Below are 288,358 nucleotides of genomic sequence, written 5' to 3' on the forward strand. Positions count from 1 at the left end.
TTTAAAAGACATCTGGAAGAAAATTATTTTCATTCACTTCTCTCCTTTCACAAGTATTTGATTACTTTATTGTATCCAGATATTTTTGTGTACCTAATTTTTTCAATGGGTAGGCTATATTCTCAGAATATAGTAGATGATCGATAAATGATTTTGAATGAATGCATTAAACAAAACTTAAATCCTACTCTGCTTTGAAATCAGAATAGTTTTTAGGATAGAAAGATACCAGTTTGGGCTCTGAAACAGTTTTTTTTTTTTTTTTTTTTTTTTTCCTAGTGACCTAAAAGATTTAACAATACCTCTAAAAGTTAGCTTACAAAATTCCTTACTTATTTTCAGGGAGTAGATTATATAATCAACAAATCTGATTTAACAATTAGGTTGTACATGACATTTCAAGCTCTAAAGGAATTAGTTTTGAAAGTATTTTATGTTGATAATGTTCTTTAATTTAATATGCAACAAAAATATTATTTAACTAGCTGTCCCTCACAACTACTCCTCTGGTGCTAATTACCCTCAGTCCAAAGGGAAAGACTGAATAAGTAGATGGATGGATGAATGAATGCTCTACCCAAAGGCAAAGAATTTCAAGGACAGGTTTAGTATCCAATGACCTTACATCCCCAGACTATTATTTGGCCCCCTGAGCCTCATTGTCTCCCCAGAACAAAGAAGTGACACTGCAATGCTTTTTTTCCATGGCAGTAAATAAGTAGATCATTTGTTGTGGCAAATTCTTGGCAGGAAAAGATGAAAGACTAGGACAGATAAGAAATGTCTGCTTAGTTCAGGGACAGTTTGGTATCTTGGTTTATAACCTGTCTGTGCTAAAATTTTATGATCACTGTGAATGAGGCTTTGCAGTTTTTAAATATACAAACTCACATATTTATCAAATGTCAAAAGACCATATCCCTCTGTTCTATGCCTAGGAAGAGAGAGAGAGAAGGGGGGGAGGAGGGAGAGAGAACATATGAATGAATGAATTTTTCATGGATCTGAAATATTGAGATTCCTTTGCTATATTTTCATTAAATCTCACTTTTTTAAATTGATAGAATATTTCTTACTGAAAAAAATATTGGTAATGATAGATATATTTTAAGGAAAGAAAGAAAAATTAAGTTTGGCAACAGGTCAGCTTTTACTAAATCTGTTTTCTTTTCCACCCCTCATGACTTTTTTATTGGTTATTTTCCCCTAGGTTTTTTGTTTGTTTGTTTGTTTGTTTTAATTAAACTAGTTGCTAGAGGAGGAAACTTATTTGTATGCAGAAATGAGATTTTCTCCCACTTCATTTGATGCCCACATGAATCTTATTAAATTTCCTTAGCTTTGGATATTTACCTCTCTTCATTTTTGTTTTCTGAACAGCATTTTCCCTTCCACCTATTGTTCATGTTAATTAGGCGTTCACTGCTGCCTTTACAGACTGTTCTGGAAACTAAAAGTTTTCCTTTGTGACACAGAAGTCCTAAAACACAATCTACCCTTAGGAGGTGCCAGTTATGAGAAACTGCCTGGTACCTCTCCCAGTTAAGCACCCAGTGCAGGTAGCTGTGTCCAAGCAGACACAAACGTTGGATTTCAGCTTTTGATTAACAGCCACAAAATCTCTCGCTTCAAGGTTCTATTGAGAATATGAAGATTCTTTAAATGATTTCTGTTTTTTTTTTCCATTCCAAAATTCTTGTTCTTAGTTTCTTCTGCCTCTTTGTGCTGAAGTATAGCCATTAGTAAATGTACATTGTTATTGTGCTGGCCTTAATTCCATACCAACATTTAAATATGTTTGAGATATTATTAATATTTGTTTACAGTTGTTCTTTTGGTACTTAATATTGAATAAATCCTGCTGGATTATCATGCAAAACAACAATTTGATTTACTGAAAGCAAATTTGAGTAACAAAAATTCCTACCCCTTGGGCTTATGCATTAATTTAAGTGTTAAAATCTACCGAGAAAAATCTACTATATTCCTCTCCCAGGCAGTTAGTTATAACTAGAAACTTTTAATGAAGAAAAAGTTGAAATGCTTTTATTTAAATATTGGTACAGCATTAAATTTGTCTTGAGTTTCTAATATAAAATGTTTATATTTTACTGAATGAATGTTCTTCATTTTATTGAATGAATGTCCTATATTTTATTGAATGAAAGTCTTGTGTCTAAGATGCAGCCCTCTTCCATACTTTTGTCTGGGAAAAAAAATTTCAAAATAATTGCTTTTACTAAATGTTACATTATTAAATCCTATTTTTCTCATTATTTAAATTCTCAGGTATCACTAACTTTTATGGGTGTCTAAGGAGATTTGTGGTAAAATTATTACTATTTTTCACTTGCGATTAAAACCTTTCATCCCTAAGGACTGCAGTGACAAGTCTGACTCCTTAGTCTGACAGGCAAGAGCTGCTTTTCCCCCCGGGTCTCCAGTGAATCTTCCTTAGTTTCCAACTGTCTTATACCATTTGAGTTCCTAGAACTCAGACAGTCTCAGATTCTGTAAATGCTAAAACTCTGCCCAGAATCTCCTTCTGTTTTGGCTTTCTCCAGAACTCCCTGCATTCATCAAGAAAACTCAGTTGCAAAGGCCTTCCAAATACCAACTTCCTCCCCAGTTAGTTTGTTATTCTACTGGACAGTGGTTTTCAAAGGGTGGTCCCCTACAGGCAGTATCAACATCACCTATGAACTTGTTAGAAAGGGTAATTCTCCAGTCCCACTTCAGATCTGCTGAATCTGGGTGGGTAGGGCCTAATAATGTGTGCTTTAACAAGCTCTGCAGCTGATACTGACCCATTGTTCAAAGGCGAAGACCAACATATATATCCATCTCAATGTCCTCAGATTCTTACATTTTTATAGTAGGTGCTCAGTAAGGCTTTCCACCTAAAACCAATCCTTCCAAACAAACATACATACAAACAAAAATGGTTTCTAAAACTGGTTAACTAAAATAAATTAGTCTGAAGTCAATTTTCCTGAAATTTATTTAATGATCCCTGCCACTAATGACCAATTTATCTAAAATGCAGCTTCCTTTGAGTGTTTTTTTTTTTACACCCCTGTCATTTTCCACAGCTACACATTCTTCAAGCCACTAATGAAATCTCAACTCTCATTTGAAACCTTCTGAGATTCTCCCCATCTGGGGTAAGATACTCCCTCTTGTTTATTCCCACAGTGATTTAGCTGTAGGTTTCTCCCATTATCAATTTCTTGTGAAAAGGGGTCTCTTATTTTTCTTGTTATGCACTGAAATGGCTGAATGGGACCATGTTCAGTTAAACCTTGACATGGCACTGTTTTCTGGGGACTTGTTTTCTGGAAGCTCAGAATTTTCCAAATCATCAATTTCTTTGTGCCCAGGAGTTCAGTTCTTAGCTTATACCTTTCCTCTTGCATTTTACAATAAGCTGTAAGGAGAAACCAGGCTGCATTTTCCACTTAGCTTAGAAATCTTCTCAGCTAAATATCCAAGCTCATCACTTTCAAATTATGCCTTCAATCCAACATCAGAACTCACTTTTGCCAAGTTCTCTGCCACTTTAAAACAAGGATCATCTTTCTTCCATTTTCCAGTAACACATTCAACATTTCTATATAAGGCCTCATCAGAAGTATCTTTAGGGTATTTCTACCAACAGTCTCTTCAAAGAAATCTAGGCTTTATCTATCAAACACTTCACAATTCTTCCAGCTTCTACACATTATGCAATTCCAAAGTCTTTTCCACATTTTTGGTATTTGCAGTAACAGCACCCCACTCTCCTGGTACCATTTTTTGAAGCCTTTGCTCAAATATGGCCTTCACAGTGAAGTCCTCCCTAATTATTCTATGTAAATTTGCACATACCATCAACTGCCTATCCCATTTTCCCACTTTATTTTTTTCTATACCTCTTGTCTTCAACTATATTATATACTTTATTTATTTGTCTTGTTTATTATCACTCTCTCCCATTAGAATGTAAGTTCCCCTAGAATGTAGACTACACAAGGGCTGGGATTTTTGTGCTGTTTTTCTTTCTCCTTCTGCTTTTTCACCAGCACCTAGAATAAAACCTGGCACATAGAAGGCACTTGAGGAATATTGTTGAATACATGCCTTATGTAATGTTTCTTTTTTTAAGGACATGATAAAAAGCTCAGGTTAAGTAAGAAAAAAACAGGCTGAAAATTGTTCATATAGTAGACTCTCAATTTTGCAATATTGTGTGTGTATTTACCAAAGAATGGAAGAATCATGTTAAAATGGCAGGGATGTAATTTGGATAACAGAGTATGAATGATTTTCTTTTCTTCTTTATGAATATTTTTATTTTCCATATTCTCCACACTAACCATGTATAACTTTTATATTCAGAAAGAATGATAAATGTTCTATTGTTTTTTTTAAAATAAGCTTTTAAATTTTAGAATAGTTTGACATTTATAGAAAAGTTGCAAAGATAGTACAGAGTTCTCATATACCCTTTACCACGTTCCCTTATTTTTAGTATCTTATGTTACATGGTACATTTGTCACAACTAAAAAACCAATATTCATACATTACTATTATTGCACTCTGCATTTTAATTCAGATTTCACTAGTTTCACTAGTGAAACTAGTTTTTTTGAGGTAACCAATAAGTGATGGGAATGAAAATGAACTAACAGCATTAGGAGCCACTACCACCCCTAGGCCTGGAGGAATAAGGAGAGATGTAGTGTTATCAGAACCTGTTAAGAACTGGAGCTGTGGATGAGGCACTGCCTGGCAGAGGCAGTGGCTATTGAGGAATGCAGTAACTTCTAGGACCACAGCCAGGCAGGAGGAAGCAGGGGGACACCATGGACTCTATTTCTTCCTGCACTCATATCGTGTGCTGGTGCTTCCCATAGCCAAACCCATTAAGAACCAGAGGGCAAAAGAGTATGAGTGGTATAATCCAAAAGGGTCCATCCCCAAGGGTACAGAGCAGGGTGAGTGTGATAGTTAGGTTCATGTGCCACCTTGACCAGACGATGTGCCCAGTTGTCTGGTCAAGCATACACTGGCCTAGCATTGCAGCGAGGACATTTCGTGGACTTAAAGCTTCAGTACATTGATTTTATCTATGGCTGGTTACATCTGCAGTTGGTTAAGGGGAGCATCTTCCACAGTGAGAGATGTTTAATTTAATCAGTTGAAGGCTTTTAAGGGGGAGGTAATAGCTTCAGTAGTCAGAAGAGAGAATTTTTGTCTCTCTTTCAGCCAGCCATCCCCTCTTGGGGAATTCACTAAAGACCTTAATCAGAGTGCCAGCTTGCAGCCTGCCCTATGGAATTTGGACTCGTGCATCCCCACAGTTGCATGAGACACTTTTATAAAATCTTATACTATTTACAGATATCTCCTGTTGGTTCTGTTTTCCTAAGAGAGAACCCCAACTAATACAGCTTGGGTACCAAGAGCGGTTCTTGAGACACAGAATCTTAAAAATGGGTTTTTGCAATTGGTTTTCTACTCTGATTAGATTCAAAGGCACTAATGACTCTATTTCCAATAATCAAGATGGCACTGACAGTCCAAGGTGTGAGTTGGCAATAGAGATACACAAAATACCACCATTTGAGACTGCTAGTCATATGCTTATATGAGGTAAGGCTCTGAGTGAAAGTGTTTTTGACACCTTAACAGAGTTTTGTGGAGTTAAAAGGTATAATGACATTGACTGCTTTTTCCTAGGATACAATTATAAAAGAAAGGGATGAGCTGAGGTCTTCAAATTTGCAGCTTAACACCACATGAAAGATGTAAAAGTTTCTCTGAGTACCCTGAAAGAAATTCGTATTTCCTGTGGTCGCAGACTTGAGATCCCTAAAAACCAGATCCAGAGTCTCATTGTGCAAGTAGCAGATATACAACATAAACTAACTTTTCAAACTTGCAGGGATCTGCTGTTAAAGTGAGGGCATTTGTTGGAAAGGAATGGGATCCTGAAAATCGGGATGAGGACATATGGGTTGATAATGATGGCACTGGGGACTTTTAAACCCTAGATTTTGCTGAGTCTTTGCTAGATAAACCTGCAATGGTTGCCTGAGGAAAGAGCTACATTTCCTGACCTCCATTCTGCCCTGAGGAGCCTGCCATCCAATCTCTACCTGAAGATATTAACCCTTCAGTGCCTGCTAAACTTGTAACCACCTCTCCTGGGGAAACAGTCCTCACTCCTCTGTCTGGAGAGATTAATCTTATTGCACCAGATGAAACTACAGGGGAATGCCCTGAGGTAATTGGCTTGAAGGATACTTCTAATTATTTTAATAACTCACCCCCACTACCCATATTTTCTTCCAGACCTATAACTAGACTAAAGTCCCAACAGGCCCCAAAAGGTGAGGTACAAAGTGTGACCCATGAGGAAGTATGCTATATTCCAAAAGAACTGTGTGCATTTTCCAATTTATATAGACAGAAATCAGGGAAATATGTGTGGGAATGGATATGAAGGGTGTGGGATAGTGGCAGAAGGAATATAAAGCTGGATCAGGCTGAATTTATTGATATGGGCCCACTAAGCAGAGATTCTGGATTCAATATTGTAGCTCCAGGGGATAGAAAGGGCATTAACAATTTGTTTGGGTTGTTGGCTGAAACACAGATGAAAAGTTAGTCGACATTATCTGAGCTTGAAATGCTAGAGCTGCCCTGGTATAATGTAGATCAAGAGTGTGCTGATTTGGATGTATTATGTCCCCCAAAATGCCATGTTCTTTAATGCAATCTTAGAGGGGCAGACACAGGAGAGCTGATTAGGTTGGAATCCTTTGAGTATTTCCACAGAGATATGACTCAATCAACTGTGGGTGAAATGTTTGAGTAAATTATTTCCATGGAGATATTGACCCTGCGCATTCATGGTAGGTCTTGATTTAATCACTGGAGTCCTATAAAAGGACCTCAGAGCAGCTGAGGGAGACATTTTGGAGATGGCTACCGAGGCAGACTTTTGCTGAAACTTTGGAGATGCTAGCCCAGTGTTTGCTCTGGAGAAGCTTAGAGAGGACAAAATGCCCCAAGAGCAACATTTTGAAGAATGCACAGGAGCTGAGAGAGGACCTGGAACACAACCTGGGATCAGGAGATGTCAGCCACATGACTTCCCAGCTAACAGAGTTTTTCCAGACACCATTAGCCTTCCTTTGTTGAAGGTATACTTGTGTTGACGCCTTAATTTGGACATTTTTCATGGCCTGCAGACGTAAATTTGTAACCAAATAAACCCCTTTTATAAAAGCCAATCCATTTCTGGTATTTTGCATAATGGCAGCATTAGCAAACTGGAACAAGGGGATCCAAAGGCTTAGAGAGATTGGAATTTTAAGTGGATTTATAGTGGAAGACCTGCTCACACACACCAGGAATGTCCAGAGGACACACCTTTTACCAGGACTGTGAGGACTAAAAATGTGAGACTAGCCACATCACCCCTGAAGAGCTCTGTAGTCACCCTTCTTTGTAGGTCAGATATTACTGTGGGAAATGCTGTCATTGAGCTGGAATCTTGAGAAAGAAGTAGCAACTACTCCAGACTTCTCTGTAAGGCTTTTGTGTGTCAAAGGATAGGAGATAAATCCAACAAAAATACAGGGTCTCCCACCTCAGTGAAATTTTCTAAGTGCCCTGTGGTATGGGGCAGGTCGAGATATTCCTTCTATGGTGAAGGATAAGCTAGTGCAGCTGACCTTCCTATGACCAAAAAAGAGGCAATGCCAGGTTTCTCTCTTTCAATTTTGGAGACAACATACTCCTCATTTGGGTGTGCTACTCTAGCCCTTTTACCAAGTGTGCCGGTTTGAATGTATTATGTCTCCCAAAACAACATTATCTTTGATGTAATCTTTTGTGGGCAGATGTATCAGTGTTGATTAGATTGTAATTCTTTGAGTGTTTCTGTGAAGATGTGCCCTATCCAACTGTGGTGATGACTCTGATTGGATAATTTCCATGGAGGTGTTATCCCACTCATTCAGGATGGGTCTAAATTAAATCACTGGAGCCATATAAATGAGCTGACAACAGAAGGAACTCAGTGCAGCTGAGAGTGACACTTTGAAGAGGAGCTACAGCCAAGAGGACACTTTGAAGAAGCTGAGAGAGAGTAGCTGCAGATGAGAGTCTGAAGACAGCCGTTGAAAGCAGACTCTTGCTCTGGAGAAGCTAAGAGAGGACAAATGACCCAAAAGTAACTGAGAGTGACATTTTAAAGAGGAGCTGTGGCTTAGAGAGGAACATCCTGGGAGAAAGTCATTTTGGAACCAGAACTTGGAGCAGACACCAGCCATGTGCCTTCCCAGCTAACAGAGGTTTTCCGGACACCATTGGCCATCCTCCAGTGAAGGACACTTTGTTGATGGACACTTTATGGCCTTAAGACTGTAACTGTGTAACCAAATAAACCCCCTTTTATAAAAGCCAATCCATTTCTGGTGTTTTGCATTCCAGCAGCGTTAGCAAACTGGAACACCAAGTGACCAGAAAAGCTGCTAGTTTTGAGTGGGGACCAGAACAAGAGGAGACTCTGTGATAGGTCCAGGCTGTTGTGCAAGCTGCCTGCCATTTGGACCATATGATTCAGCTGATCCAGTGGTGCTGGAAGTGTCAGTGACAAATAGAGATGCTGTCTGGAGGCTTTGACAGGCTCCCATAGGAAAATCACAATGCAGTCCTTTAGGGTTTTGGAGTAAAGCATTGCCATCCTCTGCAGAAAACTAGTCTTTTGAAAAACAGCTTTTGGCCTGCTACTGGGCCTTAGTAGAGACCAAATGCTTAACCATGAGCCACCAAGTCACCATGAGTCCTGAATTGCCTATCATGAGCTGGGTGTTGTCCAACCCACCAAGCCATAAAGTTGGGTGTGCACAGCAGCACTCCATTATAAAATGGAAATAGTATATATGAGATAGGGCTCGTGTAGGTCCTGAAGGCACAAGTAAGTTACATGAGGAAGTGGCTCAAATGCCCATGACCCCACTCCTGCCACATTATCTCTCTTTCCCAGTCCAGATCTATGGTCTCATGGGGATTTCCTTATAGTCAGTTGACTGAGAAAGAGAAAATTCAGGCCTGGTTTACAGATGGTTCTGCATGATATTCAGATACTGCCTGAAAATGAACAGCTGCAGCACTGTAAGCCCCTTCTGGGATGTCCCTGAAGGACAGTGGTGAGGGGAAATCCTCCCAGTGGGCAGAATTTTGAGCAGTGCACCTGGTTGTTCACTTTGCTTGGAAGGAGAACTGGCTGGAAGTGTGTTTCTATACTGATTCATGGACTGTTGCTAATGGTTTGCCTGGATAGTCAGGGACTTGGAACATGATTGCAAAATTTGTGACAAAGAGGTCTGGGGAAGAGGTTTGTGGATAGAACTTTCTGAGTGGGCAAAAAACATGAAGATATTTGTGTCACATGTGAATGCTCACCAGAGGGTGACTTCAGCAGAGGAAGGTTTTAATAAACAAATAGATAAGATAACCAGTCAGCTTTTTTCCCTAGCCATTCCTGTCATTGCCCAATGGGCTCATGTACAAAGTGGTCATGGTCATAGGGATGGAGGTTATGCATGAGCTCAGAAACACAGACTTTCACTCCCAAGCCCAGTCTGGCTATAGCTAATGCTGAGTGCCCCATCTGCAACCAGGAGAGACCCACACTCATTCCCTGATATGGCACCACTCCCTGAGGTGATCAGCCTGCTACCTGATGGCAGGTTGATTACATTGGACCACCTCCATCATGGAAGGGGCAGTGGTTTGTTCTAACTGGAATAGACACACACTCCAGATTTGGGTTTGTCTTCCCTGCACACAATGTTTCTATCAAACGACCATCTGTGAATTTACGGAATGCCTTATTCACCATCATGATATTCCACCCAAGATTGCTTCTGATCAAGGAACCCATTTCACAGCAAATGAAGTGTAGGAATGGGTACATGCTCATGGAATTATCTTGTCTTAACATGTTCCCCATCATCCAGAGGTGCGGGGTTGATAGAACAGTGGAATGACCTTTTGTTTTGTTTTGTTTTGTTTGATTACTTTCCATTTATTCACATCTCATGGATTGTTACACTTCCTCAACAGGAGCCTTCAAAAACTCATACAAACTGTTATTACACTGTTTGAGAATTCAAGTATTTTAGTTTTACTTCCTGTTTAATAAAAAGCAAACAGTTCTTTATCCATTTGATTGCTAAAAAGTTTTACATCTCCATTAGGATTGTGTCTGCAAACAGAGAGGCCATGGGGACATGATGGCCAAGAGGGTACAGGGCGTGGGCCTTGTGCTTAGAGTGCTAGCCTGAAGGAGAGACCAGGGTTTTCATCTCCTGTGGAAATGGCCTTTTGAAGACTCAATTATGGTGCCTACTATGTGGCAATTCCTTGTAGGACTCGAGCAATGTCCTCTAGGAGGCTGTGTATGCTCTGAATCAACATCTAATGTCTGGTGCTGTTTCTCCTATAGCCAGGATTCATGGGTCCAGGAATCAAGGGCTGGAAATGGAAGTGCAACCAGTCACTATCACCTGTAGTGATCCTCTAGAAAAATTTCTCCTTCCTGTCCCTGCAATTTTGAGCTCTGCTGGTCTACAGGTCTTAGTTCCAAAATGAGGAGTGCTCCCTCCAAGGGACACAACAATAATTCCATTTAACCTGAAGTTAAGACTGCAACATGACCACTTTGGGCTTCTCATGCCTCTGAGTAAACAGGCAAGAAAGGGGATTACCATACTGGGTGGGGTGATTGATTCTCACTATCAAGGGGACTAGGAGTGCAACTAAACAATGGAGGTAAAGAAGAGTTTTCCTGGAATATGGATCTCGTAGGGTGTCTCTTATTACTACAGTGCCCTGTGATTAAAGTCAATGGAAATTTGCAACAACCCAATCCAGGCAGGACTACCAATGGCTCAGAAACTTCAGGAATGGTTTGGGTCATGCCACCAGGCAAAGAACCATAGTCAGCTGAGGTGCTTGCTCAGGGTAAAGAGAATATGGAATGGGTAATGGAAAAATGAACTACGACCTCGTGACCAGTTACAGAAACAAGGACTGTAATGGCATGAATATTTCCTCCTTGTTTTGTTGAATATGTTTGTATTTGTACATAAAGAAAATATCTTTGTTTTCTTCTCTATCTTATCCCATTATCATATGACATACGTTGTATTGTTCATGTTATAGTATTTTTTATAGGATATCAAGTTTAAGAGTGAATATTGCCTAAGGACTTCCACCCTATTCTGGAGAAATTTAGTACATTTCCAGTTGTACACAGGACAGTTGAGTATTGTTAGGCAAAAAAATGTATAGTTTTTTTTTTTTTTTATTTAGAGATTAAGCATGGTTTAAAGTGATGTGTATAGCTGCCAAGTTGACAAGGTGTGTACTGTGATAATGGTTAGGTTCATGTGTCAACTTGGCCAGATGATGGTGTCCAGTTGTCTAGTCAAGCATGCACTGGTCTAGCTGTTGCTGCAAGGACATTTCATGGACTTAAAACATCAGTAGGTTGATCGTATCTATGGCTGGTTACATCTTCAGTAGGCTAAGGAAAGTATCTATTGCAAGAGAGCTGTTTCATCTAGTCAGTTGAAGGCCTTTAAGGGGGAGGTAATAGCTTCAGCAGTCAGAAGAGAGAACTTTCATCTCTACTTCAGCCATCCAGCCTCTCTTGGGAAATTCATCAAAGACCTTAATTGTAGTGCCAGCTTGTAGCCTGCCCTATGGAATTTGGACTCATGCAGCCCCACAGTTGCATGAGACACTTTTAAGTGTCATACTATTTATAGATATCTCTTGCTAGTTCTGTTTCCCTAGAGAACCCTAATGCAGTGGGGAAGGGTGAAGAATGGGTACAAGTGGTTGCAAATGGAGAATGACCAGTACAGTGTCTTTTAAATAAGAAGTTATCAATAATTTACCAGATTATATCACGGAGAAAGAAATCTATCAGGAAAAAAATAAGTTAAGAAAATGAAGCACTTTTGTAGCAGGTGAATCTATGGCAACATGATAAGGACAGAAGTTTTTAAAAAATAAATGATTTCCTTCTTATCTATTAAATTATTTGAAAGAGACGGCATAAATAACAGAGAGCCAGTGAATATAATTTTTTTGGATTTTTGCAATGAATTCTGATAATGTCTTCTTCTAAACTATGAAAGTTACTTAATTTTCATGGAATAAGGAATAAGGTAAACAGTCATGGGCAACTTGATAAATTTAGCAAACCAGACAAGATTTCATATTAATTTGATTAATAGTAAATTAACATATAGGGACCAAAGTGTTATATTTTAATTAATAATCTGGAATTGGATATTTTATAACAAGGTACAAGGAAAAAAACTGTTAATGTTTACCAAAGAAAAATTAGGAAAATTAGACATTAAATAGGACCTAAGATAACTTCATAACTGGGCAAGATTATAACGGAAAACGTAACGAGATTTGCTCATAGTATTCTCAAATGGCTTTCCACATGCAGTCAGTATTTCCCAGACCAAGGGAGAATGAGGGTCCCGATATTTCTCTGCTTTTGGGACCCCACCAAAAATTATGGGTTCTACAACTCATCCTAAATTGCTCCCTAGTTCTTGATGGATGTACTGAGGGAAGTCCTCATTGAGTGTTCCCAAACACTTTGTCTCTGTTATTGCATGGATGGATGGCACCAGTCCTTTTCATCTTCTCTTGCTGCTTTTTGTTGTTTTTTGTCTTCAAGAAAGGTGCCAAAGCCTTCTAAGCTGTCACTGTTCAAATGTGTCAACGGCTTCAGCACGCTGTGTTCTCTGCTAAAGAGGGTGATCTTCTCGTGTGTCCTCTTTGGTACCTGGTTCCCATAAATAAGAAATCCTGTACCCACAAGTCCTCTCAGAAGTTTCCATGAAACAGCATGTCTACATATTTTTCACTTGCCTCCCCTGCCCAGGTTCTACCACTCATTTTTGGAAGGCACTTGGCAGAAGTAGGGCAACACACTTAGGATTGCCCCCACCTTTTGCACAGGTCATTTGCACTTCAAACTCTTTGGCCTCCCTCAGTGCAAGGACACTCTGCATGTCTTCTATGTTTGACACATATCTGAATCTCAGGATGTACAGAGCTTGAGTTAAGCAGAGCCCTTCTATTACACAGCCACTACTTCCTGGATCTGTTCTGTGTGTGTACAAATGGTGAGTTGTGGTAACAGTGAAAAAATCCCCACCATCACTGTCAACCACAGAAGGCGTCGGGCTTCTTCTTCCCTAATGTTCTGTAGCCCACTTTTTAGGGAGAGTTCAGAAAAGCAATGCATTCCAATGTTTTCTTGAGGAATTTCAGGTTATATACCATTTAAGATTGTACAAACCAATTACAGGTTATATACCATTTAAGATTGTACAAACCAATTACAGGTTATATACCATTTAAGATTGTACAAACCAGTACAAATATAGAGCCTGGGTTAATACAGTTTAAAACACCTTTTGTTAGTAACCCTTCTACCCGTATATCTATGCTCAGTCATTATTTTCCTTTGAGCTTTAGAGAAGTCTTATTCTTTTTTCTTAAATACAATCTATTTTCCTGATGGATAAGGATGCTAATTACTTCCTCTCCTTGGACCCCAGGGTATCCTTTCGATCTGTTTTTTCACTTGGGCATAGAGCCCTGTCATCTCTGCCAGAGAAGCTAGAAAGGTACTTTTTATTTATTCACTGAAAATGAACTCTTAACAATTATCCACAGTTGTTTAACATAAACTAACAAGTTATCACTAAAGCTGAGATCCTGCAATCGAGAATTATGTCCTGCAAAAATATTGTCATCCCTATTTTCAGACAGAAAAACTGAGGCACTGTGATGGAAAAAATGACTTGTTGGGGTTGGTCATGTCAGGAAAGCCTGACCTGTAGCTCTGACTTCCTGATTATTGAAGACTCCCTCCACTCCGAGTCTCATTTCTCACCATCCCTGCCCCTGTTCCCTCCAAGACCACTGCCACTCGACCTCCACCAACTGATAACTATAGGAACAGGAAAACTGCTAACCCAGCAGCAACAACAGAAATATTAGTAGATGGGATAAAGTAGCTTAGACAAAGATGGGATTCTACTGTACACAGGTGAATATTGAAATATTTGATCTCAATGTTTTTCAGATGAAAATGCCTAAGAAATAATTCCCAAGTTGCCCCAAAACAGTGTGCTCATTTCCTGAAGCGGTAAAAAGGACATGTCTAGAGATGGAGAAAGAGCATATTACCCCTAAGGCTGGAACTTGATGAGGAACTCACCCTTATTTGACATAATATGAAAGAAAGATGGGACCTGAAAAGAGTAAACCACAAAATGCCATGTTTACTTCTAAGTCTGCAAAATAATAAAGCCACACAGTACAAAAGGGAGGAAGAGTGTCACATCCTTTCAATTACGTATAGCTTCCTCTTGTGAATTGTGCAGACTCTTTTATAAAAATAAAATGTTACCCTAAGAATTGCTTTGTTGGTATTTTTACTTTTCTCAGGTCTTTAAAGTTTTTTAAATGTGCCTTCCCATATTTTATATAAATATTTCAAGCAAGTTTTACCACCTCATGCTTAGAGATAAAACGTTAACTCTAATTAATGTTTTGTTGATGCCTGTGATTTACAAGCTTGGCTTTGAAGATCAGAAAATAGTGTACATGTGCTTACATGTTATTTACTTTCTCTCCCACACTTTGATGCTATCTAGCTATTCATAATTTCAGATATCAGCATCAAGGATATTGTCATGGAAGTACATATGGGTAAACATCAAAGTTTCAAGGTAGCATTGAAGCAGGAAGAAGGTGCAGTGAGCAAATGCACTGGCTCTGATGCCAGACTCTAACACTAGCTGTGTAGTAAGTCATCGACTTCTTGGAGGCTCCATTTCTTCATCTATATAATAGGAATTAAGCTAGACATCATATGCAAAGGGATTAGCATATGTCCATCATGAAATATGTGTGTGACATGTATAATAGTGGTTAAAAGCATAAACTCTGGAGCCAGACTCCCTAGGTTCAAATCCCAATTCAACTATTTACTAACTGGGCAAGTTACTTAACTTCTCAGTTCCTGTTTCTTCATCTGTAAAAGTAGGAGAATTATAGTACCTATCTCATAGGGTTGTTGTGAAGATTAAAAGAGTTAAAACACGTAAACCTCTTAGAAAAGTGCCTGGCCACAGTAAGTTTTCAAAAAAGCCTTAGCTATTATTGTTATGTTAAACTAAACCTTTGCCATCCAATATATTAGCCTCATGTGGCTACTGAACACTTGAAATGTAGTTAGTCCTAACGGTGATGTTCTCTAAGTATAAACTACACATGAAATTTCAAAGACTTAGTATGAAAAAAAGGTATACATGTTGAGCTATAATATTACAGATATATCAAGCTAAATAAAACATTAAAATTAATTTTTTCCTTTTACTTTTTTAAGTGTAGCTACTAGACTATTTAAAATTATATATTGATGTATTATATTTCTGTTTGATAGAGCTATTCTAGCATACTGAAAAATCTTAAAGCAAAAAGTTCATGAAAAGGAACCTTACCTTTTTGTTTAGTTCAAAATCCAGGATAAGTGTGTATGCTTTGCATCATAATTAAGGGAGTACTGAGGAAAAGCAAGGGAAGTACAAAGTGCTATGCAATGCCATTTGAACTGCCAAAGAAGTTAATGCAATTTTAGAATGCATTACTTTTGCAAAACCAATGTTCATTTCTTCTATGGTGTATTTTGTTCATTTGGTGATTACATTTTAAGAGAGACATAGGCAAGCTCGTCCTTGGTAAGACTCCTAGGAAGCTGAGAGTTTTCATCCCCAAGTCATGGAAGTGGGGAACAGTGGCAATTAAGGATATGGGCATATTAAGTCAAGTGAAGAGAAGACTTAGAGGAGACATGAGAACTGTTCTTAAATACCAGGAAGTCTGCCATGTGGAAATGGTATTGATCCAAAGGGTTCAATTAGGTCAAATGAGGAAGTTACAGGGAAGGAGATTTCAGCATTAATTTAAGGGAAACCTTCGTAGTTAGAATTGTCCAAAAAGGGATTAAACTGACAGAATATTCAGTACTTTGTCACGAGAAATTTAATCAGAGAATTATACAGCAGCAAGACCTCCAAAAGCTTTCCAAACTCTGAGATTCCATGATGGAGGTTTTGCTACTAATTCTGGAAGAGAGCTGCCAATTCATGCATTATGACCAGAATAACTAGAGTCCTACTGTTTTAATTAGGGCTCTTTTTTTTTAATTTAGAAGAGAAACAAATTCACTGGTAGTAGCTCATGAAAATGGGGGTTATTGTAGGGATATATATGGAAGATGGGGATCTCACAAGATCACAGGGAGAGGGACAGTGGTACAGTAGGCTTGATGTAAACTGAAACAGGAACTGAGGCAGCACTTGGTATCTCCTTCTCAGAGGCTGGGTGAGCTTTTCTTTGTGATATCTCTGCTTTTCTCGTCATCCTCACTCCATTCTACTCTTGCTACTGACTGGCTTCCTGTGCCTTTAATCAAGCTCATCATTTCTGCTCCCTGATAAATTCAGCTTGCCTTTCAAGGGTTCGCTAACCTTGATTCTACTCCATGACCTTACATCTTGAACTCTAAGACATTACAGCTTGAGTTCTCCCTCCTAATGTTTTACTTTCATTAAACCAATTCTAGTTTTGAGAGGAACAATTGACCTACCTTTTCTTTTCAAGCTAAGTCAGTGGCCACAGAGTGGAGTTTCCTTTGGTTAGATGCTATCCACTGATCCAGACAGCTGGGCAAGGCAGTATGATTTATGTGGGAGGAGGTTTCAATAGAACGGATGTATGTGGGGCAGGAAGTTATTGCTATTTCTAGTCTCTCCACTGCAAGATGGAGGCCATGGACTTTATATCGTGAAATTTGGTAATCCATTTAAGCTTATTTCTGGTACAAGGAAGAAGGAGCCTAACCAAATGTCTGTTTGGGGACTAATGATAGAAATTTGGATTTCGCTCCAGATTTTGTTCTAGCTATTTGTACTTGCTATTCAAAGTATGGTCCACAGACCAGCAGCATCAACATCACCTAGTAGCCTGTTAGAAATGCAGAATCTCAGGTCCTACCCCAAACCTACTGAATCAGAATCTACATTTTAATAAGATCCCCAGGAGATATGTAGTCACATTAAAGTTTGAAAAGCATGGCTCTAGGATGAACTGGCTTGGTTTAGGGATCCTAAAATTCACAAAAGACTTTTACTAGGAAACTTCCAGGAAATTGTAGCCATGTGACAACCAATTGCTAAGTTGTCAGGAATTTTGTGAGCTGGTTCATTTCACAGTTGGTAGCTTGAAGTCAGCTATGGTGGGAGTACAGTCAATCCTCATTATTTGTCGATTCCATATTTGCAAATTTGCTTACATGCATTCGGGTCATTGATGGGCATGCCCAAAGTGGTGAAACATTTGAATCACCCAATCCACACATTTCCAGCTGAGGTCAAATAGGGTAATGCTCTGCCTTCTGGTTTCACCTCTCATACTGTAAACAAGTATCCTTTTTGCAGAATATTTAGTGCCATATTTTTTACATTTTTGCAGTTTTTGTTGTTGATTTTGCTGTTTAAAATGGCCCCCAAGTGAAAGGCTGAAGAGCTCTCTAGTGATCCTAAGTGCAAGAAGGCTAAAGAAAGTACATGTGCTAGATAAATTCCATTCAGGCATGAGTTACAGTGCTTTTGGCTGTGAGTTCAATGTTAATGAATCAACAAAATATATTGAATAAGGTGTCTTTAAACAGCAGCACACATAAACAAGTTACGCATTGATCAGCTGATGAAAATGTGACAAAAGGCTTACAGGAATCTAATCATTTCTTCTTGGAGCAATGGTCAACATTTGCTAACTCAATGATCATGGAATCTTCATAAAACATAAATCCCCAGATAACAAGAATCAACTGTATTTTCATTATGGAAATTGACAAATGTTACAAACTGGTTTATTTTGTATTGAAGAGACAGCCATTAAACATTTACTAGCACTACTAGCACACTACTGGTCAGTCCTATATCTTATTCAATCTGGAATTAACTGGTCTAGAGCATTTTGGACAGAGAAGCTCCCATATCTGGGGACGAGAGGCAAGACAAAATGAGTTCCAACACTTCACCATCTTTCAACCTATGAATAAGAACCAATTACTCTAGATAGCAATTTCTTTATGAAAAAATAACCTGAGTCTGAAGTAAGCACAAAGGGGTGGGGAATCTAGAAGTAGGGAAGTTCTCCTAGTTGACAGTTTTGGAACTGTAGAATAGCAGTTTCTGTATAGTCAGGGAGAAGAGTGGGCAGAGGCCAGTCCTAGAGACATACCACATGGGAACCTTTGTGCTTTAATAGCCTGTATTATACTGAACAAAAATTGTTAAACAAAACAACTCCTCCCAAAGTTAATGGCTGGTATGGATACAAATATTTCATGATATTATATAGGTAGTGATTTTCAAAGTGTCCTTTCTGGACCAGTTCATCAGCATCACTTGAGAACTTATTATAAATGCAAATTCTCAGGCCCCACCCCAGTCCCACTGGATCAGAAACTCTAGTAATGGAGCCCAGCAATGTGACTTTTAAAAAAACCTCCGGTTGATTCTGATGCACATTAATGAAAAAGGAAATGTCATGCAGTTCCTTATTTTTTGTCCAATAAGAGAATACTTTTTAACTTGAACAACCCCAAGTAGGATGTGACTCTTCTTGAAAAGGAGTTTCCAGCTCAACTAGAAGATGGCGGAAGAAGGTAGGGAACACAGATCAAGAGAACTGCAGGGCTAGGCAAATATGGAGATTTCCCAAGGAAATTAGCCAAGCAGGCTGGCATTTTGCCAGAACTCCTGGAAAGTATAAATCTTCCTAGAAATAAAATGGGAAGAGTTGCATTTAAAGTGAACTTTGAGGAAGTATATAAACAAAGCCTAAAGATTTTCTGAAAATACTAACAAAAGTCCTGATATAAAGAAAAGTGACATGCTACCACATATTGGGACAAGATAGGTCATATTAAGAAATAGCTGTTATTGGAACAAGTATCTAGAACAACTACTCATTTTTCTCTCTGGTTCATAGTTCTCACCAGTTCTTTAATGATGACAACATCTAACATTTATTGCTTACTTTGAGTCAGGTACTGTAGTCAAGTCAGTGAATTATCTTATTATTAGCCCATGTCACAGTTTAGGGAACTGAGGCCCAGGAAGGTATAGTAACTTGTCCCAGGTGACATAGCTGGTGAGTGATAATACTGGGATTCAAACACAGGTAGTTTGATTCCTGAGCATCACTGCTTAAACAAATGCTCTAGTCCCTTTTCTCAAAGACCTCATCATGAATTTAATATTTAGAGACTTGGAGTTCTCATTTCAAACGTGGATTTAATAATTTGCAACAAATCCTTTTGTAGTTTTTAGAAAATTTCAAGCTAAAGAAACGCTATGTATTGTTATATATAGATAACTGGATTCTGGACCCACCTGACTAATGGCATTAAGTCAAGTTCTGGCAGTACAAGTAGACAATTCAGATAAGCTGCACTTCTGCAAAAAAAAAAAGGCTATTACTGCAAGCATACTACATGTTACTCTGAATCCTAATATTCGATATTCAAATTCTCCTGTCAGAACAGGAGTTATAAGGAAGTTGCAGAAGGTGGTCAAATGACCTCAACTGCAGAAAAGGGAGGCATGTAGAATATAAGGACCACGTACCGTACCTCTAATCTGGGTGTTGGTTTTTGTCTGATATGGACTCAGTGAATTTGCTCCAGTTCTGGCATTTAAACTCAAATGGAACTAGCTTTTAAGTTCCATGAGAACAGTGGCTATGTTAATTTTTTTCACCCCATCTATGCATAGCCAAGCACACTGCTTGACACTGAAGTATCTGTGAAAAGAAGAAAGGGGGGTAGGAGGGAAGAGAGTTATACAGGTAATTTTAAGTTCTATGAATTTTTTTTGGCTTAACAGCCATGAATGGTTGTGCAACCCTTGAATAACTGCTTGGGTGTTAATAAGATAGGGCAATAAATTAGAAATCCTATTCTTCGCATAGATGGGTAGTATATATAAATATGGAATAAAGTGTCTGGGAAATTCCTACTTAGGTCTGTCCAGCTTCCTGGGGGCTGTTTCATGGAAACAGGTTAATTTTGCAGGCTTGCCATTCTAATTGAGTCATAAATTCATGCATTCCTGTATTCACTTATTCAACACATTTACTGAGGATATCCTATGTGCCAGGCACTGTAGTAGGTACTGAGGTCACAAAAATGGTTAAGACAATTTCTGCCCACAAAGAGTTCATTCAGATTGGTGGGACAAATAGATACATTATGGTGATGGTTACACAACTCTGAGTATACTAAAAACCATTGACTTGTACAATTTACATGGATGAATTGTATGGTATGTGAATTATATACAAATAAAGCTGCTAAAAAAATAAAAGGAAACAAGATATAAATCCTTGGTATTGACAAAACCAGTAAGAGGTGGCCATAACCCAGCCTGGAAAGTGAGGGAGGCTTCCTGAAGGAGAGAAGCCTTAATTTAATCTTACAACAACAACAAAGGAGATAACTAGGTGATATGACACAAGATAATCAGGCAGAGGGGACACGATGAACAAAGTCATAGAGGTGAGAAACTATGTGTGTATACCCGGCGGGCTGGGAGCGGGGGCGGAGAGTTGAGGCGAGAGAGACGAAGGCAGGGGTGAGAAGCTGAGCCTCAGATACGGTCATTACTGAAGGGTTTTATTTAAACTGCGAAGTGATATAATCTGTGATCAGATTTGTGTTAGATGGACTACACTGACAGCAGTGATGTAACGGAAAGGACACAATATTTTTCAGTCAGAATAATCTGTGCGTAGGTTTCAAATCTGCCATTTTAAAACTAGATGTGTTATATAAACGTCGTGTTATTATTGCATCGAACCTAATGAAACAGCTTGCCAGAAGGGAGAAAATGTAGAGCAGATTAATGCAAAATTAACATACAACCACGCTGATCTAGCATTGAGTTAAAAACAAAGTTTATGAGTGAGCAAAACACACCCCACCCTCATCCTCGGGTGGTGGCGGAAAGGCTGATAGGATTTATTTTTTAAGTCTTTACAAGGCTGGATATGCGGCGGAGGAATTCTTCAGGTTTTCTGTTTGCCTGTTTTTAGTACTCGATCCTCCCACAATTTATTTTTACTACTCGGTGCTTTTAGTACTCGGGAGTTTTAATACTCGGTACTCCCACAATCTATTAAAATTATCGTTGTGGGTACACTTACAGGATTAAAAGAAAAAGAAAGGAGTAAAACAAAATAGTTACAGCATTATTTAATATGTTAACAGGAAAGGCAGATTTTCCTGAAAACGGTGAGGCTGCCGTCCCGGAACCACGAAACGGAGGATCCCCAGGTAGCACGGAGGACTGAACGTAACACCGCCACGGGGCGCCACAGTCCTTGAGCTTCTCTTTCTCCCACCCCGGAAATACAACTTATTTTTTTGTTCCGCCCGCTTCCTTTTGCTCTTTCTAACTCTTTCCTCTCCGACAATTTCGGAGCGGAACCTTTTGCTTTGTTCTTCCCAGTTGAAGCGTAGGACCAATTTCGTGGACACAATTCCGTTTGGCCAGTATGGCAGCGGCCGTACGATCCCTCGGTAGAGGTAAGGCAAAGGACTGTTTTGGCTTGCGGGGAGAATGGTTCTGGCGCCCTGTCGCCTTTTGCGGCAGAGTGCAATCCGGACTCTTCTAGGCACGGATCTGTACTGGGGACTCGAAATGCCTCCTGCTCTTTCTGGACTCCAAGTTCTGTAGAGGGTCATTACTACTTAAAAGTGACCTTTTTAGGGGATTCAGACATTTTTTTAGCCGTCTACGCCGGTGGTGAGGAAGTTGGGTTGTGGTGTGGGTTAGGATGCACATTGACACCCCTCAAGCCACTTGTAGGGAAGGAGGCGGGAACAGGGTTCTATCTCCGGTACCTGGGGTGTTCGCTGGGGGTAAAGGAATTTGATATGTGAAGAAGTGAGTTCTGGTAAGAGAAAGGTGGAATATTTTGAGTGGCTTATATGCTGCTTTTGGAGTACATCGTTACAGGTGATTCCAGTTCTTAAAATTCCAGACATTGACTAATTTGAATCAATACTTATTATTTGGAAGCTAACTCAGTAGTACTTACTGATAGCAGCTCTTTTCAGAATTTAGTAAAGTCTCATTTGTTAGATAGGATGACAGCTCTTTCTTGGTGTAGTGCTTTTTTTTTTTTTTTTTTTGAAGCACTGCAATAAATATTTTTATTTAAGACAGCTTTTTAGGTGGAGTTAGTGGTCAGCTTCACTACAGTTTCATAGAAAAAGAAACTGATGCCTGATACGTTAAATATGTGGTCGAATTCATATAATTAGTAAGTGAGTGGCAGAGCCAGGATTGAAGCTTGCACCCCTAAGGCCAGTGATTTTTTTTTTTCTTTAAACTGCATCACTGTTTTCTCCTTGAACTTCCCACAGGAAGAGCAGTGTCAAGACCAGCATCCTCCATTTACCATAATTGTTGCCCAAAAGATAGGAGTGACAAGACCCTGATGTCACCCGCTCAATGAGGCCTACTTTAGCCACCTTACTTAAAATGGACCCACTTTCCCCCGACCCTCAATCCCTTTTACCCTGCTGTTTCCTCTTCCCCGTATTATGTTTTTCTGTTTTGTTCACTGATGTGTCCTGAATGATCTAAAGCAGTGTTGGCACATGGTAGGCACCCAATAAATATTTGTCAAATGAATGAATGAATGGATCATCAAAAAAAAAAAAAAAAAAAAGGACCTCCTTCCTTGTGTTATAATGGATATTTAAGGTAATTTGAATCCAGTTTTTGCTTTCATGTGCTCAAATTCCTCCATTCCTTCAGTAGATGTTTATTGAGTCTCCACTTGCCAAACATTGTGCTAGGTGTTAGGGACACAATGGTGAATAAGCTATACACATTCCCTGCCCGTGGTGCTTACCATCTATTGAAGAGCAAACATTAATTGAATAATTACTTCTTTAATTACAATTGTCGTAAGTGCCAAAAGTATAAGGTGCTGCAAGAGTGTATGAGATGCCTAATATGTTCTGAGCCTTCAGGGAAGGCTCATCTGAAGAAGTAATTTTTAAGTCTTGAAAGATGACTGAATAACTATGAATTAGCCAGAAGTCATTAGCTGTGTTTTCTTAGAAGAAGATATAGGGGTAAATCTTCATGACCTTGAATTTGGCAGTGAATTATTAGATATGCCAAAAGCACAAGCATCAAAAGAAAAACTAAACTGGAATTCATCAAAATTAAAATCTTTTGTGCATCAAAGAAAGTGAAGACAACATATAGAACAGGAGACAATAATTGCATATCATATATCTGAGAGGAATCTAGTATCCAGAATGTATAAAGAACTCTTATACCTTACCAACAAAAAGACAAATAACCCAATTTAAGAATAGGCAAAGGGCTTGAATAGACATTTCTCCAAAGAAGATAAAAACGTCCAACAAGCACATGAAAAGACGTTCAACACCAGTAGTTGTTATGGAAATGTAAGTCGAAACCAGAGTGAGATAGCATTTCACATCCACTAGGATAGCTATTTACAAAAACAGAACAGAACAGAAAATAAGCTGGTGTTGCAAGGATATAGAGAAATTAGAACCCTTGTACATTACTGGTGGAATTGTAAAATGCTGCAGCTGCTGTAGAAACAGTTCGGTGGTTCCTCAAAAAGTTAAATATAGAATTACCATTTGATCCAGCAATTCCTCTCCTAGGTATATACCCCAAAAGGAATGAAAGGAGGAACTCAAACAAATACTTGTACACGAATGTTCTTAGCAACACTATTCACATTGACTGAAAGGTGGGAATACCCCAAATGTCTGTCAACTAATGAATGGGTAAATAAAATGTTACAGAAATTCAATGGAATATTACTTAGCCATAAAAAAGGCACGAAGTACTGATAAATGCTACAACGTGGTGAACCTTGAAACACTGTGTTAAGTAAAAGAAGCCCGAAACAGAAGAACACATACTATATAATTCCATTCGTATGAAATTTCTACAGAAAGCAGAATGGTGGTTGGCAGGCACTTGGGAGGAAAAGGGGGATGAGGGAATAAGAAGTGAACACCTAATGCATATGGGTGTTTCTTTTGGAGTGATGAAGTATTTTGGAACTAAATAAAAATGGTTGCACAATAATGTAAATATACTAAATGCCCCTGAATTGTACATTTAAAAATAATTAATTTTATGTTATGTGAATTTTACCTCAATTTAAATGAAAAGCTTTGCGGGGAGGGTGAGGGGAGAGCAAGGTGAAGCCGTCCAAGTGTTTTAAGGACATGAGGAGACTTTCATGTTTAAATGGTCCCTCTTACTGAATGGTGGAAAAGAAATGGAGAGGGCCAAGAATGGAAAATAGGACAGTTTGGAGGCTGTTGCTGTAATCCAGGTGACAGATGATGGTGGCCTGGGCTATGAGAATATATGACAGTGGGAAGGTGAAGACTAGACAGATAAAATTTTCTAGGGAGAGTGTGATTATAGTGTCAGCCAAGAAGGCAATTTTAGGACTGAGCTTTGGGGAAAGTCTAACCTTTTGATATGAGGTGTTAGAGAATACACTAGCAAAGGAGATGGAGTAGTTTCCTTCTCATCACCAATGGCTTTTGAGAATGAGTGTGGATTCAGGTAGATTCATAGTTAACAAGTTGAGGAAGTTCTGAGGGCTTTTGTATTCTCTGGAGTAGCAAATGAGATTATTTGCTGAGAGTGAGGAGGCCAAGAAATGTTTTAAAGAAGATAAAATAATCATATAGACACATTGCTTACAGAGGGATTGAAAATATAGATACTGTGGTGCAACAATTAGAAGACTGTTCATCTCTTCTGTCCATTTTTCAAATGGGTTGATCTTTCTACATATTCTGGATATTAATCATTTGTTGATTATATATTTTGCTAACATTTCCCCAGTTTTTGGTGTCTTTTCACTTTTTCTTTAGAGTATCTTTTGATAAACAGAAGTTCTTAATCTTAATGTGGTCACTTTTTGGTTTGTGCATTTTGAGTCTTGTTTGAAATGATTCCCTCCCCAGAAGTCAAAAAGATATTTTCGTGCATTCTGGCAGCTTTATATTTTGCCATTCAAGTAAAAGTTCTTAGTCCATCTAGATTTGATTTTGTGTGTGTGGTGTGAGGTAGGGATCCCAATGTATTTTTTCCTCTATCAGTAATCAGTTGTCTTAGTGCCACTTACTGAATTCCTTACACACTGATATGCAGTTATATCCTTGTCATATTTCACATATATATGCATGTGTCTGTTGCTGGGCCATTTATTCTGTTTTATTAGTCTCTAAACCTTTGTCAATACCAAAGTGTCTTAATTACCATGGCTTTATAACAAGTCTTGGTCTCTGGTAGGGCCAGTCCCCCTACTTTGTTCTTATTCTTCAGAAGTGCCTTGGGCAACTCTGTCAATGTATTACCTACTCACAAAATTAACAAATAAAATTTAAATTATTAAAGAATATTCAGGGGAACATCTTTATATTTTCTAATAACATAGGTAACATACTCAGTTGATCCTGAACTAGATTAGGTTAAAAATAAATGAAGATAAATGGTTCAAGTGTAAATACATCCATCTGGTTTTAGTTCTGAGGAGTGCAGTTTCCATTATTCCATTTTTTAAAGAATAGTTGAGAATGACAGACTATTAAATGCTTATGTTTTGCTAAATACTGATTTTTAGATTGTAAAAAATTATGAATATTTTGATTACTTAATGTTGACAATTTACATGTTTTTCCTTTCAAGTCTTGTTGCATCATCAGAAGCATAGTCTTTTCAAGATGGCTTATCAGACATCTATATCTCCTTGTTCTCTAAACATTCAGGTGCCCAACAGACATTTTGCTGCTGTTACAAAGTAAGTATATGTATTTTTAGTTAGTTCATTTACTGTCATTTAAACATTTCATTAAAAAATATTATGCTTGGCTCCCTAAAGACAGGTAAAGACGTATCATTGTAAATGTTTATTTTCTCTGCTTCTTTGACCTTATAATCCTGGAGGAAAGATAAGACTTATTATAATAATAGTTAATATTTAATGAAAACTGACATGCGATAACTAATTTAATCCCTACAGCAATCTTATGAGGAAGCTACTGTTATTATACCTATTTATGGATAAGAAAATCAAAGCACAGATAGGTTATATAATTTGCCCAAAGTCACATAGCTAATAAGTGTTGGAGCTAGGATTTGAACCCAAGGTGTTTAGTTCCAGAACCTAAACTTTTTCCGTTACGTTCTCACTGTTCTTTTTTTTTTATGCAATTTTATTGACAACATATAGTCATTCGAAGTGTACAATCAGTTGTTCATAGTATCATCATATAGTTGTGCTTTCATCACTACAGCCAAACTTTGAACATTTTCATTACTCCAAAGAATAAAATAAAAATTAAAATAAAAAAGATCATCCAGAACATCCCATTCCCCTCCTCCCTCCATTGTTCATTTACTTTTTAAAATTTTTTTTAAATTTTTAATTTAATTTTCTTGAGATATTTACATACCATGCAGTCATACAAAGCATACATTCAGTTGTTCACAGTACCATTGTATAGTTGTGAGTTCATCACCAAAATTAATTTTTGAACATTTTCATTACCACACACATAAAAATAATAAGATTGCTATGGTCTCTTTGAAATGTTCTTTTATTGTATGTTTGTTTTCTTTTTAACTTTTTTTTTCATACAGTTGATTTGAAAAAAGAAGGGAAAGTTAAAAAAAAAAAAAAGAAAAAAGACAAACAAGGAAAAAAAAAAAAAAAAAAAAAAACGATGTAGTGCCCCCTTGAGGAGCCTGTGGAGAATGCAGGGGTATTCGCCTACCCCACCTCCATGGTTGCTAACATGACCACAGACATAGGGGACTGGTGGTTTGATGGGTTGAGCCCTCTACCATAAGTTTTACCCTTGGGAAGACGGTTGCTGCAAAGGAGAGGCTAGGCCTCCCTGTATTTGTGCCTAAGAGTCTCCTCCTGAATGCCTCTTTGTTGCTCAGATGTGGCCCTCTCTCTCTGGCTAAGCCAACTTGAAAGGTGAAATCACTGCCCTCCCCCCTACGTGGGATCAGACACCCAGGGAAGAGAATCTCCCTGGCAACGTGGAATATGACTCCCGGGGAGGAATGTAGACCCGGCATCGTGGGATGGAGAACATCTTCTTGACCAAAAGGGGGATGTGAAAGGAAATGAAATAAGCTTCAGTGGCAGAGAGATTCCAAAACGAGCCGAGAGATCACTCTGGTGGGCACTCTTACGCACACTTTAGACAACCTTTTTTAGGTTCTAAAGAATTGGGGTAGCTGGTGGTGGATACCTGAAACTATTAAACTACAACCCAGAACCCATGAATCTCGAAGACAGTTGTATAAAAATGTAGCTTATGAGGGGTGACAGTGGGATTGGGAATGCCATAAGGACCAAACTCCACTTTGTCTAGTTTATGGATCGATGTGTAGAAAAGTAGGGGAAGCAAACAAACAGACAAAGGTACCTAGTGTTCTTTTTTACTTCAATTGCTCTTTTTCACTCTAATTATTATTCTTGTTATTTTTGTGTGTGTGCTAATGAAGGTGTCAGGGATTGATTTAGGTGATGAATGTACAACTATGTAATGGTACTGTAAACAATCGAAAGTACAATTTGTTTTGTATGACTGTGTGGTATGTGAATGTATCTCAATAAAATGATGATTAAAAAAAAAAATAATAAGAATAAAAATTAAAGTGAAAAAGAACAATTAAAGTAAAAAAAGAACACTGGGTGCCTTTTTTTTTTTTTTTTGCCCCCATTTTTCTACTCATCCATCCATACACTGGAGAAAGGTGAGTGTGGTCTGTATGGCTTTACCAAACACATTGTCACCCCTCATAAGCCACATTTCTATACAATCATCTTCAGGATTCAGGGGTTCTGGGCTGCAGTTTGATAGTTTCAGGTATCCACTGTTAGTTATTCCAATTCGTTAGAACCTAAAAAGGGTTATCTATATAGTGCGTAAGAGTGCCCACCAGAGTGACCTCTTGGCTCCTTTTCGAATCTGTATGCCACTGAAGCTTATTTCATTTCCTTTCCTTTCACAACCCCCTTATTTTGTTTCATCTCTCTTCCCCCTTTTGGTCAAGAAGATCCTCTCAATCCCACAGTGCTGGGTCCAGGCTCATTTCCAGGAGTCACTTCTTGCATTGCCAGGGGGATTCACACCCCTGGGAGTCATGTCCCACATAATGGGGAGGGCAGTTAGTTCACCTGCCGAGTGGGCTTTGTGAGAAAAGGGGAACATCTGAGCAACAAAGAGGCTTTCTTGGGGGGACTCCTAGGCACAATTTTAAGTGGGTTTAGCCTCTCCCTTGCAGTAACTAGCCTCACAGGGGAAAGTCCCCTGATCAAGGGCTTGGCCCACCAAATTGGCAGTCCTCAGTGTTTGCAGGAAAGTCAGCCCAGTTAGGGAAGTCCAACACTTGCACATTTTTCAGCTCTTTGGGGGGGGCCCACAAATGCACTTCTGCTCTCTGCCCATATCACTCTGGGATGTGTCAGGATTTCACCCCAGCCTGTAGAAACTCACCATATTCCACTTCCCATTCAAAGCTCCATGCACCTATGGTGTTCAAACAAGCTGATCGTACAAGTTAAATTATCTAGCATGCTACAGAAAATACAGATCCTGCACCAGATAACATCTCCTCTGGTCTTGCACAAAAGTTGTAGTTTTAAAACCCATTCAGTATCATCCTTTACCATTGGGCCTGATTTGCCTTACTCCTAACCAGATCCTCTTCGTTCATATCTCTAATTAAAGTCTGAATCCCTTTTCAGCTCTTTCAGCAGGTGCCGTATGGCGTAACACTGACGTTCATAGCTGCCAAGTTCTAGCTCCAATTCTCATGTATTACACAGATACCAAAAGTTCCAGAGACTGACCAGGTTATACACAAGGAGCTCAGCATCTCAGGATTTAGAGATAACCATTATAACTCAGGGATAGATGTGACTGCTCTAAGAGCTTACAATCTAGGGACTATTACAATAAGCATTCCCCTCTGTCTGTTCTTTAGACAGAGCCCAGTGTGTCAATTACATGTGTATTTGGGTGTGTAGTACTTTCTGCTCTTTAAATTACATTTTTCTTCTTAGGTACTTTTTATAGGTCAGGTGTTACAATATGGAATTGCCTGTACTATGATTATATAGTAGAATTTCAGATTACAGAATACATGTATTAGAATATAAATTTATATTTGTTTTATGTAGAGTTTGAACATGTAGAATACTAAAAGAATGGAATTTGTTGTCTGAACTTCTCATTTCCAACAGCAGGAACTGGTGTCTTACCAAAATAGGAACCGCATCCTTTTTCTCTACTGATACTGCCACCACCTTGCTAAAATCGCAGTATGATGGTCTAATAGCATTGTTGCTTTGCCTCTTACTAAGGGAAGGGACTGAAAAGCAGATGTTGGCTAAACTCTTGAGCTCCTTTCTAGTATGATCTCATTGCAGGGCATAGCGCTAATAGTTTTATTTCCAGGCGGCATAATTAAGTATATATTGTTTTTCTGAATATCTTCCTCCTTAATACCGCCATTTTTGAAACTAAAGTGGCTCAGAGACAATTATAGTAAGGTACTGAGAAGCTGCATAAGTACTAATAATTAAAATTTACAGAATGCTTACTATGAGCTAGGCACTATATTAAACACACTACATGTATTATCATATATGGTCTTCACGACAACCCTATGAAGTATAAATGCTATTAGGAACTCTTTACAGATGGAGAAATGGAAGCCCAGAAAGGTTAAGTAACTTGTTGAAGATCACATAGCTAGAAAGTGTTAGAGGGGAGATTTCAGTTCAAATTGTTTGATTCCAGAACTATTACTCTTGTTGGCTATAATAGAGTAATGGAATTAGCGGCCTTGGAGGGTAGGGTCTGAACAGAAGACAGATCTCAATCTATAAAAATTTTTAATTACTAAACTTGCTAGAATGTAATCCTTAGTTTATGAGATAGCCAGAATAAAAACTAAAATGTGGAACATTTGGTGGGAATTCGTATATTCTCAGATATTTGATCATTCTTGTTTCTCTGAACATAATTGAATAGTTGGAAACTTTGCCACAATGGTCTCTTTTATTTAGCATATTTTGTTGAGTGTCAACCATGTTCCAGACGCTGTGCAAGATATTGGTGATAGGAAGATGAATAAGACACACATTCCTCTACCCTTGAGGATTTTATAGCATACTGATAGCAACTTAAATAACTGCTTTTTTAAAAAATATGGATAATTGATTAGAATGCATTAATTAACTTTGTGAATAGATAAAAGATATTTATGGAAAGCAATTCAAAAAGTATAAAGGGTGTATAGTAAAAGATAGATCTTTTTCCTACCTCTGTCCTCTAGCCACTCAGTTGTATCCTCCCAGAGGCAACCACTATTACTAATTTCTTATGGTATTCTTTCATTAGATGGCCTATGTATATGTAAGTATTTGAATATATTGTTTGTTTTTTGCATAAGTCGTAGTATACTATACACCCTGTCCTGCACTTTGCTTTCTTTTTTAACTTAATATATCTTGGAGATTGTTTCATATTGAGCTACCTAGTTCTTTTAACTGTATAATATTTGATTGTGTGAATGTACCATAATTTATTTAACCATCCCCCTACTGATAGCCATTTATATTTCCAATATTTTGCTATTACAAATGATCGTGCAATGAATAATCATGTACATAAGTCTTGTCAAATATTATGAATATATTTGTAGTATAAACTCTTAGCAATAGTATTACTAGGCCAAGAGTTGTGTGCATTTATAATTTTGATAGATAATACCAAATTCCTTCATAGAGATTGTGCTAATTTATATCCTTGCCAGCAAGAATTATTAGAATGCCTGTTTTCTCTTACATGCGGTATAGCCAAATTTTTGATCTTAGCTAATTTGATAAGTAAAAAATGGTATTATGGTTTTAATTTTTATTTCTTTTATTATGCTGAAGTTGTGTATTTTGTACATATATTTAAGAACGGTTTATATTTCCTTTATTGTGAACTCTGTCCTATTCCATTTTTCTTGTTGATTAGTAGGAGCTCTTTACATTATTATAAATTAGTATATGCCTGTGATATAACCTTAATTTGTTTTAATTGCTATATTAGAGGAATGGATCAAGTGCTGTTGTATCCCATATGAAAGATAATTAATTCTACCCAGGGGAGAGTAGGGCAAGTAATATTTAAGCTGGCTCTTGAAAGATAGATAGGACTTTGCAGAGGAAGTGGAACAAGGTATTTCAGTGGTGCAAAGGCATGAACATGAATGATACGGCTTGCATATAGGATGAACAGGAAGGTGGAAGGAATGTAACTAGAAAGGAGGCTCCTTGTGAGTGTGTATAGGGCCCAGATTCTTGTTGTTAAGAAGTTGGAGGAGTACTGGTTATACCAATATAATCCCTATCCAGCAGTGAATGGGTGTGCCCAGTTTTTCACATTCCTCATAGTCCTAGATATCATTAATCTTTGTGTTTCTTCTTTGTATTTCTAATTTATATTCTTCGCTTGTTTTTCTGTTGGGTTGTCTTTTTCTTCCTGCTTTGTAAAATTGTTTGTTTATTAGGAATATTAATTCTTTTCAAATATTTTATCTTTGAATGTTACCTTTTATGCTATAGAAAATTTATGTTTTATGTCTTCCCCATGTTTTACTGAAGTACAATTTAAAAAATTATTAGAGAAACTGTGGATTTACAGAACAATCGTGCATAAAATACATGTACCATGCTGTATTTGTATTCCCATATGCCACCCCACTATCCACCCCTTGCATTGGTGTGGAACATTTGTAACAATTGATGATAACATATTTTTAAATTTTACTATTAAAGTCCATGGTTTCAGTTAGGGTTCACTGTTTGTGTAGTGTAGTTCCATGGGTTTTTTTTAAAAGTTTTTATTGTTACCATATATACAATCTAACATTCCCCCTTTTAATCATATTCAGATTTGTATTTCTGTGCTTTTAATTGCATCCACAGGGTTGTACTACCACCATCCATTACCAAAACATTTCTATCATTCCAAACAGGAACACTGTATATTTTAAGCCTCAACTTCCCATTCCCTATCCCTACCCTGTCCCCTAGTAACCTATATTCTAGATTCTGACTCTAGGTGTTTGCTTATTCTAATTGTTTTGGAACACTGAGGTAATATAATATTTGTCCTTTTGTGTCTGGCTTATTTCACGCAACATGATGTCTTCAGGATTCATCCATGTTGTCTCATGCATCAGGACTTCACTCCTTTTACGGCTGAATAATTTTCCATTGTATGTATATAATTTTGTTTATCGGTTGATGGACATTTGGGTTGTTTCTGTCTCCCAGCAGTTGTGTGAATAATGCCGCTAGGAACATCTATGTGCAAATATCTGTTAAAGTCCCTGCTTTCAGTTCTTTTGGTTATATCCCTCTTAGTGGGATTGATAGGTCATATGGTAGTTCTATAACTAGCTTTCTGAAGAACAAATGCACTTCCAGAGCGGCTGTATCATTTTACATTGCTACCAGCAATGAATGAGTGTTCCTATTCCTCCGCATCCTCTCCAACACTTGTTATTTTCCGTTTTTTTAATAGCAGCCATTCTAATGGGTGTGAAATGGTATTTCATTGTGGTTTGGATTTGCATTTCCCTGAGGGCTAATGATGTTGAGCATCATTTTGTATTCTTTCTGGCCATTTGTTTATCTTCTTTGGAGAGATGTCTGTTCAAGTGTTTTGCCCATTTTTTAATTGAGTTGTTTGTCTTTTCGTTGTCAAGTTGAAGGATTTCTTTTTATTTTCTGGATATTAATTCTTTATTGGAAATGTGATTTTCAAATGTTTTCTCCCATTGTGTAGGTTGTTTTACTTTCACGATAAAGTCCTTTGAGGAACAATAGTTTTTATTTTTATGAGATCCCATTTATCTATTTTTTTCCTTTGTTGTTTGTGCTTTGGTTGTAAAATCTAAGAAACCATTACCTAACAAAAGACCTTGAAGATGCTTCCCTATGTTTTTTTCTAGGCGCTTGGTAGTTCTAGCTATATTAAGGTCTTTGATCTATTTTGAGTTGATTTTTGTATATGATGTGGGTAGGGGTCCTCCTTTTTTTTTTTTTTTTTTTTTTTTGGTCGATGGAGATCCAGTTTTCCCATCACCATTTGTTGAAGAGACTATTCCTTCCCAACTGAATAGTCTTTGCCACCTTTTCAGAAATTGGTTGACCATACATGTGAGGGTTGATTTCTGAGCTCTCAGTTCTATTCCATTGATCTGTATGTCTGTCCTTGTGCCAATACCATACTGTTTTGATTTCTGTGGCTTTGTAGTAGGTTTTAAGATCAGAAGTGTGAGTCCTCCAAGTTCATTCTTCTTTTTCAAGATGACTTTAGCTATTTGGGGCTTCTTACCCTTCCAAATAAATTTAAAGGTTAGCTTTGCCATTTCTGCAAAGAAGGTTGTTGGAATTTTGATTGGGATTGCATTTAATCTATAAATTCCTTTGGGTAGTAGTTACATCTTAACAATATATAGTCTTCTAATCCATGAACACAGAATATCTTTCCATTTATTTAGGTCTTCTTTAATTTCTTTCAGCAACGTTTTGTAGTTTTCTGTGTATGAGTCCTTTACATCCTTGGATAGATTTATGCTTAGATATTTGCTTCGAATTGTTCATTGCTTATGCATAGAAACACTGTAGATTTTTGAGTGTTGATCTTTTACCCTGTCACTTTGCTGAATTCATTTATTAGCTGTAGGAGCTCTTGTGGTGCTTTTTTCAGGATTTTCTGTATAAAGGATCATACCATCTGCAGGTACAGAAAGTTTTACTTCTTCCTTTCCAATTTGGATGTGTATTATTTTGTTTTCTTTCCTAATTGCTCTGATAATTCAGAACATTGAACTTCCAGTACAATGTTGAATAACAGTGGTGATGGTGGGCATCCTTGTCTTGTTCCTGATCTTAGACGGAAAGCTTTCATTCCTTGACCATTGCATAGGATGTTAGTTGTGGGTTTTTCATATATGCGCTTTACTGTGTTGAGGAAATTTCCTTCTATTCCTAGTGTTCTAAATGTTTTTATCGAGAAAGGGTGCTGTATTTTGTCAATTGCCTTTCTTATACCAATTGAGATGATCATGTGGTTTTTCCCCTCTTCATTCTGTTAATGTGACATATTACGTTAATTGATTTTCTTATGGTGAACCAGCCTTGCATACCAGGGGTAAATCCCATTTGATCATAGTGTATAATTCTTATAATATGCTGTTGGATTTGGTTTGCTAGTATTTTGTTGAGGATTTTTGCAAGTATATTCATTAGAGAGATTGGTCTGTAGTTTTCTTTTCATGTGGTATCTTTATCTGACTTTTGTATGAGAGTGATGCTGGCCTCATAGAAGAGTTAGGGAGTGTTCCCTGCTCTTCAGTTTTTTGGAAGAGTATGGGCAGAATTGGAATTTGGTCTTTCAGTGTTTGTTAGAATTCCCCTGTGAAGCCATGTGGTCCTGGTTGGGAGGTTTTTGTTACTGATTCAATCTCTTGTAATTGGTTTGTTGAGATCTTTTTTTTTTCTAGAGTCAATGTAGGTAGTTTGTGTGTTTCAAAGAATTTTTCCATGTCATCTAGGTTATCTATTATATACAGTTGTTCATAGTATTGTTTTATAGTCCTTTTTTTATTTCATCAGGGTCAGTAATAATGTCCCCCTTTTTTGATTTTTGTTATTTGTATCCTCTCCCCTTTTTTCGTCAGTCTAGCTAAAGGTTTGTCAATTTTATTGATGTTTTCAAAGAACCAACTATTGCTTTTGTTGATTCTTATTTTTTTTTTGTTTTCTATTAAATTTATTTCTGCCCCAATCTTTGTTACTTCTTTCCTTCTGTTCACTTTGGGTTCTCTTTTTTCTAGTTTTTCCGGTTTTGAGGTTAGCGTTCTTATTGAAGTCTTCTTTTTTAATGTTAGCATTTAGAGCTATAAATTTCCCTGTCAGCACTGCCTTTGCTGCATACCATATGTTTTGGTATGTTGTATTTTCATTTTTATTCACCTCAAGATATTACCTAGTTTTGCTTCTGACTTCCTTTGTAACCCAGTGATTATTTAATAGTATATTAATTTATTATTATTATATTAATTTCCACGTATTTGTGAATTTTCCATTTCTCTGTCTGTTACTGATTTCTAGCTTCATTCCATTGTGGTCAGAGAATATATATTGGATGATTTCATTATGGGTGAATTTATTGAGACTTGTTTTGTGACTGGACATGCGGTATCCTGGAGAATGATTCATGGGCAGTCAAGAAGACTGTGTATTCTGTTTTCATAGGGTGCAGTGTACTATTTATGTCTGTTAGGTCTATTGATTTTGTGTATCATTCATGTCTTATACTTCCTCATTGATCTTCTGACTCGATGTTTTATCCATTATCGAGAGTGCTGTGTTTAAGTCTCCTATTAATGTAGAACTGTCAATCTCTCCCTTCAACTCTGTCAATATTTGCTTCATATATTTTGCGACGTTGTTAGGTGCATATAGATTTATAATTGTTAAATCTTCCTGTTGTATTGTCCCCTTTATCAGTATATAATGACCGCCTTTATCCCTGTACTTTTTTTTGTTGTTGTTCTAGTCCCTCTTATTATATAAATTCAATTTTATTGAGGTATATTCATATACCCTACAGTCATCCACAGTGTACAATCAGTTGTTTTCAGTACCATCACATAGCTGTGCACTCATCACCAAAATCAATTTTTGAACATTTTCATTTCTCCAAGAGAAATGAAAATAAGAATAAAAATACAAGTAAAGAAGAACACCCAAAACATCCCACCCCCCTATTATTTATTTAATTTTTGTTCCCATTTTTCTACTCATCTTTCTACACACTGGATTTGAAGGGAGTGTGAACTACAAGGTTTTCACAATCACACAGTCATACTGTGTAAGCTACATGGTTAAACAGTTGTCTTCAAGAATCAAGGCAGTTCAACAGTTTCAGGTATTTCCTTCTAGCTATTCCAAAACACAAAAAACTTGAAAGGGATACCTATATAATGCATCAGAATCACCTCCAGAATGACCTCTCAACTCCATTTGAAATTTCTCAGCCACTGAAACTTTATTTTGTTTCATTTCTCTTCCCCTTTTTGGTCAAGATGACTTTCGCAGTCCCACAATGCTGGGTCCAGGCTCATCCCTGGGAATCATGTCCCATGTTGCCAGGGAGATTTTTACACCTCTGTGAGTGATGCTCCATGTAGGGGGGAGGGCAGTGAGTTTACCTGCTGAGTGGGCTTAGAGAGAGGCCACATCTGAGCAACAAAAGAGGCCTTGTAATGGTTTTTGACTTCAAGTCTCTTTCATCTGATACTAGTTTAGCCACCCAGGCTCCCTTTTGATTACTACTTGCATGGTATATATTTTTATATCCTTTCACCATCAACCTACTTATATTTTTGACTTTAAGGTGATTGTAGACAGCATATCATGCTTTCTAATCCATTCTGCCAATCTCTGCCTTTTGACTGGAGGGTTTAATGCATTTGCATTTAAAGTCACTACTGATTCTGCAGTTTTACTATTTATTCTTTGTAGGTCTTATACCTTTTTGTCTACTTTTATATTTATTTGCTTTTTGTGTTTTACCACATTGAGTGTCTTCTTACTCTTTCTGGATATATTTTTCACCTATTTTCCTTGTGGTTACCATGGGGGTTAAAATTTAACATCTTAAATATATTTCAAGCATATTTGGTTTGATAACAACTTTACTTCAACAGCAGGTACATATACTTTTCCTATACCCTCTATCCCCCCCACCAGTTTTTGTACTTGTTACCACTTATATCTTTGTATATTGTATTTCCGAAAACATAGATTCATCATTACTTTTTATTCATTTGTGTTTTAGCACTGTAATTGATCGCCCTCTTCCTCCCCCTCTTCCCTGGATACTGTACAGTGTTCTTCTGGCCTCTGTTTTAAAAATAGTTGTTTCAGACAGTTACTGCCTGTTTAATAGTTGTTTTGGTAGGTGGACTTCCCCGGAAGTAATCTCTCAGTACAATTTTAAAAGCAGTTTTCACTTACCTGAAAACTGTAGCATAAGAAATATGCGTACTTAAAAAGAACTGAAAAATTATAAGCTGTTGATGTTTTTATTCATCTTTGTCAATAAGAGTTATTCAGTATTTTGACAAGAATCATAGTAGTGATAGCTTTAGTTGTGGTTTTAATTTTTGAATATACTGTTTATAATATAGTGAAAAAGTTTTTTCCTGGCTAATTTTTTATCAGAATTTGATATGGGGTAGAGGGGCATATGTTGCTTCTCTCTGTTTTTCTGGATCCCCCCCACCCCCCACTTCCCATTGTGTGCATGCATATATCCTTTGTTTGCCAGCAGCAGACGTTGCTAAATAATGTCAGTGGGTCACCTCTGAATGGTTCTGTTTCTCTCTCGACAATGGGTTGTTTTTCTTGCTTTTTAAAATTTTTCTCATAATTTTTTATTACGTGCTATACATGTTGTGTAGAACGATAGAGATCAAAGTAAGTAACATTTACAACTGTATATAGGCATGTGCTTCTTCTGTTAGGCCATTAGTAAAGAGCTGAGAGTCAGACTAGTCAGGAGCTGAGAGCTAGGGTTTGGTTTTATTGTTGCTATGGTTACTGTTATTATACCACCAGCTTCACAATTCTCTACTGTTACCATGTGCTTAGGATGGTGGCTGAGTTGCTGGGGGATTTTTCTCAGTATTCCCGTTCCAACCTCAGTTTTTTGCCTTCCCTGTGCAGCTGCACCTCAGAGAAGTATCTCTCTTGCCCTTCCTTAGCAGTATCCTACTTTTGCTTATCACTCAGTGCTTGCTAGGGTGGTGATGGCTGGCAGGAGGGATTCTCAGTCCTAGGTAGGCCCTGTGTGACTGGACCTTGGGGGTAGGGTTTTCTCAATATTTTTGTCCTTTCTTCTCATGGTGTTTATATGTTGCATGTTTTGTGTGAGAGAGTTCCTTGGCCCTTCCCCAGCCATATTGGTGTAGGATACTGGGCTCTGGACTGTTTGCTGCCACGCCCCCAGCCACAATGGGTGTTTACTTATGTCCTGGTGGTGAGCGGGTTTGCTGCCCTTCCCTTAGTGGATTTTGACTTTTGCTCCATCTGAGAAGGTCTGAGAATGAGGTGAGGGTTTTGTATCTTAGGTACAGCAGTGGTAGATATCCTCCATGCCTGCACCCTCAGGGGAGGTTCTCTAGTCTATTGCCCTGCTCCCAGTCTTTCCTTTGAGCACCTGGCAGAGGACTCCAGAAAAAAGCCTGCAAGTGAGCATGACTTTCCCTTGTATCTGGATCTCTCAGGGGTTTTACACTGTCAAAGTAGGGCTAAACTTTTAGCTGATTTTTTTTTTTCTTACCTGCTTGTCTTCCTTCTGTGTTCCGCCACAGGTGAAGCAGTCCAGTAGTGGGAGGGTGGGAAGAGGAACAGGAAAGGGTGCTGCCCCTCCTTGGATTTCAGACTACTTGGTTGCCCTGAGATCTCAGCTCTGTGGTGCGTTCAAGAAATGTGAGATTTTTATCTGGCTCTTTTTAATTCTCTTTCAGCTTTTGCATCCTAAGTTAAGCAGAAGCAGAACTTCTGCATTTAGTTTAAAAGATAATGAATAAATGGTATCAGAGACGTTAGTGAATTTATCTGTGTGATTACAAGGAGATATAAGATGTCTAGATATTTCCATTCCATTAATAATTACATGTCCTAGGAATTTTCTGTTGTTCCATTTAGTACAGTTTAGTGTGAAAGAGGTTGTATGTTCTTTTCCACCTCTAATCCTTCATGATAGAGGTTTCTTCAGCCTTGGAAGGACTTAAATCGGTTTCTCTGGGATCACAGATCCTCAGAGGTCTAGAAGTGAACTTTATTACAGCACTAACTGTTTCTTATCTTGTTTTATTTGTGTATGATCACTGGATTACTTTCCTTTTCATGTTTATGGAGTTAGGGGACAGATGAGGCAGGGAGAAAGTTACTCCCTAAGTTAAGTATAGTCTCTTGTTACTTATTTAATTTGTATGGTTTAGTAACCTAGGTAACTGCAGCTAAGTTCTATTCTCTTAGGTTCAGCATGCCAGGTGTTTCTCCCCACCTTCCCCCAAACCTTTCTAGTGTGATTTATTTTATTCCCTGAGAATCATAGTATTGAAGTTCTCCTGATAGGGTCTGACATGATTGCATGAACAAGACAATTTTTTAGGATGTGATTCTTGTGAATAACGATAGACATTTTTTGGAGGGTCATAGAAAACACACAGTGGGACTCTGAGATTATTATTAAGGAAATTTGTTCAGTTTAGATCCGTGTTGTAACAATGCTAATATATATATTTTTTATTTACTAAAGGAGTCCTCCATTTGAAATTGAAAACCTTTTTTCACTGAGCCACTTAAAATATTTGTGAAACAAGACCCAAAGTATAAACACTTTGCTATATATGCAACTCAGTCTCTTTAGCCATCAGACTTTTATTGGGTTTGAAAATACTTAAAAATTCGTATTTCTGCCTCCGGGAATTGTAGAATATTAATTGAAAATTAAGTAGATTCTACTCTGATTGAAAATTTAGTGGTGAAATCAGCATTTATGTAAAGTAAATCTAGTGGCTACAGCTGACATTTGCTTATTTTGTTTACTTTAGGTTGTAGAATTTATTCCTAAGACAGGCTCTCTAGACTCCTTTCATTGGTCTCATTGTTTTTTTTTTTTTTTTTTTTTGTTGTTGTTATTTGTTTTTTACTAAATGTAAAGTAAAAATGTGATTTCTCCTGTTTTGAATGTTTCAGAATTTTGTGGAGTACTTCCCAAAGTAGATTATTGGAATGTGTTGCATCCATACACGTGGGCACCTGCTTAGACTTGTTGTCAGCTGAGGACACCTGCATCACATTAAAAATGAGCATTGCCATTATCTGCTATTCTGCTGAATTGCTTATTAGCTGAGAGGATACTATTATTAATGGCAGTAATAGGATTTATTGACTGCTAGAAGTGAGAATGGAGTTATATGTTGGAGCCATTTTTGAGGTCCTTTTAAAGAAAATTGTTTTACTGTTGTCCATTTTTTTCACTTAAATTTTATAGGACCCATTATTTGTGTTCTATTTCTGCCATAAAAAATTACCACAAACTTTGGCTTAAAACAATGCAAATTTATTATCTTCCAGTTCTATGGGCCAGAATTCTGATACAGGTCTTACTGTGCTAAAATCAGGGTGTTGGCTGGGCTTCATTCCTTTCTGGAGGCTCTAGGGGAGAATCCATTTCCCTGCTATTCCCAGCTTTGAGAGGCCACCTATATTCCTTGGCTAATGGCCTGCTTCCTCCATCTTCAAAGCCAGCAATAACAGGTCAAGTCCCTTTCACACACTAATTTCTCTTGCCTGTTTTTTGTTCAAAATCTATCATTCCATTTCTGTCTTGACACAGACAGGAAAGGTTCTCTGCTTTTCAGGACTCATGTGATATGATTGGGCCCACCCAGATAATCCAAAATAATCTCTCCATCTCAAGGTCTTTAAACTTAGTCATATCTGCAAAGTCCTTTTTTTGTCAGGTAAGGTAGCATATTAACAGGTTCTGGAGTTTTGAATATGGACATCTTTATTTTGCTTACCACAGAAACCAACATCTTTCTAGAATATTATTTTACTAATTTAAAACTTTTAAAGTTATAGGATTATAGGTGTGATTTGGATTAATGCCGAGACAATATAGCATCTCTAGTTCTGTCTTTTTTCTGTTCTTCAAATTCTTACCTGCAATTACCTGTTGAATATATTTTCTTAGCTATTTTGTAAGTGCCTTGTTAACTTTTGCTATGTACCAAACCACCCACAACAATTATTTATCATTTTGCACACATCTATGGGTTAGCTGATGTAGGCTGGATTTGGTTTGGTGTCTCTGATGATTTTGGCAGGCTTACTCAAGTCTGTATGTCAGTTGAAAATTGTCTAATCTAGCTTGGGCAGTTGTGTTCTACATGTCTCTCCTTCTTCCATGTTTGGGCTAGCCCAGGCATGTTCTTACAAAAATGGCAGAAGCACAAACAAGCAAATGGAAACATATGAAGCCTCTTATGGCTCAGAACTGGGATGCTGTCAGTACTTTATTTTGTCAGCCAAATCAAGTCACATGACCAAATCGGGGCAGGGAAATATGCTCCAATCCTTTAGTGGGAGGAACTGCAAAGTCACACCAAAGAGGCTTGAATGAAGAAGCTAAAGAGAATTGGGGTCAATGATGCAATCTACCACACACTAAAACTCTGCCCCAAATTGAACTCATCTCTGTGACTAATTCCTCACCAGAAACCTGTTTGGTTTTCTTTATTTCTTAGTTAATGATCCTACTCTCTGCCTAGTCATCCAAGCCAGAAATCTAAGAAGTTTTCTAGAGTTTTCTCTTTTCCCTTTCCCTGTTTTTAATATTTACCTGGTAAATATTTCTCTAATCTGTTCTCTACTCCAGCCTTATTACTCTCTCTTCTAGTTTAGGCTTTCATATCTTCCTGGGAAGAAAGGGAGATAATAGTCTCTTAATTGACTCCAATTCTACTTCCTTCAAATTCATCCCTGCATTGCAGCCCAAATGCTCTATCTGAAATACAGATGCCACTCTTTCAGTGGCTTCTCATTGCCTCTAGAGTAGACCTTCTATGATGTAGATTCTTCAGCCTCGTCTCCTACTGTTTCCTGCCTTCTACTTTACTCTTAGTCTAAGGATTCAGCAAACTGCAGCCCGTTGGTCAAATCTAACGCTCTGCCTATTTTTGTACTGTTTATGAGATAAGTCTTGTTTTATATTTTCAAATGACTGAAAGAAAATAAAAAGAATATTTTGTGACATATGAAAATTGTGGAATTCAAATTTCAGTGTCCATAAATAAAGTTGTATTGAAACAAAGCTGTGTTTGTTTATTTCTGTATTGTCTAAGGCTGATTTCTTGCTACAGGGGCAGAGTTGAGTAGTTGCCAACAGAGACCTATGACTAACAAAGCCTAAAATATTTACTCTCTGATCCTTTATGGAACAGTTTTTCAAGTCCTGCTGCAGTCATACAAAACTTAAAATAGCTCCCCTCCTATATCATTTTATTCTATGCTTCAGTACTTTTTTTTGTTGTTTCTTTGCCTGGCTAACTTTTTTTTAATAATAGTTTTATTGAGGTATAATTCATATACTGTATAATTTGCCCATTTAAAGTTTACAGCTCAGTTGGCTTGTAGTATAGTCACAGAGTTGTGCAACCATCACTACAGTCAACGTTGTATATTTTCATTACATTCCAAAGAATCTCATGCCCATTAGCAGTCACTCCCCATTCTTTGCCCCCCACCCCACCCCCACCTACCTCTAGACTTAGACAACAATTTATCTAATTTGGGTCTTTACAAATTTGCCTAATCTGGCTATTTCATATGAATAGAATCATATGTGGTCTTTTATGACTGGCTTCTTTGAAGGTTTTCAAGGCCAAATAATCCATTGTATGAATATACCACATTTTATGTATTTATTCAAAAGTTGATAGACGTTTGTGTTGTTTCTACTTTTTGGCTATTACAGATAATGCTGTTGTAAACAGTCATGTACAAGTCTTTGTAGAGATAAATGTTTTTATTTTTCTTGGATTTAGCCTCTTCCCTATCCTTCAAGAAATAATTGGCATTGGGGTCTTCTCTTTCAGAAAACCATTCCTGACCTCCATGGCTGGATTTAAGTGTCCTTTCCCTAGGTATCCCATAACAGTCTCATAATACTTATCTTATATTGAAATTATCTCTTGGCCTGCCTGTCTCTTCCACTCCTCTGTAAGTTTCTGGAGAGCACAGTCTATGCCTCATTTAACTTTGTATCAGCTGCGGACGGCGCAAGAGTTCACTTAATATTGGTTGAACTAGAAAAACTAAAGCAATCTATGCTTTTGAATGAACTAAATTTTCTCTTGTTATATTTTTGTATCTTACAGACAGTTGCTTATTTTTAAATTTTGTGTCTTGGATTACATAGTGAGATAACTGTTCTTGAATTTATCTTTTTTTTTAAAGAGCTGCAAAGAAAACAAAAAAAGGCCCCAAAGAAAAAGCATCAGATGATAAAAAGGATGATATAGAAAAAATAAAGTCATACCCCTATATAGAAAGCGAGCCTGAGGATGATGTCTATTTAAAACGCTTATACCCAAGGCTGATGTACGAGGTGGAGAAAGCTATTTACTTACTTAAGAAATTTCAAATTCTTGACTTTACAAATCCAAAGCAAGGTGTTTATCTTGATTTGACACTGGATATGGCATTGGAAAAGAAGGTATGTAGACTCAAATAAATTTTTGTGTAAGCAGTGGCTGTATGAATTCACATTTCTTAATTTTTAAAAATTCTTGCCTCCCGTGTAATTATTAGAAAATCTCATGCTTTCTGTATTTAATATTATGAAAACTATGTTTGTTACTTAATTTTCCAAATATAAAATATGTTGAAAGGCTTTGGAGAGTTGACAAACACACATCTAGTCCCCTAAAAAGTCACTGGTATAAATTTTAGCCCAAGTAGTAGATTGAAATTAATTGAGGTATTACTGTAACTTTGGAAAGTTTCTTAAACTTCCCTGGGTGTCATATTCCTTCTCTGTAAATGAGGGCCTTGAATTAGCTCAGTGGCTTCTAGATAACAGTGTTTTTTGGAATCCTAGGTTGAGGCTAAGTAAGGCTGCTCACTCTTGCCTTAATCAGAATTTATCTGCTTTACCTGCTTATATAATAGAGCTCCATGTGAGATTTTTGTTTGTAAAACCTGTAAAAGTAGGAAAAACCCTAGATTAGCTTTGTGATCCATTATAGCCCTACATTTTATATGATTCTCACCTTAAGAAATCCAACTTATTTAGAATTGATAATTTAATTTTTATTCTGAGGGTGTCTTTTTTTGTTTTCAAACTAGAAGATACAAGTTTTTGAATGCAATTTAACAACCTCAGCAACAATAGACCGCTTGGGAGGAGGTAGTACAGCCTAGTGTTTTAGAGCATGAGCTCTGCCGTCACGATTACACAAACTTGAATCCTGCCATCACTAGTTACTTGCTCTGTGACTTTGGGCTAGTTGCTTCATTTCTTCAGAGCTCAGTTTTCTCATCTCTAAAGCAAAATAAAATGCCTAGTTTGTATGGTTGTAGTGAAGATTAAATGAAATAATGCATATAAAGGATTTAGTGAGTGTTTAATAACAACCAACATTTATTGAAAACTTTCTGTGTTCCAGCCACAATGCTAATTGCTTTACATGCCTTTTCTCATTTAATTCTATAACAACTTCAAAAGAGGACACTGAGGTACAGAAAATGAAATAACTTGCTCAAGGTCACAGAGTAGGGGACATAGTTAAATTTTAACCAAAGTCTGTTTCATTTCCTCGTTTTCACTTACTAGAGGTTTCTGATACCCGTATTACATTTTTAAAATTTTATACCACAGTGTTACTGTTAGTTCCTCCCTCCTCCCAAATTTTGTAGTGTCCAAGATGATCAATTTCCCAGTCAATCATTAATGTAGTTCATAACGAAGTCTTCTGGAATCACAAACTTCATGTCATAAATGGAAGTCACTTATAAATTGGTAACATTGAAAAGATACTGTTGTTTTCTTAAGGCAGTTTTTGTTCTTCGTAGAATACTTGCACAACAAGCCAGTATTCTCTAGTATGCTATTATTGTTCATCACTGAAAAATTTACTAAAACCAGTTGAGACATGTTAATGGCAAAGGAATGGCAGTCAATAAAACTTAAGCATGTCCTTAAGAATTTGTGCCTTCTTCTCTGAAAAATCCTCAGGAGAATATTTCTGCTCAAAGTTTTTCTGAAAACATAATTTTTCCATCACTTTCAACCAGTTTTTAATTAGAGGTAGAACTCCTTTTCTTTTTCTTCTAGAGCTTAAAGCTGCTCCAAAACTGTGGGTCTAGAATGTGTTTCTCTGTGAAGTCTCACTAAGAGATGTCTTTGGCCAAATGACTGAACAGACTAGTTCTAAGACCTTATAGAATCTCTATCTGCATAAGGGTACCTCAAATGCTGCTACTGTTTATTTTGGATTTTCCAGCTAATTTCCTAAATATATCTGAAAGTGATAATAAATAATCCAGGGTATTTCAAAATAGACCCACTCAAGAGAGCCTTTCAGATTTGGGATTCTGTCTCAGACCTAGAGTTTATATTACCTGATTGTTTAGAGCCAAAGATGGAGTTATGTGTGACCTGCTGAGCAGATCAATTGAATATTGTCTCTTATTCAGTAAGTCCAGCTGTATTGGTGTCCTTCTTGATGGTATCAGAAAATTAAATGATCTTTTAAATTTAATTCAATGTGGCAATCATTTATAGACATGTGTCTTGTGAAAAGTATTGTACTATGTGGTGGGGGAGGTATTGATATGCATACACAACTTGTAATATATAACAGTGCAATGAAGATAAAAGCCAAGTGCCATGGAACTCTAGAGGTGGGAAGAGAGATTTAGATTTTCATTGTGGTTTCTTACAAAAGAAATACAATCTCCTTTTACTGTAATCAGTGAATAGATCTGGATTAATCAGATGACATATGGTAGAATCAAAACACTAAAATCAAAATATGCCAGTTCTGTATTTTACAGAATATGAGAGATACAGAAATAATAAACTTTTTGTAATTATTTTTCCCCATTGTGTATTTAGAAAAAAGTGGAACCATTTGCCAGTGTTGTTAATTTTCCATACCCATTCACTTCAGAAATCAATAAAGTTGCTGTATTTACAGGGGTGAGTAAACTTTGTCAACTTTTATATCATTTATTTTTTTATGTATCACATTATTCACTGATTAGAATAACTGAATAGTAGAAGTAGAGAAAATTTCAGCATTCATCTAGTCTGATTTTCCTATTTGAAGCTCAAGAGTGTTAAATGACTTACTTGATGTTATAATACTAGTCTGTGAAAGAGCTAAACTAGACCTATAGCCTCATCATTCCTAGTACAACACATAAAATGAAGAGAAGTACAGAATTTATCCTAACTCCTGCTTCCAACTCAAACTCCCCTTCTCAAATAACAGTAGTATTACTTTAAAGTAATGGTGCCACTTAGTGCTATATAGACATTGAAATCACAATTTTAAAAAATATCTACTCTGGAAAGTCAATTATATAATATGTAGTAATACAACTCTTTGAAAAATGTAAATCTTTTTGTATTACAAACTTCTTTTTTAAGTGTTTGTAAATTTGTAAAGTGTTTTGATTTTTCCCCATTTAAAAATCAAACTTGAGGCATCGTAAAAATCTTCTCTGCCTTATTTTCAAAGAAGAAAACTTTCTACTTTCTTCCCAGAAAAGTGGACTATTAGAATGCCACAAAGTGTTAGTGACTAAGGAAGTGTTATATTTTCACAGTAAAACCAAATGGCATACATAGAACATAAGGAAAGGAAATAACTAATATTGTTTATTTTTCTTTTGAATTTTTCAGACACCTGTCTGAATTTTGCTTCTATCATTTCTTTTTTTTTCCCCCATTTATTTTTTTTTATTTTTTATTTTTTATTGTGGTTGTTCACATACCATACAATTATCCAAAATCCAAAGTGTACAATCATCATATAGCTGTGCACCCATCACTACAATTAATTTTTGTTCAATTTTTAGAACATTTTCATTACTCCAGAAAAGAAATAAAGGGGAAAAAAAAGGAAACTCAAATCCTCCCATATCCTTAACCATCCCTGTCCATTGTTGACCTGCAGCATTGGCACAGAACACTTGCTACCGTTCGTGAAAGAACGCTGAAACACAACCAACTGTAGTATATAGTTTGCAATAGGCACATTATTTCCTCCTATATGCCCCTCTATCATCAACCTCCAGCTATAGTGTCATACATTTGTTCCGGTCCACAAGATTTCCAATACCCGCACAGTTAATCTCGGACATTGCCCACCACAAGGTTCACTATTCCACACATTCCCATCTTTTAACCTCCAGCCCTTCCTCCCGTGACATATATGACTGAGCCTCCCCCTTCCACCACATTCACACACCATTCAGCACTGTCAGTTACCCTCACAATGTACTACCATCACCTCTGTCCACCTCCAAACACCCAAGTTCAACCCAGTTGAACATTCTGTTCATACTAAGCAACCGCTCCCCATTCTCCAGCCTCGCTCCACACTTTGGTAACTTATATTTCATGTCTATGAGCCCACACAGCATAATTAGTTCCCATCAGTGAGACCCTGCAATATTTGTCCCCATGTGTCTGGCCCATTTCAGTATACTGCCCTCAAAGTCTTGTCATCAACCCATTTTTTTTTTTTTATATAAGAAGGTTTTGTTTACACCCCATACATTCCATCCTAAGTAAACAATCAATGGTTCCCTGTTCAGTCACATATCCATGAGTTCACCACCCTTACCACTATCTATACACGGACATCTGCATTTCTTCCACAAAGCAGGAGGAAGAGTCAAAGAAGGTAGAGAGGCAAAAGAAAAAGAAAAAAGAGAGAGAAAAAAAAACACATGACAGCTAGGAAGCAGCGAAAGGAAGGATAAACTTAGATCAAAGTAGAATAAAGAGTTAGACTAACACCACCAATGCCAGGAGTCCCACACCTCTCTCCTATGCCCCCCTCCCATCTGCATTCACCTTGATATACTGCCTCCGCTACACCAAAGGAAGCACAATGCAATGATTCTGTTAATTATAGTCTCTGGTTTACGTTGATTGTATTTCCCCCGAGTACCTCCCTATTTTCAACACTTTGCAAGGTTGACATTCATTTGTTCTCCCTCATGAAAAAACATATTTGTACATTTTATCACAATTGTTGAACACTCTAGGTTTCACTGAGTTACACAGCCCCAGTCTTCATCCTTCCTCCTTTCTTCTGGTGTCCCACATGCTCCCAACTCCCCTCCCTCAACCATATTCATAGTTATCTTTGTTTAGTGTACTTACACTGCTGTGCTACCAACACCCAAAACCATGTTCCAAACCCTCTCACTCCCGTCCCTTCCCATCAGTCTGCATTGTTCCCCCCAGTACTTCCTGTAGAGCAGGTATCTTGTTCACTAACTCTCCCACCGTCTGCCTGTCAGAGAACATTCCTACTCTCCCTCACGTTCGAAAGACAGTCCTGCCGGACATAGGATTTCTGGTCGGTGGCTTCTCTCCCTCAGAATCTCAAATACATCACACCACTTACTTCTTGCCTCCATGGCCCCCGCTGAGAAATCCGCACATAGTCCCACCAAGCTTCTCCTGTATGTGATGGATCGCTCCCCTCCCGCTGCTCTCAGGACTCTCTCCCTGTCTCTGATGTTTGATAATCTGATTATTAAGTGTCTTGGCATAGGCCCACTCAGATCCACTCCGCCTGGAGCATACTGCGCTTCTTGGATCCGCAATTTAATGTCTTCCTATGCTGCCATCTTGCCCCGTCTCTCCTATCATTTCTTTTTAAAGTAGCATTTTTTTTTTACTCTACTATTTTGGTTTGATAAAACATCTCTTTTTAAGTTAATAAAACAATAGATGTTTTAATGTCTTATTTTTGGAAGGCAATGTATTGATAGCAGTAGAGAATTTGGTTGAGATATTGTAGGTTCCGAATATGCCATTTTAATGTATTTCCTCATATGTCAGTCAAGAAACATCTTAATAACCTACAAACTAAGACCTGTTCAGGACTTACTATCTCTGATGCATTTAATTGAAAATTGATGCATTTTAAATTAAAAATAAAAACTCACAATTTTATTTTGAATTTGTGATATTGTTTCTGACAAGATACTTGAAAGCAGACTGAATTTGTTGCTAGTTAAGGATTAATATTCAAACTACTGTATTCTGGCAGAATGCATCAGAAATTAAAATGGCAGAAGAAAACGGAGCTGCGTTTGCAGGAGGAACTAACCTGATTCAAAAAGTAAAGTATTCTTTCCATGCTCATTAATTTTATGGATTGTTCTGTTATCTTTGCCATCCATTGATTTATTACATGTGGAACATAACCAGTATCTTTTGATAAAAAATTAGTAGGTCTTTTCAGAAGATGGAAAATTTTTCCTCCTCTTTTGGGTCTTAAAAATCAAGATAAGAAAAACTATCCAGACAGACTGATATTAATTATGCTTGATTTATATTGTGAATTTTTTTTTCCTTTGCTATGTCTATGAGAGTTTTCTGGATAGATTGGAAAGAGCAATAAGACTCTTAGTGGTTTTGATTGTGAGATTTAAATTGGAATTCAAACAACGTGGAACTTTTGGTTTTTCTTAACTTTGACTGCCAACTCAGTTCACAGTGGCACAGGAGCATGGTGGTGACACTGATTATATAGCTTGCATTTAGAAAATAACAAAGAGCTTGTGGATACCTTTGAAAACAAGAACTACTTTATTATTTATTTATTTATTATTAAAGAGGTGGGAGGAAGGGGCACCTTCTCAAGTAAGTAATGGTAAGGAAAAAAAAAAAAGGAAGTGAAGTAATGGTAATAGAGCGGAAAGTGTTATGTGGCATTAAGTTCAGTAGATGAAATGTGTTTGAAAATGTACCCCGATAAGGAAGCCAAGTTCTCTTTGAAATTACTTAGGAAAATAAAATATTGCAGGAACAGAATTTCTCTGTAAGAAACTCAGTGGTGATCTGTTTTTAGAGGAAAAATGCTACCTGTATAAGGCATCATTACCAGTATATTCTGCAGGTTACTCCTTCTTATCTTTTAAAGCTCATCCATTTTATTTTATTTTTAGAAGATGTCCAGGTTTTGAAGTAAATTCACTAAAATTTTGTAAATAGTATCATGGTTGCAATATTTTTTACACATTCTTATATTTTTGAATTGGTTTAAATACTGTTTTATTCTTGTGATAGGTAAATGTAGGATGAATTTATTGAACCTTTAGTCATTCTAATACCTTTATTTATTTACTTGCTTACTTAAATTCATTTTATTTTGAATATTCCAGATATGCTTGATTCTAAGGGATTTTAAAATAATTTCATGTTTTTAGTTGTTTCTAAAAACATGATTTCCATCCATAGTTTTGTATTATTCAAAGATGTTTCAGTAATGTTAAGTATAACTCTAGCATAATTTTCAAGATGTACTTTTTATGTAACTTAATTTTAAGAACCATTCCATAGAATCAGTATTTGAAGGACTTGGAGTAGAAATCCCATATACTTCTTTGGCATTCCAGAATTGCCTCTGCTTTCGTATTTCCAGGTTAAGAGCCTTGGTTCTGGAACCACACTGCTATGTTTGAATCCTGGCTCTGCCTTTTACTAATGCACAGACTTGCCTGTCCTTCCTGAGCTCTCAGTTTCCTTATCTGGAATGTGTGGACAATATTAGTACCTGCCTCACTGGGTTGTTATGAAGACTGAACAACTAAAGCATGTAAAATATTTAGCACAGTGTTTAGCACATGAATGTTCATTTAATGTTAGTTATTGTTAAGGGGAATACAATATGTTATTTAGGAAGTAAAGAGAAATTCTGTTCCTACAATATTTTATTCTCATAAGTAATTTCAAAGTAAATTTGGCTTCTTTATTGGGGTATATTTCCAAATATATTTAGGACATAAGGAATTTGTAAAAAGAAAGAACAGCAACAGAAAGATATAATTCCAGCAGCACTGTTTAATTTTGGTTTAGTTCAAGATTTTAGGGTTTACTGTGTAACCCCAACCCCAATCTTGCTGTGGTAAGATTTCATGCAAAAAGAATTATTTGTGAAATATTTGTTGCCAGGCAGTATGGTTCCAAAAAGTTACCTCATTTAATAATCAACTAAATTTTTAAGAGGAGAATATTATAGTAGTATAATATTTATGCTGAGTTCTTGCCTGAATTAATTAGAAATGTCTCTTTAAAATTGAATATTATTCTCTTTGCTTTTCTGAATAATAAACTATAAGTAAACTTTTCTTTAACAATACCCCTCCACTTTTATTTTTTAGTAATTGTCAATAAAGAAAATTTTAGTTTAAGTTCTTTGTGAAAATAATTACAGATGCAGTTCTCTTTATACTCTAAATTTGGGGATACAGTATGGCTGCTAGTGAATTTGGCAGCTACAGAAAATGTGACCTGTTGCAGAATTTTTGGTTGGTCATTCAGTTTTTGATGAATTAAACTTTGTGAGATTCTGTGAGCCATGTACATAATACCAGGTTCTAACTTATAACACTTCTGCCTAACCTAACCCCATGGAAGGATTGAACCCATTAAGTGTTTTCTTAAAAATGCATATGGCTATTTTTAAATGAAAACATCAGAAAATGCTTTGATTCTGATGGTTTTCATTATTGGAAAATATATTCATATAATCCTTGTGTTTGAACAAAAGAATTGTGCTTATTGTCTTTTCTGAATTGTAAGAGAAATGACTGCATTATACTTAAATTATTTATTTTCAGAAGATGAAAGCTTTTCATATAATCTGAAGTTCTCTTTTTTTTTTTTTTTTTTGGATTTTCAGATTTTGGCTGATGAAATTCATGCAGACTTTTATGTAGCTGTCCCAGAAATAATGCCTGAACTTAATCCATTAAAGAAGAAACTGAAAAAAAAATTTCCAAAGCTTATTCAAAGTAAGGAAGAATTCTTTTTATTTCAGTATGCTATCAACAACTTTCTTATCAACTTTATTTAGTTAGAAAAAAGTGCTATTATATATAATATATATTGTATATACATACTGTATATTATACATATATATGTGTATAATAAATAGTATGTCCTTGTATTTGAGTTTTGTGTTATATGAAAACATGGATTTGATTTTTCTTTTTTTGGGGCATTTATACTAATTACTTTATAATAGCAGTTCTTTACATTTAAGCTATATTCTAACTCCAAATTAATGAAATGTGTTAACCGCTAAGTATGTTTTCATCATACTATTTTATCGACATTTATACTTCTTTATTAAAATAATAGGTATGTTCATTTATTTAAGTATTCAAATATATATGAGTGCTTACTCTGTGCATGACTCTGCTGATATTTTTTCTTAAGGATATTTTCCCTTAAGGGACTTTGCCCTTTTGGACATTGCTCCCTTAAGAAATCTAGTGAGAGATAAGATGGGTACATAAATAGCCATGTTATTAAGTGTGAGGCAATAGATGATAAATTCACAACATGCTTTGGGTGTTCAGTGGAGGAGGAGTTGACATGTAGCTGGGGAAATCATAGAAGGCATCATGAAGGAGGTGACATTTAAATTGCACCCGGAATAATTGGATGAGTGGATTAAGGGGAATATTATTTTAAGTGGAAGGAATGTTTTAGTCATAGACATTGAGGTAAGTGAGAAATATAAGGTCAGGTACAAAAAATAGCCATTAGTTATTTTTGGCTATAGTGAATGTTAACCTCCACATTGAAATGAATGAGAATGAAATGGTGTTGGAAAGGTAAATTGATACCATATTGAGGAGGATCTTGAATGATGAGCTAATGAGTCTGGACTTTTATATTTGGCAAGAATCTCTTATAAGTGTTTGAAGTGGGGAGTGACTTGATCTGTTCTTTAGAGTTTTAATATGGCAAGGATATGTAAAATATTATCAGTGAGGATCATAATTAGAGGCAGAAAGACAACTTAGGGTACAGTTGCAAAAGACTAATAAAAGATAATAAGTGTTTAAACTAAGGCATTCATGCGACTGGAGTGAAAAACGACAAATGTAAAAGATATTAGGACCTTGCAACTGAGTAGTCTAGATTGAGGGAGAAAAAGGCTGGAGTCACACAATGCTGAGATTTTTAAGCTTAGGGACCTCTCCTATTATGGTGATGCCCTTAATACAAATGGAGTAGATTTGGAGTAGATTTGGGAGGAAAAATTTCACTCCCAGACGTAGTTTGCTTTAGGTGCTGCTGGATGTGTGGTATAAATAGGTATTTTTTTAGTGTAAACAGCACATTTTAAAAATTGTTTTAGATTTGTCTTCAGCTTTGAGGTTAAAAAAAGAAAACCTGCTGAAATTCTTCACACTTGATAGTCACTACTTGTCTGAATTATAGATTATGTTCTGTAGCTTAAGCAAATTCAAATGGTCTCTCCAAAATTGTTTGTTTTGTTAGAATTTTGTTTATTTAATTTTGATGACCTACATTAAATCATACATCCTTATAAGATATTAGACTGTCTTGGCGCTTTTTATGAGAGACTTTCAGTAGTATTTGTTGTAATGGAACTAGAATTGTATTCTTTCCTAAGCAAGTTCTAAAATTGAACGTCATTTAAAAATTAAACCAGAATTTCATTTGGATTTGATGAAAATATTTCTCATAATTTTTTTTGTTTATAAATTGCATTCAAGTTCAAATCAGAACAAAACTAAACAGTACTAAATATAGTCAAAACTGAAACTGAATACCTGAAATATCCTTATTCATTTCCTTGCTTTGCATAGTGAACTGGTTTTTCACAGATATTACTTTTGTCACCTTTGCTTCCATTCTCTGCATAACTCTTTTGGCTTCTACTTTCTTTACCTTGAGTTTTTTTTATTACCATTTTCATCGCAAAATTTGGTGCTTTTTCCCCCGCAGTCTGACTAGTTTTCAAATAACTTATTTCTTTATTCCAAATTACAGAAGTTTCCTTTTAAAATGTTTGTTAGTGGGTTTGACTTTATTTCTACTTTCCTAATGAATCACACACTTCGTATATCATAGTCAGGTACCTAGGTATGTTTTTTACCCCCTCTCCATTTGCTTAATGAGGCACCTTGGAAAAAACAGACCTTTTCCTTCCCTACATTATCTCTTCACCTTCTCTTTAATCTGGTTAAAAGCAGTGGCAAAATATTTGTGTTTTAAACATGAAGACAAATGATTAACCTGTCAGCGTTAAAACAGAATACACCAGATGAGCATTGGAGCAAATGAAGCTTGCATTGCATTTTCAGACCTTTGGATTCTTGTTTAGGAACATTTGATTCCCCTTATATCCAACAAAAGACTATAGGGTAAAATAGAATGTACGTTTTGAGCAAGTGAATGAAATTAAAAAACAAACAGGCTCCTGGAGCTGAGCTCATTAGTTTCCCATTTTGTCTCAGTTTTTATTAATGGGAGTGGGTGTAACCGTCTTGGCTGGATTGATGTGCACATTTTGCAGCACATTTAATGCTGCAGTTTTGTTCATTTTCTTTTAATTGCTTACATAACTGTAGGCAAGCTCTCCTATTTTCAAATGCACATTTGGTTTCATTTTTCAGTATTTCTTTTTTGTTTCATTAAAGAAAAAGACATTTAAAACTTGCTTTTTAAAATCTCTTGAAGAATTTTGGCTTCATTCTGCTTTTCAGCTGGCTTTGTCTATCAATATAAATGTCCTCTGAAATTATTTCTTTTCTAATATAGATATGTTTATGTTGATAAATTGTTTGTTTTTTTAAAATTCTTAATGTTATTTATTACTTAGTACTTAGTAACCAAAATATTCTCTAATATGAAAAATATCTTGACTTAATGGACTCAATTTTCTATTATGTATAATAGTCCATGTTAGGTATTGTGGCATATATGGAAACAGTTTAATTCTTTCATACCATAGTAAATTATTGGCAGGTAGGAGGGAAAGGGATGTGATGAGAAAATTGGACACCCTGTGTGTATTCTTCTTAACATGTATCCCTTAGAGTTGAACACTGGAACTCCAGTTAGAGTCTTGTTCAGAGGATATTTGTGTCTGGAGTAGTATACTGCTTTCTGTAAGAAAGCTGGTGTTGCGTCATACTTGAGACTAATGGATGTTAAAATTATTGAAATGAAATGTGAAGTATTTTTAACTCATAGAATGACGTGATTTCAGAGTATTGCTTGCAGTGTTGAAACGATTAGAATTCTTTGGTTATATAAGAAAAAATGCTAAAAAATGGAGAATTTCTGCTGAGTAATCAATTTGAAATTATTCTAATTTTCCTGTTCATGTGTTAGTTTAAAAACCACCCATCTGTGAAAGATAGTACTATTATAATTATTATAGATGAATTATTGGTACAGCTGGCTCTATTACTCTTTCCTCCATTTTCTTTACTCCAGCTGTAGTGGTTTCTTTTCTGTTCCTCAAACTAGTTTTTGGATTTGTTGTTCCATCGGCCTTGAGTGTTCTTTACCTATTTGCTTTGTTCATTTTTTCATTCAAATATCTTCTAAACAGAGAGCACCTCTGTAAAAATCCTGTGTAAATACCTTCCCCCTTCCCATTATCACTGAATATCTCTTTATTGTGCTTTGATATTCCTTTGAGGATGTATCACCCCTGGCATCCTACATTTTCATTTGGGGGTATGTGTTTGGTTCCTTCAGTTACAAGCAAGGGCATTTTCTGTTTTGTCCACTGCTCTATTCTCAAGCCTAGAATACTACCTGGAACATAGTAGGTATTAAACAAATATCTGTGCAATAAATGAACTTTAGTGCAGCATTCAGTTCATAGAAGATATAAAATCTAAACACTGTAGCTGTAGAGTGGATTATCCACAATTTACAGATTTTTTTTGTTAGAATAATTGTATTTATAATCATTGAGTATCTATGTGTGTCAAACTTTGGGTGTGATGGCTGTGAACAAACCAGACAAGGTCTTTGCCATCGTGGGGCTAACAGTTTCGTTTTTTAGCTGTAAATAAACGGGTTTAGCTTTAGCATTTAATTATTGTGGTGGTTACGTTCATGTGTTAACTTGGCCAGATGATGGTGCTCAGTTGTCTGGTCAAGAAAGCACTAGCCTAACCATTATACCAAGGACATTTATGGCTGGTTAATAAACCAGAAGGCTGGTTTATTAAATCATCAGTCAATTGATTGCATCTGTGGCTGCTTACATCTACAGTCAAGTAAGGGAGTATCTTCTGCAATGAGAGAATCCAATCGGTTGGATTTAATCCAATCAGTTGAAGATTTTTAAGGGAGGAGAGAGAATGTCACTTCTTCTTCAGCCAGCCAGCCCCTCCTTGAGAGTTTATTGGAGACCTTTATTGGAATTGCCAGCTCACAGCCTACTCTACGGAATTTGGACTTGTGCATCCCCATAGTTGCATGAGACACTTTTAAAAATCTCATATTTACAGATATCTCCTGTTGGTTCTGTTTCCCTAGAGAACCCTAATACAGCTTGGCGCTGAGAGTGGTTCTTGAGAAAGGAATCTTAAAATGCACTTTTACAGTTGGTTTTCTACGCTGATTAGATTCAAAGGCACTAATAACTCTTATTTCCAGTAATCAAGATGGCACTGACAGTCCAGGGTATGAGTTGGCAATAGAGATATGAAAATATCACCATTTGATTCTCCTAATCATACTCTTGTACAAGGCAAGGCTCTGGGTGACAGTGTTTTTGACCCCTTCACAGAGTTTTTGGAGTTAAGAGGTATAATGTTGTTGGTTGATTGCCCTTAGATATGCTGGATATAGTTACAAAAGAAAGGGATGAGCTTAAGGCTTCAAATTTGCAACTTAAATGTCATTTGATAAATGTAAAGTTTTCTGTGTGTGCCCTGAAAGGTAATCTTATTTCCTGTGGCTGCAGACTTGAGAACTTTGAAAACCAGACCCACTGTGTGAGTAACAGATTTACAACATAAACTAAAATCTCAGCCTTGCAGTGTGTCCACTGTTAAAGTAAAGGCATTGATTGTAAAAGACTGGGATCCTGAAAATCGGGATGGGGACATATGGGTTGATAATGATAGCAGTGGGGACATTGGAAAACTGTATCTGTTGAGTCTTTGCTAGATATACCTCTAATGGTCTGCCCTGAGGAAACAGCCCCCCCCCCTCCAGTCTGCCCTGAGGAAAGAGCCAGCCCGTCTCCAACCTACCCTGAGGAGACAGATACCCTGCCTCCAGCCTGCATTGAGGAAACAGCTTCTTGACTTCCAGTCTGCCCTGAGGAGCCTGCCATCCAACCTCTACCTGAAGAGATTAACTCTTCAGTACCTGCTAAACCTGTAATCACCTCCACTAGGGACATAGCCCTCATCCTTTGTCTGGAGAGATTAATCCTATTGCACCAGATGAAAATGCAGTGGAATGTCCTGAAGGATACTTCTAATTTTTCCCATGACCCACCCCCACCACTACTGTTTTCTTCAAGGCATATAACTAGACTAAAGTCCCAACAGGCCCCAAAAGTTGAGGTACAAAACGTGACCTATGGGGAAGTATGCTATACTCATAAGAACTGCATGAGATTTCCAATTTATATAGACAGAAATCGGGAATATGCATGCGAATGGATATTAATGGTATTGGATAATGGTGGAAGGAATATAAAGTTGGTTCAGGCTGAATTTATTGATATGGGCCCACTAAAGCCGAGATTCTTGATTCAATGTTGTAACTCCAGGGGTTAGAAAGGGCATTAACAGTTTGTTTGGGTGGTTGGCTCAAACATGGATCAAAAGGTAGCCCACAGTACCTGAGGACGAAATACCAGAACTGCCCTGGAATAATGTAGTGGAGACCATACAAAGGCTTAGAGAGATTGGAATGTTAGAGTGGATTTATTGTGGAAGACCTGTTTACACACTCCAGGAATGTCCAGAGGACACACCTTTAACCAGGACTGTGAGGAATAAGTTTGTGAAACTAGCTCCGTCATCCTTGAAGAGCTCTGTAGTCACTCTTCTCTGTAGGTCAGATAATACTATGAGAACTGCTGTCACTGAGCTAATCCCTAAAAACAGTGGGGATGATTGGATCCCGAGTTGGCAGAAGCCATGTGGTAGCGGTTAATCGCCAAAGACGACATGGGTGAGGCTACCATAATGGACAGCAGACTCAAAGCCACAGTCAAAAATAATCTGACTCACAGAGACTTCTGGCGTTGGCTAGTAGATCATGGGGTACCCAGAAATAAAATAGATGGGCAGTCTACAAAATTCTTGTTTGATCTGTATAAGCAGAAGAATTCTAGGTCAAGTGAACAAAAGTCTAATTTAAAACAGAGAGTCATGGCCCCTTAATCAATTCCCAGACTTGAGACAGTTTACAGACACAAAGCCCCTTGAATGTGGGGAAGGCCAGGTACATTTGGGAAAGGACCCTGTTACAATGCCAGAAATTTATACCATTAGTCTTCCTCCCAGCCTTCCCCAAGGGAATCTATGACCTTTTATCAGGGTAACTGTGCACTGGGGAAAAGGAAAATGATCAGATATTTCAGGGATTATTAGAAACTGGCTCAGAAGTGACGTTAATCTAGGAGACCCAAAACGTCACTCTGGTCCACCAATCAGAGTAGGGGCTTATGGAGGTCAGGTGATTGATGGAGTTTTAGCTCAAGTCCATCTCACAATGGGTCCAGTGGGTCCCCAGACTGATTATGTGGTTACATCCTCTGTTCCAGAATGTATATTTGGTTTAGACATACTAAGCAACTGACGAATCCCCACATTGGTTCCCTGACTCATGGAGTGAGGGCTATTATGGTGGGAAAGGCCAAGTGGAAGCCACTAGAACTGCCCCTGCCTAGCAAAATAATATATCAGAAGAATACCAGATTCCTGGAGGGATTGCAGGGATTAATGCTACTCTTAAGGACTTGAAGGATGCAGGGGGAGTGATTCTCACCACATCCCCATTCAACTTTCCCTGCTTGGCCTGTGCAGATGGGTCTTGGAGGATTGGTCTGGGAGGATGACAGTGGATTATCTTAACTTAACCAGGTGGTGACTCCAGTTGCAACTGCTGTTCCAGATGCGGTATCATTGCTTGAGCAAATCGACACATACCCTGGTGCCTAGTATGCAGCTCCTGATCTGGAAAATGCCTTTTTCTCAATAGCTGTTAGTAAGGACCACAGAAACAGTTTGCTTTCAGCTGGCAAGGCCAGCAGTATACCTTCTCTGTCCTACCTCAGGGGTATATAAACTCTCCAGTCTTATGTCATAATGTTGTCTGCAGAGAGATCGTTTCTTCTTCCGACAAGACATCACACTGGTCCATTATACTGATATCATGTTGACTGGACCTAGTGAGAAAGAAGTAGCGAGTACTCCAGATTTATTGGTAAGGCATGTGCATGTCAGAGGATGGAAGAGAAATTCAACAGAAATACAGGAGCCTTCCATCTCAGTAATATTTTTAGGTGTCCAGTGGTATGGGACATTTCGAGATATCCCTTCTAAAGTGAAGGATAAGCTGTTGCATCTGGCCCCTCCTACGACCAGAAAAGGTCCACAATGTCTAGTTGGTCTCTTTGGATTTTGGAGACAATATATTCCTCATTTGGGTGTGCTAATCAGACCCATTTACTGAATGACCGGAGAAGCTTCTAGTTTTGAGTGGGGACCAAAACTAGAGGAGGCTCTGTGAAAGATCCAAGCTGATGTGCAAGCTGCTCTGCCACCTGGACCATATGATCCAGCTGATCCAATGGTGCTGTGTCAGCAGCAAATATAGATGCTGTTTGGAGTCTTTGGCAGACCCTATAGGAGAATCACAACACAGTCCTTTGGGATTTTGGAGTAAAGCCTTATGACTCTCTGCAAATAACTACTCTCCTTTTGAGAAACAGCTTTTGGCCTCCTGCTGGACCTTAGTAGAGACAGAATACTTAACGATTGGTCACCAAGTCACCATGAGACCTGAATTGCCTATCGTGAGCTGGGTGTTGTCTGACCTGGCAAGCCATAAATTTGGGCATGCACAGCAGCACTCCATCATAAAATGGAAATGGTATATATGAGATAGGACTTGAATGTGTCCTGAAGGCACAACAAGTAAGTTACATGAGGAAGTGGCCCAGATGCCCATGGCCCCTACTCATGCTACATTACCTTCTCTTTCCTAGCCCACAGTAATGGCTTCATTAGGTGTTCCTTACAATCACTTGACTGAGGAAGAGAAAACCCGGGCCTGGTTTACAGATGGTTCTGTACGATATGCAGGTACCACCCAAAAGTGGACAGCTGCAGCACTCTAGTCTCTTTCTGGGATTACTGTGAAGGACAGTGGTGAGGGGAAATCCCACTGTGGGCGGAACTTTGAGCGATGTACCTGGTTGTTCATTTTGCTTGACAGGAGAACTTGCCGGAGGTGTGTTTATATACTGATTTACAGGGTGTTGTTAATGGTTTGTCTAGATTCAGGAAAATTGGTGATGAAGAGGTCTGCAGAAGAGGTATGTGGATAGACCTTTCTGAATGGGTAAGAAAACATGAAGATATTTGTGTCCCATGTGAATGCTCATCAGAGAGTGACTTCAGCAGAGGAAGGTTTTAATAGTCAAGTGCATAAGATGGACCCATTGTGTGGATACCAGTCAGCCTTTTTGCCCAGCCACTCCTGTCATTGCCCACTGGATTCATGAACAAAGTGGTCATGGTGATAAGGATAGAGGTTATGCATGGGCTCAGCAACTTGGACTTCCACTCACCAAGGCCAGCCTGGCCACAGCCACTTCTGAGTGCCCAGTCTGGCAGCAGCAGAGACCTATTCTCATTCCCTGATACGGCACCATTCCCCAAGGTGATCAGCCTGCTCCCTGGTGGCAGGTTGATTGAACCATTGGACCACTTCCATCATGGAAGGGGCAACGGTTTGTTCTAACTGAAGAGACACATCTTCCTGATACGGATTTGCTTTCCCTGCATGCAATGCTTCTGCCAAAGCTACCAACCATGGACCTATGGAATACCTTCTGCAAGTCAAGGTTTTCCAGACAGCATTACTTCTGATCAAGGAACCCACTTCACAGCAAATGAAGTGTGGGAATGGGTACATGCTCATGGAATTCTCTCGTCTTACCATGGTTCCCAGCATCCAGAGTCAGCTGGGTTGATTGAATGGTGGAATGGCTTTTTGAAGACTCAGTTACAGTGCCACCATCTTGCAGGGCTCTTGCAGTGCTCTCCTGGAGGCTATGTATGCTCTGAATCAGTACTCTCTGGTACTATTTCTCCCATATCCAGGATTTACAGGTCCAGGAATCAAGGGATAGAAATGGGAGTGGCACCGCTCACTATCACCTCTAGTGATCCACTAGAAAAAATTTTGCTTCCTGAACTTGCAATCTTTTTATTTTTTTAATGTTTTTTTTAAATACTTTATTGAATTATATTTTACATAACAAATTCACTAATTTCAGGTGCACGAACAATATTTTCAGAAACTATCGAGTGACTGCAACCATCAACATAAATTAGTTTTAAAATATTTCTGTTTCCCCAATAAGACCCCTTATACCCATTTTTTATGTTTAAATTTCTGAATATTGTTTATTTTTATACATTATTTATTGTAAAATTTAACATATATATATATATAACAGTTATAACTTTCAAAGTGTATTTAACACATAGAGAGCAAATTTCCAAGAATGTTATGGGTTGCAGTTGCACAATTCCAGTTATTTCCTTAATGTATAATATAACATATATTCAGAAAGGTTATAACTTTCAAAGTACATTTTAACAAGTAGTTTTATAGGTAATTTCAAAGAATGTTAGAGGCTACATTTCCACAGTTTCAGTTTTTTCCTTATTGTGAAATATATCTACAGAAAAGCTGATAACTTTCAAAGTACAATTAAACAAGTTAGCTATAGAGCATATTTCAAAGAATGTTATGGGTTACAGTTCCATCATTTCAGTTATTTTCTTCTAGCTATTCTAATACTCTAGCATCGTAAACAATATTCATATAAATATTCAGTATTCGTAATCCTTTGTTAAATTCTATCTTGTCTGTTGCTACCCCTTCCTTTCTTTTAATCACTTTCTCAGTCTTCATGGGTGTCCAGGCAGTGACCACCTAAATTGTTCACATTGAAAAGGGGTGTTGACATTATCAGGAAGGCGGCTGCATCTGGTTGATGTTTTTAAAGAGGCTGGATTTAAAAATCCTCTGGATTTTAGGATTTGTCCGGCATAGGAACACTCTGGTGGATTTAAGTTTCTGAGGGATAAACATAGTGAGTGAAACTTTTATAGAATCTCATAAAGGACCTAGGTATTTTGGGACTACTGTTGGTTAGGGCTTTGCATACTGTGGCCATTTGGGATGTCTAGTTGGATAGCCTCTCCACTCTATTTGAAATCTCTTAGCTACTGTAATCTATTTTCTTACCTTTCTTTTCCCCCTTTTGGTCAAGAAGGCATTTTCAATCCCTGATGCCAGGGCCAGGCTCATTCCTGGGATTTGTGTCCCATGTCCCACATGAAGTTAGGATCTTCCCCTATCTACTAAGCCAAGCCTTCGATCTTGAGGCTTGCTCTTGTAAAACTTAGGGATGTAAATGGGAGGCTAAGCCATCCTTGCAGCCTAAAGTTCTGCCGGTCTACAAGTCTTAGTTGCAAAAGGCACAGTACTCCCACCAGGAGACACAGCAATGATTCCATTGAACTGGAAGTTAAGATTGCCACCTGGGCTTCTCATACCTCTGAATCAACAGGCAAGGAATGGAATTACTGTATTGGGTGGGGTGATTGATCTGACTATACAGGGGAAGTAGAACTGCAGCTACACAATGGATAAAGAAGAGTTTTCCTGGAATACAGGAGATCCCCTGGGGTGTCTCTTAGTACTACCATGCCCTGTGATTAAAGTCAATGGAAAACTGCAACAACCCAATCCAGGCAGGACTACCAATGGCCCAGAAACTTCAGGAATGAATGTTTGGGTCACCCCACCAGGCAAAGAACCACAGCCAGCTGAAGTTCTTGCTGAGAGTTAAAGGGAGTATGAAATAGATAGTGGAAGAAGGTAGAGATAAATATGAACTATGACCATGTGACCATTTACAGAAACAAGGACTATGATGTATTTAAGTTATAGTATATCAAATTTAAGAGTGAATGTTGCCCAAGGACTTGCACCCTATTCTGGAGAGATTTAGTGTGTTTCCGGTTGTATGCAGGACAGCTGAGTATTGTTAGGCGAAACATGTATCTATTATTGTGTTCTATTTAGAGATTAAGTATGGTTTAATTGATGTATGTAGCTCCCAAGTTGACAAGGGGTAGACTGTGTTAGTTAGGCTCATGTGTCATCTTGGCCAGGTGATGGTACTCAGGTGTCTGTTAAAGGAAGCGCTGGCCCAACCGTTACTGCAAGGACATTTTGTGGCTTGTTAATAAACCAGAAGTATGGTTTATTAAATCATCAGTCACTTGATTGCATCTGTGGCTGCTTACATCTACAATCAACTAAGGGTGTGTCTTCTGCAACGAGAATATCCAGTCAGTTGGATTTAATCCAATCAGTTGAAGAGGTTTAAGGGAGAAGACAGAACTTTCACTTCTTCTGCCAGCCAGCCTCTCCTTGGGATATCTTCAAATACATTCATTGGAGTTGCAAGCTCTCAGCCTGCCTTACAGAATTTGGACTCATGCATCCCGCCCTACGGAATTTGGACTCATGCATCCCCACAGCTGCATGAGACAGTTTTATAAAATCTCATATTTATAGATATCTCCTGTTGGTTCTGTTTGCCTAGAGAATACTGACTAATGCAATTATATTCAGATTTATTTAGTTAAACAAACAGAAAACAAAGCACACACTGGAAACCTTTTTTTTAAAAATAAATTCAGTTTTATTGAGATATTTTCACATATCATACAGTCATCCATGGTGTACAATCAGCTGTTCACAGTACCATCATATAGTTGTGCATTCATCATCCCAATCTATTTTTTTGAACATTTTCCTTATACCAGAAAAAGTAAAAATAAGAATAAAAAATAAAATAAAAAAGAACACCCAAATCATCGCCCCCCTTCCTACCCTATTTTTCATTTCGTTTTTGTCCCCATTTTTCTACTCATCCATCCATATCCCATGGATAGAGGGAGTGTGATCCACAAGGCTTTCACAATCACACTGTCACCCCTTGTAAGCTACATTGTTATACAGTCATCTTCAAGAGTCAAGACTACTGGGTTGGAGTTTGATAGTTTCAGGCATTTACTTATAGCTATTCCAGTACATAAAACCTAAAAAGGGCTATCTATATAGTGCATAAGAGTGCCCACTAGAGTGACCTCTCGACTCCATTTGGAATCTCTCAGCCACTGAAACTTTATTTTGGAAACTTCTTTTGATTCAGCTGTCCTTTCTAGCTACTTGCCTTCATTTTAGTGCTAGCTGTTGTTACATACCAAATTTTTGAAATAAGTGGTCTTCAGTGATTGACTGCTTCACTTCCTTGCCAGCCATTATTCTTCCTTCTAGTCTTCTCTCCTGTATTTAGCTAAAATGTTACTCTGGATAATAATCATTGATTTTTCTCTCACTAGACTCAAAAGTTTGTTCTTAGTTTTTTCTGTCTTGTGAAACCTTCTTTTACCCTATACAGTCCTACCTCACTTCCTTTTTCACTAAGTCTTCCTTCTTTATCTTCTCTAGTGTTCTGGTTTGCTAATGCTGCTATTACGTAAAATACCGGAAATGGATTGGCTTTTTTAAAGGGGGGTTTATTTTGTTACAAGTTTACAGTCCTAAGGCCATAAAATGTGTCCAGACTAAGGCATTAACAAGATGATACCTTCACTGAAGAATGGCCAGATGGCTTCCAGAATACCTCTGACAGCTAGGAAGGCAGTAGCTGGAGTCTGCTGGTCCCAGTTTCAGTTCCTCTCTCAGCTCCTGTGTGTCCTTAGCTTAGCATATCCAAACATCCTTCTGTCTGTAACTCGAAGCATCTGTGAGCATCTGCTTTCAATGGCCATCTCCAAAATGTCTCTCTCAGCTGCTCTCTCTAAAATGTTCCTCTCTTATAGGACTCCTGTGATTTAATGAAGACCCACCCTGAATGGGTGGGGCCCATAGTTGCATGGAGATAATTTAATCAAAGTTCTAGTCCACAGTTGATTGAGTTACACCTCCATGCAAACACTCAATCAAAAGGTCACACTCCAATCAAAAAGATGAATAAATCTCATTTTTCTTCATAACTAATTTGTTGAATAAATAAATGAGTATTCAGTGCCTCCTATGTGCCAGATACTGTACTTAATGCCGAGGATTCAAAGATGAATAGACAGTTCCCATCATTAAGGAGATAAAAATTGAGAGGGGAGAGAGGTAGGAACAAATATCTCCAGTAAAAGTATACTAGTGGGAAATGTACATGGTGCTTAAAGGAATGGAGCATTATTTGTAAAATCAGATTACATAAAGGAGGGGCAAACAAGTAACCCAAGACTTTAAGCATGAATAGGCATTTACCTTCCTGACATACATGGAGAGGACATTCCGGGCAGAGGAAATAGCCCTTACTTATGTACAGAGAGCCAGATGTGTTCAGGAAATTATAAGTAGCTTACTATATTGATACTTAAAATGTTGTCGGATACTGGTTGTCAGTGAGGTTAGACAGTGATAGGCAGTGGACCACACTGGGGAGGATTTTTTGTGCCATGCCATGAAGATCAGATTTTATCCTTTTTGCAGATAGGAGCCATTGAAAAATTTTGCACATAAGAATGATATAAGATTTGCTTGTTAGAATGACTATATGTGGGAACCGTGTAAGTGGTGTAAGTGGTGGTGTGGGTACGGTGAAACTTTTAAGAACAGAGACCACTGAAGAGGCTACTGTAGTAGTCTAGGTAAAGGAGAATAAAGGACAGAATCTGGGGCATAGCAGTGAAGATAAGAGAAGTCTGTTGTGGAATACTGAGAAGGTAGAACTGACATGAGTTATTGATTGGATGTGGAGGGTAAGGGAGAGGGAGGAATCTAAAATGATTCCTTTATTTCTGTCTTGAGGAGCTTAGTGAGTATTGTTTTTGAGATAGATAATACAGGAAGAGAAGCAGGTTTGGGCATGACAATAATATCATAGGGGTGGGGGTAGGATGAAAATAACTTGGCACAAAATTTGTTCTATTTTCCAAGAAGTAAGTTACTATTAACATGAAATAGGTTGTGGTAAAATACATGTGATATTGTAATCTCTAGAGCAACAAAAAATACTTCCACAAAGAAATATAGTTTAAAACTAAATAGAGGAATAAAAATGATTTACTAGAAATCTTTTTTTTTTTTTTTTAAAAAAAGGCAGTCAAGAAGAAACAGAGGAACAAACTAGATGAGAAACAAATATGAAATTAAAGACAATCCAACCGTATCAATAATTTTGTTAATTGGAAACAGACTAAACACTTCAACCAAAGGCAGAGATTATAAGACTGGATGGAAAAGGAATATGCAACCATATAGGAGACACACTTTCTATTCAAACACATAAATAGGTTGTAAGTAAAATGATGGGAAAAGATACACTATGAAAACAGTATGTATTAGAGAACTGGATTGACTGTATGAGTACCAGGCAAAATAGACTTTTAAGACAAGGAATATTATTAGAAAAAAAGATGGATATTTTATAATGATAACAGGATATACTCACTTAAAAGTAGAGCCCCAAAATATTTGCAGCAAAAACTGATAGAATTGAAAGGAGAAATAGACTAATTATCAAATTCAGTTGGAAACTTTAATACTCTTCTTTCAGTAAATTGATAGAACACATAGACAGATAATCAGTAAGGATATAAAAGACTTGAACAACACTATCACCCAACTTGGCCTAATTGACATCTGTAGAATACTTTACCCCCAAACAGCACAGCACTTTCTTTTCAAGTGTACGTGGAATATTCACCAGGACAGACCATATAGTGGATTACGTGAGGATTTGTGTTATTCCACAACTTTGCCAAAACTTAGTATTGTTGGTCTATTCTATTGAGTATGTGGTTGTTTCTTGTGGTTTTGTTTCACATTTCCGTAATGGGCAAGATGTTGAACTTAATTTCATGTACTTATTGGCCATTTATATATCTTTTTTTGCAAAGTATTCAAATGTTTTGCCTACTTTTTAAGAAACTGGGTTGGTAGTCTTTTTATTGAGTTATATATTCTGGATACATGTCTTTTGTCAGATATATGTGTTACAAATATTTTCTCCCAATTGTGGCTTGTCTTTTCATTTTCTAGATGTTGTCATCCCATGAGCAAAAGTTTAAAATTTTGGTAAAGTTCAATATAACAATATTTTTCTTTTATGGCTCATACTTTTTGTGTCCTAAGGAATCTTTGTCTAATCCAAAGCCATAATGATTTTCTTCTAGAAATGTATGGTTTTAGCCCTTACATTTAGGTCTATGATCCATTTGGAATTAATTTTTGTGTTTGGTGTAGGAAAGGAATATCTGGTTATTACCCCTGTAATAACCAGTTTACCGTGTAAGTATGGGTCCATTTGGGTTCAATATGGGATAGACATAAAGACTGCTGGGATTTTGGTTGGGATTGCATCAAATCCCAACATGGGAGAATTTCAAATCTGTAACCATAGTATATCTATTAGTTAGGTCTTCTTGGAATTCTTTCAATAACATTTAGTAGTTTCTTGTGTATAGGTCTTGCACATCTTTGGTTAAATTTAGCTCTAGGTATTTTATTTTATTTTTTATGCTATTCTGAGTGGAATTTTTATATTAATTTCATTTTGATTGTTGATAGTATATAAATACAGTTTATTTTAGTGTTAGATCTTGTATCCTGTAATGTCATTAAATTCACTTATTGAAATTCACTTACTAGAATATCAGCCTACTCTACATATATCTTTAGAGAATAAACACAGTTTTACTTTTTCCTTTCCCATACGTGTGTCTGTTATTTCACTGACATTTACAATGTTGAACAGCAGTAGTGAAAGCAGAGAACTTTTTCCTTCTTCCTGATCTTAGGTAGAAAGTGTTCCGTCCTAATGGTCTCACCATTAAGAATGGTATTAGGTGTTGATTTTTCATAGATGCCCTTTATCAGTTGAGGAAGTTCACTTGTTTTTTTAATATACTCTTTTTTATTATTTAATTTTTGTAATTAGAGAAGTTGTAGGTTTACAGAAAAATCATGTAAAAAATACAGCGTTTCCATATACCTCCTATTATTAACACTTTGCATTAATGTGGTACCTTTGTTATAACCGAAGAAAGAATACTATAATTGTACTATTAACTAAAGTCCATAGTTTACATTAGGGTGTATTTTTTCCGTATATACCACCCTATTGTTAACACCTTGCATTAGTGTGGTACATTTGTTATAATTCATGAAAGAACATTTTTATAATTGTTTAATTTGCTTAACTATGGTCCATTATCTACAATAGGGTTCACAGAGTTGTACAGTACTATGTTTTATTTTTTAATTTCTATTCTATAACATATACAAGACCTAAAATTTCCCCTTTAACCACATTCATGTATATAATTCAGTGCTGATAATTATACTCATGATGTTGTACTACCATTGCCACCCTCCATTTCCAAAATTTTACGATTGACCCAAATAGAAATTCTATGCAAATGAATCTTTGTGACTCTCCATTCCCAATCTCCATTCTAGCTCCAGGTAACCTACATTCTAAATTATAATTCTATGAGTTTACTTATTCTAATTATTTCTTATCAGTGAGATCATACAATATTTGCCTTTGTTTCTGGCTATTTCATTCAACATAATGTTTTTAAGGTTCATATTGTTGCATGTATCAGAACTCCATTCCTTTTTAATGCTGAATAATATTTCATTGTATAGATAGACCATGTTTTGATTATCCATTCTTCAGTTAATGGATAATTTGCTTCCATCTTTTGGCAATTGAGAATAATGCCACTGTGAACATCAGTGTGCAAATACCCATTTGAGTCTCTGCTTTCAGTTCTTTTGGGTATGTACCTAGTAAAGGGATTGTGATTCAAATGATAATTCTATACTTAGCTTTCTGAGAAATGATCAAACTGTCTTCCACAGAGGCTTCGGTATTTTACATTGCCACCAACAATGAATGAGTGTTCCTGTTTCTGTACATTCTCACCAACACTTATAACCTTTTTTTAAAATAGTAACCAATCTAGTGGTATGAAATGGTATCTCACTGGGATTTTGATTTGTATATTTCCCTAATACCTTATGATGTGGAGCATCTTTTCATGTACTTTTTAGCCATTTGTATATCCTCTTTGGAGAAGTGTCTATCCAAGTCTTTTGCCCATTTTTAAATTGAGTTGCATGTCTTATTGTTGAATTGTAGTATTTCTTTATATTCTGGATATTAAACCCTTATCAGATTGTGGTTTCCAAATATTTTCTCCCATTGAGTAGTCTGCATTGTTTTTTTGTTTTGTTTTGTTTTGTTTTGTTTACCTTCTTCACAAAGTCCTCTGAAGCACAGAAATTTTTAATTTTGATGAGGCCCCATAAATTTTTTCTTTCATTGCTTATGCTTTTGAGTTTATGGTCTAAGAAACTACCTCCCATCACTAGATCTTGAAGATGTTTCCCTACATTTTTTTCTAGGAGTTTTTAGTTACTGTGTCTTATATTTAGGTCTTTGATCCATTTTGAGTTAATTTTTGTATAGGGTGTGAGATATGAGTCTTCTTTGATTCTTTTGGATATGGATATCCAGTTCTCCTAGCACCATTTGTTGAAGAGACTATTCTGTCCCAGATGAATGGACTTGGGAGCCTTGTCAAATATAAATTGGCCATAGATGTGAGGATCTGTTTCTGAATTCTCAGTTTGATTTCATTGGTCAGTATATCTGTCTTTATGCCAGTACCATCGTGTTTTGACCACAGTAGCTTTGTAATATGCTTGAAAGTAAGGAAGTATGTTTCCTCCAACTTTGTTCTTCTTTTACAAGATGTTTGTGGCTATGCAGGGCCCCTTATGCTTCCACAAAAGTTTGATGATTGGCTTTTCCATTAATGCAAAGGAGGCTGTTGAAATTTTGATTGGGATTAGATTGAATCTGTAAATCAATTTGGGTAGAATTGACATTGTAATGATATTTATTCTAACAATCCGTGAACACAGAATGCCCCTTCCATTTATTTAGGTCTTCTTTAATTTCTGTTAGCAATGTTTGTAGTTTTCTGTGTACAATTCCTTTACATCTTGGTTAAATTTATTTCTAGAGATTTGATTCTCTTAGTGCTGTTGTGAATGGAATTCTTTTCTTGATTTCCTCCTCAAATTGCTCATTACTAGTGTATAGAAACACTACTGATTTTTTCATGTTAATCTTGTATCCCACCACTTTGCTGAACTTGCTTATTAGCTCTAGTAGCTTCGTTGTAGATTTTTTGGGACTTTGTATATATAGGATCATCAAGAGATAACTGTGTGTTTTTTTTCCATTTGATTTGTTAATGTGGTGTATTACATTAATTGATTTTCTTGTATTGAAACACCCTTGCATGCCTGGGATAAAACCCACTTGATCATGGTGTATAATTCTTTTGATGTGTTGTTGGATTCAATTTGCAAGTATTCTATTGAGGATTTTTGCATCTATATTTATTAGAGAAATTTGTCTCTAATTTTCTTGTAGTATCCTTATCTGGCTTTGGTATTTGGGTAATGTAGGCTTCATAGAATGAGTTAGGTCATGTTCCCTCCTCTTCAAAGTTTTGAAAGATTTTGAGCAAGATTGGTACTAATTCTTCTCGGAATGATCTGTAGAATTTACCTGTGAAGCCATCTGGTCCTGGGCTTTTCTTTGTTGGGAATTTTTTGATGACTAATTCAGTCTCTTTATTTGTAATTGATCCACTGAGATCTTCTATTTCTTTTAATGTCAGTGTAGATTGTTCATGTGTTCTAAGAATTTGCCTATTTCATCTAAGGTTTCTAATTTGTTGGCATACAGTTATTCACGGTATCCTATTATCCTTTTTATTTCTGTATGGTCAGTAATGAGGTCCCCCTTCTTTTTTCTGATTTTATTTATTTGTATCTTTTCTCTTTTTTCTTTGTCTAGCTGAGGGTTTGTCAATTTTATTGGTACCTCAAAAAATGAACTTTTGATTTTGTTTGTTCTCTCTATTGTTTTTTATTTATTTATTTATTTTTTATTCTCAATTTCATTTATTTCTGCTCTAATCTTTGTTATTTCTTTCCTTCTGCTTGCTTTGGGAGTCATTTGCTGTTCTTTCTCTAGTTCCTCCAGGTGTACGGTTAGGTCTTTGATTTTAGCTCTTCTTATTTTTTAATGTAGGAATTTAGGGCTATAAATTTCTCTCTCAGCACTGCCTTTGCTGTATCCCATAAGTTTTGGTATGTTGTGCTTTTTTTTCTCAAGATATTTACTGATTTCTCTTTGCAATTTTTTTTTTTGTTCCCCTCTGATTGTGTAAGAGTTTGTTTCCAGTTCTGTGCCTGTTACTGATTTCCAGCTTCTTTCCATTATTGTCAGAGAAAGTGCTTTGTATAATTTCAATCTTTTTTAACTTGAGACCTATTTTGTTACCCAAAATATGGTCTGTTCTCGAGAGTGATCCATGAACACTTGAGAAGAATATATAGCCTGTTGCCTTGGGGTGCAATGTTCTGTATATGTAAGTTAGGTCTAGTTCATTTATCATATTATTCAAGTTCTGTATTTCCATGTTGATCATCTGTTTAGATGTTTTGTCTTTTGATGAGAATGGTGTATTGAAGTCTCCAACTATTATTGTGGAGACATCTGTTTTTCTCTTAAGGTTTGCCAGTGTTTGCCTCATGTATTTTGGGGCACCATAGTTAGGTAAGTATTTATGATTGTTATTTCTTCATGGTGGATTTTCCCTTTTATCAGTAAAACAAAGGAACAAAGAAGGTTGTTCCTTCTTTGTCTCTGATAACAGTTTTGTATTTATAGTCTATTTTATCTGATCTTAGTATAGCTACCCCCACCCTTTTTTTGGTTATGTTTGCATGGAATATATTTTTCCAACCTTTCACTTTCATCCTGTTTGTGTCCTTGGTTCCAAGGTGAGTCTCTCATAGACGGCATATAGGTGGATCATAGTTTTTAATCCAATCTGCCAGTCTATGTCTTTTGATTGAAGAGTTTAATCCATTAATGTTCATTGTTATTGCAGTAAAGGCAATACTTATTTCAACCATTTTATCCTTTGGTTTTTGTATGTCATATCTTATTTTTGTCTGTCTTTTTACCTTTTTAGTTACCCTTACAGATAATCTTCATTTCTGCACTCCCTTCTAAGCCTTTCTCTCCTGTCTTTTACTTTCAGCCTGCAGAATTCTCCTGTGGTATTTCTTGTGGAGCAGGTTTCTTGTTGACAGATTCTCTCAATTTCTGTTTATCTGTGAATGTTTTAAACTTTCCCTCATCTTTGAAGGATAGTTTTGCAGGATAAAGAATTCTTGACTGGCAGATTTTCTCTTTCAGTACCTTAAATATATCATACTACTGCCTTCTTCCCTCCATGGTTTCTGATGAGAAATAGGCATTTAGTCTTATTGAGCATCCCTTGTATGTGAGAATCGTTTTCTCTTACTGCTTTCAGAAATCTCTCTTTATTTTTGGCATTTGACATTCTGATAAGTATGTATCTCAGAGGTCTTTTAGGATTTGTACTGTTTGTCTTGGACAGGTTACCTTTGTGTCTTTCATGCACCTTTGTGTTTTTTCATGTTATGTTGCCAGAACTGATAATAGATAGACCTCTCACTTTCTTTTTGGGTCTGGCCTATCTTCTTCCTGTTGTTCCTGCTCACTTTGATTTTGTTCTCAGGGTATTTTATGTGCGGGGTTCCTTCTTTCTGTTCTTGCAAAGCAAACTGGTTAAGACTGCATATTAGATAAGAGGAACTTGGGTTTTATCTGGGCATTCTGGGAACAGAAGAAGCTATTCTAGTGAGCTTGTATGTGATGATCTTGGTTAATACGTGAAGTACATGATGGTTTCAGTCCCTTTCTCTGCCGTATTCCTCAATCCTGAGGCACAAGGGACAATGACCACTTGAGTTACTAGTTACTTCCTCCTGATCAGTGGCTTTGAAAAAGGTTGAAGAGTGGAATGGTTGTTGCTTTTGGAAATACTGATTCCCTCTAGTGTATTTTCAGTTTCTTCTTTTGTGCCTATCATTCCCATAAGTTCTGTTGTTCTTCTTTGCATGCTTTCAAATTCTTCTTTATGCTCACCCAGTGTCTTCTTAATACCCTTTATCTATTTAGCCATATTTTCCTTCATCTCCTTGAATTTCTTCAGGAGGTTTTTTTTTTTTTTTTTTTTTTTTTTTTAAAATACATGATAAGTTTTTCCAAATTTTGTGTCTCCTCTGGCTTTTTAATGTTTCTTTGACTGGGGCCATATTTTCCTGTTTTAGTATGGTATGTAATTTTTTGCTGATGTCTAGGCATCTGATTATCTTAATGAGTTTACTCTGATGATCGTAGTTTTATTGTTGATTGAGTTTGAGTTAAGACTCTTCTTTGACACTTGTTTCAACTTATTTTAGATCTTTAGAATTGCCCATGTTTAACTGATCAAAATGGCCAGAGGCCCACGAAGGGAGTGCAAACCAGTTCCAAAGGGCCCTGAGGAGAGGGTCAGGAAAGACTCCCCAAAGCCTTTTTTATTGGCTCCCCAAAGCTTTGCTTTCCTAATCTGCCCAATGGATGGCACCCTATGGCAGCCCGAATGAGGGAGTGTGTATTTTCAGCCTTCACAGGTTCCACCCGACAGGCTTGTGTTGAAATAAATGTCTGCAAGGAACCCAGCCATGACATGCTAGAGCCGCAATTCAGAGCCGGGACCATTTATTCCAGACTCTCTGATTAGAAGCCATGCTGGACACTCAGCTGTGGCCTCTATCCTGCACCCCCCTGCCCACCCAGTTCCCGGGGAAGAACTCCCCCATGTCCCTCTCCATCCACAGCAGCCAGCAACAGACTGTATTGAGGCTGCATACTTCCAGGTTGGGGGATGGGCACCGCCACTGCCGCAGCATGATTCACTCATAGCTTTTTTGCCAGAACTTCTCAGTCTCCCCAACCCTCTCTTTCCTGGATGCTGTATAGTTCTCCCCTGACCTCTAGAGCCCCCAAACCATTATTTCAGATAGTTTCTGCCTGTTTACTAGCTGATTTTGGGAGGAGTGTGTCCTGCAGCTCCCTACTCCACCTTCTTCTCTGGAAGTCTTCTCTCTTTTTCTCTTTGTCAGCCTAGCTAAGGGTTTGTCAATATTATTGATCTTATCAGAGAACCAGCTTTTGGTTTTGTTAATGCTCTCTATGGTTTTGTTTTTTCTGTACTTCATTTATTTCTGCTCTAATCTTTATTTCTTTTCTTCTGCTTGCTTTGGTTTTAGTTTGCTGTTCTTTTTCTGATTCCTCCAGGTGTGCAGTTAGGTCTTTGATTTTAGCTCTTTCTTCTGTTTTTTTTTTTTTTTTCTTCTACTTCTTTTTAATGTAAGCACTTAGGGCTATAAATTTCCCTTTCAACACTGCCTTCGCTGCCTCCCGTAAGTTTTGATATGCTGTGTTCTTGTTTTCATTCATCTCAAGATATATAGTGATTTCCCTTGTGATATCTTCTTTGACCCACTGATTAAGAGTGTGCTATTTAACTTTAATATATTTGTGGATTTTCCAGTTCTCTGCCTGTTTTGATTTCCAGCTTCATTCCTCCACTTCTCTATGTTTTGTCTCAGAATTGTTTCTTCTTCGTTCTTAATCCCTGTTTTTTTCCCACTTCTTCATTACTGTTTATAGCTTGACTATATCTGACTCAAAATCGTGAAGTCATTTATTTGTTCATTCTTTCAGTAAATATTTGTCATTTTGCACTCCTTACTAATTACCTGCCTGCAAAGGAGGTGGAGATATCAGGTAGGTGATTAGAAATCATGAGAGGAATTATGATTGGAGATATAGATTCAGCAGTTATCAGTGGATAAATGGTATTTTAAAGCCATATGTCTAGATGACATCATGTAGAGAGGGACATATAGATAGAAAAAGAAAGGTCAAATGACTGAGCCATGAGGTAGTTCAGTCTTTGGATGTCAGTAAAGTAATGATGACTTGGTAAACACAAATGAAATAGAGCCACCAGTGCAAGTAGTGTTTCAGAGGACAAGTCAAGAAATTGTAGGAGAAGAGCTATACTATGTGAACTGCTACTAAGTAAGAGAAACACTGAGAAATGATCATGGGATTTACCATAAGGTCTTTGGTGACCTTGATAAGAATATTTTCATTACAGTGATGGCACAGGTAGGTCTAAGAGAAAATGGGAAGAGAGGAAGTAGATTTAGCAACTTTTTTGAGAACTTAGGCTGTTAAAAGGAGTGTCAGATGGGAACTGGAAGGCAGTGTGAACTCATAGAAGACTTGTTTAAGATGGGAGATTTTATAGCAAGTTTATAAGCTGATGAAGATGATCTAGGAAAGCAGGGAAAATTGACCAACATAGAGGAGTGAGAGGAGGAAGGGTATGCCTCTGTGGGTAATGGGGAGTCAGATTCAGTACACAAGTAAAGAGGCATGGCCTTTGGTAGGAGCATAGATAGTTCATATGTAGTAACAGGAAGGAAGGCAGTGTTGTGGGTATAGATTCAGGTCAATCAACAAATAATTCTTGAGCTCTCACTATGTACAAGGCACTCTTTTTAGGAAAAAAAAAGTATATATCCATTAGGACATTTAAACAGAGATAGCATTGATTTAGTTAGGTGTCTGTTTTGTGTATAATACTATTACTGTTTATTATATTATCTGTCATACTGTTTAACACTTGATTACATGAGAATGTGATACTAATAAATACTTAACATTTTTCAGTAATTGTTCATCTGCACACCCCTTCTCCCCCAGTTAAACTTTAATTGGGTAATTGCTTTCATTTATAGCTGACATTCTCCTGAGTCATACTGAACAACTCCTCAGATGATCCCTAGAAGTAATCGCTGCTGAGGGTATACTGTGCTCTTTATTTAGTAAGATTCTTATGTTGAACCATCATGGGAAGAATTGCTGGGGACACAGCAGAAGTGGTGTGTCTTTAGTGGCATAGTCTTCCTTATGTTTCTTACCCTTCAAATAATTCATATTTTCTCTGAACTTAATTAAAAATTTTCAAATTAAGATATGGTGTAGCGGAATATTAAAAATATATGGTTTGAGGCATTAAATTTGAGTTACCATTTTAGTTAGTGATGAATTAGGCTTATTTTTGGAGTTCTCCTTCATGATCCCTTAAAAATTCTTAGGTCTTTATCCTGATTCAATTTTTCTCCTTTCTATATGCAGTTGCATCTCTTTTTCTGCCCTAATGAAGGACAAAATGATATTAGAATCCAACTAGTTAAGTTTCAGTTCTTTTTACTTTTTTCTCACGCCAGCCATTTGCAGTAATGAACTGCCTCTGGACTGTATCATTCACTATGCTGTTATTTCCACTGCTAACACTTACTGCTCTCTAGTTCCTTTCCTTCTTTATGGTAAGGTAGGGCAGATAAATTCCACAGAAAGATGGGTGAAACTCACATGCTTATTGGCAGAATCCAGTTTCTTGCAGGCTGCTGGACTGAGAGTCTCAGTTTCTTGCTGGTTTCAGCTAATAGCTGCCCTCAGCAACCTGCCCCATCATTCTCTCCATATGGCAGCTCACATTATTTCAAATTGCTTCTTCAAAGCCAGCAAGGGAGAGAGTCTCTTCCAAGCAGGCATTACAGTTGTATGTAATGTAATCACACATATGTAATCATCCTGTTTCTATTGTTTAGACACAAGTTACAAGTCTTATCCATACTCAGAAGGAGAGGATCACACAAGGGCATGAATACCAGAAAATGGGGATCATGAGGGCCACCCCAACATCTGTCTGTCAGCTTATTTGTTATATCTTCACATGGGTTAAATTTGTATCTTACTCTGTAATTTTTGTTATCTATTTAGATATAGCGATAACTTTAGATTTTTATTTTTCTAACCAGATTCCATTGGCCGTGACATCCCGAAAATGCTTGAATTATTTAAAACTGGACAAGAAATTAAGGTAGACGAAGAAAGGGAGAACTTTCTCAAAACCAAAATAGCAACAGTAAGTTACAGTAGAAATTTATCAGATAACCCTCTTTGTTTTTGTTCAGGTAATTCATTAATAATAGAAGGTGTTATAATATGCCAAACCTTTGAATTTATGAGTGGTACTAAATATGTATACACATAGATAAAATTTTTATTTCTGTAGATTGATGTCATCAATTTTAATGGTACTTGAGAATTCCTGCCTTTTAAAGTTATGTGCCACTTACTAACATTTAACAGTAATTTGCTTTATTTGATTATCTATCTTATGCATGTACTTTTTGTTCTCTGTTATTCTAAGTTTAGTGAGAGTAGGGACTAGATCGTTTTTATCCTTTATTGAATGTTTTATAATGTTGAACACAGTATTCTTTTAAGGTATTTATTTCTCTGTTAATGTAATTGAGTAATTGGCTTTATTTTTATGAATTATTTCTTATTATCTGTGCTTATGTTTACAAAATTGTTTGCCTACTTGTAGAAGATGCTGGGAATCAATTTCTGAAGCCATTTTTTTCCTGTTCAAAAAGGAAAAAATAGTACTTACCATGTGCCAAGCACTATTCTAAGTTCTTTTCTTATGTTCAGAATTTTAATCCTCAACCCTCTGAGTATAAAATTGTCATCTCCATTTTACTGACACAGGCATGGGAGACCCAGAGAGGCTAAATAACTATTCCAAGGTCTCACAACGAATATGAGGCAAAATAGATATTTGAACCTTGGCAGCTTCCTCACGAGTCCAGGCTCTTTACTCCTATACCATCTTGTCTCATGACTGGAATTATTTGAATAGATGTTATTTTTCCTCTTTCACCTCCAATTCTGCTCTTAAGAGGAATTCTGCTTTATAGAGACAACATCTAGTTATCCAGGCTACTTGAGCTGTGCCACTGTGGATCATCAGACATGTACAAGAGACATTTAGCTTGTTTTGTGGAAGGAAAACTTGCTTTAGAAAGAAAGCAAAACAGTTTTAATCCAGTCAGAAGCTGGAAAGCCTCGACTTCATTTGGCACTGAGCTCTGTTACAATCTGATGTTGGAATTTCTTTGTCCCCAAAGTCCGTTGGCAGTACGTCTTGTTTCTTAAGAATAACAACATTGAAATGTAAAAAAAAAAAAAACAGGTTTTAAGAGAATGTTTTAGAGGTGTAGAGACTTGGGTTTCAGTGCCTGCTTTGCTACTTAAGGGATAGCAGATGTTAAGCAAGTTTCTTTTGCCTCAGATTTCCTCATTTATAAAATGTATATAATAATACAAGCCAACTAATATGGTTCTGAAGATTGCATACAATTTTTAAATGGTAGTAAATTTTGTTGTTTTTATTATTATTTTTTGGCCAAATTGGTTGGATTTTTTAGGACTATGGAATGTCCTTATAAGACTCTATCTAACTGGATTAGATTTGCCTTTACTTAAGTGATATTTCCTGTATATTCAGTATTTAATATTTTATATATATACAGAATCAGTTAAGAGTATAAAACCATAGCATCTTATTCATGTTTTGATAAATACGATAGTGATTAAGAACATGGGCTCCAGTAGGACTCCCTGGATCTTTTAGAGATATAATGCTTTTTCTTAATGAAAAAGAAATTAATCTCTGTGGTTAAAGGGAATCTTTTTGAATACTACTTTAGTTTTTTAGTATAGTCCCATAGCAGGTTTAGAGAGTGGGTTTTAGATTTGTGCTGTCTGGCTTCAAATCAAGTTCTAGATTAGCGCTGTGTCATCTTGTTCTTTAGCCTCAGTTTTCTTCCCATCTGAAAATGAGGGTAATAGTGATATATACTTTCTAGGTTAAGAATGAATAGATGAGATAATAACATAATAACTAGATAGCAGACTTCTGCTTCTCACCTAAATGATCACCATTACCTTGATACTGAAACCAGACAAAGAAAACTGAAGTCCAATATCATTTGTAAACATAAATGTAAAAATTCTAAATTTTAGCAAATAAAACCCAGCAATATATAAAAATGATAGTATATCATAACCAAGTAGGGTTTATCTTAGGAATGCAAGGTTTGTTTAACATTCAACAATCAATCATTATAATTCACCTTGTTAACAAACTAAAAACCAAGATCCATATGATCATCTCAGTAGATAACAGAGAAAGCATTTGACAAAATTGAACATCCATTCCTAATTAAAAAGTCTCAACAAACTAGGAATAGAAGGTTGGTGCCCTCAACCTGATAAATGGTATCTAAGAAAAACCTATTGCTAACATCAGAATTAATGGTGAAAGACTGAATGTTCAAAGTGATAAAGGGCATCTAAGAAAAATCTACAGCTGACATTGTATTTAGTAGTGAAAGGCTGACTGTTTTACTCCTAAAATCAGGAGCAAGAAAAAGATAGCCACTCTCACCACTTCTGTTCAGCATCTTTCTGGGGATTCTAGGTAGTTCAGTGAGGCAACAAAAAGAGATAAAAAGTTATCTACATTAGAAAGGAAGAAGTAAAACTCATTATTCACATATGGCTACTAAACATTGTACACTAGAAAAGGGGTGAGTTATATGATATGCAAAATATACCTCAGTAAAGTTATTAAAAATGTGTAGTACATCAAATATATTCTTAATTAAGTTGTTTGGAAAAGGAAAAACAAACTGTTTACCATTCTACCTAACATAAAATAGTTGTTCCAGAAATTTTGTTTATTATTTTAATTACAAGAGATGATAATAAATTAGAATTTTTAAAAAGATTTCAAAGTGTTGTAAAATATTTCTCTTAAAAGTTTGAGATTTCCATGAGTAATGTTATTATTTTACTGTTGGAAATAATGATGATGTGGGGTTTTCTTTTTTTAATAAGTCTGTATGATATGAGAGTTTGATTTAGAATGAGTGAATAGATGAAAAAGCACTGGCAGCATCACATGCCTATTAGGGGTCCTCCTCATTTTGGATAAGAGAAAGTTATCTGGAGCAAGGGTCAACAAACTATGTTCCACAGGCCAAATCCAGCTATGGCCCATTTTTGTACAACCTATGAATTTTCTTTTTCAATTCAGTTTTATTGAGATATATTCACATGCCCTACAATCATCCACAGTGTAGAGTCATTTGTTCACAGTACCATTATATAGTTGTGCCTTCATCACCACAATCAATTTTCAAACATTTTCATTACTCAAAAAATAAATAAATAAAAATAAGAATACAAATACAAGTAAAGAAGAACACCCAAAACATCCCATCCCCCTGTATTATTCATTTAATTTTTGTTCCTATTTTTCTACTCATCTGTCCATATACACATTGTATGGACAACTACACACCAGCTACACACAGAAATTTGGTGCACTGATTGGACCCTCACAAGATTCAGACCCCCACTCGTCACATAGACGATGTTAGGGAAAACTGGCTTGAGGGGACTGGGTGGCTCAGGGGCACCATCTGCTGCTAAGTCAGGGAAAGTGCATTCCACCAAGCAGTAGCTTTGACAAATTATAGATAATTATTCAAATAAGCCTGCATATCCTGAAAGAACCCTCTCAAGATAAGCAAATTCTAAGAGGCCAAAAACAACAGGAAATTTTAAAGCATATGAAGAAACCAGATGATATGGATAACCTAAACACAAACACCCAAATCAAAAAAATCAGAGGAAACGCAGTACTTGGAGCGATTAATCAAAGAAGTAGTCACAAACAACAACATCATGGCACAGGATATAAAGGACATGAAGAAGACCCTTGAAGAGCATAAAGAAGAATTTGCAAGAGTAAATAAAAAAATAGAAGATCTTATGGAAATAAAAGAAACTGTTGACCAAATTAAAAAGATTCTGGATACACTCAGTACTAGATTAGAGGAAGCTGAGGAAAGAATAAGCGAACTGGAAGAGTGCAGAATCTAAAGTGAAAGTACAAAAGAAAGAATGGAGGAAAAAAATAGAAAAATTTGAAATGGATCTCAGGGATATGATGGACAGCATGGAGCTCACAAATATAAGAATCATTGGTGTTCCAGAAGGGGAAGAGAAGGGTAAAGGTCTAGGAAGAGTATTCAAAGAAATTGTTGGGGAAAACTTCCCAAACCTTCTAAACAACATAAATATGCAAATCATAGATGCCCAACAAACTCCAAACAGAATAAATCCAAATAAACCCACTCCAATACATATTCTGATCAGATTGTCAAATGCTGAAGAGAAGGAGCAAGTTCTGAAAGCAGCAAGAGAGAAGCAATTCATCGCATAAAAGGGAAACAAGATAAGACTAAGCAGTGACTACTCAGTGGCCACCCTGGAGGCGAGAAGCCAGTGGTATGACATATTTAAAATTCTGAAAGAGAAAAATTGCCAACCAAGAATTCTTTATCCAGCAAAGTTCTCCTTCAAATTTGAGGGAGAGCTTAAAATCTTCACAAACAAAGGCTAAGAGAATTTGCTAACGAGAGCTCCTACGCTACTTGAAATACTAAAGGGAGCCCTACTGGCAGAGAAACAAAGAAAGGAGAGAGAGGTATGGAGAAGAGTTCAGAAATAGAGATTTAGTAAAGGTATGTTAAAGGAAATAGAGAGAGGGAAAAAATAAAGCTGACAAACAAAAACCAAAGAGATAGGATGGCTGATTCAATGAATGCCTTCACAGTAATAACATTGAATGTGAATGGATTAAACTCCCCAATTAAAAGATATAGATTGGCAGAATGGATTAAAAATATGAACCATCAATATGTTGCTTACAAGAGACTCATCTCTAATTTCCTCTTAATATTGACCATACCATTTTAAAGAGGTACATGTAATACCTTAATATTTGTCAAAAACTAAAATGCTTGCATGCTTTCCCTTCCTCTCTTCTTTTCACTTTTGTTAATGTTACCCACCTTACATATTTCAGAAACAAACAAATGATAGCTTTGTAGTTGAAGTTTCATTTACTGGGAGTGGTGGAAGTCAAGGAATAGAACTTTTCACTAGGAAAAGAATTATTGGAGCTGTAAAATATGGTACATTAAGACTTGTAGTAAGAAGCATTTATCAAGAGAAGAGGGCATGAACTGTAGTTTAAGGGAAAATTAGTAATGTGCTTATTTGGTGTGTTTAATCTAACCTGTCATAGTACTTAATGCCACAATAAATTATATGACTTTCATGGCTTATTATGCACATTCCAAAAAGAGCCTATAAAATCAGGCCAATGTTTCTGTATACATGCTTTCAAGTATCGACTATCTAACCTTTACATCTGATCTGGTTCAGTAGACTCTCAGATGTGTAGAAGTACTTAATGTAGTTTTTATGGGTTTTAAACTTTGATTTCCAAATCTATCCTAAGTGAAAAATCTTTTCGGATTAATGAAGTCAAATAAAATTGAGGATGAAAACATTGACTTGTAATGCTAATTCACACTGGACCTTTTAAAGGGTACAATGTATTATAAATCTACTTAGTTTCAGATCATTTTTATAATTTCAGCCTGTCTATAAGCACTTGATCATAATTGCAACAACTTGGTAGAATTTTCCACACTTTATAAAAATTGTTTGGTCTTAAAATGAATGTTAGGTGAGGGGCTGCTATATTTCCAATTGACTTTTTCTGTTTTAATTTATTTCAAAGTAATCCTTTTCAAGTATACATATACACACAAGTGAAATTCCTTCACTATAATACTATTTTCTAAAAATCCACAAAATCAGGGGTCTTAAATGTTTTATCTTCATCTTATCTTAGACTATTGGGGACTCCTTGGGCTTCTATCACTTTTTGTAAGATAATCTAAAGAGAAATTAAACCATTTTCGTATCATTTTAGGTATGAAAGTAAAAAACAAAACAAAACAAGACAAAAACAAAATACCACACATTTTCTTGGAATCTGTGGCTTCATAACCATAACTTAATAGTAGTTATGTACATTCTCCGAAAGGGATGATTACTGAGCAAAGAGAATATTATAAGTACCTGGCTTAGGGGTCACCCGAGGTTTCTTAAAGGTTTGATTCCTGAGTATCAAATGTTCAAATGCAAACAGAGAATCGGGCTTCTTCTAAATAACACATGCTTTTATGTCCAAAACACACTTTATCCTCATTGTCTGGCTTTTTCTCCTTCAGCAGTGCCCCTCTCCCTTCCATTCATTCTTATTAATTCAGCATATCATGCCAAATCTAGTAAAAGTAAAAAATCTTAAGGGCCCTTCATGTGGCGGCATCTCCTTTAATATTCTTATCCTTTTGGACTACTCTGTAACACAAAATACGCATATACATACATCCTGACTGTGTACCGAATGACGAAAACTCTTCTTAACTCTGAGGACATCAATGAATAAAGCAAAAAATCCTTATTCTCAAACAGCTTATTTTCTAATAGAGAAGATAGATAATATACATATAAATAAATATATATGTACTTGGAAAGGGGACAGAGTGATGGTGGGGTATATATGTATGTGGCTATTTTGAATTGGTTGATCACAGAAGACCTCTCTGAGGAGGTGACATTTGAACAGAGGATTGGATGAAGTAAGAGAGCAAGTAGTGCAAATATTTGGGAGAAAAGTATTCCTGGAAGAGGAAGGAGTAAGTACAAAGGCTCTGAGGAAGAAAAAGGCTTGAGGCATTAAAGGTACAAGAGGTATTTCTTTTAGGGTTAGAAAAGGCTAAAATGTCCTTGAAGAAGTACATACTAAAAAAGTTCTGAGAAAAGGAGTAAATATACAAAGGTGGGAGAACTATTTTGATACAGGAGAAAATAAAATGATATTTTTTATTCTTTTTGAATATCATATTTTAATTTTATCATTGGATGGGCTGTTAGAGTGCCCTATCTCTTGCTCTCGTGGGCAGGAATCTGAGGCCTAGTTTAGGGGCTTTCCCAGAGCCTTTATCTGATTAATGCCAAAGATATAGAACCAAAGTGATTAAGAACATCAGGATAGAAGTCCGGTTAGGAATGGCTTCACCATTCATTAGGCATGTGATCTTAAAACAAGTTACTTTACCCCTGGAAGTCTCAGTTTTCTCCATTGTAATATGATAATATTATTGCTAGTGTCAGAATGGTGTGTGGCATGTAGTAAATGCTTAACTAGCAATGACTATTTTTTTTTCTTTTCCTCCCTCCCTCCCTCCCTCTCTCCCTATCTATCATCCATCATCTGTTGCTCTGTCTTCTGAACATATGAGAGCTAGCTGCATACATCCTTGAACAAACACTGTAATTCACATATACAATTTCCATGAACAAGAACATTCTTTTATGCAATCCCATTAAGCGCAGCTAAGAAGTACAAGAGATTCAACAATGATACAAAGCTTACATTCTGTATTTCCTTTTCCTTATATCTCAAGTGTGTCCCTTTGAGCCTCCTGTCCTCCATCCTCAGATCCCATCCAGGGTCATCCTTGGCATTCAATTGTCATCTATTTAGACTGTTTTTTTTTTTTTTCCTCAATTGTGGAAACATATATATAACCTAAATCTTCCCATTCCACCCCCTCCCTAGCATTCCATTAGTGGGATTAATCACATTTAGAATGTTGTAATGCTGTCGCCTTCCCACCATCCATTACTAGAAATTTCCCTTCACCTCACACAGCAACCCTACACTCATTTCTTAACTCCCCATTGCCCCTTCCCCCATTTCTCTTAACCCATACTCTACTTTTCATCTCTATGGTCATATTCTCTGATAATTTCTTTGTGTTCACTGTGGGGCTTAAAATTAAACTCTTAAATCCATAAGAATCTTGTTTTTCTTTGATGCCAACTTAATTTCATAGGACATAGAAACTATATGCCTGTAGTCCTCTATTCCCCCAACTTAATATAGTTCTTGTCAAAAATTACATATTTTACATTGAGTTCAAAACCACTGATTTGTCATTAGACTTTGTGTATTTTGTAACATGTAGGAAGTAAATAGTGGAGTTACAGTTCAAAAATTATTGACTTCTATTTGTATTCCATTGTGGTCAGAGGTTGTGCTTTGAATATGTTCAATTGTTTGTTTGTTTGTTTGTTTTAATTTATTGAGGCTTGTTTTATGTCCCAGTATATGGTCCATTCTCGAGAAAGATCCGTGATCACTAGAGAAAAATGAGTGTCCTGGTGATTTCGGATGTAAGATTCTATATATGTCTGTTAAAATTCTCTATATCTCTTTCTCATTTCTTTGTTTCTCTGTTGGTAGGGCTCCCTTCAGTATCTGAAGTAGGGCAGGTTTTTTATTAGCAAACTCTCTCAGCATTTGTTTGTCTGTGAAAAATTTAAGCTCTCCTTCAAATTTGAAGGAGAGAGTTTTTCTGGATAAAGTATTCTTGATTGGAAATTTTTCTCTCTCAGTATTTTAAATATGTCATGCCACTGCCTTCTCACCTCCATGGTGCCCGCTGGGTAGTCACAACTTAGTCTTATGTTGTTTCCTGTATATGTGGTGAATTGCTTTTCTCTTGCTGCTTTCAGAACTTGCTCCTTCTCTTCAGTATTTGAGAGTCTGATCAGAATATGTCTTGGAGTGGGTTTATTTGGATTTATTTTATTTGGAGTTTGCTGGGCATTTATGCTTTGTGTATTTATATTGTGTAGATGGTTTGGGAAGTTTTCCCCAATAATTTCTTTGAATACTCTTTCTATACCTTTACCCTTCTCTTCCCCTTCTGGGACACCAGTGAGCATTTGGACATTTTATTTTATCCATCGTATCCCTGAGATCCTTTTCGATTTTTTTCTCCATTCTTTCTTTTGTTCTTTCATTTTCTGTTCTCTGGACCTCTAGGACACTGAGTTGTTGTTCAGCTTCCTCTAATCTTGTATTATGAGTATCCAAAGTCTTTTTAATTTGGCCAACAATTTCTTTTATTTCCATAAGATCTTCTGTTTTTTTATTTAATCTTGCAATTTCTTCTTTATGCTCTTCTAGGGTTTTCTTTATGTCCCTTTTATCCTGTTCCATGGTCATCTTCATGTCTTTTATATCCTGTGCCATTTTTTCATTCCTCAATTGTGATTGTTTGATTAATTGTGCCACGTACTGTTTCTCTTCTGATATTTTGATTTGGGTGTTTGGGGTCAGGTTCTCCATATCATCTGGTTTTATCATATGCATTAAGATTTTCTGTTATTTTTGGCCTCTTGGCATTTGCTTTTCTTGATAGTATTCTTTCAAGTTGTAAAAAAACAAAAATACCAGTCTAATTTTTCAGAAATACCGTTGGTGGCATACACTTTCTCCAGCTAACCAGCAGATGGCGTCTGCGAGTCACCTGTACTCCTCAAGACAGTTGTCCCCAACTCTGTCTCTGTGGTGTGTGGGGAAATGATTTTTGTGGGGTTCAGTTGGTGAACTCAGTTTGGGTTTGTTGTTGGAGCTGTCCGCCCTGAATGTGGTACGTGTGTCTGGGTGATCAGGGAGGCAGGGCAGCTTTAATATTCAAACCCCCCAGTTGTTCCCGGAGATTCAAGGCCGCTGCAAGAGTCTAAGCCTTCATTTCATTTCTGCCCCAGACCCTCTCTGTCGCTGACCCACAAACCACCAGCATTGACATAGCGTCCCTGGGTTTTCTGAGCGGGCCCCCCTTCTCAGCTGTGATCTTCCAGGACCTCTGCTGAGGGAAGGCTGTGCTACGTCACTAGTGCACATTGTCCTTCAAGGGAAGCCCTGGGCCGCCGGGCCATGCAGGGGCGCTCTCCTAGCAATGACTATTTAAAGCTTTGACTAGACCCTAGATGCCTGGTACTCCTGGTACTCCCACTAGGTCCCATTTTAAATGGTTCAGGGAAGCAGTTTACATGTAATAAAGTAGGCATTTTGTTTTCAGGTTTCAGTTTTCCTTTGTACTCACCATCTGTCTCCAAAATCCATCCTCTTTTCATTTAATCATGCAACAAAAACATTATTTTTGAGCAAAATTCAAAGTGAATTGAAGTTAGATTTCTGAATAGTGGTGGATCCTCATCTTTAATATTGTAAGTGATCAAATGACACAGAATGTTGGTATAAAAGGCCTTCTAAACATAGAGCACTCGTATCACAGCAATCTAAAAGCTGTTACTGTCGCTTTCTTATATTTATCCTTGATTTCTTGGTAAGGTTCTTTTCTACGTTATTTATGGATTTTGTTGCTACTATGAGTGCAATTTTTTTTCCCATTTTTATCTCCAGATTGATTATTGCTTATCTAGTGTAAGGAAATATTTTTTTATGTCTCTTATATTCTGCTACATTATTGAACTCTCCTATTGACATTAATAGTATTTTACTTGATTCATTCTAGATTTCTTGGTAAATAAGTGCATTGTCTCATAAAAAACACTTGTGCCTTTTTTTTCTAATACTTAGACCTATTTCATATCTTATTTTATTGGCAATACATTCCCGAATAGTTACAATAATAATATATTTTTAAAAAAATTGTGGTTACATATATGTGGTACAAAATTTCCCGTTTATAGTTTTTAAGTGTTACACTTCAGTGGTATTAATTACATTCACAATGTTGTGCTACCAGCACCATGATTCATTACCAAGACTTTTTCATGATTCCAAATATAAACTCTGTGCCTATTAAGCAAAAACTCCCAATTTCCCCCTCACCCTGGCCACTGCTAACCTCTAATTTTCTTTCTGTCTCTATGAATTTACTTATTCTTGATAGTTTATATAAATGGAATCATACATTATTTGTCCTTTTGTGTCTGGCTTGATTCACCCATCGTAATGACTTCAAGTTCACCCAGATGGTAGTGTGTATCAGAACTTCATTCCTTTTTATGGATGACTAATATTCCATTTACACCATATTTCTTTTATTCATCTATTGATGAACACTTGGGTAGCTTCCATCTTTTGGCTCTTTTGAGTAATGCTGCTATGAACATTGGTGTACAAATGTCTGCTCAAATTCCTTTCAATTGTTTTGGATATACATCTAGAAGTACAATTGCAGGTCATATGGTAATTCCAATTTTGACTTTTTTGAGGAACTGCCAAACTATTTTCCACTGGGGCTGTACCATTTTACCTTCCCAAAATACAAGGATTCAAGTTTTTCTACATCCTTGCCAACATTTGTTATTTTCCATTTTTTTTGAACAATAACTCTACTAGTGGGTATAAAGTGTCATCTCATTGTTGTTTTGATTTGCATTTCCCTCATGATTAATATTGTTAAGCATCAACAAAAACAGACTTGACTGACTTCTATTTTAGTAGAAAGCCTTTTATACAGAGGTTCTTAACCTGGGGAAACCCTATGGGACTAGGAACTAGATGTTGTGAACCTCCTGGACTTGTATGCACAGTATTGTGTGTAAGGACATATGAACATTTTTCTTGGGGAGTGGTTATGTTTTTCATCAAGGATTCGTGACCTATTCATTCATTTAGTCAGCCAGACAACTAATACTTATTGAGTGCCTAACATGTGCCAGGCACTGTTCTAGGCACTAAGGTATATCCACCAACAAGGTAGACAACAGTTATTGCCTTCCTGGGATAGATGTGTGGATAGTTTACAGATAGATAATAAATGAATGAATAAATTATTTGTAGACAGAAGATAAATAACATGAATCAGTTCAGAAATATGTGTCTTGTATAGAAGTGCTAAAGAGAAAAAAATTAAAAACAAGAAAGTGTGTAGAGGTGCGATGTTGAAATTTTAGATAGGGTGTATTAGTTAGGGTTCTTTAGGGAAACAGAATCAACAAGAGGTATCTGTAAATGTAAGATTTTATAAAAGCGTCTCACTCAACTGTAGGGTTGCACAAGTCCAAATTCTGTAGGGCAAAACAGCAAACCAGCAACTCCGAGGAAGGTGTCCAATGAACTCCTCAGGCAGCGAACTGGCAACTCCCGTGAAGGTGTTCAGTAAACTCCTTGGGAAATGCTTCACTGGCTAGCCAAAGAAGGAATGAAGTCCTCTCTCTCTGTTTCTTAAATGTCTTCAACTGATTGGATTAAATCCAGCTGATTGAATTCTCTCATTGCAGAAGACATACCCTTCATTGATGTAATCAGTCACAGGTGCAGTCAATTGACTGATGGTTTAATAAACCAGCCACAAATGTCCTTGCAGTAGCAGTTAGAACAGTGCTTGCTTGACCAGGCACCTGGACGACATAAACCTAACCATCACGTAGGGTATCTTGGGTGGATTTCACTGAAATAGTGACTATTAAGTTGTGAACCAAAGAAAGTGAGTGAAGGAAGAGCATTGTCGACAGAGGGAACAGCAAATGGTAAGGCCCTGAGGAATGTATCTGGCATGTTTGAGGACCATCATGGTCAATATGGCTAGAGCAGAGAAGGAGAGTAGGTCAGAATGTAATGGGGGCAGATCATTTATGGCTTTGTAGATAATAGTAAGGATTTTGTCTTTTGCTCACTGATGTGCAAAGCCTTTGGAGGGATTTGAGCAAAATAGTGACATGATCTGACTTAACTTTTAAAAGACTCACTTTCAGTGTTGTGTTGAGAGTAGACTGAAGGGGAGCATAGACAGAAGCAGAAAGTAGTCAGGAGTCTTTTGTGGTAATCCAAACTAGAAATGATAAAAATGTTTGGATTCTGGATATATTTTAAAGGTATAGCATATGGAACTTGCTGACTGAATGGGTGCAATGTAATAGAGGAGGAAGGTTAGTTGCAAGGTTTTTTGCAGAAGAAACTAGAGTAATGAAGTTGCCATTAACTGATAGGGAAGACTGCAAAGAGGAGTAGATTGGAGAGGGAGCATTATTTAATCAGAAGCTTGATTTAGACATGTTAAGTTTGAAATGCTTTTTAGACATCCATATGGAACTGTGAAGTAAGCAGTTGGATATTTGAGTCTGAGTTCTGGGAAAAGGGATCTAAATTTGAGAGATGGAGATCTAAATTGGAGATCTAAACTTGGAGATCTAAATTTGAGAGGCATCAGCATGTTGGTTGTTCTTAAGCTTTGACTTTCCCCATTGAGTGTGATGGCTGTTGGTTCAGTATAGATGTTCATTGTCACGTCAAGGAAACAGTTTTTAAGAAATTTGATATTTAGAAAGGAAGAAGGTTGGCGTTTTTGATACTGTTTTGTTTTTTTAATCGGGAATACATATTGGAATTTGCTGAAGAGGCTTTTTTTTAATTCATTGAGATACATTTTTTTTTTTCTTTAAATCTAGTGATGTGACCTTATAACAAACCTTACTTGCATTCCAGGGATAAACCCTTGTAGTGGATTCAGTTGTGTACCCCAGTTTGGGCAGGCTCTTGGTCTTGGTCTGCATTTTGGTGAGTATGGACCCATTGTAAATAGAATTTCTTGAATATGTTACTTCAGTTAAGGTGTGGCCAAAATTGAATCAGGTTCAGCTTTGATCCAGATTACTGGACTCTTTTATAAGTAGAATGAAATTCAGATGTAGAGTGAGGAAGCCATGGGAAGAAGCTGTACGTCAACAGAACTCAGAAGAGAAAGGAGTTGCCGCAATGTGCATTGCATATTTAAGTATTTTTATTTTTTTAGGATAGCTTTGTAATTTGTCAGTGCTACTTCATTTTTGTTTATAACTTATTGATTTGCCCTTTTAGCTTTCTTAATCATATTTTCTTGAAATTTGTTTTATTGTTGGTTTTCTAAACTTCTGAGTTATATATAAGATCTGTGAATTTCCTTTTTTAATAGAAAGGTTTAAATCTGTAAATTTGTTCCTGATTACAGCTTTGACTGTTTCTTCATTTTCTTTTTTTTCCATTATTTTTAAAATTCAGTTTTATTGAGATATATTCACATACTATACAGTCATCCGCAGTGTACAATCACTTGTTCACAGCACCGTCGTCACTCATCACCACAATCAATTTTTGAACATTTTCATTACTCCAAAAAAATAAAAATGAGTAAAAATAAAAGTAAAAAAGAACACCCAAAACATCCCCCCCCATTATTTATTTAATGAGATTTTTCTACTTTATCCATACACTGGATAAAGGAAGTATGAGTCGTAAGATTTTTACAATCGCACAGCCACATTGTGTAAGCTCTATAGTTATATAATCATCTTCAAGCATTAAGGCTACTGGGTTGCAGTTCAACAGTTTCAGGTATTTCCTTCTAGCTTTTCAAATACACTAGAAACTAGAAAGGGATATCTATATAACACATAAAGAATAACCTCCAGAATGACCTCTCGACTCCATCTGAATGTTTCCCCATATTTTGATACTTAGTTTTCTTGTCTATATTTTCTAAATAATCTGTCGTGGTATTTTTTCTTTTTTCTTATTTGGGAGAGTATTTCAAAATTTGCAACATTTTTGGCTTGTTTGAACTTTTGTTATTTTCTAGTTTGGCTTTGTGGTCAAAGAATACATCCTCTGTAGTTTCTACTTTTTAAAATATCATGAGACTTTCATTGTGGCCTGTGGTGTAAGATTAATATTCTTTTTCCAGGTATTCCAAAGGCACTTGAGAAACCATGTATTCGGAGGTAAAAATAGCAGATTGAATACCCTAGTGGTAATGGATTAGAAAATGCCAAATCCTGAATCAACAATGGAGAAAGCCAAAAACTTAAAACAATCTAAATTTCAGGAATTCAAAAGGCTCAAGATTTGGTTCTAGATACCTCTAGACCAGGGCGTTAATGATGGGTGCAGAGATGGGACAGGGAAGGATCTGAAACAGGGATGATTGGTTGGAGGTATCGAAGATTCTTACATACTTAATGCAGTTGGGTAATTTCCCTTTCCCATGCTGGCAGATAACTGGAAAGATTTTTTAAAAGAGGGTCTCTAAGACTGGAGGAGGCTGAAAACAGGGAGTATTGAGAACCCAGCTGAAAACAGGGAGATTAAGTGAATGTAATATACTGAATGCTGAGACATCCTGTCCCCTCAACACACACACACATGTGGCACACCCACACACACACATGCAATCTCTTCCTCACCCTCACCTTTGTCCCTAACTTGGGTCCCAGAACTCTGGCACCTAGGTAGGGCTTCACCCTCTAAAGCAGAAGGATATTTTATTTTATTTTTTTTTTTCAGCTTTTATAAAAGGGGGTTTATTTGGTTTCAAAGTTACAATCTTAAGGCCATAAAGTATCCAAGGTAAGGCATCAACAATCAGGTACCTTCACTGGAGGATGGCCAATGGTGTCTGGAAAACCTCTGTTAGCTGGGAAGGCACATGGCTGGCATCTGCTCTGGAGTTCTGGTTTCAAAATGGCTCTCTCCCAGGACGTTCCTCTCTAGGCACCTGCTTGCTCCTGAGTTGTGTTCTCCAAAATGTCTCTGTAAGCTGCAGCTCCTCCAAATGTCACTCTCAGTTGCCCTGAGGTTCTTCTGTCTGTGAATTCCTTTATACGACTCCAGTGATCCAATTAACACCCACCCTGAATGGGCGGGATAACACCTCCATGGAAATTATCCAATCAGACGTTTCACTCACAGTTGGATTGAGTCACATCTCCATGGAAACACTCAGTCAAAGGATTCCAATCTAATCAACACTAATACATCTGCCCCCACAAGATTGCATCAAAGAATATGGCTTTTGGAGGGACATAATATATCCAAACTAGCACACCATCCATTACCAAAACATTTCCTTCATTCCAAATAGGAACCCTGTACAGTTTAAGCCTTAACATCCCATTCTTTATCTCTACCCCATCCCCAGGTAATCTGTATTCTAGATTCTGCCTCTGTGAGTCTGCTTATTCTAATTGTTTTAAATCAGTAAGATCATACAATATTTGTCCTTGTGTGTCTGGCTTATTTCATTCAACATCATGTCTTCAAAGTTCATCCATGTGGTTGCATGTATCAGGACTTCGTTTCTTTTCATGACTGAATAACATTCCACTGTGTGTGTATATTCTACATATTATTTATCCATTCATCAGTCACTGGACACTTGGGTTGCTTCTATCTTTAGGCAATTGTGAATAATGTCGCTGTGAACATTGGTGTGCAAATATCTGCTTGGGTACCTGCTTTCAGTCTTTTGGGTATATACTGACTAGTGAGATTGCCATGTCATAGGGTAATTCTATACTTAGTTTTCTGAAGGACTGCCAAACTGCCTCCCAAGTGACTGCACCATTTTACATTGCCACCAACAATGAATGTTTCTATTTCTCCGCGTCTACTCCAACCCTTGGTATTTTCCTGTTTTTTTTTTTTAGCCATTCTGATGGGTGTGAAATAGTATCTCATTCTGGTTTTGATGGATGTGAAAAGGTATCTCATTGTAATTTTGATGGCTACTGATGTTGAGCATCTTTTCATGTGCTTTCTGGCCATTTGTATATTTTCTTTGGAGAAATATCTATTCAAATCTTTCGCCCATTTTTTTAAATTGGGTTGTTTGCCTTTTGTTGTTAAGTTGAAGGGTTTCTTTTTATATTCTGGATATTAAACCTTTATCAATACACAAATGGTGCTGGGAAAACTGAATCTCCATTTGCAAAATGAAGAAGGAGGACCACTACCTCACAACATATACAAAAATCAACTCAAAATGTATCAAAGACCTAAATATAAAAGCCAGAACTATCAAACTCCTAGCAGAAAACATAGGGAAGCATCTTCAGGACCTTGTGTTAGGCAATGGTTTCTTAGACTTTACACCCAAAGCACAAGCAGCAAAAGAAAAAATAGGTAAATCTGAGTCTCCTCCAATTAAAAACTTTTGTGCCTCAAAGAATTTTACCATGAAAGTAAAGCAACAACCAACACAATGAGAGAAAATGTTTCGAAACCATGTATCTGATAAAAGTTTCTGTTCCTCATCCTGACTCATTTCAAGTGTCTTGTCTTTGAGTTCACTGATTCTTCTGCTCTTGAAACCCTCCTGAGAATTTTCCATTTCAGTCATTATGGTCTTCAACTCCAGTAGTTCTGTTTAGTTCCTTTTAAAAATTTCCATCTCTTTACTACAATTCTCATATTGATCATTCATTGTTTTCCTGATATCCTTTAGTTCTTTCTCTGTGTTTTCCTTCATTTCCCTGAGCATTTTTTTTTAAATTCAGTTTTATTGAAATATATTCACAAACCATACAGTCATCCATGGTATACAATCAACTGTTCACAGTATGATCATATAGTTATGTGTTCATCACCACAATCTATTTCTGAACATTTTCCTTACATCAGAAAGAATCAGAATAAGAATAAAAAATAAAAATGAAAAGAGAATACCCAAACCATCCCCCCATCCCACCCTATTTGTCATTTAGTTTTTACTCCCATTTTTCTACTGATTTTTTTTCAATTTTTAAACTTTGTTTATCAAAAAATTAAAAACAAACAGGCAAACAACAACCAAAAAAACCCCCACAACATTTCAAACAAAGCAATGGATTAAGGAAAACAAATAACCTAAAATAACTACTTTGCTTCCAATATGTTCCTACCATACCCCAAGAAAATTAATAAACCATGTCCAAACAGAGGAGTAAGAAAAACAAATAACCTAAAATAACTCCATTGCTTCCAACATGTTCCTACCATACCCCAAGAAAATTAACAACCCCTAAGAAAACAAAGGAATAAGAGAAAAAAAAAACCTAAAATAACTCTATTGCTTCCAACATGATCTTACTATATCCAAGAAAGTTTACAAACCATAATCATTCCTGAGCATTCCCATAACATTGAGATTACCCTCCATAGTTTATCTGTTCTTATTAGATTATCATTCCCCCTCCACTAATCGGTATCTCTAGGTCCCCTACATTCTATAGTATAAAACATTGTACATTTTTCACAGAATTCACATTAGTGGTAACATACAATATCTCTCTTTTTGTGCCTGGCTTATTTTGCTCAGCATTATGTCTTTTTTTTTTTATTTTTTTAATCTTCATTTTATTGAGATATATTCATATACCACGCAGTCATACAAAACAAATCGTACTTTCGATTGTTCACAGTACCATTACATAGTTGTACATTCATCACCCAGATCAATCCCTGACACCTTCATTAGCACACACACAAGAATAACAAGAATAATAATTAGAGTGAAAAAGAGCAATTGAAGTAAAAAAGGACACTGGGTACCTTTGTCTGTTTGTTTCCTTCCCCTATTTTTCTACTCATCCATCCATAAACTAGACGAAGTGGAGTGTGGTCCTTATGGCTTTCCCAATCCCCTTGTCACCACTCATAAGCTACATTTTTATACAACTGTCTTCGAGATTCATGGGTTCTGGGTTGTAGTTTGATAGTTTCAGGTATCCACCACCAGCTACCCCAATTCTTTAGAACCTAAAAAGGGTTGTCTAAAGTGTGCGTAAGAGTGCCCACCAGAGTGACCTCTCGGCTCCTTTTGGATTCTCTCTGCCACTGAAGCTTATTTCATTTCCTTTCACATCCCCCTTTTGGTCAAGAAGATGTTCTCCGTCCCACGATGCCAGGTCTACATTCCTCCCTGGGAGTCATATTCCACGTTGCCAGGGAGATTCACTCCCCTGGGTGTCTGATCCCACGTAGGGGGGAGGGCAGTGATTTCACCTTTCAAGTTGGCTTAGCTAGAGAGACAGGGCCACATCTGAGCAACAAAGAGGCATTCGGGAGGAGGCTCTTAGGCACAACCATAGGGAGGCCTAGCCTCTCCTTTGCAGCAACTGTCTTCCCAAGGGTAAAACCTGTGGTAGAGGGCTCAACCCATCAAACCACCAGTCCCCTATGTCTGTGGTCATGTTAGCAACCATGGAGGTGGGGTAGGCGAATACCCCTGCATTCTCCACAGACTCCTCAAGGGGGCAATGCATCTTTTTTTTTTCCTTGTTTTTTTTTTTTTTTTTTTTTTAACTTTCCCTTCTTTTTTAAATCAACTGTATGAAAAAAAAAGTTAAAAAGAAAACAAACATACAATAAAAGAACATTTCAAAGAGACCATAACAAAGGAGTAAGAAAAAGACAACTAACCTAAGATAACTGCTTAACTTCCAACATGTTCCTACTTTACCCCAAGAAAGTTACCTAATATAGCAACATTTCTGTGAACTTGCTCCTACTATATCCATCAGAAATTAACAGACCATAGTCATTCCTGGGCATCCCCAGAACGTTAAATAGCTTATCTGTTCTTCTTGGATTATTGTTCCCCCTTCCTTAATTGCTCTCTATTGCTAGTTCCCCTACATTCTACATTATAAGCCATTTGTTTTACATTTTTCAAAGTTCACATTAGTGGTAGCATATAATATTTCTCTTTTTGTGCCTGGCTTATTTCGCTTAGCATTATGTCTTCAAGGTTCATCCATGTTGTCATATGTTTCACGAGATCGTTCCTTCTTACTGCCGCGTAGTATTCCATCGTGTGTATATACCATATTTTATTTATCCACTCATCTGTTGAAGGACATTTGGGTTGTTTCCATCTTTTGGCAATTGTGAATAATGCTGCTATGAACATTGGCGTGCAGATATCTGTTCGTGTCACTGCTTTCCGATCTTCCGGGTATATACCGAGAAGTGCAATCGCTGGATCGAATGGTAGCTCTATATCTAGTTTTCTAAGGAACTGCCAGACTGACTTCCAGAGTGGCTGAACCATTATACAGTCCCACCAACAGTGAATAAGAGTTCCAATTTGTCCACATCCCCTCCAGCATTTGTAGTTTCCTGTTTGTTTAATGGCAGCCATTCTAATCGGTGTTAGATGGTATCTCATTGTGGTCTTAATTTGCATCTCTCTAATAGCTAGTGAAGCTGAACATTTTTTCATGTGTTTCTTGGCCATTTGTATTTCCTCTTCAGAGAACTGTCTTTTCATATCTTTTGCCCATTTTATAATTGGGCCGACTGTACTATTGTCATTGAGTTGTAGGATTTCTTTATATATGCAAGATATCAGTCTTTTGTCAGATACATGGTTTCCAAAAATTTTTTCCCATTGAGTTGGCTGCCTCTTTACCTTTTTGAGAAATTCCTTTGAGGTGCAGAAACTTGTAAGCTTGAGGAGTTCCCATTTATCTATTTTCTCTTTTGTTGCTTCTGCTTTGGGTGTAAAGTCTAGGAAGTGGCCACCTAATACAAGGTCTTGAAGATGTTTTCCTACATTATCTTCTAGGAGTTTTATGGTACTTTCTTTTATATTGAGATCTTTGGTCCATTTTGAGTTAATTTTTGTGTAGGGGGTGAGGTAGGGGTCCTCTTTCATTCTTTTTTTTTTTTTTTTAATCTTCATTTTATTGAGATATATTCATATACCACGCAGTCATACAAAACAAATCGTACTTTCGATTGTTCACAGTACCATTACATAGTTGTACATTCATCACCCAAATCAATCCCTGACACCTTCATTAGCACACACACAAGAATAACAAGAATAATAATTAGAGTGAAAAAGAGCAATTGAAGTAAAAAAGAACACTGGGTACCTTTCTCTGTTTGTAAGTGGCCGCCTAATACAAGGTCTTGAAGATGTTTTCCTACATTATCTTCTAGGAGTTTTATGGTACTTTCTTTTATATTGAGATCTTTGGTCCATTTTGAGTTAATTTTTGTGTAGGGGGTGAGGTAGGGGTCCTCTTTCATTCTTTTGGATATGGATATCCAACTCTCCCAGCCCCATTTGTTGAAAAGACCATTATGACTCAGTTCAGTGACTTTGGGGGCCTTATCAAAGATCAGTCGGCCATAGATTTGAGGGTCTATCTCCGAATTCTCAATTCGATTCCATTGATCTATATGTCTGTCTTTGTGCCAGTACCATGCTGTTTTGGCAACTGTGGCTTTATAATAAGCTTCAAAGTCAGGGAGTGTAAGTCCTCCCACTTCGTTTTTCTTTTTTAGAGTGTCTTTAGCAATTCGAGGCATCTTCCCTTTCCAAATAAATTTGATAACTAGCTTTTCCAAGTCTGCAAAGTAGGTTGTTGGAATTTTGATTGGGATTGCATTGAATCTGTAGATGAGTTTGGGTAGAATTGACATCTTAATGACATTTAGTCTTCCTATCCATGAACATGGAATATTTTTCCGTCTTTTAAGGTCCCTTTCTATTTCTTTTAGTAGAGTTATGTAGTTTTCTTTGTATAGGTCTTTTACATCTTTGGTTAAGTTTATTCCTAGGTACTTGATTTTTTTAGTTGCTATTGAAAATGGTATCTTTTTCTTCAGTGTCTCTTCGGTTTGTTCATTTCTAGCATATAGAAACATTACTGACTTATGTGCATTAACCTTGTATCCCGCTACATTGCTAAATTTGTTTATTAGCTCTAGTAGCTATATCGTCGATTTCTCAGGGTTTTCTAGATATAAGATCATATCATCTGCAAACAATGACAGTTTTACTTCTTCTTTTCCAATTTGGATGCCTTATATTTCTTTGTCTTGCCGGATTGCCCTGGCTAGCACTTCCAGCACAATGTTGAATAACAGTGGTGACAGCGGGCATCCTTGTCTTGTTCCTGATCTTAGAGGGAAGGCTTTCAGTTCTCACCATTGAGTACTATGCTGGCTGTGGGTTTTTCATATATGCTCTTTATCATGTTGAGGAAGTTTCCTTCAATTCCTACCTTTTGAAGTGTTTTTATCAAAAAGGGATGTTGGATTTTGTCAAATGCTTTTTCAGCATCTATTCAGATGATCAGTTGATTTTTCCCTTTTGACTTGTTAATGTGTTGTAATACATTGATTGATTTTCTTATGTTGAACCATCCTCGCATGCCTGGAATGAACTCCACTTGGTCATGGTGTATGATTTTTTTAATGTGTGTTTGGATTCGATTTGCAAGTATTTTGTTGAGGATTTTTGCATCTATATTCATTAGGCTAATAGGCCTGTAGTTTTCCTTTTTTGTAACATCTTTGCCTGGTTTTGGTATTAGATTGATGTTAGCTTCATAAAACGACTTAGGTATTGTTCCATTTTCTTCAATGTTTTGAAAGAGTTTGAGTAAGATTGGTGTCAGTTCTTTCTGGAAAGTTTGGTAGAATTCCCCGTGAAGCCATCTGGCCCTGGGCATCTATTTGTGGGAAGATTTTTGATGACTGATTGGATCTCTTTGCTTGTGATGGGTTGATTGAGGTCTTCTGTTTCTTCTCTGGTCAGTCTAGGTTATTCATATATTTCCAGGAAATTGTCCATTTCCTCTGCGTTATCCCCTTTGTTGGCATACAGTCGTTCATAGTATCCTCGTATAATTTTTTTAATTTCTTCAGGATCTGCAGTTATGTCACCTTTTTCATTCATGATTTTGTTTATATGGGTCTTTTCTGTTTTTGATTTTGTCAGTCTAGCTAGGGGCTTGTCAATCTTGTTGATGTTCTCAAAGAACCAACTTTTGGTGATATTTATCCTCTCTATTGTTTCTTTGTTCTCTATGTCATTTATTTCTGCTTTAATCCTTGTTATTTCTTTTCTTCTACTTGATTTAGGATTGGTTTGCTGTTCATTTTCTAGCTTCTTCAGTTGATCCATTAGTTCTTTGATTTTGGCTCTTTCTTCCTTTTTAATATATGCGTTTAGTGCTATAAATTTCCCCCTTAGCACTGCTTTTGCTGCATCCCATAGGTTTTGGTATGTTGTGTTCTCATTTTCATTCGTCTCTATATATTTAGCAATTTCTCTTGCTATTTCTTCTTTAACCCACTGATTGTTTAGGAGTGTGTTGTTTAACCTCCAGGTATTTGTGAATTTTCTAAGTCTCTGATGGTTATTGACTTCTAATTGTATTCCATTGTGGTCAGAGAATGTGCTTTGAATAATTTCAATCTTTTTAAATTTATTGAGGCTTGTTTTATGTCCCAGCATATGATCTATTCTGGAGAAAGTTCCGTGAGCACTAGAAAAGTATGTGTATCCTGGTGATTTGGGATGTAATGTCCTGTATATGTCTGTTAAATCTAATTCATTTATCAGATTGTTTAGGTTTTCAATTTCCTTATTGGTCTTCTGTCTGGTTGATCTATCTATAGGAGAGAGTGATGTGTTGAAGTCTCCCACAATTATTGTGGAAACATCAATTGCTTCCTTTAGTTTTTCCAGTGTTTCTCTCATGTATTTTGTGGCACCTTGGTTGGGTGCATAGACATTTACGATTGTTATTTCTTCTTGCTGAATTGCCCCTTTTATTAGTACGTAGTGGCCTTCTTTGTCTCTCAAAACATCCCTGCATTTGAAGTCTATTTTATCTGAGATTAATATTGCTACACCTGCTTTCTTTTGGCTGTAGCTTGCATGAAATATTTTTTTCCATCCTTTCACTTTCAGTTTCTTTGTGTCCCTGTGTCTAAGATGAGTCTCTTGTATGCAACATATTGATGGTTCATTTTTTTTTGATCCATTCTGCGAATCTATATCTTTTAATTGGGGAGTTTAATCCATTTACATTCAACGTTATAACCGTGAAGGCATTTCTTGAATCAGCCATCTTATCCTTTGGTTTATGTTTGTCATATTTTTCCCCTCTGTCTATTAATATCCTTTATTGTACCCATACCGAATCTCTTTAGTACTGAACCTTTCTCCAAGTCTCTCTGTCCTTTCTTTGTTTCTCTTTCTGTAGGGCTCCCTTGAGTATCTTCAGTAGGGCAGGTCTCTTGTTAGCAAATTCTCTCAGCATTTGTTTGTCTGTGAAAAATTTAAGCTCTCCCTCAAATTTGAAGGAGAGCTTTGCTGGATAAAGTATTCTTGGCTGGAAATTTTTCTCACTGAGAATTTTAAATATATCGTGCCACTGCCTTCTTGCCTCCATGGTGGCTGCTGAGTAGTCACTACTTAGTCTTATGCTGTTTCCTTTGTATGTGGTGAATTGCTTTTCTCTTGCTGCTTTCAGAACTTGCTCCTTCTCTTCTGTGTTTGATAGTGTGATCAGTATATGTCTCGGAGTGGGTTTATTTGGATTTATTCTATTTGGAGTTCGCTGAGCATTTTGATTTGTGTATTTATGTTGTTTAGAAGATTTGGGAAGTTTTCCCCAACAATTTCTTTGAATACTCTTCCTAGACCTTTACCCTTTTATTCCCCTTCTGGGACACGAATGAGTCTTATATTCGGACGTTTCATATTATCTATCATATCCCTGAGGTCCATTTCGATTTTTTCAATTTTTTTCCCCATTCTTTCTTTTATGCTTTCATTTTCCATTCTGTCATCTTCGAGGTCACTGATTCGTTGTTCAACTTCCTCTAGTCTTGTACTATGAGTGTCCAGAATCTTTTTAATTTGGTCAACAGTTTCTTTAATTTCCATAAGATCATCCATTTTTTTATTTAGTCTTGCAATATCTTCTTTATGCTCTTCTAGGGTCTTCTTGATTTTCTTTATCTCCTGTACTATGGTCTCATTGTTCATCTTTAGTTCTTTGAGTAGCTGCTCTAGGTGCTGTTTCTCTTCTGGTCTTTGATTTGGGTGCTTGGGCTTGGGTTATCCATATCGTCTGGTTTTTTCATATGCTTTATAATTTTCTGTTGTTTTTGGCCTCGTGGCATTTGCTGAACTTGATAGGGTTCTTTTAGAATTTGTAGACCAATTGAAGTCCTTATCTCTAATTTACCAGATCTACAGCTTCGTGGAGTACACTTTCTCTAACTAACCAGCAGGTGGCGTCCACGAGCCACCTGTTCTCCACAAGCCAGTTCTCCCCTGCTTAGCCTTTTTGGTGAGTGGGGGAGTGAGTCTTGTGGGGTCCAATTGGTGTACCAAGCTTGCGTGTGTAGTTGGTGTTGCCTGCCTTGTATATGGGGCGTGTTTCTGGGCAGTCAGGGAGGGGGGGGTGGCTCTAACAATCAAATCTCCCTGGTGATCCTAGAGTTTTAAAGCTGCTGCAATAGTCTAATCCTTCAGTTCAGTGCTGCCACAGTTTGTCTCTGCCACTGACCCACAAGTCCTTGGTATTGGCGTATGGCTCCTGAGACTTGCAAGTGGGCCCCTCTTCCAGGCCGTGCACCCCTGGTTCTCTGTTGCGGGATGACTGTGCTATGTCACAGGTGAGTGCCGTCCCCCCAGGGCAGTTCTGGGCGGCTGGGCTGTGTAGGGAGGCTCCCAGTCTGCTGAAATGATGGCTGAATGGGGCTTTGTTAATTCACGCTGCTCTACCTTCCCAACTCTGGGACAATCAGCTGAGGTTGCAGGGAAGGCTAATGTCCTGCCCAGTTTTGTGGTGTGTGCCTGTTATTTGAAGCACTTCCGTCACACTGGTTTGTCTGGGGCAGTTCTGGGCTATGGGGCTGGCGATGGGCAGGAGTGTTTCCTGTCCACCAGGATGATGGCTGTGAGCAGACACCCCCCTTTTCTTGGGAAGTTGTGGTGTTTAGTAAATTTTCTCAGCGACTGGATTATTGCGTTTTGTCTCAGAGCTCTCCTAGTTCTGCTCTTGAGTTGACCTGCCCAAATAGTAAATCTTTGAAGCTTTCTGTATAGGGCTTAGATTTCGCTGATCTCAGCAGTTCCAAGTTTTCATGAGTGTTGTATGAAGTATGCCCAAAGTCAGATTGCTCTGTGGTGTCCAGTCCACGCAGTTCCTGGCTTTCTACCTACTTTCCTGGAGGAGTAACTAAAACATACAGCTCACCAGTCTGCCATCTTGCCCCGCCCCTCCCTGAGCATTTTTAAGGTCATTTTTTGTTTAATTTTTTTTTAAATCTTCATTTTATTGAGGTACATTCACATACGACGCAGTCATACAAAACAAATCATACATTCGATTGTTCACAGTACCATTAGATAGTTGTACACTCATCACCTAAACCAATCCCTGACACCTCCATTAGCACACACACAAAAATAACAAGAATAATAATTAAAGTGAAAAAAGAAGAAAAGTAAAAAAGAACACGGGGTGCCTTTGTCTGTTTGTTTCCTTCCCCTATTTTTCTACTCATTCCATAAACTAGACAAAGGGAGTGTGGTCCTTATGGCTTTCCCAATCCCATTGTCACCCCTCATAAGCTACATTTTTATACAATTGTCTTCAAGATTCATGGGTTCTGGTTTGTAGTTTGATAGTTTCAGGTACCTACCACAAGCTACCCCAATTCATTAGAACCTAAAAAGGGTTGTCTAAATTGTGCTAAGAGTGCCCACCAGAGTGACCTCTTGGCTCCTTTTGGAATCTCTCTGTCACTGAAGCTTATTTCATTTCCTTTCACATCCCCCTTTTGGTCAAGAAGATGTTCTCCATCCCATGATGCTGGGTCTACATTCCTCCCCTGGAGTCATATTCCGCGTTGCCAGGAAGATTCACTCCCTTGGATGTCTGATCCCACGTAGAGGGGAGGGCAGTGATTTCACCTTTCAAGTTGGCTTAGGTAGAGAGAGAGGGCCACATCTTACCAACAAAGAGGCATACGGGAGGAGGCTCTTAGGCACAATTAGAGGGAGGCCTAGCCTCTCCTTTGCAGCAACAGTCTTCCCAAGGGTAAATCCTGTGGTAGAGGCGTCAACCCATCAAACCACCAGTCCCCTGTATCTGTGGTCATGCTAGCAACCATCGAGGTGGGGTAGGCCAATACTCCTGCATTCTCCACAAGCTCCTCAAGGGGGCTCTACATATTTTTTTCCTTGTTTTTTTTTTTTTTTAACTTTTTTCTTTTAAATCAACTGTATGAAAAATAAAAAAAAATTAAAAAAAGAAACATAGAATAAAAGAACATTTCAAAGAGACCATAACGAGGGAGTAAGTAAAAGACAACAAACCTAAGATAACTACTTTACTTCCAACATGTTCCTACTCTACCCCAAGAAAGTTACCTAATATAGCAACATTTCTGTGAACTTGGTCCTACTATACCCATCAGAAATTAACAGTCCATAGTCATTCCTGGGCATTCCCAGAATGTTAAATTTTCCGATGATAGCTTATCTGTTCTTCTTGGATTATTGTTCCCCCTTCCTTAATTGCTCTCTGTTGATAGTTCCCCTACATTCTACATTATAAACCATTTGTTTTACATTTTTCAAAGTCACATTAGTGGTAGCATATAATTTCTCTTTGTTTTGTGCCTGGCTATTTGCTCAGCATTATGTCTTCAAGGTTCATCCATGTGTCATATGTTTAACAAGATCGTTCCTTTACTGCCATGTAGTATTCCATCGTGTGTATATACCACATTTATTTATCCACTCATCTGTTTGAAGGACATTTGGGTTGTTTCCATCTCTTGGCAATTGGAATAATGCTGCATGACTTGGCGTGCAGATACCTGTTCGTGTCACTGCTTTCCGATCTTAGTCAAGGTATAACCGAGAGTGCAATAGCTGGATCGAACGTTTAACTCGTATCTAGTTTTGTAAGGAACTGCCAGACTGACTTCCAGAGTGACTGAACCATGATACAGTCCCACCAACAATGAATAAGAGTTCCAATTTCTCCACATCCCCTCCAGCATTTGTAGTTTCCTGTTTCTTTAATGGCAGCCATTCTAGTCTGTGTGAGATGGTATCTCATTGTGGTCTTAATTTGCATCTCTCTAATAGCTAGTGAAGCTGAACATTTTTTCATATGTTTCTTGGCCATTTGTATTTCCTCTTCAGAGAACTGTCTTTTCGTATCTTTTGCCCATTTTATATTTGGGCTGTCTGTACTATTGTCATTGAGTTGTAGGATTTCTTTATATATGCAAGATATCAGTCTTTTGTCAGATACATGGCTTCCAAAAATATTTTCCCATTGAGTTGGCTACCTCTTTACCTTTTTGAGAAATTCCTTTGAGGTACAGAAACTTCTAAGCTTCAGGAGTTCCCATTTATCTATTTTTTCTTTTGTTGCTTGTGCTTTGGGTGTAAAGTCTAGGAAGTGGCCGCCTAATACAAAACTTGAAGATGTTTTCCTATGTTATTTTCTAGGAGTTTTGTGGTACTTTCTTTTATGTTGAGATCTTTGGTCCATTTTGAGTTAATTTTTGTGTAGGGGGTGAAGTAGGGGTCCTCTTTCATTCTTTTGGATATGGATATCCAACTCTCTCAGCCCCATTTGTTGAAAAGACCATTATGACCCAGTTCAGTGACTTTGGGGGCCTTATCAAAGATCAGTCGGCCATAGATCTGGGGGTCTATCTCCGAATTCTCAATTTGATTCCATTGATCTATATGTCTATCTTTGTGCCAGTACCATGCTGTTTTGACAACTGTGGCTTTATAATAAGCTTCAAAGTCAGGGAGTGTAAGTCCTCCCACTTCGTTTTTCTTTTTTAGAGTGTCTTCAGCAATTCGAGGCATCTTCCCTTTCCAAATAAATTTGATAACTAGCTTTTCCAAGTCTGCAAAGTTGGTTGTTGGAAGTTTGATTGGGATTGCATTGAATCTGTAGATGAGTTTGGGTAGAATTGACATCTTAATGACATTTAGTCTTCCTATCCATGAACATGGAATATTTTTCCATCTTTTAAGGTCCCCTTCTATTTCTTTTAGTAGAGTTATGTAGTTTTCTTTGTATACGTCTTTTACATCTTTGGTTAAGTTTATTCCTAGGTACTTAATTTTTTTAGTTGCTATTGAAAATGGTATCTTTTTCTTGAGTGTCTCTTCAGTTTGTTCATTTCTAGCATATAGAAACATTACTGGCTTGTGTGCATTAATCTTGTATCCCGCTACTTTCTAAATTTGTTTATTAGCTCTCGTAGCTGTATGGTCGATTTCTCAGGGTTTTCCAGATATAAGATCATATCATCTGCAAACAATGACAGTTTTACTTCTTCCTTTGCAATTTGGATACCTTTTATTTCTTTGTCTTGCCTGATTGCCTTGGCTAGCACTTCCAGCACAATGTTGAATAACAGTGGTGATAGCGGGCATCCTTGTCTTGTTCCTGATCTTAGAGGGAAGGCTTTCAGTCTCTCACCATTGAGTACTATGCTGGCTGTGGGTTTTTCATATATGCTCTTTATCATATTGAGGAAATTTCCTTCAATTCCTACCTTTTGAAGTGTTTTTATCAAAAACGGATGTTGGATTTTGTCAAATGCTTTTTCAGCATCTATTGAGATGATCATTGGATTTTCCCTTTCTAATTGTTAATGTGTTGTAATACATTGATTGTTTTTCTTATGTTGAACCATCCTTGCATGCCTGGAATGAACCCCACTTGGTCATGGTGTATGATTTTTTTAATGTGTGTTTGGATTCGATTTGCAAGTATTTTGTTGAGGATTTTTGCATCTATATTCATTAGGCTAATAGGCCTGTAGTTTTCCTTTTTTGTAGCATCTTTGCCTGGTTTTGGTATTAGATTGATGTTAGCTTCATAAAATGACTTAGGTATTGTTCCATTTTCTTCAATGTTTTGAAAGAGTTTGAGTAAGATTGGTGTCAGTTCTTTCTGGAAAGTTTGGTAGAATTCCCCGTGAAGCCATCTGGCCCTGGGCATCTATTTGTGGGAAGATTTTTGATGACTGATTGGATCTCTTTGCTTGTGATGGGTTGATTGAGGTCTTCTGTTTCTTCTCTGGTCAGTCTAGGTTATTCATATATTTCCAGGAAATTGTCCATTTCCTCTGCGTTATCCCCTTTGTTGGCATACAGTCGTTCATAGTATCCTCGTATAATTTTTTTAATTTCTTCAGGATCTGCAGGTATGTCACCTTTTTCATTCATTATTTTGTTTATATGGGTCTTGTCTCTTTTTGATTTTGTCAGTCTAGCTAGGGGCTTGTCAATCTTGTTGATGTTCTCAAAGAACCAACTTTTGGTGATATTTATCCTCTCTATTGTTTTTTTGTTCTCTATGTCATTTATTTCTGCTTTAATCCTTGTTATTTCTTTTCTTCTACTTGATTTAGGATTGGTTTGCTGTTCATTTTCTAGCTTCTTCAGTTGATCCATTAGTTCTTTGATTTTGGCTCTTTCTTCCTTTTTAATATATGCGTTTAGTGCTATAACTTTCCCCCTCAGTACTGCTTTTGCTGCATCCCATAGGTTTTGGTATGTTGTGTTCTCATTTTCATTCGTCTCTATATATTTAGCAATTTCTTTTGCTATTTCTTCTTTAACCCACTGATTGTTTAGGAGTGTGTTGTTTAACCTCCAGGTATTTGTGAATTTTCCAAGTCTCTGATGGTATTGACTTCTAATTGTATTCCATTGTGGTCAGAGAATGTGCTTTGAATAATGTCAATCTTTTTAAATTTATTGAGGCTTGTTTTATGTCCCAGCATATGATCTATTCTGGAGAAAGTTCCGTGAGCACTAGAAAAGTATGTATATCCTGGTGATTTGGGATGTAATGTCCTGTATATGTCTGTTAAATCTAATTCATTTATCAGTTTGTTTAGATTTTCAATTTCCTTATTGGTCTTCTGTCTGTTTCATCTATCTATAGGAGAGAGTGATGTGTTGAAGTCTCCCACAATTATTGTGGAAACATCAATTGCTTCCTTTAGTTTTTCCAGTGTTTGTCTCATGTATTTTGTGGCACCTTGATGGGGTGCATAGACATTTATGATTGTTATTTCTTCTTGGTGAATAGCCCCCTTTATTAGTATGTAGTGGCCTTCTTTAACTCTCAAAACATCCCTGCATTTAAAGTCTATTTTATCTGAGATTAGTATTGCTATACCTGCTTTTTTTTGGCTGTAGCTTGCATGAAATATTTTTTTCTATCCTTTCACTTTCAATTTCTTTGTGTCCCTGTGTGTAAGATGAGTCTCTTGTATGCAACATATTGATGGTTCATTTTTTTTGATCCATTCTGCGAATCTATATCTTTTAATTGGGAAGTTTAATCCATTTACGTTCAGCGTTACAACCGTGAAGGCATTTCTTGAATCAGCCACCGTATCCTTTGGTTTATGTTTGTCATATATATTTTTCCCTTCTCTCTATTAATATGCTTTATTGTACCCATACGGAATCTCTTTAGTACTGAACCTTTCTCCAAGTCTCTGTGTCCTTTCTTTGTTTCTCTGTCTGTAGGGCTCCCTTTAGTATCTCCAGTAGGGCAGGTCTCTTGTTAGCAAATTCTCTCAGCATTTGTTTGTCTGTGAAAAATTTAAGCTCTCCCTCAAATTTGAAGGAGAGCTTTGCTGGATAAAGTATTGTTGGTTGGAAATTTTTCTCACTCAGAATTTTAAATATATCGTGCCACTGCCTTCTTGCCTCCATGGTGGCTGCTGAGTAGTCACTACTTAGTCTTATGCTGTTTCCTTTGTATGTGGTGAATTGCTTTTCTCTTGCTGCTTTCAGAACTTGCTCCTTCTCTTCCGTGTTTGACAGTGTGATCAGTATATTTGTCGGAGTGGGTTTATTTGGATTTATTCTATTTGGAGTTTGCTGGGCATTTATGATTTGTGTATTTATGTTGTTTAGAAGATTTGGGAAGTTTTCCCCAGCAATTTCTTTGAATACTCTTCCTAGACCTTTACCCTTTTCTTCCTCTTCTGGAACACCAATGAGTCTTATATTCGGACGTTTCATATTATCTATCATATCCCTGAGGTCCGTTTCGATTTTTTCAGTTTTTTTCCCCATTCTTTCTTTTATGCTTTCATTTTCCATTCTGTCATCTTCGAGGTCACTGATTCGTTGTTCAGCTTCCTCTAGTCTTGTACTATGAGTGTCCAGAATCTTTTTAATTTGGTCAACAGTTTCTTTAATTTCCATAAGATTATCTATTTTTTTATTTAGTCTTGTAATGTCCTCTTTATGCTCTTCTAGGGTCTACTTGATATCCTTTGTATCCCGTACTGTGGTCTCATTGGTCATCTTTAGTTCTTTGAGTAGCTGCTCTAGGTGCTGTGTCTCTTCAGATCTTTTGATTTGGGTGCTTGGGCTTGGGTTATCCATATCGTCTGGTTTTTTCATATGCTTTATAATTTTCTGTTGTTTTTGGCCTCTTGGCATTTGCTGAACTTCATAGGATTCTTTTAGTATTTGTAGACCAATTGAAGTCCTTATCTCTAATTTATCAGATCTACAGCTTCGTGGAGTACACTTTCTCTAACTAACCAGCAGGTGGCCTCCACGAGCCACCTGTTCTCCACAAGCCAGTTCTCCCCTGCTTTGCCTTTTTGGTGAGTGGGGGAGTGAGTCTTGTAGGGTCCATTTGGTGTACCAAGCTTGCATGTGTAGTTGGTGTTGCCCGCCCTGTATGTGGGGCGTGTTTCTGGGCAGTCAGGGAGGGGGTGTGGCTCTAACAATCATATCTCCCTGTTGATCCTGGAGTTTTAAAGCTGCTGCAATAGTCTAATCCTTCAGTTCAGTCCTGCCACAGTTTGTCTCTGCCACTGACCCACAAGTCCTTGGTAGTGGCGTATGGCTCCTGAGAGTTGCGAGTGAGTCCCTCTTCCAGGCCGTGCACCCCCTGGTTCTCTGTTGAGGGATGACTGTGCTATGTCACAGGTGAGTGCTGTCCCCCCAGGGCAGTTCTGCGCTGCTGGGCTGTGTAGGGAGGCTCCTAGTCTGCTGAAATGATGGCTGAATGGGGCTTTGTTAATTCACACTGCTCCACCTTCCCAACTCTGGGACAATCAGCTGAGGTTGCAGGGAAGGCTAATGTCCACACCCAGTTTTGTGGTGTGTGCCTGTTATTTGAAGCACTTCCATCACACTGGGTTGTCTGGGGCAGCTCTGGGCTATGGGGCTGGCGATGGGCAGGAGTGTTTCCTGTCCACCAGGATTATTGCTGTGAGCAGACACCCCCCTTTTCCTGGGAAGTTGTGGTGTTTAGTGAATTTTCTCAGCTGCTGGATTATTGCCTTTTGTCTCAGAGCTCTCTTACTTCTGCTCTTGTCTCGACCTGCCCAAATTGCAAGTCTTTGAGGCTTTCTGTATTGGGCTTCTTAGAGTAATTGTTTTAGAAAAAGAAAAAAGGATTAAAAAAAAAAAAAAAGGGCCCTCCTCACAGATCTAATGAAATGCTAAGAGACAAAACAATTAGGGCCATTAAGGAAAGGTTCACAGGGCAGAGAGATCAGCTTTTCTTTGGGATTTGCATATGAGCCTCAGGGCCTGAGCTCTGCCCTTTCCCTTTCTGTGTTCACCAGAACTCCAGAAATCCTCCGCTTTTATTTTGGAGTTTTTCGTGCTGTTTTTTTCTCTATGCCTGTCTCCTCTCTGCTGGGCTGGCTGCTCTCAGATTCTCTGGTGTCTGGTCTCAGTCTATCTATGGTTGGAGTTTGGATCAGTAGAATGAGTTTCCAAGAAGGGCTGCCACTGCCGTTCTCCCTTCTCCTTCCCAGAGCTGACAGCCTCTCCTCCCACAGGACTGAGCCTGGCAGGGAGGGGTGCGGGTCCCCTGGCCACAAAAATTACAGATTTCGCTGATCTCAGTAGTTCCACGTTTTCATGAATGTTGTATTAAGTATGCCCAAAGTCTGATTGCTCTGTGGTGTCCTGTCCACGCAGTTCCTGGCTTTCTACCTACTTTCCTGGAGGAGTAACTAAAACATACAGCTCACCAGTCCGCCATCTTGCCCCGCCTCTATCTCCATTGTGTTTTTCTTTTCTTGTATTATGCGTTTCGTTCCCGTAAGTTCTGCCAATTGGTGTTTTTATTGTTATATATATATATATTTTTTGTTGAGATTGTTCACATACCATACAACTATCCAAAGATTGAAGTGTACCGTTGCCCATGGTACCATCATACACTTGTGCACCCATCACCACAATTAATTTTTTTTCAATTTTTAGAAGATTTTCATTGTCCAGAAGAGAAATGAAAAAAGGAAACTCAAATCCTCCCATACCCCTATCCATCACCCCTTCCATTATTGATTCATAGTTTTGGTATAGTACATTTGTTACTGTTAATGAAAAAATGTTAAAATACTACTAACTGTAGCATATAGTTTGCAATAGGTATATATTTTTTCCCTATATGCCTCTCTATTATTAACTTCTAGTTGTAGTGTCATACATTTGTTCTAGTTTGTGAAAGAGATTTCTAATATTTGTATAGTTAGTTAATCGTGGATGGTGTCAACCACAAGATTCACTGTTTTATACATTCCCATCTTTTAACCTCCAACTTTCCTTCTGGTGACATACGTGACTCTGAGCTTACCCTTTCCACCACCTTCACACAGCTTTCAGCACTGTTTGTTATTCTCACAACATGCTACCATCACCCCTGTCCATTTCCAATTGTTTAAGTTCACCGTAGTTGAACATTCTGCTCATAATAAACAACTGCTACTGATTCTTTAGCCTCATTCTATATCCTGGTAACTTACATTTCATGTCCATGAGTTTACATATTATAATTAGTACATATCAGTAAGGTCTTGCAATATTTGTCTTTATGTGTCTGTCTTATTTCACTGAATATAGTGCCCTCAGGGTTTCTTCATCAACCCATTTCTTTTAAGATGGTTTTGTTCACACAGCATACATTCCATCCTAAGTAAAGAATTGTTGGTTCCCTGTATAGTCATGTATGTATGTATTCACCACCATCTCCACTATCTGTATAAGGACATCTCTATTTCTTCCACAAAGAAGGAGGAAGAGTCAAAGAAGGCAGTGAGACAAAAGAAAAGAGAAAGAGAGAGAGAAAAACAGAAAGCATGACAGCTAGAAAGCAGCAAGAGGAAAGAAAGCATTAACCTCAAGTAGAGTAAAGAGTCAGAGAACATCACCAATGCCAGGAGTCCCATACCCTTCCCCTATTCCCCACCCTATGCATTTAGCCGTATGCATTTAGCGTTGGTATATTGCCTTTGTTATATTAAAGGAAGCATAATACAGTGTTTCTGTTATAGTCTCTAGTTTGCATTGATTGTATTTTCCCCAAATCCCACCCTGTTTTTAACTTCTTTCCATGTTAACATTCATTTGTTCTACCTCATGTAAAAACATATTTGTACCTTTTGTTACCATCGTTGAGTACCCTAGGTTTCCCTGAGTTACACAGTCCCATTCTTTATCCTTCATCTTTTGTTCTGGTGTCCCACATGGACCCAACCTTCCTCTTTCAACCATACTCACAGTCATCTTTGTTCAGTGTACTTACATTGCTGTGCTACTGTGTCCGAAAATTGTTTTCCAAACCTCTCACTCCTGTCTTGTGTGTGATGGATTGCTTTTTTCTTGGCTGCTTTTAGGATTCTTCTTTATCTTTGATGTTGATAATCTGATTATTAAGTGTCATAGCGTAGGCCTATTCAGATCTATTCTATTTGGGTTATGTTGCGCTTCTTGGATCTGTAATTTTATGTCTTTCATGAGAGATGGAAATGTTCATTGATTATTTCCTCTATTATTGCTTCTGCCCCCTTTCCCTTCTCTTCTCCTTCTGGACCCCAATGACAGATACATTCCTACTTTTCATTTTGTCCTTAAGTTCCTGGAGACGTTGCTCATATTTTTTCCATTATTTTCTCTGTCCTTTTGTGTCTAGGCTTTCTGGTGCCTTGTTCTCCAGTTCCTGAGTGTTTTTTTCTGCCTCTTGAGATCTGCTGTTGTGTGTTTCCATTGTGTCTTTCATCTCTTGTGTTGTGGCCTTTCATTTCCATAGATTCTGCTAGTTGGTTTTTTTCAAACTTTCAATTTCTAACCTATGTACGCCCAATGTTTTCATTATACAGTTCATCTCTTTTGCCATATCTTCCCTAAACTTTTTAATTGACTTATTATTAGTTGTTTAAATTCCTGTATCTCAGTTGAAGTGTAATTTTGTTCCTCTGACTGCATCATAACTTCATTTTTATTAGTGTATGTTGTAGTTTTCTGTTGTCTAGGCATGGTTTCCTGGGTTACCCCAATCAGGTTTTCCCAGACCAAAATAGGCTCTGGTCTCAGAAGGAAGAACTATTCAGTATCTAATTTTCCTGAGTGTCTGTCTTAGAAAATTGGTACACCCTGTGCGGCCTCAGGTCACTGCTTTTCTGTCCAGCAGGTGGCACCTGTTAGCCTGTAACTCCAGGCTGGTGTAAGGAGTTGTAGCCCGTGGCTGTTTTCCCCCAGGCTCTGGGGTCCAGTTCTGAATGGAAGGCGGGTAGTAGAGCTTGGCCTCACCTCTTTCCTCATAGGGAAGATAGACCCCCTAGGGAGAGGTCATTAGCATTTGAACAGGCTGAACCTGTGCTGTCTCCACCCTTGTCTGGATCAGAGCACGGGGAACTGAAAATGGTTGAGGCTTTCTCCACTGAGCCAAAACAGGGACAGATAGCCCCCTTTAGGGCCAGTCTGTGGCCACCCTCCGGCTCTCCAAGGTCAGTCATCACCCAAAGCCTCTTTCTGCTTGTACTGAGCAGTCCACGTTTGTTAATTGAAACCCCAGTTGGAGCTCAGCTGAGCTATATTTACTCTCTGGGATAGAGTGCTCTTTAACACTCCGAGGCTTTGCAGCTTGGGTGGCGGGGGGAGGGACATCTCAGCTTGGATCTGTAGTTTTTACTTTCATATTTTATGCTGTGATCTTGGGTGTTCCTCCCAATTCAAGTTGGTGTGTGATGAGTGGACAGTCACATTTGTCTCCCCACAGTTATTCCGGATTATGTACTAGTTGTTCCTGGTCATTTATTAGTTGTTCCAGGGGGACTAACTAGCTTCCACTACTCTCTATGCTGCCATCTTTGATCTCTTGCCAATTGATTTTTCAAACTTTAAAGTTCTTCCTTATGTTTACCCAATGTCTTCTTATATCCTCATCTCTTTTGCCCGTATCTTCCCTGACCTTGTTGATTTGATATTTGGATTGATTTAGGAGATTTGTTTGATTATTAATTAATTGTTTCAATTCCTGTTTCTCAGTTGAAGTGTAAGTTTGTTCCTTTATGTAGGCCGTATCTTCGTTTTTCCTAATGTTACTCGTACTTTTTTGTTGTTTAGACATCTGGTTTCCATGATTACCCCAATCTGATTTTCCCAGACCGGACGGGCCCAGGTTCCAGGAGGAACATGTAATCGGTATCACACTTCCCTGATGATGAAATCCAGCAGGTTGTTAGACTTTCCTGTGTGGCCTGTAGAATCTGTGCCCAGGAGGTGACATTTGTCAGCTGTAGCTCCCCACTGGTGTAAAGAGTTGTCATCCCTTTCCTTCTCAGTTGACCCTTTCTTGGCCAGAGGTCAAGGGTGTCAGAAGCCAAGCTTAAGTTGTTCCTGTTATTTTTTTTCTCCTAGACCCTGGGGTCTGAATTCTCTGAGGGAGGGCTGCCACTTGAGCTGGGCACTGCCCCCCTTTTCTTAGGGAAGATACATTGTTTAGGGAGTTATCTCCTACACTTGAATTCCTCCTTTGTCTCTCTTAACTCCATTCTTGCCCAGGTCAGGGCTGAGAATTGAAAATGCCTGAGGCTTTCTCTAATGAGCTACTTAGAATGGGAGGGATAAAAGGAAGAAGAGGAAAAGCCCCTTTTTAGAGCCAGTCCCTAGGCCCCCCCCCCCAGTTTTGCTGGTTGAACTGGTGTTGGTACCTGGTTCTGTGTGCCCCTTTTCTTGGGACATAGCTGTTTTCCAGTATTCTGAGCTCAGCCATCTCCAGAATCCTCTGTTTTTACTTATTTGCATATTTTTTTCCATCAGCCCTGCCTCCTCTCTACCACGTGGAACCTCAGATTCCTTTCCTGCTTTCTCCGGGTTTATCTGTGCTTGTAGCTTGTATTCAGTAGTCCCAGTTTGTTAATTAAAACCATAACTGGAATTTGGTTGAGTTACATTCCCTTGCTCCTGTCATGGACTGCTTCTTTCTCCCACAGTGGAGTTTTGTAACTCACCCTCCTATGCTAGTGGTGGAGGGGTGCTGGGTCCGCAGTTTGGGAGCTCTAGTTGCAGTTCTGTGCTGCAGTCTCAGCCATTCCACCTGTTCCAGGCTGGTGTACAATGTGTGACCAGTCATGGCCGTCCCTCAACAGTTGTTCCAGACTATTTACTAGTTATTCTTGGTTATTTCCTAGTTGCTCTAGAGAACTAGCTAAATTCTACTCCTCTCTCTGCCCCCATCTTGCCCCTCTTTTGCATTATTTTTGAGGTACTACAGTGCACTGTATCACAATAAGGGAATTATGAGGAAAGGAAAATAAAGTGTAGAATGTAAAAAGTCAAATTTTGTACTTATTAGGTCCCATTAAAAATAAAGGAAGTAGGTTGGCAATAGATTATAGATCTCCATGGGCATGGAGCTAAGGAAGAGGAGAAACTAATATTTACCCAGAGCCCATTATGTGCTAGCATTCTACATAATGCTTTACTGTGAGGGATGCATATTTAAGGATGAATCATCCTTGTTGTATTTATATTTTAGGTTACATCCCTTGGATGGGTTTTTACCATTGTTCTTACCAGTAGGAATATTAGAATAAAAACGTTTATTATCATTGCCAGTTTTCTTACCTACAGTGTCATGAAATTGGATGATAATTTCCCAAAACTTTTGGGAATTGAACGTATGACTCTCCCCTTCTATCAGGTATAATATTAACATAAAAACCATACCATTGGAGACCAACAGTTAACTTTCCTATTTAATTCATTGCATTAACTCAGCAGTGTTGATCATTGATTAGTAGAATAGCACATGATAAAAAATAAATAGTATTTAAGTGTAGCAGTACATGTAAGAAGTTAGTAAACTTACTTGCTTTCCCTTGTTTGTCAAAGTGTTTGTTAATAAATAGCATACTGCACATAGAGCTTTGTTAGCGTTATTGCAAAAACTAATGATAAATATGGTATCTTTTCCTGAATTGTATCTTTATCCAAATGCTGGAAGAAGAAATTGAATGGATCTGAAAGATTAGTCTATTGAATATCATTAGTATTAATTCTAAACAAACAATAACATTCTTTATTTGGTATTTAACATTTAAGTATACAATAAAGTATCTACAAGAGCCTGTTACAACAGAATTAAGCATTTCCAAACAGCTTACTAGACTGGGAGTACCCACTTGCTCCTATTATAGATTTTGGTAAAAAAATTAGTTTGTTAAAGAGATATAAAGCATAACTCATACCACAACTTGCCTTTCCATGAATTTTCATATATTTGGAGACAAATAATGTCTTCTAATACAGCAGTTGGCAAACTGTGGCTCCTTGGCCTGCTTTTGGATAGCCCATGAACTTAGAAAGGCCTTTTATAAAAGGTTGTACAAAGGAAAAAAGAAGAGGAATTGCACCAGGGATCATTTGTGGCCCTCCAAGTCTAAAATATTTAATACCTGACCCTTTACAAAATAAGTTGCCCATCCTAAAGTATGAATACACAGAACATTGCCTGGGAGTCTGGTTCCAAGTAAGATGGCGAAGCACATGATACCCTGTGTATCCTGCTGAACACAGCTGTTATAAAATCTGGACAGAATTCATGGAGCAGCAATTTGCAGACTCTGAAAAGTAAATAGTAATAGGAAAATTGGGGAAGAAAACCAGAATTTGAAGTAACATCTAATTGGTAGTGAGTTTGCCATTTTCACCCCTCTGGTATCACCTGGCCTGGTTTCAGTGCAGTTTGAACCCAAGAAATATACATCAGAATGGGCAGAACGAGCTCCAGGAGAAGCCCACTCATTCAGACTTTATCAGTGGTAATCATGTCTCCTGGTAGTGACTGGATGCAGAGAGGGGGACATGGATATCTAAAACTTTGATGGAGGGGAATATTTCTTTCTGATTAGAAGAGCTGTTATCACAAGAGAGTGGGACAAACGCCTTTTGCTTTTTTTCTTTCTCTGTCCTCTTGTCAGTTGGCCCCTTATTCAGGAATAGTTGCAGAAAGTGAGTGACAAAAGTGAGTGGCAGAACTAGGTAAATAAAGCCCCAGGTTTTTACCAGAGGACTGAAAAGGAAAGCCTCAGGCAACCAAGGAGAGGGAGGAACTTGAGCAAATGACCTTATGAAATAGCTAATGAACTCCTGGAGATCAAATTATTGGAGATGACAGAAGAAAGAGAGCTTGAAGATAGGTCATAGATATTATTCAATCTGAAAAATGGAGAGAAAAAAGATTGAATAAAAATGAAGAAGGCCTTAGGGTCCTATGGCCAATAACAAAGGATCTGACTTGTAACCTTAGTGTCCCAGAAGGAGAGGAGGGAGTGTGGTCGAAAAAAAAAATACTTAAAGGAAAGAATGACAAGGATACAGAGCAACTGAAACTCTCAAACATGGCTGGTGGAAATGCAAAATAGTACAACCACTCTGAAAAACCATTTGGTAATAGCTTATACTTAATCTTATATACTCACTGTATGCCCCAGCAATTCCATTCACAGGTTTTACCCCAGAGAGATGAAACAGTTAAAGAGAAATGCAAACATATTCACACTGATATCTGAACACAAATGTTAATAACAGCTTTATTGAAATCACCAAAAGCTGGAAACAATCCAGTTTTCTTCCTGTGGATAAATGGATTAAAAAAACAACAAACTGGTACAGTGCTTTCTAAGTCTCAGTTTCTAATTGTAAAAGGAGGATAATAATAGTACCTACTTCATACAGTTCTTGGAAGAAATGAATGAGAATATCTATGTAAACTCTTAAAATCAATAAATAGAGCTGTCCAAGTAATAATAATAATATTACTAATTCTGTTAATTTGTGTAGGAGACACACAGATTCTCTTTCTTTTCTTGTTTTAGATTGTTAGGAGTCTTGTATGTAGGAATCTTGGTCCTTTGGCAGAAACTATCTGTCAGACCACACTATATAATCTTAGAATATTATATTTGAAAGAAATCTGGGAAGTCAGTTGGTCCAACTGCTTAAAATCGCGGTCCTCCCTGTAGTTTCCATTTAGAGGTCATTGGTTACATAGACTCTGTCAGAACACTTACAAGTGACAAAAGCTCACCACTTTAGGAGGAAAGTGCAATTGTGTAAAATTCATGTGTACATACCTGCTTCTTTTTCTTTTTTTTTCCTTCTAATCATTGTAAAATGTAAAAAAAAACCTGAAATCCTTTTTACAATGTAGTTCCTCCAAAATATCTGAACAGACTTGCCTCTGTACTGACACACATTCCTCAAAAGCCTTTCTTCTCTCATCCTCTTTCTCTGAAATCGAGAATCCAAGAAAAGTCTGAATGCATAGGCTAAATTTTGTGTGTGCCTGTGTACATTTTTCTGGAGTGAGGTTCCATGACTGCAATTTGCCCCGGGGGGGAAATAAAATGTATGCGTCTCAAAGGACAAAAAGCAGTTAATCACTGTTTTTTTAGTTTTCTTATAATGGTAAGAAAGTTACTGCAGACAAAGGTTAGGAATTGCATGGTAAGGGGGAAATCCCACAATCAACGCAAAGAAATGGAAACATAGGGTTCACCTGTATCACTGAGCTACTACCGTGACTTCCATAGTAATAGTACTCCGTTTAAGTCCACTTAGAGAATGATTTCTGACCTAATAAGGGATTTTAAGTAGAAAGTAGGATTTCAGTAATGTGGTTTCGTCTTGAAAATGTCTATACTACAGAATGAGGAATAACGGTTTTGCCCTACAGTGAATAATCATGTTAGCTTAACATACATAGCATTGTGACTATTATATACACATATACACACACTCAAATATGGTGCTTAACATAGTTCAGTATTCCTTTCAAGGTCAACCCCCTGGTTTTTTTTTCCTGCCATAAGAAGTCTGATGCTCTGCTCTTAAGAATCACACAGGTGAGAGAGAGGATCCAAGATGGTGGATTAAAGAGAGACAGAGCAAAATTCCCCATGAAAAATAAGGGCAGAAAGTCATCCAGAACAGCAGTTCCAGTGTTCTACTGGCTTGGCAGGGACTTCTATAACCATAGTGAGTGTGCACTTGGAGAAACCAAGAGGTTGCATTAAAGATGGGTGAATGTTCGGCCTGGAACGCTGCCTGGAAACAGGCAGCTGGAGCTGGCTGACAGAGTGGAGAGGAGTAGCCTTCCATGCCCCAGGCACCCTTGTCAGTAGCTGGCGTGGTTGATAACCCTTCACAGACCCAGGACGAAGAGCCCCTGTGCCAGAGACTGGCCATTGGAGCAGGCAGACAATTGCGGAAGGGGCAGTTTTCCATGCAGCATGCAGCCATCTTTGCAGCTGGCTGGAAGACAACTCTTCACAGCCCTGCAGCTGAGAGCTTCCTTGAGGGAATTCAGGATTTGACGGGCTTGTGATGGCATCCACTCTTCCTCCACCAAAGCCCACTGTGTGCACAGCCTAGAGTCAGGGGTGCTGCAAGGAAGTGCCAGGCGCCTTCCCCCAATCCCAGGGACTCGTGGGCACACGACAGAGAGGGACTGTGGGGCATTTGAGCTGGAAGGTGAGACAGACAGCTCTGTAGGCCCAGAGTACTCCACCCGCAGCCTCAGGAATGGCCGGGATCACTGTGTCCTAGAACAGACTTCCTGCCAAACTGCATGGGGCATGCCCTCCACCCACAGGGCTGGCAGTCCCCAGTGCACATGGAAAAGTGGTGCACTGTTTGGACCTGCACATGGATTGGAACACAACTCAGTACATAGGTGAAGTTGGGGAGAACTGGTTTGAGGATAAGAGGTGGCTCAGGAGTGCCATCTGTTGGAAGGTCAGGGAATGTGCACTCCACCAAGCTATAGCTCTGTCAAATTATAGATAAACGTTCAAATAAACTTGAATATCCTAAAGTAACCCTATCAAGGTAAGCAAATGCCAAGAGGCCAAAAACAACAGAAAATTATAAAGCATATGAAGAAACCAGAAGATATGGACAACCCAAATGTCAAAATTAAAAAGTCAGAGGAGACATAGAACTTGGAGCAATTAACCAAAGAGGTACACACAAACATCAATATCATGGCTCAGGATATAAAGGACATGAAGAAGACCTTAGAAGAGGATAAAGAAGAATTTGCAAGAGTAAATTAAAAAATGGCAGATCTTATGGAAATAAAAGATACTATTGATAAAATTAAAAATATTCTTGAAACACATAACACCAGATTTGAAGAGGGAGAGAATTAGCAAACTCGAGGATAGGGTGATGGAAAGTGAAAGCACAAAAGAACAAATGATGAAAAAAATAAAAAAATTTGAAATGGATCTCAGGGAAATGATAAACAATATGAAGCACAGAAATACAAGAATCATTTGGTGTTCAAGAAGGGGAGGAGAAGAGTAAAGGGCTAGGAAGAGTATTCGAAGACATTGTTGGGGAAAACTTCCTGACCCTTCTAAATGACATCACTATGCAAATCAGAGATGGCCAAAGAACTCCAAATAGAATGAATCCAAATAAACCCATTCTGAGACATATTCTGATCAGATTGTCTAATGCTGAAGAGAAGGAGAAGGTTCTGAAAGCAGCAAGAAGCAATTCACTGCATTAAAAAGGGAAACAAAATTAGACTAAGTACTGACTACTCAGCTGGCACCATGGAGGTAAGAAGGCAGTGGTATGACATATTTAAAATTCTGAAAGAGAAAAATTGCCAGTCAAGAATTCTTTATCCAGTAAAGCTCTCCTTCAACACTGAGGGACAGCTTAAAAATTTCACAAAGAAATGATGAGACAATTTGTTAAAAAGACAACTGCCTTACAAGAAATACTAAAGGGAGCTCAATAGGCTGAGGAAAAAAGACAGGAGAGAGAGGTCTGGAAAAGGGCACAAACTAAAGAGTTTTAGTAAGGGTACCTAAAAGGAAATAGAAGGGGGGGGGGGCAGGAAATACATCTGATAAATAAAAGCCAAAGGATAAGATGGCTGGTTCAAGAACTGCCTTCACAGTAATAACATTGAATGTGAATGGATTAAATTCCCCAATTAAAAGATATAGATTGGTAGAATGGATTAAAAAATATGAACCATCAATATGTTGTTTACAAAGACTCATCTTAGATCCAGCAATACAAAGTGTTGAAAATGAAAGGATGGAAAAAAATATTCCATACAAGCTATAGCCAAACGAAAGCAGAGGTTGCAAACTAATTTCAGATATAATAGACTTTAAATGCGAGGATGTTGTAAGAGACAAAGAAAGGTGCTGTATACTAAGAAAAAGGGACAATTCACCAAGGAGAAATAACAATCATAAATGTTTATTCACCCAATCAGAGTGCTCCAAAGTACATGAGACAAACAATGGCAAAAGTGCAGGAAGCAATAGATTTCTCCACAATAACTGTGGGATACTTCAATACACCACTCTCTCCTATAGATAGATCAACGAGACAGAGGACCAGTAAGGAAATTGAGAACCTGAACAATATGATAAATGAGTTAGACTTAACAGACATATATAGAGCATTACATCCCAGATTACCAGGATATACATTCTTCTCTAGTGCTTATGGAACTTTGTCCAGAATAAGTCAAATGCTAGAGCATAAAACAAGCCTCAATAAATTTAAAAAGATTGGAATTATTCAAAGCACATTCTCTGACCACAATGGATTGCAACTAGAAGTCCATAACCACCAAAGATCTAGAACATTCACATATATCTGGAGGTTAAACAGCACACTCCTAATCAATCAGTGGGTCAGAGAAGAAATTTCAAAAGAAATTGCTAAGTATCTAGAGACAAATGAAATTGAGAACACAACATATCAAAACTGATGGGATGCAGCAAAGGTGATATTGAGGGGGAAACTTATTCCTCTAAATGCATATGTTAAGAAAGAAGAAAGAACTAAAATCATAGAAATAAGGGGATAAGTGAAGAAGCTAGAAAATGATCAGCAAACTAATCCTAAAGCAAGTAGAAGAAAAGAAATAACAAGCATTAAAGCAGAAATAAATGATATGGAGGACAAAAAAAAAAGAAAACAATAGAATGAATCAAACCAAAAGTTGGTTCTTTGAGAAGATCAGCAAGAATGACAGACCCTTAGCTAGACTGACAAAGTCAAAAAGAGAGAAGACTCAAATAAAATGATAAATGAGAGGGGGGCCATTACTGTGGATCCCAAAGAAATATAAGAAATCGTAAGCGTATACTATGAACAACTCTGTGCCAACAAACTAGATAATTTAGAGAAAATGGATAATTTCCTGGAAACACATGATTAAACCTAGACTGACAAGAGAAGAAATAGAAGACCTCAACAAACCAATCAACAGTAAAGAGATCCAGTCAGTCATCAAAAAGCTTCCTAAAATAAAAGCCCAGGGCCGTATGGCTTCACAAGGGAATCCTATCAAACTTTGAAAAAAAACCGATACCAATCCTGCTTAACCTTTTTCAAAAAATTGAAGAAAATGGAACACAACCTAACTCATTTTTTAAAGCCAGCATCACTCTAATACCAAAACCAGATAAAGATGCTACAAGAAAGGAAAACTACAGGCCAATCTCCCTAATGAATACAGATGCAACAACTCTCAACAAAATACTTGCAAATAGAATCCAAAGACACATTAAAAAATCATACACCATGACCAAGTGGGGTTCATCCTAGGCATGCAAGGGTGGTTCAGCATAAGAAAATCAATCAATGTAATACAATACATTAAAAAATCGAAAGGGAAAAATCAAATGATCATCTCAATACATGTTGAAAAAGCATTCGGTAAAGTTCAGCATCCTTTTTTTTTTTTTTTTGATAAAAACATATCAAAAGGTAGGAATTGAAGGAAACTTCCTCAGTATGATAAAGGGCATTTACGAAAAACCCACAGCCAGCATAGTACTCAATAGTGAGAGACTGAAAGCTTCCCTCTACGATGAGGAACGAGACAAGGATACCTGCTGTCACCACTGTTATTCAACATTGGTCTAGAAGTTCTAGCCAAAGCAATCCAGCAAGACAAAGAAATAAAAGGCATCCAAATTGGAAAGGAAGAAGTAAAACTGTATTTATTTGCAGACAATACAATCTTATATTTGGGAAAACTTAAGAAAGCAACAACACAGCTAGTTGAGCTAATTAAAAATTCAGCAAATTAGCCGGATAGAAGATTAATGCACAAGTCAGTAATGTTCCTATACTCTAGAAATGACCTAACGGAAGAGACAAAACAAGGAACAGATTCCATTCTAAATAGCGACTTAATAACTCAAATATCTAGTAATAAACTTAACCAAGGATGTAAAAGACTTCTACACAGAAAAGTACATAACTTTACTAAAAGAAATAAAAGGAGACCTAAAGAGATGGAAAAATATTCCATGTTCATGGATAGGAAGGCTAAATGTCTTTAAGATGTCAGTCCTACCCAGACTGATCTACAGAGTCAATGCAATTTCAATCAAAATTCCGACAACCTACTTTGCAGACTTGGAAAAGCTAGTTATCAAATTTATTTGGAAGGAAAATGTCTCAAATTGCTAAAAAGTCTAAAAATAACAACAAAGTGCAGGACTTATACTTCCTGACTTTGAAGCTTACTGTAAAGCCATAGTAGTCATAACAGCATGCTATTGGCACAATGATACACATATTGACCAATGGAATCGAATTGAGAATTTGGAAATAGAAGCCCAGATCTATGGTCAACTGATTTTTGATAAGGCACCCAAATCCACTGAACGGGGAAATAACAGTCTCTTCAAGAAATGGGGCTGGGAGAACTGGATGTCCATATCCAAAAGAATGAAAGAGGACCCTTACCTCACACCCTACACAAAAACTAACTCAAAGTCAATCAAAGACCTCAATATAGGAGACAGTACCATGAAACTCCTGGTAGGGAAGATGTCAGAAACATCTTCAAGACCCAGCATTAGGAGGTAGCTTCTGAGACCTTATACCCACAGCACTAGCAAGGAAAGAAAAAATAGATGGAATCTCAAAATTAAAAGCTTCTATTCCTAAAAGGAATTTGTCAAAAAGGTAGAGAGGCAGCCAACTGAATGGGAGAAAATATTTGGAAACCATGTATCTGATAAGAGACTGATATCTTGCATGTATAAAGAAATCCTACAACTCAATGACAGTAGTACAAACAGCCCAATTATAAAATAGGCAAAAGATATTTCTGCAAAGGGGAAACGCAAATGGCTAAAAAACGCAAGAAAAATGTTCATCTTCACTAGCTATTAGGGAGATGCAAATCAAGACCACAATGAGATATCATCTCACACCAATAAGAACGGCTGCTGTAAAACAAAGAGGAAACTACAAATTCTGGAGAGGATGTGGAGAAATTTGAACTCTTATTCATTGCTGGTGGGACTGTATAATGGTACAGACACTCTGGAAGACAGTGTGGCGGTTCCTCAGAAAACTAGATATCGAGATACCTATTTCACTTCTCAATATATACCCAGAAGATCTAAAAGTAGTGACGTGAACAGATATTTTCACATCGATGTTCACAATTGCTAAGAGATAGAAACAATCCAAATGTTCTTCAACAGATGAGTGGATAAACATAATGTGGTCTGTACACACTATGGAATATTACACAGCAGTAAGAAGGAATGAGGTCGTGAAACATATGACAACCTGTATGAACCTTGAAGACATAATGCTGAGTGAAATAAGCCAGACACAAAAAGAGAGATAATGTATGTTACCACTAATGTGTACTCTGTGAGAAATGTAAAATAAATGTATTATAATATAGAATATAAGGGACCTAGAGATAGTAGCTAGTAAAGGGAGAATGAGAGTCTAATATGTACAGATATGAGGAGGGTGATCTTAATGGTATGGAAATGGTCAGGTGTGACTGTTTCATTAATGGGATTATAAGCATCAGTGACACATTGAAGGTGAACATGTTTGTAAATGATTGTTTAAAGGCACGTAACCCACAAAGTAGCACCACAAACCTGAATAAGTGTTAGCATGATATATTTATAAGGTATGACACTGGTGCAGAGGATTACCAACAGGGTGGTATATGAAATGTAGGGTTGTAAATAGGAGACTGAACCCTCCTATAATTGTGCCTAAGACACAGTGCCAGGGAACCTCTTTTCTTGCTCAGATGTGGCCTTTCTCTCTCTAAGCCCAACTCAGCAAACAAATTCATTAGCCACCCCCCTCATACACCCCCCACGCCCCGTCCCACAAGGGGCATGACTCCTAGGAGAATGAATCTCCCTGGCAATGGGGACATAACTTCCAGGAATGAGCCTGGCCCTGGCAGCAAGGGATTGAAAATGCCTACTTGACCAAAAGGGGAGAAAAAAGAAAAGTAGCAAGTTGAGGTCACAGTGACTGAGAGATCCCAAATAGAATCGAGAGGCTATCCTGGACGTTTTTCTTATGCAATCTCCAGCTAGACATCAAATGACCAGAGTATGCCATGCCCTTACCGAAAGTAGTCCCCAAATACCTAGGTCCCTGGCTGGGATTCTATAAAAGATTGTCTCACTAAGTTTTGTCTTTCAGAAACTTAAATCCACCAGAAGGTTCCTATACCAGACAAGTCCTAAAACCCAGAAGCAGCAGGCTGTTTAAGATCAACAATCAGAAGCAGCCCCCTTCCCCGTCCTGTCGACACCCCCTTTCAATATGAACAAATTAGGATGCTAACAGCCTAGACACCCTTGAAGATGGAGAAAGAGAGTAAGTGAGAGGAAGGAGTAGCAACAAATAAGATTTGACAAAGGTCAATGAATACTGAAACTTTATATAATTATATATATATTTTTGGATGCTGGGGTGTTGGAATGGCTGGAAGGAGGTAAATGACATGGTGGAACTGTAGCCTATAGCATTCCTTTGGGATTTGCTTCATAGCTGCTCATTGAATTTTGCCTTGAAGGTTTTCACCTTTCTGTATATACCTGTTATTGAATAACAGGGAAGGGACTGAGACTGTGGAACTGTAATCCATGACAATTTTTTAAATTACCTCTAGAACTGCTTGTTGAGGGTTGATACCTTTCTGTATGTGTGTTGTATTTTACAATAATGAAAATGGCTGAAGTTGTAGAACTGTGACCCATGACATTCTTTGAAAGTTGGTCTCTACTTGTGAAATTGTTCTTTAAAAGTTATCACTGTTATGTATATATGTTAATGTTCATAATAAAAGAAAATTAAAAAAAAAATCTAACAGGTCTCAGAATGGGCCTTCTTTCCTTTGTAAGACCTCAAAATGCTATTGAATAGGAAAGCAGTACTGAAAGTGCACAGTAACTGAAATGTAGGCAGAAAAGTTTGTTAGTGTTGCCCTCCTGAGTTCTATCTTTGGACTATCGTTGTTGGACCAAAGAAATTTCTTATGCAACTTTTGATAAAGCTCATGCATGCATATGTTTTGTTTATGTGCATAGCTCTCTTGTTAATAGCCAATTACATAATCAAAGTAATGCTCTAAGTAATGTCTATAATTTTGCACATTATCCAAGAGAAAAAGTAAAATGAAGTGTTATGGCAATAAATATATTTTAAAATTCAGTCAAAGATTAGAGGTGCTGAAATTTGGACAAAAGTATAGACTGTGTTTTAAAACATTTTTACATGTTTTAAAACTTAATGAAGTAAAGGTATGGTAATAATGGATAATGCAGGGGAGATCTTGAATGTTTTGCATTTCTAAAGCGTATGTTTTTATTTCAACTTGTTATAGAAATGACAACATATTAATTAAGTTTGCAGAAGAACAGTTACAAAAATCTGGGGAGTTATCTACATATTTATTATAAATCATAATTGTTAAAACAGAATACGTTGGACATTTTTTTCTTGTATCTTACGTTTCCAATTATAAGGGAGGTACAGGTCTTTAACAAAGGGAAAATAAACTTACTAGACCTGTGGTCACCACTTCCATTGATAATAAAAAAAAAGGAGAATTTGAGGTAAATAGAGAAGAGGGGAAATAAGACGGGGACGCACATTGATGTCCTTCAGTTTTCTTTGCTTTGCTTTTCTCTTTTCTTTTCTTAACATAGAAAAATTAAGGTTCCTTGTCTACCAATGAGCAACTTGCTTCATTGAAAATTAGTCTTTAGGTTGATGGACTTACATGGTGAACTACACATTGCCTTGATTTTTTCTTCTCAGGATTCCTGTTTATGGCTTGGCACTAGTGAAAATTCCTCTGTTAATGTCCAAGCCTTATTTATGGTTTGGCACTGTATCATGCCCAAATGGATGTCTATAAATACTCTCTGATAATGATGAGAATAATTTTTTTAGGAAGCACATTTCTCAAAATGGTCTCAGATTCATTGGAAAATAGAAATCTTGTTTGAGCTTGAACTTTTTTCTGGGTGCCACTTAAGCTATTATAAATTTTATATGAATTTAAAAAAATTAGTTAATTTGGCAAAGCACAAAATCCTCTAAACATTTGAATATAATATGACTGATTTTAACTGATACATTTAGGAGGAAAAACATTTATTGCATTTGGGTGATGTACATAAGGACTTTTCAAAGATGTGAGCTGGGTTTAGGAGTTTTATGAATGGAACCTATTTTCTATGTGTTATGCCTGTTGTAGTGTTTTTGTTTGTTTGTTTTTTACTTTAGTAAATCTTTTTTTTTTTTCCTTTTTAATTTTTACTGGGATTGTTCAGATACCATCCAATTATCCAAAGATCCAAAGTATACAATCAGTTGCCCCTGGTACCCTCATACAGCTATGCATCCATTACCTCACTTAATTTTGGTTCAATTTTTAGAAACTTTTCATAACTCCGGACAAGAAATAAAGTGAAAGATGAAAAAAGAAAAAAAAAAAAAAAAGGAAACTGGAATCCTCCCATATCCCTAAACAACTCCCTCAATTGTTGACTCGTAGTGTTGGTATAGTACATTTGTTACTGTTTATGAAAGAATGTTGAAATACTACTAACTGTAGTATATAGTTTGCAATAGGTGTATATTTCTTCTCTATATGCCCCTCTATTATTAACCTTAATTGTATTGTCATACATTTGTTCTGGTTCATGGAAGCGATTTCTAGTATTTGTACAGTTGATCATGGACATTGCCCACCATAGGATTCAGTTTTCTACATTCCCATCTTTTGACCTCCAACTTTCCTTCTGGTGACATATATGACTCTGAGCTTCCCCTTTCCACCTCATTCACACACCATTCGGCACTGTTAGTTATTCTCACATCTTGCTACCGACATGTCTATTCATTTTTAAACATTTAAGTTCATCCTAGTTGAACATTCTGCTCATACTAAGCAACCACTCCCCATTCTTAAGCCTCGTCCTATATCTTGGTACCTTATATTTCACGTCTATGAGTTTACATATTATAATTAGTTCCTATCAGTGAGACCCTGCAATAATTGTCCTTATGTGTCTGGCTTATTTCACTCAGTATATTGCCCTCGAGGTTTTGTCATCAACCCATTTTTTTTTTTTTAAAGACGGTTTTGTTCACACCCCATACATTCCATCCTAAGTAAACAACCGATGGTTCTCTGTATGGTCACATATTTATGTGTTCACCACCTTCACCACTATCTATATAAGGGCATCTACATTTCTTCCACAAGGCAGGAGGGAGAGTCAAAGAAGGTAGAGAGGCAAAAGAAAGAGGAAAAAAAAAAGAGGAAAAAAAAATGACAGCTAGGAAGCAGCAAAAGGAAAAATAACCTTAAATCAAAGTAGATTAAAGTCAGACAACACGACCAATGTCAAGTGTCTAACATGCCTCCCCATCCCCCCCTCTTATCTGCATTTACCTTGGTATATCACCTTTGTTACACTAAAGGAGGCATAATACAATGATTCTGTTAGTTACAGTCTCTATTTTACGTTGATTGCATCCTTCCCCCAATGCCTCTCCATTCTTAACACCTTGCAAGGTTGACATTTGCTTGTTCTCCCTTGTAAAAGAACATGTTTGTACATTTTATCACAATTATTGAACACTCTAGATTTCACCAAGTTATGTAGTCCCAGTCTTTATCTTTCCTCTTTTCTTCTGGTGTCTCACATGCTCCCAACCTTCTTCTCTCAACCGTATTCATGGTTATCTTTGTTCAGTGTACTTATATTGCTGTGCTACCATCTCCCAAAACTGTGTTTCAAACCACGCACTTCTATCACTCTGTAGTGCTCCCTTTAGTATTTCCTGTAGGGCGGGTGTCTTGTTCACAAAGTCTCTCATTGTCTGTTTGTCAGAAAATATTTTGAGCTCTCCCTCATATTTGAAGGACAGCTTTGCTGGATATGGGATTCTTGGCTGATGGTGTTTCTCTTTCAGTATCTTAAATATATCACATCACTTCCTTCTTGCTCCCATGGTTTCTGCTGAGAGATCCGCACATAGTCTTATTAAGCTTCCTTTGTATGTGATGGATCGCTTTTCTCTTGCTGCTTTCAGGATTCTCTCTTTGTCTTTGACATTTGATAATCTGATTATTAAGTGTCTTGGTGTAGGCCTATTCTGATCTATTCTGTTTGGAGTACGCTGTGCTTCTTGGATCTGTAATTTTATGTCTTTCATAAGAGATGAGAAATTTTCATTGATTATTTCCTCTATTATTGCTTCTGCCCCTTTTCCCTTCTCTTCTCTGTCTGGAACACCAGTGATATGTACATTATTGTACTTTGTTTCATCCTTAAGTTCCTGGAGATGTTTCTCATATTTTTTCATTCTTTTCTCCATCTGCTCCTTTGCGTGTAGGCTTTCAGGTGTTTTGTTCTCCACTTCTGAGTGTTTTCTTATGCCTCTTGAGATCTGTTGTTGTATGTTTCCATCATGTCTTTCATCTCTTGTGTTGTGCCTTTCATTTCCATAGATTCTACTAGTTGTTTTTTTGAACTTTCGATTTCTGCCTTATGTATGCCCAGTGTTTTCTTTACAGCCTCTATCTCTTTTGTGAAATCTTTTCTAAACTTTTTGAGTCGATTTAGCATTAGTTGTTTAAATTCCTATATCTCAGTTGAGATGTACATTTGTTCCTCTGACTGGGCCATAACTTCGTTTTTCTTAGTGTGGATTGTAGTTTTTTGTTGTCTAGGCATCTGACCTCCTAGGCCACCCCAGTCGGGTTTTCCCAGATGAGAACAGGCTCAGGTCACAGAAGGAGGAAATATTCAGTATCTGGTTTCCCTGATGGTTTTTCTTAGAGGATTGACACACCTGTGCTTTTCTGCCTGGCAGGTGCACCTGTCAGCCTGTCACCGGCTGGTGTAAGCGGGTGTGGCCTGTGGCTCTCCTCCCCCAGGCTTTGGGGTCTGGTTCTGGTAAGGCAGGCAGTAGAGCTGGGCCCCTCCCTTTCTTCTTGGGAAGCTATGTCCCCTCCAGAGAGGTCACTGCATATCAATAAGTTCTTTGTTTCTCTGACTCTGCTGATCAAAGTGTTTTGATTTTAAAATGGCTGAGGCTTTCTTTACTGCGAAGCGCTGTGGGCTGAAAACAGCTGAGGCTTTCTCCACAGAGAGAGAAAGGGACAGAAAGCTCCCAGATTCACCTATCAGCCAGAGATAGCACCTGATCCTCTGGGCTCCCCGTCCTGAGACAGATATGTCCCCCAACTCTCCCAAGGTCAGTTGTCACCAAAAGCCTCTGTCTGCTTGTTGGGGATTCACTGTCTGTATTGAGAAGTTAATGTTAAAACCCCAGTTGGGGCTGGGCTGAGGTCCACTCGCTTGTTTGGAGAGTGCAGCTCTCTAGCACTGCGAGGCTTCTGTGAGGGAGGGGCTCTTGACTCTCGGCTCTCAGCGCGGGTCCGCAGTTTTTACTTACAGATTTTATGCTGCGATCTTGGGCATTCCTCCCAATTCAGGGTGGTGGATGATGAGTAGACAGTCACGTTTGTCTCCCCGCAGTTATTCCAGGTTATTTACTAGTTTTCTGGTCATTTATGAATTGTTCCGGGGGGGGGCTAACAGTCTTCCACTCCTCTCTATGCCGCCATCTTAGCTCCTCTCTCCTGTTGTAGTGTTTTGCTACATAACACGATAATTGCTGTTGCACGGAGTGTTTGAAAAGCTAGAATGTTAGCAAAGGATTCTAAAAATATGGGTATCCTTGTGAGATATGCATTATTTGAATGTGTATAGTCAAGTAGTTTTTATTTTGGACTCATGGAAGTATTCATTTCTAAACATTTTGTTAGTGTTCTTTAAAAGCAAATCGACATATAACTGTAAGACAAAATGTTGCTATTTCCTTGGGGTGGAGTTTGGGGATAGTGTATTCTGCATTACATGCATTGGGAAACTACTTGGGAGTCAAGAAATTCAAGTGTAACAACTTCAAAGAGCTTTGCTATAATATATTCTATAAGGTAATTAAAACTGGGCATGTAAAGACATGTAAATATAGCATTCTAAAAGAAGTTATGAAGGTTTTTTCTTTCACAGTAGGGTCTCTTAAAGGATAGTTTGCATTAGTTGAATATTTGGAAAACACTGTCTAGAATAAATACTGATAGATATGCAAATTATTTTCTCATTTTCACATCTTTAATGTTATATATCCTTTTCTTTCAGCTGGATATGTCAAATGACCAGATAATTGCCAATCTACAAGCAGTTATTAATGATGTTTGTAAGCACAGACCCCTGAGATTGGGTAAGTAGTTTGCTGAGGGTAGACTTTTCTATAGCTCTGTGATACTAGAAGAATATAAACTATTAAGAAAACAGTCAAGTTAACATAGAAATATGATAGTACCATTATTACCAGGGATTAGATAAGTAAAATAAAATTTAATTCTCCAAAGGATTTCTAATTACCTTATTAGCAAGTTGCAATATCTAGAGAGGAGACCTCTTTAACAGTAATAAGGAATACATACTGAAACCTTTGCAATCCCCCACATTATTTATACCATTAAATGTAATAAAGTTTGAAAGAAAGATATAAATATTGCACTGAATGCAAATGGTGTTTAATAGGAACAAAAATCATTTATGAAATGATATTTTGAAGCCAGGACATTCACTTTGTTACTGGCACTAGCCATTGACTTTCTTGATCTTGTTTCTTTTTAGAAAAGAAAAAAAGTTTTTATCATATCATGAGTCATTTCTTATAAACAAGTTGATTCCTGGAGAACAATAAAATGTGATTTGAGATGTGGAAGCTGTGTGATATGCTAGGAGCACAGACTGCTCCAATACCTTTGTCATTGCATTACCTGCCATTCAGATTACTTCAAATTTCACTTGAGAATGGCTGAAGTCAAGCAAAGGGTCCATTATACTCAACTGACTATTCATGTATAGGTTTACTGTGATAGGAATTGGTCAGGTTTAGTTTTATAACCAAGTTTATAATTAAAACTTGATCTTAAGTTATTTTTTACCTTCTGTGGGAGTGAATAAATACCTCATTTTTTATTTCTATTGTCCTAAATAAAATAATACTTAGTAATTATAAGGGTATAGATTCTTATATTCCATGGAGAACTTTGATTTTGGTATAGAATCCTTTGAAACCAAAGCAGGAATAGAATGATAGATGGTAAACCCTCTGAAAGCAGTGTAATTATCCTTTTTTGCCATTTTAAATGAAGGCCCTTAACATTGTTCTTATGAAAAGCTTTTAATTTTTAGGGAATTTCACTAAATGTTTGGTAACACAGAGGTACATCCTTACTATTTTAAATAAATATTTAGAATATTTCCATCACATGTAAATATCACCACCTGCTCCCTTCAACTGTTGACTTTGCAGTAAAATAAATTCTAGTTGATCAGCTGCTGGGAGAGAGAAAAGAATTATTAGTGAGTATGTGTTATTACAGGGATAAATCTAATATTTTGGGGTATTATTTTGGTTTGTCTTCTGTAGAAATTGGACAATCTTCAGTTTTTTTAACATTCGAATATTAGTTCAATAGTATCAGTACTTTTCAAGTTAAAATATGACATGAGTCCTACAAGGCTTTTTGTTGTACATTTGTATTTGCTCATTAAATATATTTGGAATAAAATAAAAATTGATTCTTTTCCTTGTTTCCCAGGACCCTTTGTGGTACGCGCTTTCCTTCGTAGTTCAACAAGTGAAGGTTTGTTACTAAAGATTGACCCATTGTTACCTAAAGAAGTGGAAACCAAAGAAAGTAACAAAGAAGCTGCCTGAAAGTATTGAATTATGAAATTATTTTCAGTGGATTAAAAATTTACAGAGAAAACTACAAATTTGTGTAATTTTTAAGTTTGGTATCTTCTTGTTATTTCTTGGTCATCATACTTGAAAGTGAATTTTAACAATGAAAAATCTCCGTACAATTTTAAAAATAAGAAAAATTTTCTCTGCATCTGAACCTTTGTTTAGATCTAGTCATATTTTCTTAATTAGGGTCCAGATTCTGTCTGTTGGTATTATAGCAGCAATTTCTAACTTAGCAATTTTCCCTTGAGAGTTATAACCATCTGAAGGAATAGTAGCATCTCAATTCTCATGAGAGAGAGAGAGAGAGAGAGAAAGAGGGAGAGAGAGCGAGAGCTTCCTGCAACACATATATGACTTTTTTTTAGAGACGATAGAAAGTATTCATTCTAAAGAATTCTGTGTACCATTTGTGATAACAACAGTGTAGAAACTGAGTAAACCATTAAAAAGTATGAGTGGGAAAGCTTTTTCCTTTAGGAGCCATCAATCTGTAATTGTAATATATTTTTATGACGTTTTACAATATGCTAAGCACTATGTATGATGTTTTCACATACTTGAATTCATTTGAATCTGAATTCCTGTTTAATAGCAAGTAATAGGTATTTATTTAGTGTTTGTTGATGAACATCCCTGTAAGGTAGATATGAACAAACTTCATTGAAGGATAAGGAATCAAGTCGAGAAGATCTTTCATCATCAAAGGTCAGTTTGCAGACTGGTGGTGATCCTTGAACAGTGTTGACTGGTATGTGACAAAAAAGAAAATAATTTTGGCATGTTATTTCCAACTATTCTTTCTTGGGAATGATTTCCTTCACTCAAAGATTATCTTCTTACACTTTTTAAATAGGGTATTCAAATGCATTTTCTTTTCTTTTATGAAATAATAAGGATGGAAAATTTTAATGATTTTTTTTTTTTTTTTTTAATGATGTTTTAATACACCCACTTTGGAAAGAAAAATTTGGCAGCCCCATGTAGGTCTCCCAATTGTTTTTGAAATTTTAGTGGTCTGGTAAGTCCAAATGACAGAACAACCACTCTATCCCACTGAACTTCTTCCTCATGGGAAAACACAAAAATTTAGGGGCTGCTTACCAAAAATCAAAACAGGAACATTAGCTACAAACCAACAACAGCAGCTACATTTTATTGAGTGTCTACTATCATCTTATGTTTTATATGCATGAACTCATTTCATTCTTACAATTCATTGAGAAGGATGAGACTCCCATTTTACAAATAAGGAAATTTTAACTTGTGCAAGGTCCCATACTTAGTAAGTAGCAAACCACGATTGAGACCTAGATCTCTCTGATTTTGAAGCCTGTTCTCTTAAACATTAGGCTATTTCACTTTCCTTTATATGTTCTGAGGTAAATTAAATTGTTTAAAAGAACACTATAAAAATTTTTAAATATTGAATAATTACACTTTAGTTTCATGGTATCTCTAGTTACAAGGGTTATGCAGCATTGATGTGAAAAAGGTAGAAATGGAAGTGTTGGAGGAGTGGGGTGACAAAAGAGTTGTTTCAGTGTGGGGAGGATGAAACATCTACTTGTTTCCCCCTTACTATCTTTTGAAAGCTTGCTGATTAATCATTATTAGAATATCCTAATCCACAAGGTAGAAGCTCTATTTTATTTGTAGTTTTTCTTCTGATTAATAAAGTAAGTATACCCTTATAATTGAAAAATTTTAAAACACTGATAAGTAGAAAAGAATAAATCATTCATAATATTACTATTCAGAGATAACCAGCATTAATATTTTGGTGCTTTCTTTTGTCTTTTTCATGTGAGAGAGTGTGTATACTACTCACGTGTGCTAACAACATATATTTTATTTTACCATGTTTGAATTCAAACTGAATATACCCTCTTTCACATGATGTTGCAAAAGTAAACATTTCCCATGTTATTTAAAATGTCATATGAAAAGCATAATTTTAATGGTTAAGCAATATTCCATCTTATCTATGCTATAATTTATGGAATAATTCACCTTTTGTTAGACATTTACATTGTTTTTCAGGTTTGTTTTCCCCCTCTTACTACATTGCTTTGGGGAAATAGAGCATACATTTTTTCTCTTTCTTGAGTTGGAATTCTTGGCTCAGGGGGTATATATGGCTAAAGGTCTATGTCTTTGATAGGTGCATTTTTTTTTTAATTAAATTCAGTTTTATTGAAATACATTCACACACCATACAATCATCCATGGTATACAATCCACTGTCCACAGTATGATAACATAGTTATGCGTTAGTCACCACAATCTATCTCTGAACATTTTCCTTACATCAGAAAGAACCAGAACAAGAATAAAAAATAAAAGTGAAAAAAGAACACCCAAATCATCCCCCCATCCCACCCCATTTGTCCTTTAGTTTTTATCCCCATTTTTCTACTCATCCATACACTAAATAAAGGGGGTGTGATGCACAAGGTCTTCACAATCACACTGTCACCCCTTGTAATCTACATTATTATATAATTGTCTTCAGGAGTCCAGACTGCTGGGTTGGAGTTTGGTAGTTTCAGGTATTTACTTCTAGCTATTCCAATACATTAAAACCTAAGAGGTGTTATGTATATAGTGCATAAGAATGTCCACCAGAGTGACCTCCTGACTCCATTTGAAATCTCTCAGCCACTGAAACTATTTTGTCTCATTTTGCATCCCCCTTTTGGTCAAGAAGATACTCTCAATCCCACGATGCCAGGTCCACATTCATCCCCGGGAGTCATATTCTGCATTGCCAGGGAGATTTACAACCCTGGGAGTCGGGTCCCACGTAGTGGGGAGGGCAGCAAGTTCACCTGTCGAGATGGCTCAGAGAGAGAGAGGGCCACATCTGAGCAACAAAGAGGTACTCGGGGAGACTCTTAGGCACCATTACATGCAACTTTAGACTCTCCTTTGTGGTAATGAGCTTCATAAGGGCAAGTCCCGTGATCGAGGGCTCAGCACATCAAACCGCCAGTCCCAATGTTTGTGACAACATCAACACCAGTCCAGGTGAGGATGTCCAACACATCTGCGCCTTCCCCCGGATCCTCAGGGCTGGGGAGGGGGAGGCTGTAAATATATTTTTTATTATCTGCCCAAATTACTCTGGGATGTGTCACTATTTCATTCCAGCCTATACTAACCTACCATATCTCACTTCCTATTCAAAGTTCCATGCAATTGTGGTATTTGAACAAATCAACTGTAGAGTTGTACCATTTAGAAAATTTAGATCCTGTACCAAATAGATATCTATTCCCTTGGTCTCATATGGAAGTTGAAGTTTTAAAACCAGTCAGTTTCAACCTTTACCCTTTGGCCTGGCTTGCCCTGGTCTTAACCAGACCTGCTTCATTCATATCACTAATTGAAATCTGGGCTCTTTTTTTTTGACAGTGGCTGTATGCACTAATACTGACATTCATATCTGCCGAGCTCTAGCTCTGAGTTTCAGGTGTCTCAGAGAGATGCATTGTTCCAGAGACCAGTCAGGTTATACGCTAGGGGATCAGCATCTCAAAGTTTAGAGATAGGCATTACAATTCAGGGATAGAGTTAACTGCTGTAAGAGCTTACAATCTAGGGACTATTACAATTATTATGTCCACGTTAGGCTATGTTCTAAGATTCAATTCTGAGTTTACACATTGTAGTTAGTCCATATTGGTGAGGCATCATCCTTCTCACCATGTTTTCTCCAACACTTTTACTCCTATATATATATTTTCCTACAATTTTATACAGTTATATTCACATACCATACATTTATCCACAGTGTACAATCAGTTGTTCATGGTATCATCATAAAGTTGTACATTTATCACCGCAATCAGCACTTTAACATACTGATTACTACAAGAAAAATTGTTTTTTTTTTTAGCAATAAAAAAATGATGAAAAGAAAAATAACATGTCATACAATACAGTATACTAGTAAGGACAGCAAATAACACTGCTACCGAGAATCCCATATTCCTCCCCTATATCCCCCTCTCATATACATTTAGCATTGGCATATTGTCTTTGTTACATTTAATGGAGGTATATTACAATGTTACTGTTGACCACAGACTCCAGTTTGCTTTGATTATGTTTTTTCCTGAATACCATCCCCTTTTCAAATTTCTACATGGTTGACATTCATTTGCTTTCCCACTTGCAAAAACATTTTTATATTTATATATTTAGTAACAGTCATTGGCCACTCCAGTTTTTCCCACGTTATACAGTCCCAGTCTTTATCATCTATCTTTACCTCTGGTGTCATACATTCTCCTATCCCACCTCTTTCAGCTTTACTCACAGACATCTTTGTTCAGTGTACTTACAATACCGTGCTACCATCACACAGTATTATGCTATCTATTTCTGGATCTATGCAATCAATCCTAAACATTCTGTAGTCCTTCAGCATCAAATGGCTGATCTCTGCCCTCTTTCTATCTCCTGGTCGCCTGTGTTGTCAGCTTTTAACTCCCAAAGTTTGTTCATTAATGTCTGTTCATGTTAGTGAGACCATACAGAATCTGTCCTTTTGTTTCTGGCTAACTTCACTCAACATAATGTCCTCAAGGTTCATCCACATTATTACATGATCCATGTCTTTGTTCTGTCTTACAGCTGCATAATATTCCATCATGTGTATATACCAGTTTGTTTATCCACTCGTCCTTTGATGGACATTTGGGCTGTTTCCATCTCTTGGCAATTGTGAATAATGCTGCAATAAACATCGGTTTACAAATGTCTGTTTGTGTCTTAAGTTTCAGTTCCTCTGAGTATATACCTAGCAATGAAATAGCTGGATCATATGGCAAATCTATATTTAGCTTCCTGAGGAACCTCCATACTGTCTTCCAGAGTGGTTGTACCATTCTACATTCCTACCAACAATGAATAAGTGTGCCTTTGTCTCCACATCCTTTCCAGCACTTGTCATTTTCTGTTTTTTGGATAATGGCCATTCTGATAAGTGTGAGATGATATCTCATTGTGGTTTTGATTTGCATTTCCTTAATAGCCAGTGAAGTTGAGCATTTTTTCATATGCTTTTGAGCCATTTGTATTTCCTCTTCAGAAAAATGTCTCTTCATGTCTTTTGCCCATTTTTTAATTGGATTGTTTGTCTTTCTGTTATTGAGATGCAGGATTCCTTTATATATTCGGGATATTAAACCCTTATCTGATATGTGTTTTCCAAATATCATCTCCCATTGTGTAGGTTGCCTTTTTATTTTCTGACAAAGTCCTTTGATGTACAAAAGTGTTTAATTTTGAGGAGATCCCATTTGTCTATTTGTTCTTTGGTTGCTCGTGCCTTGGGTGTGAGGTCTAAGAAACCACCTCCTATCACAAGGTCTTTAAGATATTGCCCTACATTTTCTTCTAAGAGTTTTATGGGGTTGGTGCTAATGTTTAGGTCTTTGATCCACTTTGAGTTAATTTTGGTATAAGGTGTGAGATGGACATCGTCTTTCATTCGTTTGGAAATGGATATCCAGTTCTCCAAACACCATTTATTGAACAGGCTGCTCTTTCCCAGTTGCTTCGGCTTCACTGCCTTATCAAAGATCAGTTGTCTGTACATGCGAGGGTCTACTTCTGAACAGTCAATTCGATTCCATTGATCAGCATATCTGTCCTTATGCCAGTACCATGCTGTTTTGAGCACTGTAGCTTTGTAATATGCTTCAAAGTCAGGTAGTGTGAGACCTCGCACTTCATTCCTCTTTCTCAAGATATTTTTGGCTATTCGGGGCAACTTACTCTTCCAAATAAATTTAGTTATTGGTTTTTCTATTTCTGTAAAGTAAGTTGTTGGGGTTTGAATTGGTATTGCATTGAATCTGTAAATCAGTTTATGTAAAATTGCCATCTTAACTATATTTAGTCTTCCAATCCATGAACATGGTATGTTCTTCCATTTTTTTCAGGTCTTGTTCAATTTCTTTTAGCAGTTTCTTATAGTTTTCTATGTAAAGGTCTTTTGTGTCCTTGGTTAAGTTTATTCCTAAATACTTGATTCTTTTGGTTGCTATTGTAAATGGGATTTTTTTCTTGATTTCCTCCTCTTGTTGCACATTACTTGTGTATAGGAACACTACAGATTTTTGCACGTTGATCTTGTAGCCTGCTACTTTGCTGTATTCATTGAATAGTTCTAGTAGCTTTGCTGTACATGTTTCTGGATTTCCTACATATAGAATCATGTCATCTGCAAATAGTGAAAGTTTTACTTCTTCCTCTCCAATTTGGATGCCTTTTATTTCTTTTTCTTGCCTAATTGCTCTAGCTACAACTTCCAGCACAATGTTGAATAACAATGGTGATAATGGGCATCCCTGTCTTGTTCCTGATCTTAGAGGAAAAGCTTTCAGTCTCTCCCCATTGACTGTGATATTAACTGTGGGTTTTTAATTTATTGCCTTTATCATATTGAAAAAGTTCCCTTGTATTCCTATCCTTTGAAGTGTTTTCATCAGGAAAGGATGTTGAATTTTGTCAAATGCCTTTTCTGCATCAATCAAGATGATCATCTGGTTCTTCTGCTTTGATTTATTGATGTGGTGTATTACATTAATTGATTTTCTTGTGTTGAACCAGCCTTGCATACCTGGAATGAATGCCACCTGGTCATGGTGTGTAATTCTTTTAATGTGCTGCTGGATTTGATTTGCGAGTATTTTGTTAAGGATATTTGCATCTATATTCATTAAAGAAATTGGCCTATAATTTTCTTTTTTGTAGTATCTTTGTCTGGTTTTGGTATTAGGGTGATGTTGGCTTCATAGAAAGAGTTAGGTGGCTTTCCCTCTTCTTCAGTTTTTTTGAAGAGTTTGAGCAGGATTGGTACTAATTCGTTCTTGAATGCTTGGTAGAATTCACATGTGAAACCATCTGGTCCTGGGCTTTTCTTTTTTGGGAGCTTTTTGATGACTGACTCAATCTCTTTACTTGTGATTGGTTTGTTGAGGTCATCTATTTCTTCTTGAGTTAATGGTTGTTTATGCTTTTCTAGGAAGTTGTCCATTTCATCTAAGTTGTCTAGTTTATTAGCATATAGTTGCTCATAGTATCTTCTCATTATCTCCTTAATTTCTGCAGTGTCGATAGTTATATTTCCTTTCCCATTTCTGATTGCATTTATTTGCATCTGTTCTCTCTTTTTTTTTTTTGTTAGCCTAGCCAGTGGTCCATCGATTTTATTGATTTTCTCAAAGAACCAACTTCTGGTTTTGTTGATCCTCTCTATTGTTTTCCTGTTCTCAATTGCATTTATTTCTGCTCTAATCTTTGTTATTTCTTCCCTTCTGCTTGCTTTGGGGTTAGTTTGCTGTTCTTTCTCTAATTCCTCCAGGTGAGCAGTTAACTCTTCAATTTTTGCTCTCTCTTGTCTTTTAATATAGGCATTTAGGGCAATAAATTTCCCTCTCAGCACCGCCTTTCCTGCATCCCAGAAGTTTTGATAAGTTGTGTTTTCATTGTCATTTGCCTCGAGGTATTTACTAATTTCTCTTGTAATTTCTTCCTTTACCTACTGGTTTTCTAAAAGGGTGTTGTTTAGCCTCCATATGTTTGTGAATTTTATGACCTTCTGCCTTTTATTTATTTCTAACTTCATTCCATTGTGGTCTGAGAAAGTGTTTTGTATATCAATATTTTTAAATTTGTTGAGACTTGCTTTGTGACCCAACATGTGGTCTATCCTAGAGAATATTCCATGAGCACTTAGGAAAAAAGTGTATCCTGCTGTTGTTGGATGTAGTGTTCTATAAATGTCTGTGAAGTCTAGTTCATTTATCATACAATTCAACATCTCTTTTTCTTTAGTGATCCTCTGTCTAGATGTTCCATCCATTGATGAGAGTGGTGTATTGAAGTCTCCAACTATTATTGAAGAGGTATCTGTTTCTCCTTTCAGTGATCTCAATGTTTGCTTCATGAATTTTGGGGCATTCTGGCTTGGTGCATAAATATTTACGATTGTTATGTTTTCTTGATGAATTGACCCTTTTATTAATATATAGTGTCCTTCTTTGTCTCTTTTAATTGTTTTGCTTTTGAAGTCTAACTTGTCTGATATTAATATAGCTACTTCTGCTTTTTTTCTGATTGTTGTTTGCATAAAATATCTTTTTCCAACCTTTCACTTTCAGTCTATGTTTGTCCTTGTGTCTAAAGTGAGTTTCTTGTAGACAGCATATAGATGGGTCCTGTTTTTTAATCCATTCTGCCAGTCTGTGTCTTTTTATTGGGGAGTTTAATCCATTTACATTTAGTGTTATTACTGTAAGGGCAGTACTTTCTACTACCATTTTGTTTTTTGGAATTTATGTGTCATATCTTATTTTTTCCTCTCCTTTTATCTTTCCTGATAATCTTCATTTCTGCACTTTTCTCCAACTCTCTGTCCTGTCTTTTCCTATCAGCCTGTAGCACTGCCTTTAGTATTTCTTGTAGTGCTGGTCTCTTATTCACAAACTCTCTCAGTGTCTGTTTGTCTGAAAATGTTTTAATCTCTCCCTCATTTTTGAAGGAAAGTTTTGCTGGATATAGAATTCTTGGTTGGCAGTTTTTCTCTTTCAGTATCTTAAATATATCATGCCACTGTCTTCTTGCCTCCATGGTTTCTGCAGAAAAATCTGTACATAGTCTTATCGACTTTCCCTTGTATGTGATGGATTGCTTTTCTCTTGCTGCTTTCAGAATCCTCTTTGTCTTTGACATTGGACAATCTGATTTGTAAGTGTCTTGGAGTAGGTCTATTGGGATCTATTCTATTTGGGGTACGTTGTACTTCTTGAATCTGTAATTTTCTGTCTTTTATAAGAGTTGGGAAATTTTCAGTGAATATGTCTTCTGTTACTCTTTCTGCCCCTTTTCCCCTCTCTTCTCTTTCTGGGATATCCATAACACATATATTTGTGTGTTTCATGTTGTCACTCAGCTCCCTAAGACCCTGCTCATATTTTTCCATTTTTTTCACCATCTGTTCTTTTGTGTGTATGAATTCGAATGACCTGTCTTCCAATTCACTGATCCTTTCTTCTGTCTGTTCAAATCTACTGTTGTGTCTCTCCATTGTGTTTTTCATCTCCTCCATTGTGGCCTTCATTCTCATGAGTTCTGCCATTTGTTTTTTTAAGTTTATGAATTCTTCTTTATGGTCATCCAGTGTCTTCTTTATATCCTTCAGCTCTTTTGCTGTATCTTCCTTCATTTCATCAAATTTATTTAGCATTAGTTGCCTCCACTCCTAGTGTCTCAGCTGAGTTATTAGTTTGTTCCTTTGGCTGGTCCATGTTTTCGTGTTTCCTGGTATGCCTTGTTATCTTAAGTTGTCTAGGTATCTGATTTTCTTGATTAGTTTAGTTTGGAGCTTGTTTTCTATCTTTTACCTGGTGGTTTTCTTGTTGGTTGGCTTTGTTCTCTGGCCTCTGCTATTCAGTTCAACTTATTCTAGACCTCTAACTTAGATTCTATTTAGTTGATCAGAATTTTTCCCCTCTTGTTTTTTCTATTTCTTGCTCTGCCTCTATGTAACCTTTTTGTGAGTGGGTCTCCTCAGATATGGTCAACCCTAGTCAGATTTTCCCAGTCTAGTGAGGCCCAGGTCTCACTGGGATGGTATGGAGTTTTCCTGAGAATGAGACCCTCCTATGAGGCCTTTAGAATTGGTCCTTTTCCTCTCCTGTCCAGCAGGTGGTGCTGGCCAGCCCGCAGCTCCCCCACCAGTGTAAGGAGGTGGGAGACTTTAGTTCTCCTGGTGACTCTGATCCTGTCAGGGGTGTGGCTGACTGAAGCTGGAATCTGAATTCTAGCCCCTGGGGTCTGAGTTCCCAGAAGGAGGACTGCCAGTTGAGCTGGACCTCCCTTCACTCTCCCAATCCTTAGAACTCCAGTTGTCTCTCAGGGGCACTATTCCCTTCTCCCCTCTCCTCTTTGGGGCCTCTCCAGGTAGATTCCTTGGTCAGCCTGAGTTGCCAATTAAAGACGGGGGTGGAGACCTTCAGTAGTGAATACAGAACTCAAAGACACTGTGGGTACTCTGTCTCCCCCCAAGCCCAGCCTAGTCCCTCAACCTGGGCTTTCCTATAGAAAATAACCACATATGTTACTTTTAGATTTAAAAAAAAAAAATAGAAAAGAAAAAAGAAAAAATAGAGTCTCTTTTAAAAGTCTTTCCCCAGCCTGGAAGTTTTGTCATTGTCAGAACAGAGGATTTAAAGACATGCTTTGGGCTATTGTCTGATAATTACTCTCCAACAGCTTCAGTTCCACCCCTGCTGGGGGCTATTGAAATGCAAAAAGAAAAGGGATCAGTGAGAAGCCAGAAGGGACAAAATGTAGGGGAAAAAAAAATGGCTTTTTTGGAGTCTGGAAATGGGTACCCGCTTTTACGTGCCCCCACTTCTCAGAGCCCAGCCCTTCTTTAGTACTCCGGCTCCCAAAATTAGTTAATCAATTTGTTAATTAATTCTGCATTTGAGGCTGGATTGAGCCTCCCTTCTTGCCCTCAGCAGATTGCTGTTTTTTGGTTTTTTTTTTTTTCCCCTCTTTCAGGGAGCCGGCAGCAAGACAGTCTGTGAGGTCTGGGTGGGGAGGGCGCCAGACCCCTGGTCCGGGGAACTTACAATGTTCGCTGCGATCTCAGCTTTTCATCCAATTCCAAACTTGTGTCCAATGTGTGACTGGTTACTGGAGACCCCGATAACACTGTTTCATATAGTTCTTGGGTAATTGCCAGCTGCTCTAGGGGAGAGACGAAATTCTGCGCCTCACCACTCCGCCATCTTGCCATAGGTGCATTTTTTATTAGAACAAGGAAATCTGGTTGGAAACTTTGGGCAGCAGCATCCCAGGGTATTATTAACTGCTCTATGAATAAATTATTCTTTACCCTTCCATTAGAGCATTTTTTGTGTTGGCTAACTAGAACTAATATTCAATGTTTATAGTGGTATGGTTTTGGAAAAATAGAATTGCTTTAGATTACTCTTGATGCAAATCTTTCTCCTTCGAATTATTATTGTATTTTATTATTAGTGAATGGTAAATTAAATCTTATATTAAAAAATAGTAAGAACTTAAGTTTTACAGTAAATACCAGTAATTCTCAAACTTGAACTTGCAGCCAAATCACTTGGCAGGCTTATTAAACATGTTTCTAGACTCCACCCAGCAATCTGTGATGAAACTTGAGAATTTGCATTTCTAAGAATTTGAGAACCACTGGCATATACTAATGACTCTTAATCCTAGCTGAATAAGAAATGTCTGGGTTTGTTACTGGCATCAGTTTATTTTAAAACTCCACAGGTGATTCTCATGTACCAAAGTTGAAAATCACTCTCAGATGCAGTTATCCAAGTTAAAATTTGCCGTAAAAGTCAATGTTTTAAAAGACTGATATGAGAAAAAGAAAATGCACTGAACTTAAAAATCAGGCCTTAATTTCTAGTTTTCTGGTCTATCCCTATGTGTAAATAATTTAAATTCTGGGCTCTTACCCATGGGCAAGTAATTCATATTCTGGGTTCTTCTGTAAAATGAGGACATAACATGATTACCAGTATACTTTCTAACCAAAATTGTATGGTTTATCTTTTAGCAGATGGCATTTCACACTGTAAGAAGTGATGTGATATAACATTATTTAACAGTACTAATTTAAGCACAGAAATAGACATAAATTTAATGGTATTATTTATTATTATATTCTGAGACACTTGATGTAGGGGGTTAGGAGTTGGAGGAAGCATCTATTCAATATTTACTAGGTTTTTAAAAATTGTTAAATTTTTATAGCAAGTACTCAATCATAGACAATGTCCAGTAGGTGGCGGTAATAAGCTTTCCTACAAATTTTAAACGGTTGTGTGCTTTCTGGTAAATACTTATTCTTACATTTGACTATAGAAATATAATAAGCAAAATATTTGACAGACTACTTGGGGCTTTGTTTTGGAGTGGGTTTTTAGTTCATTTTGTTGTATTTTGGGCATGTTAGAAGTCTTGCTTTAGATGTCACTCTGTATTAATGCACCTGAAGAGTTTTTTTAAGTTGTTTCTTTTTCTTAAGAAAAACTTGTATAGAATTTTTCAACTATACAGAAAATAATAACACCCACATACTCGCCAGCCAGCTTCAGGAATTAATGGTGTTATGCTTTTGATCTATGTTAATCTCTCCCTCCCACTTACTGTCACTCCCCAACTCGACATCATGCCTACTAGAGAAATTAAAAGCAAATCACATAGGTCAACCTATAAACAGAGTTTTAAGAATAGCCTAGCTGTAGTTTTAAGAATAATCTAGCTGTGGTTTCAAGATGAATTTAGTGACCCATTTTTTTCAGAATCCACTGTGTTTGTATTCTACTCTGGCCATTGATGGCATTTAGTAGTATTTTTTTTGGGGGGGGGGATAGTTTTCCTATAATAATAAATGAAATTTCCAGTTCTTTGTGAATTTAGAGTACATAGTAACATAATTAGCCATGAAAGTTTGTAGGTGAGACAATGTCAGTGCTTTAAAAAACAAAACAAAACAAAAAAAACAACAGGAAGAAATTGGTAGTGTCACTTAAATTTTTATCTTTAAATCAAAATATAAAATTGGAAATTTATTCTTCTTTTAAGGAATAAGTTGAAATAATATCCAATTTTTATCTGAATGTATCCCAAGGAAAGAATTTGTATTTTTTTTTTATTAAAAAATAATCTAAGCACATTAAATACATTTTGCCAGGTAGAGAAAGGAAGAATACAATGATCCATAGTTTCTAAAACAATCACTTAACATGTTATATTTCCTTTCTTCTCCCTATGTGGAAGTACCCTTTGCCCTGAAATAACATGGTTGTGATCATTTTGAATATAAAATTTTGTATCACCTTTTTTCAGTTGTAAACATTTTTTGTTATTACAGAGGCCTAATAGTCAATTTTTAATGACTGAATAGTTTTTTAGGCAAATGAACTGTAACTTACTTAAACATTTCCCTTTAGTTTTACAATTGTATTTACAGTTTTGCATACTGACATTATAAGCTTCTTTAAGGCATTTTTTTTCAATTGTGTTTTCACAAAGAATTGCTAAAATTGACTAAAATGTCATATGTAGGTTATTTTTTAATGAGTGGAAATCATTTTCACTGTTTTCCATTCATTTTAACAAATAATTGAGTGCCTACTTTAGATCAAGCCTTGGAAAGCTATGGTGCACCTTAATCTGTCAATTGGGAGCCACTAATCTATATGATGCTGCCTTGTTATACAATTAATGTAAACAAGATTAAGTCTGCAAGGTTCAAAGAAATCATTTTTGACATTTAAAAGAGCATTTGCTCAATGCAGAGTGCATAGATAAATATTCAAAATCTTAAGTAAAATTTGACATACTCAAAATTCATGTCACCTATTGTTTCCGTCTTTGATAGAGGACCTGTAAAATTTTCTATATGTTTTTCTTTTTTTGTAAGATAAAACACAACAACAACAAAACACATTTATGGCTTAGTGAATAAAGTGAACATTCTTTAAACTATCACCCAGGTAAATTGAAGATGTCCAGCTGACTGCCGCATTCCAATTACTGCTCCTTCCCTTCCTACAAAGTTATTCACTATCTGACTTTTATAGTAATCACTTGCTTGAGGTTTTAAAAAATGTGTTTATCACACAAGTGTGCATTCCTAGGCACTATAGCTTAGTTTTACCCATTTTAAAAATGTGGTTTAACGTTTAATTCTCTCTTCTAAATCTACAGATTTCCCCTCTATCCTTTTGTTTTTCTTATAATTTGTCTGCAGAAGAACAGCCTGGGCTTTTTGAGCTGTAGAGTTTCCTCCCATCTGGATTGTTTGGAGTGTATACTTATGGTAAAGTTCAAAATGGTTCTTTGTCCTTGTATTTCCTTCAAATTGACAACTGGATTCAGATGCACAATCCAACTCAGGCTTGATCCCTTTGGGAAAGCTACAGCTGATTTTGTATTCCTTTATCCAGAGTGGTCACTCTTTTTTTGGTAGCACCCATTTGGTGCTTAATGCCTAGATTCATTAATTCCTTGGAGGATGGGAAAATGGGGATTTTCATTTCATTTAATAGCTGGAATAATTTTATAAGGAGATGCTTCCTACTATTGGGCTACCTAATGATATAATTCATAAGAAAAGGCAGAATAAATGTTTGAGTCTTTCTCTTTTTTTAACTTACTTTTCAAGTAAATTGGTTCCTTGTCATCTTCAGAAAGTGAGCCAATTATGTTTTTTTATGTTTTAATTTCATTAGGAACTAATGGCTTTCAACGTGTGAGAGATTGCAATTCTTATCCTTATTGAGGTCAAATTATCCTATCTTTGGCCAGTGAGGGTCTCCTAAGTTGGCTCCTGAGTCCTTTTGAAATGACCCTAGTAGTCTTTTAGTAGTTTCCTTGCTGTCCAGTGTGTTCCTGGCACATCCTGCATACTTCCTGTTCTCAAGTGGAAATCAACCATGTTTCCAAGAAGTCTAGTTTCTTTATGTGGAAACGGGTATTTTAATTTGGTTCTAGGAATGCTCATTGCTGCTGTTATGATGTTCTCAGGTCTTTTCAATGGACAGAGCTAGGAGGAATATTTTGTAGACACACACAAACTGTTCATGCTTATAATTCTGGGATTTTTTGGAGTTTTAACTTAACCTCTTCTAAATTATCTTCCACATCCACATTGAGAGTTCGAGAATCCTGGTCCTCAAGGACACAAGGGATGACAGAAGTAGAATATCTCTATTACTCATTTACTTTATCTCATTTTTCATCAACAGGCTTGGAATAACAGTACTAAAATCACCAAGTATGATTACTAAAAACAGTTCAAAATATCTTTGTATGTGCTACATTCTTTCCCAGTTTTTAAAAATAGTAGTACTATCTCTACATTGTTGGATCATGCAGATTTTTTTTTAATAAAGCAGTTTTATTGATATGTATTCACATACCATTCAGTCCATTCAGGGTGTACAATCAGTAGCTTTTAGTATAATCACAGAGTTGTGTATTCATCACCACAATCAATTTTAGAACATGTTCATTACTCCAAAAAGAAAAACTCCATACCCTTTTGCAGCCACCTCCCAATTCCTCCATCCTCCTGTCATAGTTTTTTTTATATTGAAATATATTCACATACCATACAATGATCCAAAGTGTAAAACAGTTGTTCACAGAACCATCATATAGTTTTGCATTCACCACCACAATCAATTTTTGAACATTTTCATTACTCCAAAAAATAAAAATAAGAATAAAAATAAAAGTAAAAAGAACACCCAAAATGTCCCATACTCCTCCTCTCCCATATTATTCATTTACTTTTTGCCCCTGGTCTTCTCATTTGTCTGTACACTGGGTAAAGGTAGTGTGAGCCATAAGATTTTCACAATCACATGGTCACACCATATAAGCTATATAGTTATACACTCACCTTCAAGAATCAAGGATACTGGATTGCAGTTCAACAGTTTCAGATTATTTCTTTCTAACTATTTTAATAAACTAAAAACTAAAAAGGAATATCTATATAATACATAAGTTACCTCCAGAATGATCTCTTGACTCCATTTGGAATCTCTCAGCCACTGAAACTGTATTTTATTTCTCTTCTCCCTTTTGGTCCAGAAAGCTTTCTCAATCACATGATGCCAGGTCCACACTCATCCCCAGGATTCACATCCCATGTTGCCAGGGAGATTTATACTCCTAGGAGTCATGTCTCACATAGATGGGAAGGCAGTGAGTTTACGTGTTGAGTTGGCTTAGAGAGGCCACATCTGAGCAACAAAAGAGGTTCTCTGGGGGTAACTCTTAAGCACAATTATGAGTAGGCTTAGCCTCACCTCTGTAGCAACAAACTTCATAAGGGCAAGCCCCAAGATTGAGGTCTCAGCCTACTGAGCTGTAGTCCCCAACGCTTGTGAGAATATCAGGAATTCCCCAGGTGGGGAAGTTTAATATTTCCACATTTTTCCCTAAGGGGAATTTGCAAATACTTTTTATTCTCTGCCCAAATTACTCTGAGTTGTATTGGGGCTTCATGCTAATCTACAAACCAAGATCTCACTCCCTAGTCAACGTTCCATGTAATTGTGGTATTTGAGTAAACTTACCATACAAGTTAAATTATATAGTGTGCTACAGAAAATACAGATTTTGCACCATATAAACATCTCTTCCTTTGGTCCCACACAGAAGCCAACGTTATAAAACACAGTTAATATTCTCTACCCTTTAGTCTGATCTACCCCAATCTCAACCAAGTCCATTTCGTTCATATCTCCAATTGAATTCTGATCTTCTTTGTAGCCTCTTTAAGAGTTGATTCATGCAGCAATGCCAACACTCACAGCTGCCAAAATCTGGCTCCAAGTCCCAGGAGCCATATGGACACCCAAAGCTCAAGGGACCAACCATGTCGCTCAAAAATGGCTCAGCATATCAAAATTTAAAAATAACTGTTAAAACTCATGAATAGACATGACTGCTGTAAGAGCTTACAATCTTGGATTCTTTGCTATAAGCCTTTCCCCTATGCTCCCAGATTCAGTTCTCAAGAGTTTGCACATTATTAGTCCATATTAGTGAAGCATTATAATATTTGTCTTTTCATTTCTGGTTTATTTCACTTAACCTACTGTTCTCATAGTCCATTCACCTAGTTGCATACCTCACAATTCATTTCTTCTTGCTGCTCCCTCATGCAAATACATTCTTATATTTGTACATTTAATCACACTCATTGACCACTCTAGGCTTCACTAAGTTATACAGTCCAAGTCTTAATTTTCTATCTTTCCTTCTGGTGTCATACATACCCCTAACCTTTCTCTTTCAACTGTATTCACTGTCACTTTTTTTCAGTGTACATACAATGTTGTGCTACCATTACACAGTATTGTGCTGTCCACTTCTGGATCGACACAATCTTCTAGAACATTCTATACTCCTTCAACATCAAATGCCCAATCTCCACCCTCTTTCTATCTCCTGATATCTTCATTTCTACACTATACTCCAGACCTCTCTCTCCTGTCTTTTCCTATCTGTCTGTAGCACTCCCTTTAGTATTTACTGTAGAGGAGGTCTCCTCTCTCCACTCTCAGTGTCTGTTTTTCTGTAAATATTTTACTCTCCCTCATTTTTGAAGGACAGTTTTGCCAGAATAGGATTCTTGGTTGGCAGTTTTTCTCTTTCAGTATCTTGCATATGTCATGCCACTGCCTTCTTGCTTCCATGGTTTCTGCTGAGAGATCCACACCTTGTCTTATTGAGCTTCTCTTGTATGTGATGGATTGCTTTTCTCTTGCTGCTTTCAGGATTTTCTCTTTGTCTTTGACATTTGAAAATCTGATTAGTAAGTGTCTTAGAGTAGTTCTGTTTGGATCATTTCTGTTTGGGGTATATTGTACTTCTTGGACCTTTAATTTTATGTATTTCATAAGAGTTGGGAAATTTTCATTGATTATTTCCTCTATTATTCCTTCTGCCACTTTTCCCTTCTCTTCTCCTTCTAGGACACCTGTAACATGTATATTCATGGGCTTCATGTTGTCATTTAGTTTCCTGAGACCTGCTCGTATTTTTCTATTCTTTTCCCTATCTGTTCCTTTGTATGAAGGATTTCACATGTCCTGTCCTCCAGCTCACTGATCCTTTCTTCTGCCTCTCCAAGTCTGCTGTTGTATATCTCCATTGTTTTTCATCTCTTCTATTGAACCTTTCATTCCCATAAGTTCTACCATTTATTTTTTCAAGCTTATGAATTCTTCCTTATGACCATCTAGTGTCTTCTTTATATCCTTCATCTCTTTTGTTACCTTCTTTCTCAGCTCGTTGATTTGATTTAAAAGATTTGTTTGAACATCTATAAATAGTTTCAACTCCTGAATCTCAGTTGAGGTGTTAGTTTCTTCCTTGACTAGGCCATATCATCCTGTTTCCTGATGTAGCTTATGATTTTTTGCTGTCTAGGCATCTAATTGTCTTGATAGGTTTATTCTGGAGGTTGTTTTCTCTCTTTTGCCTATGGTTTTCTTGTTGGTTGATTTTGATCTCTATCTTTTCTTTGTTTCTCTCCTTGGCCAGTTGTCAGATTGGCTCTGCCTCCCAGTCTTCCCCCCAAAATAAGGCACCCACTGTGGCCTGCCACAGGGGTGGGAGGCAGACACTGAGCACCCAAGCAGGTTCACTGTGTGTGGTAATACAAATCTCCTGGCTTCCAGTCATGCTCTGTTTTCCACTGGCTAGCAAAAGCTAGGTTTGTTTGGGGGCCCTGCCTTAACAATTTGGTCTTACATATTTCTCAGCCCAAACAGGGCATGTAGACAAGCTCCTGTGCTCCAAAGAAAGGATCTGAAGCATCTTTTAAAAAGTATTTTGCTTCCCTTTTGCTTTCTGAACTGTCCAGCAGATGGTGCCATTTGGTAAGTTAACTGTTCACAGAGGCTACTTTGCCCCCAAGCACAGGCTGTGCATGACCCAGCTGGGCTGAAGCTGTGGGATTCCTATGTCCTCACTTTGCCAGTCAAAATCTGGCTCGATGTGGGGCTCCAACTGTGGCAAAGTACTCCCTATTCTGACCCAGTACTCTAGCTGTCTCCAAGGCAAGGAAACAGCCACCAACTGCTGCTTCTCTCAAGGGTGGGGGACGTGCTTTCAGACCCAGGGCTGGAAATGCAATCTCTGTCCATGTTTTCTCAGTCTCTTTGTCCCTCACTGATCTGGGCCTTGAATTGTCCTCCCCTGTCCACCAGGTCTTCACACAGTGAGGGTGTTTTTCACTGCTGTGAGAGATTTTAAAATCCGTGTCCATGGTGGGAGGGTTCTTGTCTGCTGTTTTGGTGTCTTTCCCACATGGAGACTGAGTGAGGGAGAGGGTAGAGAACTGGCTGGTCTGGGATGGAAGATTCCTACCTGATATTTCTTGTTTCTCTTCAGTTTGGCATTTGCCGGTCTTTCTCCAGTGTATATCCTCTCCAGAGTTTCAAAAAATTCAGAACTGTCCTTTTTTTCATTGATTCTCTGGAGAGAAATTTTCAGTAACTGTTTACTTCACCATGTTGATGATGTCACCTCCCAAATCATATAGTTTTTTGTTTGTTTGTTTGTTTGTTTTTAAATTCAGTTTTATTGAAATACATTCACACACCGTACAATCATCCGTGGTATACAATCCACTGTCCACAGTATAACATAGTTATGCGTTCATCACTACAATCTATCTCTGAACATTTTCCTTACATCAGAAAGAACCAGAACAAGAATAAAAAATAAAAGTGAAAAAAGAACACCCAAATCATCACCCCCATCCCACCCCATTTGTCCTTCAGTTTTATCCCCATTTTTCTACGCATCCATACACTAGATAAAGGGGGTGTGATCCACAAGGTCTTCACAATCACACTGTCACCCCTTGTAATCTACATTATTATATAATTGTCTTCAGGAGTCCAGGCTGCTGGGTTGGAGTTTGGTAGTTTCAGGTATTTACTTCTAGCTATTCCAATGCATTAAAACCTAAGACGTGTTATCTATATAGTGCATAAGAATGTCCACCAGAGCTCCCTCCCAACTCCATTTGGAATCTCTCAGGCACTGAAACTATTTCATCTCATTTTGCATCTCCCTTTTGGTCAAGAAGATACTCTCAGTCCCACGATGCCAGGTCCACATTCATCCCCGGGAGTCATATTCTGCATTGCCAGGGAGATTTACAACCCTGGGAGTTGGGTCTCACGTAGAGGGGAGGGCAGTGAGTTCACCTGTCAGGTGTACTTCACTCAAATACTGTGTACAGGATCCATTCACCTTGTTGTGTGTCTCACAGCTTCACTCCTTCTTGTCATTGCTCAATGTTCCACTGTAAGTGTACCCCACAGTACACCATTCCATTCTTCAGTCAGTGTACCCTTAGGTCATCTGTACCCTTTGCAAATCATGATTACTGCCTCCATGAACACCAGTTTGCAAATGTTCATTCATGTCTCTGCTCTCAGATCTTCAAATGACATACCCCATAATGAGGTTGCAGGACCTTTTGGTCCCCACATACTTAACTTTTTGTGGAACAACCACACTGACCTTCAGAAAGGCTACACCATTCTACCTGCTCATCAACAGGTAGATAGGTGCATCCTTCTCACCATGTTTTCTCCAACACTGTTACTCCTATATATATCTTTTTCTACAATTTTATAGAGTTATATTCACATACCATACATTTATTCACAGTGTACAATCAGTTGTTCATGGTATCATCATAAAGTTGTACATTTATCACCACAATCAGCACTTCAACATATTGATTACTACAAGAAAAATTGTTTTTTTTTTAGCAATAAGAAAAAAAATGATAAAAAGAAAAATAACATGTTATACAATATACTAGTAAGGACAGCAGATAGCACCACTACCAAGAATCCCATATTCCTCCCCTATATCCCCCTCTCATATACATTTAGCATTGGCATATTGCCTTTGTTACATTTTATGGAGGTATATTACAATGTTACTGTTGATCATAGACTCCAGTTTGCTTTGATAATGTTTTTTCCTGAATACCATCCCTTTTTCAACTCTGTACATGGTTGACCAAATCATATAGTTTTAAAATACTATAATGTCTATCTTTAAATCCTCATTTAGTCTTAGTTCTAGAAGTAACTATATGTTTATTGCTTACCACCATTTCTTATGTGGATATCTCCCTAGTCTTTTTGGTTGTCTGGGGCTTCTTCCCTAGAAGATTCCTTACAAAGGTCCCATGGGAACCTTTGGCCCATGTTGAGTTCATTCATCTCGATAACAGTTTGTGCCCTTTGTATTCAAAAGTTAGTTTTACTATATATAAAATCTTTTGCTCACAGTTTCTTTTTTGAGAATCATAAATATGGCACTCCATTTTTCTCTGACATAAAATATTGCTATTGGAAAGTGATGAGCTAATTTTATTTCTCTTGTAAGTCATGTGTTCTTTTTTGCCTAAGTGTAAAAGTCCATTAATTTTTCTAAATTATCTTGCTCATTTTGGGTTAGTAGTCTCAGATACATGGTGTGCTCTTTCAATATGTGGTTTCAAATCTTTTTTGCCTCAGAGAAGTGTTCTTGAGTTACAACTTTTCGTATTTGAATTCTCTTGCTTAGGTTTTCTTCTTCGGGAATCTTGTTACCCATCTGTTGGATCTTCTTTGCCTATCCTCAACATGCAACACTCTCTCAAGTCAGTTTTACCTGTTTTTTTATTTATTTATTTATTTTTTATTTAAAAAATTTTCTAAATATTTGGAGACCACATATCATAGAGATTTAAAATCTAGAATATATAAAGAAATTCTTCACCTTAAGAAAAAGACAACCCAATTTAAAAATGGGCAAAAGACTTGAATAGACATCTCTCCAAACAAATGACCAGATAGCCAATGAAAAGATGCTCAACATCATTAGCCATCAAGGAAGTGCAAATGAAAACCACAAAGAGGTACCGTTTCACACCCATTAGAATAGCTGCTGTTAAAAAAAATGGAAAATTACAAGTGTTGGAGAGGATATGGAGAAATAGGAGTACTTATTCATTGCTGTATGGAATGTAAAATTGTGCAGCCTCTGTGGAAGACAGTCTGACAGTTGCTTAGTTAAGTGTACAATTACCATATGACCCTACAATCCCACTATTATGAATATGCCCAAAAGATTTTAAAGCAGTGACTTGTACAAATATCTGCACAGAAGTGCTCATTGTGGCGTTATTCACAGTTGCCAAAAGATGGAACCAACCTAATTGTCCATCAGTCGATGAATGGATAAAGAAAATGTTGTATATACAAACAATGGAATATTATTCAGCCACTCAAAAGGACAATGGTGTATAATCTCACTGTTATGAAATAATCAGAATAAGCAAACTCAGAGGTCAGAATCTAGAATATAGGTCACCAGGGGATGGAGTGGGGATAGGAAATGGGATGTTAAGGCTTAAAATGTACAGACTTTCTATTTGGGACAGTGGAAATGTTTTGGTAATGGATGGTGATGATGTAGCACAACATTATGAATATAATTAACAACACTGAAATATATATCTGAACATGGTTAAAAGGGGAAATGTTAGGTTGTATGTATGGTAACAATAAAAATTTTAAAGAATCTGTGGAACTGCACTACACAGTGAACTCTAAGTTAAACCATAGGCTATAGTTAATAGTATAATTCTAAAAATGTGCTTTCATAAATTGTAAGAAATGTTCCACACCAGTGCAAGGTATTAATAATAGGATGGTATATGGGAATCCTGTATTTTATACATGATGGTTCTGTAAACCCATAACTTCTCTAATAAAGGGGAAAACATTTTTTTCTTCCTTTTCCTCTTCTATTTTTCATAAGGTATAATTGTGTTTACCTTCCCTTGTATTTCTTCTACTTTAAGCTTTGCTTTTAAAATGATTTTTCTTTTATTTCTAATTCTTTCTTGAGTTCTGTTGCTCAATTTCTGAGGTTTTACTTTTATTTTCTGTTTATATGTGTGTGCATTTTTATCATACTGTTATTCTTTCCTGCAATTTTGAGATATAGTCTCATACCATACAATCATCCAAAGTATGCAATCAGTTGTTCAGAGTAATATCATCATATAGTTGTATATTCATCACCACAATAAGAATAAAAATAAAAGTAAAAACGAACACCGAAAACATCCCATCCTCTCCATCCTCCCCTATTATTCATTTACTTTTTTTGTTCCCATTTTTCTACTCCTCTGTCCATACACTGGATAAAGGGAGTGTGAGCTACAAGGTTTTCACAATCACACAGTCACACCATATAAGCTATATAGTTACACAATCATCTTCAAGAATCAAGGCTACTAGATCGTAGTTCAACAGTTTTAGGTATTTCCTTCTAGCTGTTCAACTACACTAAAAAGTAGAAAGGGATATGTATATAACATGTAAAGAATAACCTCCAGAATGACCTCTTGGCTCCATTTGAAATTTCTCAGCCACTGAAACTATATTTTGTTTTATTTCTCTTCCCTCTTTTGGTCAAGAAGGCTTTCTCAATCCCATGATGCCAGGTCAAGACTCATCCCCAGGGGTCATATCCCACTTAGCGGGGAGGGCAGCAAGTCCACCTGCCAAGTTGGCTTAGAGAGAGAGGCCACATCTGAGCAACAAAAGTTCTCTGGGAGTGACTTTTAGGCACAATTATAAGGTTTAGCCTCTCCTTGGCGGTAAAAAGCTTCATAAGGGTAAGTGCTAAGACTGAGGGTTTAGCCTGCTAAGTTGGTAGTCCCCAGTGCTTGTGAGAATATAAGGAATTCCCCAGGTGGGTAAGTTTAATATTTCCATATTTTCCCCTAGTCCCTTAATGGGGCTTTTCAAATACTTTTTTATCCTCTGCCCAAATTATTTTGATGTTTTTCTATTTCTCGTTTATACTATTCTTTATGTCTTGTATTATTTTCTATATATTTTAGCTTATTTCAAATTAGGTATATATTATACTTTTGATAATTTTTAAAGTCTAAAAATCCTTTCTAGTGCTATTATTCTTCTCCTTATTCCTTTTTATTCTTACATAGGTTTGTTTAGGATTTGATCTCAATACTTTTGTGAATGTTTAGAAGAAGACGTACTTTAGATATCTTTTCTAACTTCAGAAAGTGCCCTATTTCTGTTATTTTCATGTAGCGTTTTTGGTTTTTTTAAAGGCAACATGCCCTCTGAGATTTCCTGGCTCCATTCCCCTTCCCAACTTTCATTAGATCTTTTTCCTTAATTTCTCTCGTCCCTGTCTGCTCAGTTTTTATTTTACTCCCAGTAGTTTCTCTGTGTGGGGCCCTATCTTGGAAAGAATCCCTGATTGATTCACTTGGAGGATTTATAGAGGCTAGATTGCTCCAGCCCTTTAGGTTGGACCACTGCTCCTTGCTTTCACCTGCTATTGGAATGGATCAAACCTCTCCCAATTTTGGCTGCTGTTGTCACATTGGTCTCAGCACTTTCCAGTGAATAACTGTAGTCCTGTTTGGTGGTTCTTCTGTTCTCACATCCATCAGATGCTCGGTTTTGTCAGTAGCAACAGGGTCTTGTGGCAACTAGTTAAATCCCACTCATATTTTGGAGTTTATAAGCATGCCGTGTCAGTTTTATTGTGAATGTTGTCCATGAATTTTTGGTTATGTCATCTAGTTGTTTTTATGTGAGGATTCAGGAAGATGCAAAACCTATAGTCATTGTGTTACAGTGTTCCACCACTACCACCACCAACAAAACACTCAAATTGTATTCATATTTGCAGATGTTGTATTGAACTTCATAACAATCCTGTGATACAGATAAAGCAAATGTCTATCAAATTAATAGATGAGGGTACTGAGATTTGAAGGGGTCATTAAGGCAAAATGAAAATTCATCTTGGTTTAACCTAGGATTTATTTGTTGTCTGTTTCTGTTTCACTGCAACATAGTAGAATTCCTTTGATCCTGCAATTCTGCCTGATTTAATAAAAGAGAAAAGGGTGGGAAGGAAGTTGTTTTGGCTCTGGAGGATCCCCACATCTCCAGCTCTTTACTCATTTTCAACTGATAAAAAAAAAAACTGAATTTGCTAAATTAACATTTGCTAAAACAAAGGGCTAACACTTTCTGTATCTTGTTATATGCTACATAAAACTTTATATTATTGTTTCCTAAGCTGGTAATTGATTTACTGAATATTAATTTTTATAAATCTGGAAGTTAATTAGGATAATCTAGTACTTCTCAAGCACATTGCAAATAATACTGATAGTATAAGAAATGAATTTAGGTGGTAAGTGAACCAACATTTTAAAATTAATAATTAAGTTAGTCATATCATGTGTACTGGGAAAATTAACTAGAACATAAAGACCATGATTCATGGGTGTTGTTGCATAGGATAACACTATAGTGGGTAATTATGGTTTTTTTTTAAGTCTCCTTAAGAAATTAAGTAAATTATGTAAATGGTATCTTGACATGGAAAATCATGACTGATTAATGGCTGAATTTTTAGAAACTGAAAAAAATTGTTTATAATTGTTTACAATTGATAATTTGAAAATTTTATTTCAAAATTCATCTTTTTCTGTCTTGATAACTTATGTTGATTAAAAACTAAAAAAGCTGTAAAGAGGAATCTTTTTTAGTGTTAGATACTGGTGCTAATAATGATTCATGAATCAAACACAATGCTGTATGTTTTAGGGTTATATAGAAGAGAAGGCTGTATAATGTTTCAATTGTGGAATAATTTGCACAAATTTCAAAGTTATCAAAGCAACCTTCACAAAATTGTATTGAATTGCCACCTTCATTTGCAGAGAAGTAAATTATAGTTTAGTAAGTTTGACCTCAATCTCCTGCAAAGTTGTAGAATAAGCATGCTTATAAACACTTAGAAAATACTGACCATAGGTATAAGTCACATTAAACTAACTTTATTTCCTTTTTGATGGGGATATTAGGCCAGTAAATAAGGAGAATGTAATAGTTACTGTATCTTATTTAAGCAAGATATTTGACAGAATCTCTCACAACCTTGTAAAATAGATGGAAAAATTTGGATTTTATGTTATGTGCATTCTAGTTGGGTAAATTTATAGAAGTCCTTTAAAGTAGTGTTTTCAAAAAGTAATAACCAGGGGCCAGGGTGGAGTGGGGTGGGTTGGTTGATGAGTATGGCTTAATGAGTACAGTTTCTGTTTGAGGTGATGAAAAAGTTTTTTGATGATGTATGGTGGCGACAGTGGCACAATATTGTGAATGTAGTTGATATCACTGCACATATAAGTAGTTAAAATGGGAAATTTTGTGTTGTTTATATGTTACCACAATAAAAAATTTTAAAATGAATGAATGAGAAAGTTCAGGAAATGTAAGTATGTAATCATCTTGCAAGTTGCAGCTACTACTGAAATTAATAAATGGGCAGATTTTTAAAAAAGTAATTACTGGACTGTTTGCATTAGTACATCTTTCATGCCCAGAACCAGGGAAATCATAGAGTCCCATACTCTCAGTTTGGACAGTATATCTGGAATGTCAAAATATTCCATATTTTGAGAAACACTGGCAAATTAGAACATATTCAAAGAATAGATGGAATAGTCAAGGGAAAGAAACTATTTCAGATTTTTTTCCCTTAACAACCTTTTGAGGTATAATTTATCTACCATAAAATGTACCCATTTTAAATGTATATAATTAAGTGATTTTAGTAAGTAAATTTGTAGAGTTGAGCAGCCATCACTGCAATCCAGTTTTAGAATCTTTCCGTCACCCTAAAATGTTCCCTTGTTCCCATTAATAGTGAATCCTTATTTCTACCCCAAGCCCTGGGCAACAACTGCTCTGTTTCTGTCTCTCTGTATTTTATCTTTTCTAGATATTCCATATAAATAGAATTATACGATATATAGTCTTTTTTTATCTGACTCTTTCACTTAACCTAAGGTTGCAGTTCATCAGTGTAGCATGTATCAGTAGTTCATGTCTTTAATTGTTGAAATCATATTCCATTGTTTGGATAGACCACATTATGTTTTTCCATTCACCAGTTGTTGGACAGTTAGATTGTTTCCAATTTGGGGCTATTATGAATAATACTGCTGTGAATATTTGCATAAATGTCTTTGTGTAGACATATGTTCTTACCTGTTTTGGGTAGAGTCCAAGGAATGGAATTGCTGACCATATGATAAAGTTGTTTAACTTTTCAAGAAATTGCCAAACTGCTTTCCAATGTAACTGTACTATTTTATATTCTCTCCAGCAGTATATGAAGAGTCTAATTTCTATACATTTATGCCAACACTTGGGATTGTCTTTGTTATTGTAGCAAGTATAAAGGATGTATAGTCAGTGTTTTAATTGAGAAAATGAGTTATTTTTCTGAGAAAGTATTTGGGGGGAATGATAGTTATTTTCAAGTATGTGCCATATGGAAAGTAGAATATGTTTTCACTATGAAGTTCCAGAAGTAGAGCTAGGACTAATGGTTGACTTTATGGGAAAGCAAATTCTGACACAACATGAGGAAAAACTTAAATGTTATGGACTGTCTTCAAAGCAGTAGTGTGATAGGTTCATGTGTCTACTTGGCCAGGTGATGGTGCCCAGGTGTCTGGTCAAGTAAGCACTGGCCTGTTACTGCAAAGACATTTGTGGCTGGTTAATTAAATCATGAGTCAATTGATTGCATATGTGGCTGATTACATCAACAAAGGGCATGTCTTCCACAATGAGAGAATTCAGTCAGCTAGATTTAATCCTATTAGTTGAAGACTTTTAAGGGAGAAGAGAAAGAACTTCCAATTCTTCTTCAGCCAGCCAGCCTTTTCTGGAGAGTTCATCAAAGACCTTCATCAGAGTTGCCAGCTCACTGCCTACACTATGGAATTTGGACTCTTGTATCCTGCCCTATGGAATTTGGACTTGTGCATCTCCACAATCTCATATTTACAGATATCTCCTGTTCTGTTTCCCTACAGAACCCTAACTAATACAAATAGTAACCACTTTATTGAGTGTATTTATTTCCAGGTATATCAATTAGGATTCTTCAGTGACAGTAAACAGAAATGGACTGACTGACTGAACCAGGAAAGGAATGTATTGTAAGATTGTGGGGTTGTTCACACAAAGGAAAAGCCAAGCAACTAGTACTCGGAAAGGATAGGAAGCAGGGCAGCTCAAGAGATCTAAGTCACAGAAACCAGTGAGTCTTATAATTTTCTCAAGTATTGCAATTACTGGTTGGCCCCAAATTTCCTTATTAGAAAGTTACAAATTAGAGGAAACAATTTGAAAGAGGAAAAAGATGATATGGTTACAAGGTTAAGCACAAATCCTGACAGTCTCAGGTTGGGGGAGGAGGCCTTTAAAGGGTTATAAGGTTCTAGAGTGTATTGGTTATGATATTATATATATATAATATCATAACCATATATTTATAGATATAGATAGCTAGATGATAGCTTGTACTTCAAATTCAAATTAAAAATAATTTATTGTAGGGAAGCACAAATAGGATTTTTCAAACAGAAAAGATGCAGAAAAAAAATTGGTAGAAATGGAAGCCAAAACTATATATTTCTAACTCCAGTATGAGCTTTTTATGTAGGGGTGTCCCCATAATTCTTCTAGGACTTACGATAACAGCAATTGATTACAATTTAGTTTTATAAAGTTATTTCAATTACATTAGCTGATGAAAAGTGATCCACTTGTAAGTGAAAGATATAAATTTAGCTGAAGGTACACTGTAAGTTAAAGGTGTATATATTGTGAACCCTAGAGCAACCACTAAAAAAACAAACTATAGTTAGCAGGTCAATATATGACATAAAATGGAATACTAAAAAATGCTTAATCCAAAAGAAGGCAGGTAAAAAAGTTGCAAATAATTTTTTTAATGGGAAAAGAAAATCCCATAGCTAACATCAAACTACTATTGAAAGACTGAATTCTTTCCCCTTAAGATCAGGTACAACACAGTATGTCTTACCTCACCACTTATAGTCAACCTTGTACTGAGATTCTAGCCAGGGCAATTATGCAAGAAAATGAAACAGAAGGCATCCATATAGGAAAAGAACTAGTAAAATTATCTCTATTTGAAGAGACGTTTTATTGCATATAGGAAATTCTAAGGAATACACACAAAAGTAGATAATAATGGGGTTCAGCAAGATTATAGGATAAAAGACAAATATACTAAAACCAATTATGTTTATATACACAAGCAATAAGCAATCTGGAAAGGGAATTAAAAACAATTCCATCTAGAATAGCATGAAAAATAAAGTCCTTAGAAATAAGTTTAACAAAGGAGTGTGAGACTTGTATACTAAAAACTACAACACATGGTTAAAAGAAATTAAGGAATATTTAAATAAATGGAAAGGCATGCTATGTTCATGAATTGGAAGACAACATTGTTAGAATGGCAATACTCCCCAATTTGGTCTCAAGATTCAGTGAAATCCTTTTCAAAATCCCAGCTGACTTTGCAGAAATTACCAAGCTGATCCTAAAATCCATAGAGAATTACAAGTGGTCCTGGATAGGTAGAACAATCTTGAAAAAGAAGATTAAAGTGGGAGGACTCACACATCTTAATTTCAAAACTTAACTAGAAGGCTATAGTAATCAAGTCAGTGTGGTACTGACAACAGGAGAGGCATATAAATCAAAGGAATAGAATCCAGAGTCCAGAAATAAACCTTCACATTTAGTCACTTGAACTTCAACAGGGATACCAAGACAGTTCAGTGAGGGAACAACAGTCATTTCAACAAATGGTGTCTGAACAACTGGATCCCCACATGCAAAATAATGAAGTTGGACCCCTACCTCACACCACAGACAAAAATTAACTCAAAATGGATCAAAGAACTAAATATAGCAGCTAAAGTGATAGAACTCTGAGAAGAAAATATAGGCATAAATCTTTGTGACCTTGGATCACACAAGGGTTTCTTAGCTATGACAACAAAATCACAAGCAACAATAAGAAGAAATAGCTAAAATGAACATCATCAAATGTAACAACTTCCATGCTTCAAAGGACAACATTGAGAGAAAGAAAATGCCCATAATGGGAGAAAAATTTTGCATATTTATCATACATCTGATAAGGGTCTTGTATCTAGAATATATAAAGAACACTTACAACTCAATAATAAAAAAGCCAGATTATAAATGGACAAAGGATTTGAATAGGCATGTCTCCAAACAAGGTCTATAAAAGGCAATAAGCACATCTTTAGTCATCAGAGAAATGCAAATCCAAACCACAATGAGATACCAATTCATGCTTGCTACTATAGCTGAATCAAAACACAGAGATAAATGTTGGTGAGCATGTGGGGAAATTGGAACTCTCAAACATTGCTGGTTGGAATATAAAATGGTGCGTCCACCTTGGAAAATGTGGGGAGCTCCTCAAAATGCTAAGCATAGACCCAGGAATCCCATTGCTATGTGGAAGAGAAATGAAAGCATGAAGTCCTGCAAAAACTTCACACAAATATTCATAGCATTATTCATTATAGCCAAAAAATGGGAACTACCTAAATGTCCATCAATTGAGGAATGGATAAACAAAATGGAATGTGTCCATACATTGGAATATAATTCATCCATAAAAAAGAATGAAGTACTGATACATGCTACAACATGGATGAACCTTGAAAACATGCTAAGTGAAAGAAGCTAGACAAAAAGGTGACATATTGTATGATTACATTTATATGAAATGCCCATAGTGGTAAATTCCAAAAAGACAGAAAGGAGGTTGATGGTTTCCACAGAATGGGGAGAAAGAGGAATGGGGTGTGACTAGGAGATTTCTTTTTTGATGATGGAAATGTTCTCAAATTGATGATGGTGATGTTCGCAGAACTCTGTGAATATACTAAAATTATGGAGTTTAAATTGGTAAAATATATGTGAATTATAACTAATAAAAAGCAATTATTTTTTTAAAATGGTAGCTCAGTTTTACACATTAGTTGGTGAAGATATACACAAATACTTTAATAAACATGGCATTTTACCTTGAAAAAGACCTGAAATTTATTTCAGGAAGTGAAGCAAATTGTAAGTTATTTTGAAATGGTAGAAGTAGGCTTATTTGAAATTGGATAAAAAAATTCCTACACCAGATGTGGTTTAGAGGCTCGTAAAAGCAGCAGTGAACTAGGTGGCTGGTAGATACTTGAGGTATGTGTGTATATGTGGGGTTGGGGGGTTTTCTGCATGCACCTAATATTTTTAGAGGGCAATATCAGGCATAACCAAATTCAAAATGCATGTTATATTCAAACTTTCCCTAATATATCAATCATGTTAAAACAAAATTTGCGTTTTCAAAACATTCATTGTAGTAAAACTCACTGTACAGTTCAGTGCATTTGACAAAAGCATACATCCATGTGATCACATGAAAATCAAGATAGAGGACATTTCAAATGCTCCAAATGTTTCATTTAATGACCTTCACATTCAGTCCCTGCCTTTAGCTCCAGCCAACAACAGATTTTCTTTCTGGCACTATATTTTGGACTGCTATAGAATTTTGCATCAATGGGTCATATGGTATGATGGATACATATTATGTCTGCCTTCTCTTGCTTAACATAATGTTTTTGAAATTCATCCATGTTTCTGTGTGTAAGAATAGTTCATTTTTTTATTACTGAGAAATATCCCATTGTATATATACACCAAACTTTATATATTCACCTCATCATGGGTATTTGTATTGTTTCCAGGTTCAGGCTGTTATGAATAAAACATCTATGAACATTTATGTACAAGTTTTTTGGGAACATTTACTTTTATTTCCCATGAATAAATAGGAGTAGAACTGCATGGTCATAAGGTAAGTATATATTTAATTTTATGCAAATCAACCAAATAGATCTCCAAAGTGGTTATACCATTTTACACTCCTGCTGGCAATGTAGGAAAGTTGGAATTGCTGCATATCTCAGGAACAATAGGACTTTTTACTGGTTTCAATTTTAGCTATTGTAGTGGGTTTGTAAGGATATCTCATTGTGGTTCTAATTTGTGTTTCTTTGATGACGGATGATGTGCTTCTTTTCATGTGCTAATTAGTCATTCATAGACCTCCTTTTGTAAAGTATCCAAATATTTTGTCCTTCTTAAAAATGGGGTTGCCTTCTTACTGAGTTTAAAGAGTACTTTACATAATCTGAAATGTACTTTATCAAATTCATGTGTTGCAAATATTTTCTTCTTCTCTGTGGACTGGCTTTTCATTTCCTTAAAGGCATCTTTCAAAGAGACGAGTTAAAAAAATTTTTGTTGAAGTAAAATTAACAAAACATAAAATTAACCATTAGTCATTTTAAAGTGAACAAATCAGTGGCATTTAGTATATTCACAATGTTCTGCAACCATCATCTTTTCTAATTACAAAACATTTTCATCACCCATAAAGGAAATCTGCATACATTAAACAGTCACTGATCATTTCCCCTCCTTCCACCTCCTGGAAACCACTAGTCTGCTTTCCTTCTTTATGAATTTGCCTGTGCTGAATGCTTCATATAAATGGAAACATACAATATGTGACCTTTTCTGTCTTTTTATGGCTAAATAATATGCCATTGTATGATATACTATATTTATTTATCCATTCATCTGTTTATGAACATTTGGGTAGTTTCCACCTTTTGCCTATGAACAATTGTGTACAAATATTTATTTGAATGCATGTTTTCAACTCTTTGGGGTATATACCTAGATATTGAATTGCTGGGTCATATGTAATCCTATTTAACATTTTGAGGAACCACCAAACTTTTTTCCACAGTGACTGCCCCCTTTTACAGTCCCTCCAGCAATGTACAAGAGTTCTAATTTTACCACATGCTCACCAGCACTTGTTATTTTCCATTAAAAAAACTGTTATGACTAACCTAGTAGACATGAAGTGGTATCTCATTATGAATTTGCATTTCCCTAATGACTAATGATGTTATTGACCATTCATGTATTTTCTTTGGTGAAATGTCTCTTCAAGTCTTTGCCTATTTTTTAAAAAATTGGTTAATCTGTCTTTTTGTTGAGTTTTAAGTGGTTTTTATATGTTCTGGATACTGGACCATTATCAGATATATGATTTGCAAGTATATTATTTTATTCCATGGTTTGTCTTTTCAGTCTCTTGATAATGTACTTTGATGCAGAAGATTTTTAAATTTTGATGAATTCCAAATGATCTATATTTTGTTTAGTTACTTGTGCTTTAAGTGGCATATCTAAGAAATCATCACAAAATCCAAGGCCACAAAAATTTATGTCCATGATTTCTTCTAAGAAATTTATAGATTTAGTTCTTATATTTAGACCTTTGATCCCTTTTGAGTTGGTTTTTGTATATGGCATTAAGTAGGTATCCAAATTCTTTATTTTGCATGCAGAGGTCCAGTTTTCCCAGCACCATTTGTTGAAGAGACTATTATTTCACCATTAAATTGTCTGCTCCGTTGTGAAAAATAAGTTTGGCACAGATGTATCAGTTTATTTCTGTACTCTCAATTCTCTTCCATTGATTTATATGCCTAGCCTATTAACAGTAACAGACTTTTTATTACTGTAGTTTTTCATATGTTTTGAAGGTGGGATGTACAAGTCTTCCAAATTTGTTCTTTTTCAAGATTGTTTTTGCCTATTCTGCACCATTTGTAATTCTCTATGCATTTTATTTATCTTTTTTTATCTTCATTTTATTGAGATATATTCACATACCACGCAGTCATACAAAACAAATCGTACTTTCGATTGTTTACAGTACCATTACATAGTTGTACATTCATCACCTAAATCAATCCCTGACACCTTCATTAGCACACACACAAAAATAACAAGAATAATAATTAGAGTGAAAAAGAGCAATTGAAGTAAAAAAGAACACTGGGTACCTTTGTCTGTTTGTTTCCTTCCCCTATTTTTCTACTCCTCCATCCATAAACTAGACAAAGTGGAGTGTGGTCCTTATGGCTTTCCCAATTCCATTGTCACCCCTCATAAGCTACATTTTTATACAACTGTCTTCGAGATTCATGGGTTCTGGGTTGTAGTTTGATAGTTTCAGGTATCCACCACCAGCTACCCCAATTCTTTGGCACCTAAAAAGGGTTGTCTAAAGTGTGCGTAAGAGTGCCCACCAGAGTGACCTCTCAGCTCCTTTTGGAATCTCTCTGCCACTGAAGCTTATTTCATTTCCTTTCACATCCCCATTTTGGTCAAGAAGATGTTCTCCGTCCCACGATGCCGGGTCTACATTCCTCCCCGGGAGTCATATTCCACGTTGCCAGGGAGATTCACTCCCCTGGGTGTCTGATCCCACGTAGGGGGGAGGGCAGTGATTTCACCTTTCAAGTTGGCTTAGCCAGAGAGAGAGGGCCACATCTGAGCAACAAAGAGGCATTCGGGAGGAGGCTCTTAGGCACAACCATAGGGAGGCCTAGCCTCTCCTTTGCAGCAACCGTCTTCCCAAGGGTAAAACTTATGGTAGAGGGCTCAACCCATCAAACCACCAGTCCCCTATGTCTGTGGTCATGTTAGCAACCATCGAGGTGGGGTAGGCCAATACCCCTGCATTCTCCACAGGCTCCTCAAGGGGGCACTACATCTTTTTTTTTTTCCTTGTTTTTCTTTTTTTTTTTTTTTAACTTTACCTTCTTTTTTAAATCAACTGTATGAAAAAAAAGTTAAAAAGAAAACAAACATACCATAAAAGAACATTTCAAAGAGACCATAACAAGGGAGTAAGAAAAAAACAACAACCTAAGATAACTGCTTAACTTCCAACATGTTCCTACTTTACCCCAAGAAAGTTACCTAATATAGCAACATTTCTCTGAACTTGTTCCTACTATATCCATTCAGAAATTAACAGACCATAGTTATTCCTGGGCATCCCCAGAACGTTAAATAGCTTATCTGTTCTTCTTGGATTATTGTTCCCCCTTCCTTAATTGCTCTCTATTGCTAGTTCCCCTAAATTCTACATTATAAACCATTTGTTTTACATTTTTCAAAGTTCACATTAGTGGTAGCATATAATATTTCTCTTTTTGTGCCTGGCTTATTTCGCTCAGCATTATGTCTTCAAGGTTCATCCATGTTGTCATATGTTTCACGAGATCGTTCCTTCTTACTGCCGCGTAGTATTCCATCGTGTGTATATACCACATTTTATTTATCCACTCATCTGTTGAAGGACATTTGGGTTGTTTCCATCTCTTGGCAATTGTGAATAATGCTGCTATGAACATTGGCGTGCAGGTATCTGTTCGTGTCACTGCTTTCCGACCTTCCGGGTATATACCGAGAAGTGCAATCGCTGGATCGAATGGTAACTCTATATCTAGTTTTCTAAGGAACTGCCAGACTGACTTCCAGAGTGGCTGAACCATTATACAGTCCCAGCAACGATGAATAAGAGTTCCAATTTCTCCACATCCCCTCCAGCATTTGTAGTTTCCTGTTTGTTTAATGGCAGCCATTCTTACCGGTGTTAGATGGTATCTCATTGTGGTCTTAATTTGCATCTCTCTAATAGCTAGTGAAGCTGAACATTGTTTCATGTGTTTCTTGGCCATTTGTATTTCCTCTTCAGAGAACTGTCTTTTCATATCTTTTGCCCATTTTATAATTGGGCTGTCTGTACTATTGTCATTGAGTTGTAGGATTTCTTTATATATGCAAGATATCAGTCTTTTGTCAGATACATGGTTTCCAAAAATTTTTTCCCATTGAGTTGGCTGCCTCTTTACCTTTTTGAGAAATTCCTTTGAGGTGCAGAAACTTGTAAGCTTGAGGAGTTCCCATTTATCTATTTTCTCTTTTGTTGCTTGTGCTTTGGGTGTAAAGTCTAGGAAGTGGCCACCTAATACAAGGTCTTGAAGATGTTTTCCTACATTATCTTCTAGGAATTTTATGGTACTTTCTTTTATATTGAGATCTTTGGTCCATTTTGAGTTAATTTTTGTGTAGAGGGTGAGGTAGGGGTCCTCTTTCATTCTTTTGGATATGGATATCCAACTCTCCCAGCCCCATTTGTTGAAAAGACCATTATGACTCAGTTCAGTGACTTTGGGGGCCTTATCAAAGATCAGTCGGCCATAGATCTGAGGGTCTATCTCTGAATTCTCAATTCGATTCCATTGATCTATATGTCTATCTTTGTGCCAGTACCATGCTGTTTTGGCAACTGTGGCTTTATAATAAGCTTCAAAGTCAGGGAGTGTAAGTCCTCCCACTTCGTTTTTCTTTTTTAGAGTGTCTTTAGCAATTCGAGGCATCTTCCTTTTCCAAATAGATTTGATAACTAGCTTTTCCAAGTCTGCAAAGTAGGTTCTTGGAATTTTGATTGGGATTGCATTGAATCTGTAGATGAGTTTGGGTAGAATTGATATCTTAATGACATTTAGCCTTCCTATCCATGAACATGGAATATTTTTCCGTCTTTTAAGGTCCCCTTCTATTTCTTTTAGTAGAGTTATGTAGTTTTCTTTGTATAGGTCTTTTACATCTTTGGTTAAGTTTATTCCTAGGTACTTGATTTTTTTAGTTGCTATTGAAAATGGTATCTTTTTCTTGAGTGTCTCTTCAGTTTGTTCATTTCTAGCATATAGAAACATTACTGACTTATGTGCATTAATCTTGTATCCCGCTACTTTGCTAAATTTGTTTATTAGCTCTAGTAGCTGTATCGTCGATTTCTCAGGGTTTTCTAGATATAAGATCATATCATCTGCAAACAATGACAGTTTTACCTCTTCTTTTCCAGTTTGGATGCCTTTTATTTCTTTGTCTTGCTGGATTGCCCTGGCTAGCACTTCCAGCACAATGTTGAATAACAGTGGTGACAGCGGGCATCCTTGTCTTGTTCCTGATCTTAGAGGGAAGGCTTTCAGTCTCTCACCATTGAGTACTATGCTGGCTGTGGGTTTTTCATATATGCTCTTTATCATGTTGAGGAAGTTTCCTTCAGTTCCTACCTTTTGAAGTGTTTTTGTCAAAAAGGGATGTTGGATTTTGTCAAATGCTTTTTCAGCATCTGTTGAGATGATCAATTGATTTTTCCCTTTTGACTTGTTAATGTGTTGTAATACATTGATTGATTTTCTTATGTTGAACCATCCTTGCATGCCTGGAATGAACCCCACTTGGTCATGATGTATGATTTTTTTTAATGTGTCTTTGGATTCGATTTGCAAGTATTTTGTTGAGGATTTTTGCATCTGTATTCATTAGGGAGATTGGCCGGTAGTTTTCCTTTTTTGTAGCATCTTTGCCTGGTTTTGGTATTAGATTGATGTTAGCTTCATAAAATGAGTTAGGTAGTGTTCCATTTTCTTCAATGTTTTGAAAGAGTTTGAGTAAGATTGGTGTCAGTTCTTTCTGGAAAGTTTGGTAGAATTCCCCTGTGAAGCCATCTGGCCCTGGGCATTTATTTGTGGGAAGCTTTTTGATGACTGATTGGATCTCTTTCCTTGTGATGGGTTGGTTGAGGTCTTCTATTTCTTCTCTGGTCAGTCTAGGTTGTTCATATGTTTCCAGGAAATTGTCCATTTCTTCTACATTATCCAGTTTGTTGCCATACAGTCGTTCATAATATCCTCTTATAATTTTTTTAATTTCTTCAGGATCTGCAGTTATGTCACCTTTTTCATTCATTATTTTCTTTATATGTGTCTTCTCTCTTTTTGATTTTGTCAGTCTAGCTAGGGGCTTGTCAATCTTGTTGATCTTCTCAAAGAACCAACTTTTGGTGATATTTATCCTCTCTATTTTTTTTTTGTTCTCTATGTCATTTATTTCTGCTTTAATCCTTGTTATTTCTTTTCTTCTACTTGGTTTAGGATTGGTTTGCTGTTCATTTTCTAGCCTCTTCAGTTGATCCATTAGTTCTTTGATTTGGCTCTTTCTTCCTTTTTAATATATGCGTTTAGTGCTATAAATTTCCCCCTCAGCACTGCTTTTGCTGCTCCCATAGGTTTTGGTATGTTGTGTTCTCATTTTCATTCGTCTCTATATATTTAGCAATTTCTCTTGCTATTTCTTCTTTAACCCACTGATTGTTTAGGAGTGTGTTGTTTAACCTCCAGGTATTTGTGAATTTTCTAAGTCTCTGATGGTTATTGACTTCTAATTGTATTCCATTGTGGTCAGAGAATGTGCTTTGAATAATTTCAATCTTTTTAAATTTATTGAGGCTTGTTTTATGTCCCAGCATATGATCTATTCTGGAGAAAGTTCCGTGAGCACTAGAAAAGTATGTGTATCCTGGTGATTTGGGATGTAATGTCCTGTATATGTCTGTTAAATCTAATTCATTTATCAGATTGTTTAGGTTTTCAATTTCCTTATTGGTCTTCTGTCTGGTTGATCTATCTATAGGAGAGAGTGATGTGTTGAAGTCTCCCACAATTATTGTGGAAACATCAATTGCTTCCTTTAGTTTTGCCAGTGTTTCTCTCATGTATTTTGTGGCACCTTGATTGGGTGCATAGACATTTATGATTGTTATTTCTTCTTGTTGAATTGCCCCTTTTATTAGTATGTAGTGGCCTTCTTTGTCTCTCAAAACATCCCTGTATTTGAAGTCTATTTTATCTGAGATTAATATTGCTACACCTGCTTTCTTTTGGCTGTAGCTTGCATGAAATATTTTTTTCCATCCTTTCACTTTCAGTTTCTTTGTGTCCCTGTGTCTAAGATGAGTCTCTTGTATGCAACATATTGATGGTTCATTTTTTTTGATCCATTCTGCGAATCTATATCTTTTAATTGGGGAGTTTAATCCATTTACATTCAACGTTATAACCGTGAAGGCATTTCTTGAATCGGCCATCTTATCCTTTGGTTTATGTTTGTCATATTTTTCCCCTCTCTCTATTAATATCCTTTATTGTACCCATACCGAATCTCTTTAGTACTGAACCTTTCTCCAAGTCTCTCTGTCCTTTCTTTGTTTCTGTCTGTAGGGCTCCCTTTAGTATCTCCAGTAGGGCAGGTCTCTTGTTAGCAAATTCTCTCAGCATTTGTTTGTCTGTGAAAAATTTAAGCTCTCCCTCAAATTTGAAGGAGAGCTTTGCTGGATAAAGTATTCTTGGCTGGAAATTTTTCTCACTCAGAATTTTAAATATATCGTGCCACTGCCTTCTCGCCTCCATGGTGGCTGCTGAGTAATCACTACTTAGTCTTATGCTGTTTCCTTTGTATGTGGTGAATTGCTTTTCTCTTGCTGCTTTCAGAACTTGCTCCTTCTCTTCCGTGTTTGACAGTGTGATCAGTATATTTGTCGGAGTGGGTTTATTTGGATTTATTCTATTTGGAGTTCGCTGAGCATTTATGATTTGTGTATTTATGTTGTTTAGAAGATTTGGGAAGTTTTCCCCAACAATTTCTTTGAATACTCTTCCTAGACCTTTACCCTTTTCTTCCCCTTCTGGGACACGAATGAGTCTTATATTCGGACGTTTCATATTATCTATCATATCCCTGAGGTCCATTTTGATTTTTTCAATTTTTTTCCCCATTCTTTCTTTTATGCTTTCATTTTCCATTCTGTCATCTTCCAGGTCACTGATTCGTTGTTCAACTTCCTCTAGTCTTGTACTATGAGTGTCCAGAATCTTTTTAATTTGGTCAACAGTTTCTTTAATTTCCATAAGATCATCCATTTTTTTATTTAGTCTTGCAATGTCTTCTTTATGCTCTTCTAGGGTCTTCTTGATTTCCTTTGGTCTCCCGTACTATGGTCTCATTGTTCATCTTTAGTTCTTTGAGTAGCTGCTCTAGGTGCTGTGTCTCTTCTGGTCTTTTGATTTGGGTGCTTGGGCTTGGGTTATCCATATCGTCTGGTTTTTTCATATGCTTTATAATTTTCTGTTGTTTTTGGCCTCGTGGCATTTGCTGAACTTGATAGGGTTCTTTTAGGATTTGTAGACCAATTGAAGTCCTTATCTCTACTTTATCAGATCTACAGCTTCGTGGAGTACACTTTCTCTAACTAAGCAGCAGGTGGCATCCACGAGCCACCTGTTCTCCACAAGCCAGTTCTCCCCTGCTTAGCCTTTTTGGTGCGTGGGGGAGTGAGTCTTGTGTGGTCCAATTGGTGTACCAAGCTTGCGTGTGTAGTTGGTGTTGCCGGCCCTGTATATGGGGCATGTTTCTGGGCAGTCAGGGAGGGGGGTGGCCCTAACAATCAAATCTCCCTGGTGATCCTAGGGTTTTAAAGCTGCTGCAATAGTCTATTCCTTCAGTTCAGTCCTGCCACAGTTTGTCTCTGCCACTGACCCACAAGTCCTTGTTATTGGCGTATGGCTCCTGAGACTTGCAAGTGGGCCCCTCTTCCAGGCTGTGCACCCCGGGTCCTCTGTTGAGGGATGACTGTGCTATGTCACAGGTGAGTGCCGTCCCCCCAGGGCAGTTCTGGGCTGCTGGGCTGTGTAGGGAGGCTCCCAGTCTGCTGAAATGATGGCTGAATGGGGCTTTGTTAATTCACACTGCTCTACCTTCCCAACTCTGGGACAATCAGCTGAGGTTGCAGGGAAGACTAATGTGCACGCCCAGTTTTGTGGTGTGTGCCTGTTATTTGAAGCACTTCTGTCACACTGGATTGTCTGGGGCAGCTCTGGGCTATGGGGCTGGCGATGGGCAGGAGTGTTTCCTGTCCACCAGGATGATGGCTGTGAGCGGACACCCCCCTTTTCTTGGGAAGTTGTGGTGTTTAGTGAATTTTCTCAGCCACTGGATTATTGCCTTTTGTCTCAGAGCTCTCTTAGTTCTGCTCTTGACTTGACCTGCCCAAATTGCAAGTCTTTGAAGCTTTCTGTATTGGGCTTCTTAGAGTAATTGTTTTAGAAAAAGAAAAAAGGATTAAAAAAAAAAAAAAAAAAGGGCCCTCCTCAGAGATCTAATGGGTTATTGAAATGCTAAGAGACAAAGCAACCAGGGCCATTAAGGAAAGGTCCACAGGGCAGAGAGATCAGCTTTTCTTCGGGATTTGCATATGCGCCTCAGGGCCTGAGCTCTGCCCTTCCCCTTTCTATGTTCACCAGAACTCCAAAAATCCTCCACTTTTATTTTGGAGTTTTTCGTGTTGTTTTTTTTCTATTCCTGTCTCCTCTCTGCTGGGCTGGCTGCTCTCAGATTTTCTGGTGTCTGGTCTCAGTCTATCTATGGTTGGAGTTTGGATCAGTAGAATGAGTTTCCGATAAGGGCTGCCACTGCAGTTCTCCCTTCTCCTTCCCGGAGCTGACAGCCCCTCCTCCCACAGGACTGAGCCTGGCAGGGAGGGGCGCGGGTCCCCTGGCCGCAAAAACTTACAGATTTCGCTGATCTCAGCAGTTCCACGTTTTCATGAGTGTTGTATGAAGTATGCCCAAAGTCAGATTGCTCTGTGGTGTCCAGTCCACGCAGTTCCTGGCTTTCTACCTACTTTCCTGGAGGAGTAACTAAAACATACAGCTCAACAGTCTGCCATCTTGCCCCCTCAAATCAATTCTCTATGCATTTTAGGATTAGCTTTTCCATTTCAAAAAAAAAAAAAAAAAAAAAAAAAAAGGCCATTATGATTTTGTTAAGGATTGCGTTGAATATATAGATCAAATGAAGGAATATTGGCATCTTTACAATATGATCTTCCAGTCCATGAACATGGGCTATGTTTCCATTTAAGTCTTTAATTTCTTTTGGCAGTGTTTTGTAGTTCTCAGTGTGTACTTCTTGAACCTCCTTGGTTACATTCCTTTCTAAATACTTTAATCTTTTTGATGCTATTGTAAATGGATTTTTCTTAATTTCCTTTTCAGATTTTTCATTGCAAGTGCATAGAAATAAAACTAATTTTTGTATGTTGATCTTGTATCCTGAAACTACTAAATTTGTTTTATTAGCTCTAATAGTTATTTTCTGTGTGTGTATTCCTTATAATTTTCAATATATAAAATCATGCCATCTGCAGAAAGGGATAGTTTTACTTCTTTTCCTATTTACTTGCCTTTTAGTTCTTTTCCTTGCTTGATTGCTCTGGCTAGAACTTCCAATAAAATATTGAATGGAAATGGTATGAATAGGCATCCTTGTCTTGTTCATAACCTAAGGGGAAAGCTTTCAGTCTTCAACCATTAAATATGATGTTTTCCATATATATCCTGTATCATGTAGAGGAAGTCCCCTTTTAATCCTAAATATTTAACAATCATATTTGGTTTGATACCAGCTTGACTTCAATAGCATACCATAGAATTTTATTATACTCTCTATTTTAGTTTCTTTGGCTACTCAAGGAAATACCATGCATACAGATGGCTTAAACAACAGGAACTTAATGGCTTATGGTTTTGAGACCAGAAAAAAGTCCAAGTTAAGGCATCATCAAGGCAACTCTTTGCCCCCAAAGACTGTGGTATTCTGGGGCTATCTGCCAGTAATCCTTGGTTTGTGGCTCATCTGTCACATTGCCACAGTGCACATGGTGACCTCTCCTGGCTTCTCCTTTCTCTTCAGAATTCCATTGATTTCAGCTGCTGGCTGCTACATCTGTGGCTTTCTATCTGAGTTTACCTCAGTAATAGGATTAAGACCTATCCTGACTGGGTTGAGCCACACTATAACTGAAGTAACCTCATCAAAAGGTCCTACTTATAATGGGTTCATACCCACAAGAATGTGTTAAAATTAAGAACATGTTTTTCTGGGCTATATACAGCCCCAAACCACCACACCCTCCATTCCCCTGCCCTCTTTTTAAATTTGTTACAAATTATATCTTTGTGCTATATATATCCCAAACCATAGATTTATCATTATTTTTCATACATTTGCATTTCAGCACATGTACGAAATAAGTGGAGTAACATACAAAAAAAAAAAAAATTCAGTGCAATAGTACTGGCAATTATAATTACCTAAATGGTTACCTTTACCACAGATCTTTATTTCTTTATGCTTCTTTGAACCACTGTTGAGTGCACTTTCCTTTCAGTCTGAAGAACTCTTAGAGTATTGCTTATAGGGCTGGTCTAGTGTTGATGAACTCCCTAAGGTTTTATTTACCTGGGAATGTCTTGATCTCTCCATTTTTGAAAGAAAGTCTCACCAGATATAAATTTTTGGTTGGAAATTGTTTTCTTTCAGCACTACGGGTAAGTATTTCAACCTACTGCCTTCTTGCCTTCATGGTTTCTGATGAGAAGTTGAAGTTTAAACTAAGTGGGACTACCTTGTACATAACTTGTTGCTATCCCTTAGGGCTTTCAGAACTCTCTCTGTGTCCTTTTCATATAATTGTTTGATTGACATTTGTTGGAGAATTTTTTTTCTTCAAGTTCATCCTGTTTGGTGTTCTTGTGATTCTTAGCATCTTCATTTTGGGTAAATTTGGGAAGTTTTCTGTCATTATTTCTTTGAGTATTCTTTCTGCTCTTTCCTGTCCTTCCTGGACCATGTGATGGTTAGATTCATGTGTCAACTTGGCCAGGTGATGGTGTCCAGGCGTCTGGTCAAGCAAGCACTGGCCTAACCATTACTGCAAGGACATTTGTGGCTGGTTAATAAACCAGAAGAGTGGTTTATTAAATCAGTCAATTGGCTGCAGCTGGGACTGATTACATCAATGAAGGGTGTGTCTTCCACAATGAGAGAATTCAATCAGCTGGATTTAATCCAATCTGTTGAAGACTTTTAAGTGAGAAAGATAGAGGACCTTCACTTCTTTGGCTAGCCAGCAAAGTGTTTCCTGAGGAGTTCATTGAACACCTTCATTGGAGTTGCCAGTTTGCAGCCTGCCCTACAGAATTTGGACTTTTGCATACCCACAGTTGTGTGAGACACTTTTATAAAATCTTATATTTGTAGATACCTCTTGTTGGTTCTATTTCCCTAGAGAACCCTGACTAATACAACTTGGTACTGGGAGTGGTTCTTGAGAAACAGTATCTTCAAATGGGCTTTTACAATTGGTTTTCTACTCTGACTAGATTCAAAGGCACTAATGACTCCGTTTTCAATAATCAAGATGGCACTGACAGTCCATGGTATGAGTTGGCAATGGAGATATACAAAATATCACCATCTGATTCTTCTAATCATGCTCTTGTATGAAACAAGGCTCTGGGTGACAGAGTTTTTGACACCTTAACAGAGTTTTGTGAAGTTAAGAGGTATAATGATGTTGGCTGGTTGCTCTTAGATATGCTGGATAAAGTTATAAGAGAAAGGGATGAGCTAAAGTCTTCAAATTTGAAACTTAAGTGCCGTATGACAGAAATAAAGGTTTCTAAGTGTGCCCTGAAAGAAAATCTTACTTCTGTAGCCACAGACTTGAGATTTTGAAAACCAGACCCAGAGTCTCATTGTGCAAGTGGCAGATTTACAATATAAACTAAAACCTCAACCTCGCAGGGTGTCTGCTGTTGAAGTAAAGGCATTGATTGGAAAAGAATGGGATCCTGAAATTTGGGATAGGGACATATGGATTGATAATAATGGCAGTGAGGACATTGGAACCCTGGATTCTACTGAGTCTTTGTTAGTTATACCTGTAGTGGTCTGTCCTGAGGAAACAGCTTCCCAACCTCCAGTCTGCCCTGAGGAGACAGCTACCCAACCTCCAGTCTGCCCTGAGGAAATAGCTTCCCAACCTCCAGTCTGCCCTGAGGATCCTGCCTTCCAACCTCCACCTAAAGAGATTAATCTTTCAGTGCCTGCTAAACCTGTAATTACCACCCCTGAGGAAGCAGCCCTCACTCCTCTATTGGGAGAGATTAATCTTGTTTCATGAGATGAAACTACAGCAGAATGTCCTGAGATAAGTGGCTTGAGGAATACTTGTAATTCTTTTCAAGACCCACCCCCACCACCAGTCTTTGCTTCAAGACCTATAATGAGACTAATGTCCCAGTAGGCCCCAAAGGGTGAGGTACAAAGTGTGACCCATGAGGAATTACACTATACTCCAAAAGAACTGTATGAATTTTCCAATTTATACAGACAGAAATCAGGGGAATATCTGTGGGAATGGATATTAAGAGTGTGGGATGATGGTGGAAGGAATATAAAGTTGGTTCAGGCTGAATTTATTGATATGGGCCCACTAAGTAGAGATTCTGCATTCAGTGTTGTAGCTTGAGGTGTTAGAAAGGGCATGAACAGTTTTGGTTGTTGCCTGAAATGTGGATCAAAAGGTGGCCAACATTACCTGACGTCAAAATGCCAGAATTACCCTGGTTTAATGTAGAGGAGGGGACTCAAAGGCCTAGGGAGACTGGAATGTTAGAGTGGATTTATCATGGAAGACCTGCTCACACACCCCTGGAATGTCTGGAGGACACACAGTTTACAGGACTGTGAGGAATAAGTTTGTGAGACTAGCTCCATCATCCCTGAAGAGCTCTGTAGTTGCCCTTTTCTGTAGGTCAGATATTACTGTGGGAACTGCTATCACTGAGCAGGAATTGTTAAACACCATGGGGATAATCAGATCCTGAGTCAGCAGTAACCATGTGGCAGCAGTTAATCACCATAATGGAAAACAGGCTCAAAGTAGCAGTCAAAATAATCTGACTCACAGAGACTTATGGCATTGGATAGTAGATCATGGAATACCTAGAAGTAAAATAGATTGGCAGTCTACTAAATTCTTGTTTGATCTGTATAAGCAGAAGAATCCTAGGGTAAATGAACAAAAGTCTACCTTGAATTACAAAAACACAGAGTCATGGCCCCTTAATCAACTCCCAGACTTGAGACAGTTTACAGATCCAGAGCCCCTTGAATGAGGGGAAGGCCAGGTATCCTTGGGGAAGGACCCTGTTACACTGCCAAAAATTTATACTGTTAATCTTCCTCCCAGCCTTCCCCAGGGAGACCTATGGCCTTTTACCAGGATAACTGTTCACTGGGGAAGAGGAAATGATCAGATATTTTGGGGGATTAGTACACATTGGTTCAGAAGTGACATTAATTCTAAGAGACCCAAAACATCACTCTGGTCCACCAGTCAGAGTTGGGGCTTATGGAGGTCCAGTGATCAGTGGAGTTTTAGCTCAGGTCCATCTCACAGTGGGTCCAGTGGATCCCCAGACCCATTCTGTGGTTGTTTCCTCAGTTCTGGAATGCATAATTTGAATAGACAAATTCAGCAACTGGCAGAATCCTCACAGTGGTTCTCTGACTCCCTGAGTGAGTGCTATTATGGTGGGAAAGGCCAAGTGGAAGCCACTAGAGCTGTCCATGCCTAACAAAATAGTAAACCAGAAGCAATACTGGATTTCTGGAGGGATTGCAGAGACTAATGCCACTCTTAATGACTTGAAGGATGCTGGGGTGGTGATTCCCACCACATCCCCATTCAACTCTCCTATTTGGCCTGTGCAGAAAATAGATGGGTCTTGAACGATGACAGTGGATTATCATAAACTTAACCAGGTGGTGACTCTAATTGCAGCTGCTGTCCCAGATGTAGTATCATTGCTTGAGCAAATCAACCATCCCCTGGTACCTGGTATGCATCTCTTGATCTGGCAAATGCCTTTTTCTCAATAGCTGTTAGTAAGGTCCACCAGAAACAGTTTGAATTCAGCTTGGAAGGCTAGCAGTATACATTCACTGTCCTACCTCAGCGGTTTATCAACTCTCCAGCCCTATATCATAATATTGTCTGCAAGTATCTTGATCATTTCTCCCTCCCAAAAGATATCACACTGGTCCATTATATTGATGATATGTTGATTGGACCTAGTGAGCAAGAAGTGGCAAATACTCTAGATTTGTTAGTGAGGTATTTACGTGGTAGAGGATAGGAGATAAATCCAACAAAAATAGGGGCCTTCCACCTCAGTAAAATTTCTAGGTTTCCAGGGGTGTGGGGCATTTCAAGAGATCCCTTCTAAGATGAAGGATACATGGTTGCCAGTTCACTGACTGAGGAGTTCATCGAACACCTTCATTGGAGTTGCCAGTTCACTGAGGAGTTCATTGAACACCTTCATTGGAGTTGCCAGTTTGCAGCCTGCCCTACAGAATTTGGACTTTTGCATACCCACAGTTGTGTGAGACACTTTTATAAAATCTTATATTTATAGTTATTTCTTATTGATTCTGTTTCCCTAGAGAACCCTAACACAGACCACCATAATTCATATATTGGTATGCTTAATTGGGTCTGTTGTGTTTTAAATCTATTATGTACCCCAGAAAAAGAAAACCCATGTTCTTTAATGCATCTTGTGGGGGTAGAACTATTGTATGTGGGATCTTTTGAAAAGGCTGTTTCCATGGAGATGTGACCCACCCAACTGTGGGTAAGACCTTTTGATTAGCTTATTAACATGAAGGTGTAACCCTGCCCATTCAGGATGGGTCTTGATTACTTCATTGGTGTCCTTAAGGGAGCTCTGGGGCTGACACTGACCCAGACACTTAGAGATGGAGACAGAAAGGTGTCTGTAGTTGCTAAGTTAAGAGATGAAGTTCAGAGTTTGCCCTGGAGAAGCTGAGAGAGAACCCCCAGATGCTTAGAAATTCTTTTGTGGAACAAGCAAGGATGCACAGGAGCTGAGAGAGAGAAGCTAAGAGAGACAGAAGCCTAGAGACATTTTGAAGAAAGCCATTTTTAACCAGGATCTAGGAGCAAAGGACCAGTAGATGCCAGCCATGTGTCTTCCCAGCTGACAGAGGTGTTCCAGTTACCATTGGCCTTTCTTCAGTGAAGGTATCCTTTTGTTGATGCCTTAGTTTGGACACTTTCATGGCCTTAGAACTGTAAATTTGTAACCTAATAAATCCAGTTTATAAAAGCCTATCCATTTCTTGTATTTTGCTTAATGGCAACTTTAGAAAACTGCAACAGTGTCCCAGAGTTCTCTTAGGCTATTATCACTTTTTATACATTGTTTTTCTCTCTGTTCCTCAGACTGCATCATTTCAATTGTCTTGTCTTCGTGTTCTCCAATTCTTTCTTCTGCCAGCTCCTGTCTGCTGTTGAAACCCTCCTGGGAATTTTCCATTGCAATTATTTTGGTCTTCAACTCCAGTAGTTCTGTTTGGTTCCTTTTAAAACTTTCTGTCTCTTTATTGAGATTCTCATATTGTTCATTCTTGTTTTCTTAATATCCTTTATCTCTTTCTCTGTATTTTTCTTCATCTCCTGGAGCATACTGAAGATAATTTTTTAAAGTTTGTCCAGGATGTCCAGAGTCTGGTCTTCTTTGTTGTTTTTATTTTTTGGATTTTTATCTTCTTTCTTTGAATGGGCCATCATTTCCTGTTTCTTTATTTGTCTTGTAATCTTTGCACACTGTACATTTTAATATTTTCAAGTGTCAACTCTGGGATTTATTCCCTGACATGTCTGTTCCTTGAGGTTTTATCCAGCTAGTGATATGACATCTTCTTGAGTGTCAGGAGCTAAAAAAAGAAACAGCAACCCTATTTAAAAAACACCTTTGCCGTTTTTGCAAATTCAGTTTTCATTGGCTCATGCGCTCCTTCAGAGTTCAGCCCTCCTATCAAGAAGGTCAGCTCCAGACGAATGCAAAGCACAGGGTTCTCCCTGTCTTTTCTGTGCCTGTGTCTTGTCCTGGGCTTGTGCTTGCTAGTTGACTTAGGAGTTCCCTGGTTTACTGGATTTTGAATGCTCTCACTGCCTCCCAGGAAAATGACCGTCTCCCTTTCTGAAGTGTACTGCATGACTTAAAGCAGGTAAGCCTTTGTCCCAGGCTGCCTGCTTCAATGTATCTTACAGGTGCTTTCATCGTCTCAAACTGCTTTTGCCTGGATGGCATATTCTCAGAGGGTGGGTATGCCAGAGAGGAGTTTCCAGTCTTTCTCAGCCATATCAAGTCCAGGGATCCACAAAGCCATCACTGGCCAGCTCCATCTGCCCTGAGGAGGGGATAAACAAGTGCCAGGTAGGGTACCAGTAGCATCTTCCACAGCTCCCCAAAACTGTACTCTCTAGCCTCAGCATTCATCTGGCAAATACAGCTTTAAGGTGTCCTCCACAGCTCTGACAAAGCATGCCATTTTTAAGTCTCTTGTCACCTTTGTCTTGGGGTTGGTTGGAAAAATGCCCACCTTCAGAGCTGGATCCCTGGCTTTCCAAAGTAGCCAATCAAAAGCAGTGATCCACAGTCCAACCACATGTCCCTCAATCTTGTGGAACTGGATTTTTATGTCCCTTTCTGGTACCAGTAAGCTATGCCAGGGGCCAGACCCACAGCAATGGTAATTGCTGCATGGAGAGAGCAATTTATCAGCTTCTTCCTTCAGCCTTTATCTGGATACTGTACAGGGTTCTACTGGACTCTGGAGTTTTTAAATAGTTGATTCAGATAGTTCCTTCCTGTTTAATATTTGTTCAGGTAGGGAGACTGATTCCTGGACCTGCCTACTCTGTCATCTTCCCACAATTCTCCTTACTACAATTTTAATTGTGTTTTTAAAATTCAGCATTCACTTAGTTGCTGTAAAATTTGAACAGTTTTTCAGAGGTCTGAGAAAGTTGGTCCTGGTAGTTTGTGCTTGTTTCTCAATGTTTCTGTAGGGGGGATTTAGAACTTCTTAACACACCATCTTGCTGATGTCACTTTCCTCATCTTGTCTCTTTTTAAATATAGGTGTTTACAGTTATAAATTTCCTTCTCAACACTGATTTTGCTAGCATCCTATAAGTTTGTAGTATGTTTTGTTTTCATTTTCATTCATCTCAAAGTATATTCTAATTTCCATTGTGATTTCTTCTTTGACCCAGTGTTGTTTAAGCATATGTTTAATTTCCACGTATTTATCAATTTTACAATTTTCTTTCTTTTATTGATTTCTAGCTTCATTTCATTGGGTTTGGAGGAGATACTTTGTATGATTTCAGTTATTCATTTTAAATACACCAAGAAATGTTTTATGATTTCTCATGTGGTCTGCAGAATGTTCCATGTGCAGTTGAGAAGAAAGTGTGTTCTGCTATTATTGGATAGAATGTCCTGTATAAGCTTGTTAGGTCTAGTTGGATTATAATGTTGCTCTACTCCTCATTTTCCTTTTTTTGACCATTTGTCTAGTTCTATCCATTAAGGACAGTGAGATATTAAAGTATCTAACTGTTATGGTAGAGTTACCTATTTTCTGTCTTCAGTTCTCTCAATGTTTGCTACATATGTTTTAGGGTTCTATTTTTTGGTACATGCATGTTTCTAATTCTTATGTTTTCTTGGTGGATTGACCCATTATCACTATATAATGACATTCTTTTTATTTTGTAACAATTTTTTACTTGAAGTCTATTTTCTGTGAATCTAGTATATCCATGCCAGCTCTTTTGTGGGTTCTATTTGCTTTATATATCTTTTCCATTCCTTTGTTTGCAAACTATTTGTGTCTTTGGGTTTAAAGTGAGTCTCTTGTATACAGTTATGTATTGGAACATGTTTGTTTGTTTTTATCCATTCTGACAGTCTCTGTCTTTTACCTGGTGAGTCTGATCCATTTATATTTAGCATGATTACTGATAAGGAAGAACTTACTTTTACCACTTTTCTATTTGCTTCCAATAAATCTTACATCTTTTTTTCCCACAATTCCTCCAATACCTCCTTCTCTTATATCTGATTTTTTTTTCTTGGCATGTACAATTTTCATTCCCTAGCCATTTTCTTTTCTGTATATTTTTAAGTTATTTTCTTTGTGGTTTTGTTGGGTTTTCCATCAACAACCTAAACTGGTCCCCCTCCTTTATGTTGTTTTGTCATAACTTACTTATTTACTCATAAGTACCCAATGACACACATTTATAATTATTGTTTTATGCATTTGTCTGTTAAATGATATAGGAAAAAACAAGAGTTATTACCCACAAATACAATAATACTGGCTTTTATATTTACCCAGGCAGTCATCTTTACTAACTTCTTTATTTTTGTGTATCGCCTCAAATTACTTTCTATGTCCTTTCATTTAAGCCTTAAATAGTCCCTTTCACATTTCTTGTATGTCTGGTCTGCTAGTTATGAACTGTTTCAGTTTCAGTTTATCTTGAAATATCTTAGTTTCTCCCTCATTTTGAAGGACAGTTCTACTTGTTAGGTTTCTTGACTGAGAAGAGAAGAGATCAAAACTCAATTGGAGAAAGCTTTATTTAGCCATGTGCAGGTGGGCTGAAGCCTAAAAGTGACAACAGCCCCAATCAAGGGTGGGAGTAGCTTTATAGCTTTTTGGGAGGGGGGTTGAAGGAATAATTGTTGGTGGGTAAGATAGAGAAGTAAGGAGTTGAGTCATGGGATTGGTTTGCTCAGGGTAGGATAGGGAGTTGACATCAGGGTAAGATAAGGAGTTGACATCAGGGGTGTTCAGGGTAAGATAAGGAGTTGACATTAGGGTAAAATAAGGAGTTGACCTCAGGGAGGTTATTACATTATGGAGGATTTTTTGTTTTTTTTTCGTCCTTGCTTGGACTAGTACATTAGCTAAGAGTGGGTTTTATGTAAACAGTCATGTCTTTTGTGGGAGAGCTTCTAAGGGTGTGTTGTATATGTGTTAGGGGTGGGGAGTTTTGGCTAACATTCCAGGCTTTTTCTTTTATTTTCTAGGGATGCTGAGGGGTGCAGATCCATCTTTTGTATCTGCTTCCTGCTGGTGGGAGACATAGAGTTGTCCCTACGATTCATTGCAGGGTAGTGGCTTGTAAGGGTGTGTTCATTGGAGGAATAGCATGTCATTGACCACTTGGCTTGTCATGGCTTAAACAGTTCTGTGAATAAACTAGGTTAGTAGTTGTAAGAAACAAGGTCCCAGAATAAGCATAGAATGAGCATAGAGGAGATGAGAAGTAGGATAGGAGAAGCAGAAGGAGAGTGGCAGGGTTGATAGTAAAACAGCAGGGGACATTAATGTGAGGAATTTGTAGTAGGGTGAGGAACGTTTACATTTTGTAAATTATTAGGCACACACAATATTGAATGTTAGAGCACAAGTACTGCTTTGAGTGGTGGTTAGAATATTTAATGCTATTCTGTTTTGTTAAACCACTTTTTAAAGTTGTGAGTTTCCATTGTGAAGCAGTGATAATGCTAGTTTTGATCATTTTTTAACTTTGACCACAGAAACAAATGTCTTTTTTGAAAACTTTTTGCAACTTTCTGTATCTATTTCTCAACTTTGACTATGGAAATAAACTTTCACCTTCACAAACCTTCTGCAACTTTCTGTGTCCATTCATTCTCCATCCCATATTTTTAGACAACCAGTTATTTAGGATAAAACCATTTTCCTTTTTCTTTTTAATTAGAAAAACATTCTTTATATATTTTGTACAACATACTATTACTATTAAAGTTAAACTTGTTAGAATAATGCTAAATATTTAAAATGCTTTAGTTAGTGCATTATTGAGTCAGTAATGCACAATGTTTAACAAGAATTAACAGCACTTGTGGGTATTAAACTGGGTGTCTGAGTGGTTTAACAATCTATAAGCTGAGATTTTAGTAGATAGGAGTTTTAGGTAACAGAGTTTTTAAATATTTTTTTTATTTGTTTACCTGCTGCTGAGAGAGTTACCTGAGTTACCTGAGGTGGGTGATCATTGTGCAGCTTTGCACAGTTGCTGGGCACCTTCAGTCTTCTGCTACTAGTCCCAGGAGTTCTGGGAGGTCAAAGCTGGGGGTCTTAGTTGTGTGGGTAACTGATGTCCCCATTCCTTGAGGGGCCCAGGGGCAGTCATACTTCCAAGGATCCTCCAGCTTGCAGAGCGGGCATGGCCCTGGGGGGGTGGGTTGGGGATTTGGGCATTGTCAGGCCCAGTGCTCAGGCTGTCCACATTTAAAGCAGGCCCCTGGCAGTGTTTTCCCTGTTTGTTTAGGAGAGCCTTGGGTTTCTTTCAGTGCTGAAGCAAGGAGTTGGTAAGCCTGAGTGTGGGATTTGGCTTTGGCTTTGGCTTTCTCCTTAAGTTTTTCTTGCTGGGCCTCCTCTATATCCCTATTTTTAAAAACTTTAAAGGCTAACTTAATAAGCTTACTTTGTTTAGTTTGGGGCCCTGAGCCTTGCTTTTGGAGTTTTCAGTGGATGTCAGGGGCTGACTGAGAAATAAAATGCTTATGTAGGAGTAAGGTGCCCTCAGAGGAGTCTGGGTCAAGACTAGTATAACATTGGAGCGCTTCTCTAAGCCTACCCTGAAAGGTTGCTGGGTTTTCATCATTCTTTTGGGAGATTTCTTTTAACTTATTGTAATTAACCAGTTTATGTGTGGCCACTTGCAGTCCTGCTGTGAGACAAGTTATAATGTTGCAAGACTGCCTACCAAGCTTTCCTTTTTGATAATTCCAGTTGGGTTCCTCTCTGGGCACTGTGATGGCTCCCATGGGGCCATTATTTGGGTCCTGTCTATCTAACATGTCTACGTGAGTTTGAGCTGCTAGCCGTACTCGTTACTTTTCCTCAAGGGTTAGGCAGGTAGAGAGAATGACATAGAGATCTCACCAACTGAGGTCATAGGACACAGTAAGTTATTGAAATTCTTCGAGAAATTGGGCAGGGTCAGTAGGGTATGAGCCTAAGCACTTTTCAATTTGGGAAAGGTCAGAAAGAGAGAAGGGAACATGGATGCAGGTGGGCCTCTCTGGTCCAGACACTTCTGACAAGAGGAGGATAGTTTGAGGTTAGGAAGAGTGGGTTCTTCATGGAAAGGGAAGGGAGGGTTGAGGTTTTGAGGTGGAATCTGGAGATGGGGAAGTATTATTTCATGGCTGCAGTTTAGCAGCAGTCTCAGCTTGATTAGGAGGGGCTGCGTAGGGAGGAAGAGGAGGAGAATTGAGAAGAAGGTCTTTGGAAGGATTGAAGAGTTGGGGGGAGGGGGAAGAGAGGAAGGGTTAGGAGGAAAGGGAAGAGAAGAAGAGTCAGAAGGAGGGGGAGAGGGGGAACTGGGTTTGGAGATAGGCTGTTTTGGGAGAGGGAATGGAAAAGAAGAATTTGGTGAGTGGAACAAGTTTGGCAGGGAGCAGGGCACCTGTGTAAGTCATAAAAGGCCTGGACATATGGGACTTCATTCTACTTGCTGAGATGATGACAGTTGTCAAGGTTAAAAAGAATTTGTGGATACAGTGTTCCATTTTCTGGCCAGGTGGATGCATTATATAATTTGTATTGTGGCCAGGCAGAATTACAATAGGAAATAAGCCTCTTAGGTTTTAGATCTACCGTAAGGAAGAGTTCTTTGATGTTTTGAAGTAAGCACCCTAGAGGGGTGTTACTGAGAGGTTGGGATGTTTGTTTCCCATAATGAGATAGGGTAAGGAGAAATCCCAGCTCTCAAGCTTAGGAATAATCAAGAGGGCATCCCTCCCTGAGAGTTTTCAAGCTCCAGTGCAGTGATGGAGGAGTGGATGGAGGCATCCCACTGTCCTACTCACCCTAGGGTCCTGGACCCAACAGAAGTAGCTCTCACGTAGCACTAGGATTCCCATAAATGTTGTCCCAGACAACATAGAGTGCTGGAGAGAGAGGGAAGGCACTTTCTCCTTAACCTGAGGTGATTGTTGGTGGTGGGTGTTGGAGTCAGGGAAGTGAGTTCTGACCCTTCTGATGGAGATTTTGTCTCTTTTCTCGATCCCAGGTTTTGGCACCAGTATGTTAGGTTTTTTGATTGGGCAAAGAAGAGAGCAAAGCTCAACTGGAGAAAGTTTTATTTAGCAATGCACAGGTAGGCTGAAGCCTAAAAGTGACAACAGCCCCAATCAAAGGTGGGAGTACAGTTTTATAGCTTTTTGGGAGGGAGGATTGGGGGAATAATTATCAGTGGGTAAGACAGAGAAGTAAGAAGTTGAGTCAGGGGATTGGTTTGCTCAGGGTAGGATAGGGAGTTGACATCAGGGTAAGATAAGGAGTTCATGTCAGCAGTGTTCAGGGTAAGATAAGAAGTTGACAGTAGGGTAAAATAAGGAGTTGACATCAGGGAGGTTATTACATTATGGAGAATTTTTGTTTTTTGTCCTTGCTCAGAATATTATGTTAGCTAAGAGTGGGTTTTATGTAAACAGTCATGTCTGTTGTGGGAGAGCTTCTAAGGCTGTGTTGTATATTTGTTGGGGGTGGAGAGTTTTGGCTAACATTCCAGGCTTTTTCTTTTATTTTCTAGGGGTGCTGAGGGATGCAGATCCATCTTCTGTATCTGCTCCTGCTGGTGGGAGGCATAGCATTGCCTCTGTGATTCATTGTGGGCTAGTGGCTAATAAGGGTGTGTTTGTTGGAGGAACAGCATGTCATTGACCACTTGGCTTGTCATGGCTTAAACAGTTCTGTAAATAAACTTGGTTAGAAGTTGTAAGAAACAAAGTCCAAGAATGAGTGTAGAAGAGATAAGAAGTAGGATAGGAGAAGCAGAAGGAGAGTGGCAGGGTTGATAGTAAAACAGCAGGAAACATTAATGTGAGCATGCATCTGGTCTTGGGCATGCATGTTCCCCTCTTGCTTCCCCATATTTGATGGAACACTTAAAGCATTGCTTCCCCAAGAATATTCCTTCTAAGCTTCATCCTTCCTAAGATTTTGGGTCTATCTATGCTTGTCCTGTCTGCAGTGGATAGTGTATGTCTTCAAATGCATTTTGAAAAACACCATCACTGTCCAAAAATCTGCTCCAGCCTGAGGGAGATGAAAAAATGATCACCCACTGTACTGGGTTCTCTGAGCACTGGCCAGCATGTCAAAATGCATAACCACAGTTTTGTGAGAACAAAGTCCATATCAGCTTCCTTGCACCAGCAAGTCACACAAGGAATGGTATCTGCTGTCCCCACAGCCATCATCACACTTGGGAATGTGGGATGAAGAACCATTACACAAAAATGTCAAAACTCTTGTGTGGTGGTTTGAAGCTGTTATGTGCACCAGAAAAGGCCATGTTCTTTCAATACATTCCTGTGGGTACAGACCTGTTGTAGGTGGGACCTTTGAGTTAGGTTATTTTAATTGAGATGTTACCCACCTCATTCAAGGTGGGTCTTAATCCTTTTACTGGAGTTTTTTGTGAGAGGATATAGGACAGAAAAAGCCCAGAGAGTTCAGAGAGAAACACCCACAGAAGTTTGGAGAATAAAAGTCCCTGGAGGCTCTGAGAAAGGAATCCACCAAAGCTAGAAGCTGAAAGCAATGAGACCCAGGAAAGAAGGACCAGCAGACACCAGCCGTGTGCCTTCCCATATGACAAGGTGCCCCAGATGCTGGTAGCCTTTCTTCAGAGTAGTTGTCATTCTGTTGATGCCTTAATTTGGACATTTTCATGGCCTTAGAACTGTAAATTTGGAAACTAATGCCTATTGTAAAAGCCAACCTGAAGGGGTGAGGAAGATGGCAGATTAGGTGAGACAGGGCAAAAAAGTCTCCATGAAAAATACTACATAAAAGACAGAAGGTGCTCCAGAATACCAGTTCCAGTGATGCACCAGCTGGTCCAGGTCTGCTAAATCCACAGGGACTTTGCACTTGGTGAAACCGAGAGTGTGTGTTCTGAAATGAGTGAGTGAGCCTGCTGGAGAACTGGCAGCCATGCCATGGTTGGGAGAAACTGGGGGTTGGTGTTTGGAGATGGATTAGTTTAAAAACCCCAAAACAGCTGTGGATCCAGCAGCGAGAGCCGCGCAGTCCAGTGCAGTGGGAAATGCTTCCCACAACCTGTGCACATGCCTCAGTATCTGGCATAGATGATAGCCTTTAACACACCTGAGGCTAATTGTCCTGGAGATAGGAAGGTGGAGGTCTGTGAAAATGGGGAAATTATCACACCTCATACAGCCATCTTTTCAGTGGGCTGGGAACACCCTTGCACAGGGCCATGACCCAGAGCTATGCCACAAAGCCCAACATGGTGGGAAGTGCTTCCCACAACCCATGAACATGCCTCAGTATCTGGCATGGACAATAGCCTTTCACACACCCACAGCTAATTGTCCCAGAGCTAGGAGGGCAGAGGTCTGTGAAAGGGGGAAATTACCATGCCACATAGAGCCATCTTTTCAGCAGGCTGGGAATGCCACTGCAGGGCCCCATGGTCCAGAGCTTCCCTTGGGGTCTGTGCTCACCTGTGATGTAGAACAGTCTTCCCTCAGTAGAGGCCCTGGGAGGGCACAGCTTGGAAGAGGGACCCACACAGAAGTCCCAGAGACCATACCCCAATACCAGGGATTTGTGGGTCTGCAGTGGAGAAAAACTGGCAAGACTGAACCAAAGATTTGGACTCCTGCAACAACTATTAGTCTCCAGGAACATCTGGGGGATTGGATTATTAAAGCAGCCCTCTTTCCTAACCACTCAGACACACAAACCCAGCTCGCACATTCAGGGTGGGCAGCACCAACTACACATGGAAATTTGGTGCACCAATTGGATCCCCCACAAGATTCGGATCCCTACTCACCACAAAGTTGGGGAGCACTGACTTGAGGGGAATAGGTGGCTCGCAGATGCCACCTGCTGGTTAGTCAGAGGAAGTGCACTCCACTAAGCTGTAGCTCTGACAAATTAGAAATAATTGTGCAGATAAGCCTGCATATCCTAAAAGAACCCTGTCAAGATAAGCAAAACCTGAAACTATCAAACTACAACCCAGAACCCATGAATCTTGTAGACGATTGTATAAAAATGTAGTATATGAGGGCTGACAATGTGATTGGGAAAGCCATATGGACCACAGTCCCCTTTGTCCAGTTTATGGATGGAGAAGTAGAAAAATGGGGGGGTGGGGGTGGGGGAAGGAAGGCACACAGTGTTCTTTTTTATTTTGGTTGTTCTTTTTCACTTTGGTTTTTATTCTTATTGGTTTGTGTGTGTGGTGATGAAAATGTCAAAAATTAATTTTGGTGATGAATGCACAACTATATAATGATACTACAAACAATTGAATGTACACTTTGTTTTGTATGACTGCATGGTATATGAATATATCTCAATAAAAATGAATTTAAAAAAAAAATAAATGGAGCCCTACTGACAGAGAAACAAAGAAAGGAGAGAGAGAGATGGAGAAAGGTTCAGTACTGAAGAGATTCAGTATGGGTATGTTAAAGGAAATTAAGCAAGAGAGGGAAAAACTATGTCTGACTAACATAACCCAAAGGATAGGATGGCTGATTCAAGAAATGCCTTCACAAAAATAACATTGAATGTAAATGAATTAAATGCCCCAATTAAAAGATATAGATTGGCAGAATGGATCAAAAAATATGAACCATCAATGTGTTCCTTGCAAGAGACTCATCTTAGACACAGGGATGCAAAGAAATTGAAAATGAAAGGATGGAAAAAATATTTCATGCAAACTACAGTCAAAAGAAAGCAGGAGTAGCAATATTAATCTCAGATAAAATAGACTTTAAATGCAAGGATATTATGAGAGACAAAGAAAGCCACTACATACCAATGAAAGAGGCAAATCAACAAGAAGAAATAACAATCATAAATGTGTATCCATCCAATCAAGGCACCACAAAATACATGAGACAAACACTGGCAAAACTAAAGCAAGCAATTGATATTTCCATAATAATTTTGGAAGATTTCAACACATCAGTCTCTCCTATAGATAGATCAACCAGACAGAAGACCAATAAGGAAACTGAAAACCTAAACAATCTGATAAATGAATTTTATTTAACAGACATATATAGAACATTACATCCCAAATCACCAGGATACTCATTCTTCTCTAGTGCTCATGGAACTTTCTCCAGAATAGATCATATGCTGGGACATAAAATAGCCTCAATAAATTTTTAAAAAATGAAATTTTCAAAGTACCACAATGGAATACAATTAGAAGTCAATAACCACCAGAGACTTAGAAAATTCACAAATACCTGGAGGTTAAACAACACACTCCTAAGCAATCAGTGAGTTAACAAAGAAATAGCAAGAGAAATTGCAAAATATATAGAGACAAATGAAATTGAGAACACAACATATCAAAACCTATGGGATGCAGCAAAAGTGGTACTGATGGGAAAATTTATAGTACTAAATGCATACATCAGAAAGGAAGAAAGATCTGAAATCAAAGAACTAATGGAGCAACTGAAGAAGGTAGAAAATGAACAGCAAACCAACTAAAGCAAATAGATGAAAATAAATAACAAGGATTATAGCAGAAATAAATGACATAGAGAACAGAAAAACAATAGAGAATAAATAACACCAGAAGTTTATTCTTTGAGAAGATCAACAAGATTGACAAGCTCCTAGCTAGACTGACAGAATAAAAAAGAGGGAAGACCCATATAAACAAATTAATGAGTGAGAAAGGTGACATTACTGTGGATCCCAAAGAAATTTAAAAAGTTATAAGAGGATACTATGAACAACTGTTTGCCAACAAACTGGATAATGTAGAGGAAATGGACAATTTCCTGGAAACATATGAACAACCTAGACTGACCAGAGATCAAATAGAAGGCCTCAACCAACCAATCCCAAGCAAAGAGATCCAATCAGTCATGAAAAATCTTCCCACAAATAAATGCCCAAGGCCAGGTGGCTTCACAGGGGAATTCTACCAAACTTTCTAAAAGGAATTTACACCAGTCTTACTTAAACTCTTTCAAAACTTCAAAGAAAATGGAATACTACCTAACACATTATATGAAGCTAGCATCAATCTAATGCCAAAACCAGGCAAAGATGCTACCAAAAAGGAAAACTACAGGCCAATCTCCCTAATGAACATAGATGCAAAAATTCTCAACAAAATACTTGCAAATCGAATCCAAAGACACATTAAAAAAATCATACACCATGACCAAGTGGGGTTCATTCCAGGCATGCAAGGATGGTTCAACATGAGAAAATCAATGTATTACAACACATTAACCAATCAAAAGAGAAAAATCAAATGATCATCTCAATAGATGCTGAAAAAGCATTTGACAAAATCCAACATCCCTTCTTGATAAAAACACTTCAAAAGGTAGGAATTGAAGGAAACTTCCTCAATATGATAAATAGCGTATATGAAAAACCCACAGCCAGCATAGCACTCAATGGTTAGAAGCTGAAAGTCTTCCCTCTAAGATCAGGAATGAGACAAAGATGCCCACTGTCACCACTGTTAGTCAACATTGTACTAGAAGTGCTAGCCAGGGCAATCCAGAAAGACAAAGAAATAAAAGGCATCCAAAATGGAAGGGAAGAATTAAAACTGTATTATTTGCAGATGATATCATCTTTTATCTGGAAAACTCTGAGAAATTGATGATAGAGCACTAGAGCTAATAAATTTAGCAAAGTATCAGGATACAAGGTTAATGCACATAAGTCAGTAATGTTTCTATACACTTGGAAATGAGCAAAGTGAAGAGACACTCAAGAAAAAGATATTTTCAAAAGCAACTAAAAAAATCAAGTACCTAGGAATAAACTTAACCAAAGATGTAAAAGTCCCATGCAAAGAAAACTACCTAACTCTACAAAAAGAAATAGAAAGGGACTTTAAAAGATGGAAAAATATTCTATGTTCATGGATAGGAAGGCTAAATGTCATTAAAATGTCAATTCTACCCAAACGCATCTACAGATTTTGATTCAATCCAAGACAAAATTCCAACAACCTACTTTGAAAACTGGAAAAGCTAGTTATCAAATTTATTTGGAAAGGGAAGATGCCTCGATTTGCTAAAAATGAAGTGCGAGGACTTACACTTCCTGACTTTGAACCTTATTATAAAGCCACAGTAGTCAAAACAGGATGGTACTGGCACAAAGATAGACAGGTTGATCAATGGAACCAAATTGAGAATTTGGAGATAGAACCCCAGATCTACAGCTGCCTGATCTTTGATAAGGCCCCGAAAGCCACTGAACTGGGATATAACAGTCTTTTCAACAAATGGGGCTGGGATAGTTGGATATTCATATCCAAAGGAATGAAAGAGGACCCGTACTTCACACCCTGCACAAAAATTAACTCAAAGTGGATCAAAGACCTCAATATAAAAGACAGTACCATAAAGCTCCTAGAAGATAATGTAGTGAAACATCTTCAAGACCTGGTATTAGGTGGCCACTTCCTAGTCCTTACACCCAAAGCCAACCACAAAAGAAAAATAGATAATTGAGAACTCCTCAAGCTTAGAAGTGTCTGTACCTCAAAGGAATTTGTCAAAAAGGTGAAGAGGCAGCCTTCTTCATAGGAAAATTTTTTGGAAACCATGTATCTGACAAAAGACTGATATCTTGCATATATAAAGAAATCCTTCAACTCAATGACAGTAGTACAGACAGCCCAATTATAAAATGGGCAAAAGGTATGAAAAGACAGTTCTCTGAAGAGGAAGTACAAATGGCCAAGGGACACTTGAAAAAATGTTCAGCTTCCCTAGCTGTTATAGAGGTGCAATTTAAGACCACAACATGATACCATCTCATACAAATTAGAATGGCTGCCATTAAACAAACAGGAAACTACAAATGCTGGAGAGGCTGTGGAGAAATTGGGACTCTTATTCATTGTTGGTGGGAGTGTATAATGTTTCAGCTACTCTGGAAGACAGTCTGGTGATTCCTTAGGAAACTAAATATAGAGTTACCCTTCTTATCAGCAATCGCACTTCTCGGTATATACCCAGAAGATCTGAAAGCAGTGACATGAACAGATATCTGCACCACAATGTTCATAGCAGCACTATTCACAATTGCCAAGAGATGGAAACAACCCAAATGTCCTTCAACAGATTAGTGGATAAATAAAATGTGGTATATACACACGATGGAATACTATGCAGCAGCAAGAAGGAATGATGTGAAACATATGACAACATGGATGAACCTTGAAGACATAATGGTGAACGAAATAAGCCAGGCACAAAAAGAGAAATATTATTTGTTACCACTGATGTGAAAACTGAAGTATGCAAAATAAATAGTTTATAATGTAGAATGTAGTGGAGCTTGCAATAGATAGCAATTAGTGAAGGGGGAATGATAATCTAATAAGAACAGATAAGTTATCATGGGTAAATTTAACGTTCCGGGAATCCTCAGGAATGACTATGGTTTGTTAATTTCTGGTGGGTATGGTAGGAACAAGTTCACAGAAATTTAGTTCTCATAGGTTATATGTTTTTCTTATTCCTTTCCTGGGTTATTGTCTGTATATTTTCTTGGGATAGAATAGGGACATGTTGGAAGTAATGTAGTTATTTTAGGTTATTTGTTTTTTCTTATTCCTTTGTTTTGGTTTTGTTTGAAATGTTTTTTTGTTGTCTGTTTTTTAAATTTTTTGATAAAATTAATTTAAAAAATGAAAAAATATTCCAAGCCCCCCTGAGGAGCTGGGAGAAAATGCAGAGAGAGGTGTTGGGCTTCCTCATCTGGATGGTTACTTATGTTCTTAGAAACATTGAGTACTGGTGGGTTGATGTGCTGAACACTCTATCATTTGACTTGCCCCTAAGAAGCCTGTTACTGCAAAGAAGAGGCTAGGCCTGCTTATAATTGTGCCTAAGAGTCTCCCCCTGAATCCCTCTTTGTTGCTTAGATGTGGCCCTCTCTCTCTAGCTAAGCCAACTTGGTGGGTGAAATCACTGCCCTCCCCCCTACATGGGATCTGACACCCAGGGGTGTAAATCTCCCTGACAATGCAGAATATGACTCCTGGGGAGGAATCTGTACCTGACATTGGATGGAGAACATCTTGACCAAAAGGAAGATGTGAGATGAAATGAAATCAAGTTTCGTTGGCTGAGAGATTCCAAATGAAGTTGAGATGTCACTCTGGTGGGCACTCTTATGCACTATATAGATAACTCTTTTTAGGTTTTAATGAATTGGAATAGCTAGAATTACATACCTGAAACTATCAAACTCCAACCCAGTAACCTTGACTTTTGAAGACAATTGTATAACAATGTAGCTTACAAAGGTGACAATGTGATTGTGAAAGCCTTGTGGATCACACTCCCCTTTATCCAATGTATGTATGGATGAGTAGAAAAATGGGGGCAAAAAACTAAAGGAAAATAGGGCAAGACAGGATGATGATATGGATATTCTTTTTTTACTCTTATTTTTTTCTTTGTATTTGCACTTTTTCTGGTACAAGGAAAGTGTTCAAGAAATCGATCAGGGTGATGAATGAACAACTATAGGATGGTAATATGGTCGATTGATTGTATACTTTGGATGATTGTGTGATGTGTGAATAAATCTTAATTAAAAAAATCCAACCCATTTCTTTTATATTGCATTTTGGCAGCTTTAGCAAACTGAAACATCTTGTTATAAAAATTTATCCTTCCCTGGTTGTGTGTTTTTTTAATTAGATTCCAGAGTTCTTTAAAAGTGGATTCTATTGGTTTTTACCAGCTAAATGGCTACTTCAGTGAAGAACCCATTTTGTAGCTCCCTACTCCACCGTTTTAAATGGTGTTACTTGGCTGCTTAGATTTTGATTGGAAATTGATTGAATTAATATTTTAATTTAGAGTGAACTGATACCTTAACAGTATTGAGTCTTCAAATCCTTGAAATGGTATACCTCACTATATAGGTTGTCTTTAATTTCCCTCAAGAGAAAGGTTCAATTAGTTCCTTTCTATTCCTAGTTTGCTGTGAGGTTTTTCTTTTGTTTTTGTTTTTGTTTTGTTTTAATGAATAAGTGTTAAATTTCACTAAATGCTTTTTTCTGAATTTGTTGAGAGGATCATATGGATAAAATAGTGAATTACATTGATTCATTTTCAAAGGTTATGCCAAGCCATGTTCCTGGAATAAATCCCACTTACTCATGGTGTATTATACTTTTTATATGTTGGTGACTTACATTTGTAATATTTTATTAAAACTTTAAACTACATTCATGAGGATATTGGTCTTTAATTTTGTTTTCTTATAATATCTTTAGTTTCAGTATCAGGTTAATACTGACCTCATAAATTGTGTTGGGAAGTACTCCCTGTACTTTCTGGAAGTTTTTATAAGGTAGCTATTATGTCTTCCTCAAATAGTTGATACAATTCACAAGTAAATCCATCTAGAGCTAGAGTGCATTTTTGTGAGGGGAAGTTAATTCAATACATTTAATATGGGGCTTTTCAAGATTTTTTAATATGGAGCTATCCAAGATTTTTTTAAAAACTATTCCATCTTTTGCTAGTTTTGGTTTTGTAATGTTTGGCTATCAAAGAATTTTCTATTTCATCTTAGTTGTCAAATTTAATGGCATACAGATGTTAACCCTATATGATCTTTTTAATATCTCTAGCATTTAGGTGATGCTGCTTTTTAATTTTTATATTGATAATTTTTGTCTTCCCCCTTTTTCTAGATCAATCTAAGCTAGAAGTTTATCATTTATTCATCTTCTTAAGGAAATAGCTTTTGGATTCATTGATTTTTCTCTAATGTTCATGTGTTTTTCTATTTAATTGACTTTTTGTAAGAGCTATATTGAGATATAATTCACACATGATGCATTTTACCAATAAAGGGTACAACTTTGTGTGTTTTAGTATATTCACAGAGTTCTGCAAACATCACCATCATCAATTTGAGAACATTTCCATCACCCCAAAAAGGAATCCCATTCTTAGTCACTCCCCATTCCTCCATTTTCCAAGCCTGTAGAAACCATCAATCTACTTTCCGTCTCTTTGGAATTTACCATTGTGGGCATTTCATTAAATGGAATCATACAGTGTGATCTTTTGTGTCTGGCTTCCTTCACTTAGCATAATATTTTCAAGGTTCATCCATGTTGTAGCGTGTACCAGTACTTAATTCATTTTTTATGGCTGAATAATATTCCAGTGTATGATTACATTCCATTTTGTGTATCTATTTATCAATTGATAGACATTTGGATACTTTCCACTTTTGGACTATTATGAATAATGCTGCTGTGAACATTTATGTGCAAGTCTTTGCATGGACTTTGCTTTCATTTCTCTTCCTCCTAGCAGTGGGATTGCTGGGTGTTTTAGTTTCTTTGGCTGCTCAAGAAAATACCATGCAAAGGGATGGCTTACATTTTGGGAATTTAATGTGTCACAGTTTTGAGGCAGGAAAATGTCCATATCAAGGCATCATCAAGGTGATTCTTTCTGCCTGAAGACTTGTGTTCTGGTGCTGGCTACCAGTGATCCTTGGCTCTTGACTCCTCAATCACATGGCATTGTACATGGCAGCCTCTCCTGGCCTCTTCATCATGTTCTGTTGAATTTCCACTTCTTGCTTCCTGAGGGTTTTCTCTGTCTGTCTGAATTTCATTCTGGTTATAAAGGACCTCAGTAGTAGGATTACAACCCATCCTGTGCTGCACCGTAACTGAGATAACCTCATCAAAAGATCCTACTTACAATGTGTTTACACCACAGGAATGGATTAAATTTAAGAACGTGTTTTTCTTGGGTCCATACATCTCCAAACCACCACACTCTGCCTCTGAACCCCAAAAAGATATGTTCTTTCCACAGGCAAAATGCATTCTTTCCATTACAACATCCCCAAAATCCTTACATCATTTCAGAAACAATTCAAAATTAGGTATGGGTGATCTGTGCTGGGCACAATTCCCCTTTGTCTGTGGACCTGTGAAACTTAGATAATAAATTATCTGCTTCTACTATATAAAGGAAAGACAAGCATTGGATAGACATTCCCATTCCAGAAGGGAGAAATTGGAAGGAAACAGTGGTCTTGGGACCCAAACAATTCCAAAACCCAGCAGGGCAAACTCGATTAGATTTCAATGTCTGAGAGTCATTTATGGATCAATGTTTTAGCCTTCAGTCCCTGATGGAACAGCAGCCCTACACTTCCATATGCTTCTGCAGTGGCCATGCTCTACCTAAACCCTGGGATGAAGGCTCCACCCTTTCTGAAGTGTGGGGTGGTGGCCAGGCTCTCCAGAAATGCTGAGGCACAGGCTCCACCATCTCCAAGGATTGAAGAGGCAGTACTTTTACTGAACAATGAGGTGTAAGGCCTGCACCCTCTAAGGGTAGGCACAGACCGTCCTTTTCCACACACATGTGGGCCCACTCTCTTGATCCAAAGAGATCTTTTCAGTCCACTCTTTGACTTCCATGGTTCTGCCCTTGAAATCTTTCTTTTGCTTCTTTCTTCTTTCAGTTTGTCTTTTCTCTGTCCCTTTCAGTCCAGGCTGGCAGTCTGTTCACACAAATTTTGCAAAAACCTTGAAAGGTTTGCATGAAGTTCAGAGGGGTCCAACTCATCAGACAGAAGGACTTCCCACAGATCCTTCCTGCATAACTGTATTTCTAGTCCTGACTTATACTGAAATGGCTGACTGATTCCATGTTCATTTAAATCCTTACATAGAGAGTAGCTTTCCAGAAGCTTAGGGAAGTCCCTGATAGAACCACTTCTGGCCCTGGTCTCAGAGCACACTATCTGAATAGGTTCAAAATTTCCCAAACCATCCATTTCTGGTTTCTTTGTGCCCAAAAGTTCAGTTCTCAATGTATCCCTTTCCCCTCTCATTTCCCTATAATCTGCAAGGAGATACCAGACTGCACCTTTCACACTTAACTTGGAAATCTCCTCAGCTAAATATCCAGTTCATAGCTTTCACAGTCTGCCTTCCATCTGACATCAGAACTCAGTTATATCAAGTTCTCTGTCACTTTAAAAAAATGACTTCATTTCCTCATTCATCATTTCCTTCGAATGTCTCATTGGAAGTACCTTTAGAATCCATATTTCTACCAACAGTCTCTTCAAAACAATCTAGGCTTTTTCTATCGAGCATCCCACAATCTTCCAGCCTCCACCCATTACCCAATTCCAAAACCATTTACATATTTTTGACATTGGCAATAGCAGCACCTAACTCTCCTGGTACCAAAACTGTTTTTGTTCCCTTGGCTGCTCAAGCAAATACCATGCAAAGGATGGCTTAATCAGTGGGAATTTAATTGCTCATATTTTGAGGCCAAGAAAGAGTACATCATCAAGATGATGCTTTCTTCCCAAGGACACATTCTGGGAATGGCTTTTGTCAATTCTTCGCCCTTGGCTCCTCTGCCACATGGCAATACACATGATGACCTCTCCTCGTCTCTCCATTCTCTTCCAGTTTCCATTGAATTTCATCGTCTTGCTTCCCAAGGCATTTCTTTTTCTGTCTGAATTTCATTCTGCTACAAAGAACTCTAGTAATAGAATTAAGATACATCCCAGTTGAAGTTGGCCACACCCTAACTGAAGTAACCTCATCAAAAGGTCCTACTTACATGGTTCATAACCACAGGAATGTGTTAAGATTATAAGCATGTTTTTCTGGGGTACATACAGCTCCAAAACACCACACTGGGTTGCATGGTAACCCTTTGTTTAACATTTTGAGGAACTTCCAACCTGTTTTCCAAAGTGGAAATACCATTTTATTTTCCTACCAACAATATATAAGGGTTCCAGTTCCCCACATGCTCACCAACATTTGTTATTTCTGTGTCTTTGATTCAGCCATATTAGTAGGCATGAATTGGTATCTCATTGTGGTTTGGATTTGCATTTCCCTGATGACTAAAGATGTGCTTATTGCCTTTTATAGATTTTGTTTGGAGACATGCCTACTCAAATCCTTTGTCCATTTATAATCTGGATTATTTGGCTTTTTATTATTGAGTTGTGTTCTTTATATATTCTAGATACAAGTCCCTTATCAGATTGATGATAAATATGCAAAACTTTTCTCCCATTATGTGTATTTTCTTTTCTCTATCTTGATGTTCTCTGAAGCACAGAAGTTTTTACCTTTGATGATGTCCAATTTATCTTTTTTCTTAACGTTGCTTGTGTTTTTGCTGTCATATTTAAGAAACCCTTGCCTAATCCAAGGTCACAAAGATTTATGCCTATGTTTTCTTCTAAGAGTTCTATCATTTTAGTTGCCATATTTAGTTCTTTAATCCACTTTGAGTTAGTTTTTGTGTATGGTGTGAGGTGGAGGTCCATGTGGAGATCTGATTGTTTCAGCACCATTTGTTGAAATGACTATTGTTTCCCCACTGAACTGTCTTGGTTCCCTTGTTAAAGTTCAAGTGACTGTAAATGTGAAGGTTTATTTCTGGACTCTGGATTCTATTCCATTGATTTATATTACCTGTCATGTTGTCAGAACCACACTGACTTGATTAATGTAGCCTTCTAATAAGTTTTGAAATCCAGACCTGTGAGTCCTCTGGCTTTGTTCTTTTTCAAGATTGTTTTAACTATTCTGGGCCAGTTATAGTACTATATGCCTTTTAAGATCAGCTTGGCAAGTTCTGCAAAGAAGTCACTGGGATTTTGAAAGGGACTTCATTGAATCTTCAAACTGGGGAGTATGGCCATTTTAACAATGTTAAGTCTTCCAATCCATGAACATAGCATGCCTTTCCCTTTATTTAAGTCTTCTTTACTTTCTTTCAAACATGTATTATAGTTTTTAGTGCACAAGTCACACTCTTTTGTTAAATTATTCCTAAGGACTTTATTCTTTTTCATGCCATTCTAAATGGAATTATGTTGTTTAATTTCCTTTCCAGATTGCTTATTGCTTGTGTATAGAAATTCAATTGTTTTTTGTATATTTATCTTTTTTTCTCTAACCTTGCTGACTACTTTATCTAATTGTGTGTGTGTGTGCGTGTGTGTATTCCTTAGAATTCTCTTTATACAAGATCATGTCGTCTTCAAATGCAGAAGATTTAAAATCTGTAATTTGTTCTTTTCAAATCTGAATGCCTTTTATTTCATTTTGGCCTGATTTCCCTGACTATAACCTGCAGGGCAATGCTGAATATAACATGTAAGTGAGGACATCCTGTCTTATTTCTGATCTTGAGAGAAAAGCATACAGTAGTCTCCCACCATTGTGCATGATTTTAATTGTTGGTTTGTGGTAGGTGCCCTTATCAGGGGAAGAAATTTCCTGCTATTCCTAATTTTTATTGTGAAATTCTGTTGATTTTTTACATGGTTTTATATGGTTTTTGACCTCTATTCTATTGGCATTCTAAAGTCCTTTCAATTTTGCTGATCTTTTCAAAGATCCAAGTTTCTTATAACCCTGCACAGTTTTCCCTATTAAAAACTTTGTATTTTTGTTACAATTGATGAAACAATACTATTGTTCTTATACTATTAACTGTAGTCCATGGTTTCCCTTATGATTTACTCTTTGTGTTGTACAGGTTTGTGGTTTTAAAATTTTTTTATTCTGTAAATAACCTATATGCAACCTATAATTTCCCATTTTGACTTTGAAAAAATATACAATTCAATGGTGGTATTATTTACAGTCACAGTGTTGTACTACCCTCACCACTATCCATTACTAAAATTCTTCCATCTCCTCAAACATAAATTCCATACCAATTAAGCATTAACTCCCCATTCCCTACCCCCAACCCAGCCCCTGGTAACCTGTATTCTGAATTCTGACTCTATGGGTTTGCTTAATCTAATTATATCATTAAGTGAGCTCAAACAACATTTGTCCTTTTGTTTCTGGCTTATTTCACTTAAAATGATGTCTTCAAGATTCATCCATATTGTTGTATGTATCAGGACTTCATTCCTTTTTATGGTTGAAAAATATTCCATTCTGTGTATATACCTTTTGTTTATCCATTCATCTGTTGATGGACACTTGGGTTGCTTCCAAAAGATCTAAGTTTAGATTTTTATTTCCTCTATTGTTTTCCTATTCTCTAGTTCATTTATTGCCACTGTAATCCTTATCATGTTTTTTCTTCTGCTTTTTTTTAAAGTTTAATTTGCTTTTCTGTTTCTTGTGTCTTAAGGTGGAAGGTTTGGCTGCTGATTAGTGATTTTTCTTCTCTTTTAATGTAGTCATTTATAATTATATCTTTTCCTCTTGGTACTGCCTTAGCTGCATTCCATGAGTTTTTGTATATTGTGTCTTTATTTTAACTCATCACATTATTTTCTAATTTCCCTTGCAATTTCATCTTTGACCCACTGATTATTTAGTAGTTGTATTGTTTAATTTCCATATATTTATTATTTCCCAAATTTGCTTCTGTTATTGATTTCTAATTTTACTCCATTGTGGTGGTTAGAGAACATACTTTGTATGATTTCAATCCTTTTATATTTACTGAGATTTGTTTTATGGTTAAGTATATGGTCTGTCTTGGAGAATGTTCCATGTGCACTTGAGAAGAATGTATATTCTGCTGTTGTTGGGTGGAGTGTTTTATAGATGTCTGTCAGTTCTAGTGGTTTAAAGTTGTTTAAATGTACTACCTTTTTATTAGGTTCCTGTTTTTAAAAAATATGTTAATAACAATTTTTGAGTGTTGTTTCCCTAACCTTTTTTCCCCCATGGAAATTTGCATAGCATTGTGATTTTTAAGAATACATATGCCAAGTTACAGATGAACTTACTGTATGCTTAAATCGGCCACATTTTATTTTATGCAAATTTTACCTCCATAACATTTATTTCATAAGAAATTAATAATTCTGGGGAAATGTTAAGAGGGTGAATTACAGTCTCTTATAATAACACATTATGGTATTAAACAGGGCATTTCTGAAGACCTACTCCTTTAAAAGAGGTTTTTATTTATCTATCACACCTTTATCTATCACACTAATGGGTAATGGATGTTTAAATCCATTTCTCTTCCCACGCTAGTCTCTTTAATATGAATTATTTTTTTTCACAGAGGCATGATTGTTCTTACCTCTTAAATTCTTTAGTGAGTTTATATTTTTTCTGTTTTAAGGATTTACTAATCTGAATGTCCGACCTTTAAATTCTTGCTGTCAACCATGCCAGGCTAAGAGAGACTATATTTACCAACAGTTGTTCTTTAATTCAAGATACAATGTACCCTTTCTTTTTGTTCACTTAAAAATAAAGGTTGATTTCATTGCTTGCTCTTCTCCCAATCATGCCTGTAAGTTAGAAAGAAATTTTATGTAGATTCAAGGCCTAAATTAACCACTAGCAGCAGGTGGACTTGTCATCTCAATAGATTCATTGCAAAGTTAAAGGAATAATAAATCACAGCCTTCATTGCATGTCTTTGCTTGCAAAAAGTACTTTTTCAGTGAGAAAGGTAATCATTTAATAAATAGGTGTTCCCACAGGAGAATAACATTTGGCTATGTCATAGTAATAACCCTTAACATTCACAAATACTAAATTTCAATGCAACAAAACCCTGTAAGTGCCCACTAAAAGTAAGACAGGGTGTAAGTCTGATTTTGCTATAGTATATAATTCAAAAGGCATATTTTGTGACTTATAGCCCCATTTTAACATTAAATCAGAAGACATCTTTGAGCTTTTAGTTATGAGAACTAAAAAAATGGCAAGAATGAATGATTATTGCTGTCACTGTTTATCTAGATTTTTATTTTAATAAATCAGTCTTGGATGGTTAATTCTAGATGATATTAAGTTTTTCATGATTTAGTGAAAAATAGAAATAGTCATATTTATAAAAATGAGTGATCATTCTCTAGAAATACTTCTGTAATATCAAAAGATTAACCATAAAATAAAAATTTTGGCTTATACATCTAGTTTAATTAGAGAAGCTCCACCCCCTATTGTTCACTCATTAGCTGTTCTTTTTTTTTTTTTTTTTTTTTTTTTTGGCTTTTATAAAGGGGATTTATTGGGTTACAAAGTCCAGTTCTAAGGCCATAGAAGAGTCCAGACTAAGGCAACAACAAGAGGATACCTTCACTGAAGAAATGCCGATGGCATCTGGAACACCTCTGTCAGCTGGGAAAGCACATGTCTGGCATCTGCTGGTCCTTTGGTCCCAGCTTGTGTTTCAAAATAGCTTTCTCTGAAATGTGTCTGGGCTTCTGTCTTCATTTCTCTCTCTCAGCTCCTGTCCTTGTTTCTTTCTCCCAGGGTATTTCTCTCTAAGCATCTGGGGATCTTCTCTTAACTTCTCCGGGGCAAAGTCTGGGCTTCATCTCTTAGCTTAGCATCTCCACATGTCCTTCTGTCTGCATCACCAAGCATCTCCCAGCATCAGTGTCTGTGTCAGCTCTTGCACTCTCTTAAGTAGTCCAGTGAACTAATCAAGACTGACGTTGAATGAGCAGGGTCCACACCTCCAGGAAAATAATTCAATCAGAGTTCTCATCCACAGTTGAGTGGGTCGTATCTCCATGGAAACTAGATGTTCTTTTATAGCACATATTAAAATCTAATGGTATATATTCATTTCTGTTCATTTGTTTAGTGTCCGTGTCCCTTGTCTTACTCTCTTCCTATATATATATATAGAAAGAGAGTATTGTGATTTTTAAGAATGCATATGCCAAGTTATAGATGAACTTACTGTATGCTTAAATCAGCTGCATTTTTTATGCAAATTTTACCTCCATAACATTTATTTCATAAGAAATTAATGATTCTGGAGAAATGTTATTTAAGATATATATGCAGTCCCCTGTATATATTGTATGCACTCAAAACAATTGTTGAATGACCAAATAATGTTGAGAGACATGCCTCAAAATCTCAAAATCTAGCCTTAACTCTATTCTTACCAAATAATGAGTAAATCACTTACCCTCTTTCTACATTTGTTGCCTTATTTGGTTTAGTGAATAATAATGATACCTGACATATACATTATATCTTTATAATATTCAACACATTTCCACTGCATCCATCAGTTGATTACAATGTGCCAGGTACTGTTTTAGGTATGTTCTAACACTGTACCTTAGTATGGAAATCTGGACTGTGCCAATAGCAGAAAACATATTAGTTGCTAAGTAAGGGTAATTATGCCATCTGCCCCTTATGAGGTGTGTTATTACCCAACTCATTTTTAGAATCAACTCAACAAAGGCATCATAGCTGATATAAATTATAGCAGCTTGCACATTTTTAGTGAATAAGCAGTTTCTAGGTAAAACAACAAACTTTGTGCTTTTTCTCAATTTCAATGGCTGATTTGGAAAATTATTTTTGTCCTTCAAACATTTTTTCCATGAGATGATCTTTTACACAAATATTAGACCATCAGATATCCCATATTCAAACTTAAAATAATTTTTCTTTATTATGAACTTACAATAGTTCTTTACCATTGATAGGAAGCTGCTTATAGAAAATTATGTATTCTAATTAAGCATTTCAAAGTCTGGGAAGCATTGAAGTGCTCAAAAGTATGTTAGACTTGTATGGAGGAACCTGGATATGGAAAATTCATTTGTGGAAATGACAAAGTAATTTCTTAATTAATCTGCCCTAAAGGCCATACATTTACTATAATTTGATTGACCTTTGTTCTACAAAAGAATTTGATAACCATAGAAAAACACTTCTCAAAGTGTATTCCTTGACTGTGTTTCTTAAGTTGTTGACAAGAATTATGGAGAGAAGGAAAGTTTCTTTAGTCAAATATGAGAAATGCCAAGTTTCTGAAGTTTCTTTAGTCAGAGAAGTTTCTGAAGTTTCTTTAGTCAAATATAAGAAATGCCAAATTTCTGAAGTTTCTGAAGTTTCTTGACTACAGGACTTCTCAGAGCCCATAACATGTTAACATGTTAGTACATATTTTAATCACTAGTGAACAGTATTTTCCCCAACATTTGGCCACAGAAAAGTGTTTTTTTCCCCCCTAGGATTATCTTGTGAGACTTGTGTTCTGCAAAATGCAATTTGGGAAACATTACCTTAGAAGCACATGTTGGCTTTTGCATAAAAGCCTATGAAGTTGGGACTTCTGGGAAGATGGCAGATAAGGAGAGACAGAGCAAAACTCTTCTCCCTGACAAACACTAGATAAAGGATGGAAAGTGCTCCAGAACAGCAGTTCCAGGGTTCCACTGGCTGGGCAGGGACTTCTATATCACATAGTGTATGTAGCTGGAGAAGCCAAGAGACTGCATTTAAGACTGGTGAATGTTCAGCCAGGTACACTACTGGGGAATGGGCAGTTGGAGCCAGTGGATGGGCAATCAGTCATCAAAAAACTTCCCACAGATGGCTTCACAGGGGAATTTTACCAAACTTTCCAAAAAGAACTGACACCATTCTGTTCACACTCTCAAAAAATTGAAAAAAATGGGATACTACCTAGCTCATTTTATGAAGCCAACATCACTCTAACACCAAAAACAGTTAAAGATGCTGTTCTGGTTTGCTAATGCTGCCAGAATGCAAAACACCAGAAATGGATTGGCTTTTATAAAGGGGTTTATTTGGTTACACAGTTAAAGTCTTAAGGCAATAAAGGTAAGGCATCTACAATAGGGTACCTTCACTGAAGGGTGGCCAGTGGCATCCAGAGAACCTCTGTTAGCTCAGAAGGCATGAGGCTATTGCCTGCTTGCTCCTAGGTTGCATTTCAAAATGGTGTTCTCCAAAATGTTGCTTCTGGGGCATTTTGTCCTCTCTTAGCTGCAGCTCCTCTTCAAAATATCACTTTTGGTTGCTCTCTAGGTGTTTGTCCTCTCTTAGCTTCTCAGGAGCAAAAGTCTGCTTTCAAAGGCTATCTCCAAAATGTCTTTGTAAGCTGCAGCTCCTCTCTCAGCTCCTGTGCATTCTTCAAAGTGTCCCTCTTGGCTGTAGCAAGCTTGTTCCCTCTGTCTGAGCTCATATAGTGCTCTAGTAAATTAATCAAGGCCCAAGCTGAATGGGCAGGGCCACAGCCCCATGGAAATTATCTAATCAGAGTTATCACCAATAGTGGGTGGGTCACATCTCCATGAAAACAATCAAAGAATTACAATCTAATCAACACTAATACATCTGCCCACACAAGATTCCATCAAAGATAATAGCATTTTGGGGGACATAGTACATTCAAACTGGCACAGATGCTAAAAGAAAACTGCAGGCCAATCTCCCTCTTGAATATAGATGCAAAAATTCTCAACAAAATACTTGCAAATTGAATCCAAAGACACACTAAAAAAATCATGCACCATGTCCAAGTGGGGTTCATCCCAGACATGCAAGGGTAGTTCAACATAAGAAAATCAATAAGAATGCCTGCCACTGGACAAACAGGAAACTACAAATGCTGGAGAGGGTGTAGAGAAATTGGAACTCTTACTCATTGCTGGTGGGACTGTATAATGAATGGTAAGCCACTGTGGAGGACAGTTTGGCAGTTACTCTATGATCTGGCAATGTCACTTCCTGGTATATACCCAGAAGATCTGAAAGCAGTGACACAGATATTTGCACACTGATGTTCATAGTGGCATTGTTTACAATTGCCAAGAGATGGAAACAATCCAATGTCCTTCAGTAGATGAGTGGATAAGCATAATGTGGTATGTACACACAATGAAATACCACACAGCAGTAAGAAAGAACAAGGTCATGAAACATGACACATGGATGAACCTTGAAGACCTAGTGCTGAGTGAAATAAGCCAGACACAAAAGGAGAGATATTGTATGTTACCACTAATGTGAATTCCATGAAAAATGTTAAATAAGTATCTTGTAATGTAAAATATAGGGGATCTAGAGATAGACAGAAGCTAGTGAATGGGAAATGATAATCTAATATGTACAGATATGCTAATGAGGGTGAACTTAATTGCATGGGAATGGTCAGGTGTGACTATGGCTTGTTAATGGGATTATAAGTGTCAGTGATGCAATGAAGGTGAACATGTTTATAAATGGTTGTTTAAAGGCATGTAACCCACAGAGTAGCACGAGAAACCTAAATAAGTGCTAGTATGGTATTAGGTACGACACTGATGCAGAGGGTTAACAACTGAGTGGTATGCAAAAACTATCCATTATATATGGAAGACTATATCTAATAGGAATATCTTACCAACTCTACACTAATACTAGGGATGAATAATAGCAGCTTACAAGAGCTCTGGGATGTATTATATTATGATAATTGTTTAAAGTTGAGAGTGATGATTGTACAACTAAGTGAAGATAATTAAGAAACTCACTTTATCTTGGGATAGAATATATATTAAATGAAATTGGGAACCCACTACTTAATAAATCAGGCCCTCTGCTTGAGGCTTGCTCTTTTGAAACTTAGGGTTGTAAATGGGAGTCTGAGCCTTCCTATAATTATGCTTAAGAGGCACCTCTGGGGAACCTCTTTTGTTGCTCAGATGTGGCTATTCTCTCTCTAAACCCATCCAGCAAATAAATTCATTAACCTTCCTCCCACAAGGGACATGAGTCCCAGGGAAATTAATCTCCCTGGCAATGTGGGATGTGACTCCCAGGAATGAGCCTGACCCTCACAGCAAGGAATTGAAAATGCCTACTTGAGCAAAATGGGGAAAAATAAAGGTAATAGGCTGAGGTTACAGTAGCTGAGAGATCCCAGATAGAGTTGAGAGGCCATCCTGGAAGTTTCTCTTACACAAGCTCCAGCTAGACATCCCAAATGGCCACAGTATGCCATGCCCTTACCAAAAGTATTACCCAAATACCTAGGTCCCTACCTGAGATTCTATAAAATATTTACGTGCTAGGTGAAGATGGAGAAAGACATTAAGTGAGAGAAAGGGTAGCAACAAACAAGATAAGATTCAACAAAAGTCTAAGAATACTGAAATATATATATAAAGGAAAGAACTAAAGCTCTGGTGCTGTAATTGATAATTTTTGAAATTACCTATATAACTGTTTATTGAGCTGTACACCAAAAGTTAACACCTTTCTGTATGTTATATTTTATGATAATGAAAATAGCTGAAGTTGTGGAAGTATGATCCATGACATTCTTTGAAATTTGCTAACTACTTGTAAAATCATACTTTGAAAGTTATCACTGTTATGTATATATGTTAAAGTTCACAATAAAAATGCATTAAAAAGCCTGTGAATTCTATATTTTTCACAGGTTTCTCTGCAATCCCCTTCCACTAAAGCACATACTCTCTGGGCTTTGAATGCCATTTGTAATCTGATGATGCCTGAATATGTAAATTCAGCCAGCTCTGTCTCCTGTGATCCAGATCCATATGTACATCTGCCTACCCAACTTTTCCATCTGGGTATTGAGACCTTTAAGCTCAGTATATTCAAAACTGGATTCAATATCTTCCTTTTAAACTTGTTCTTCCTGCTGCCTTCCTATCTCAATGAAGACCACTAGTCACCCAATCCAGATATCTGGGAACCATCCTTGGACTCTTGCCTCTCACCTTCTCATACAACCATCAAGTTGACCTAACTATCCTAATTCTTTATATCTCTTTAAATATTCCACTCCACTCAAATTATCCCTAACATAGCTTAGCCTTTATTATCTTACATGGTTTGCTAAAGTAACCCTTTAATTCAGCACCATTGAAAACTATAATTCAAGCCCCTAACACAGGCCACATGTATAATTAAACAATTTGTAACACCTACATTAAAAAACATAAAATGAAACAGGTGAAATTAATTTTTATAATATATTTTATTTAGCCAATGTGTCCAAAATTTTATCATTTCAACATGTGATCACTTTAAAAATTATTGATATATTTTACATTGTTATTTTTTTATTAAGCCTCTAAGTGTATTTTATACTCAGTCTTCTTGATTTGTACTAGCCAAATTTGAAGTGCTCAATAGCCACCTGTAGCTCGTGGCTGCAATATTGAACTGGTTTCCCTTCCTTCATTCTCTCCCCTTCTGTTCTGTTTGTCTATTGCTGCCAAATCTATAGTTCTAAGGTCATAAGTGACCAAACTATGACATCAACAAGAGGATAACTTCACTGAAGGAGGGCCAATGGCAGCTGCAACACCTCTGTCAGCTGGGAAGGCATGTGGCTGGTGTTTGCTGGTCCTTTGCTCTTGGGTTGCATTTCAAAATGACTTTCTCAAAAATATCCCTGGGCTTCTGTCTCTCTTGACTTCTTTCAGCTCTCTGCTTGACTCTCCTGGGATGTTACTCTCTAAGCTTCTGTGCTGGTTTGAATGTATTGTGTCCCCCAAAATGCCATTATCTTTGATGCAATCTTGTGGGGCAGACATATTAGTGGGGATTAAGTTGGAACATTTGGATTAGGTTGTTTCCATGGAAATGCACCCCACCCAACTGTAGGTGATAACTCTGATTGGATAATTTCCATGGAGGCATGACCCCACCCATACAGCATGGGCCTTGATGAGTTTGCTAGAGCACTATATAAGTTCAGACAGAAGGAACAAGCTTGCTACAGCCAAGAGGGACACTTTGAAGAATGCACAGGAGCTGAGAGAGTAGCTGCAGATGAGAGACAGTTTGAAGACAGCTATTGAAAGCAGACTCTTGCTCCAGAGAAGGTAATAGAAGACAAACACCCCAAGAGCAACTAAGAGTCACATTTTTGAGGAACTGCAGCCTAGAGAGGAATGTCCTGGGAGAAAGCCATTTTGAAACCAGAACTTTGGAGCAGATGCCAGCCAGGTGCCTTCCCAGCTAACAGAGATTTTCCAGACACCATTGGCCATTGTCCAGTGAAGGTACCCTTTGCTGATAGACACTTTATGGTCTTAAGACTGTACCTGTGTGATCAAATAAACCCCCTTTTATAAAAGCCAATCCATTTCTGGTGTTTTGCTTTCCAGCAGCATTAGTAAACTACTAGAACAGCATCTAAGAGTCCTATCTTAGCTTCTCCTCAGGGACAAACTCTGGATTACACATCTTGGCTTCTCTCCAAGTGTATAGATTCAGAAATAGCACAATACTCTGTGATGATCACACAATATTGTAAGTACACTGAACAAAGATGAGTGTGAGTATGAGCAGAATTGGTACTAATTCTTTCTTGAATGCCTGGCAGAATTCACATGTGAAGCCATCTGGTCCTGGACTTTTCTTCACACTCCTTCAGCATCAAATGTCTGATCTCTACCCTCTTTCTATCTCCTGATAACCTGTGTTCTCAACTTTAACTCTCAGTTTACTCACTAATGTTAGTTCATATTAGTGAGACAATACAACATTTGTCCTTTTGTTTCCAGCTAATTTCATTCAACATAACATCCTCAAGGTTCATCCACATTGTTATATGCTTTGTGAATTTATTCTGTCTTCCAGCTACATTATATTCCATCATATGTATTTACCACAGTTTGTTTATCCACTCATCCTGGATGGACAGTTGGGCTGTTTCCATCTTTTGACAATTGTGAATAATGCTGCTATAAACATTTGGTGTGCAAATGTCTGTTCATGTCCTAGCTTTCAGTACCACTGAGTATATACCTAGTAACAGAATTGCTGGATCATATGACAGTTCTATACTTAGCTTCCTGAGGAACTACCACATTGCTTTCCAGAGTAATTGCACATTCCACATTCTCACCAACAGTGAATAAATGTGTCTCTTTTCCCACATCCTCTCCAGCATTTGTAATTTCCTTTTGATAATGGCTTTTCTAGTAGGTGTGGGATGATATCTCATTGTGGTTTTGATTTGCTTTTCCCTAATAGCCAGTGAAATTCAGCATCTTTTCATATGTTTTTGAGTCATTTGTATTTCCTCTTCAGAAAGGCATCTGACAATGTCTTTTGTCTATTTTTTAATTGGCTTGTTTTTCTTTCTGTGGTAGAGTTGTAGGATCTCTTTACAGATTCTGGATATTAAACCCTTATCTGATATGTGGTTTCCAAATATTTTCTCCCATTGTGTAGGCTGCCTTTTTACTTCTCTGACAAAGTCATTTGATGCATAAAGTGTTCAATTTTGAGGAGATCCTATTTATCTATTTCTCTTCTCATTGCCTGTGTTTTGGTTGTAAGGTCTGGGAAACCACCTCCAATCACAAGCTCTTTAAGATATTTCCCTATATTTTCTTCTTAAATTTTTATGGTCTTAGCTCAATGTTTAGGTCTTTGATCCATTTTGAGATAATTTTTGTATAAGGTGTGAGATAGGAGTCCTCTTTCATTCTTTTGGGTATTGACTATCCAGTTCTCCAAATACCATTTATTGAATAGGCTTCTCTGTTCCAATTGTGTTGGCTTGACCGCCTTATGAATGATTAATTTTCTGGCTTTAAGAGGGTCTATTTCTGAACACTGAATTCTATTCCATTGGTCAGTATATCTATCTTTATGCCTGTACTATGCTGTTTTGACCACTGTAGCTTTGCAATATGCTTTAAAGTCGGATAGTGTAAGACCTCCTACTTCATTCCTCTTTCTCAAGATATTTTTGGCTATTCAGGGCACCCTGTCCTTCCAAGTAAATTTGGTTATCAGTTATTCTATTTTTGCAAAGTAAGTTGCTGGGATTTAATTGGTATTGCATTGAAACTGTAAATTAATTGGGGTAGAATTGACCTCTTAACTATATTTAGTTTTCCAACCCTTGAACATGGTATATCCTTCCATTTATTTAGGTTCTTTGTGATTTTCTTAGGAATTTCTTGTAATTTTCTGTGTAAAGGTCTTTTGTGGCTTTGGTTAGGTTTATTCCTAAATATTTGACTCTTTTTGTTGTTATTGGAAATGGATTTTTTCTTGATTTCCTCTTCATGTTGATTATTACTACTGTGTAGGAACACTATATTTTTGCATGTTGATCTTGTACCCTGGCAATTTGCTATATTCGTTTGTTAGCTCTAGTAGCTTTGCTGTAGATTTTTCCAGATTTTCTACATATAGGATCATATCATCTGCAAACAGTGAAAGTTTTACTTCTTCCTCTCCAAATTGAATGCCTTTTATTTCATTTTCTTGCCTAATTGCTCTAGCTAGAAATTCCAGCACAATGTTGAATAACAATGGTGACAGTGGGCATCCTTGTCTTGTTCCTAATCTTAGAGGGAAGGCTTTCAATCTTTCCCCATTGAGTGCAGTGTTAGCTGCGGGTTTTTCATACATTGCCTTTCCCTACTATTCCAATCCTTTTCATTGTTTTTTACCAAGAAAGGATGTTGAATTCTGCCAAATGCCTTTTCTGCCTCAATCAAGATGATCATGTGGTTTTTCCATTTTGATTTATTGATGTGTATTACATTAATTTATTTTCTTGTGTTGAACCAGCCTTGCATACCTGGAATAAATTGCAAGTATTGTGTTGAAGATTTTTGCATCTATATTCATTAAGGAGATTGGTCTATAATTTTACTTTCTTTTAGTATCTTTGTGTGGCTTTGGTATTACAGTGATGTTGGCTTATAGGATGACTTAGGTAGCTATCCCTTCTCTTCAATTTTTTTGAAGAGTTTGAGCAGAATTGGTACTAATTCTTTCTTGAATGCCTGGCAGAATTCACATGTGAAGCCATCTGGTCCTGGACTTTTCTTTTTTGGGAGCTTTTTGATGACTGCTGCAATCTCTTTACTTGTGATTGGTTTGTTGAGGTCATCTATTTCTACTCAAGTCAATGTTGGTTGTCCATTTAATCTAAGTGTCTAGTTTATTAGCATATAGTTGCTCATAGTATCCTCTCATTGTCTCCTTTATTTCTGTGGTGTCAGTAGTTATGTCACCTTTCCCATTTCTGTTATTATTTATTTGCATCCTCTCTCTCTCTTGTTTTTGTAAGACAGCTAAGTGTCCATTGTTTTATTGATTTTCTCAAAGAACAAGCTTCTGGTTTTGTTGATTCTATTGTTTTCATGTTCCCAATTCCATTTACTTCTGCTCTAATCTTTGTCATTTCTTTCCTTCTGATTGGTTTGGGGTTAGTTTGCTGTTCTTTCTCTAATTGCTCCAGGTAAACAGCTAATTCCTCAATTTTTCCTCTTCTTTCTTTTTTAATATAGGCATTTAGGGCAATAAAGTTCCCTCTCAGCACCACCTTTGCTGCATCCCATAAGTTTTCTTATGTTGTGTTTTCATTGTCATTTGCCTATAGATATTTACTAATTTCTCTTGTAATTTCTTCCTTGACCCAGTGGTTGTTTAAGAGTGTGTTGTTCAGCCTCCATATGTTTGTGAAGTTTCTGGCCTTTTGCCTGTTATTGATTTCCAACTTCATTCCATTATGATCTGAGAAAGTGTTTTGTATAATATCAACATTTTAAAATTTATTGAGACTTGCTCTGTGACCCAACATGTGGTCTGTCCTGGAGAATGAGTCATGTGCACTCGAGAAAAATGTGTATCCTATTGTTGTGCAGTGTCGTGTTCTTTAAATATTCAGTCTAGTTCATTTACTGTACTATTCAACATCTCTATTTCTTTATTCATCCTCTCTCTAGATGTTGTATTCATTGATGAGAGTGGTGTATTCAAGTCTCCACCTGTTATTTTGGTGGTTTCTACTTCTCCCTTTAGTGTTGTCATTGTGTGCCTCATATAATTTGGGGCCCTCCAGCTCAGTGCTTAGATATTTATGATTGCTACTTCTTCTTGATGAATTGTCCCTTTTGTTAATATATATTATCTTTCTTTGTACCTTTTGTTTTACATTTGATGTCTAATTTGCCTGATATTAGTATAGCTATACCAATTCTTTTCTGGTTGTTTTTTGTATGAAATATCTTTTTCCAACCTTTCACTTTCAACCTGTTTCTGTCTTTGTGTCTAAAGTGATTTTCTTGTAGAGCACATGTAGATGGGTCCTGTTTTTTTAATCCAATTCTGCCAGTCTATGTATTTTGATTGGGGAGTTTAATCCATTAACAATTAATGTTATTACTCTAAGGGCAGTGCCTTCTTCTATCATTTTGTCTTTGGATTTTATGTCATATCTTATTTTTTTCTCTCTTTCCTTTTACCCTTCTTGATAGTCTTCATTGCTGCACTCTTCTCCAAACCTCTTTCTCTTGTCATTTCCTGTCTATAGTGCTCCCTTTAGTATTTCTTGTAAAGCAGGTCCCTTGTTCACACACTCTCTGTGTTTGTCTGAAAATATTTTAAACTGTCCCACATTTTGTTTATGTATTTATTTATTTATTTTTGAAATATATTCCCATACCATCCAATTATTCAAAGTGTAAAACAGTTGTTCACAGTATCATCATATATTTGTGCATTTATCACCAGATCAATTTTTGAACATTTTCATTACACAAAAAATAAAGATAAGAATATAAATAAAAGACCACCCTAAGCATCCCATACCCTTTCTCCCCCATATTATTCATTTACTTTTTGTCCCCAATTTTTTTTACTATTTTTCCATACACTGGGTAAAGGGAGTGTGAGCCAAAAGCTTTTCACAATCACGCTGTCACACCACATAAGCTATATGGTTATATGCTAGCCTTCAAGAATGAAGGATACTAGATTGCAGTTCAACAATTTCTGATATTTCCTTATAACACTTCTAGTAAACTAAAAACTAAAAGGGGATATCTATATAATGCATTAAAGTTATCTCTAGAATGACCTCTCAACTCCATTTGAAATCTCTCAGCCACTGAAACTATATTTTATTTCATTTCTCTTCCCCCTTTTGGTCCAGAAGGCTTGCTCAATCACATGATGAAGGGTCCAGGCTCATCCCCAGGAGTCACATCCCATGTTGCTAGGTAGATTTATATCTCTAAAAGTCATCTCCCTCATTTTTGAAGGACAGTTTTGCCAGATATAGAAATATTGGTTGGCAGTTTTTCTCTTTCAGAATCTTGAATATATCATACCACTGCCTTCTCACTTACATGATTTCTGCTGAGAAATCCACACATAGTCTTATCAAGCTTCCCTTGTATGTGATGGTTTGCTTTTCCCTTGCTGCTTTCAGAATTTTCTTTATGTCATTGGCATTTTACAATCTGGTTAGTAAGTGTCTTGGAGTAGGTCTATTCATATCTATTCCGTTTGTGGTTCACTATGCTTCCTGGATCTGTAATTTTATGATTTTCATAAGAGATGGGAAATTTTCAGTGATTACTTCCTCCATTCTTTTTGTCCCTTTTCCCTTTTCTTCTCCTTCTGGGATACCCATGATGCATGTATTCATGCACTTCATGTTGTCATTCAGTTCTCTGAGAACCTGCTTATATTTTTCCATTCTTCTCCCTATCTGTTCCTTTGTGTGTAGGATTTCAGACATCTTGTCCTCTAGCCCACTAATCCTTTCTTCTGCCTCTTCAAATCTGCTGTTGCAAGTCTCCATTGTGTTTTTCATCTTTTCTATTGTGCCTTCATTCCCATAAGTTCTGCCATTTGGTTTTTCAAATATTCAAGTTCTTCCTTATGTTTGCCCAAAGTCTCATATCCTTCATATCTTTTGCCATATCTTCCCTCAACTCATTGATTTGATTTTTGAATTGATATAGTATGTTTGTTTTGAACATCTTTAATTGTTTCAACTCCTGTGTCTCATTTAAAGTGTTAGTTTCTTCTTTTGACTGGGCCATTTTTCCTAGTATGTCTCGTAATTTTTTGTTGGTATGTAGACAGCTGTTTTCCTTGATTAGTTTATTCTACAGGTCATTTTCTGTCTTTTACTTTGATTTCCTTGTTGGTTGGCTTTGTTCTCTGTCTGTTCTTTGGTGTTTGGTTCAAGTTATTCTAGGCCTCTAACATAGATTTTATTTAACTGATCAGAATTTTTAGGTCCTGTTATTCTGGTTCTTACCCTGCCTATATGTCTCTCTCACTGGCTAGATGTCAGATTAGCTCTGCCCCCAGTCTCCTCCTATAACCAGGTACCCGCAACATTCTGCCACTGGGGGGTAGGCACTGGGCACCACTGCAAGTTCTCTGTGTGGGTAAACGCATCTGCTTGCTCCCCATGGTGTTCCATTTTTCCCTTGCCAGCAAGCCCTGGGTTTCTTTTCAAGCCCTTCTTTAACTGTTGTGACATCTGTATTTCTCAAGTTAAACAGGGCCAGTTTCCCATGTAGGGGGTGTAGACCAGCTCAACTGGGCCTGAGATAAGTCTGGAGAGGTTCTGAAAAGTCCTAAAATTCCCTTGCACTTTCCAGTCTGCCCAACAGATGGTGCTGTTCAGTGACTCAATTGTCCTCAGAAGGTGTTTACCTTCAGATCTGAGGCTGTGTCTGACCAGGCAAGACTGAATTACATCTTGGAGCACATGACTCTGGCTGGGCAGGGCTGTATTACCTCTTGGAGCCTGGCTGAGTCTGGTTGGCTGGGCTTAATTACCTTTTAGAACCCAGCTGAGTGTGGTTGGGTGGGGCTGGATTGCCTTCTTGTGTCCCCGTCTGACTTGGCAGGGCTGAAGCTGTGGGTTTCCTGCTCCCTCACTTTGCTGGGTAAAGTCTGACTCAGTGTGAGGCTATGCCCCACACTCTCTCATATCAGAGGACTTCCCCAGCTGCCACAGTTTTCAGACATCCCCCAGGCAAGTGTCAGGCTCCAGCTACTATGTTCTTTAAGAGTAGGGGAGGGGCTTTCAAACCCAGGTCTGGAGACAGTCTCTGCCCATGTTTTCTCAGACTCTTTGTCCCTTACTGATCTGTCCTTGAAATGTTCTCCCCTAGACCCCTGATCTCCAAGTATAGGGATCTGACTTACAGCTGTGAGAAATTTTATAGTCTGTGTCCTTGTGGGAGGTGAGAGGAATCCTAATTGCTGGTTCTATGTTCCTTCTGTGCTGTGCAAGACTGAGTGAAGGGGAGGGAAGAGGACCTGCCAGTCCAGAGCAGTGTTCTCCCACTGATATCTCTCTTGGTCTTCAATTCAGCATTTATAGGGCCTTCTCCTGTTCATACTCTCCTCCAGAGTTCCAAATAAGTCAGGGTTATCCCCCTTTTTGGCTGAATATGATTTCACTTCTTTCAGGAAATCTTCCTGAAGGGCAAAAGTCTGAATTACATGTAACTTCTATGAATTCTCATTGCACCATCTCTTTTCCTAGTAGTAGTACTTTTTGCACTGTATTTTATTGGTCTGTATTACCACTTACCTCTTCTGCTGTACTGTGAGTTCCTATGAAGGTAGGGATTAGGTTTGTTCTCAATTGCATGATTTAATTAAGACTGGAAGCTCCTTGAAGAGTTAGCAGATGGTGCATATCCACTAAATGATTTTTAAATTAAAAGAATAGGAGAAATAGAGTAATGGAACAACCAAAACACCTCTGCCTCACCTTTTGTGATGACAACATCAGTCCCAAATTCCCCATGCCTAGAATATTCATTCAGCAAGTTTTCCTTGACCTGCAGTATGACAAGCATTGTGCTAGGTATTACCAGGTATTGTGGGAAATAGCCTGCCAATTTGATCAACAATAATGCATATTCCTTTCATGTCACCTTATACAGTATGAACACCCCAAATTAGTATAAATCAAAGAAGTACCATCAGTTAAAATTCTGTGATTATTTTAAAAAACATCTGATTCTGTCTAATTTAAGAAAAAACGGATATTTTTTGAAGGACATTGGAAGTTGGCCACAGAATAGAAGAAATCAGCTCTGGGAAGCTTTGTGAATGACAAGAAAACTTATAAGCCCCTGGCACTTACAGGTCTTTAATCAAGTGTGTTTCCAATAGATAACTCAGATCCTAGGTGTGTCTGTTCCAGAGTCAAATTCTTGGAAGATAAAAACTGGTCCAGAATCACATACCTGCTTCTCTGGTCAGTGGTCAAAGACTAATCCTGGAAGAAAGTGGGAAAACATCCTGGACAGGCAAAAGCAATATCTACTACCATTATGAAAATATTCCCCAGGGACTATGGCTCATGGAGAATGCATCTGAAGGGTTTTGTTAACTTTTTAATGATTACTATTTAATGAACTACTTACCTTGTGGAAGATCCAAAACACAATCCAGGCCAGATTTCAGTATCTCCATCTCATTCACCCATTCATTCATTCAACAAACATTGAGTACCTACCATGCCAGGCAGTGCTTAGCAACATGGATATAACAATGAATTGAACATGACCCCTACCTTCAAAGAACTTTGTCTTGTGTGGGAATAGTTGTGGAGGGATAACTAGGAGGAATTGGAGTAAGCTTCATAGGAGAGGTTGAGCTAAGATGAATATTAATTTACTCAGTGGTCTAGCAGTGGGGAAGTGTAGAATTCCAGGCAGCAGGAATAGCAAACGAACAGTCACCAAAACAGGAGGAAGCTGTGTATGTTTAAAATTACATGTAATGCAGAATTTCAGGAGCATAACATCTCCTTATATGTGTGTTTTGGGGAAGATGGGGTAGGAGAGAATGGTGAGTGATGAGGCTGGACAGACAAGCAGGAGCCAGATAATGAAGGACTGTGCATACCAGACACAGCATTTTAAATTTGATCTTGTTCAGTGGGGATGTGTATTTTTCAGGGTTGTCTAGGGAAACAAAACTCATGGGAGGTATATTTGTGTGTGTATTATACAAATATTATGAGTTTGTTTTTTTTTTTTAATAGGAATTGTCTCACACAACAATGGTGATAAGCAAGTCCAAATTCCATAGGGCAGACCAAAAGCTTGGAACTCCTATGAAGGTTTTCAATGAATTTCCCAAGAGAAGCTGGCTGACTGAAGTAGAGATGGAAATTCTCCCTCCTGCCTGCTGAAATCATCACTTATCTTTTTTTAATGCAATTTTATTGAGGTATATTCACATACCATACAATCATCCAAAGTATACAATCAGTTGTTCACAGTATTATCATTGGGTTGTGCATTCATCAGCACAATTTTTTGAACATTTTCATTACTCCAAGAAATAAAAATGAAAATAAGAATTAAGATAAAATTAAAAGGATGAAAGAACACCCAAAGTATCTCACACTCCTTTTCCCCCCTATTATTCATTTACTTTTTGTCCCCCTTTTTTCTACTCATCTGTCCATACATTGGAAAAGGGGAGTGTGAGCCACAATATTTTCACAATTACACAGTCACACCATATAAGCTATATAGTTATACAACAATCCTCAAGAGTCAATGATACTGGAGTGCAGTTCAACAGTTTCAGGTATTTCCTTCTAGCTATTCCAATATGCTAATAACTAAAATGTGTAAGAATAACTTCCAGAATGACCTCTTGACTCCATTTGAAATCTCTCAGCCACTGAAACTCTGTTTTGTTTAGTTTCTCTTTCCCCTTTTGGTCAGGAAGATTTTGTCAATTCCATGATGCCAGATCCAGGTTCATCCCTGGGAGTCATGTCCCATGTTTCCAGGGAGATTTACACCTCTGGGAGTCATGTCCCATGTAGGGGGGAGGGCAGTGAGTTTACCTGCAGTGTTAGCATAGAGAGAGGCCACATCTGAGCAATGAAAGAGGTTCTCTGGGGATGACTCTTAGGCACAATTATAAGTAGGCTTAGCATCTCCCTTGCAATAACAAGCTTCATAAGAGCAAGACCCAAGATCAAGGGCTTGGTCTACTACAATGGTAGGCCCCAATGACTGAAACTATCCGGAATTCCGCAGGTGGGAAATATTAAACATTTCCAATTTTTCCCCAGTCCCTAAAGGGGGCTTTGCAAATACATTTTTATTCTCTGCCCAGATTAGTCTGGGATGTATCAGGGCTTCATGCTAACCTGTACAAACCAACCAGATCTCACCCCCATTCAAGGTTCCATGTAATTATGGTATTTGAATAAACACCATGTAAGTTAAATGATTTAGCCTGCTACAGAAAATATAGATTTTGCACCAAATAAACATCTCTTCCTTTAGTCTCACATAGAAGTTAAGGTTTTAAAACATAGTCAATGTCATCCTTTTCCCTTTAGTCTGGTTTACCTTAGTCCTAACCAAGTCCATTTTGCTCATATCTCTAATTAAAGTCTGTTCTCTTTTCAGCTTCTTTAACATTTGCTTTATGGGGTAAAGCTGATATTCATAGCTGCCAAGCTCTGGTTCTGAGTCTCAGGTGTCACACAGATACCCAAAAATTCCAGGGATTTACCAGGTTATACACAAATACCTCATCATATCAGAATTTAGAAATAACCATTACAACTCATGAATAGATGTGACTGCTATAAAAATAAGAGCTTGCAATCTAGAAACCTTTACCATAAGCCTTCCCCTGATAGCCTATGCTTTCATATTCAATTTTCAGAGTTTTCACAATATAGTTAGTCTATATTAGTAAGGCGTTATAATGTTTATCTTTTCAATTCTGGCTGATTTCATTCAACATACTGTCCTCAAGATCTATTCACTTAGTTGCATGCTTCACAACTTCATTTCTTCTTGCCACTACTCAATATTCCATTGCTTGTATACACCACAGTTCACTATTTCATTTACCAGTTGATGTACCCTTAGGTCACCTCCATCCACTGTGAATCATAAATATGGCCACAATAAATACCAGTGTGCAATGTCCATTCATGTCCCTGCTCTCAGTTCTTCCAAGTATATGCCCAAGAACAGGGTTGCAGGACCATAGGCAACCCCAAAGTTAGCTTCCTGTGGAACCACCACATTGCCCTCTAGATGGGCTGCACCATTCTACTTCCCTACTAACAGTGCATAGGTACATCCCTCTGTCCACATTTTCTCCAGCACTTATATCCCTTTGTTTATTTTTTAAACAGTTTTATTTACACATCATACAATCCACTCTAAACAATCAATGATTCCAGGTATAGTCATATAGTTATATATTCAGCTCCACAAACTATATGAGGACATTTCCATTTCTTCCTCAAAGCAAGAGGAAATGGAGAAAAAATAAAGAATAAAAATATAAAAGATAGAAGAAAAATATAAATGTAAAATATGAAAAGCTCAGACATCACCACCACCACCAAGAGTCCCATGTCACTCCCTTATAACCCCCTCTTATAGCCAATTAGCTTTGGTATATCGCCTTAGTTATAATTAGTGGAGGCATCTTACAATGTTACCATTAACTATAGACTCTAGTTTGCATTGATTGTATTTTTCCCATGTACCATCCAATTTTCAACAGCTTGCAATGTTGACATTCATTTGTTCTCCCTCTTTAAAAGAATTCTTATATCTGTATGTTTAATCACCATCATTGGCCACTCTAGGTTTCACTAAGTTATACAATCCTAGTCTTTATCTTTTATCTTTCCTTTAGGTGTCTACATGTCCCTAGCCTTACTCTTTCAACCATATTCACACTCAGCTTTGCTCAAAGTACTTACAGTATTGTGCTACCATTACACAGTATTATGCTATCCACTTCTGGACCTATAGAATCAATACTGTTTACTCTTATGTGCTCCTTTTGCATCAAATGACCTATTTCTAACCTCTTTCTATCTCCTGATAACCTGTGTTCTTAACCTTAACTCTCAAATTTTGCTCATCAATTTTAGTTCATATTAGTGAGTCCGTAGAGTAACTTTTTTTGTTTCTGTCTAATTTCACTGTATGTAATGTCTACTCTCTACTACTTTGACTTTTGGAATTTATATGTCATTTTTATTTTATTTTATTTTATTTATTTTGTTTCATTTTCTCACTCTCTTTCTTTTTACTCTCACTGATAGTCTTCATTTCTACTTTCTTCTCCAAACCTCTCTCTCTTGTCTTTTCCTATCTGCCTGTAGTGTTCCCTTTACTATTTCTTGCAGAGCAGGTCTCTTTTTCACAAACTCTCTCAATATCTGTTTGTCTGAAAATATTTTAAACTCTCCATCATTTTTGAGGGACAGTTTTGCCAGATATAGAATTCTTGGTTGGCAGTTTTTCTCTTTAATTATCTTAAATATACCATGCCACTGCCTTCTCGCCCTATGGTTTCTACTGAGAAATCCATATATAGTCTTATAGAGCTTCCTTTGTACGTGATGGATCATTTTTCTATTTCTGCTTTCAGAATTCTCTCTTGTCTTTGTCATTTGATAATCTGATTAAGTGTCTTAGAGTCAGTCTACTTGGATCAATTCTGTTTGGGGCACACTGCACTTGGATTTGCAATTTTATGTCTTTCATAAGAGATGGGAAATTTTCAGTGATTTTTTCCTCCATTATTGTTTCTGTCCCTTTTCCCTTCATGACATATATATTCTTTTTTTTTTATCTTCATTTTATTGAGATATATTCACATACCACGCAGTCATACAAAACAAATCGTACTTTCGATTGTTTACAGTACCATTACATAGTTGTACATTCATCACCCAAATCAATCCCTGACACCTTCATTAGCACACACACAAAAATAACAAGAATAATAATTAGAGTGAAAAAGAGCAATTGAAGTAAAAAAGAACACTGGGTACCTTTGTCTGTTTGTTTCCTTCCCCTATTTTTCTACTCATCCATCCATAAACTAGACAAAGTGGAGTGTGGTCCTTATGGCTTTCCCAATCCCATTGTCACCCCTCATAAGCTACATTTTTATAAAACTGTCTTCGAGATTCATGGGTTCTGGGTTGTAGTTTGATAGTTTCAGGTATCCACCACCAGCTACCCCAATTCTTTGGAACCTAAAAAGAGTTGTCTAAAGTGTGCATAAGAGTGCCCACCAGAGTGACCTCTCAGCTCCTTTTGGAATCTCTCTGCCACTGAAGCTTATTTCATTTCCTTTCACATCCCCCTTTTGGACAAGAAGATGTTCTCCGTCCCACGATGCCGGGTCTACATTCCTCCCCGGGAGTCATATTCCACGTTGCCAGGGAGATTCACTCCCCTGGGTGTCTGATCCCACGTAGGGGGGAGGGCAGTGATTTCACCTTTCAAGTTGGCTTAGCCAGAGAGAGAGGGCCACATCTGAGCAACAAAGAGGCATTCAGGAGGAGGCTCTTAGGCACAACCATAGGGAGGCCTAGCCTCTCCTTTGCAGCAACCGTCTTCCCAAGGGTAAAACTTATGGTAGAGGGCTCAACCCATCAAACCACCAGTCCCCTATGTCTGTGGTCATGTTAGCAACCATCGAGGTGGGGTAGGCCAATACCCCTGCAACATATATATTCTTGCACTTCATGCTGTCATTCAATTCCCTGAGACCCTGCTCATATTTTTCCATTCTTTTCTCTATGTGTTCTTTTTTGTGAGGATTTCAGATGTTCTGTCCTCTAGCTACTGAGTACTTTCTTTTGTCTCTTCAAATCTTCTGTTGCATGTCTCCATTTTGTTTTTCATCTCTTCTATTGTGACTTTCATTCCCTTAAGTTCTGCCAATTGGTTTTTCAAACTTTCAAGTACTTACTTATGTTTGCCCAATGTCTTCTTTATATCCTTCATCTCTTTTGCCATATCTTCCTTCAACTCATTGATTTGATTTTGAATTGTTTTAGCATATTTGTACGAAGATTTTTAATTAGTTGTCTGAACTCCTGTATCTCATTTGAAGTGTAAGTTTGTTTCTTTGACTGGGCCATACCTTTGTTTTTCCTAGTGTGATTCATATATATATATATATATTTTTTTTTTTTTTTTTGCCTGGGCAACTGATTTCCTTGATTGCCCCAGTCAGATTTTCCCATACCAGATGGGCTCAGGTCTCAGAAGAGGAAGTAATCAGTATCAAGTTTCCTTGAGGATGAGGCCCAGAAATTTGTCAGATTTTCCTGTGAGGCCTCTAAATGCTATGTTTTTCCTATCCTGCCCAGAATGTGGTGCTTGTCAGCCTGCAGCTCCCCACTGGCATAAAAAGGTGTGTTGCCTTTAATTATCAGTAGACCCTGTCCCTGCCAGGAGCTGAGATTGTCAGAAGCCAAGCTTAAGTTGCTTTTGTCTCCTGCCCACCACCACCCCCCAGTCCCTAGGGTTCCAGTTTTCTGAGAGAGGACAAGCACTTGAGCTGGGTCTCACCTCACCCTTTGCTTAGGGAAAATAAGCCTTTTAGGGTTTATCTCCTACATTTGACTTCTTCCTTTGTCTATCTTAATTCCACCCTTCCTGGGTCAGCACTGACTAATTGAAAATGCCTGAGACTTTCTCTAATGAGCTAAATAGAATGAGAGGGAGTAAAACGAAAAAAGAAAGAAATCTCCTTTTCAGGCCAGTCCCCAGTCCCCCAGTTTCCAGTCAAGAACCAGAGTTGGTGCCCAGTTCTATATGCCCTTTTTCTTGGCACACAACCCTTTTTCAGTATTCTGGGCTTAGATGAGTCCAAAAGCCTCTATTTCTACTTATTTATGTATTTTTCCCATCAGCCTTGCCTTCTCTGTGCTGCAGAGATCTCTGGATTCCTTTCCTGCTTGCTCTGGGTTTATCTGTGGTCATAGTTTCTGTTCAGTAGTCCAAATTCATTAACTAAAACCACAGTTAGAGCTTGGTTGAACTACCTTCCCTTCCTCCTAGTAGACTGCTTCTTTTTCCCATAGGGAAGTGTTTCAGCTCAGCCTACCATGCCAGTGGTGGAGGGGCACCAGTCCACAGTTTGGGAAGCTTTACTTACAGTTCTTATGTTGTGATATCAGCTCTTCCACCCATTCCAGGCTGGTATATGATGTGTATCCAGTCACAGATGTCCCCCAGTAGTTGTTGCAGACTATTTAGTAGTTGTTCCTGACTGTCTGCTAGTTGTTCCAGAGGACTAACTAAATTCCACACCACTCTATCTCCATTTATCCTTTTAAAGCCTTCAACTGATTGGATGAGATTTCTCTCATTGTTGAAGGCAATCTCCTCAATCAACTGTAGATGTAATCAGACATAGAAGCAATCAATACAATATACTCTCAGTCCACACAATATCCTCACAGTAACAGTTAGGCCAGTGCTTGTTTGACCAAACAACTGGACACCATAACCTGGCCAAGTTGATGCATGGATTTAACCCTCACAGGATGCACAAAGAATTTTAAGAAAGGGAGGGAAAAGGTCAGCTTTCCATTTTAAAACAAGCATTCTGATGGCTATGTAGTCAAGAGATGGAATAGAGGAAAAAGTTAAAGGCAATGAACTTGCTAAGTACTATATGGTAATATCACAGGGGAGAATAAGGCCTGAACAAAGGGTAAGGACAATGGGAGAAGGAAAAAAGGAGACAACACATTTAGAGGGTAAATAGACAAGGCCTTCTGATGTGGATTTTTGTTATGGTTTTGTATTTTGGTCTTCCTTCCTTCCTTCCTTCCTTCCTACCTACCTACCTACCTACCTACAGAGGACTTCCAGAAGATGGAGGTAAGGAGAGACAGGGCAAAAAAACATCTCCTTGAAAAATACTAGACAAAAGCCAGAAAGTGACCCAGAACACCAGTTCCAGCAATGCACCAGCTGGACAAGGTCTGCTAAATCCACAGGGACCATGCACTTGGTGAAACTGGGAGTCTGCATTCTGAAATGAGTGAGTAAGCCTGCTGAATATCCAGCAGCCATGCTGTGGTGTGGGGAAACCATACATTGGCATTTGGAGTCAGACTAGTTCTTTTTAAAAAACAGAAAAGCAGCTTTAGATACAGCAGCAAGAACCACACAGTGAAGTGTGGCAGGAACAGACTGTGGGTACACCTCAATATCTGGTGTGGATGATAGCCTTTTGCACACCCACTGCTTACTGCCTTGGATCAAGGAAGGCAGAGGTTAGCCAAAAGGAGGAAAATACCACACCCCTTACAGCCATCTTCCTGGCAGGCTGGGAACACTCCTGCTCAGCACTGGCACCACAGCCCAGAGAAGCACCAAAAACAAAACAAAACAAAACAATGCAATGGGAAGTGTTTCCAGCAACACATGCACATACCACAGTATCAGGCATGAACAATAGCCTTTCATGCACCCTCAGCTAATTGTCCCAGAGCTAGGAAGGTGGAGCTGTGTAAAAAGGGGGAAATTAACATGCCCCATACAACCATCCTTTCAGCAGGCTGGGAATGCCCCTACACAGCCTGGCAGCCGAGAACTTCCCTTGAGGGATGGCATGCACTTGTGACATAGCACAGCCTTCCCTCAGCAGAGGCCCTAGGAGGGCATGGCTTGGAAGAGGGGCCCACTCAAAAATTCCAGGGACCATATGCCAATATCAATGACTTGCAAGTCAGTGGCAGAGACAATCTGTGGTGAGACTGAACTGAAGGTTTAGACTTGCAACAGCCTTAAATCTCCAGGAACACCTGGGAGGTTTGATTATAAAAGCCACCCTCCCTCTCTAACCACTCAGACACATGCCCCACATTCAGGGCAGACAGCACCAAAAACACATGCAAACTTGGTGCACCAATTGGACCCCCACAAGAATCAGACCCCCACACATCACAAAGACAAGTTGGGGAAAACTGGCTTGAGGGGTATAGGTGACTCATGGATGCCACCTGCTGGTTAATTAGAGAAAGTGTATGCCACCAAGTTGTAGATCTGACAAATTAGAGACAAGTCTTTGAATTAGTCTACTTATCCTAAAAGAACCCTATCAAGTTAAGCAAATACCAAGAGGCCAAAAACAACAGAAAATTTCAAAACATATGAAAAAAACAGATGATATGGATAATCCAAACCCAAACACCAAAATCAAAAGATCAGAGGAGACACAGTACTTGGAGCAATTAATCAAAGAACTAAACATAAACAAGAAGAGCATGTCACAGGATATCAAGGACATGAAGAAGACCCTAGAAGAGCATAAAGAAGAAATTGCAAGAGTAAATAAAAAAATAGATGATCTTATAGAAATAAAAGAAACTGTCAACCAAATTAAAAAGATTCTGGATACTCATGGTACAAGACTAGAGGAAGCTGAACAATGAATCAATGTTATTACTGTGAAGGCATTTCTTGAATCAGCCATCCTATCCTTTGGTTTATGTTTGTCAGATATATTTTTTCCCTCTCTCTCTTATTTTCCTTTAATGAAAATGAAAAAGCAAAAGAAAGAATGGGGAAAAATTTGAAAGAATCAAAATGGATATCAGGGATATGACAGATAATATAAAACATCCAAATATAAGAGCCATTGTTGTCCCAGAAGGGGAAGAGAAGGGTAAAGGTCTAGAAAGAGTATTCAAAGAAATTGTTGGGGAAAACTTTCCAAACCTTCTAAACAACATAAATACACAAAGCATAAATGCCCGGGAAACTCCAAATAGAATAAATCCAAATAAACCCACTCCATGACATATTCTGATCAGACTGCCAAATACTGAAGAGAAGGAGCAAGTTCTGAAAGCAGCAATAGCAAAGCAATTCACCACATACAAAGGAAACATAAGACTAAGCAGTGACTACTCAGTGACCATGATGGAGGCAAGAAGGCTGTGGCATGGCATATTTAAAATTCTGAGAGAGAAAAATTGCCAACTAAGAATTCTTTATCCTGCAAAGCTCTCCTTTGAATTTGAGGGAGAGCTTACATTTTTCACAAACAAATGCTGAGAGATTTTGCTAATAAAAGACCTGCCCTACTTCAGATACTAAGGGAGCCCTACTGACAGAGAAACAAAGAAAGGAGCAAGAGAAATGGAGAAAGGTTCAGTACTAAAGAGATTCCATATTGGTCCATTAAAGGAAAATAAGAGAGAGGGGGAAAAAATATATCTGACAAGCATAAACCAAAGGATAGGATGGCTGATTCAAGAAATGCCTTCACAGTAATAACATTGAATGTAAATGGATTAAACTACCCAATTAAAAGAAGTAGATTGGCAGAATGGATAAAAAATATGAACTGGCAATATGTTGCATACAAGAGACTCATCTTAGACACAGGGACACAAAGACATTGAAAGTGAAAGGATGGAAAACATATTTCATGCAAGCTATAGCCAAAAGAAAGGAATAGCAATATTAATCTCAGATAAAATAGACTTTAAATGCAAGGATGTTATGAGAGACAAAGAAGGCCACTACATACTAATAAAAGGGGCAATTCAACAAGAAGAAATAACAATCATTAATGTTAATGCACCCAATCAAGGTGCCGCAAAATACATGAGACAAATACTGGCAAAACCAAAGGAAGCAATTGATGTTTCCACAGTAATTGTGGGAAACTTCAACACATCACTTTTCCTATAGATAGATCAACCAGACAGAAGACCAATAAGGAAATTGAAAACCTAAACAATCTGGATAAAAGAATTTTATTTAACAGACATATAAAGAACATTACATCCCAAATCACTGTGATACACATTGTTCTCTAGTGCTCATGGAACTTTCTCCAGAATAGATCATATGCTGGGACATAACACAAGCCTCAATAAATTTAAAAAAATTGAAATTATTCAAAGCACATTCTCTGACCACAATGGAATACAATTAGAAGTCAAAAACCATCAGAGACTTAGAAAATTCACAAATACCCAGTGGTTAAACAACACACTCCTAAACAATCAGGGGGTTAAAGAAGAAATAGCAAGAGAAATTGCTAAGTATATAGAAATGAATGAAAATGAGAACACAGCATATCAAAACTTAAGGATGAAGCAAAAGCAGTACTGAGGGGGAAGTTTTTAGCACTAAATGCATACATTAAGAAGGAAGAGATAGCTAAAATCACAGAACTAATGGAGCAACTGAGGAAGCTAGAAAATGAACAGCAAACTAATCCTAAACCAAGCTTTCTTTTCCTAAACCAGAAAAGAAATCAAGATTAAAGCAGAAATAAATGACATAGAGAACAAAAAAACAATGGAGAGAATAAATAACACCAAGAGTTGCTTCTTTGAAAAGATCAAAAAGATTGACAAGCCCCTAGCTAGACTGACAAAATAAAAAAGACAGAAGACCCACATAAACAAAATAATGAATGAGAAAGTTGACATTACTGCAGATCCTGAAGAAATTAAAAAAAATTATGAGGATACTATGAACAACTGTATGCCAACAAACTGGACAAGGTAGAGGAAATGGACAATTTTCTGGAAACATATGAATAACTTAGACTGACCAAAGAACAAATAGAAGACCTCAACCAACCAATCACAAACAAAAGATCCAATCAGTTATCAAAAAACTTCCCATAAATAAATGCCAAAGGCCAGATGGCTTCACAAGAGAATTCAAGCAAACTTTCCATAAAGAACTGACACCAGTCTTACTTAAACTCTTTCAAAACATTTTATGAAGCTAACATCAATCTAATACCAAAACCAGGCAAAGATGCCACAAAAAAGGAAAACTACAGGCCAATCTCCCTATGAATATAGATGCAAAAATTCTCAACAAAATACATGCAAATTGAATCCAAAGACAAATTTAAAAAAAATCATACACCATGACCAAGTGAGGTTCATTCCGGGCGTGCAAGGATGGTTCAACATAAGAAAATCAATCAATGTAATATAACACATTAACCAATCAAAAGAGAAAAATCAAATGATCATCTCAATAGATGCTGAAAAAGCATTCGACAAAGTCCAACATCCCTTTTTGATTAAAAAACACTTTGAAAAGTAGGAATTGAAGGAAACTTCCTCAATATGATAAATAGCATATATGAAAAACCCACAGCCAGCATAGTACTCAATGGTGAGAGACTGAAAGTCTCTCTAAGATCAGGAATGAGACAAGGATGCCCGCTGTCACCACTGTTATTCAACATTGTGCTGGAAGTGCTAGCCAGGGCAATCCAGCAAGACAAAGAAGTGAAAGACATCCAAATTGGAAAGGAAGAAGTAAAACTGTCATTATTTGCAGATGGTATGATCTTATATCTGGAAAACCCTAAGAAACCGATGATACAGCTACTGGAGCTAATAAACAAATTTAGCACAGTATCAGGATACAAGGTGAATGCACGTAAGTCAGTAATGTTTCTATAAGCTTGGAAATGAATGAAGTGAAGAGGACACTCAAGGAAAAAGATATCATTTTCAATAGCAACTAAAAAAATCAAGTACCTAGGAATAAACTTAACCAAAGATGTAAAAGACCTATACAAAGAAAACTACATAACTCGACTAAAAGAAATAGAAAGGGACCTTAAAAGATGGAAAAATATTCCATGTTCATGGATAGGAAGGCTAAAATGTCATTAAGATGTCAATTCTACTCAGACTCATTTACAAGATCAATGCAATCCCAATCAAAATTCCAACAACCTACTTTGCAGACTTGGTAAAGCTAGTATCAAATTTATTTGGAAGGGAAGGTGCCTTGAATTGCTAAAACACTCTAAAAAAGAAAAACAAAGTGGGAGGACTTACACTCCCTGACTTTGAAGCTTACTGTAAAGCCACAGTAGTGAAAACAGCATGGTACTGGCACAAAGACAGATATATTGATCAATGGAATCAAACTGAGAATACAGAGATAGACCCCCAGATCTATGCCCGACTGATCTTTGATAAGTCCCCAAAGCCACTGAACTGGGACATAGCAGTCTTTTCAACAAATGGGACTGGGAAAGTTGGATATCCATATCCAAAAGAATGAAAGAGGACCCCTACCTCACTCCCTACACAAAAATTAACTCAAAGTGGGTCAAAGACTTCAATATAAAAGACAGTACCATAAAACTCCTAGAAGATAATATAGGGAGTCTTCTTCAAGACCTTGTATTAGGAGGTCACTTCCTAGACCTTATACCCAAAGCACAAGCAACAAAGGAAGAAATAGATAAATGGGAACTCCTCAAGCTTAAAAGTTTCTGTACCTCAAAGGAATTTGTCAAAAAGTTGAAAAGGCAGCCAACTCAATGGGAAAAATTTTTGGAAGCCATGTACTGACAAAAGACTGGTATCTTGCATATATAAGAAATCCTACAACTCAATGACATAGTACAGACAACCCAATTATAAAATGGGGAAAAGATATCAAGAGACAGTTCACTGAAGGGAAAATACAAATGGCCAAGAAACACATGAAAAAATGCTCAGCTTCACTAGCTATTAGAGAGATGCAAATTAAGACTACAACAAGATACCATCTCACACCAATTAGAATGGCTGCCATTAAACAAACAGGAAACTACAAATGCTGGAGAAGATGTGGAGAAATTGGAACTCTTATTCATTGTTGGTGGGACTGTGTAATGTTTCAGCCACTCTGGAAGACAGTCTGGCAGTTCTTTAGAAAACTAAATAGAGTTACCCTTTGATCCAGCAATTGCACTTCTTGGTATATACCCGGAAGATCTGAAAGCAGTGACGCTAACAGATATCTGCATGCCAATGTTCATAGCAGCATTATTCACAATTGTCAAGAGATGGAAACAACCCAAATGTCCTTCAACAGATAAGTGGATAAATAAAATGTGGTATATACACACAAAGGAATGCTATGCAGCAATAAGGAGGAATGATGTCATGATACAATATGACAACTTGGATGAACCTTGAAGACATAATGCTGAGAGAAATAAGCCAGGCACAAAAAGAGAAATATTATATGCTACTACTAATGTGAACATTGCTGGAGGAGAATGAAGGGGTGTTGGGCTTCCCCACTCGATGTTGCTGACGTGCTCACAGATATTTGGGGACTGGTGGTTTGATGGGCTGAGCCCTCAATCATGGGACTTGCCCATGGGAAGAGTGTTACTGCAAAGGAGAGGGTAGGCCTCCCTGTAATTGTGCCTAACAGCTTCCTCCTGAATGCCTCTTTGTTGCTCAGATGTGGCCCTCTCTCTCTAGCTAAGCCAACTTGGAAGATGAAATCACTGCCCCTCCCCACATGGGATCTGACATCCTTGGGTGTAAATACCCATGGCAACGTGGAATATGACTCCTGGGGAGGAAACTGGACCTGGCATCATGGGATGAGAACATCTTCTTGACCAAAAGGATGATGTGAAATGAAAGGCAATAAGTTTCAGTGGCTGAGAGATTCCAAAAGGAGCCGAGAGGTCACTCTGGTGGGCACTCTTACACACAATATAGATAACCCTTTTTAGGTTCTAATGAGTTGGAATAGCTAGCAGTGAATACCTGAAACTATCAAATTACAACCCAGAACCCTTGAATCTTGAAGGATGATTGTATAAAAAATGTAGCTTATGAGGGGTGATTGGGAGAAAGCCATGTGGATCACACTCCCCTTTGTCCATTGTATGGATGGATGAGTAGAAAAATGGGGGGAAAAAAAGCACCCAGTGATCTTTTTTACTTTAATTTTTCTTTTTCACTTTAATTTTTATTCTTATTACTTTTGTGTGTGTTGTAATGAAAATGTTCAAACATTAATTTTGGTGATGGATGCACAACTATATGGTGGTACTGTGAACAATTGATTGTACACTTTGTACGACTGCATGGTATGTGAGTGTATCTCAATAAAATTGAATTATTAAAAAACTTGACTGATAAAGGGGTGCACATAACTAGATACAATTAGCTCACATAACTGTGAAATTCAGAGAAGTGAAGATGTTAGGCTCAACAATGTCATTTAAAAAGTTTGTTTTTGTCTTGTAATTCTACCTTCCATGGTGTCTGCTTTATTTTAAGCCTGGTTTCCTTCCTGGTGACAAAATAACTCCAGCAATTTTAGGCCTCATCTTGGAATGTCATAAAATTCAGAAAGAAACAGAAAGTGTGTGGTTGATATTTTGGAGGCCTTTATAGGATAGTCAGAAAATCAAAATTATCTAGATCCATTCCTGAGCTAATTCCATGGCCATGGGAATCCCATGAAGTGATTTACTTTAACTGTTATCTGAACCAATCAATCACTGTAGGAAGGAGGAAGAGCCCACATCTGGGATAGAGTTAATTTCCCCCAGCATAGAATTCTCAGGGATGCTGTAGATCCCAAACTGAAAGCTTTTAGGCACAAGATGAGTGCTGGGTAAGTCTGCTCAGGGAGAATATCTATAGTGGGGTATGTACTCTTCCCAGAATATTTCTCTTTAAAAGAAGAAGGTACAGTAGGAGAGTGCAGTGACAAGAGAGGGATTTTATTTCTCTTTTTCTTTCCTCTTTTTTTCTTTCCTTCTTTTAATGAAGATAATTAAGCATGTTTACAGATTCAGAAAAGTCAATGATGAGAAAGAGATGGAAGATAATGGAAAGTAGGCAGTAATATAAAAATGTTAGGAGAACACTTGGATAGGCTAGCTCTGTCTAGGGAGAGATTGTCCTTATAGTCTGAGTTGGGGATGAAAGAGAGTTCCTTCTTTGAAAATCTTTATTTTCTCTGTGAAAACGGAAGAGATGATGATCATGGGGTTAGGACCATTAAAAGAATAGTGAAGATTTGTATGAGTCAATGTAGGAAATGGTAGAGACAGATAACTGGGAATGTCTAATAGAACTACTGAGCAGTGTTGAAGGTGCAGCTGATCTAGGATACTATGAATCTTCAGTGGCTCCAGCAGATAGATTTACTTTTGTTAGCATTGTTCAACAGTCCAGGTGGACTAGTGTTGAAGATTGGAGATTAGATTGAATCTTGGTTGGGAGTTTCAGGGTAAAATCAGCAAAAGTGACAAGAGACCCAATGACATGGTCCCCAGCACTAATGGAATTTAGGTGTAGACATCATTAAAACTGAGCAAGTAAATAACTATGAGATTGGACCACTAGAAAGTTCACCAATATGAAGACCAAAGTTCCTAAGCAAACTACTGGAATTACTACTCTCTATTAGGATTAGTTATAACACTTTAATATGGTTTATTGTCAGTTTGATTCAATAGCAAGTCATTTAGTTGAGTATTGTGGTAGCTAGGAATGCTTTCAGGTGCAATTAACAAAAGACTTAACTCACAGTGGCTTAAAGACAATTGTGGTTTCATTTTTCTCTCATACTTTTGAGTTAGTCCAGGGCTGGTGTAGAGACTCAAAGATGTCATTGAAAGATCCAGACTATTTCCACCAAGCCATCTTTATGTGTCTGTTTGTCATTTATTTTCACAAAAGAGCTACTGAAGGAAGCATAGGAGACATTCAAATAAAAGTTGAGTGAACTGAATCTAGCTCAAATACATAATTTGGAACATGAAATAATCTTTTTGACTGTGTTGTCTTATCTGAAAAATAGTCAAGTAGTTTGATTTGTATCACAAGTGAATTTTGAGGATCAGTATACATTAGTAGAAGAGTGTTTTAGTTTCCTTGGCTGCTCCAGCAAATACCATGCAATAGGTTGGCTTAAACAATGCGAATTTGTTAGCTCACCAAAAGTTAAGTACTGGTTTCATAATAATAAGGCAGAAAAGGAGAGATGAAATGGGAATAGCTAGTGTTTAGCTAAACATGAGTTTGCTGTATGTACTTCTTTAAAGTCTCTTCCCAAGATTTTTGGAGTGTTTTTTGTTTGTTTGAGATTATTTGAAATTAGATTATAATAGATGAAGCTATAGGTCTATTATGAAGTCAGAGTTCAACAAGGTAGTGGAAAAGAAAATGCATTTGCTTACTTTTTTTTTTTTTTTTTACTAATATTGCAAAGTTAATGAAATGGGAACTGGAAGCACACATTCCATATTTTACTTTACAAGATAATGCTGAGGCAAGAATTTAGTTTTCTCAGGTAGACCTCCAACCAGCAAGAAATGAATGGCTCCATTAAGTCCTGGAAATCAATGCTTAGGTCAGAGTAATGCATTCTTTGATCAAGCACACAATAAGAATCATTCCCTTGAAGGAATAAAGTGTCAGCTTAAATAAGAAACTTTCATATCAGTATTGTCACAACTGATTCAGATGACTAGGTGATCCCAAATTGCTGACCCTTATTTCCTCAATGAGAGATAGCATCAGAAATGAAGATGAATAAAAATTGATCTATAGTGTAAAATAGATGCTCCAGCCAAAGCAGACTGCTTTTTCAATAGCAGAAGTGCTGCTCTAGCTGCAGTTCTGTTTTATAAGCTAGCCCCTCTGACAGCAGGCATGAAGTGAGGGTATGATGCAAAAGTGTCTATCAATCCTGCCAGCATCTATTGAATTAACATGATTCATTCTTCATCACTCAATTCCTGATAAATAGAAACCAAGTCAGAATGACTGAACTCTGAAAGGGTCAGTGTTTCTAGCTCTGGGAATAAACACTGCTTTTCTTCCCCATTTATTTCTCATCAGTGGATTTGCTCCGGCAGTTATCCAGCACCAGGGAGACCATTATTGCATGGAAATGTTCCACTACAGTGGCATTCATTCAATTTCCTAAAGCTAAGGAAGGGCCCCAGACTATCTGGATCCATCTAAAAATATAAGACAAGCAGCTTACATTTAAAAAGTGATCAGTCAATTTAAACTTTTGGAAAACTCAAGTTTATACATATTTAGTACAGCAATAACTAATTTTCCATTCTTTGAGTTAAAAGGTCTGGAAGTTTCAAACATAATTAAAATTCCCTGAAAATGACTCAACATTATTTGTACTTTTATATGTACCTCAATTTTAACTCCTATCAAACCCTTTCATCAGAACTGTACTGCATGAACAAAACTGACATTTCACCTCACCTTTCTGCCTCTGTACAGGCCCTGGTGAAAGCATTAAATAGCAAATGGGTTCCATTATATGTATATACCACATTTTGTATACCCATTCATCAGTTGATGGACATTAGGGTTGCTTCCATTTTTTGGCAATGTGAATGATGCCGTTATGATCATCAGGGCACAAATATCTGTTCAAGTCCCTGTTGGGTCACATGGTAATTCTATACGTAGCTTTCTGAGAAACTGTCAAACTGTCTTCCACAGCAGCTGCATCATTTTACATTTCCACCGGCAATGATTGAGTGTTCCTGTTTCTCCACATCCTCCCCAACACTTATAATTTTCTTGTTTTTAACTAGTAGCCATTCTCATTGATGTGAGATGGTATCTCATTGTGGTTCTGATTTGCATGTCCCTAGTAGCTAATGATATTGAGCATCTTTTTGTGTGGTTTTTGGCCATTTGTGTATCCCCTTTGGAGAAATGTCTATTTAAGTCTTTTGCTCATTTTTTAATTGAGTTGTTTATCTTTTTATTGTTGAGTTGTAGGATTTCTTTATATATGTTGGATGTTAAACCCTTATTGGATATGTAGTTTCCAAATATTTTCTCCCATTCAGTAGGTTCTTTTTTCACTTTCATGATAAACCCTCTGATGCATAAAAGTTTTTAATTTTGATGAGGTCCCATTTAACTGTTTCTTTTGGTGCTTGTGGTTTAAGTATAAAGTCTATGAAACCATTGTCTAACACAAGATCCTGAAGATGTTTCCCTATATTTTTTTTCTGGAGTTTGATAGTCCTGGTTTTAAATTTAGGTCTTTGATTCATTTTGAGTTAATTTTTGTGTAGGTTGTGAGAGAGGGGTCCTCATTCATTTTTTTTTTCTTTTTGGCATGTGGATATCCAGTTATCCTAGTACCAAGTGTTGAAGAGATTATTCTTTCCCAATTGAGCAGACTTTACAGTATTGTCAAAAATAAATTGGCCAAAAAAAAAAAAAAAAAGGAAACAAACAATGGAGGGGAGGAAGTGAATGGGATGTTTGGATTTTTTATTTTAATCTTTATTTTATTTTTTGGATAATGAAAATGTTCAAACTTTGTGGTGATAAATGCACAACTATATGACAATACTGTTAACAACTGATTGTACACTTTGAATGATTGTATGTTATGTGATTATATCTCAATAAAATTGCATTAAAAAATTCAAAAAAATATTAGAGCCACTGGTCTGTACTGTCTAAAAGTAAGAAACTTAAAAAAAAAAAAAAAAGGAAATGTGGAAGGCACAAGCAGCAAGAGAAGGAGCAAAGGGAGAAGGAAAAGTATTGAAATATTCCACAAACTCTTTAGTCTATCACTGAATTATCTAGGATTGACTATTTCTCTAAGGGCATTTGTAATTGCCAACATATCCGCTCATTTGAATCTGTCTTTCTTGGACCAGCATCATGTATGACATGACATTCTCCTACTACGCAAGCAAAGGCACTGATTTTAATTATGTGGAATTTGATGTTTACTATGGGATTTTATAAAGAGTAATTATTGCATTGAAAAAGGATCAAAGACTAATTATTCATCTTTACCAGCTTCAGTTTGGGTGAAAATGTACCTGCTCTCTAGGGTTCAATAGTGTGAGAGATTTTGTGCATTCAATCTATATTTATATCTTTTTAAAAAGACATTAGATTCCCAGTGCAGTTTTGTTTTTGCTTACCTACAAATGTTGACTTCAATGCTTGGTTTAGGTTTCTTCCTTCTCAATATATTGCTGCTTTTATTGCTTCCTATATATACTTGGACACATTAACAGAATTTTTGCTTCCATGACTAGACTATGTCTTCCTCAATATCAGGGATCCCAACTTAATTGCCCTTTTAAATGTTCTAACAAAGCACAATGCCAGGCTCATAGGAGGCATTCAAATAAAAGTTGAATGAAATGAATCTAGCCCAAATAGATGATTTGGGTCAAATGAAATAATCTGTTTTTCTGCATTGCCTTATCTGAAAAATAGCCAAATATTTTTATTTATATCACAAGTGTAATTTGCAGATCCATATACAGTGGTATGAGATGTAATTGTTCAGAAGGTGATTGTCATACAAAATTCAAGAGAAAAAAAACACCTGCTAATTCTCTGCTGTGATGTGTCTTCATAAAATTTTATTCTCCTTGTTTTGTTCATGTGGCAAGTACTCGAGCAATTTGTGTTCCCACCCATTCCTGGATCTATATAGTATTAATGCTTACAGGTTTCTCATTCCCAATGAAAAGCTGCTCTTCAGATTTAGTATAAGCTCATAATTTAATTAGGAATCAGAGCAAAGTTCAACTGATGTCTCACTGTGTGGACTGAGAGAGAGGGGTTGAAGATAATCAAATTTTTCCCTGATACCCATAGCTTATTTTAAAGGAGAACTTGAAGACAGCAAGTGTGTGGGGCCAGCAAGTGTCTATTGTACATAGTAGCTGAAGATGCTTCATAAATATTGATTAATATGTTCTAGCATGTGCAGATCTTTAGAAATCAGTTTAAATGATTAAAAGCTTAACATATCCAAGAGTTCTAGAATCCCCCAGCTTCACTTCCTGCCCATTGTTAGGGGAACCCAGGAGTCTGAACAATCCTCTTGTTACTCTTTTCATTCTCTCTGGGATTTGAGGTCTTCATTTACAAAGTCTCAGCTTGCCTTAAATATGTTTCAGCCCTTTGACCCAGTAATTCCTCTTCTGAGAATTTAATAGAACTATAGAGTCAGGAATCCATTCATGTATAAAAACATTTTGTTATAACAAGTTTATAATATAAAAAACCTGGAAACAATCAAAATGCTTATGTAGTCTTGACCAAAAGGGGGATGGAAAATGAAATGAAATAAAGCTTCAGTGGCTGAGAGATTCCAAATGGAGTCGAGAGGTCACTCTGGTGGACATTCTTATGCACTATATAGATAACACTTTTTAGGTTTTAATGTATTGGAATAGCTAAAAGTAAATATCTGAAACTACCAAACTCCAACCCAGTAGCCTTGACTCTTGAAGATGACTGTATAACAACGTAGATTACAAGGGGTGACAGTGTGATTGTGAAAACCTTGTGGATTGCAGTCTCTTTATCCAGTGCATGGATGGAAGAGTAGAAAAATGGGGACAAAAACTAAATGAAAAATAGGGTGGGATGGGGAGATGATTTGGGTGTTCTTTTTTATTTTATTTTTTATTCTGATTCTGATTCTTTCTGGCATAAGGAAATGTTCAAAAATAGATTGGGGTGATGAATGTACAACTATAAGATGGTACTGTGAACAGCTGATTGTACACCATGGATGATTGTATGGTATGTGAATATATCTCAATAAAACTGAATTAAAAATGCTTATGTAAGAGATTAATTAAATAATGATACAACTACACAATGGAATCACATGTGGCCACTGAAAATCATGTATTTAGCAAGACAGGGAAAATTCTCATTCTACAATATAAAGTGAAGCAATCATAATATGAAAAATACATATAGTAGTAATTTTATAAAACAATCTATATATAATTTTAGAAAATTTGTATATACTTGGTTATGGAATTATAGATGTTTGTGAATATTTTTCCCATTTAAGCCTTTTTGTATTTACCAGATTTTCTATACATGTATTTAAAAGGTTCAATTTTCAATAATAAATTAACTCAGCTATTTTATTCTACTTGATAATCAAAGGCAGAGATTCACATGCAGAAAACTGCGGGCATGTCCCTATAAAGGAGAAAATGTAAAGGTGAGGATCAGGGACAACAACCTCAGCAGGAGTCAAGGTTCCAGTGAAGAGAGAAATCTCATAAATTTGGGTCACCCTGGCCTATGGATCTCTGAGCAAAAAGTGAAAATTCCATGCTAAGTCAAACAAATACACAAATCAACACTGATTTTAGGTGATAAGCTGTTAATGCATTCTTGTTGGTAAGGAAACAGTCGGTTCTGGATCTGTTCACTGCAACAGAATGGCCAAGCAGGGAGAAACTTGGTTCAGCAGCGAAAGCTTCCTACCTGCTTAGGTTAGGTATGGAGGAGTAGGAAGGGCAGGGCCCTTGTGGGTGGTGAGGGAGAGGAAGTGGGTCCAGCAGGTAGAGCAAGAATAAATTTTCCTGTCAGATTTGTAAAACACAACAATGGGAATTACAGGTGCAAGTAATATTCAGAGATCTAAGCACAGCAGCCAGAGGGAGCCTTTAAAAGTTAAGTTGAATTTGTCACTCCTATGTTAAAACCCTCCAGTGGAGAGTGAGATAATCAATATGGCAATCCTTTGGAAAAGTCTCTCCTCAGAAACAACTAAAAAAAGGACAAATCCCACTTCCTTGAATTCTGGATGATGATAGAGACTAGAGAAGGACTCCACAAATGCTGAGTTGAAGAAAAATCACCAAAAACAAAACAAAAAAAAATGGTAAGAGATCTACAACCCAGACCTGCCAGTCTGGACCCCTCACCCTCACCCTGTCCAGGGCATTTTAAGAGCCACATAAAAAAGTGCTCCCAAGAACTGTTGGCAAGAGGTGCACACACTAAATTGCACCTGAATTGATCCCTGATTGCTGGATCACCTAAACAAAAAATGGACTTTTTTCAACATTCATCCCATAAGGCTCCCTGGGGCAGGATACCCTAAGGGGAAGTAATGGGAGGCAGAAAAGCCTTATAGAACAAAAAAGGTTGGGAGACTGAACTGCTGTAAGGGAAGATGGGTCCCTGAACTGAAAAATGTAATTCAAATGGGCACTGAGTGAAGGAGAGAAGTTAAACACACTGTAGGAGCTGGGGAGAAAATTCTGCACAAAAACAAACAAAACAGGTCAGAAATCCTGGAGAAGGAACAGAGGAAAAGGAGCTTTCTCCTGGAGGTGAAACAACTGCACATAAAAGGTCAGTCTTACAAGTTGTACTGCATATCCAGGGCAAGAATCAGGTGCAGAAGACCTAAGGAAATCTGAACAGTTAAGCATGAGCTACTATAAAGGCCCAATATAAGTTGGACCAAGTAGCCAATCTACAATAAAACCTTAGCAAGAGGGAGAAACTCACCTTGAGGGACATCACATCAAAATAATCAGGTGCCCAGGCATCAGCAAAAAATTACAAACCATATTAAGAAACAGAAACATATAGCTCAGTCAAGGGAAGAAATTAAAACTTCAGAGGGGATACAGACTTTGGGACAACTAATTGAACAAATTCAACCAAATTTCCTAAATCAAAGAGATGAAGGAAAATATGGATAAAAATTAACTAATGATGGATAGGAAGCTAAAGGATATTAAGACAATGTGTGAGGAAAAAAGAATTAGAACATTTAAAAAGAAGCATAACAGAAGTGGGGGAGAAAGGCAAAATAATGGAGATTTAAAATACACTAGAAGCATACACAACTGGTTTAAACAACAGAAGAAAGAGTCAGGAAACAAGAAGATAGGACAGTCAAAATCAGTCAGAAGAACAGATAGAGAAAAGAATAGAAAAACTTAAGCAATGTCTAAGGGACTTGAGTGACTTTATAAAACATCCAAGCATACACATCATAAAAGTCCAAGAAGGAGGAGAAAAGAGAAAAGAGGCAGAAAGAATATTTGAGGAAATAATGGCTGAAAATTTCCCAACTCTTTTGAAATACATAAATAAATGTCCAATAAGTGCAATACACTCCAAACAGGATAAACCCTAATAGACCTATGAGACACATACTAATCAAAATGTGAAATGCCAAAAGATAAAAAGAGAATTCTGAAAACACTAAGAGAAAAGCAATTTGGCACCTACAAGGCAGCCTCAATAAGACTAAGTTCCAATTTCTTATCAGAAAGCATGGAGGTGAGATGGCAGTGGTATGGTATATTGAAGGTAATGAAAGAGAAAAGCTGCCAGCCAAAATTTGTTAATCTGACAAAACTGTCCTTTAAAAATGAAGAAGAGTTTAAAACATTCACAGATAAACAGAAATTGAGAGTTTTCCATGAAAAGACCTGTTCTACAGGAATTGCTAAAGGGAGTTCTTCAGGTTGAAAGGAAAAGATAGGAGAGAGTGGCTTGGAGTACTGTGAAGAACTGAAGATCTTCAGTAAAGGTAATTAAATGGATAAATGCAAACCCAATAGTACTGTATCCTCAATACATAACTCTACTCTTTAATTCCTATTATAGTTAGAATACAATTGACTAAGAAATAGTTGTGTTTTCTGATAATGGACATGCAAATTATAGAAGTAAAGTGGGACAAAAACAACTTAGAGAGGAAACAGAGGGATATGGGAGTGGAGAATGTGTATGCTATTGAAGTTAAGTTGATATCTTTTCAAATTAGTACGTTATAAACTTAGGTTGTGTAATCCATACCCCAAAGTAACCACCAAGAAAGAATTTAAACTATATACATATATGGAAATGAGAAAGGGGTCAGTCAGATGTATCACAAAAGATCATACAGAAAAGGGACTGCAATAAAGAAAAAGAGAAACTAAAAAGATGTAAGACATAAAAACCAAAGGACAAAATGATGCAAATAAATGCTGCCTTTACAATAATAACACTGAATGTAAATGAATTAAGCTCCCCAATAAAAAGACATAGATTAGCAGAATAGATTAAAAAGCACAATCCAACTATATGTTGTTTACAAGAGACTCACCTTAGTCCCAAAGACACAAATAGGTTGAAAGTGAAAGAATGGGGAAAGATAATCCATGTAAATAGCAACCAAAAGAGAGCTGGGGTAGCTATACTCATACCAGCCAAAATAGACCTTAAATCAAAAGCTATTACAAGAGACAACACCATATCAATAAAAGGATCAACCCACCAAGAAGAAACAACAATCTTAATTATTTAGGCACCTGTCAAGATCATGTATCAGCATGACCAGGTAATGATGTCCAGTTGTTAGGTCAAGCAAGCACTGGCCTAACTGTTGCTGTGAGGATGTTTTATGGACTTAAATCATCAGTAAGTTGGTTGCATCTATGGTTGATTACATCTACAATCAACTGAGGAGATTGCCTTCAGCAATGTTCCCTCCAAACAGTTGAAAGCTTTAAAAGGAGAAGTGATGACCTCAGCAGTCAGAAGAGAGAATTTTCATCTCTACTTCACCCAGCCAGCTTCTCCTGGGGAATTTGTTGAAAACCTTCATCAGAGTTCCCAGCTTGAAGCATGCCTTACAGAATTTGGACTCATGCATCCCCACAGTTATGTGAGACAATTTTATAAAATCTCATAATATTTACAGATATCTCCTGTCAGTTCTCTTTCCCTAGGAACCCTAATACAGCACCTAACCATGGTGCCCCAAAATACATGAGGCAAATGCTGGCAATGCTGAAGGAAGAAATAGACACCTCTACAATAACAGTTGCAGACTTCAATATACCACATACATCAATAGATGGAGCATCTAGATAGAAGATTAATAAAGAAAGAGAGAACTTGATCATATGATAAATGAACTAGACTTAACAGACATATACAGAACATTCCACCCCCAAACAGCAGGAAATACATTTCTTTTCAAGTGCACATGAATCATTCTCCAGGAGAGACTGCATGTTGGGTCAAAAAACAAGTCTCAATAAATTTTAAAAAATTAAAATTATACAAAGTATCTTCTCTGATCACAATGGAATGAAGCTGAAAATCACTAACAGTCAGAGAACTTAAAAATCCACAAATATATAAAGTTAAATAACATACTCAAATAATTAATGGGTCAAAGAAGAAATTTCAAGGGAAATCAGTAAATATCTCAAGACAAATGAAATTGATACAACATATAAAAAATTATGGGATGTAGCAAAGGCAGTGCTGAGAGGGAAATTTATAGCCCTAAATCCTTACATTAAAAAAGAAGAAAGAGCTAAAATCAAAGACCTGACTCATACCTGGTGGACTTAAAAAAAGAACATCAAACTAAACCCAAAACAAACAGAAAAAAAGAAAATAACAAAGATTAGATAGAAATAAGTGATATAGAGAATAAAAAATGAGAGCATTAACAAAACCAAAGGTTGGTTCTTTGAAAAGATCAATTAAATTGGCAAACTTTTAGCTAAAATGTCAAGGTAATAGAGAGGATGCAAATCAATAAAATGAGAAATGAGGGGGACATTACTAATGACCCCACAGAAATAAATAGATCATAAAAGATACTATAAACTCTTTGCCAACAAATTTGACAACCTAGATGAAATGGACAAATTCCTAGGAACACAAAAAGCAGCCTTCACTGACTGGTTTAGTTTCCTAGGCTGCTCAAAACAAATACCATGAAATGGGTCAGGTTAAACAATGGGAATTTATTCACTAATGGTTTTGAGGCTGGAGAAATGTCCAAATCAAGACATTGCTTTCTTTCCAAATACCTGCTGTTGACAACCCTTGGCTCCTCTGTCACATGGCAAGACACACAGTGGTGTCTGCTAGTCTCTCCCTTTTCTTCCAGTTTTATTTATTTCAGCTTCTTGCTTCTGTGGCTTTCTCTCTCTTTGTCTGAATTTCATTCTCTTATAAAAGGACCCCAGCAATAGGATTAAGACCCATCCTAATTGAGGGTGAGCACACCTTAACTGCAGGAACCTCCTCTAAATATTCTAACCACAGTGAGTTCACACTAAACCTAAAAGCATGTTTTCCTGGGGCACATACAGCTTAAAACCACCACACTGACTCTAGAAGAAATATAAGCTCTCAACAGACCAATTACAAGTAAAGAGACTGAATAATGTCATCAAAAACTTCTCAGCAGAGAGAAACTAAGATGGCAGCTAGTTGAGACAGGGTGAAAATATACCTCCATGAAAAACACTAGATAAAAACCAGAGGGTGACCCAGAATACCGATTGCAGTGATGTGCCAGCTGGACGAGGTCTTCTAGTTCCACAGATGCCATATACTTGGTGAAACCGGGAGTCTGCGTTCTGAAACGAGTGAGTGGGCTGGCTGGAAGACCCGCAGCTGCACGGTGGTCTGGGAAAGCCAGGGTTTGGCATTTGGAGACCAACAGGCTCTTTAAAAAAAAAAAAAAAGGGAAAAACCCAGGAGCAGCTGCAGCTGCGATAGTGGGAACCATGCAGTAAAACACAGCTAGAGGGGGCTGGGCCAGCCTCTCAGTGTCTGGCCTGGAAGATAGCCCGCTGCAGATACCCTTGGGTCTGGGGGAACAGAGGGGAGAGCCAGAAGCAGAAAGAAACCCCACGGCTAGCAGCTGGCTTCCCGGAGGGCTGGATAAACTACTGCCCAGGGCCATGCCCACAGCTCAGAGCCCCACCAGTTGTCCCAGAGCTGGGAAGGAGGAACTGTGCAAGGAGGCGGGACATCTTTGCATCAGGCTGAGAGCACCCCTGCACGGCCCGGCAGCCTGAGGCTTCCCTTGAGGGATGACGTGCACTGGTGACATAGCACAGCATTCCCTTGGCAGAGGTCCTGGAGGATTGTGGCTGGGTGGGGGGACCTGCTCAGAGAACCCAGGGATACTATGCCAAGTCCAGTGGTTTGTGGGACAGCGAGAGAGAGGGTCTGGGGCTGAAATGAAATGAAGGCTTAGACTCTTGAGGTGGCCTTGAATCCACGGGAACTTGGGGGATTTGAATATTAAAACTGCCCTTCCTCCCTGGCCACCCGTACACATGCCCCACATTCAGGGTGGACAGCTCCAGCAACACACCCAAACTGAGTTCTCCAACTGAACCCCACAAGAATCATTTCCCCACACACCACGGGGACAAGGTGGAGAACTGACTTGAGGGGTATAGGTGACTCACAGACACCATCTGCTGGTTAGTTAGAGAAAGTGTATGCCACCAAACTGTGTTTCTGAAAAATCAGATAGGTATTTTTTTTACAACTTGAAAGAACCCTATCAAGCAAAGGAAATGCCAAGAGGTCAAAAACAACAGAAAATCTTAATGTATATGATGAAACCAGATGATATGGAGAATCCAACTCCTAACACACAAATCAAGATATCGGAAGAGACAAACTACCTTGCACAATTAACCAAAGAACTACAATCGAGGAATGAAAACATGGCAAAAGATTTAAGGGACATCAAGAAGACCATGGCCCAGGATATAAGTGACATAAAGAAGACCCTAGAAGAGCATAAAGAAGACATTGCAAGAGTAAATAAAAAAATAGAAGATCTTATGGAAATAAAAGAAAATGTTGGCCAAATTAAAAAGACTGTGGATATTCACAATACAAGACTAGAGGAAGCTGAATAAAGTCTCAGTGTCCTAGAAGTCCACAGAACAGAAAATGAAAGAACAAAAGAAAGAATGGAGAAAAAAATTGAAAAAATCAAAATGGGTCTCAGGGACACGACAGATAAAATAAAACGTCCAAACTTAAGACTCATTGGTGTCCCAGAAGGGGAAGAGAAGGGTAAAGGTCTAGAAGAGTATTCAAAGAAATTGTTGGGGAAAACTTCCCCAACCTTCTACACAATATAAATACACAAGGCATTAATGCCCAGCAAACTCCAAATAGAACAAATCCAAATAAACCCACTCCAAGACATATTCTGATCAGACTCTCAAATACTGAAGAGAAGGAGCAAGTTATGAAAGCAGCAAGAGAAAAGCAATTCACCACATACAAAGAAAACATAAGACTAAGTTGTGACTACTCAGTGGCCTCCATGGAGGCGAGAAGGCAGTGGCATCACATATTTAAAATTCTGAGAGAGAAAAATTTCCAACCAAGAATACTTTATCCAGCAAAACTCTCCTTCAAATTTGTGGGAGAGCTTAAATTTTTCACAAAGAAATGCTGAGAGACTTTGCCAATAAAGGACCTGCCTTACTTCAGATTCTAAAGGGAGCCCTACCAACAGAGAAACAAAGAAAGGAGAAAGAGATATAGAGAATTTTAACAGACATATATAGTACCTTACATCCCAAATCACTGGGACACTCATTTTTCTCTAGTGATCATGGATCTTTCTCCAGAAGGGACCTTAAGCTGGGACATAAAACAAGCCTCAATAAATTAAAAAAAAAAAAATCGAATATACTCAAAACACATTCTCCAACCACAATGGAATACAAATAGAAGTCAATAATTTTTGAACTGTAACTCCACTATTTACTTCCTACATGATATAAAATACACAAACTCTAATGACAAATCAGTGGTTTTGAACTCAATGTAAAATATGTAATTCTAAACAACTATATAAAGGTGGGGGAATGGAGAAGTATAGGAACATAGTTTATGTGTGGTGGTATCAAAGAAAAACAAGATTGATATGGATTTAAGAGGTTAATTTTAAGCCCCACAGGAAACACAAAGAAATTATCAGAGAATATAACCATAGAGATGAAAAGTAGAGTTTGGGTTAAGAGAAATGGGGGAAGGGGCAATGGGGAGTTAAGAAATGAGTGTAGGGTTGCTGTTTGAGGTGAAGGGAAATTTCTAGTAATGGATGACGGGAAAAAGCAATACAACATTCTAAATGTGATTAATCCCACTAATGGAAGGCTAGGGAGGGGGTGGAATGGGAAGATTTAGGCTGTATATGTCTCCACAATTGAAAAAAAAAAAAAAAAAGACAGTCTAAATAGATGACAATTGAATGCCAAGGATGAACTTGGATGGGATTGGAGGATAGAGGACAGGTGGCTCAAAGGGACACAGTTGAGACATAAGGAAAAGGAAATATAGAATGTAAGCTTCATATCATTGTTGAATCTCTTGTACTTCTTAGCTGCACTTAATGGCATTGCATAAAACAATTTTCTTGTTCATGGGAAGTGTATACATGAATTATAATGTATGTTCAAGGATGTGTGCAGCTAGCTCTCATATGTTCACAAGACAGAGCAATAGATGATGGATGATAGATAGGGAGGGAGGGAGGGAGTGAAAGAAATAGCGATGTGACAGCATGTTAAAGTTGGTGGATTGAGCTATCGGGGGAGGGGGGTCAGGGTATGATGGAATTCTGTGTATGGGGTTAGTATTGTTTTTGCAACTGTTCCTATAACTTTGAATTTATTTCAAAATAAAAATAAATAAATAAATAAAAAATAAAAAATAAAAAAACCTCCCAATAAAGAAAATCCCAGGTTCACATGGTTTCACAGGTGAGTTCTGCCAGACATTCCATGAAGTATTAATACCAATCATGCTCAAACTCTTAAAAAAATTGAAGAGGATGGAACACTACCTAACTCATTTTATGAGGTCAACATCACCCTAATACCAAAGCCTAATAAATATACTACAAGAAAAGAAAATTACGAACCAATATCTCTTATGAATATAGATGCAAAAATCCCTTAACAAAATACTAGCAAATTGAATCCAATAGCACATTAAGGGAATTATACACCATAGTCAAGTGGTATTTATTCCAGGTATGCAGGGGTAGTTCAACATAAGATAATCAATTAATGCAATACCCCATGTTAACAGAATAAAGGAAAAAAATGTGATTATCACAGTTGATACAGAAAAGGCATTTGACAAAATCCAGTATCCTTTCTTGATTAAAAAAAATTAGAAAATTAGGAATAGGAGGAAACTTCTTCAACATGATAAAGGGCATGTATAAAAACCCCACTGCCAGTATCATACTCAATAGTGAAAGACTGAAAGCTTTCCCTCTGAGATCTAGAACAAGACAAGGATGCCCACTATTACTGTTATTCAACATTGTACTGGAAGTTCTAGCCAGGGCAATAAGGCAAGAAAAAGAAATGAAAGTCATCCAAATTGGAAAGGAAGATGTAAAACTTTCACTATTTACTGGCAACATGATCCTATACAGACAAGGTTCTGAAAAACTACAACAGAGCTACTAGAGCTAATGAACAAGTTCAGCAAATTTGTGGGATACAAGATCAACACACAAAAATCAGTAGTGTTTTCTATACACTAGTAATGAGCAATCTGAGGAGGAAATCAAGAAAAAAAATTTATTTATAATAGCAACTAAATCAAATATCTTGGAATAAATTTAACCAATGATGTAAAGCACATATACATGGAAAACTACAAAACTTGTCTAAGAGAAATCAAAGATCCAAATAAATGGAAGGGCATTCCATGCTTATGGATTGGAAGACTAGGTATTATTTAGATGTCGATTCTATCCAAAGTGATTTACAGAATTTCTATTGGGACTGATTGTAAAGTTTTGGTAATGGATGGTGGTGATGATAGCACCACATTTTGAATATAATTAGTGGCACTGAATTATATAAGCAAATGTGGTTAAAAGGGGAAATTTTAGGTGGTATATATGTTACTTGAGTAAAAATGGAAAAAGAAAGTAGTGAACCCTATTGTACTTGAATAAAAATGGAAAAAAAAAGTAGTGAACCCTACTGTAAATAATGGACTATAGTTAATAATAGCATTATAAAAATGTTCTTTTATGAATTGTAACAAACATACAAGACTAATGTAAGTTGTCAATAATAGGATGGTATGTGAGATGCATGATTTTTCTGTAAATAAAAAAAATTAAAACAATAGCAACAACAACAAAACATAGCAAAAAAAAAAACCTCCTGTGACAAATCCTCATTTCTCCCAGATTAAAAGCCAGTCATAAAATCTAAATTGAAAAAATGTGCCCTTATTTGTGAATGTAATTAACACCACTGAATTGTATACTTGGAAGTGGTTAAAATTGGAAATTTTAAGTTCTGTATTTGTTACCATGGAAAAGAAACTCAGAACTGTACAACACAGAGTCAACCTAAATGTAAACCATGGACTATAGTTAATAATATAATTTTAATAATATTGGTTCAACAATTTTAACATGAATGCAAAATGTTAATAATAGAGAAAACTGTGGAGGGTGGGGGAGTATACGGGAACTCAGTACTTTCTGTTAATCTTCAACTGCTCAATTTTTTTTTTAAGTGTGCTCTTGGAAATTGGCTTGAGGCATCATGTTTCCCTCTTCCATGTATTTTTGAACTAAAGATGGATGACAGAATCTCCTGATTACTGCCAGCCGACTGGTCTTTGTCTTCTTTGAAGTCTCCAGGGTCACCAAAGAGCCACTACTACCAAACACAGAACCTTGGAAACTGAAACAGATTTAATCTGGGTTGGCAAGACTGGTGGGCACTCTAGTCTAGAAGGGATTGGAAGAGTAGATATTATTAAGATGTCGATTCTATCCAAAGTGATTTACAGAATTGGAATCTAGGTTCGGGTGTCCATGGGGAGTGCAGTGAAACTGAGGATTAAAGCGTCATTGCACTCTGCTTAATTGCAGTTGTACAGAGAACAAATCCTCTGTTTCAAACTAAGAATTCCTATCAACATGCTCAGCTGCTTCAAGCAGGTTAAAGTAATGTGACTGTATATCTGAGACTTACCAACCTACATTTAATTTATATCCCCAAGATTTTCTAAAATTACACCACAGTCATTGTTGCTATTGACTGGTTGACTGGGTGTGTGTGGTAAGCAAACATTGTGGAAAAGTTGGGTGAAGAGGCAGAGGATGGAGTAAAGAAGGAAAAAGGGAAAGGCACATCTCTTGGGTAATGATGTCAGAAAGTTGTCTCTGGATAACCCAGAGAACTGTGATAGGATGGTATGTGGGTGTATGCTGACCTGTTTCATTAAAGTAAATGAGTCCATTAGAGTTTTGAGAAGGGAAGCAAAGATTGGTAGCATGCACACACTGTGCAGTCAGGAGCCCTTGGTCTAAATCTACCCTGACTTTTCTGAGGGCAAATACTGAGCAGTAAGAGAGCTCAGAATAGAATCCCAGAGTACCTGATGCCCACCTCTGATCTGTTAAACCACACAGAGCAAGGTGTGTGTACACAAAGCATTTCTTTTTACTAGTGATGGGAAACAGATGCCAAGTTTAGAAATCTCTTTGAAACCAGAGGTTGAGTCTTTGCAACCTGAACACTGCCCTTTACAGAAAACATATATTCCTTTTTTCTTCTTAGTAAAAGAACTTTTTCAAATAATTAATTAAAAGTTTCAAAGATGTGTCCCTAGACATGAATGATTGTTTTAAAGCAACACTTTTTTTAATGTAAATGTAAGTGAATCTGAAAGGGCTGGATTTAAACTGTCACATGCATTTCTAAATCACACCTTCCTCTACCTGTCTAAACTGACACCATGAAATCCAGCAGTGAAAGTCAGTTCTCAAAGCTCATCATAAACACAAGCCAAGATAACTATACAAGGAACAGCTTCTTGGTTCCAATTGCCTGTTTTTGCTAGATCTTGACTTTGAGTCAAATCAAAGAAAAGTCTTGTACAGCACTTGGAATGGGGCTGATCCAAGTCATAGGGTGTCCCAAGTAGCATAATAATTTCGTGCACCTATAAACTGATACTAGATAAATACTTCATTAGCTGAGCATGTCAAGAAGTTAGTATTTGACATTGCTTATCTAGTGCTGTCCAATATGGTAGCCATTAGACATGTGACTATTTAAATTTCAATGTAAATTAATTTAAATAAAATAAAGTAAAAATTATAGTTCTTGAGTCCCACTGGCCATATTTCAATGCTCAATAGCCTTATTTGAGTAGTGGCAGCACTGATACAGAACCTTGCCAGCACTGCAGAAAGTTCTACTCGACACCACTGTTATGTCTCAAGTAATTCAGGTTCCAAAATTATATGCCCCTTATAGCATATTAAGAGTCCTATCTAATGACAAGGCAGTTTAATGTCAATCTATTATACTCTAGCATTCACTCATTCAATGCATATTTATGGAGCACTTACTGCATTTCCTAATAGAAACAGGCCAAGTAGGTAACTGTGACTTCAGAAATCAAAGACCCTGAGACAGAAAACGGAAAAATTGGGGGGATGGTGGTGTTTGAGGTGAGACTGTCCATTGTTACTGATGATTAGAAGTAGGCTTAAGGAATGTGACACCAAAAGTACCTGCTACAAATACTTTGTAACTGCAAGCAACTATTTTGCTACTATTTTAACATTCACTATTACTATGATTTAAAATGTTTTAGTATCTGATGGCAATGCCATGCAAGTTTTCATTTGGAGATGGTATGAATGATAGTGCTGAAAAAAACAAAAGGACCTGAAAATTAGTACCTTTGGAATAGAAGTTAGACATGCTAAAATAAGGTCAAATATCCCCCAATACAGTGGACTATTGATTTTGGTTAAAGTATGCTATGAAATATCAGAGATAATCTTGAGAAAATAAAAAAGCACTCTTTAAAGCAAAAATAGACAATGATGGTAGATGCATGTGCTGTTAGAATTCATCCCTCCCTAGTTTCCATTTATTCCAATATCTGAAGGTATGCAAGGCTTCAGGAACAAGTCCCTCACATGGATGGCCTTGAATGACTTGCTCCCTCTAAATACGTTTCTGGTGAAGGCTCCCTATACTTTGCACCATAGGCACCACCCAGCTGACCCACTCTGTTGTTCAGCTTCTGGCACATGCCAGTAAAAAACATGGTGGTTTCTGCCATAACATCCATTTTACCCACTTACATGGGGTAGAAACCATGAGGAGTAACCTCTTCCTTAGCTCTAGGGGTAGGCTTTCATTAGTTTAGCCCTGGCTATATTATTGGTTCAGGTATGGGCTCATTATGCAAGTCTAAAGTTACTGTAGTACTTGGCTTCCCTGGCCACAGTAATGTTTTTTTTCCAGACATAGTAAAGTCCAATGAGCATGAAGCTTAAAAAATTGGCTTCATGGTTGGAAGGAGGAGAGACGCATCTCCCCCCAGTGTGAATGAGAAAGCATGTAGTCCTGGGACCTTTGGTAACAACCTACTACCATATGAAGCATCAATAAATAGGAAATCAAGAAGGAGGGCATAGCCAAGGGAATTGCAGAGAAATGAGTAACAATGGCCTTGATGATATTATGAACCTTTAGTTCAAACTGACTCTAAGGTTTGCCTCTGGTCTTTCTAATTATGTGAGCCGATAAATTACCTTATTCTCTAAACCAGTATGAATTATGTTCACTCTGCTACAGATGGTTTTTTAACTGATAACAGACACTTAGAAATAAATGTTCCTTTCCCTTCCCTTCCATCAGTAGTGTCTTCAGAGCAATCAGGAGTTAAAATAGAAAGTCATAAATGAAATCAGTAGGAGACTATGGTTTTTTCATGACCTGAATCAAATTTTCTGGTCTTATCTTTTTTTCACTCAAACTTTTTTTTTTCTTGTATAACCTAATCACTTCTAGATTGATTTGATATAAGCTAGTCATTTCTAAATTGATTTGTACTGCTTATAAAGTGAAACATCTACTACTCCGTTTAATTACTGAATTCTCATTGCTGATAAAAATAAACAGCTCTCTGCATAAAACACTATGGGCACTGCTTACTTCAGATTGGTTGAATTCACTTTTGGTTGCCATGGTGGTCAACAATGTGTATGTATAGGAGTTCTGATTGTAATAGTGGCTCAGATGCAACAAATAAAGTTGCATGAGTTTCATATTTTACGAAGTATATAATTGCTGTCATTTATCATAGATGCATATCTAACAGTGGCTATTTCAACAGATTCTGCAAATTATCTCCCAATAAAAGTGGCTGAAAATGTGAATACATTCATATTTTATAGTTTAAACAAAGCATTTGTGTACATGAATATATATCAGTTAGGACAGTTTTTGTTGCAAGTGATGGAAAATCCAACTAAAATTGGATTTGTCAGAGACTGGGAGTTCATCGGTCCATGAAGCTGAAAAATCCAGGGGCTTCACATGGGGCTGGATTTGAGGCTCAAATAACACCATCAGAACTCAGACTCTCTGCATCTCATTCCTGAGCTCTACTCTTTATGACTTTGGCTCCATTTTCAAGATCACAGGATGTCTTCCTGGTACACACACATCTCTAAGTCTTGCAGAAGGCATAGTCCTCTTCCCTAAAAACTCAAAGACAGGTCCTAGAATTTTGGGTTGTTTTTACTGATTAGCCTAAACCAATTATTGTTTCTAAGACAAAGAATACACAGATAGGCTTACATTAGGTTCAGTGAAAGAGGTAGTTCACTGGAACCACTTCAACAACTATTGAAAGTCAAGGGAAATCCTATATTTGTTTATGTTGTATATTCTTATCTTTTTTAAAAAAGGAGGGTGGGAGGTGGAAAGTGAAATATTCACCCATCAGAAAGTGAGGGGGAAGACCATTCTTTTGTTTGAGCTCCAGGGAATATACAGTTGTTTAGCCTCAGGCTTTTACCACTTGCTATGCCTTTCACATCCAGGTTCCTAGGCAATAACCAAGTATGCCTTTTGGTGGGGCTTCCTTGTCTTTTTTTCTGACCCCAGTGAAGTCTGATCTGAGCATTGAATTATCTGTGAATGCAATTCCTGTCTTGCCTGCCAAGACTCATTTGTAAAAGGCACTGTTAAATCCATCAACTGTTTCCTTTTTTTTTTTTTTAAATTATTCTCATTAGCTTCATCCTGTGATTTCTTGAACACCAATCACCAACAATGGCCAGGAAGAGAAGGAATATTCTGTTTGATGGGATCTGAGGCAGCTGGCTGACTAATTTTGATAAGTAGAAAATAACTAACTTTAGAGAGCAGGAGAGTACATTGGGGCATCCAATATGAAGCACAGACCTTGTTGTTTTGCTTTGTTTTTTTTTGTTTGTTGGTTGGTTTTGTTTTTTGTTTTTTTCCCAGAATATGGTTGAATTGGTTCTGATGTATTTAGAGATCTTATGGTACTTCCAGATTATCTGTCCTGGGACCAGTGTCCTGAAGAGGTATAAGGAAAATGAAGGGCATTTCCAAATCTGGAAAGTTAAAATTGCCTACTAAGAAATTTGCTGAGCTTCTAATTTGGCTGTTACTCAAACCATCTAAAAATAAGTGCTGCTTTAAGTAAAAGACCAAAATAAATCACTCAAGAAAAATCCCCATATCCTGTCCAGAAGTCCAATTATACCATCTAATCACTCATTTATGTCCCTTTAAATCTAACATGGTTAGAATTGTTCTTTTCACCTGTTATATGAAGCCCCACTTTTTAAATTATGTGAAGAAACATATATTCTTCTTTTTGCCTGTTATGAGGGCACATTTTGTTAAAATTTTTTTGCCAAGGGAGATTTCACTTAGGGTGAATTCTAGGAGTCCCAAAGAAGCAGCTGAAACAGTATGAGGCAACTGGGAGATGTTGAAAAAAGTATTGAACTTGCAGTAGAAAAGCTTGAGTTTGAATTTAATACAACCATTTATCATTTACCTGACTAATTTACCTAACTTCTCTAAGCTTCAATTTTTGAAGAAAACAGTGAACAAGTAAAAACAGATCCAAAGCAGCAGAGTAATTAGACCTGCTGCTGGCCTTCAAATCTGTTCTCTAAATACTTAAACCATTTTGGGTAGATGGATGTTTATGCTATTTGAAATTATAATACCTTGATTTATGTAACTTTTGCCCTCAAAAATTTTTTCTAAAAAAGGAATAATGCATTCTAATATCTTTACTATGACTGGGATAAATGACATTTTTAAAAATATATGCTAGGGTTGTATTATCATAAAATTATGATGATAAGCATTAAGTCCTAAGAATTGAGTATAAACCAAGTACTGCTAAGATCACTTATCCTTATAGGCACAAAGCCAACTCTAATTTGGATCATATCCAGAAACTGATAAACCCTCCATCCAACCTAAACATGAAGATAGAGAAAAGAATGTCATGGGCTTGGGAGGAGAAAGCATTCAAAGAGCCAAGTTGAAATGGTTTGCATTCCATGTCCCAGAATCAGCATTTAAAAATTAGCTTCTCTATTTTAAAGGAAGGGGAAGTTTCTCTGGCTCCATTTCATCCATAATTCTTGCCCCCTCTATTTCTTGGCTTTTTACATGTCACATATAAGAATTTATATTTAAAGTCAAATTAAACCTAAGCCAATTGAAACTTCAAACCAGGATCAAACAAAAAGACAAAACAAAACAAAACAAAAAAACATGAAAAACTTCTTTTAAGATAGCTTTCCTTTCATGAAAAAAGTAAATTCTGATTTTGATTTAAATCATTCTTGCTACTTTTTAGGATATAATCCTAGCTGCTTCTGCTGTTCATTAGAACAATAATTTCCAGGACTTTTGGATACAACAACAACCAATTGTGGTTAATCTTGCACCCCTTCCTCCTTGTTTTCTTCCTTACCCCACACCTATTTTTCATTACACCTCACATACTTAATATTATATAACTTATTGTATTTTAAAAATTAAATACATTTTAATAACTTTTTTGAGACATAATTCATATACCATAAAATTCATCCTTTTAAAATGTCCAATAGGTAATTTTTAAATATATTCATGGAGTTGAGCAACCATCATCACTATTTCCAGAATACATTTATTCCCCCCAAAAGAAATCTTGTACCAATTTGCAATCATTCCCCATTTTCCCCTCCTCCCCAGCCCCTATAAATCACTAATCCACTTTCAGTCTTTATGAATTTGCCTATTCTGGACATTTCATATAAACAGGATCATACAATATGTGGCTTTTTGTGTATGCCTTCTTTAACTTAGCATAATGTTTTCAAGGTTCATACATGTTATAGCATGTATCAGGGTTTAATTTATTTTTATTGCTAAATAATATTTTGTTTTATGGGTATATCATACTTTTCTATTCGTTAGTTGATGGACATTTGGGCTGTTTGAACAATTTAGCTATTTTTAATGATGTTGATATGGAACATTCATGTATAAATTTTTGTGGGTACATGCATTTTCAGTTCTCTTTGGTATATACATAGGAGTGAAATAGGGTTACATGGAAATTCCATGCTTAACTTTTTGAAGAACTCCCATCCTGTTTTCCAACATGGCTGCATCATTTTATTTCCACTGGCAATATATATGAGGGTTCCAATTTCTTCTCATCCTTGCCAAGATTTATTTTTGTCTGCTTTTTTTATTGTAGCCATGCCACTTTAACACATTTTGTTTCCTATGGTATTACTTCCATATCTATAAATATGCTTCTTCCATCTTTTCTTGATTTATCAATTTTAAACATAATCTAAATTTACTTCCTCCTATAAATGAAAAATGAAATATTCGTTCAGTTATACCACCTACAACTTCCTTAGTAGCCTTGAGATATTGTGTTTTTGAGTTATTTTTCAAAATTTTATGATGTCCTTTATGAATAATAGCCACAATTGCCATTTATTGAAAATCTTTCCAGACAATATCTCATGTTGTGGATATAGTTATTCCCATTCTACAAAGAGACGATGATAGGAATGTCAAGTGCTGCCCACAGTTCTGGTTAATGATGGAACCAGTATTTGCATGCAGGTCTGTCTGACACTCATCCTTATTGTCATGCAAATTCATTATATTACTATGGAGACCTGCTCCACATCTGGCAATCCTCAAACTCACAGTCTTTGAATTTTTAATTTGAGACACTGAAGCCCAGTGACCTATTCATTCTACTAGAGAGACTTTAAGGTCTTTGGCAACTATTTTAGGAATCTGGCACTAATTCCTGGAGGAGAAAGACCTATAAGGGCCTTAGTTTAGGAGAAATTTGTCTCACTTCTTTCTCCTCAACCAATCCAATCAGATTCATTCTGATTCTCTGAATATTCAACAGGATGATGTATCCCTGACTTCATCATGAATACTGAAAGTTCTTGTATTGATGTATATAATTTCCTGCATTAAAGGAATAATTGATTAAATTATTTGGTTCACAGTTCTTTGCACTATGGGAGGAGTTAATCCAATACCACAGAGAAGGAAAGGAAGATATCTTTGTACCAATAGCTACCCTCAAGAAACAGACCTTGGTTCTCTGTTCAATTATCTTCACACCTTAACCTTACAGACTCTATGGTGACCAACTATGCCTTTTTAAAAACTAATTCTAGTCTATCTATTTATCTTTCAAGCTACTATTCTATCTACCTAGCTATAATTTTTATTCAGGTAACATGGGCACTTGATTGTCACGGTCCCTTGCCCTGTGCATTCTATGGTCACCCCATTCTCTAGTGTCAACCACTTGTAACACATTTTGTTTCCTCTGGTATTACTTCCATATCTATAAATATGCTTCTTCCATCTTTTCTTGATTTATCAATTTTAAACATAATCTAAATTTACTTCCTCCTATAAATGAAAAATGAAATAATCATTCAATTATATCACCTACAACTTCCTTAATAGCTTTGAGATATTATCACACCTTAAATTCTTTTTTCATCAACTAACTGTAGGCCTTATCTTTTGATTGTCCATCTTGAAAGATTAGGACGTTAATGCCCTTATTCTTCCACTCAGTTCTTTTCCACACTTTCATCATCCCAACTGGGATAACGGAGTTGAAGACCACAATAAGTAAAATGAAAAATTCTCTACAGGGTTTCAACAGCAGATTGGATTTGGCAGAAAAAGATCAGTGGATTCAAAAGACAAAACAATTGAAATAATTCAAAGCCTAAGAGACATATGTAACATCTTTGAGTATACCAATGTATACATAATAGGAATACCATAAGGAGAAGAAAGAGAGAGAGGGGGGCAGAAGGAATATTCAAAGAAATAATGGCAGAAAACTTCCCATATTTAATGCAAGATATGAATATGCACATTCAGGATTCCAAACAAACCTCAAACTGGATAAACTCAAGGACAACCACACCCAGACATCTAGTAGCCAAACAATCAAATGCCAAGGACAAGGAGAGAGTACTGAAAGCTGAAAGGAAAATGTTGTGTACTTGGGCATCTCCAAAAGATTAAATTCTGATTTCACAACAAGAACTAATGAAACAAGAAGGCAGTGGGATGAAAGAGAACAATTGCCAATTAAGAATTTTATACTGAGCAGGACTGTCTTACACAAAAGAGGGAGTGGTTAAGACATTTTAAAATAAGTAAAAGCTGATGAATTTCATCACCACCAGACCTGGCCAACAAGAAGTGCTAAAGGGAGTTATTCAGATTGAAAGGAAAGGACACAACACAGCAGATCAAAACAGAATAAAGAAATAAAGACACCTGGTAAAGGTAACTATATGGCTAATTTTAAATACCAATAATATTGTGTTGCATTTTTGGTCTGTAATTCCACTTTTTACTTCTAAAATGCAAATGCATGAAAAGAAATGACAAATTAATTGTTCTGGACATGCAATATATAAAGATAAAATTTGCAGCAAGTACAACAAAAATGTCGGGGGGTGGTGGAGGGGTATAGGAACAGTGTCTATGTATACTATGAAGTTGGTATAAAATCAAATGTGATTGTTATAAATTTAGGATGTTAAATTTAAGCTCCATGGTAACCACAAAGAAAATATGTGAAAAACATATGCTGAAAAAAGTGAGAAGGGACTCAAAATGGTGCAATACAAAAAGTCAAATAAATATGAAAGGAGACATTAACAGAAGAATTGAGAGAAAAAAAGTGTAACATTTATGAAGACAAAATAGAAAAATGGCAAAAAAAAAAAAAGGTCCTGCATTATTGTTAGCTATTTTAAATGTAAATGGAATAATCTCTACCCAGGCAAAAGGCAGAGATTGAGAGAATGAGTTAAAAATTTTTTAAAAAACCTTGACTGACCTATATGCTGTCTACAAGAGACTCATCTCAAATTCAAAGACAGATGTAGGTTGAAAGTGAAAGGATGGAAAAAATCATCCAATGCAAAAGTAACCAGAGAGGTAGAGCAGCTATACTAATATCTGATTAAAAGATTTTAAGTCCAAAACTGTTATGAGGGTCAAAGAAGGACACTATATAGAGATAAAGGGGCCAATTTAATAAGAAAACATAATAAGAAATATAAATGTACATAATGGCAGAGCCACAAAGTACATGAAGCAAATATTGGCAGATTTGAAGGGATAGACAGTTCTACATTAATAGTAGTAGACTTCAGCATAACACAGATATAATGCTGTACAGAACATCTAGACAGAAGATCAATAAGGAAAAAGATGACTTGAAAGATACCATGAGCCATCTAAATGTAACACATACATAGGACATTTCACCAACAGCACTAGATTATACATTTTTCTCTAGTGTACAAGGATCACTCTCCAAGATAGACTATACATTAGGTCATAAAATAAATCACAATAAATTTTAAAATATTGAAATAATACTATGTATCTTCTACAACTACAATGGAATGAAGCTAGAAATCAATGACAGAGGGAGAACTGGAAAATTCACAAATATGTGGAAATTTAAAACCCTCTTAATCAATGAATCAAAGAAGAAATCACAAAGAAAATTAGGAAATATCTTGAGGGAAATAAAAACAAAAATGCAACATAACAAAAATTATGGGATGCAGCAAAGTGCATGCTGCAAGGGAAATTCATGTCTCTAAATGTTTACATTTAAAAAGAGGAAAGCTTTAAAATCAGATACCTAACCTTACAACTGCAGGACATAGAAAGGGAAGAGAAAACTAAACCCAAGGTAACCAGAAGGAAGGAAATCACAAAGATTACAGCAGAGATAAATAAGAGAATAAAAAGGACAATAGAGAGAATCAATGAAACCAAATGTTGGTTCTTTGATAAAACCAATAAAATCAACAGAACTTTAGCTATACTGATAGAGAAAAAAAGGGAAAGCACATAAATTACTAAAATCAGAATGAAAGGTGGGTCATTACTACTTACCCTACTGTTCCAGTTTGCTAATGCTGCCATTATGCAAAACACCAGAAATGGATTGGCTTTTATTAAGGGGGTTTATTTGGTTACAGAGTTACAGTCTGAAGACCATGAAATGTCCAAGGTAAGGCATCAGCAATCAGGTACATTCACTGAAGGATGATTGGCATCTGGAAAACCTCTGTTAGCTCAAAAGGCACATGGCTGGTGTCTGCTTGCTCCCAGGTTGTGTTTCAAAATGGCATTCTCCAAAATGTTGCTCTTGGGGTGTTTTGTCCTCTCTTAGCTGCAGCTCCTCTTCAAAATGTCACTCTCAGTTTCTCTCCAAAATGTCACTCAGTGCTGCCCTGAGTTCCTTCTGTTTGTCAGGTCATTTATATGGTTCCAGTGATTTAATTCATACCCACCCTGAATGGGTGGGGTAACATCTCCATGGAAATTATCCAAAGTCATCACCACAGTTGGGTAGGTCATATCTCCATGGAAACATCCAATCAAAAGTTCACACCCTAATCAAAAAGATTAATCAACCTGGCCCCACAAGATTGCATCAAAGATAATGACATTTTGGGGGCCATAATATATCCGAACTGGCACACCTACATAAATCAAAAGGATTATAAGAGTATAGTTTGTGTTTTAGTTTGCTAAAGTTGCTGAAATGCAATATACCAGAAATGGACTGGCTTTTATCAATGGGGATTTATCAAACTTACAATTCTGAGGCTGTGAAAATCTCCAAATCAAGGCATCAACAAGACAATAGCTTCTTCCTGAAAAAGGCTGCTGGTGATCTGGGACTTGTCTATCACATAGAAAGGCACAGAGAAGTGTCTGTTTGTCCTTCTCTCCTGGGTTCCATTGCTTTCAGCTTATGGTTGCTCAGTCTGGGGCTTTCTTTTGGAGCTTCTCTGTGTTTCTCTCTTTTAGCTTCTGTCTCTCTTAGCTTCTCAGGCTTCTTTTCTGTCAATTTTATGCTCTTAAATGGGCTACAGTAATAGGATTAAGACCCACCTGGGCACATCTCAACTGGAATAACCTAAGCAAAAGTCCCACCCACAATAGGTTTACACCTACAGGAACCAATTAGCTTTAAAAGCATAATCTTTTCTGGGGTACTTAACAGCATGAAACTATTACACTATGAAAAAATATATTTGTGCTATTTGAAAAAATGCATCACCCATTCTTTTTTAATGCAATTTTATTGAGATAAACTCATGCATCATATAATCTGTCCAAGGTATACAGTCACTGGGTCACAGTATCATCATATAGTGCATTCATTGCCACAATTTTCAAGCATTTTCATTACTTCAAAATAAAGAAAGAAAAATATAAAAAAATAAAAAGAACACCCAAACCATCCCATACCCCTTATCCTCCTCTATTATTTATATATATTTTGTCATTACTTTATTACATATCTGCTGATACACTGGTTACAGAAAGTGTGATTCACCAGGTTTTCCCTAGCACATGGTCACAGAATGAAAGCTGTACAGTTATACAATTATCAAGAGTTATTTCTTCCAGATTACCATTCAACAGATTCAGGTATTTCCTTCTAGCTATTCTAATACACTAGAAACTAAGAAGGAATATCCATATAATGCATAAGAATAACCTCCAAATTGACTTCTCCACTCTATTTGAGATATGTCAGCAATTGAAGCTTTATTTTGCTTCATTTATTTTTCCCCTTTTGGTCAAGATGGTATTCTCAATCCCATGATGCTAGGACAAGGCTCATCCCTGGGAGTCCTGTACCTCATTTCTAGGGAGACTTACAACCCTGGGAGTCATGTCCTATGTAGGGGGGAGGGCAGTGAGTTTATTTGCAGAGTTGGTTGGGAGACAAAGGCCACATCTGAGCAACAAAAGAGGTTCTCTTGTAACTCATAGGCATAATTTTTAGTAGTCTTAGCTTCTCTTTTACTGGAATAAGTTTCATAAGGGTAATCCCCAAGATTGGGGGCTTGACTTATTAAATTGGGATTCCCTAATGCTTGCAGGAATATCAGGAATTCCCCATGCCAGTACCCATTCTTGATAACAATACTTGGAAAACTAAGGACAGAAGGTAACTTCAACATGATAAAGGGCATATATGGAAAGCCCATAGTTAACATCATATGTAAGTGTGAAATACTGAAAGCCTTCTCTCTAAAATCTGAAACAAGACAAGGAAGCCAACTGTCACCACTGTTATTCAACATTGTGCTAGAAGTCCTAGCCAGAGCAATTAGGTAAGAAAAAAAATTAAATGGCATCCAAATTGGAAAGGAAGAAGTGAAATTTTCCATATTGGCAAATGGCATGACACTTCAAAATCCTAAAAATTCCACAAAAAAAGCCATTAGAGCTAACAAACAAATTCAGCAAAGTATTAGGATATAAGATCAACATACAAAAAAATGTTTCTATAAACTAGTAATGAACAATCAAAAAAAATCCTTATAATTTTAACTAAAAGAATCAAATATCCAGGAATAAATTTAATCAAGGATGTAAAGGACTTATACATGAAAAACTACCATACATTGCTAAAAGAAATTAAGGAATTAAAGAAGACTTAAATAAATGGAAAGACATTACATGTTCATGGATTGGGAGACCAAATTGTATCCAAAACAATATAAAAATTCAATGCTGTGGCAATAAAATTCTCATAGCCTTCTTTGCTGAAATGGAAAAGCTCACCATGAAATCCATGTGGAAGGGAAAGAGACCCATAATAGCCAAAAACATCTTGAAAAAGAACAAAGTTGAAGGACTCACACTTACTGATTTCAAAACTTATTACAAAGTGACAGTAATTCAACAGCATGGTACTAGCACCAGGGCAGACATATAGAACAATAGATTTAAATGAAGTGTTCAGAAATAAACCCTAACATTATGCCAATTGATTTTTCCCAAGGATGCCAAGTCAACTCAATGGAGAAATAATAGCCTTGTCAGTAAATGCTACTCGGAAAACTGGATAACCATGTACAAAAGAATGAAAATGGACCCCTACCTCACATCATATACAAAAATTAACTCAATGTGCATCAAAGACCTAATGCAAATCAAAACTACAATGAGATACCACCTCACACCAATAAGAATGGCTGCCATTAAACAAACAGGAAACAACAAATGCTGGAGAGGATGTGGAGAAATTGGAACACTTATTCATTGCTGGTTGGAATGTACAGCCACTGTAGAAGACAGTTTGGCAGTTTCTCAGAAAACTAGATATTAAATTACCCTATGATCTGGCAATTCCACTTCTCATTATATATCCAGAAATCTGAAAGCAGTGACATGAATAGACATGTGTACATTGATGTTCATAGCAGCATTGTTCACAATTGTCAAGAGATGGAAACAATCCAAGTGTCCTTCAGCAGACAAGTGGATAAACAAAATGTGGTAAGTACATACAATGGAATACTATTCAGCAGTAAAAAAGAACAAGGTCCTGAAACATGGCAACATGGATGAAACTTGAAGACATAATGCTGAATGAAATATCAGACAGAAAAGGGGAGATATGTATGTTATTACTGCTATGAACTTTCTGAACAATGTAAAATCAATTTTACATTGATTTACATTAATTCTACAATTATAATGTAGAATATGGGAGTCCTAGAAATAGACAGAAGCTAGTGAAGGGGGAATGACAACTTAATATGTTGTATGTTAATGAGGGTGAATGTAAAGGTGTGGGAATGGATGAAGTGATGATTGTTAATGGGATTATAAGTATCAGAGCTGCATTGAAGGCAAACAGGATTGAAAGGGGTTGTTTAAAGTCACGTATCCCAGAGAACACCATTAAAAATATATAGATAGGTGCTTGCATGATATACTTCTAAGGTATGACACTAGTACAGAGAGTTGACAACAGAATGGTATATGGGAAAAATCTACCTATTGCATACTAGGGACTATAATTAACAGGAATACCTTACTAGGTATTACTAGGGCTGAAAAGAGCTATGGGGTATTTGGGGTTATGAAAATTGTTTAAAATGGAGAGTGATGAGGATTGTACAACTAAGTGATGATAATGTAAGATAATGATTGATTATCATGGACAGAACATATGCTATGTGAACTTAGGAACCCTCTACTTTATAAGTCAAGCCCTAGACCTTGAGGCTTGCTCTTGTGAAACTTATGGTTGTAAAGGGGAGGCTAAGCCCACCCATAGTAATGCCTATGAGTCACCTCCAGAGAACCACTTTTGTTGCTCAAATGTGGACTTTCTCTCTCTAAGACCAACTTTGCAAATAAATTCATCACCCTCCCCTCAAAGTGGAACAGCCCCCCCCCCCAGGTGAGTGAGTCTCCCTGGCAATATGGGACACAGATTCTGGAAATGAACCTGACTCTGGCATTGAGGGGTTTAGAATGCCTTTTTGACCAAAAGGGGAGAAAGAAAGGCAACAAAATAAGGTTTCAGTGGCTAAGAGATTTCCAAGAGAGTTGAGAGGCTATCCTGGAGGTTACTCCTATGTAAGCTTTAGCTAGTTATCCCAAATGGCCACAGTATGATAAGCCTAGTCAACAGCAGTCCTGAAAACCCTAAAAAATACCTGGGTCCCTATCTGAGACTCTATAAAATTTCACAAAGTTTGTTCTTCAGAAACTTAAATCCTCCAGATAGCTCCTATGTCAGGTAAGTCCCAAAACCCAGAGGAAACAGCCTCCTTAAGAACATTGGCCAGTTGTGTCCCCTCTTCCCATAATGTTGACACCCCTTTTCTACATGAACAAGTTAGAGTGGTCACTGCCTAGACATCCCTGAAGATTGGGAAAGTGATTAAACTAGAGGAAGGGGTAGCAACAGACAAGATAGGATTTAACAAAGGATTACAAATACTGAATCTTTATATAAATCTTTTTAGATTCTAGGGTATTTGAATAGCTAGAAGGAAAGAACTGAAATGGTGGAACTGTAACCCATAACATTCTTTGAAATTTGCTATATAGCTACTTGTTAAATTGTAATTTGAAAGTTATCACCTTTTTACCTATATGTTCTATTTCACAATAAGGAAATAACTGAAACTATGGTACTGTAACCCATAACATTCTTGGAAATTTCCTATATAACTACTTGTTAAATTGTACTTTGATAGTTATCACCTTTTTGCACATAGGTTATATTTCACAATGCAGAAATAACTGAAACTGTGGAAATGTAACCCAACATCCTTTGAAATTTGCTAACTACTTGTTAAATTGCACTTGGAAAATTATCACTTCTATGTAAATATGTTATATTCCACAATAAAAAATAAACAATGAAGGTGGACCCCTTCCTCACACCATATATATAAGTTAACTCAATATGGATCAAAGACCTAAATTAAGACCAAAACTATAAAATGCCTAGAAGAAAACATAGGGAAGCTTTTCCAGGACCTTGTGTTAGACAATGGTTTCTTAGACATTATCCACAAAGCATGAGCAACAAAAGAAAAAATAGACAAATGGGACCTCATCAAAATTAAAAACTTTTGTGCATCAAAGGACCTTATCAGGAAAGTGAAAAGACAACCTACTCAATGGCAGAAAATATTTTCAAACCACACATCTAATAAAGATTTAATATCCAGAATATAAGGAAATCCAACAACTCAACAATAAAAAGACCAACAACCCAATTAAAAAATGGGCAAAAGACTTGAGTAACAATTTCTCCAAAGAAAATATACAAATGGCCAGAAAGTACATGAAAAAATGCTCAACATAATTAACCATCAGGGAAATGCAGATGAAAACCACAAAGAGATACCATTTCACATCCTCTAGAATGGCCACTATTAAAAAAAACAGAAAATTATAAGTATTGGTGAGGATGTGGAGAAACAGAAGTACTCAGTCATCCCTGGTGGGTATGTAAATTGGTGCAGCCACTGTGGAAGACAATTTGGCAGTTCCTCAGAAAGCTAAATACAGAACTACCCTGTGACCTGGCAATCCCACTATTTGGTATATACCCAAAGGAATTGAAAGCAGGGACTTGAGCACATCAATGTTCATAGTGGCATTATTTGCAATTGCCAAAAGGTGGGATCAACACAAGCATCATCACCTGATGAATGGATAAACAAAATGTGGTATATACGTACAATGGAATATTATTTAGCATCATAAAGGAATGAAGTTCTCATACGTATGACAATGTGGATCAACCTTGAAGATAGCATGTTGAGTAAAATAAGCCAGACACAAAAGAACACATATTTTATGATCTTACGGATATGAAATAATTAGAATAAGCAAACTCATAGAGTCAGAATCTAGAGTATATGTTACCAGGGATTGGGTTGGTAGTAGAGAATGGGGAATTAAGGCTTAAATTGTACAGAATTTCTATTGGGGTTTATTGTAAAGTTTTGGTAATGGATAGGTAGTGATGGTAGCACAACATTATGACTATAATTAACAGCACTGAAATATATATGTGAATATAGTTAGAAGGGAAAATTTTAGGTCATATATATGCTAGTAAAATAAAAATTAAAGGAGAAAACATAGAACTGTATAACATAATGAACCCTATTGTAAATGGTGACTATAGTTAATAGTACAATTATAAAAATATTCTTACATGAATTGTAACAAATGTACCTCCCTAATGAAAGGTGTTAAACATAGGGTGGTATATGAGAGCTCTGTAGTTTGTATATTTTATGCATGCTATTTCTGTAAACCTACAACTTCTCTAACAACAAAAATTATTAGTGAAATGATATATACATTTTAAAAACCCAAAATGAGATACCATTTCACAACCACTAGAATGGCTCCCATTAAAAAATTAGAAATTAACAAGTGCTGAAGAGGATGTAGAGAAATAGCAACACTCATTCATTGTTGGTGGGAATGTAAAATGGTGCAGCTGCTGAGGAAATTAGTTTGGTGATTCCTCAGAAAGATAAGTATAGAGTTATCATGTGACTCGGCTATCCCACTCCTAGGTATATACCCCAAAGAATTGAAAGCAGGGACTCAAACAGATATTTGCACTCTAGATTAAAGAGTGGTATTATTCACAATTGCCAAAAAGATGGAATCAACCCAAGTGTCCATTAACAGATGAACGGAAAAATCAAATCACATACAATGACATATTATTCAGCCAGAAAAAGGAATGAAATCCTGTTACATATGACAACATGGATGAAATTTGAAGACATCATGTTGAGTGAATTAAACCAGACACAAAGACAAATATTTTGTGATCTCATGGGCATGCAATAATTGGAATAAGCAAATTTATAGATTCAGAAACTACAATACAATTAACCAGGGGTTGGAGTCATGGTAAAGACTGGAGCTTTACTGCTTAATTTGTACAGTTTCTTTTTGGAGTTATAGAAAATTTCTGATAATGGATGGTGTAATGGTAGCCCAACATTGTAAATGTAATTAACACCACTGAATTATATATTTGAGTGTGAATAAAAGGGGGAAATTTTCAGTTGTATATATGTCACTAGAATAAAAATTTTTAAAAAACCATATGACTCTACAATACAAACAGTAAACCCTAATGTAAAGCATGGACTATAGTTAATAGTATATTTATAATAATATTATTTCCTCGATTATAATAGACGTACCACATTGATGCATAGTGTTAATAATATGGAAATCTGTATGTGCATGGGTATGGGAACTTGTATTTTCAACTGATTTTTCTGGAAACCTACAACTTCTCTAATTAAAAAAAATTCAGAAAAGAAAAAACATTGTAACATAAAGGGATAATATCTTTTCTATAAAAAGAGCTATACAAACAGAAAAGAAAGCACTGACACCTTACAAGGAAATGTGGGCAAAAAACGTGAATGTCCAATTCAAAACAAGAAAAATTCAGAGCCTAATAAAGATATGGAATAAATATTCAACCCCATACATAATCAAAATAATGAAACAACATTTTTTTCCCCTATCAAATTAGCAATTTTTTATACTGATTAGGTGCTCTGTGAAGTGGATATTGAGACAGAGTTAAGAATGCAAAGGTTTATTCAGGAAAATTAAAAGAGGTAGGAACATGCTCTGACAAATGCAATGCAGAGCTGACAAAAACCTAGACATGGTATCAACTTTCTATCATGCAATATAGCAACGTATGAAGAAAGAGTGCTAAAAATATCAAATATTAACCAACATAATCCTTACAACAACATGTCTATGACACATGTCCTTTCTTGATACCTATATTAGAATTGAGGAAACCAAGGCACAGAGAGGATAAATCAAATGCCTAACCTAGAGTTGGAACTTAAACCTAGGCAATGTGACTCTAGAGTCTTTAGTCTTACCTCATATTACACTGCTTCTTAAGAATAATGTGAATATTAAGCAGCTTTTAAATGATGTTAAGGAATTTTAATCCCATGGGAAATTATTATGACATAAAATTAATTGGAAAAGGCTGAATTCAAAATTACATGTGCAATGTATTTTCAATTATGTATTATATGCGTAAAATAATGGATGAAAATAGAGTACATTATTCTTAGTAACTACTGAGTGAGAAGTGAGATATTGGGTAAAGAACACATCTGGTTTGCTTTGGACCTTCCTAGTTTTTAGTACCAGAAGTTCCACATCTCAGGAATCTCCTCACTTCCACAGAAACCAAGATGATTGGTCACCAGTAGTGATTTTAATTGTCTTTTTATATGACTTAGATATCCCCCCAAGTTTTCTAAAATAAGCATGTATTAACTGGATAATTAGGAAAAAAAATAAACTCTTGGGAGAGGAAAAGGCAGTATGTTGGCTATGTTTTGAATGAGAGGAGATCTGGAATGGAGGAGGGATCCAATATAATAACTCAGGCCAAAGGCATTGAACAATAGCAGCAATTTTTAGTCCATCTTCTCATTCATTCAGAGTGAGGCCCTGGGAATGCAGAAATAAAGAAGGCAGACAAATTCTTTGCTCTCAGAAGTTTACATTCTAGTAGGTTGAGACATTCAATAAACAAATGATGCTTTCAGGTTGTGATGAGTGATAAGTACAAAAGAACTAGGGTGCTGTAGTAGAGAGTAGTAGGATGTGGGCTACTCCAAGGAGGAGGGTTAGAGAAGGCCTCTGTGGATTGGTGACACTTGATTTGGGACTGAATGAGAAGTGGCATTATGAACATTATTAATTCTAGTGCAAAACTGTACCGTGGGGACAAGAAAAAATTTCCAGCAACTCATTTCTTCCCTGATGAGGGACTGAGACACTCATCTCTGGAGTTAGAATTCTTTGGCACCATGCTCCCTACTCACATGAGTCAAAGAATATGTTCATATTATTTGGAGTCTGTGAAAAACTAGGCAAATTTGCAAATATGGAGCTTTTCAAGAGGAAAATTAATGAAATGTCAGTTATCAGATACTTTTTCTGTATTCTGAAGCAGTAATACCTTGAATTTATAATCATTCACCAAAATAAGGGCTTTTACCAACTCAGCAGGTGAACTTACTGCCCTCCCCCCTATGTGGGACGTGACTCCCAGGGGTGTAAATCTCCCTGGCAAAGCAGGATATGACTCCCAGGAATGAATCTGGACCCAACACCATGGAACTGAGAACATCTTCTTGACCAAAAGGGGGATGCGAAATGAAATGAAACAAAGTTTCAGTGGCTGAGAGATTCCAAATAGGGTTAAGAGATCACTCTTGTGGGCACTCTTATGCACCATATAGATAACACTTTTTAGGTTTTAGTGCAGTGAAATAGCTAGAAATAAATACCTGAAACTATCAAACTACAACCCAGTAGCCTTGACTCTTGAAGATGATTGTATAGCAATGCAGCTTACAAGGGGTGAGAGTATGATTTTTAAAGCCTTGTGGATCACAGTCCTTTTATCCAGTGTATGGATGGATGGGTACAAAAATGGTGACAAAAAACTAAATGAAAAATAGGGTGGGGGTGGGGGAATGCTTTGGGTATTCTTTTTTACTTTTATTTTTTATTCTTTTTTTTTTCACTTTTTCTGGTACAAGAAAAATGTTCAAAAAATAGATTGGGGTGATGAATGCACAACTATATGATAGTACTGTGAACAATTGTACACTTTGGATGGTTGTATGATATGTGAATATATCTCAGTAAAAATGAATTTTTAAAAAAATAAGGGCTTTTAAAATTAGATTATTGCCTGTATTTGAGTGACTTCAGTTTAACATGATATTACTTAGAAGCAATACAAATCTTGAATGAATAAAGAACAGGATAGGGGAAGCTTCACTCTCCTTGTGTTCATTTAATAATTTCACAACTCTTGAAAATGAAGACTGAGGTTGCAATTTACCAGGGAGAAAAACCAGACATCTCAGGCTTTCCAAAATCAACAGCTCTTCTGGAGTCATCAGATATGCCAGAGTACTATCTTCACAAAAACTCTTCTCATACATTGAAAGCCGGTTTTGTTAAGAGTGGTAATGTGTTCACAGAACCTCCTTGCCTTCTCATCAAGGTAAATGATAATTAGCAGAAGAAATTATTCAATAAAAACAAAGAGGGGTTACCCTGGAGCAGTAAAGGAGATGCTAAGCACAAGTGGGTATTTAAAATTATTTTTCAAATTAGAGACGTTTGGTAGATTCCTAAGGTCTAGCCAGGCAAAAAATTAGGATCTGAGGGTCATTAGACTGTATTTCAGTTCATTGTTCTTGTAGAACTAGTCCTAAAAAGACTGTACCAGCTATTCTTCCACATTCCTTCCACATATCTACCCCATCCTTTCTGAAAATTTTCTTCAGGAAAAATTGGTAAAATGCTTGTTAAACAATTTTTGTGCTTTAAGCTGATTATGAGTTTGGACCTTAAAGAAGGAAATAAGCAGTAGAAAGGATTTTTTTAAATCCTCAGAAAAAAATCTGTAGAAGAGATGCTTTCCCTGGGTGGCAGTGCAGGTTAGGTATCAGTGTCTGTTGATAGGCTTATCGTAACTGAGAACACTGAGCTTTTCTTAAAAAAAAATTCCTTAGCTGAAATGAATAACTAAAAATGCTGAGCCATTACAACTTCAAAGATTAATTTCTCCATTAAAGGCATAAGGTGATAGAGAGAAACAATCAGGCTAAAGAAGAATAATCAAGCTAACTCAACTGGGGCATTTCATCTGATAGTCAAAGTTGCTGGGTCAAAACTTTGATCTCCTTCAGTTTTATTTGAGGAACTGTTTAGATCATTCAAAACTGCAGGAATCTTCTGTCTTTGTAACTCAGAACTGTGTTCTGATATAAGGTTTTCTTTTAATCCCTTCAGGTAATAGGATACGAAGAGCTATTTCTGGGCACTGTGAGCTTAGGTGGTTATTTAATGAACAGCCTCAGATATTCCCAAAAGGCCTTGGGTGTATTTTTAATGTGCTTACTTGATAGCCATAAGCCCATTCAGTTATATTAAACTTGGAGGAAGACCATTTTACTTTGCTAAAGAAAGAACAATGATGTAACAGGAAGTCAGATGGCAAAGACAAGCCACCTGTGTTCCAAGATAAACCAAATAAGGCAGAGCCACTACAACTTGGGTTTGAATTACATTTGGAGATGGGGTATATTTAACTCAAATGTTTCTTTGTACTAGCCAATTCTTCCAGTAATAGATACATTTTCCAGGCTTATAGCTAATAACATTGAGGTTAGCATATAATCCCTGGTAGACTGTATTCTCTTTGTCATTGAAAATTTGATTTTTTTCATTTTTTTCCCTTTATTGGAGAAGTTATGGTTTGCAGAAAAATCATGCATTAAACACAGGATTCCCATATACCACCCCACCACTAACACCTTGCATTGGTGTTGAACATTGGTCACAATTGATGTTAGCATATTTTTATAATTATATTATTAATTACGGTCCATGGTTCAATTTGGGACTCACTGGTTGTGTAGTATAGTTCCAAGGATTTTTTTTTTTAATTTTGTATTATGTTACTATATATACAATCTAACATTTCCCATTTTAATCACATTCAGATGTATATTTCAGTGTGTTTAATTGCATTCACAATATTGTGCTACCATCACCACCATTCATTACTAAAACATTTCCATCATTCCAAATAGGAATCATGTACATTTTAGGCCTTAACTTGCCACTCTCAATCTTTACCCCATCCCCTGGTAACCTATATTCTAGATTATGACTCACTCTATGAGTTTACTTATTCTAATTGTTTAAAATAGTGAGATTCTACAATATTTGTACTCTTTCATCTGGCTTATTTCACCCGATGTCTTCAATCCATTTTGTCGCATGTATCAGGATTTCATTACTTTTTACAGCTGAGTAATATTCCATTGTATGCATGTACTACATTTTCTTTATCCATTCATTCATTGATGGACATTTGGGTTGCTTTCATCTTTTAGCAATTGTGAATAGTGCAACTTTGAGCATCAGTGTGCAAATGTCTGTTTGTGTCTCTGCTTTCAATTATTCTGGGTATATACCTAGTAATGGGATTGCCAGGTCTTTAAGGTAGTTCTACATTTGCCTCTCTGAGGAAATGCAAAACTGTCTTCTGCAGTGGCTGCACCATTTTATAATGCCACCACAATGAATGAGTGTTCCTATTTCTCCACATCCTCTCCAACACTTGTTATTTTCCATTTTTAAATAGTAGCCATTCTAATGGGTGTGAAATGGTATCTCATTGTGGTTTTGATTTGCATTTCCCTGATGGCTAATGATGTTGAGAAACTTTCATGTGCTTTTTGACCATTTGCATATCTTCTTTGGAGAGATATCTGTTCAAGTGTTTTGCCAATTTTTTAATTGGGTTGTTTGTCTTTTTATTGTTAAGTTGAAGGGTATCTTTATATATTCTGGGTATTAATCCTTTATTGGATATGTGGTTTCCAAATATTTTCTTCCATTATGTAGGTTGTTATTTTACTTTCATCATAAAGTGCTTTGAGGAACAAAAGTTTTTAGTTTTGATGTAGTCCTGTTTATTTTTTTCTTTTGTTGCTTGTGCCTTGGATGTAAAGTCTAAGAAACGATTGCCTAACACAAGGTCCTGAGGATGCTTCCCTACATTTTCTTTTAGAAGTTTGATAGTTCTAGCATTTATATTAAGGTCTTTGATCCATTTTGAGTTGATTTTTGTAAATGGTGCAAGGTAGGGATTCTTATTTATTTATTTTTTTTCCAAATGGAGATCCAGTGTCTTGGCACCATTCATTGAAGAGACTATTCTTTCCTAATTGAATGGTCTTTGTAACCTTGACAAAACAGTTGACCATAAATGTGAGGATTGCTTTCTGAACTCTCAATTCTATTCTATTTGTCTACATGTCTGTCCTATTGCCAGTACAATACTGTTTTGAATACTGTGGCTTTGTAATAAGTTTTAAGACCAGAAATTGTGAGTCCTTCAACTTCATTATTTTTTACAAATTGGCTTTAGCTATTTGGGGCCCCTTACCCTTTCATATAAAGTTGGTGTTTGGATTTTCTATTTCTGCAAAGAAGGTTGTTGGAATTTTGATTGGGATTGCATTGAATTGCCTTGGATACTATTGACATATTAACCATACTTTGTCTTCCAAGCCATGAACATGGAAAGTCCTTCCATTTATTTAGGTCTTTGATTTCTTTTAGCAATGTTTTGTCATTTTCTGTGTACAAGTCCTTTATATTCTTGGTTAGATTTATTCCTAGATATTTGATTCTTTTAGTCGCTATTATGAATGGAATTTTTTCTTGATTTCTTCTTCTGATTGTTCATTGCTGTGTATGGAAACACTATTGATTTTGGGGTGTTGATCTTGTACCCCACCACTTTGCTGAGTTCATTCATTACCTCTAGGAACTTTCTTATGTTTTTTTTTTTTAGGATTTTCTGTATATAGGATCATATCAACTGTAAACAGGGGAAGTTTTACTTCTTCCTTTCCAATTTGGATACATTTTCTTTTTCTTACCTAATTGCTCTGACAAGAATTTCCAGTATGATGTGGAATAATGGTGATGATGGTGGGCATTCTTGTCTTGTTCCTGCACTGAGAGGGAAAGCTTTCAGTCCTTCACCATTACATAGATTGTTAGCTTTGGGTTTTTCATATATGCCCATTATCATGTTGAGAAAATTTCCTTCTATTCCTGGTGTTCTGCTTTTATGAAGAAATACTGCTGTATTTTGTCAAATGCCTTTTCTGAATTAATTGAGATTATCATGTGTTTTTTCCCTTTGGTCTTTTAATGTGATGCATTACATTAATTGATTTTCTTATTGAACCATCTTTGCATAGTGGGGATAATTTCCATTTGATCATGGTGTTTAATTCTTTTAATATGCTGCTAGATTTGGTTTGCTAGTATTTTGTTGAGGAGTTTTGCATATATTCATAAGAGGTGTTGGTCTGTAATTTTCTTTTCTTGTGGTGTCTTTATCTGGTGTTTGTATGAGAGAAATGTTGACCTCATAGAATGAGTTAGGGAGTGTTCCCTCCTTCTCAATTTTTTGGAAGAGTTTGAGCAGAATTGGAGTTAAGCCTCCATGGATTGTTTGGTAGAATTCCCTTGTGAAGCCATCTGGTCCTAGGCTTTTCTTTTTTAGGAGGTTTTGATTACTGGTTCAATCTCCTTACTAATAATTGGTTTGTTGAGATCTTCTGTTTCTTCTTGAGTCAATGTAGGTAGTTTGTGTGTTTCTTGGACTTTGTTCATGTCACCTATGTTATCTAATTTATTGGCATACAGTTGTTCTTAGTATCCTCTTATAATCCTTTTTATTTTAGGGATCCAGTAGTAATGTCCTCCTTTTCATTTCTGATTTCCATTATTTATATCCTCTCTCTTTTTTCTTTGTCAGTCTATCTGAAGTTTTGTCAATTTTATTGATCTTTTCAAAGAACCAATTTTTGCTTTTGTTGATTCTATTGTTTTTTGTATATTATTTCATTTCTCTGCTCTAATTTTTTCCCTTTTGTTATAGTTTTTTTATATTTATTTTATTGAAATATATTCACATACCATGCAGTCATACAAAACAAATTGTTCATTTAATTGTTCACAGTACCATTACATAGTTGTGCATTCATCATCTAAATCAATCCCTGCCACCTTCATTACCACACACACAAAAATAACAAGAATAATAATTAAAATGAAAAAGAGCAATTAAAGTAAAGAAGAACACTGGATGCCTTTGTTTGTTTGTTTCCTTCCCCCTTTTTTCTACTCACCCATCCATAAACTAGACAAAGGGGAGTGTGGTCCTTATGGCTTTCCCAATACCATTGTCACCCCTCATAAGCTACATTTTTATACAATCATCTTCAATATTCATAGGTTCTGGGTTGTAGTTTGATAGTTTCTGGTATCTACTGCCAGCTACCCCAATTCATTAGAACCTAAAAAGGGTTGTCTATATTGTGCGTAAGAGTGCCCACCAGAGTGACCTCTTGGGTCCTTTTGGAATCTCTCTGCCACTGAAGCTTATTTCATTTCCCCCTTTTGGTCAAAAAGATGTTCTCCATCCCACGATGCCGGCTCTACATTCCTCCCCGGGAGTCATATTCCACATTGCCAGGGAGATTCACTCCCCTGGTTGTCTGATCCCACATAGGGGGGAGGGCAGTGATTTCACCTGCCAAGTTGGCTTAGCTAGAGAGAGAGGGCCACATCTGATCTGCTCTAATTTTTATTATTTCCTTCCTTCCGCTCACTTTGGATTTACCCCACTCTTCTTTTTCTAGTTCCTCCAGTTCTGAGGCTAGGTTTCTAGTTTGAAGTCTTTCTTCTTTTTTAATGTTATCATTTAGAGCTATAAATTCCCTGTCAGCACTGCCTTTGCTGCATCCCAAAAGTTTTGGTATGTTGTATTTTCATTTTCATTCACCTTAAGATATATCCTAATTTTGCTTCTGATTCCCTCTTTAACCCATTGGTTGTTTAAGAGTATGTTGTTTAATTTCCACATGTTTGTAAATTTTCCATTTCTCCATTATTGATTTCTAGCTTCATTCTGATGTGATTGCAGAATATAAATCATATGATTTCAATATTTTTTAATTTAGTGAGACTTGTTTTGTGACCCAACATATAGTCTATCCTAGAGAATGATCCATGTCCACTGGAGAAGAATTTGTATTCTGTTTTCATTGGGTGCAGTGTTCTATATATGTCTCTTAGGTCTAGTTTGTTTCATGTGTTATTCAAGCCTGGTACCTCTTTATTGATCTTCTAACAAGATGTTATATCAATTATTGAGAGTGGTTACCATCTCCCACCACTAATGTTGAACCATCAATTTCTTCCTTCAAAGATGTCAGTATTTGCTTCATATATTTTGGGACTCTGCTGTATGTGTGTATATATATATACTTGTTACATCTCCCTTTTGAATTGTCTCATTTATCAGTATATAATGACCATATCTGTCCCTCCTGTTTTTGAGTTACAGTCTATTTATCCAATATTAGTATAGTCACCCCAGCTCTCTTTTGGGGACTACTTACATGGAATGTTCTTTCTCATCCTTTCACCCTCAACCTGCTTTTATCTTTGACTTTAAGCTGAATGTCTTGCAGATGGCATATAAGTTGGGTCATGCTTTTTATCCATTCTACCAATCTCTGCCTTTTGACTGGCATGTTTGATCCATTTACATTTAGAGTCACTATGCTAATACTGGACTACCTTCTGTCATTTTGCTATTTAGCCTTTGTAAGTCTTATACCTTTTTTAATCCCTTATATCTGTTAAAGGTTACTTTTATGTTTATTTGATTTTTTTGTGTTGTGCCATATGAGTGCCATCTCACTTCTATCTGGATATATTTTTCACTTATTTTCCTTGTGATTACCATGGGGTTAAAATTTAACATCTTAGATATATAACAATTATATGTGGTTTGGTACCAACTTAACTCCAATAGCATGCACATATACATTTCCTATACTCCTGTGTCTCCCACCATTTTTTGTACTTGTAACTGCTTATATCTTTGTACATTGTATGCCCTAAAACCTAGATTTATCATTACTTTTTATGCGTTTGCATATTAGCACCTGTAGGAAGTAAAAAGTGGAGTTACATACCAAACAATACAATACAACAACACTGGCATTTATACTTATCCAAATAATTGCCTTTACCACAAGCCTTTATTTCTTTATGCTGACTTGAACCACTGTCTAGTGTCCTTTTCTTTCCATTTCAAGAACTCCCTTTAGCATTGCTTGTAGGGCAGGTCTAGTGGTGATGAGCTCCTTCAGCTTGTGTTTATCTGAGAAGGTCTTAACCCCTCCCTCATTTTCAAAAGAGTCTCACCAGATATAAAATTCTTGACTGGCAGTTGTTTTCCTTAAGCACTGTAAGTATTTCTACCCACTGCCTTCTTGTCTCCATGGTTTCTGATGAGAAAACAGCACTCAATCTAATGGGTACTCCCTTGTACACAACACATTGCTTTTCTCTTGTGGCTTTCAGAACTCTCTCCTTGTCCTTTGCATTTGATTTATTACAGGGCATATTTTTCATCATGTTTATCCTGTTAGGTGTTCTGTGAGCTTCTTGGATATGAATATACATGGCTTTTGCTAAGTGCTAACTTTGGGAAGTTCTCTGTCATTGTTTCTTTGACAATTACTCTTTCCCCTTTTTCTTTCTTCTTATTCTGAGACTCCCATAATGCATATATTGGTACATTTGATGGAGTCCCATAGCTATTTTAGGTTATATTCACTTTTAATATTGCATTTTTCTTTCTGATCCTCAGCCTGACTTATTTCAAGTGTTTTTTCTTCAAGTTCACTGATTCATTTTTCTGCCAGCTCCAATCTGCTCTAGAAACCCTTGTGGACATTCTTCCTTTCAGTTATTGTGGTCTCCAACTTCTGTAGTTCTATTTGGTTCCTTTTAAAAATTTCTGTCTCTTTGCTTAGACTCTCATATTGCTCATTCATTGTTTGCCTGATTTCCTTTAGTTCTTTCTCTGTATGTTCCTTCATCTCCATGAGCATTTGTAAGATCATCCTTTAACATCTTTTTTCAGTATATCAACATTCTCATTTTCTTTGTCTGTTTGTTTGTTTTTTTCTGTACTTTTATCCATTTCCTTTGGATGGGCCATCATTTCCTATTTCTTGTCTTGTACTGTTTTGTTGCACACTGTACATTTCAATATTTTAAGATATTAACTCTGGAATTTATTCCCTGGGATGCCTGTGTCTTTGTTTTATAACCAGCTGGTGATAAGACAGATATTTCCTTGAGTGTCAGCCCTCCTGTCAGGAAGGTGTGCCCAAGGTGAATGCAGTGTGCAGGGATTTCCATCTTTCTGAGCCTCTGCCTTTCCTGGGATTTTGCTTGTTAATTGTTTTGGAATTCCCCAGTTTACAGGCATTTGGTTGTCCCCTCTGTTGTCCAGGAAACATTCCTCCCTGTCCTTGATGTTTGAAACTGGCAGGCCTTTTTCCCAGGTTGTCTGCCTCTATAGATTTAACACTTGTTTCATTGTCTCAAGCTACTTTTGCCTGGAGTGCAAATTCTTGCCGTTTCACCCCAGAGAGTACTCTCCAAAGTCAGTCTTTCCCAGCCAAAACAGGCTAAGGGACTCAAAAAGGGAGCACAGACCCTGTCTGAAGTGCTCTGTGCAGGGGGATCATTCTGACAGTTCCCCAAAACTGTGCTTTCATGGCCTGGCCAACCAATGCAACCCATTAGCTAACTGTCCTCCACAACCCTTAGGAGGCATTGTGTCTTTAAATCTCCACCACCTCCTCCCCTGCCCAGAGAGTGTTGAAACAATGGCTGCTGCTTCCTTTTTCATAGCTGCCCTCATATTTGGGCCCCCAGCAATTCGAATTCACTAATCAAAAGCTGTGATCAGTGATCAGCCATGCCAGGGATCTTCCAGGGAAGATTTTTATATCCCTTTCTGTCACTAGTGAGCTAGCTAAAGACTGGACCCCAAGGTGGTCTGTCATGAGAGTGGGGAATGAGTGCTGGTAGCCACTGAGTAGAGAGAACAGTTCACTGCTCTTTATCATCATTCCTTAGCCAATTCCTCCCACTGTTCCCTCCCTGGATGCTATACAGTGTTCTTCTGGCCTCTGGAGTTTCAAAATAATTGTTTCATACAGTTCTTGCCTACTTAATAGTTGTTTTGTTGGGAGGGCTGAGTCCTGGAGCTCCCTACTCTGCCATCTTTCCCAGAAGTCTCCCTGTCATTGAAATTTTGATAAAGTATGTCAACTTACAAAATGTCTTCCTATGGTTATGGGAAGTTTTTTTCTCAGAAATTATAAGTCAGATCATTATAACTATTATTGTCATCAATATTATTGGCAAAATCAGAACAACAATAGTAAGTATTATATAGAGTTTCTGCTTCCATCTATTCAGTCATTTTGTCTAAGACACTATTTTAGGCCCATCAATAAATAGTCTTTGTTCCTTGCATCATCCCTGCCAAGTAAATATTATTATTCCCACTACTTGAGGAAACAGACTTTAAGTAACTTGTTCAGGTTTATGAATAATTAAGTAGTAGATTCAAGATTCCAGTAGGACCATCTCTGACTACAAAAGGCAAATTCCATCACAATAATCATTTCTCAATTTTTATACTACTTTTCTGTCATAATTAATATATGGAAAGGTTTTTGCTGCCATCGTGACTCAGAAGCAAATTGCCTCTTTCTTTCTTTGGAGTAAGATTGTGTTGACTGAATATTCACAGGGCCTTTAGTTCCATGGCTAGCTTGTGGGAGTAACAAGAGAGAACACAATGTAAAAACCAAAAGTTTCTTTGCTAATGTGGAAAAAATGGCAGACACACATCATATCTTTAACTCCAGTACTGAGAACTCTAGTAGGATCAGTTATATGCACAAGTTCTATCTGAGTTTTTCAGATCTTGGTCTGCAGAGAACTGTTAACATGGACTAGTGATCTGGGTAATCCCAACAGTAGCCAACTCTGAGTGCTTGCTATGATTATCTTGATTCATATTGATTATCTTGCTCAGTCAACACATCCACTGAGTTCAGTACTATCATCATTATCATACTTACATTACATATAAGTTGTATGATAAGTCATCTACATACTTATTAGTAGAACAATGATTAGAGCCTATGCCTCCTGACATCAAAATACTGTAATGTTTATATGATACTTGGAAATTCTTTAGCGCTTCTCATGTGTCTTGACATTATTATATATTGTAATTCTCAAGCATCCTAAGTAATTTGTAATTAAAATGTATAAAATATTGAAATTTTCAAGTAATTTACCTTTGTTTTACCTGGTAAATAAGAAAATTAAAGGATTTCTCTCCGAATACCATCATCCTCTGCTGTTTGCATTCTTTTGTGTGAGAAAAATGTTTTTATATGTTTTTCTTTTGCGTGATGTAATTTCTTTTGTACGAGAGGAATGTGTGTAATAGCAGTCAATATGCAGAAAACTGAACACAATCCTGTCTGCTGTCCACCATGCTGCTTTATTTGTTTTCTACCTTTGCTCTTCAAAAGCTGTCTAGAGACTTTCCCTCACCTAAAAGACCTGACAGAGGTCTGCCTTTACGTGTATCAGAGGTCAGCAAGTTCTTGCTGAAAGCTTGAGAGAAAGGAACAGAGCAAAAAAAAGCAGGCTGTCTGGGTTGAAGCCAGGCTGCCACCACATACCAGCTCTGCAATAATGGGCAGGTTATTTACCCTGAACAAGCTTCAATTTCCTCATTAGAGAAATGGGGATAATAATAGTACCTTCTTTATAGGGTTTTTGTGAAGATTAAATGAGATGACATGAGTAGAAGTTCTAAGCACAGCGCCTGGCTAACGGTACATATTAAATAATGTTAGCTGCTATTATCTACTATTTTAGGTGTTCTTCCCCTAACCCTGCACAAATTCAGTAAAATCTAGTTAGTAACTACGCAGACTAAAGGGCTATATCTTTGCCTTCAATGTGAAATAAGAAATTCTGGGACATAGTACTATAAATGGATATATAACACTTGATATATTTTATTAGCAATAAATATAGCAATGCCATGTCATTATGGAGGAGGAGGGAAGAGATAGTAAGTAAATCTGGGAGACAATAAAATATTTACTCTTCACCATATAAATTTGTAAACTAGTATGTACCATTTTTAAGTCTTGTTAACAGCAACATTGCATCCAAAATGATGAAGACTTTGTTTGTAGGGAAGCTTTAATTATTCCCCACTAGTTTTATATATATATAAATATATATATATATATTTAAACCATTAATGTGACATTAGTGCATTTTTAATTCTTATAAAATTTAATTTTTCTCTCCTATAAGTGACTTGGGAATAGCTTAAGTTAGCTGTGTAGGGAGTTAAGAAAAAAGTACCACATGGATGCAGACTGATTTGGTGTTAACTCCCAGCAAAAGGAACTGAATGTGCTGAGGCTGCATAGTTCAAAGCTTCAGGACCAGGGCAAGGTCTTGATTTTGAGGGAATCTTCCGCAAAGGTTTTGTTAGGTATCACCTGATGTCACATGGAAGTTAGCATTATTGATCTCACTCATTTTCTTGATAGGTTGTTCTGTAGTATGGAGGAACATTGATAAGGTAAGCTCTGTCTTCAACAAGTGCAACAAACATGGTTTCTCATATTCAACAATAGTCCATGAGTCTCCTTATACATGCTATAGGAGAGCAGGAAGTATTTTGGGCCTGAGATATGAAGAGCTGAGTTCCATATTCTGCCCTAAATGTTTTCTATGTGTAGCCTTATCTTTCCAGTTTCTTTGTGACTACTTCTCTGCCACCTGAGCATCTAGTACAACTGAGCCTGTCTAATGGGTTTACTGCATTCTCATTACCTGCAGTTAGTTCTTCTTTCCAGCTGGAGGAGTATGATGATTAAAGTGGTATCAGGCTTCCTTCTTTGACTCATTAACATGCAAAAGGACTTTAGCAACAATAAAAAGATGTGCAAATTGGAGATAATGAAAACTATGTGAAAACACAATTTTGTTCTTTTTATTGATCTTAAGCAAATGAAGTGAATGGGAAAGACTATTATGCAAATTTCATTTCTGATGAGGAAGGCAGTGGGATGAAGTAAAACAAACAAAACATAAAACTGAATTTCAACCAGGAAGCTTAAGCTCTGGTCTTTATCTTGCTAACTGCCAGGTAGATAATTTGGGGCTGGTTATTGAAACTTCCTAGAACATACTTCCCTTATAAGTAAAATTAGAGGATTGGGACAGATGTTCTAAAAGGCCTTTTGCAACTCTGTCTGGTGTTCCAAGATAAAGAAAAGCCAATATCCCTAGTGGAAAATTTACCAAGAAATGACCATGAACCTATCACTGTAAATCAATGCTATGGTATTTTAAAAATGACCTAATTCTACCCAGAGGATTTTAAGATGAATAGAGGTGAAGTAATTGGAAGCATTTCAGAACAGAGAAAGGCAACAATGGATTCTAAATGATTATAAAAATTTAGATAACCAAGTGAAATAAACTAGCAAGAAAAGCAAGCAACAACAACAAAAAAAATCCAAAATTTAAACCTTAAAGGCTACTGACAAACTTCTTTGAATCCTTCCAAGAGATTTTATTTATATTAATTTTTAATACTGGAAATCTGCTTTAGGAAAGATAATATAACAGTAACTAAAAGAATAAAATATCTAGGAATAAATTTAACCAAGGATGTAAAGGACTTGTATGCAAAAAAGTACAAATCATTACTGAAAGAGAATAGCAACACCTAAAGAAATGGAAAAATATTCCATTCTCATGGACTAGAAGACTTAATGTCATTAAGATGTCAATAGTATCCAAAACAATTTAAAGAATTAAAGCAATTCCAATAAAAATTCCAACAGTCTTCACTGAAGAAATGGAAAAGCTAATCATCAAATTCACATGGAAGGGCAAGGGACCCCAAATAGTCAAAACAGTTTTGAAAAAGAAGAACAAAGTTGGAGGACTCATACTTCCCAATTTCAAAAGTTATTACAAAGCTGTGTTAATCAAAATGGTACGGTGCTGCGCAGTCAGAGCGCCCTCGCCGCGCTCCCGCCGCCTGCGCCCGCCGCGCGCCCCGCGCCTCAACTCCCTGGTGGCGGTGAAGCGCAAGATCCAGGCCCTGCAGCAGCAGGCGGACGAGGCCGAGGAGCGCGTGCAGGGCCCGCAGCGGGAGCTGGACGGCGAGCGCGAGCGGCGCGAGAAAGCCGAGGGTGACGTGGCGGCCCTCAATCGCCACATCCAGCTCGTGGAGGAGGAGTTGGACAGGGCCCAAGAGCGCCTGGCCACAGCCATGCAGAAGCTGGAGGAGGCTGAAAAGGCTGCCGATGAGAGCGAGAGGGGAATGAAAGTGATAGAGAACCGGGCCATGAAGGATGAGGAGAAGATGGAGATCCAGGAGATGCAGCTTAAGGAGGCCAAACACATTGCCGAGGAAGCCAGCCGCAAATACGAGGAGGTGGCCCGGAAGCTGGTCATTCTGGAGGGCGAGCTGGAGAGGGCCGAGGAGCGGGCAGAGGTGTCTGAACTAAAATGAAGTGACCTGGAGGAGGAGCTCAAGAATGTCGCCAACAACCTCAAGTCTCTCGAGGCTGCCTCTGAGAAGTATTCCTAAAAGGAGGATAAATATGAAGACGAGATCAAACTTCTGTCTGACAAGCTGAAAGAGGCGGAGACCCGTGCTGAATTCGCAGAGAGAACGGTTGCAAAACTGGAAAAGAGGATCGATGATCTGGAAGAAAAACTTGCCTAGGCCAAAGAAGAGAACGTGAGCTTACATCAGACACTGGACCAGACGCTAAACGAACTTAACTGTATATAACCAAAACAGAAGTCTTGTTCAGAGCTCCATGTCTTTCCCTTCTCTTGTAAGAAGTTTCTTTTGTCATCGCATCCTTCTCTTTGCTGGAAATGTCGCACAAACCATGAATCCGTGACCAAAAATTTTGTATCAGAGAAGCTTTGAGCACCAGTTAAGTTTCCTTCTCTCCTTTTTTTCCCACAGCACTGGCTTTTTTAGCTCTATCTTTATCCTTTGGTAGCTTTTATTCCTTAGGCAGGGTATTTAGTTCCTGGGAGAATAAACAACCCCACACTTTAAAGAACACAGGCTCCAATATCTAGTCATGGGTGGATTTAAAAAGCTGAAGAACAAAACCTTCCTGGCCCACCTTTGGTCACACTACAGGAGGCCAAGGACCATCACGTTAACATGGATGGAGATTTTCCATCCAGAGCAAGAATGGAAAAAAAAAAAAAAAAGATTATTGTGGAAAGTCATAAACCACATGCAGATTAGCCTAATCGTTTGGCTGTTCTCCACACTCCACTGTGCACAGCAAACATCCTCTGGGCAGTCGGCATGAGCATAACTGGGAAACAGTCATGAAAATAACCCATGTTTTCTGCATAGATCCTCCATATTTGTTTCTTTCATTTTATTTTATTTTTTTTTAATCATCATTTTATTGAGATATATTCACATACCACGCAGTCATACAAAACAAATCGTACTTTCGATTGTTTACAGTACCATTACATAGTTGTACATTCATCACCTAAATCAATCCCTGACACCTTCATTAGCACACACACAAAAATAACAAGAATAATAATTAGAGTGAAAAAGAGCAATTGAAGTAAAAAAGAACACTGGGTACCTTTGTCTGTTTGTTTCCTTCCCCTATTTTTCTACTCATCCATCCATAAACTAGACAAAGTGGAGTGTGGTCCTTATGGCTTTCCCAATCCCATTGTCACCCCTCATAAGCTACATTTTTATACAACTGTCTTCGAGATTCATGGGTTCTGGGTTGTAGTTTGATAGTTTCAGGTATCCACCACCAGCTACCCCAATTCTTTAGAACCTAAAAAGGGTTGTCTAAAGTGTGCGTAAGAGTGCCCACCAGAGTGACCTCTCGGCTCGTTTTGGAATCTCTCTGCCACTGAAGCTTATTTCATTTCCTTTCACATCCCCCTTTTGGTCAAGAAGATGTTCTCCGTCCCACGATGCCGGGTCTACATTCCTCCCCGGGAGTCATATTCTACGTTGCCAGGGAGATTCACTCCCCTGGGTGTCTGATCCCACGTAGGGGGGAGGGCAAAGATTTCACCTTTCAAGTTGGCTTAGCCAGAGAGAGAGGGCCACATCTGAGCAACAAAGAGGCATTCAGGAGGAGACTCTTAGGCACAAATATAGGGAGGCCTAGCCTCTCCTTTGCAGCAACCGTCTTCCCAAGGGTAAAACTTATGGTAGAGGGCTCAACCCATCAAACCACAGTCCCCTATGTCTGTGGTCATGTTAGCAACCATGGAGGTGGGGTAGGCAAATACCCCTGCATTCTCCACAGGCTCTTCAACGGGGCACTACATCTTTTTTTTTTTCCCCTTGTTTTTCTTTCTTTCTTTTTTTTTTTTTAACTTTCCCTTCTTTTTAAATCAACTGTATGAAAAAAAAAGTTAAAAAGAAAACAAACATACAATAAAAGAACATTTCAAAGAGACCATAACAAGGGAGTAAGAAAAAGACAACTAACCTAAGATAACTGCTTAACTTCCAACATGTTCCTACTTTACCCCAAGAAAGTTACATAATATAGCAACATTTCAGTGAACTTGTTCCTACTACATCCATCAGAAATTAACAGACCATAGTCATTTCTGGGCATCCCCAGAACGTTAAATAGCTTATCTATTCTTCTTGGATTATTGTTCCCCCTTCCTTAATTGCTCTCTACTGCTAGTTCCCCTACATTCTACATTATAAACCTTTTGTTTTACATTTTTCAAAGTTCACATTAGTGGTAGCATATAATATTTCTCTTTTTGTGCCTGGCTTATTTCGCTCAGCATTATGTCTTCAAGGTTCATCCATGTTGTCATATGTTTCACAAGATCGTTCCTTCTTACTGCCGTGTAGTATTCCATCGTGTGTATATACCACATTTTATTTATCCACTCATCTGTTGAAGGACATTTGGGTTGTTTCCATCTCTTGGCAATTGTGAATAATGCTGCTATGAACATTGGCGTGCAGATATCTGTTCGTGTCACTGCTTTCCGATCTTCCGGGTATATACCGAGAAGTGCAATCGCTGGATCGAATGGTAACTCTATATCTAGTTTTCTAAGGAACTGCCAGACTGACTTCCAGAGTGGCTGAACCATTATACAGTCCCACCAACAATGAATAAGAGTTCCAATTTCTCCACATCCCCTCCAGCATTTGTAGTTTCCTGTTTGTTTAATGGCAGCCATTCTAACCGGTGTTAGATGGTATCTCATTGTGGTCTTAATTTGCATCTCTCTAATAGCTAGTGAAGCTGAACATTTTTTCATGTGTTTCTTGGCCATTTGTATTTCCTCTTCAGAGAACTGTCTTTTCATATCTTTTGCCCATTTTATAATTGGGCTGTCTGTACTATTGTCATTGAGTTGTAGGATTTCTTTGTATATGCAAGATATCAGTCTTTTGTCAGATACATGGTTTCCAAAAATTTTTTCCCATTGAGTTGGCTGCCTCTTTACCTTTTTGAGAAATTCCTTTGAGGTGCAGAAACTTCTAAGCTTGAGGAGTTCCCATTTATCTATTTTCTCTTTTGTTGCTTGTGCTTTGGGTGTAAAGTCTAGGAAGTGGCCGCCTAATACAAGGTCTTGAAGATGTTTTCCTACATTATCTCTAGGAGTTTTATGGTACTTTCTTTTATATTGAGATCTTTGGTCCATTTTGAGTTAATTTTTGTGTAGGGGGTGAGGTAGGGGTCCTCTTTCATTCTTTTGGATATGGATATCCAACTCTCCCAGCCCCATTTGTTGAAAAGACCATTATGACTCAGTTCAGTGACTTTGGGGGCCTTATCAAAGATCAGTCGGCCGTATCTGAGGGTCTGTCTCTGAATTCTCAATTCGATTCCATTGATCTATATGTCTATCTTTGTGCCAGTACCATGCTGTTTTGGCTACTGTGGCTT

At 37.2% G+C, this 288,358-nt stretch overlaps 1 protein-coding gene and 1 pseudogene across 1 annotated transcript; both read left to right on the plus strand.

Annotated features, from left to right (window-relative positions):
• The first annotated feature begins 20,598 nt into the window (after positions 1 to 20,598).
• Positions 20,599 to 133,063, plus strand: MRPL1 (mitochondrial ribosomal protein L1). Its single transcript, XM_037830060.1, has 10 exons — positions 20,599 to 20,735; positions 21,447 to 21,764; positions 25,954 to 26,065; positions 43,397 to 43,655; positions 46,059 to 46,142; positions 49,240 to 49,311; positions 51,877 to 51,988; positions 77,175 to 77,281; positions 131,408 to 131,489; positions 132,886 to 133,063. Exons 2-10 carry the CDS (start codon positions 21,734 to 21,736, stop codon positions 133,002 to 133,004), a joined length of 978 nt encoding a protein of 325 aa, XP_037685988.1. The 5' UTR covers positions 20,599 to 20,735; positions 21,447 to 21,733; the 3' UTR covers positions 133,005 to 133,063.
• A 151,408-nt stretch (positions 133,064 to 284,471) lies between these two features.
• On the plus strand, positions 284,472 to 285,313 carry LOC119528685 (annotated as a pseudogene).
• Positions 285,314 to 288,358: the final 3,045 nt, after the last annotated feature.

The sequence above is a fragment of the Choloepus didactylus genome, chromosome 3 (assembly GCF_015220235.1).
Source record: "Choloepus didactylus isolate mChoDid1 chromosome 3, mChoDid1.pri, whole genome shotgun sequence".
Lineage (NCBI taxonomy): Eukaryota > Metazoa > Chordata > Mammalia > Pilosa > Megalonychidae > Choloepus > Choloepus didactylus.

What these genes read in the sequence shown, in the direction of transcription:
- MRPL1 (XM_037830060.1), top strand. Translation starts at nt 21,734, where the DNA reads ATGGCAGCGGCCGTACGATCCCTCGGTAGAG. An exon ending in AAGTTGCTGTATTTACAGGG is followed by an intron (nt 46,143 to 49,239) that starts GTGAGTAAACTT and finishes GTATTCTGGCAG; the next exon opens with AATGCATCAGAAATTAAAAT. An exon ending in ATTTCCAAAGCTTATTCAAA is followed by an intron (nt 51,989 to 77,174) that starts GTAAGGAAGAAT and finishes TTTTCTAACCAG; the next exon opens with ATTCCATTGGCCGTGACATC.